Consider the following 285987-nt stretch of genomic DNA (forward strand, 5'->3'; position numbering starts at 1 on the left):
GACTGATGTTGGGGACTGTGTTGTTCTTGTGCTTGATACTGTGGATTGTGCCATTTTATTCTCTCGTTTGGAGGACTGGGTGGGCATTAGGGGAACAGCACTGGAGTGGTTCAGGTCCTACTTGGCGGGGCGAACTTTTTGTGTCAGTCTCGGTGACTATGCGTCGTCCTCCGCTCCCCTTTTGTGTGGTGTCCCACAGGGCTCAGTTCTAGCCCCCCTCCTCTTCTCTTTATATCTGCTTCCTCTTGGTTCTGTACTGAGAAAGCACAGCATTGCTTTCCACTTTTATGCTGATGACTGTCAGATCTATGTCCCTCTAAAGAAAAAAGGCAGATACCTTACACAGCCATTACTTCAGGGTCTCGATGACATTAAGGCTTAGATGTCTGTTAACTTTTTAAAATTCAATGATAAAAAGACAGAAGTGATGGTTTTTGGTAGCCCCACTGAGACCCCCAATGTGTATGTAGATTCCCTGGCCCAGTATGTTAAGCCAACTGTCACAAATCTGGGGGTCAAAGTGGACTGTGATCTGAAGTTTAATAATCAGGCAGTGGTAAAATCTAGCTTCTTTCACCTCAGGCAGCTGGCAAAAATAAAGCCTATTCTTTCACGGCACTTTGAGACTGTGATTCACGCCTTTGTTAGCACTCAGCTGGATTACTGTAATGCACTCTATATTGGGGTAAGCACATCATATATTAGTCATCTACAGAGGTTGCAAAATGCCGCAGCTCATCTTTTAACTGGCACTCGAAAGTTTGAGCACATTTCCCTTGTTTTAGCTTCACTTCACTGGCTGCCCATTTCTTTTAGGATTCATTTTAAAATTCTTTCTTCTTAAAATGCTTTTAAAGCTCTCCATGGCCTAGCCCCATCTTATCTCTCTGAGCTGCTACAGCCTGACACACCCACCCGCTCTCTCAGGTCCCATATGGAAAAGAAATAGTAAAAACATATATGATTTACTCATGAAAGTGGCCACTTTCTCATTACTTTCATATATTTTTTTAGTAAGTATACAAAACACACAAGTTTCATTATATACTTTTTCAAGGGATCTTATATGTGTTTTCACTCTTCATACAAGTTTCATACAAGACAGATAAAAACTTTATAAGATTTATATATATCTTTTCCATATGGGGTCAGCTGATCAGCTGCTCCTGAATGTACCCAGGACTGGGCGTAAACTTAGAGGAGATCGTGCTTTTGCTGTAGCAGCTCCAAAACTGTGGCACGAGCTTCCTTTAGAGATTAGACAGGCCAGTTCGTTATCTGTTTTTAAGTCACTCTTGAAAACCCACCTCTTTATCCTGGCCTTTGACACCACGTGAGATGTTGGTTTTTGTTTTTATTTCAGTTGTTTTTAGGTGATTCGATGCTGTTTTATCTTGTTTTTGTTTTAATATAGGGCTGTTTTAATTTTATGTATTATGTGTTTTATTTATTTATTTTTGCTGTTTTCTGTTATTCTATTGTTTTAACTTTCTGTACAGCACTTTGTTCCTGTGCTGGGTATTTTAAAGTGCTTTATAAATAAAATTGGATTGGACTGGATCATTATTCACAACTTGACTCTTCACTCTTGTTCAGAGTTGTTTCTGTGTATCCCAGATACTGAAGCTGAGAGATGAGGAAACTGTCAGGCATCTAAAATCACATTCTGATACATCTGTCCTCTTGCTCAATTGTCCACCAATCCTCCCACTTGTGTTTCCATTCATGTTAGATCAGTTTGTACTGTTGCAAACTGCATGAAATCTTTAGCGTTTCTTTGTCAATTTCCTGTATGGATTAGCCTTTCTTCCAAAGAACATGATTATGCTGACAAATGTCAGATAAAAACAGGCACAACCAAGATGGCTGATGCACTGTTACTCAATTAGCCAAATCTAACAACACAGCAGTTTTTGGCTGTGCAAACATAATTAGAAAATGTTGCGCCCAATGAACAATCAGTCTTTTTGTGTTATAAACTTACTTTAATACCAACAACAGTTTTTGAAAAGAAATAGAAAAAAAATTATAAGTCCTTCAAACTTAAAGACGTTTTTGGTACACAGCCTGAAAATGATTCTAACAACCACAAGAAATCCCTTATTCATTTTTATTTGGATGGTAATATCTATCGCTACTGGAACTTTATTAGGGATACCCTTCTAGTACTCTAGCGTTTCATCCCACATTGGACTGGTTCTTATATAGCGCTTTTCTAGTTTACCCGATCACAAAAAGGGCTTTATACAATTGCCTCATTCACACCCATTTAGGCAACTACTTTCTATGTAACTGCTTTCTATCTGACATTCACACACTTCATATCTTCTGAGCTACAGCCACACTACAGACCGTTCTGATTTTGCTTTCAGAACAGCCGTTATTCTTTGTTTCATCTTTATGTTGATTCAACAAGATGTGGAATCCTCAGAGATTTTGCTCCAGTTGAAATGATTACACCACACAGTCGTTGTACATCGATGTGAATCTCCTGCTTCACTACATCCCAAAGGTGCTCTATTAAATGAAAATCTCATTTCTGTGGAGGCCATTTAAGTACAATGAACTCATTGTAATGTCCAAGAAACTGGTTTAAGATGATTTCAGCTTGTTGTTATCGTTCTGGAAGCAGCCATCAGAACATGGGTACACTGTGGTCATGGTGTTCTTCTACTGCTGTAACCCATCTGCTTCAAGCTTTAACATCAACTTTTAACAAGAGGTTATTTGACTGTTTTGGCCCTTTCTTTTATCTCGTTCTATGGGCAAACTGCTGCCACGCACTGGATATTTTCTTTTCTTTTGAACCTTCATTGTTTGTCAGCTCTGGTTGTGTGTCCCAGTAGATCACAGTAATGGGTTTTCCTCCAAGCCATAATGATATGTTATTGCTCTGTGAACAGAGGGACACCGTGTTCCCTTGGCATAAAAGTCCAAAAGACAAAAAAAACAAGCTTCTGTCAATAACCTGTCACGTCTCAGAATGAAGCCAAAATGCAAAAAAACAAAACAAAAACCCAACATTATTTTTGGAAAGTGAAGAGAGAATGCTGATTGTAGTTGTAGTTTTCCTTTGTGATAAATATTGTGATCCCAACAAGATATTTCTTTGATGCAGGAATGATTTGAAAGAATTTGCTTCAGTTGCACCTAGAAACACTGAGTTTACACCACTAACAGATATCATCTATTTCCTTTCTTAGGAAGGTTTGGGCTGGATCTCTTTACAACACAGCATCGTGAAACTTACTCTGACCTTACATTATTATTAAAGTTCTAATGTGCACATAATAGAGAGCTGAAAATAGTTGGTTATAGTAAATAAGAAGAAAATCAGCATACAGACTGACCTGAATAATTGCATTTTATCATTGTTTTGTTTGCCTGTCACTGTCTAGCTCTGTTGCCTCACAGAAACAGGGTCCTGGGTTGGTATGTGCAAGTTGGCCGGGACCTTTCTGTGCGGAGTCTCTCCCCTGTTCTCTCTGTGGATTCTGTCAAGGCACTCCAGCCTGCTCCCTCCAATGTTAACTAGTGAGTCAAAATTGGCCATAGAGAGTGAATATCTCTCTATGGTAACTCAGATGGTATTGGATAATGGATTAAAATTTAACGATACGCTTCTGTATTTATAGTTCCATCAGTTTTCATGAGATCCTCAAAACCACTGTCTGAAGTCTTTACCCAAACTACTTGAGAGCCATTCTCCAGAGGCATTCACTGTTGTATCTATTGCACAATCACCCTTACACCGAGACCATTTCTGATGAGGTTTCAGTAAACTAAAAGCCTAAATGCAGCTCTCAGCACCTGTGTCAGGTCTTTGCTGGATTTCTTACTATTTCTTAAGGACATGAATTTCACATGCTGTTCATCTGCTTTATGATCACTGCTTCTTTTGCACTTCACATTTGTCCAATTTCCTCTTTTAAAAAAAGAAGAACAACAATAAAACCACACTGCGCAACACTCTACACCTTGCCAAGGTGTGCAGTGTTTTGATAAAATGCACACACGCACGCGCACATAAAAAATGAAAAAGGAAATTTCTAGTTCATTGGAAGCAAGATATAAAGAAATGCATAGTACTCTGTGCTATAATAATCCAGTACTATGCTAGTGCTGGATTATATTAATCTACCAATTCTAATACAGTCCTTCACCAGAAGATGTGACTGTGTTCCTGCCTTAGAAACAAATTGTTTTTGGTAAGAAGTACCTTGAACGATCCTTTACCTTTTTTGTTTCCTAAAGAACAAAGTGACAGGCTGTTAGGTCACATGCAAATATAAGGAAGGAACCTCGACTGCTTCACATTTACTGTCAACAGTGTGTCAGTATGAAACCTAACTACTCAATACATTTCACAGAAGAAGAGTGGAAATACTAAATACTTGGGTAACCAGTCTAAAAGTGGCATTGAAAAAAAAATAAAGGCAAGGCACAAGGCAAAGACCGATCAGATTAATGGCAGTTTAACTTGGAACTAGGTTCAAAACAATGGTGCACCAATGAATTACAGACCAGGACAGATGTTCTGCTTGCTTAATTATCAATGATTTATTAATGATTCAAAATTGAGTTATATTGGCCATACTGGTCAGAGTATGCTTTATAATATGTTAATATGGTATAGTTTATATTTAATTTACATTAAACATGACCTCCATGAGTGGAAGAAAGTTGTTTTTAGACAGAGTAGAGAACACATACTCAGTCAGTTATGTAAAAGTACTTTGGTAACTGTGGGAATTCTTGTGCCATTGTTACGAAAGAAGGTAACCGAACATAAGAAAGTCACATCAATAGCAGCTCATTATGCCACCTGCTCTAACCCTGCAAGACTCTTGGAATTAATGGTCTATGCATGATTTGAATGCTTAAATTGTGCACTAAAATGGTGAGTCTCTATCTTACATGCCACATTACATCCTGCAGCTCCTCGCACTGAAACTGAAACATTGTGACAGATGTATATCTTGTATTTTAAGAAGAGATTTTAAGAGTCTTTGCTTTGCAAGTACAAGTAAATGAATCCATAATTTTAAAGTCAGCCTATGCTTTTCCTCATTTTCTGGTGTATGTAGTTCAAGTTCAAATTTATTTATATGGCACTTTTAAAACAACAGGTGTTGACCAAAGTACTGTACAATAAAATGGACAAGGAAATAAACATAAAAAAACACAATAGTGTTTTAGAAGAGAATAAAAAAATAAAAAAGGAAATAAAATCATTAAAAAGGGAATAAAATCATTAAAAAGAGAATAAAATCATTAAAAAGAATTATAGTAACAAACTCATGATGAATCAAAAGCCAGAGAATAAAAATGGGTCTTTAGACGACTTTTAAAAGTATCCAGTGTTGGGGAGGATCTGATAGTATGTACACACTGTTAAGAGTGGTGGTTGCTCATACTAAACATAACCAAATATTCACATTATGTGGTCAGTGGCAAGTAATTCCTGTGAGTTAAAACTTGAGTCTACACAAACACAGAAGCCCCACTCACCGGTTGTTTAAAGCCATGTATATGAGGGGCAGTGAATCAGAAAAAAGTCAGCTTAAGGAGCAGGTTTTGTTAAAAGGAGAGGTTTCTTTTTGGCTTGTTCACCAAGTCTCAGCAAAGAAAAACAAGGATTAATCAAAAGTTATAAAGGCAGAAAAGGCCATAAAGTATCCTGAGCACCCATTTCAGTGAGTGTGGAAAATGCATTCCCGTGTTATTGTAGGGTCTTTATCATACAATATTTTTACCTTACAATATTTGATAATATTCATCTTATAATACAGAAGAGAGGACAGTGTTTAACACTTGCAGTGGTTTTTCATGGTTATTTAATCAATCTCATTTTCTTAAATTATCTTGCCATTTTTACTTTAAATAAAATGTATTTCAATTATTAAATATATAAGTGAAAACTCACTTAATAAATCTTAACGTGCAACCTTCAGACAATGATAAAGGTAAAGAGGAAATGACTGAAAGAAACAAAGCAGAATGGTGACGAGGTGAGTGAGGCCGGACAGATACAGACGGAGTGGGGATCTCAGCAATGGCACGCACTCATACACCAAGATTATCAAAGTAAAATAGGAGCCAGACATCAAATTTCCTGAGCAAGGACTTGCTTTCATGTGTGCGTGTCTGTTTGTGTGCGTCCTTCATCACTCAGTATAACACAAAGTGTCTAGGGTTTGACCAAGAGCCATAACACTAAAATAAGATAATGCATTCCAAACACTCTTGTGTTTCAGGGTTTAACGAGCTGTCAACAACTATTTTCCCTGATTCATGTTGAGGTAAGGAGGTGTGGAGTCGCTAGTAGTTGCACCGTTTTGGGGCCTTAAACTTGTTTTGTTTTTTAATTGGCATTTAGGAATCACTGTACAATACCATCAACTCCAACAATTTGCCACTACATGTATTTTTCTTTTTTCTGTATTTAAACAACTAAAATATCCATACAAAAGGAATGAAAGAAGACAAAAAAAGAAAAGAAAGAAAGAAAGAAAAGAAAGAAAGAAAGAAAGAAAGAAAGAAAGAAAGAAAGAAAGAAAATAGAAAAAGAAGCAAAGCAGAAAAAAAATACAAAAGGCATGTAGGGAGTGTGTTTTTGTTTCCATTAATATAAGTAATATTTCCTCTAGTCTTCTAGTAGTTAACATCGTCAAATCAAAAACTGGCCTGCGTTTTTTAATATAGTCCATCCATTTCTTCCATCGTGATACAAACAGGTCCCTCTTGTAGTTCACATCTGCTGTCATTGAAATGCAGACATCCGTCATTAGTGCTCAAACATGTTTCTTAACATTAAAATGAGTTCACAGTACTAAAACGGCCTCCACAGTCCACAGATATTACTGAAATAGAAACTTTGGGATGTGGTAGAATGGAAGATTTGCATTACCACTGTGCAGTCAACAAATCTGTGTGATGTTGTCATGTCAATATGGAGTAAAATCTAATTTACAGCTAATCATTTCGATAAAGCCCATTAGCCATTTGAAATTTCAGTGCTGCTTGTGTTTCAGCCACAATGACTGCAGGGACGTCTGGCTCTAGTTTCCAATTCTTAATAAACTCTTGCCTATGGCTTTTAAAGCTGCTTGTCCACAGCAGTGGCCACACCTGGGACAAACTAGGGCAAGAGTACAATACAGGTCTCGATTATTATGATCCTCATGTTTGATTTGGCCAAGATTTTACACCAGATGCACTTCCTGATTAAACCCTTCCTATTTGCCCAGCACAACTTTACACTGACTTGTGTTCTTCTTATGGGTTCAGGGGAACACAAGCCAGTGTGAAAAGTTGATGATGTTAAGATCAGGATGGCCTGGATTAGACATGAGCACACCAAAGGGACAACTCAGGCTGAATGGTTTGGAGAAAAAATTAGGCAGGCAAGACGGAGATGGTTTGGACATGTGCAGAGGAGGGATAGTGAATATTGGACAAAGGATGTTAAAGATGGTGTTTTGAGACAGGAGAAAGGAGGCAGATCTGAGAGGAGGTTCATGGATGAAATGAAGAAGCACATGCAGAGGATTGGTGGGTCAGAAAAGGATCCTAGAGATATGATCCACTGTAGCAACCTCTATCATATTGAGTTGATAAGGTATGCTGCCACTGTTTCTGTGTAGTTCCTGGCACTTTCTCAGCTTTAATTTGGGACTTTCAGAAGAATGTAACACTTTTTAGACCAAATAAATTTTTTATCCTTTTAAATTTACACCATCTATGAACGTTAGAGACGGGCAGGACTGATAACATTTTCTTCCTATCTCCCACATTAACGTAAATGATGACAGATGGCTAATGCTCCGCTAGATAATGGTTAACAGTAAATTGGTTGATGTTGACTTGTGTGCTGCCCAGACTAACATTTACTTTCAATGATGTTGAAACAGAAGCTTTGCTGAACACATATTATTCCTCAGAAAGTGTTTTTCAATGCTGTGACCGCCATGAACTGTTGATGCGTTCAGCTGCAAGACTGGGTGGGGATGTTCGAACAGAGGAAAATGTGAAAGGGGAACATCATACCAAGAATTCACACTTCAGTTGAAGAGACCTTAAGAAATGCTGATTCATTGCTCTCTCATAATTGTAATATGAGTCACATATGATTCACTGAATTTGACAGATTGCAAGTTTCCGGTGCTGTTTTTGCATATGGCAAAATGAATACAGATAAAGCATGTGTCTGTGAAGGTTCTCAGTCATCCAGGTCATCATAGTCTAAGGATGACATGATAAACCACATTTTTATCAACTGTGTATTTATAAAATATGGAAACAGTTTTAAAGTTTGATACGTATTCCTAGATTGTCGTAAAAAAAAGTTTTCTTCTAATTACATTTTTATGTGTTTCAAATTGTAACAATTTTAAGATTTCAATTTGGTTTCCCCATTTTCAAAAAATATAAATCAAGAGTAAAAAGTCTAAAATCAATCCTGTGGCTGGAATTGGTCAAAATGGTCAAATTGGTGACCAATTTAAAAAGGAAAGTGGCTACCGTGGCTCAGGGGGTTGGGAATCGCATCTGTAACCGGAAGGTCGCCGGTTCGATCCCTGGGCTCTCTGTCCTGGTCGTTGTGTCCTTGGGCAAGACACTTTACCCTACTTGCCTACTGGTGTTGGCCAGAGGGGCCGATGGCGCGATATGGCAGCCTCGCTTCTGTCAGTCTGCCCCAGGGCAGCTGTGGCTACAACTGTAGCTTGCCTCCACCAGTGTGTGAATGTGAGAGTGAATGAATAGTGGTATTGTAAAGCGCTTTGGGTGCCTAGAAAAGCGCTATATAAATCCAATCCATTATTATTATAATGGGATTGTTGAAATCAAAGGCTCCACAGGGACAAACACATGAATTTTGATACTTTGTATCCACTTTGAAAGATTTTACAGTCATCTTCTGCATTCATAATAAAAAAAAAGCGTAACAAATAAAGTTCTTAGTTTTTGAAACAAGAACCTGACCCTGTCCTTACACGTTATTACTAAACTGTGTGTGGTTTAGAATAATTAATGCTAGTGCATCATAAATTAGTGCTCAAAGTACAGTTCTTTACTCATTTTATCTGTCAGTATGGCCTCGTGCTCCCCATCCCTGAGCCACACCGATGTGCCAGCAATAATCCAACATTTAATCTCCACTGAGCTTTGCTTTCTTTTTTTGGTGCGTAATCACGTAATTTCATCACGTTTGCAATTTTGCAAGTAGCTTTAATCACTGTACAAGAAAGTTTCACTGGGTGACATTACAAATCAAAAATCAGGCTAAAGTTTAAAAGTCAGATCCAAGTCTTAATAGTGAAAACTATCTCAGTGGACTCCTATATTAAGTTAAGAGGCATAAGTGGACCACCATGACCAGCTTGCTTCTCTTTACTAACTATATTCTATTTTAATGAATTGATATTTGTTATTTTAAAAAAATCAGGCTACCAACTTTTCTCATTCTTTAACACAACTTATGGGATAAACTTTGCTGTTTGTTTGTTTATCACAGAAAGGCCATCTTGGCTCGATCTACTGGACGCTCTGCAATATCCCATAAAATTTTCCATTTATTATTTTCCACCTGCACCTACATTCCAAGGTCAAATGAGAGGCGGGAAAGAGACTGCAGGGGGGGGAAGCATGTTGTTATATACTTGATAACAGCATGGTCCTGACTTCCTCAATAAAGACAATAGTGTTCAACGATCACTTAAAATCAAACACATACACAGACACAAATACATAGAAGAAGAAGAAGAAGAAGAAGAAGAAGCACGTCAGGAGAAAAGCTATTTAGAGCAAAGTATTTTTATGTTTGGCATGCCGGCTCACAAACTGTTCCAGAATTGAACTTCCTTCTTTCTCTTTCTCACAAAAAATGATTCACTGTAAATCATCACCATAAATGGTACTCGTCCTTCTTATCAAGTGAAGTGCCAGCTTTCGTCGCGCCCTATTTCCCTCTTGCTGTGTCTTGCAAATTCCCCTTTTTAAATATCAGATTGGAATATTTATAATATATTAATTTGAAACTGAGGGACAAAGGAACATCTTAGCATTAAGATAAAGCAGGCAATACACCATGCACTTAAAATAGCACGATTTGAACAGTTTACATGGTGTGGAAATTGCCACCTTCCTGTTTATGATACCACCAACAGCTTTGTCACAGCCATGTGCTTTTACTGAACATAAGACTACAGAAATGTTAACTGTGTACTCACTATAAGAAGTCTGATCTCTAATCATGTGCCATGTTTTCTTGATACTTATAGTATTTCAAAGGATAAAGAACAAAATACACGATATCTGACAGGAACTGTATTCACTTCAAAGTAAGAGTCATTTTTGTGAGATATGGGGATACGGTTGCTAAGACACAGCTGGACACTAACAAAACATTTGCATGGACGTGCAATGTGACACCGTGAAACCCAGCAAAAGTAAAGAAAAACAATTAAAGGGAAAGTAGTTTCTCAGAGTAGTGGAACATCACATTACAACAACAACAGTAATGGGTCAAATGAAGTGATTTTGAAGCTTGCAAAAGTGAAAGAAAAACACGTGCTTTTGAAAGGGTCAAAGTGCAAAACACTGCTGTCATTACCTTAAACCTGCACTGGAGATCCCAGCTGATAAAAGCAGTGAGAGGGACCACTTTGAGTCAGCAGTAACTTTCAAAAAGTTGAGGACGAATAGCTTGGGAGAATCACGTCATCAACCAAAGCACAAAAATAAAGTACAAGAACCCAAAAAATGTGCATATTTAATACCATATGCTGCCCTGCCTGTGCAGATTGTACATCTGTTACTAGACTGAACATGTGAAGTGTTGGTAAACCCGACAGAAAACGCTTAAATTTGTCAAAACTGTCAAATAATGTAGCACATGTGCAATGTTTTTACTATAAAGTGATCAGTTACAAGGTACTACTATGAATTATCCCTCACCCATGGCACAGATCGTTACTATAAATCCACTTTTACACACTTTTACAGTGTCATCACAAAGGCCCAAGTTTGTTTTAATCAGTACTACATATATCTGGGTGTGTTTGATCACAGCCAATACACTCCACCAAACAAAGGTGGCAGAGGAAAGGCGAAATTGTGAGAGAAGATTACATCAGGCCAAACTCCACATTGCGCCATTTACAGGGAGAGGTTGGCATCATGAAAACTTTGAATAGTAAGTGCTGACACCTAGTGGTTACACATTACATTACAACCAAGTAGACGGTTCGTCTGTGAAGGGAAATAAACCACAAGGTGGCACAATGTGACAGCAATAAACGTGTTTGCCACAAAGCTGTTGAAACACATGCTGTCACATTGTAAAATATACGCTTAAAAAGTTACTCTGGTTTATTTTGGTTTTGTTTTAACCCATGAGCAACCCCACCAGCAGATACAAATACTGTGGCAGTGCTGCAAGGAAAGCTGTCTGTGCTAATTTGAAGATTTAGCAAATAAACAACAGAAAATACAAAACTCTGTGAACAAGCAAAATAGTTCCATTAGTTCATAGATCTTAGTTCATAGGTGTTGCTTTCTTCCCTCCCAGAAGTAATTGGGTGCATATAGATGACATAGATATCTAAGCTCAATCACTGCATGAGGAGGTGCTTATCTGGCTTCAGGACTTGATACGCTGCAAGATTTTAACAGAGTTTTCCCAAAGTCACTTCAGAAATTTTTCCAACGGTATGCTTTGTAACCTGAGATTCTAGACACGACAAGAAAGGTTTTGACTCAGGACTGCAATAAATCTTTACATTACTTGCTCTCCATAATGGCTCTCTCTCTCTCTGCAACCTATATTCTCTCTATATGCGCAATGAGTAAGAATATTAAAAACAACCAATCATCTACATCCAACAATAAGGTGCTGGCAAGGACAGTGTGGACATGTGGTTATATAGTATAAAGCACATTTTGTTGCAATTAATCAGAAAATTAGGGGTAGGGTTTAAATCTTTCCTTATCCAGTATCACACACATTCAGAAGGGACACTGTACAACAGTGAATTTAAAAATTTCAAACAACAAAAGTACAAATCATAGTTTAGGTGAGCCTCCAGGACTGTGTAGGAGGAAAGAGGAAACTGTAACAGTGCTTCCAAACAGAAACAAGAGCCATAAAAGTGCATTGTCTGAGCAAGTGTTTGGTTACATTTTACTATTCATTTTTGACATTTGTTCAAGATAATTTGGAAGAAACTAGGATCATAATAGCAGAGATTGTGAGATTGTACTACATTCATAAAATATTTTTATGTAAAAACATTGATAAGCACCGTGGATGGTTTCTCTGCCAACAGCAGGAGGTAGTTATGCCGGCAGTCTATTCAGATCACGTGGTTACACTGTCGTGAGGGCGATAACCGAAACGATCAAGATGACCTGTGTAAAATGTTGCTATTGTTTCCTTGCCTTCATTGTGTTTCTACATTAAACAAATTGAGTTATCCGTGATCCTATCAGGTATCATGTCAATAGTGAAGCCCTAAAATCTGTCATGTGTTTTACACGTGACTATGATGAGCTAATGGAGCTGAAATGTCATCAAATAAAATCCAACTCTTTTAATCATACACCACAATACGTGCAACAGAATCTGACAACTTGCTGTCGTTTGGTCTGTTTGACACAGCTTAGATTCTAAGGGTATTAAATTCAAAATGATATTCTCACATGTTTGGGCTTTTTACATGAAAACTCACTAAAACATCAAAGGATATCAAAATCTAAAGGGATTAGCATCCCCTAATGTTCCGGCAACAGTGTGTTCCAGCTCTGTGAAGGGTACTCGGGATGTTAACAGAAGCTATTGCACTGAACAATGATAATGAATCTCATGACAATGAGAAAATAAAAAAGGTTAAGGTAGTTATCAGTCATCACTGTACTTGAAAGTACAGGCTGACAAAGGTTCTGTCTGATTTAAAAAACAGATTGGATTCAAGATGAGCTTGAACGTTTATATGAGTATTTTTAACAAAATATTTAAGGAAATGTCACTTCTTTGGTTTTTACACGTAAGCTTTTACAAAAATTTACTTAATCCTTGTAAAAAAAAAAACCACTTATTTATCTCGTAATGTATAAATGACTGTGACCCTGAATGCACAATTTCACTAGTGTGAATGTAGAGATAGTCGGTGTTGTAAAGGCTCACCTTTCAGCACATTCACTTCACCAGATGCACCTTGTTTCTTTTCCTCACCTTTGATTGGGTGTGGTGCTTGGCCTTAATTGCACTCACCTGTCACTTGTTATATAAGGACTGCACTCACCTACCCCTCACTCTTTCTTCACTCCCACATGGGGCGGCAGCTGAGGTGAGTTTCTCTTTGAGTCTCCTGAGTTCATGTATCATTTTGAGTTACTTAAATCATACTTTGTCCTTTTTAGAGAGAGCAGTCCATGTGTCTTTCTTTCCTTTACCTGTTATACAATAAAACGACAAAACCTGCAAATGATGACTGCTTATTCTCATTCTAATCGGATGAGCCCATGATGATGACTACTGAAACCCTGAACCTTCCTTCCTCCAAAACATGGTCCTCCGAGCCGGAGTAGCGTTAGCGTCATGGATTCAAAGCAGCCATTGACTGAAGGTTTGAGAAGATCCAGTCGTGATAGTCGACCTCCTGCCTACCTGCAGCAGTATGACGTTCAGTATCCTGGAGCTACAAGAGCTACATGTGAGACAGAGAGCCAAACTGAATGCCAGCATAGTGACAAAGACACACATGGGCCGCAGGATCCTGTCGGAGAGTCAGAAAGACAACCAGAGACATCCCCTGCTCCTTTACCCACCAATCAAGATGAGGTGATGAGGGAACTCCTGATGACAATGAGGGAGATTAGGCAACTCATGATTCAGTTATCTCCTCCCCATTCTCGCAGTTCCTCCAGATCTTCAATTCACACTGTCTCTGATGAGAGCAAATCCTCAGTTTGCGGTTTACAAGCCATTCCCCAAACACATCAGCAACATGAGCAGTTCCCAGTGATTGATCCAGCAACATGTCAATCACCCTCTCAGCCCCCCCAGGTTAACTGTCACTCTGGTGCAGTTCTGGCTGCTAGCCCTCCTTTCCCTAATTCAACAATATTAGATGCTGCAGTTCCTTCAAGTGGTTTGCCTAGACCAGTTTTTCAGACACCAGATGAGACTCCTTTTAATTTCCTGGCCACGCCACTGCAAGGTCCCCACCAGATTTCATGTGTTCAACCTGCTGTTCCTCTAGATGAAGACCCCGCTCAACCTCTCGTCTGCATTCCGGAACCAAGGCAGCAGCAACCAGCTACATCTGATGGTTTGCATGCACAAAACCCTTCAGTACCCATCACTGCTAGTTCTAGTCACCCTGTTAGCACTAGAACACATGTGTATAAACTTGAGGGTCCTTCTTTCCCAGACCTTACCAGAGAAGATGAAATCCAGTATAGGCTGTTACGAATGGCCCTTACTAACCTGCTTGACCCTCATGAGACAGAGCATTTCAAATATCATGTCCTCCTCGATCATCTGAAAGTAGACCAAGCTAAACGGTTAGCTATTTCCTTTTCCTATGCTCCTGACCCATACACTCAAGCCATCAAAGCTCTTGATGAGCGTTATGGGCAACCAAGACAGCTAGCATTGAAAGAGCTACGGAATATACTGGAGCTTCCTCCTATCAGAGCAGGTGATGGTCGGACTCTGGATAACTTTGCTCTTCGTGTGCAAGCTTTAGTTGGTTTGCTTAGCACTATGGGTGATCAAGGACAGACAGAACTAAATTGTGGCTCCCATGTCGATCGCCTACTTGAAAAGTTGCCCGCAGAGCATTCCAGTCGCTTCAAACGGCACATTTACAGGGAACAAGGAGATATGATGTATGACTTACCTTTGTTCTCATCCTGGTTGCAAATGGAATGCAAGTGTCAACCAAGAAAGGACAGTCCTGTTTCATCCTTTAACCAGCCACGACCTGCCCATAAGTACACCTCTCCACTCACAACAATATTACATGGAACAAATGCATCCGATCCTGTACAGGCAGCACAACCCATCATAATGACTAAGGCTAGATGTGCATATTGCTGCTCACCTAAACACCACATTAGCAAGTGCCCTGAGTTCATTAACAAGACAAAGGATGAGAAAATAAAGTGGATAAAGAGAAACAAACGGTGCTGGCGTTGTGCTAGAACTCATCAGGCTGCGAAGTGTGATCTGAGGAAAGCATGTGCCACCTGCATGGAAAGACATCTACAGATCCTATGTGAGGTGAATCAGAGACCTAGAACTGAAACTAATCCTGTAGTGAGGACACTGTACTTTGATAGACCTAGCGATCGCCCTAGTGTACTATTAAAGGTTGTGAAAGTGCTCCTGCGTAATGGCAAAAGAACCCTGGAAACATATGCAATACTTGACGATGGCTCCCAACGTACCATGCTTCTGACATCTGCAGCTAAGCATCTCCACCTAACTGGGAAAGCTGAAAAATTATCACTCAGAACTGTCCATCAAGAAGTTGAAACCATTCAAGGTTCTTGTGTAAGTTTCCAGATCTCACCCATCGCACATCCAGAGAAAACATACACAATTAATAATGCCTTCGCTACAAGTCACTTAGCACTTTCAGACCACACCTACCCCGTATCCCCTCTTCAACGGAGATACAAGCATCTTCAAGGTATCCCATTAACCTTCATTAACAAAGCAGCTCCACTACTGCTCATAGGCTCTGATCATACCCACCTTATTACGCCTATTGCACCAGTTAGACATGGACCATTTGGATCTCCTGCAGCAGTCAAAACCCGCTTAGGATGGACACTCCAAGGTCCAATCACAGACTTCCAACCCCAGAGCAGTTCCACGCATGCCCAATGTTTATTCACATCTTCCAGTTCAGGTTCAGGAGAACCGCTCCAGCACATCCTTGTGTCCGCTGATGGCTCTGAATTCATTCAGCCACCTCATACTCTACCATCAGCAGTACCTATGTCGTCACCGGCAGTGCCACTATCACCAGTTCCACCGCCTGTGGCTGCCATTCCGCCAGTGGTCAGCAGGTCTGGGCCTGCCGCTGCATCCCATGCGGTTGGCATTTGGACCTGCTTTGCCGCCACCGCTGGCTACATGGTCGGCCCCCTGAACTGTCTGGCCTGCATTGTCGACCCCCTGAACCTATATTAGACCTGTAGCATGTCTGATTCCTCTGCCCCCGCTTTGTGAAAAGGAGCATCTCTGATCCTTTGAACATATTTCTCAGTAGAAATATGGGGGCGGCTGTTGTAAAGGCTCACCTTTCAGCACATTCACTTCACCAGATGCACCTTGTTTCTTTTCCTCACCTTTGATTGGGTGTGGTGCTTGGCCTTAATTGCACTCACCTGTCACTTGTTATATAAGGACTGCACTCACCTACCCCTCACTCTTTCTTCACTCCCACATGGGGCGGCAGCTGAGGTGAGTTTCTCTTTGAGTCTCCTGAGTTCATGTATCATTTTGAGTTACTTAAATCATACTTTGTCCTTTTTAGAGAGAGCAGTCCATGTGTGTCTTTCTTTCCTTTACCTGTTATACAATAAAACGACAAAACCTGCAAATGATGACTGCTTATTCTCATTCTAATCGGATGAGCCCATGATGATGACTACTGAAACCCTGAACCTTCCTTCCTCCAAAACAGTCGGTATAAGATGTAAAGATTATTATGCACAATAGCTCAAGAACATTTAAAGCTGTATCATTGTTTTTTTCCCCCTGTAATCAACTTTGAGCATCAATATCAATAGTTTCATTAGAAACGACGCAGAAATTTAACGGCTTTGAATCCCGAGTAACAAAAACAAGCACTGGAGGCTTGGATTTTCTTACATCTGTTTTCTGAGAAACTTTAAAAAGTGGATGGGGTAAGTTTTCATGGGTCATATCCCCATGTGGGGTAGATATCTGGTCTGAACATATTATGGCACATGAAAGTTCTAATTTATAACAACATTGTGATACCAACCTCATCGCTGCTCCCTTATTTCCCAAAGGGTTCACCGCAGCAAATGGATCCACACATTTCATACAGCACAGTTCCTCATCCAACCCTTCCATTTATCCAGGCTTGGACTGGAAATAGGAGTACCTTAGCTTGTGACCCCCTGAGGTTAAATTTGTTTCCTCCCAGCCTTAAACTGGGGTGAATGTCTTAGCCACTACATCATAGAGACACTTCTTTGTTCTCAAATTTCAAGGATTTGAAAAAAAAGTAAAGATGAGATCAGGCTCTGAGGAGGTCAGTCCATGGCTGATAGTGTTTTTCTATCATGGTACGTTTTTATTATATTGGCAGTACAGTATTTGGCATTAAAATGCCAATCAATGTCATCAGTTGTGATAAGATCCCTAACACCATGGGCTAAAAATGCACCATGTTTTCTACTGACCTCCTCCATATATATACATATATTGACAAGGATTTGAACCAGAATCCAAATTTGGATTCATCTCTCCATTAGACCTGTTGCCACTGATTTTCTGTGTAATTTGGCAGATCTTAGGTCTTTTATTCTGATTCCCTCAATGAGCAGTACAAGGATTACCTGATGTGCCAGATGCATCTCTATGTCCTGTGTCAGATACTGCACACCATACCGAGATATCTCTAGGTTTTGGCTAAAAGTTGTTTGGAATTACACAAGGAATTACTCCTTTTCTGTTAACTTAAACTGTTTTATCATTAGATTCAACTGAGGAATTGGGAACAAATATGTTTTGTGACAGACTTTTAGAAAAACATGTCCTTAGGTTTGAAGAAAAAAAACCTGAAAGATCCTCAGAAATACTGGAGAGCTGTATTGCTCAAGTCCAAACTATAAATAAGGTAACAAGTGAGCGCACAGTGCTGCACGTAACTTTGGGGTTGTCTTGGACAATTCCCTGTCTTCAAACTGTTATGCCAGGAAGATAATTCATCTGTCACTTTTTCATCCAAGGAACCCTGATAAGTTAATGTGTGTTATTTCCAAGGCAGAGTTGGATCAAATTGTTCATGCTTTTATCTTTTCTTACTCAAATTATTTAAACTCTCAATTTAACCGTCTCAACAAATCATCTTTATACTGCCAACTGCCCAAAATGCAGCTGCACATCTTTTAACTGATTCAAGGGGAAGGCCTCATATCTCCCAAATTCTAAAATCTATTCACTGGCTTCCTGTCAGTTTCATATTAACTATTAAAGCTTTGAATTGTAACACACCCCAGTACATCGCACAGCTTTTATCGACCCACTCTTCCAACTGGTCCCTTAGGCCTTTGTTTGCTACTGCTGGTCCCATATAGTCACTTAAAACACATGGAGGTTGGGGTTTTGGGGTGGAGGCCCCCAAACCTTTTGACTAATTGTTCCCCTAATTTTGCTTCAGAAGGTTTTAAAAACAAAACAAACAAAAAAACTCTAGCTAAAGACACTTTGGGTAATCATATCTCTGGCCTTGTACCATTTAAGCATCAGTTTAGCCGTTTTTCTTCTATTTAAGGTTCTTTTGGTGTCAGGCACTTTGTAAAAGACGCTTTAATTAGAGATGCTTGTTGGATCAGGCGTACCCTTAACAACTTGCCTATGAACATTTAAATCTGCAACACTGAGCCTGCTAGTTAGGATTTTTTATTATGAATCATAAGGACCGACACGTTATCGGTTTCCTGATGCTCTCTGTGTAAAGACAGATACTCACTTTGGTGAACTGGCCTTGGAACATTGTGTGCAACATTGAAAAAAGAGCTTGACATTTTATTTTAATATAAGCACACATTTATACGATATTTGGAGATCAAGTCACTTGTTATAGTCACAATGCTTTACAAAGTTCACATGAGATTACTGCATTGGAAAACATGTTTATTTAAAAATGTACTGGAAGATGCTCTCTCATCTAAGATGAAGAGAAAGCAAGTTAAACTACAATTCAGGTTAGAATTTTTTTTCTCCCCCGCCCAGTAGATCAATTACAATTTTCGTGTACAAAACAGAAACATTTTAATTAAATACATTTTTTTTTAAAAGACAGCTTCCATTCTTTCTCATTGTTTTAGTTTCTATTGCATTTGAATGAATCATATTATACACAGCATAAAGTCATTAATCTACATTTGTAATCATGTTTTCCCCCTCTATCATTCACACATGGCAATTTTAAACAATAAAGTGCTTTTTTTTTTTTAATTAAAAAAAAAAAAAACAACCTTCTCTTCAATCAATCTAAGATACACTGAGAGAATACCTGCAGCCCTCTTCAAGACACTGGAATCTGACGGACACGTGCACATTTACACACAAATACTCAATCCCACACACGAGTAGGCAATATTTTCACCTGGCTGTTTGTTCAATGTATGTTTACTCTGTGCTTTGTATATGAAAAGGTCTCGAGCACACAGACTGACTGAGATTAATCGTTCTGTTAATTACTGCTAAGTTTAACTTAGACATCTGATTCTTTTTGCTATCCATCTTTTGTTTTTGTGTGCCTCTTTTTTTTTTTTTTAAGGGGGTGGGTAGATTTGTTCAACAGCATCCACACTGACGGTAACTTGTTGTTTCCATTTTGTTAAGAACAGTTAAGAATCAAGCTGGATCTGCACACACACACACACACACACACACACACACACACACACACACACACACACACACACACACACTTTCTTCAAACCCTGTATTGTCCACTGTCAGTGAACATCTTGCCTCTTGTCTCATATGTGAGCTGTGAATTTCAGTCATTTACAGAGGACTCTCCATCAAGTATGTAGAACAGCTTTACTTCTTGAAAATCTGTTACACACACATTGTATCTACTAAAGATTAAAAAAAAAAAAAAAAGAGGTTCATGCTGGATTTGTGTTTTTACTGCACTAACATTTTGAGAGGCTGTTGCAAAAGAGCCCACACGTTATGAACCCTACATAGTGTGCTATACAGTGTCAAACTATGGTGTAGAGCTGTCCCCATGCAAGACTTAGTCCTTCAGCCAGGACCGAATGAGTGCCACGGCGCGGCTGTCCACTGCATCGTGGCTGACAGCCACTCTTTGCGTTGTCATGGCCCATTTCTTTTGTCTTGCCCACATCATGAGACAAGGGCACTGTCTTACAGTCGAGAGGGAGCAAAGAATCTCATGGCATTGATTTCTACTGTGCTTCCATTGATTTACCACTTTTGCTCTTTGTGTTTCGCTTGGGAAAAAAATACACGAGAGCAGAGTAAAAACGTTGATATCTCAATACACCGCTGATAACTGAACAGGCAAAAACTGCAATAATGTTTTTCAGCTTGCTGTGTTCATAGGCGATTCAGTGAGAAGCTCGAGTAATTTTCCTTCTTCTTCTGCCACGACGTGCAAATATGACCTTTGCCATACAATCCTGCTCGCTGTGCTCTACGTTTCAGCAGCCCGGTCATAGGGCAGCAAAAATATTACATCACGGGCTGTGATGTGACTCTGACAGCCGACACCTGAAGAGCTGCGGTGATGAATAGCTTAACGGCATCTCTCTTAATGATCACAATGTCCATTAACAGTTAAGGAAGGCACGTAATGCTCTGAGAGTGCTCTCCAGTCACTAGATGAGATTTATATCCTGCTGTTTTGAGTGACAGGCACTTGAACACCTTTCTGTCCTGTTGCTATGGATGCAAGAACAGAAAAGGCATATTAATCGTCATGCAGCAACAAATTACACCAAATGAAACAAGAAGTAACGCTGCTCACAACCAAGAAGAGTAAAAACAGGCATTTAACTAAAAAGAAAACTCACCCAATCGGTATTTCTCTTTAGCCTCTGCTCTCTCTTTGGCATCAAAGTACCAGACTGTGATGGCATAGCTGCAAGAGACAAAAAGGATGAAATAAGAATAAAAGCTCATCTTTTTATGGACAAAGAACTATGGCTCAAAAAGGGGGGAAAAAAAAGAAGAAGAAAAAGAGACATTGTCGGTGAATTTTATAAATTGATAAAGCAGGAACACAATGGTCGTAACAGTCACAATGTCACAAAAGAAACAAATAAAAACTAAAGTCGACCAGGCCGCAGACGTCACAGGCAGCATAGGGTTAATTCTTGCTGTTTCTCATCTCTCCTGTGGGGCTGTATTGTTTATTCCTGTCTCTCATGTCTTTGCCTTTCCAGCACGAGTCCTGCAATCGAACCTTCCTCCCCACTCCCTCCCACCGACCTCCTCAGGAAACACATATTTCCTGCCTCCGGCCCCACCTCGCCCCCCAGCAGTCAAGACGCAGAGGAGAGGAGATGGGAGAGTAAAAGGCTACGTGCCACGTGACCTTGTAAACATGCAAACGCTTACGTCGGTCTGTAAAGTGGGTCCGAATTATCTCGTGTGAGCATCAAGGAAACTTCAACCCATGTGAAACCCAGTTTTCTATACACACACGTAATCAACTGTAGAAAGACACCGACAATGACCACGCTGAAGTAAAATGAGAATAGAGAGAGGGGAGCGAAGGGAAAATATAAATGTAATCTTTTTTTAACCTGCTGGAATAGTTTTGATAAAAACATATATTGGTTTCTGCACAAAAAGCCTAAACTGTATGTTAATTATGATGTACTTATAGAACTGAGCAACAGAAGACTGTTAGCTGCCAATAACCCATTGCATGATTTTACATGAATTAATGTGCACGTGTTACTAACCGAGTTGAGTAGGCTGGCCTAACTTCATGTGGGTTCCTGCGGTCAGACCAGAAGATGAGCAGCCGGTCGAAGAGAGGTTCAACTTTGGCTACCACATTTTTGCCTTCAGGATAGATCTGCAGCAACCCACCTTGTTTCTACAAACAAGACAAATGCATAACAGAAACAGAAATACTTATTTCCAAAGTACATAATGCGAATCCCTGAGGGTTTACCCGGGTTACCAAATACAAAATAATAATAATAATAATAATAATAATAATACAATAACATTAGATGCACATATAAACTAATGATGATTAACTTGTTTTTCTCATTTCAACTGAGTGAAACAAATAGTGGAAAAAAATGTACCTTGGCATCCCAGTTCTTGTTAAGATAGTAGATACAGGTGATGCACCGTCCATCACCGTTAGGGTTGTCAATGTGGCGCACGTACCCTGCCCCGTTACCTGGGTAACAGGCAACCATGGCCTAAAAACAGAAGAAATGGGATCATTAGTTATAACTTGATACACCATTATAACAAAAAACACAGAGTTAACTTTTGATTTTTATTCTTCAGCCATATTTGTAACGTAGAGGCAGGACTGTTTGAAAGGTCGGCCACTAGCAGAAGATACGAGTGATGCAGTGCAGGAATGATGCAGCTACCCTCCTCCTCATCTCCTGCTCTAATCATCTCTCACATTTGGCTTTTCGAACCCTCTGCAGTAAACCACACCACCATATCTATCTATCTATACACATATACACACACACACACACACACACACGAGAACTATTTGAATATTTAATATTTTCCATAGTGTTATTAAGTGGGCAGCGCAGTAAAGCAAAGAAATATGTCAGAGTTCAGCAAAGAAACGATCTGCAAACAATGGTTTCACGCTGGTATTTCCCCTGCTTGACGTCTGAGAGTTGGAGGCTGTGAAGCAGGAGAGCACTGCTTTCTCTGGGGAGACAGAGGGAACTGAGACCTGCGTGAAAAGTCCTTCGTTCAATGCGCATTCCAGACGAGGGCCACTACAGGGCCACGTGGCTGTAGGCTAAAAAATAGAGCTGTGCCAAAATATGATACATACAAGGCTGTGTGACATATTCTTCAGATTAACTGGGGCATATTTGTGCTTCAGTAACTTTCCAAACTGTCTCCTCTGGCTTTAAGTCTCCTCAATATATGAAAAATCTATAGCTGATTCACTTACTCACTGACATCAGCTTTTGCTAGCGGAGATTGTGGCTGATGCATTTGGCACCATGTAAAGTAACGATTTCATTATTATCTCTCCAGGTTGACAACAGAAGAAGATACTGTCATTGTCTTGACTTATACTGTTCTGCATGGGAAGCAAAGCTTATAATACGAGTCAGCGCATCACTTTAGCTCAGCTGAGCAATACTATTATTCATTGCTAACAGCTTCTGCAATGCCGCAGTATTGATTTAACTCAGCTGATGCTATCGTTTAAGTTCTTGTACTACAGTGTGCAACTTGTACCCTTAGGAAATGAAAGCCTGCTCACATAGATTTCTAAGACAAACACACCTGCCCTAGTGTTGTTTGTGAAACTCAAAAGTGACTGTAACACTTTGTGGAGGAGAGCTTTGATGCATGCTTTCCTGCTCCTCTTGCTGGGCTTCATAGAAAAGTGAGCTTGATTGTGTGACTCTGCTTGGCAACAATTGTCTGCTCTCATTACTGACCAGTGCTCAGAGTTAGCGCTCATTAACCTCTAGACCTCTTCTTCTCGACTCAGACTGCCAAACGGTGTCCATGTCAAAATGAGCAGACTAATTGTACAAAATGAAAAACGGATATTTGGGTGTGTTGCTTATGATCATCAGAAGTGTCGCTTTACTTAGAATTTATTTCAACAGAGTCCCTACAATAATACAGAAAAAGCTCCCAACAATCAGATGACCCCTATGAGCAAGTACTCGATGACAGTGGGAAGAGAAAAAAAACAACAACAACAACAACAACAACAACAACACCCTTTTACAAATTTCCAGGAGAACCAGGCACTCTCTTGGGTTATTTTGACTTTGATGTCAAGGTCACCAGGATTAGAACTCGTCTTGAGATTTCTATTAGATGTACCAATGGCATTGTTTTCAAAACCATACGTCGCCTTGTTCGTGAGTTATTGCAGTCACAAGATATTTTTATTTTTTAAGAAAACCTGACCTCTGACCTTGAGATCGAGATCAGTGAGATTCAAACCTGTCCGAGATTTTTAATAGATAGACCTAAAGTATCTATTTGAAAATCTTAGGTGACTTCCTTTTTTAGTTATTGCATTTACAAGATTTTCAGAAAAATATGACCTCTGACTCTTTGGGGTTGAGGTCACTGATATTCAAACTTATCCATGACGTGCAGTAGACATACTTATGGCATCAGTATAAGCTCCTATGACGCCTCTAATTCTGTGAATTCTATCGCAGTCATAAACTAAGTTGTCCAAGCCACCCATCCAGTGAAGTGACAATAGCCCGTCAGCCTTTTACGGCTGAGGAGTGTAAAAAAAAAAAAGTTTGCCTTATAATTGGTCATTTTCGGCTTTTTTTGAACAACTGATCGTTTGTTTTGATGTGCTAACCCTTAGGACCTCTACTTGTTGACTTGGCAACATCTTCATGCCAAACAGTGACAAGAAGAAGAAAATACCAGACAGGAGTCTACTTTTAGCACCCTGCTGTCACTGTCAAGTTCACATATTACCTTCTGCTGCTGACCTTGTACCACAGTGATAACAGCTGATCGGTCTTGTGGGGGTACGTGCCCTTTTGTGCAGACAAGAAGCTGCTCTGTTGTGCAAAGGATAAATATGCACTCTGTCATTAAACAGACAGCAAACTGTATAAAGGTATACTTTGGTTTTGACTTAATTCAAAAAGGAAACTATTCAGGTTTAGAATACTTATGAGTATAATTTTTATAAGTAGTTTTATTTTAATGGCAGCTATCTTTGAAGCAGAGTGGATTCTGGTAGGCAGTTTGTGATCATCTGAATCGCAGCTATTGAGAACGGGAAAATGGCATACCAGACATTTTGATACTCAATGACAAATTTGATTTTTTTAACAATGAGTGTAAATATTTTGGGTGTGCATGTATTCGAGGAAGTATGGTTTCCCCCATAAATGCCCACAAACTGTCTTAACAGCTGTAATTAACCACAATTAACATGTGATATGCCGCATCAGGCACCTCAGGCCTAGCCCTGAAGCATAAACACATTAAACGCACACTGATACACTGTGGCTATCAAAGCGTACACAAGAAGGGTATATAATTTAGAAGATGAGTTATTGTTTTATTTTATTATTTTTTTTTACTTTAAACCTACCTGAGGTGAAAAAAAATAGTTTTCTAACACAACGATAGTATTCAAATAAGTTTCATATACATCCACATTGCATCAGTCTACACCTGTCAGTTGCAAAGACACCCACAGACACACAATACTCGGTCAGCTAAACAGCACAAATTGATCCTATCTGTCATTTCTGGCCCTCCTCACCTCCTCATCTCTCCCCTCAGTAAGTTCAAGTCTAACTTGCACAAACCACATGCCTGCCCGGGACCAGCATTAATGCTCTAATGGCAACCCAGGTGACGGGCAGGCAGGCAGAACAAGCTGTTCTGGAGGAGAACAAAAATAAACTCCAATGCCACATGCATATTCAGATAAAGGGAATTATGGTGGAGGTGGGGGGTGGGGCTGGGTGAGGGGGTGGCTGAACAAATACAGGCATTGCCGTTTGCCAAGGTGATCGAGTAAAAGAGAGGGAAGGCATTTTTATGCGTGTGACGCACAGCAGCGAAAATGTTGCAAGTTGACTGTGATGACTCCAAACGCTAAGGAGAATTTCAGAAACAAAAAGTTTTCAGTCTGGGTTTTGGTGGTAGTTATGTTTCTATAAACATTTCAGGATTCGTTAACCTTCAAGTAAACTGTTTTAAAATCCTCTTTGAGTCATATTACTCATCTGCTGCAACAGATATAGACTGCACAGATCGGTTACTCCTTACGATTGCAAACATTACTATTTTAAAGTCCCCTGCGGATCCCACAAGCCTTGTGCATGTCTCCCAAACTCTATGCTATGAAAACATAAGAGAAGTGTGTTAGCAGGCCAAAAGAAGTCCTCAATCTCCACCACATTTTGCCGTGTGGCAGCCCTGAGCCCTTTCGGATGAATGGAAAACGTGAATCAAAGTCAACAAGTCATTGATGGTGAATGTTTTGGAGCTGCTCAAGGACTCTTCGGTAAAACAAATCTTTTTCAATTCCACAGTTGAGACCTGCTGAGTCACTAACTGTCAAGCAGCACAGTATTTTTGCTCCATTTTCAAAACTGATTACTCAGAAGCAGCCGGGAGAGCAGGAGATTTCATATAAGGCAGAAAAAGAGATTATTAATTTCTTCCAAATTGAGAATGAGATAAGAGCCCGGGTGAATAAAACGGAATAAGGCTGAACTGCTCTGCCACTCCCAGCTCATATCTCTGCCGTCCTTCCAGTTTGATGTCACGGCCCGCTGCTTAGCCAGATTCACATCTAGTTTGCTGCTCATATAAGCTGAAGGATGGTTTTAGAGTGTGTGAGAAGGGGTGTGACTTGGACTAGGTCGTAACCAGCAATACTGTGATCCAAGTGAGTGTCACTCTCCCATTCAAGAATAGCCAATATCTGCTAACATGCCCAGGCTCTGGATTCACTGCAACTCTGTGAGTGTTTTGAAAGAGGCGGTAGACCCCTCTTTCCCTCGCCTAATTAAAAAAAACAAAACAAATTTGTCATTAAGGTTACAAAATGTGAGCCTCTAAAGCTGAATCACATCAACACAGCACTATCGCATTTGGAGACATTGCCGCATGACAAGATATAAATGGTTAGAAACACAATCAAATTCAAATATAATAAACAGCCTCTAGTGTTAACAGTATATTACTCGGGGTTGTGTGAACATAACACAAAGGAAACCAAAAAAAAAAAAATGGTGAGATCATAGGCTGTGCCCTTATGAGTCAGTCACACTATAGCCACAGTTGCACTCATTATGTATGAGTCAGCCCTGAATATTAGCCTAAGCAACACAGTCAAACGACTATTTCTGTAGGTGTTAGCATTTGCATGTACACGATACACTATTTCTTTTTTTTAAATAAAAAATTAGCAGCTCCACATATTATGCACCAAGCCTGGGTCCTTTAGAGTAGTGGACCTTGCATAACATCACATTAAGATGCATTCAAAATGATAGGCGAGCGTCCTTATAAACACCAACTTGTCATCAAAGGGAAACCAAATGTTAACTGTTAAAACTAAAATCTGGTTCTATTTACCATAGATTATCTGAAAGGAAATTAAATTGATTTAAAAACTGAAAATCCAACCATTCATCCATCCATGCTAGGAACTCAGTGACTAGCCTGCGTGTTAGTATATGACTTCTGGCTCCTGCCTGCACGGTGGCACTGCTGAGCTCTAGGAGGGGCATCTAAGGACACTTTACTGCAGAAGACAGACAGTCCTAATATGCCAAGCTTCTGCTGCATCGCCCTTTCTCGCTTACTCATCACTGTCTTCCCTTTACCCCCTGATCCACTGCACGTTCACATCTCCTCTAACCCATCCCTTATCTTTGAGACTTTCCCAGTATCACCTTGGGTCATGTAAACTACATTACCATTCCTTTTGTTAACACTATAATCCTTGCCTTCCCACCCCCACGTTCTCACAGGCAGCGAAACCGGCCTTCTGCTGACTAACAGTAGACAGGCTTGGGGGAAAAAAGTGCTACTTACTGCTGGTGCGGCATTATTTTGGGCATTGCCAGGCCCTCTTTTTCCTCTCCTCATCTCTTTCATACACAATGCGCAGCTCTACTCTGTATGGGCCTGTTACCAAGGTAACGGCAGGGAAATATTTTGCCCAAGTAGCAAATAAGGGGCTTGATAAAACGGGAAAGGAGAAAGGGAGTAAAGGACATGGGAAATGAAAATGTGGAGAAAAGGAAAAGACGAGAAGAAGAGCAGAACACCAAGAAGAAGGAAAAATACAAGTGCACTCTGGACAATGAGACGAGAGGACGTACCCCACAGTACCCACACGGTGCCCCTTCCATGTATCTGTATTCTGTACTGCCTCTTTTCCTTTCCTTATCACTTCCTCTTTCTTTCATGCTCACTCCACAATTGCACCTATTGCAATGCTGTCTCTCGCACTAATCCACACAAACACCCCGTCAGGACATTTTGTACTATGCGGCACGGACCTTTTCCTTTTATTTTTATGCACCAAGAGCGCACAATGTGATTTTGGCCTGGGAACAACTGCCGTTTAGGTCTCGAACATTTTCACCAAGGGGTCACTCGGTTTGTTATCCCATCTAAGAGAGAATAGATGACCAAGTAGGTAAAAGTTAACACAATACATTGTGAAGGATGTATTATCCTTCACAATAAAACAGTGGGATCTAATAATCAACCAAGATTGACTCACTGTCCTCCTAATTTCATGGCACTGCAGAAACTGGAATCAGCACATTTTACATTTACAGCGTTAAAGTTCTGCATTGAAGATTTGCATACTGTTTCCAGGGTTAAGTGTTTGCTCTTTTGTTGTTGTTGTTTTCAAGATCGAAGTAACACCTTCGATGCGTTATTGACTTCAAAGATAAATCCACTTCTGTCATGAAAGTAAGCTGCAGCTTAAAGTGTCAAAAGATAAAGAGTGTTTTCTAATGTGAGACAGGCTACACGGCAGAATGCCATTCAACAGCAATGCACAAGACCTTACTGTTACCGTTTTTGCACTCTGAAGTGCAGGGATGGGGGTAATTGTGGAAAACTGGGCATGTGTTACCCTTACACAGCTCTGCTCAGGCATTATGTTAAAGTGGCTTCACTTTACTGAAGCAGCGCTGTCGGCCCAAGTCTAAGGGAGCAAAGGCGGCTGCAGTGAGATAAGCACAACAGACCTCGTTTAAACACAGTCTCAAGCTGACGTAAATGGTAAGACATGCATTTAGGGCAGGGTGCTATGTGCAGTTGAGCAGAGTTAGCAAGGTTGTGAAGGAAGCACTATGGAAATAGAGGTGAAAAAAGAATATCCATCCATCCATGTTTTATTATGTCAAACAACAAAACAGTTGTTTGACATGGTTTCAAGCAACTTTTTACATCTGTGTGTTGTATTTTGCATAGACATAAAGATAAATGCTGGCTAATTTGCTACACCGCTGCAAAGACTTGTGTGGTTGCCAGCTTGCAGGCAACAGCTTTCCAATGCGGAGCACTAATGTGTCTATTTTTTCAGATCAGATCACATTTGGTCAACATCAAGAGCCATCCTGGACGTCTTTTCCACATAAAACAGGTTGCGCATTTCAACAGGAGTAAAAAAAACAAAAAAAACAAAGGGAAAAAACCCCAGCCCAGACTGGCGTGTAAAACACAGACAGGGGGGAGAGCATACAGTGCCCCTAACAGATATACACAGAGATAAACACATGGAAAAAGACTAACAAAGTTCAATTCTTTTTTTTTCTTTGCTCTTCTACAATGTTTTTCCCAAACTATTGGGGAAGTATTTTGTAATTTTGGGGCTCATTCCTGAGGGCCGCACTCTGATAATTGTGCACTGTGTCTGAAAAATATCAATGGAAAAACTGGGTCACGTAGTGATGCTAAAGTAAAATAAGGGGGAAAAAAATGCTGCTCACGTGGCATGAGATATAAGATAAGGGAAATGAAAACAAACACTCCTCTGCCATGCCTGTGCCATGTTTGTGTGGGTCAAAGTGATGATAGAAAATTCTGGCAGAGATAAAGCGATGGCAGGAGGAGATACAGCCCCGAGTTTGTTTTCTTCTTCTTTAGGGTGCCAGAGGTATGAAGGCAGGGACTAGGACGGGGAGATAAACTTCGGCAGGCCTAAACCTAGTGCGAGTAGGACTGCAGCCCCTCCCTCTCGCATGTGCCACAAACACAGGGCTCATCTTGACATCCTATCAGCAGGAGCCCTGCGCACTCTCCCCATGTGGTGCGATGGTGTGTGTTTGCCTACCCACATGTCGGCATTATAGAAGGTAAAGCAGGGCAGACAAGACAGCCTAGCACAATTTGAATGAGGTCAGACTGACGCTCTACTCTGGCATCCTTTATTGTCCTCCGTTTTCTCTGGCACGTTTCTTTTAAAACCTCTCACCCGCACCCCCCTCCCCCACTCCTCTCACCTTAGTGCGTCCGTTGATGACACAGTTCCCAAGCTGTCCATTGGCAGAGCTGTACATGACGGCCTCATCTATGTGAGCCATCAGCACTCCAATGTTCTCGCACCCGGGCTCTTTCCCCTCCACCCAGGCGATCTGGTCGCCCCTGATGTTAAGGGAGGGAATGTTCTTCTGGCTCACCAGCTGCCCACCGAGAAACTTCCCATTCTGATTTAGAGTCTCCACCTCTTCCAGGACTCTGTCGCCCAGCTGGGAGCCCAGGAAGTTGTCCTTTACACAAATCCCATAATACGTCATGCAAGGGACGATGTACTGCTTGGCTATGCGCTCTGCTGACCAGCCAGTCCCTGCAGGAAGTGGTGGGTTACGGGCAGCATGTACCCCGGGTGTAGCTGAAAGGCCTGAAGAAGCCACCTTACTGTGCCCACTGTGCTGATTATTATGAGGGGCAGCGTGGGTTAAGGAAGCCAACTGGTTGGAATGGGAACTGTTGCCACAGTTGACAGCAACTGAGAGAGGGGCGACTGCTCGAGCCACTCTGCTGGTTTCTGTGGATTTGATTGCAACGCCTCCCTCTACCAACCTTCTCCGCTTCCAGTCTGAGTCCCCTGAAGCGAATACTGGGTCCATAGAACCTCCTGGTCCAGGTGACCCCACGCTCTGGCTGTTAACAGTCTCTGGCCCAATCTCCCGATTCTCCCCACATCTCTTTTTCTGCTGTTGTGCCTGTCTGGTTTTTAAGTCACCATTGAGTCTCCGCATTACTGACGGGTGCTTCTCATGAGCAGTCCAGTCCCCGTTCTCCATCAGGCAGGCTCTGCTGGTGAGGGGGTACCCGGGGCCCTCCGTTTGCCCCTCCACCCCCGTTACTTGGGCAGGGTAACCATTTGGCGTCTGAGCCAAAACGCCTGAGTGGTTGCCCTCTACAGTTGCAGAAGGCGACACCACCCCGCCGTTGTAGAGCGGCACGCCGGTTTTGCATTGCTTCGTTGGGGTGGTGATTCCCGGGGAGTCAGTCTGAGAGGCTAGATCCGCGAGCAACTCCGCCGCGGTTGGACTGCCGACCGGCGCCGCACATAAGCCATTAAGCCCCATGTCCGTCCGGTGCGTGTGGTGAATCTCTGTCGGTCCGCTGACAAACTGCCTGCTGTTCGCTCCTCTGTCCTGCTTGTGTGAAACTGCGACGGATCCGCGGGCTGGGTTTACAAGGTCCGTCTGTTCCAAACTCTCCATTTCATCTCGTCATCTGCTGGATGCGCACGTACTTCACGTCCTCGACTCATTTTCTAGCTGAGCCGCTGCTGCTCTCTCTGGGGGAGAAGATCCCTGGCGCAACCGATGGAAGTTTCATGACTAAGTCCTCCTCTGCTGCCTTTGATTCCTCCCATTTCTCCGGTTTAAATACTCTGAAGCAGCGTGTTTGTTTGTCACCGTGTCTTATATATACATTCTGGGAGTGTGTTGGGCATTTCTGTGAAGAGCAAAACGATACACTTTAGACCTATTAATAGCACAGTGCAGACCACCTGTCACAGCGAGCTGATGTAAATAATTCCTAATATTTATGTGGTGCAACAAACTCCTAGTTTGGGCTATATATGCGGTATATAGGCCTACTCGTAGTATTTTTTAAGTGGGAGCAAGAAAACAGTGCAGCCTATACATTTTTAAAAATACAATCCTAAGCATATGCTATCAGTGTAAAGAAAATGAAAAAATGTGCAGGCTAATATTTACTGCAGCTTTATACCCAGATTTTAGTCATTACAAAGAAGGAAGGTCAAAACAAGTCACTTTTACACACAGTTGGGCTATACCACCTTGACAATGGACACGAAAATAATAAAAATATAATATAGGATAAAATGAGCACTATAAAAGGAGCTTTCAATATTAAATTTTGACGAAACCCCAATTAAATTATTTATATTTCGTCTTTGTCTGCCATTCATTACCAACTTAGCAGCACCACTATTGTTAAGTGCCCCTTGAAAAAAAGAGTGAAAGACTAAACCGGTTTATTGAACGCCATTAAAAAAGAAAAACGTCCCACAGAGTATTAAATAAGTTAAATATGCAGGTTATGGGGTCTAAAAGCGTTGAAATTTCTCGCCGGGAAAGCACAATCCACTGCTTACCTACGGCAGCCTACAGCAATGCAAATCCTCGGCGAGCGTACGTGACAGGCTGAGAGTACGCATGTTATTTCCGGGATTGTCTAGCTCGTGCGTCCGTCCCATCCAATTTTCTTGTCGGTTATAAATAATATCCAGGTGGCGAGGGCAGCCAACGGCGGCCTGACACATTAAACCGGGCGGAGGGGCGAAAAGAGGAGCCCGGAGATCCGCCAGGCGCCCTCAAAACACCCAAAAAAGCGCTCCCCGTTGTGTCGGTGAGCGCCCCCAGTTTGTGTCTGCCTCCCCCCACCCCTACTCTCTTTCGCCTCCTCCCACAGCTCTCTCTCTCTCTCTGTGTGTCTCGCTCCAACTGCCGTTTACATGCATGCAGGCCGGCCATGTGACTACTTGCTACTATAGCCGACCTACAGCAGCAATAACATAAACCGCCCGTGAGAGGAAAGAAAAATACTATAGAAAATAATGCGTTTATGTTATTCAAAGATTTTAATATTTATTTAAACAATACCAGAATGTAGAAAAGTTGACTCGAAAGTATAAAAACGTAGGATAAATATCAGACAAATATCTTTACACTGTACTGGTCGGGGGCAAATATTCACAAAATAACGCTGGAATATTTAATCTGCAAAACTGAATATCCGTCTATCAATACGTGATTTTTCTGGTTTACATAATTATTAAAATGATAACCTGCATGCGTTTGAAGCAGAAGAATCAAAATGCATGCAATTTGTAAATCAAGTACTTAGATAGATACTATGCATATTACACAGATGCTGGCTTTATAGTTTTCTGCAAATGCCCACGTCTTATATACTGATATAAAACATCATAAAAACATCAATATAAGCTCAGCTGATGCCGCAGCAGCTCAGCATCTATAGAGCAGGGGTGTCAACACAAGGCCAAGGCCGGCACACATTTGAACCGAGTCCTCTGGACAGCTTTGGGAAAGTTTCAAAACAGATAAAGACCTCCTCCATGGCTATTCATAGTACACTAACACACTTAATAGTTAAACATTAATATAACATTTTATAATTATCATTATTGTTTTACAGTTGGTAACATAAATAAATGAATAAATAAATAAATAAATAAATAACAACTGGAAGTCTGGGCAATAACATAAATAACATTTATTTCTTACAATCTAAGCCCAGATCATTGAAGAGACTGAAGAGTTATGCTGCCAGATTTCATTTATTTATTACAGCAGCATTATCATGTACAAAAACAGAGACTGCATGTTGAAACTGCACTTCTTTTGCTTATGTTTAGATATCATACTGCTAAACATGTGGTTAAACGTCTTTACACTGAGAGAAAGAGAAGTTTCACTGGTTCAGCCCTCCTAAGATAGAAGTCAAATGATGTGACATCCCTGCTATAGAGTTTATAATAATTTGGAAATGTAAGATGTTAAGGGAAAAAAAAAACTATTCAAACCTACCTGGCTCTGTGTAAAAACATAACTACCTTCTTGTTAAATCATTGATTAACTGTGATTAGGCCCATTAATGAGAATCTGATTTCAATTTTAATAGCCTCATCAAGCCCGATTCCCACCAGACATGGTGAATCAAGAAATCACTTAAATAGAAGCTGTCTGACAAAGCTGAGTAGCCTAAAAGATGTCAAAAAATGACACATCATGCCACAATCGAAACAAAAACCTGTGAAACCTAGTCATTGACATCTCTCATTCTGGAAAAGGTTACAGTCTTTTCTAAGGCTTCAGTGAACCACAGCACAGCACATTAAATGGTAAATGGCCTGTATTTATATAGCGCTTTTCTAGTCCCTAAGGACCCCAAAGCACATTATTTTCAAAAAGTTGGAATAGTGGTGAACTTTCCTGGGAGTGGCCAGCCTACCATACAGAAGGTCACAGAAGAACCCAAAACAACATGTAAAGGCCTCACTTCTCTCGGTAAAGGTCAATGTTCACGAGTCAAAAATAAGAAAGAGGCTGAGCAAAAACAGCATCTGTGGAAGAGTTCTAAGGAGAAAGCCACTGCAGACCAAAATGAACACAAAAGGCTCATCTTGCATTTGCCAATGCCTTCTCGATCCCCAAGGGCTTTGGGGAAAATCTTCTGTGGGCTGATGAGACAAAGATAGAACTTTTTGGAAGGTTTGAGTCTCGTCTTGTCTGGCATAAAATGAACACAATATTTCACGAACATCACACCATTCCACAGTCAAACACACTCAAAACCAATTGTTAGAGAGAGGTAAGTTTGGATAGCGGTTTTCCCTTAAATAATCAAGTTATTATTCAAAAAACAAATTTTGTATTTACTCAGGTTATTTTGGTCTATCATTAACATGGTTTGATGATGTGAAACATGTAAGTGGGACAAATATGCCAAAAAACGAAGAAATCAGGGACGGTGCAAAAACTTTTTCACAGCACTGTAAGTCTGCATACGTTTAGGCGCACATCTGTACACATGACACAGAGGCTGATGTGCAAAAGTCAGAAGTGCAAAGTCTGAACAAAGTGTTCTCAATCTGTAGTCATCATGGGTTTGGTTAGACACTTTGGTGGGGGGGGGGGGGGGGGGGGTTGCCTGAATGTAATCTAATTTGCATTTAATTTGACTTTTTATAGTTAATTTAATCGCAGAGCAAAAGGAAATTAGGTAATGTTCTGTTATGAGGTCAGGTCAAGGGTAAGGGCACTGGATTAACGCCTCACCCTGAGGGATTAGGGGCAGGGCATATTGACACAGCATTGGCATGCCGCATGCATCCTGTGTTTCAAGTGCAGCCCTATATAATCGTATGGACTTGGAGAGCAGCCATGTGAAATGCTCGTGATAATATCAGCAGCTATGCATTTTATGTAAATGCACATACAAAGGCGTGTAATGGCTTTTTAATGGACCCATACTGAGTCTTAAGATGCCATAACAGACTATTAATAGCACATTTACAACTGCTGGAACGTTTGCATCTAAAATGATGCAACTTTATGCAGTAGAGTAGTTGCAGTTTTTACAGGAGTATTTACAGGATTTGCAGTCCTGTGAAAAACATCCCTATTTCCCCCAGGGATCAATAAAGTATTCTGATTCTGATTCTGATTCTGATTCAATATGAAATAAGATTGTAAGTAGCACCCAGATGCTGCTAATCAAATGCAGTCAATGTATTGATCATCAGCAAGTGTTAGCACCTCTATAAAAGCAGACATTTTGACAGTTTACTAGTCTGGAAGATTCTGGTGCCTGTTTGCAGAATGTCAGAATCTTTTCAGGAGTGAACATCCCAGCAAATTCACTCTAAGGTCAGATCCTGCAATGCTCAAAACAAACAAAAAACAACTGCAGAGCTACATCACAGTCTCTACAAGCCACTGGACCTGGACACCTTACAATCACTCGACAATGAACTCCTATGTAATTACAACATATTCTAGTGTCAGATGCGAGGCTATTTGTCTGAAAGCTGAAGCTTGGTCAAGATTGGGTCATGCAATAGGGCAATGAACCCAAGCACAGTAGCAAATCTACAACAGAAGGGCTGAAAAAAGAATTAAGGTGCTTCAAGGGCACAGAGAAAGTCCAGACCTCAACATGATTGAAATTCTGTGGCGAGAGCTTAAAAGAGTTGTGCATAAATGAAAGGCCACAAATCACAATGAGCTGAAACACTGAAGTTTGTAAAGAAGAGTAAGAAGAAAATGTTCCCACAATGATGTGAGAGACTGATAAAGTCATACAGAAAGTGATTTTACCAAGTTAATGCTGCTAAAGGTGGCTCTGCAAGAAAGTGAATAATGATTCGTGGGTTTTATTGCCATTCCATGCATTCATGGGGTGAAATGAAATTTGTAGCCAACAAGAATAAGAATGCAAACAGAGCAAAATGTGCATTATTCTTAGTTGTCCAAGGATTGTGCAGAGCCCTATAAAAATGTTCTTTTTCACATGCAAAACAGTGTCCATTGTATACGTGTGTGTGTGTGTGTGTGTGTGTGTGTGTGTGTGTGTGTGTGTGTGTGTGTGTGTGTGTGTTTACTATAAACAAAGTCAATTACTGTGAGTTTTAGCATCTTAGCTTTAAGTTTGTGGGAAATACAACCAGTTCCTTTCTTATCAAAAGCTGTATAAGCTTAGATTAAATTAACTGCTCTCTGTGTTTACTGAAGACTTGGTTTCACTTCTTCTTCTTAGGCAGGCAGCTGAGATTTAAGCAAACCACAAAACCCACCTAAAACCTGTTTCAGTGCTTTGATTGTGTCCACATTAATCACACAAAATTTCTAAAAAAGCAAAAAAACGCTTGATTAGTGGGATCTGAAGATGATGGACGGGTGGATTTTGTTACCAGTCTTGTTGTCGCCTCCTGTGTAAAGTCTTTTAAGATAAAATTCAGACGGAGATAATCTCGTGAGTGTGCAAACATGACATCAATATTGGGCTTCTTGTCTACTTCTTTGAAAGAAAAGCAAAATAAAAAAAAATAGATTTATTTAAGCACTCTTCATGGGGAAGAGCACACACGCTGCGACGAAGCTGAAGGATTGATGAAGTTAAACAGGTTAAGGTTACAACGCGACCCGTGAGGCTTTTGATCGACTGCGTCTGGGCACATATTTACCGAGTCGTTGAACTCGGCTGAGCAAAGGACACTTCGCAGTCAGAGATCAAAACTGAATTCCAGATTTTGTTGTTACTGCATCAGTGTAGGCGAAAAGAGCATCCTTTGTCGAAGACTCAGGTCATAACCAGCTTATATAACAGCAGGGAAATTTGCTCTATTCATAGCTGAAAACATGCAGCACAACACAATACATGTACATCATATGATTATGTAAAATCTAACAGGAAGAATAAATAAAAAACACCTGATGTACGATATTTCGAGTAATGGAATACCTTTAAAGTCTGAAATATTCCATGACATTAATCTAACTGGCTGTTAAAAGCTCACAGGCTAATGTAAAACTATAAAAAAGATGCCTCACTATTTAATAAGAACCAATATTTTTAGGATCAACATGAAAACCATTTAGGAAATGTTCCAGTTGTTGTCTGTCGATCATGTTTTTGTTCACACAGTTGTCACAAAGTAAGTGTGAAAGGTCGTCGTATTGACCAGCCCATCAATATGTTTTGCTGTTGCTCATCACGGAGTTGTGGGACATTTTTATCAGTGTTGGAAAAACAAGATATCATTGGAAGCGTGTGACTTTCCGTGAGGTTAACTCTAATCTTATAGACATGTGCTTAATGGGACTTAACAATTCAGCATTCGTCTTAATTAGGTGATTTTCAAATCTTACAGCCTACATGGTAAGCATAGTTGACACCAAAATAACACGGGCCCTCCAAGATTTGCAGCTGGCAAGCAACCACAGGAGTCAGCTTACAGCTTTAATAGCAGTGATAGATGCAGGATGATTCATTGTCTGGCTTTGACTATAAAGGGTAAGCAAGTTCCTGCTTTGCTCCTAGAGTCTGAACAGTTAGCCCAGACTTTGCAGGACATACAGAGGATGGTGATATAACAAGTGCATAAATGGTTAACCTCGCATGCAGGCTCCACAAATCAGTGCAAGAGTTATTGTCAGCGAAAACAACTCGCCTCAGAAATAAAATCTGGACTCCCAGGAGATCAAAAGCAAAGCAGCTCCAAAATGGAAGGAAAAAACAAGAATGGAAACAAACACATTCACACACCTGCACCGTTAAATAACCCCGACAGCTTCCCATCCTGTATCCTGTAGCAGAGGCACAGAGAATTTTATAACTTGTATTGCAGTGCTTGCATAACGAAGTGAGGTAGAAGTGAATGATCGGGCTGAAAACAGCACATTAGTACATTCAGAAAACACGTTTGATTTATTTTTCTGCACCGGTCACACGTGCGCTGACTTGTTAAGCTCCAGTCTGTGTCAGTAAATGTCAGTAAATCATTTGTCTGACCAGCTGACACTTACATCTAACGCTGGTTTGTCCTGCCGATTGAAAAACAGAGCAATAGCTGCCAAGGTCAGTGCTCCCAGTGCAGCTGGCTGGAATCCCCCAGACTATGTAACGCAGACTAGTGCAGCTCCGCACGTATACACATCTCCCCCTTTCCTGTTCCTCCGTCCATCTATCTGTCCCTTTATTTCCTTTTTGCTATCATCTTTGCTACAGGGAGAAAGCAAGGAGAAAAGCAAAGAGTTAGCACACAGCTGAGACCTGCACCATCTAAGCTTTTTGTCTTGGTTTTGATGTTCTTTCCATGCTTGAAAAGCAAAAAATCTGATGCAACTTTGCACCAATTCTGCTCTAAATGCAAACTTAAACTACACCAGATTTTTTCATCTGTAACAATATTATGTTTTTTCTTTACTTTTTTTATGTTGCTATGTGTGTCAAAACGAAACTAGATAAAAATGGAGGTCGCTTATTGCTTTGTGACCTACATTTAAAACCTCGAGTTAGGCATCATGGCTTTTATTTTGGAACAACAACAGACAGTTATTCGATCAATGGGTGAAGTTATTTAGCAAGTTGCATTCATAGATTTGTATATATGCATCACACAAACACAGAAATTTGCTAAAATTAACATAAGTATAAATTATACTTTTTTTTCTATCATTATAATTTCAGTCACCTGGAAAAACTGAACACAGACTTCTTGGATGTTCTGACAGTAGAAAATATAATAATATGACCAAGGAAGCCACATTATTATGCATTAAAAATGCTCTCAAAGGCACGAACACGACAAACACAATCAGGCCTTGGCAGATAGCCACACAGCTTTGTTTTGGGTTTATTATTTAGTGCAGTAGCTTTGCTGCATGGTCAGTCCTACACACAGTTACTCTTTAAGTGTTTGTTTCACTTTTCCAGACCAGCAAAATTGAGAAAGGAGAGCCAAATGCTGCTGGACGCGTGACAGCGCAAATGATGAAGGTCATGCTAGTCCAGTGAAATGTACACTAACTCTAAAAATAGCGAGCAGGACTTGAGTGTCAGACAATTTCTGTTATATTTGTTTAGAGAGAGTGGGGAATATTCTAGAAGACTACACAAAGGTGGAAATTTAGTAAATGGATGCTAGAAGACAAAGTGATGAGCTGGTCTGAAATGGGAAGCTAATGAAAGACAAATATTTCCAAACACACAAAAAAGAATATGTCATAATAAAACAAACAAACAAAACAATAAACTGAGAACAAAAAGGGTTTTAAGAAAAAAATACGTGATTAAAATATGAATATGGCTTTTAAAATAAAAAATTGTGCACAGTTAAAAAGCCAGAATCTGTGATGATGATGATGGATGATGGTATGGGGATGAACTGGGGCATGTGGCTGCACATCTGTGAAGGCACCACTGGGACTGTATAATATACAATAAGCTGATAGAGATATGCATATATGCAGCCATCTAGATGATGTCAGTTTCAGCAAAACAATTCCAGACTATGATCAACAGCATGGCTCCTTAAGATTAGCAGTCTCTGTGCTAAACTGGCCTGCCTGCAGTCCACAAATGAAAAACATATTGAGATATTGTGATGAAATCATGTATATAGAAAGAATGCATTATTTTCAGTATTATCACAAGAACAGCCAGACCCTCAGCTGTTACACAAAGTAAGGCAACGAATTGGTAAATGCATCTCTATCTTCAGGGTTTTTATCAAAGCATCACAGGCAACAATTCAACTCTTTCATTCATTTTAAATGCTAATCATTAAATTCTGGCACCCCTCAAAAAAAGACAGGAACTGGAGCTGAAGAGGTTTTCACTGGAGTGAAGAAGACAAAGTTAGAGAGGCAATGCTGAGATAGCTGATGGCTGACCTGTGCAGATCAGGGATAGTGGATATATTGGACAAAGGATGCTGAAGATGGAAGAGAAAACAGGGTTGAACAGTGGGAGGAAAAAGTAAAAGAATTTATATACAGACAATCCACTGAGTGACCACTGAGAGAAATTTGTTTCTCAGCAAATATTTTCCATTACATGCCACATTACGGATTACTGCTTAGAAAACAGCATGTACACAACACAGTGATTATTACTTCACCAATTGTTGACAAATTGTCCATACAAATAAGTATGACAATGATCATTCTTTCTAATATACAGCTGTAGCATATAGCAAATTTCACTGTAAGCTGTATGTGTGAGCGCTCTCTGTAAATGTTTACTCAAACATCAGTCTACCATTGTGTTAGAGAAAGTAGCGTGAGAATGACCACAAGGTCAGCTGCAGAATTACATCAAAGATTTGGCTGTCTGTACACACACACAAACACACACACACGCACACACACACACACACACACACACACACACACACACACACACACACACACACACACACACACACACAGAGGAATAAAAATACAAACTCCCATCTGCGCAGCTCTTTATGCTCCTCATGCTGAACAATCAGGTACGATAGGTGTGGTCTTTCTGGGTCCCAGCAGGCCGACAAAGACAAAAGGCGTACAGGAAGAAGCTGTCTGCTCATCCTCAATGAGAACACGCGAGAGCACAAACACACACACACCCACACAGGTGTGGGGCATGTAGAGTGATACAGTATTTGGGTATCTGACACTATTTTTAAATTGAGGAGAAGAATTACAAGATTATCTTTTAATTAAGAAACGTCTGGTTGTTGTCTTCAGGGTTTTTTTTAATGATTGACATCATCATGTTATTATCTGCTAGCAACACAAATTATTTTGTTAATATTCATGTAATATTTATTCATGGCCTCTTTTTGGAGTCTATAAAAACTTAACTGACTTTATTACAGACAGAAGCTAAACTACAGGCTTCGGAAAAAAGAAGTTTCCACATGACTCTGGGCAATCCTGAAAAAAAGTTCATAAGAGTTTGATTAGAAAATGATCAAAAAAGTATGGCTGATCATGAACTCCTCTGTATACCAAAGTATTCTAGAGTCAGATGTGAGGCGATCTGTCCAACAGCTAAAGTGTGGCTGGAATCGGATCTTGCAACTGGACAATGATCCCAAACAGCAACAAATCTACAATAGAATCACTGAAAAACAAAAAGAATCAATGCAACGGCCCAGTCAAAGTCCAAACTTCAGTCTAAGTTAAATGCTGTGGTGGGACCTTAAGAGAGCTGTGCATAAACAAATGTCTGCAAATGTCAGTGACTGAAAGAATTTAACAAGAATAGGGTGGACTTAGTTTTTCACAGGACTGCACAGAGTCCTGTGAAATATTTTCCTTTCACATGATTGTATGACAATTTAAAAACATGAACACAAAATTTATTTCAATATGTGACCAAATAAATAAATAAATAAATAAATAAGCTGCCCAATAAGCTGCCATAACCATACATTTGACGTTTTTAGACCTGCTCAGATCTAAGCATGTTTTTCTTCTGCATATTAAAATATTTCATATTTAGATTTCATTTATTAAGATTTCGCGAATCCCTGAATTCAGTGAATGCATTTAGTTTCACATTGCGTTTAAGTTTTTGCAATCAAATAAATAAAGAAGAACGGAAATGGCCTGTGTTCTCGCGCCCCCGTGTGGCGCAAATGTGTAGTTGCAGGGCGTCTTCAATGACGTTGAGGGTAAATGTCAACATAAGCACTTGCGGAAGCAGAAAAGTAAAGTAAGGTAAAGAAAAATAAAAGATATATATATATATATATATATACATACACTAATTTCTACTATATATATAAAGATGTAGATATAGATATAGATATATTTGTCTTCCGACGGATGGTGGCGCTGTTTCCTTTCTGCCTACCTTTTACTGCGCCTTTACCTGAGACTCTTCCGGGTTGAGGGTTCACAGGGCATGCGGAGGTCGTGTTGTGCTTTTTCTTTCGGCTCATACTTTAGCTAGCAGTGGTTAGTGATGTAATGGCTTTCTTGACTTTGTTCATGAGAAGGCAGCTGCCGCAGGCCGTGTGTCACTACGCCCGGCTGGTGAAGCAGGTCCGGCCGCCGGCCGCCGGTGCCACGCTGCGGAGACTGCACGGCTCAGCCCGGCAGCGGGTCGCGGATAAGGGGCCGTGGGGGAAGAGCCGGGGGCCGGAGCAGCAGCAGTACCAGCTCACAGACCTCGACAAAGCCGACGCTTTGGTGAGTTTAGTCCTAATGATGCAGTAGTTGTGTTACAGCCAGTAGTGAGCTTTGTGTAATTTTAATGGCAGAGCCGCTTTTTCTTTCCTTTTCCCCTTATCTGAAGGAAGTAAGATGGAATTGTTTTGAACGTCGTGAAACTGTAAACAAATGAGGGAGTAAGTTTTGCTAATAGATTTTCTTCTTTTATTTTCAGATGCTGAGAAAGTCCCATGAAACAGGTAACGTTGCTGCTCCACAATACAGGCTGTAGTCCCAATTTTCATCCTAACCCTTGTAGGATTTCTGCAGCATGGAGCAAAATGAACTTTTGTATGTTTCTTCTCTGGTCAGTCAGTGTCGGACTCAAAGTGTAATAAGTTATACTTTTATCACGGGTGTGAATGTCATGGTTGTGTTTGCGTGTGTGGGTGGTTGGGGGGGCTTTTAATGATTTCTTTGAACTTTTTTTCGAGGGTGGAATGATTGTACAGCACACATCTTTAATTGCTTTGAAAAACAGGTTTGAATTTATTTAGGATTTTCTTTAGAGTCAGAAGCATATGTACAGCCTCAAATAGAGACAGCCAGTGTCTTTTAGTTTGAAAAGACTAAGAACATTTTACTTCTCATTAGTGATCGTGATTTACTGTAACTGGTAGTTTCTTTTTGACAGCACTCATTGGACAGACCAGTATTTAGAACAATGGAAAAGTCCAAGGTAGGCAGTGAAAATCTAAGAAGAAGAATTGTAGATGTGCACAAGTCAGGAAAGTCTCTTGAAGTCATTTCTAAAGAACTGCAGATTCCAGGATCGAACAATTGTCCGTAGGCACAGGTTATTCAGATCTGTCACCACTTTGTCAAACTTTGGATGAAGACCTAAAGAAGACCCTCATCCTCACATGAGAGGCAACTGGTTAAGATGTTTAGGAACAACCCAGGAACCAAAGAGGTTCAGGTCTGCATGAACTAGAAACTGCCAGAAGATACAGAAATAACCACCTTCAAGCTTGACTGAAATTTGGAGCTGCCCACATGGACAAACCAAATGCCTTTTGGGGAAAAGTTTTATAGCCAGGGGCTTCTGGAATGGCCTTCCAGAAGCCCCGACCTCAACTCTACTGAAAATTTGTGGACTACGCTTAAAAGCCAGGTCTGTGCCAGGGCACATACCAATCCTATCAAGAAAAGTGGTAAAATATCCATGAAGAATTATGCAAGAAACCTGCTGGTGGCAAGCAAATGCATCTACTAAGAGACATTTAACCAAATATTTGTGAGTATACATGTATCTACTTGAGTCTATTGGTATAGTTTTGACTCTGTGTGGATATAAAAATACATACAATTTGTGCACCCAGTTTTTTTTTTTTTTTTAACGTTATTAAAAATGTGTGCGGTAAAATCATTCCACCGCAGAAAAAGAACAGTTCAGAGAAATAAGTAAAAGCCCCAACATTGCAGTGACATTCATGCATATGATGAGTGTATGTACTGCAATGCTTTAAGGTTCATTTGTAGTCATGTTCAGAGATTGAGCATAGCAAAGCAGTTCAGCTGCTGCAGGACGGGGCTCAAACAACACAAAACATCTTCCCGAAATCCAACCTGCATCTACAGTGGCACCTGAAAAATGTCTTGCACGAATAATCTTTAGAAGAGAGTTAAAATATAGGCTGGTAGGTCAGTATATTCTCCAGTATATGGTTAGTATTTAACAGAGATTACATTTAAGTTGAAACAATTAACTGGCAAATCAAAAATGCATGTAATAATTAAAGTGGACATTTCTAATGCTTGCATCTGGCTAATGACAAAAAAAGAAGAACATCTTTAATTTCCTTTTTGTCCCTTTAAGCCAGATTTTTTTCGTACTTTTGTGCTCTGTGCAGACAGAAAGTTTGGAGGCTGCAGGTGGGTCGAGCTGCTGTGCTCTTCATGCAGAGGTCAGACTAGAAAACTGACTGAGACCAAGCCTTTAGAGCAGTATACACAGGCACAATACAGTGACCTTAATACTTGAAATTTTGGCCGTGTTAAACATGAACCTCCACTGTCACAAGAGACAGTGCACATGGAGCGCAGGTATTTTCAGCTGCTCCCTTATTTCCCAAGAGGTCGCCACAGAGGATGGATCTGCATATTTGATTTGGCACAGATTTTACACCAAATGTTCTTCTTCCTGCAACTTTATCCAGACTAGGAGTACACTAGCTTGTGAATTCCATTGGGGCTTCGTTTGTGTTTGCTCCAAGTTCAAACCCTTCACGTCTTAGGCAAACATGTTTATAACCTTGAAGCCACAACAGCTTACAGGTCTGTGAAAAACTATGTACACTCTCTGATTCAGGAGCTTATAGGAAAACTTGAAGGAATCACCATCTGTGTGACTTTATCAGTCTCTCACATCACTGGAGGAATTTTGGTTTACTCGTCTTTACAGTGTTACTTGAGTAAATTCAAGTTTACAGGCATTCGTTTATGTACAGCTCTCTTTTTCCCAGCACAGGTCCAATCAGGTTGAGGTCTGGCTTTCTTTTTCTGACATTATAGATTTAAAGTTGTATATTTTCTGCTGTGCCTGGGATAATTGTCCTCTCCTTCAGATGTTAGGCGGGTGGGAACATTTAACACGCTAACCGAGGCCTGTAGAGTCTGGCATATGTAGCACTTGGGTTTTTGCATTTGCTCAGAATAAATCTGTTCACTGCTGTAAAGATTATGGCATCGTGTTTACACACGCCTGAACGCTCCACACCAGCAAACTGCCTAAACCTCTGCTTTTAAAGGTGTGCACATATTTGCTGGTGATCAGTTAAGTGCATTTGATTAGCAACACCTGGCTGCTGCTTGCGCTCTTAATTCTCGTGGCGGTAATAAGGATGTGCTCATTTTTTTCTGAGGCCCTGGAAATGCTCTTTTCCACATGAATGTATACAGAGCATGTGACACAGTAAAAGGAAAATGCATAACCGGTCCACTTCTAAGCCTGGTGACATTATGCAGTATGTCAGTTAGGGCTGCCACGATTAGTCGACTAGTCACGATTACGTCGACTATCAAAATCGTCGACGACTGATTTAATAGTCGACGCGTCGTTTGAAGCTTTGTAAGATCACAAAAGATGCAGGAATAAGTAGTAGGATTTAAGAGTGTAATAACGGACTGAAACAGGAGATGGCAGCACTGCATGTACAAGGATGCCAGCTGCCGTTAAACCCCAAAGAAGAAGAAGAAGCTGTGTCCCAGAATTCATAGCGCGGCCCAGCTCAGTTTCCAACGATGGCGGCAGCTAGTTAGTTTTAATGTTACTCTTATTATTCTTTCTGGGTCACAAAATAAACGTTTAACATATTTTCAGGTGAGAATGTAGCTGTGTAAACCTCAAATATCTGCTCAGTTTATCAGGACACCACATATTTTCAAAAGCGCTCCGACGTTTTCGGAGACGTCTGTTACCCACTAGCTCGATAGCTAGCCGGGGGCGAGGCTAACTAGAGCCGTGAGAACACCGGACTCCTGGCAAATCGTTTTCAAACCCACCGCCGTCTTTCGCTACTCAGGTTAAACATGATATATAAGTCACTTAGATCACTTAAAAATGTTATTGTTTGGCTTTTTTTCAGTATTTTATTTGTTCCTGAGTAAATCTGTTTGGCTGAGATTAAAGTTATAGTTTTTACACAGCTGAATAAACGTCAAACAGACAGCTGATTATCAGAAGTGTGAGATGCTCCAGAATATACTCCGGTGTCCCGTTATATTATAGGTAGCAAGGAGTTTATTAAACTTCACTGAAACAATCTGACAATCATCTTGTCTTTATTTTTAGTTAGCACATATCTTAAACACTTAAAGCTTTAAGCTAATGATAGTTATATAAGAGCAGATGCATTATTATTATGCATCTGCTCTTATATACGTAAAACGTATGCTTTAAGCTGTACGTTTTACCTCCAATGGATGCATGATCTGATTAGTTGACTAATCGCAAAAATAATCGGTGACTAGTCGACTATCAAAATAATCGTTTGCCCTAATGTCAGTGCAGTCATGTCCTTGCTTATGAGAATCCACTAAGTTAAAATAATTGTCACTATACCGAGTCTAAATACAACAGTCCTGTAATACACCTGGGCTTCATTAAGTGCTGATTCAGCTTCAGTTTGTGTTCCTTTTAAACTGCATGGCTCTATACTTTATTACGTTTCTGTTATTTTGATTATATCTGCACACAGCAGCTCATTAGCACCCCAAACTACACCCTACAAAATTATCATATAGTTGAATCAGCACCTCTCTGAACAGTTAGAGCATCGTATCCTTCATGGGGTTTGGGTTTACTGCATGTCTGGTGTATGAGACCTCATTAGTTGTCACACTTCCGTTAAGAATTTGGTGTCCTTATTAAATTAGTCTTTGTTTATGCCCCCTGCTCACACACACAGTTTGTTTGCTTTGTCCAGTTTCACCTCATGCCAGGACTCGGTGTGTTTTTTGCAAACTGTGTTTGGTTCCTGCTGTAAGGAAGAGCTGCGAGGACGTCCATCTCTTCTGTCTCCACTGTGGGACAGAACTCAAGTTTAAACCAAGAGTTAAAAGCATTTGTTTCTGAATATTAAGTTATTATAATCTGAGCAAGCCACCATTTTTATCACAAATATGTTGTTTAAACATCATTTTCTTTTTTTAAACATCAGGATCTGGTGTCGTTAAACTGATGCAGATTAAAAGGCAGTAATTAGGCTGTGGTATGCAGCTACAGTAAACAGCATGATTGATTTTGGTTATCTGTAACGTGTCAGTTGTTTATTTCTGCCTTTGATCATTCTGCAGGCTTCCTCTCGTGGTTCAGGAACGGTCTGCTGGCGACCGGGATCGGAGTCATCGCATTCGTCCAAAGCGATGTGGGACGAGAAGCAGGATATGGTACGGGAAAGTTATATGTGCAGAAGAGCTGAAAACCAGACAATTTAAGCCTAAGCCTGTTTGTAAAATACACTTAAAATTTAAATAAAGTAACAAACGGTCGATGCAGCTCTAAATTTAAGATCAAGAGGATTTTTAAACTCTGTTTCTCTCTAGAAGATATTTTTTATCTAAAAATGTAAACATACGTCTGCTGTTTTTGTGAAGTAGAAAACTTTGTAATGGGCACTTGCTGCACTTTTAATATGAATAATTTCACAAGGATTCCTGCAATTGACTTGAAACAGAGTCAAAATCCTTGATATCTAGTTGTAACCAACATCATCATTATCTGACACGTGAGATGAGGCCCTTAACATTTTATTAAAGAAGACCTTCATGGAATCAATATTAATTGACAGCTGATGGGCATGAATATTTGAAAACTGTCTGAAAACAAAACTTTCGAGCCACAGCAGTAAATCGAAGGAACGCGGTATTATTTATGTCAAAATGAAAGCTGCTGACCTACTTGATGTATTCTCAATGCTAAATCACGGGAACGGTTTGTATAACTTCTGAAATAAGTTTGATGCCAGAAAATCTTCCACTTAATCTTTTATTTTAATCTAAATAATTAAAAGGAAAAGTCGATTCAACCTGCCTCCATGCCAGCTTTAATTACAGTGACTTATGAGGAAATTAATTGGGTTTCTACAATAATACCATGTCAATCTGTTTTTCCTCAGCCTTCTTTATCCTGGGAGGTGCGTGCGTGTCGTTTGGCGGTGCCTCGTATATTGGCAGCCTCTTTGCCTTGCGGAGGATGATGCTGCTGTCTGTGCCAGCACTGCTGTTCCAAGGAGCCGTGGTGGGCAGCGTCGCCCTCTTCTGGCTCTGCGCTGTATCGCTCTACATCGGACGATTAGAGGTGGAGATCATCCACGAGGGAGAGGAGGGAGAGGATGAAGAGGAGTGCCGAGAGTGCCGGGAGAGGCGCGAACACCGGGGTTACCGTGGCCCCCACGACAGTGAGGACAGTGACGGCAAGGGGCAAAACAAGTAGAGGTCTTCCAGGAATGCAGAGTGGAAAGCTGTGCATGTGTGCTGCTCCAATTCAGGGTTTCCCTTATTTGTATGTGTGTGGATTTTGTGTACATGTGCGTGTATAAGCAACCTACATATGCAGGCCGTGTGTGAGTCTGTAGATACGATCTTATTATCTGTTGTTATCAAGATGAATATTAATGTGGGGAAAGACTTTTAAGACCTTTTTGAAAACTGGTCGAAGAAATTTGTGAAACATGCTGGTAATTGGGTAGTTTAACTACCTTCGAAAATAAATCAACATTTTGTAAGTTTTGTTATAACTACATGTAGCCAGAGCTGAGTCTCTTACTTCATCAGTCTGAATTGTTTTCTTTTTCTTTTTACATTCTGCAAAGACTCGCCGAGAACGCCACGTTATTTCTTCAAGTTTACTTTTTGCTGCCCTATATCATTTTAATCCTCATTCACAGCCAACTGTTGTTGGGTGCTGTTTGTCTTATTCAGTATAATTAACTGTGAATGACTACTTGAAGTTTTCTTGAAAGCGTGGAACTAAAACAAGCTGGATGTGATAAACTGCGAGACCTACGAGGAGGACTGCGGAGTGTGTGTTTCAGGTCTGTAATTTTGTTTTGATCAAAAATCTCTGAGAGTTTTTAATTTGTTTTTTTCCAGCTTTTTTTTTTTCCATTATTATTTTGTTTTCGAAGGGCAATAGCACTTCTGTCGCTTTAGTTTGAAACTTTAGTAACTACAGTTTTAGAAGCAAAGCCTATTTTTCACAGGCTTTCCTGTGATTATTTACACACACTCTGTATTGCTGTAGCCATGTTTCTGAGTGAATTCCACACTATAATCACTATGATTGCTTATTTAATGGATGTGAAGGGTTGTTGATCATTAAAGAGTTTGAATGCAGATGTGGAGATGGGGTTCAACATTGTTTACTTTTTTTTTTTAATGCACGACTTCCTGTGCACTCTACTGTATATACAGTAATAAAACAAGAAGAAATCTGTCGAGTTACATCAGTGCGTATCCTTTAATGACCCATCGAATGAGACCTCAGATATGTTTGTTGTTGGTGTTTTTGACCAAACTCTACGGAGAGTTTCATAATAGACGAATTATCTCATAAAATGTGATGAAACTGATCAATTATAAATCCCCCGAAGGGCATGTTCTCAGTGACTTCAGGATTAACAGCTGGGGCCATTTAAAAAAATCACTAATATGGAGAGCACACACATACTGTGAATAAATACTTGCGGACATACATGAGAAGGGGAGATGTGTAAACATCTCTCTCCTGCACCTTAAGAAATCAAAAACCTTCAGCTGAAGCAAATTATCAAACCACATAAATCTCAACGTGTATATTGCTTTTTAATTATTATTTTTTGGTTCATGCAGACAGCGCCCAGTATAATGTATACGTGCTGTCAGAGTTTGTAGTTAAGGCTCCCTGCAGCAGGAGTCAAAAGATGTAAAAACTGTCCGTGCACACATAGACGTCTATTCATGCTGTACGTGAATAATTTTTATAACGAGCTGCTCATCGGCGAGCATGTGTGAATATCTGAACTCAAACGGGCAGCATGTGGTTGTGTGTGTGTGTGGGGGGAGTGTTAGTCATGGGGGGGCTTTGTCTGTGATTACTATCTCTGACTGGGTTAGGGCGAAGGTCTGTGATATCTCCCAGCTATCGACACACAGTGTTGCTGTTGAGACTCACCTCGGAGTCACCCTCTCCTCCTCTCCTCTCCTTCTTCACTCCGGCTGTCCTCTCCTTCCCTCCCACCTCTCCTTTGCAGATTCCCATGGCGTTTTGGAGCAGTTCTGCGAATAGGCTAGATGGCTACTGCAGCAGTGTGACGAGCACCCCCCACCCCCCCCCCCCCCCCCCCACACACACACACACACACACACACACACACACACACACACACACACACACACACACACACACAACCACCTCCTCCTCCCTGAGCCCCTTTCAGCTCTCTTCCTCAGATCCTCTTCTACCCTTTCACCCTCAAGTCCTTTCTTTCTGGTCTCCTCCTCACGTTCCCTACTCCTCCCCTCCCACCTCTTCTCCGTTTTGCTCCTCCGTGGCTGCATCTGACTGCACAGGTCTGTTTGGCATGCAGGAGGCTCCTGAGGCCTGGCGCGTCTAAAGGGCAGTGCGCCCAGAGGCAGGAGACGCGCCCTCACTGATAAACACCATCTACGCCAGACCCAGAGCAGCTATAGGAACCATAACGCCAGCACAACATACCCCAAAGTCCAGGTCTGGCCTCATACATCTCCAAACCTCAGCTTCACATCTACGCTCTCAGCATCGAAAGTTGGAGTCTTAACCTCTGCTTATTTTGAGCGCCGAGTGCTCATCTGCTTTCAGGTGTTAAATGCCATACGTACGGATCAAAGGATCTGCCTTAAGAACTACATTAAGTATGGATTGGCCTTCTCCTGGCTGAGAGGAGAAAGGGGTGATTGTTGGGAAACAATGACAAAGATGAAAATCATAGAGGTAGAAAAGAATCAGGGAAAAAGAGCCTGAGAAATGTAGTGAGCCCATGTCAGATGGAAACTGTCTGGCTGTCTCCCTCCGTCCTTCACGCTATTATTCCTTTCCATATTTGTACTTTTTTTTTCAAATCCATTTACATGTGGTAAGGTATTTCCCCAAGGAGCACGACTCTAATTCAAGGGGTAAGATAAGCCATCAAAGTTAGTGACAGAGAGGGCGTACGGGTGGCTCAGTGACAGGCTGAGAAGAAGACAGTCAGGAGAAATGCCACCGCCACACACACACACACACACACACACACACACACACACACACAAATAACCCACGGTGATTTAATCTGCAGAAGCCGCACCTTTACTTCCCTCTATAAAGATGTTACTCCATAGAAAAGAAGAGATAAAGAAGAGAGGTTATTTTGTAACTCAATTCACGGCACATCAGCACACACGCACACACACTCACTTATACAGTACATACGGTTTTGCACGTACAATGGCATTTTCTCCCCAACAACTGCTCTTGTTTAGTATGCGCTTCCTTTGGTCTTGAGGAGGAATGATCCTCACTCTAATGAACTACGGCCTGCCACTTGAATGTAAAACAGGATTTAACCCGTCTTCAATGTCAGAGCCCCTCCCTGGGGCTGCTTCAGACAACACACACAAATTCACGGAAATGCACGCACACACACACACAGACAGACATGCAAGCAAACGGCCAATGTACACACACACGTGGTAATGCATGAACACCTATAAGTGAGAGACTCTCTGCGCTTCTGGGTTTATTTCAAAGCAACTAACACTCAAGTGATGTCTAGTCTGACCTGCACTAACTAACTAACTAACTAACTATCTATCTATCTATCTATCTATCTATCTATCTATTTTAATAAAGAACTGTGCAAGAATCAACACATCCTCTCTGCATTTGTCTTCTAAGTACTCAGAATATGCATGTTAAATGAAAAGAATTAACAAATGTGAGTGCAGAAAAAATTGTATCTATTTAAATCACATGAAATCTCAAGGAGCTATATGTAGAAATCGAAAGCATCAACACATTTAAAACTTCAGATATCACAACTGCTTACTCTCCACGCCTGCAAAAGCAAGAAAGAAACAACCGACATTGAGTTGTGCTCCTCTACTGGAATATTTTATTGTTATCATCATCATCATCTGTATCACTGTTATTATTTTTACATTTGTTCATTTTATTTGACGAGTGGGTGGAGTATTCACAAAGATGGGAGAATAATGTTAGATTCACAGTGATGGGCGAGGGGTTAGCCGTTTAATTCAACAACAACAGAAAAACCCAAAAACAAAACAAAATCCAAACTCACTCACACACTTTTAACAGGCGAACACGCCCGCATTCAAACACACACACACACTTATTATACCAGTAAACACCCGAGAATATGTGCGCTGACACATATTTGTAGTATGGGTGTGTAGTGCACCCTTTCCCCCTCCCCGTCTTTTTTTTAAAACCCCCACCCAGCCCCACCCCGCCTCTGTCAGACGTGACGATATGAGCGGTTCCATGAAGCGAACCCTCAGATCAGGCTGTCGATCATAATCTCAATTTAGAAGAAGGACAAAGAAAATAGTGCCAGAAGGCCTGGCTTTCAACAAATTGCTGTATATATAAATTTACATGTATTTGGCTAACATGGCAGATCAGACGACCTTATTACAAAGTGCTAGACTGTTTTTAACGTATCTCTCTCACAGCTTATATCACTGCATATCGTGGTTAAATTTTATTCTTCTCACTTCTTTTTCCTGATGAGTTTGGCCGGGTGAAATTTCCAAATGTTATTATTTATGAATTCTCCTTCTTCTTTATTATTTTAGTTGTGATTTTCTTACACATATATGTATAATTTTGTTTTAGTTGTTTCATTTTTTCCAAGTCAAAAGTGTTTTGTTTTTCCTGAGAGGAGCTCCAATCAATTGCTATGAAACTGAAATTTAAAGTGTTTCATATCCTCACTTTTTAATTTAAAACTTTATCTCCAGTTGACTCGCTTGAACTGAAACCAATATCAGAACAATTCTGTTTTGTTTTATCGACCTCCGACGGTCACATTTTAATGACCACATGTGGTCTTGTTTATTTACCTGCCTTTCTAAATGAGCATTTATATCCCCCACCCCCACTCCACATACCGTGCTCAGGCTATGATATTAGCGGCCGCTCTTGCATTGTTTTCTGTTTTAACAGGATCACACGCCGAACCGTGAAGTGCTTTAGAGTTCACACCAGAACAAATTTCGGTAAGTGCTCAAAAAAAACAAAAAAAACAAAACATGTTTAAATGATAAAAACACTTCTGTCCAGCACATTTCCCCTCCTAAAGCATTTTCACATTTTTTTTCATCCACTAAAACAGTCGTATTTTAAACAATTTCCCAATCGGTTTCACCTGGTGAAGAAAAACAATATAAACCTAAAAACAAACAAGAATATGGCTTTCATACACAAACACAACTGCAGCATTGTACATTGTCATGATACACTAGAAGTCATAATCAGTTAAACAAATCGCCTTCCTATAATCAAACAATACAAATAGCGTCCTGTCTGCATTGCATTTCCTTCCCTTATATATAATGGAATGTCTGGGACTACTTTAATCATACTTTTGTCCCAAAAGTGTGCTTTTAGTATGGCTGAATCGATGAATACTTGGATCTTTTTTTCAATATTATTGTTTTATATTATTATTTTAAGTATCGATACAAAACACCAAAAAGCTGTCTCCACCTATTTTAAGTTGAAACCCTATAATCAAACTGTCACCCGGAGCCCACTGAAAGAGATGATTTGTATAATACTGCAATAATAAAAATTTATATTCCAAAGTCATTTTTATTCCTACAGACGAGTGCCCATCTCTTCCTACTGGTTTTAGGGTTAATTGGGTTAATGTGCGGTGATGGACATTGACGGTGAGGATGTGAGCTGAGGGTCGTCATGGTTTTCTCTCTATGTACAATATGGCTTCTCTGAGTGGAAGAGACACATAAATCAACACAGTCATCTAGAGAAAGTCACAGAGCAGAGTTCGTTGTTGTCGCGAAGATGAAAAGTCTTGAGGGACAACCAGTCAAAAGTTTCCATGTCCCCGTTTCTCTGAGAGTCACTGTCACTCGTACACAACAGGCTGACATGATAAAATCCTATGGCAGCGGCTTGTCACACACTTTAGATTGCAGTTATTCAACTCATTGTCCAATTAGTAACGTCCTCAGAGGTTTAATCTACTGCCACTTTTGTCTCTCCTGCCCTTTTCAATGTCTCTCTTTCCATCCTGTCACTCCGCTCTCTCCTTCAGTTTATTTTCTCCTCTCACATCCTCCCCTCTGAGACTCAGTCCTCCTCTGTGCCCGCAGCCCCCCTCAGTCCATTCATACAGAAGGGCAGGCTAGAGGAGAAGGGGCTGTCAGATGGGGAGAAACCACTGAAGGGTGGAAGGCCGGCCAGCCGCTGTAGGTGGGGGAAGAAGGCCGGTGGGGGTCCCTTGTGGTGGTCCGAGCGTAGCTGCAGGCCATCACTGTGTCCTGTGCTGTGGTGGTGGGAAGGGGGGAGCTCAGGTGGAGCGTAGCGGATAGTGCTTGGGGCATAGAGGCTCTGAGGGCCCTGCGGGCCGAGGGCAAGGGGGTGGAAGAGGACCCGGCCCGCTGCACTTCCAGCAGCCAGTCTCTGAAGCAGCTCAAAGTCAGGACCGTTACCTAAACCACCACTACCGCCACTGCTCCGGCTGACCACCCCCGCCGACACAGCCCTGTCCTCGCGGGGCAACGGGGAGGACACGGGCATGGCGGGGGACAAAGCTGGGGACGGGGGAGTGAACAAACCCTTCGGTGGGGCTTCGCTGCTGGAAGAGGAGTCCGGGATCGGGGTGGTGGGGCTGTCACCATTGAGGCTGCTGGACGGCGTGTGTGCATGCGAGGGCTGGGGCTGAGTGGTGTGTGTGTGTGAGGTGGAAGTTTGAGTGTGTGATCCCCAGCGCCCCCCGGTGGTCAGGGCTTCATGCTCAGTCTTGATGCCTGGGCTGCCGGGCAGGGGAGATGGAGTCACTACACTTTTCAGCTGCTGGATCACAGCCCGGCCATTGTGCACCCTCCCTCCCCTCTCCCCTCTCGTCGGGGTGTCTCCTCCTCTGCTCTGTTTACCTCCTCCTCCGCTGTCTTCCCGTTTCAATCTGTCGCTGTCGCCTCCCTGGTCCCACTCGGTTTCATCTTCCTCTTCCCCCTCGCTTTCGCTCGCCAGGTCTGAGGAGGCAGAGACACTCTCCTCCGTGTGACGGAGCTCCTCCAGTCTGCGACGGGTTTCGGGAGGTGCGCCCTCCGGGTCAGACCTCAGCAGGCGCTTCCTCCTGTCCTCTGATTGAATGGCCGTGGTGGTGAATTTGTCTCTGCCTTTAGTGTCAGGGTCGCTTTTCCCCACTGAGCTCTTCACAGGTTGCGAGCCTGAGGAGGAAGGAGATTTTTATGACACGATGAGGCACGGGCGAGTGCATCAATGGGACGTCACAGTAAGGTAGCAATGTACGTAGTAGGGCTGCCACAAACGATTATTTTGATAGTCGACTAGTCACCGATTATTTTTGCGATTAGTCGACTAATCAGATCATCATCCATTAGACGTAAAACTACAGCTTATTGCACCAGCAGCATCTGCTCTTATATAACTATCATTAGCTTACAGCTTTAAGTGTTTAAGGTCTGTGCTAACTAAAAATAAAGACAAGATGATAGTTTATTGAATTTTAATGAAATTTGCAATTGTTTCGGTGAAGTTTAATAAACTCCTTGCTATCTAAAATATAACAGGACACTGGAGTATATTCTGGAGCATCTCACACTTCTGATAATCAGCTGTCTGCTTGATGTTTATTTAGCTGTGTAAAAACTATAACTTTAATCTCAGACAAACTGATTTACTCAGGAACAAATAAAATACTAAAAAAAAAAGCCAAACAATAACATTTTAAGTTATCTAAGTGACTCATATATATTTAACCTGAGTAGCGAAAGACGGCGGTGGGTTTGAAAACGATTTGCGGGGAGTCCGGTGTTCTCACGGCGCTAGTGAGCCTAGCCCCCGGCTCGCTAACGAGCTAGTGGGTAACAGATGTCTCCGAAAACGTCGGAGCGCTTTTGAAAATATGTGGTGTCCTGATAAACTGAGCAGATATTTGAGGTTTACACAGCTACATTCTCGCCTGAAAATATGTTAAACGTTTATTTTGTGACCCAGAAAGAATAATAAGAGTAACATTAAAACTAACTAGCTGCCGCCATTGTTGGAAACTGCGCTGGGCCGCGCTATGAATTCTGGGACACAGCTGCTTCTTCTTCTTCTTCTTCTTCTTCTTCTTCTTCTTCGGGGTTTAACGGTAGCTGACATCCTTGTACATGCAATGCTGCCATCTTCTGTTTCAGTCCGTTATTACACTCTTAAATCCTGCCACTTATTCCTGCGTCTTTTGTGATCGTACAAAGTTTCAAACGACGCGTCGACTATTAAATCAGTCGTCGACGATTTTGATAGTCGACGTAATCGTGACTAGTCGACAAATCGTGGCAGCCCTAGTACGTAGTGTGGTACCTCGGGCCTGTGTGGAGCCATCGGTCGGGGACGAGCTGATTCGAAGTCGCTCTGCTCTTATGCTCTCTGGTAGCTGCAGCAGATCCAGGGGAGTGTCGGGCAGCTCTGTTCGACTGGATGGATAGATGTAAAAAAAAATGGGAAAAAAGAGAAAGGGAGAGAGTGAAAAGCTGGATGTATACACAAATCATCTACCACTTAAAGCCACTTACACTTAAAAAAAAACAGGAATGCCATGCTGATTTAAGTGAATACTTAGAGATGGAAACAACATATAATCAGCCTAATAACTACCTCCAATAGCCAAACTGCCTCACACCCTTCTAACCTCCATCTAACACACACTCACTCCTTCCAACAGCCCTTATCACACATGCACAAACACTGACACATGCAAACAGACACACAGGCAGACCGCACCCCCCGAAACACACGCAGATGCACACACACACACACACACACACACACACACACACACACACACACACACACACACACACACACACAAATGCTCCACTCAGCAGCCCACCTATACACAGTTAAGCTCAGACAAGGAGGAGGCTGTTGGAGAAGTTAATGAGCTCTTGTAATTACAGCACTAATTAACTAAAACACCATTCAGCCCCAAAATTCTGACATCCATTTGTTGTAATTATATAGCTTCAGTCCAATTAGCATTGAAATTCAGCCTACTCCTCTTGTTTTTGTCTGACTGCTCTGCTGCTATGCGCGCGTTCTGTTGTGTTCTCTCGCGCTCGCTCCGTGGTAAACACACCAAAGCCTTAAACAAAGGTAATATGACACTTAAAAGGTAATTTATATTTAAAAAGAAATCAAGGTGCAAGGTTTTTCAAAATTTTCTTAATCTGATTTGGAGCTTTCTGTAACAGGGTGTCTGCTTATTCAGAATAATAGCGTTAAATAACAATAGAATAATGCATAAAGGAACATTATGCAGGATGAAAAAACCCGAACTGCAAAAGGTATGAAAAAGTGATAACTTTTACTAATTACTATTTAAAATACAAGATAAAATAAACATTTGACTGTCGAATGAGGAACATTTTGAAAGAAAAAGTACGGCTTTTTGAAGCCGCAAATTTTACTGTATGTTGGTCGTGACGCATAGAAACTGTCAGAAACATTAGCAAATTCAAACTAATCTAAAAATCTATTAAAAGAATAAGAAGAATTTAATGATATTTTAGCCAATCTTTCAAGATTTATAATAAAATCAAAAATAACCATTACATTAATTAGGCAGTGGTTTGCTGCTTTGATCTCCTCGTTTCGTGTGTATCCTTACCAGTTTTCTCACATGCTGGAATAAATGAACCTCCCTATCCCAATAATCCCTCTACATTTCATCAGCTATCCCTTCAAAGGGTCTCTGTACACAGTGTGATGCCTGCATACATAAAATGACTTCCTAACAGCACTCGTGGAGAAACGGCGGTTTCAGCTTTGCTCCGGTTCTACTGACCTCAGGACGTAGTTAACCCAGATAACGTTGCGTTCGTGGGGGGCTTTGTGGTTGATGGACACAGTGGCAGTGGACTGGATCCACAGGTACCCTCCTCTCCTCTGGAGCCAGCGATAATAACCAGTCACTACCTGGCCTTTTCTTAGCACTGAGGAGCAAAGATGGGAAGAAAAGAAACCTGTTAATGGTTTGACAGTTCATGAAGGTGGCAGCAGAGGGCGCCTCTAACAACAGTACAGGAGGAGATTTCAACAGGCTCTTGTAGCAGCTCTGCCAAGTTCAGATACTTGAAGAAAGAGAGGGATGGGGATGAACGTCATATATTATACGTATCCATATGTATGTGACTCACAGTCCTCGTGGCTCTGCCGGAGGTTCTCCAGGTCTTCTACATGGATGAAATGGTAACAGGTATGTCCCACTACCTCTGCTGGAGTCAGATCCATATACTCAGAGATCCTGTAGAGCATTGGAGGAAGAAAACAAACAAACAAACAAAAAACACACACACACATTTGTCAGCCAAACAGAAGCAGATGTGTGTGCTAACACCACCAACTGGCTGGGTTCTCTGCCAGCTCCTCATGAAAAAACATGAAAGATAGAGCGACTCCCAAAAGGCAAAACAATAGATGGATTACCTGTTCTCACAGTATGTAACCTGTAGGTCCATGTTCACTCGGAACACAAACATGTGGCTCTCCATGCGGACTTCATTAAGCGTGGAGGGCGGGAGAGTGTGCGCCAGCGCAACCAAACCCATTGGTCGACGCACTGATCGGGTGGAGCCCGGGACGAGAGCGGGGCGGCAGCGGATTCGTCCCGTCACGTGGATTACCTGACAAGCACAAAGTCTTTCTTACGCACTCATACGCACAAGCCAGTCTATAAGAGGATTACTAAATAAAGATCAGGTGGAATCAGAGCTGTTTGATGCACTGATTTAGAAAATGTAGCATTTATCAATATGTAATAAACTTGGACATATTAGCAGTGAGCGCAGTAAACTGTGATACGTGGAGCGGTTCAGAGCGAAATAAGGGCACAGCCATAAAATATACTGGCAATGACCACCTTGTGCGTGTGTGTGAAACACCAGCAGCACAAACCCAAATTGTTATTTTATTCCGAACACATGCAAGTAAGCTAAGGAATGCATAATATGTTCTCAAATTATGGTGGCGCATTTTCTCTCATACCTTGTATCCAGAAGACTTGACATGCAGGCCTCTTTTGGTGAGCGTGGACTTCATGCGGATAAAAAAGCCACGCTCGGTTGGATCGTCGGCAGGAGAATGAGGACTGGATGGAGCTGCTGGGGATGAGAAAATAACATTAGCTGTTTCAAGAATATATTTTTTTGACTTTTGTCTTAGTAATGCCATTTGAGCACAGTGAATTGTTGAAAATCATATTATGTATTTGTTATATTTCTTTCTGCTTTCTTGCCATGACAGTACCGGGTTCAGGGGTACCAGCTAAGGAGGAGGTGGACGCAGAGCTGGAAGCGCTCTCAGGGGCTGTGTGACAGCCGGCCTCGGCCCGTAGATGTGGCCTGATTCCCAGCCGCTCCGCCATCTCGACGTGGTCCGCTGGGTGGATGTAGTCGAAAACACTGCTGCCAGTCAGCTCCACCTGAAGAGAAGCACACACAAACCGATCAAAACCAGACGCTTTGTGCAAAAATAACTATACGTGAGCGAGCACACGCCTACAAATACACACAGACACACACACACAAGTGCACTGAAAAAAAAATCAATATATGTTATGACGGGAAAATGAAAGTGCCGCTCTGGGTTACAACTGAACAAGGAATGAGAGGATGTAAGACAGCCCCACCTGCCACCCCTCCAACATGCTCGCGCACACATACACACACACATTTAAGTCCTGTCTCGGAGGATCAAGTGACTACAGTGCTACACAAATAAAACCAGGAGGAGATAAAAATCAATTGTATTTGCTGATTAAAAACAGGTGAACTCCAACTATCTCCAAAGGTCACATTACTATACTTCTTATTCCCCGTGTCCCTCCCAGCTCCTTCATTCAGTTACAGTCTATCCCAGCAGGCAGCAGCGTAACAGCTCATACAGCTCTATATGATCCTATCATCATAATGCATCATAGTCGCATCTCTAATCATTTAAAGGCAATAATGGCACTGCTCTTGCATGGCATCCATAAAAGCGGCACAATTGAAGAAGGTGTGATTCCATCTGAAGCAGCATGAATAAGTGTGTGTGTGAGAGAGAAGCAGAAAAGGGGGGGCATGCATGCTTACACACATCTATGCAGGTTCCATTACATCTGTGAATGTGTGTGTCTGTGTGTGTGTGCGCGCATTTGTGTGTGTGCCAATACTATTCCATCTGATAAAGCCGTGGCTGCAGCAGCCTCACACCCTTGTCTGTAGGACACAGCCATTTATTACCGGATTAGAGCCATTTACTGCAGGCTTTATGGGAGCTTCAGCAGGCCCTCAAGGACATCACAGCCGGGGGAGAGGAAGAAGGGGAACAGGAAGGCGGGAGCAGGCGAATAAGAGCGATCGACAATGAGGGAACAGAGAGGGGTAAAGATGTAGGAAACCCCACCGAGTGAGGGGAGATGACAGACGAGGTTTTATCACCCCTTATGTTATTCAGCGCCAGACACGCAGGCCTTAATTTCTTGGGAGACGGTGCCACATTTCGCAACTGCGCCACCTGTAATAAACATATTATTAAATACTAGATTTGATGGGCACCATATGGAGAGGCTGCCCTGCATACTTGCAAGACTCGAAAAGTAATTATCCCGTAACAACTGTGCTACTGTCACACTTTGAAAACATGCGAGAACGGCTGACCATGCTGACCTGGGAACATATTTGGATAGATATTTGAGGATTTTAATTTCTGATAGCATCAAGACAATAATAAATGCAGTTACTGAGAAAGTCCAAGATAAGAAAAATCAATTAAATCTTATGCATTTTAACCATTAAGACATTGAGCAACACAGGTTTCAGATAGTTAAGGGGTCTAATAAAAAGCAGAAACCTCAAAATATATGCCCCCCTACACAAAGGGGAATTAAATGAATGACATTATTTACATTTCTTTTCTTTATAAAAATGTCTCTTTTCTCAGCTAACCTCATGCATCACATAAGAGCACACTGGATCGCAGCTCCCACAGTGATAAGCAGAAGCTCTGATAACGGCTCAGCAGAGTAATATACAGCAAGCGTGTGTGTGTGTTTGGCTCTCAGTTGGCAAACTCTTTTCACTTTTTCACTTCCAAAGACTGTGCTGTTGAGGTCTAATGTATTTATTTCTCCCTCGTTCTCTGTCCAGCTCTAACAGGTGAGGCTGGTAAATGTGGAGACCAACAGCACTGTGCTAGCTGACCTTCACGTACGTCAGCAAACTCTTTTTAATCAAGAATTTTTAACACGAGGAAAATTCAGTGTTTTTGTTTACCGATCCTTCTTCTCCTCAGCGTCGATAATACGTCAGCACTCTACAGCTGCGTGCTTTTTGAGTCTGACATCAAAACTGACTCGTTCATTAATGTTTTAAAGTTAAGAGTTTGCAGCTGTCCATTAAATGGCTGGATATCTCTATTAAACTCTGGATGAACCTCGCTTTGAGCATTTCATGTTACCGATTATATCAGTATCTATCTGTTTGTATACTTATCCATGTATATGTAATTGTTAGCACATTGTCATTCTCAAGGACCAAGTCTGCTCAGAACACTGGACCAGCCATTTGAAAGAGGCAAAATCCCTCGACCCGGTGGTGTTGAAAAACAAGGTAGAGAGGCGAACAGGTCCTTATGGGCTTTACCGGGCTTAAGACCTATCCGAATAATATCACTTCATCTCAAGCAGGAGGGCGAGCTTGAAAAAAGATCAGACAGAAATGAGAAGATGAGGAAGGGACGAAGCGATTGAGAGGATGAGTCAGGCTCAGACATAAAAACAGGTATAGAATGTGGCGCAAAGGGAGGCGTGAGGAGAGACCGAGATCATTCAAATCTCTCTGAGAGCGTGTGTGTGTCTGCGTGTGTGCGTTTGTGCCTATGCAAGCACACGGCGCGCCTCTGTTTCCCTGCGTATGTGACTAGACTGTCTGTTTTTATGTCTCCGTGTGTCATTGTGTGTCACTGTTTGTGCGAGTAGTTGTCTGTCAGCGCATCTGTGTGAACCTGTGTGTGTGTGCGCGCAGAGATGCACGTGCATGCATGTATGGTGGTGTGGCGGGGACGAGGGGCAGCGAGCAGGGGAAGCAGAGACATGATATAAATAATAGCAGGGGGCTTTAATATGTATGAGGCATCCGGGCAGTGGTCCACAACATACTCTCAGCCCTCAGCCCTCACTGACTGATGGGAGAGGAGAGGAGAGGAGGGAGGGGAAGATGGGGTGGGGCGGAGGTGGAGTGGGGGCTGCATACTAACCATTCGCAGATCAATTCTCTCCTCCCTCAATCTACCATCCTTCCTCCCTCCTCTTTACCCCATTTATCCCTTTTTTTTATCCTACTTTTACTCCTCCATCCTTTTCATGTCTCCTCCCTCATCTTCTCCAACCTTTGTCTCTCCAGCTATTCTGCCCTCCCCTCTTCTGTTTCCATGTCTTCTCCCCCCTGCCTCATCTGCTATGTGTCGCTCCCAGGTTTATCCCTCGTGCTCCCGGGCCTGAAAACCAAGTGAGCCAGACAAAAAAGAAAAAAGATACCTGTGCGCCAGGGGAATGGGCGGAGGGCTGTGCCCTTGGTCAAGGTGCCTGACCTGGGCTAAGTCGGCTAAGCAACCCCACTGTCAGGGGAGTGGCCCGGGTGGTAAGCCAGGGCAGAGGGGTCAGACGGGGGGACAGGAGACGCGGGGCTGGGGCGGTCCACAGGGGCGACATGCCCTCTAAAACAAACAACCACTTATACTTTTTCACTCAGAACATTGTTTGTCTGTCCTTCCCCTCTCCCCTGTGTCCGCCTCCACTCACCAGCAAAGTATATTGAAGTGTTTTGTCCTCTCCCTCCCACCTTCCCTTCTTTCCTGTTGTGCGTTTTTCCATCTCATTGCTTGTGTCCATAAACACACTGTATATTCGCGCTCGCCCCCCTCCCCGAACCCCGTCTACCTGCCCTTTCTGGCTGTGTCTTTCTCATCATAAACCTCCTCTGTGCCCGGCCGTCCTCATCTTTTCGGGAAGGTAAACGTGGCGCTGTATGTTTAAGGTTTGGAACGTAATCTTAGATCATAAATAATTTCATTAGAATGCTGATGGCTTAGGCCCACTTTGAGGAGATGTGATGGGTTAGGCCATCTGCTCAGCTGATAAGAACAGCTCTGTTTTATTAGCATCTCCACCAAAGCCTCGGCTGTCTTGTTTACCTAGGCAATCCCAAGGCGAATTTCATTCCTACTGCACATTTAAACTCTATTTACACACTCAGACTCTCTCGCTCCTCTTTACCACCGTCTCTCCCCATATTCCTCTGCTTTATTTTCTTTCTCTCTTGTAATTGTCTGTCTGGTTCTCGCTGTTCCTCTCTGCAGCTCCCCTTTTTGTTCTGTCTTCTCTACGTCATTTTCTTTTGTATCTCTCTGTGTTTACATGTACATTGTGTGTGTGTGTGTGTGTGTGTGTGTTTGCAAAGAAGACTCAAAAACTCCACGACAATTCAAGACAATCCTTGTCCTAATCCAACTTTATATTAACCTTCATTGAATGCCCCATGACAGGAAAGTTTAAAGAATAGTTTCAAGTCTGCCTCACATTAAGAGTAATTAGGCGTTGTAATCGTTCTTCTTCTCCTTACTTGCTGTGAATCGATCTTAGCTGTAGAGCAATGGGTGCTTTTTATTATGCTAGCATGTCTTCAAGCTTCCCTCACTTTTTTCTCTTCCCCGCATCTTAACTCCTCCCAGTGAAAATGGGAGACAGAGAGTGATCTGTGAAAGGAAAGACCTATGTTTCCTTATTGCAAGCGCCTTCTGAAGCCTCCTCTATCTGTAAGGCACAGCAGCTCTGCAGGAGTGGCATGGACAACCACAACAAAAACATAGAGGGAAACTGAATGAATATTTGTATATGTGGAAAATAAGAAAGGGCTTGATGAGGTCATCTTGAAAATGTGATTTTTGATTCTTTTTTATTGTGAATAATTAGTAAAAACAAAGTGAGGTGAACTTTTTCAACTTTTCAAGCTCAGCATACAAGAACAAGCTTGAGAACCACTGATTTAAGAGACTGAACTATATCTTCTGTTGCAAGAACAATTTTGGGGGTCAAGAGAGTAGTGAGAACACGGGGAGGGGGGACAAACATGTCTTGTGGCTCTTCATGATATGAAACTCCATCAGGAAAAAAATGGAGTCAGTGAGCTCATTTTTTTCCTACAAGTCTCCAGTTCAACATTAAACAATGACTAAATATCTGAAAACTAAAAACCTATTTCCCCCCTCAAGTTTTCTTTACACTGACTTACAGGTGCAATTCAGGACATCATTGTGTACAGGTGGAGGAAAGTATATTTATGACCAGGGCCAAAATTACAGACTATCAGTGCAACTTAACAAAGTTGAGGAAGGATTTAGTAAAATGCATCTAAAGAAAATCTTTCCATTTCAAACTTGCTTGCTGCATTTTTTTTCTTTGTATTACGGTGTAAAACAAGAATGTAGTAACATTCATCACATGTGCAGCAATCACAATAGACTGAAAACAGTCAATATCAGTATGCAATTAAAGAATTACACAGCCTTAACAATACAGAAAGAAAGTACAACATCCATCTGAAATTAAATGAAACAATGAGCAATGGTTTAAAAGCTAAGCCTGTTATCCTCTTGCATGTGTATAGATATATTTTTTGTTTAATATCACATTTTCTGCTTAACAAAAAACTACTTCTGACATTATATCCCTAAGTTACAGTGATTTCATAACTGGGGACAACATCTGTTTGATTTATCTGCTCTGATAATTATACATATATATATTTAGAGATTTTTCCAGTCAGTACAGATATGAATGATAATGGTGGCCAAGGACCAATGGAGACTAATGAGATCTCCTTCATGTGAGTACTGTACTAAAAGGGAAAAAAAACATATCCTTAAAACTTATTCTTAAGTTTGTTAATGGTTTCAGCGACTGCCCTTAAACAAAGAAAAAACCCTCAGTTACATCTGTTATTGTTACACTTGCCTCTCTCTCGCTCTCTCGTGCTGTACCCATTCTTCTTAGTTTGAAACATCTCTCTCTTATCACACCTCTCCTCCTTTCCTCCCCCTCTCTTTCTCTCTCTGGCTGTCTCTATCTATCTTCCCATCCCCCTTGGTGTTTTTCCCCCTCCCTACAATCAATGTGGCTTTTAAGATGCCTATCGATTTGTTCCCCTAGACAGGCCCAGCGCGCTGGGGCGACACTTTGATTGCTAGGCCAGTAATTACTGTTATTATTTATGCATCTGGGCAAAATGGCAGGACTTAACATTCACAGTACAAGAGGCCACAGGCAATCAACAGAGGTGAGCACCTGGAGAGGGAGAGAGGGCGGCAGAGAGAGCTAGAGAGAGAGAGAGCAGCATTGCCCCTGTGAGAGTTGTACTCCAGAGATGAGCACAGAGAGTGAAGTCAAAGATATTCACACTCACACACAGACACACAAACACACGCGCTCCTGGGAAGGGATATGAAAGCATAAAGAGAAGACAGGCACATGTGTGCAAATGCACTTGTAAATAAAGGATTATGTGGTCACGTGTGTGTGTGGGTGTGCGTGTGTGTGTGTGTGTGTGTGTGTGTGTGTGTGTTGTGTGAGAGAGACATAAAGAGAGTGAGATGAGGTTGTCTTACCTGTGAGAGTCCCAGGTAGATAGAAACTGTCTCTGAGATGTAGAGGAACCGTCCCTCCTGGCTGACCACAAACACAAAGCCATCTAGAGACTGTGCACATAAACACACAGGGACACACACGTGGGCACACAAAAACACGCACACACACACATGCACGCAGAGACGCAGACATAAAGGCAAACAGAAACAAGACAGACAAATTAGAGCAATTAGCGTGTATCGAACAAATTACAATGAGCTAGAGAACAAACAACCCATCACCCTTCGGCCTCTTCTCTCAACTGGTGAGCACGCTCACACGCGCGCGCAAAAAACTCACATGACGTGCATAAATGTGAATAGACATGAAACAATTCCCATAGACGCAGCTACACGCGCGACAGCTGCGAGTGAGACCTGCGTGACCGAACAAACGGTGAACAAAACAGAGGCAGACGCAACGCATGCGGTGTGGACGTCCACAAACACACACATACGCACGTGCATCAAGAAAGGCGCACTTAAACAAATTCAGCAACGAGACATGAGAAACTGAGCTTATAGACCAGGGGCTGTTCCAATCAGCCGTAATAAACCAAGAGTCGAAGCTTCATCCTGGATCTCCAGCCACACACGCACACACACGGACAAATAAACACAGACACAGATAGAACCAGAGTCATTACGGCCTGCAGTGATTCTAATGAGAAGTGAAAGGTATACAGCCAGCCCATTAGAGGGGACTGCTTCAGAGAATAATATTAATCGTCATAACAAGCATCCAGGAGTGAGCTGACACAGTCTCAGCCTCACACACACATGCACACACACCAGGGCCACTTTGCTCTAGAAAAATGATTGCTATTTTGGCGGCCTAGTGCTTAAAGTGGCAGTGGTAATTTATGCAACTGACACATCCAGTATGCAAATGTGTGGCCGGGGTGTGGAGCGTCGTGTGTCGTGTGTCGCGTGTCGCGGCGAGGAGAAACCAGCCGCATGAATGTCGGAGAACTAAAGTGCAATTATCAGGCTATTACTGTGGAAGAACGGCTGGGAGGGGACGAATCATACAGTTTTTCTGGAGCGTTAATTTGATTTCTATCAGCGCCGTTCTCTAAGCCTCTCTTCCTCTTTAAAATGCCAGAGGAGAGCAGACATATGTAATGTTTCTTTGTTTTACCACAACCTTCTCACTTCTCTACTCTCCTTTTATCCCTCCACCTGTTCCCACTCCTACCTGTTCTTCCTACCGCCTCCCCCTCCCTAAGCTCCCTCCAAAGTACAATCTGCAGTGCTACCTCCGTTGCTCTTCCTCTGAGTCTTTGCCTACATTCTGCATTTCGTCACCCCAGCAGCCCTCCTGCCCCAGAGTACCCCTCGGGCTGTGTTCATCTGTTAGTGCAAAAGGGAGGTATTCTTTGGCAGCATCTGAGGGTTACGCGATGTGCTTCTGTGTCTGAGTGTGACTGTGTTTAGGAATTTGCCTGGAAATATGAGTCAAGGCAGAACGACTTGAGCCAGTGCAGGCTGTGATCACACATAGCAGCGACTTAGCACAGCTGGATAATCAAACAAATGTGACTGTTAGGAGGGGAAAAAACATTTCTAACTTCAACTTTTGATACATCTGAAAAAACTAGTTTCTCTGTTTAACAACACAACATAAGCATGGCAAAAAAGTCAACTATAGACATAATCAGTGCGGTACAAGAAGCAATGTGTGGGTGATGCGGTCGTTACCTGCAGGAGGTGTGCCCCTAGGTGCTGCTCAAACATGTCAGTCGCCAGAGAATGAGATGAACGTCTAACTGCAGAGAAAAAGGAGACAGACATTGTCATAAAATGCTGGCGGGCAGCATTTTATACCTGTTGATATTATAGCAGGTGAGTAGATTTTGTTAATTGATCATGAGCAGGGCTTTTTCAGTGCAGAAATTTGGGTTTCTGTAGGTAAGGTGCGTGTTTTTATTACTGTAGTATGACAAAATGCTAAAAAAAAAAGTCTCCATGTTTAGTACTAGACAGTTAAGATCACATATTACAGTTAGAAAGGCCATGCTCTTGGTCAGTGTAACCATCAGAAGCAGCTTAATTAGTCAAAGCTGCATAAATAAAACACAAACGTCTTAATATGTAGGAAATCATTTTGCCGGTCGGGTTTAAGCCACGCTGATGGATTAATTTCCATTTTTTTGGATGAGTTAATACAGCTTTGAGGAATAAGTGATTACACAAATTGATCTGGAAATAGAGGATTTTGCATTAACGTGGGATCTCTTTCACAACTTTAAAATCTTCAGCAAAATCAAAAGTGAAACTTGAAGCAATTATGTCTGATAAAAGAAGAATTTACCGTGCTTAAAAAAAAAAAGTGCACATAAGGTGGAGCGCTGCGTGACGCATACCACTCAATCTCTGCCAGGCATACAAACAAACAAGCAAACACACACACACACACACACACACACACACACACACACACACACACACACACACACACACACACACACACAGTGTCTGCATCACCACTCTTAATGCATCCCAAACACAAGCTATCAGAGCTGCTTCAGTGCCAAAGTGGTGGTGTTTACCAAGGCAATTACAATACAAATAGAGTTGGAGGTGGTTAGGTGGAGGAGGAGGGGAGGAGGGCGAAGATAGGTATGAGAGGAGCACAGAGGGTAGGGAAAATGAAAAACCTTAAGGAAGGAGAGAGTGATCGCTTTCTCCAAAGCAAACATGGGCATGGGGGTTGGGGGTGCCGCCACTGACGTGGAAGATTAATTTTGCAATCAGGTGTATTTACTGTTTTATGTCAGAAGGAGTGTGTGACGGTGTTTATGCACCTGCAAGTGTGTGATTGCAAAAGTGGGGACCATATGTGAGAACTAATCTCACTCCAACAGGGCTGCTTTTGAACACAATGTTCCCCGTCCAATGGAGACAAACTGCGTATGTCCGTGTGTACCCAAAATATGTGTGTATAAGAGCATATAAATGTATGTACGCGTGTGAGTCTGTGTGCGTGCCTTTAAGGATCATTGGATATCTGCGCGTGTGTATGTGTGTGTCGCTGCAAGGCTGCGGGAAATCAATACACGTTATGACAGGAAAATGAAAGCGCTGCTGTGGGTTACAACTGAACACAGAGGGGGGATCGGAACACACACACCCACCAACACACACACACACACATATACAATCACACGCACATATATATTGCCCAGCTGCCTGCTTGTGATGTGGGTTTGTTGAATAGAAGAGGGAGGCATTCCATTAGAGCTATAGACACACACATACACACACTTTAGGAATACACACAGCAATGAATTCTCATGCACAGACTACACAGCAGCAACATGCTCTCCGATTAAACAACACAAATACCCGTGCACACACACAAACTCTCTCTCTCACACACACACATATACACATAAATACAGAGTTGCCGGACAAAGCCACAGTGGCATTGTGAGATTGGGGTCCCCCTGTGTGACAGAGTGTGAATTTAAATAAGGCAAGTCCATTCAGGGCTATGAAAGGGGGTCTGGTGCTGGGACCCTTCAGCCTAGTCAGTCCCTGCCTGGAGGGGGATGGGGAGCCCATTTCGCTCTCTGCCTGCCTAGCAGGCTCCCTTGTGGGGCAGCGATGCAGCCGCAGTGCTAGGAAGCTTGGAGGAATCAACCCCCGTGGTAACCATATAAGAATTAATCAAAACAGAAGACAAACGCACTTCGATTGTTGTGAAAGTGTGTGTGTCTGTTCTGGCTTTCGTGCCACAGAACCCTGGAGGAGCGACGGTGATGGTGGGTGATCAGTTGTGCTGAGTAGTGTCAGCGGGCCCAAGGAAACGCTGAATGTGACATGAGGCCAGCGGGGCTGACAGATGAGTCACACCCCTGCACACACACGCAGACACAAATACACAGAGGACCATTTATTAAAGACTGCCACAGTACAATAGGGCAACCAGGAAACCAAAACACTGGACCTGATGTGTGTGTGTGTGTGTGTGTGTGTGTGTGTGTGTGTGTTTGTGCGCACAGCATGCGCGTGTGTGGTGTATTCTTGCGCACATGTGAAGGGAAAGAGTCTCACAGCGTTGATGGTATCACACTCTGAGAACAAAGATCCCTCTGTAGTGCTACTGTGAACCCCTTCTCTATGTGTGTGCCCGTGTGCGAGTGAGGGCTTTGCATTATTCTGTGTGTATACCTTAATATTACAGCTTCTATAATATTTTATGTCATTATAAATCATAATTCAAACAATAACATCTTTTTTTACAACTTAGATCTTATTTTGAACTTGCTGTGCATGCGTCTTATTGGTAGACCAAGTCAAAACAGATGACAAATGATTGGACAGACATTAACAAACCAACAATGTGGCCACGTTATTAAAGTCTGATCTGATCTGCTAAATGTTTCATTTAGATAGTTTTGGACAACACATCTCATCATTGTGCCTGAAAACATCATTTGTAGTTGAATATTGTTGTGGTCAAACAAGATTTTGGAATATTTTTGTGAATCTTAACTCTTTTGTACAGACAACTGGACGTTATTCCCTCTTGTTTAAGCATAAATATATAACCAAGAGAATTTTGCCCCAAAAGATCACCTTCAGCCAAGAAAGAAAGTGGTGGCACTCAGTGTAATAAAAGTTTAATTTGCCAGATTCCTGTATCTGTGACTCCTGGCCCAGTTGAAGCGCTGGAAAGAAAGAGGGCTTCAACTCAACTCCTAAATCAAGAAAGTGGTCTCGATCATGGGTGTCAAACATGCAGCCCTCAAAGAGTCAAAGCACAGCCCGCTGGAATTTTTTTTTTTTGCTAAATGTGAAAATTGCAGAAAAGGAGGGCATCATGTTTGACCTTTTCAATGAATTTTGCACCAGGAAGCATTGCATGTCGCTAAGAATAGATCGTGTACTGAACCGGGACCTGAAACGCTACATTCACCCAATGCAGAGGCCTAAGTAACTGTCAGTTTGACATGATTCCTATTAACAAAGACACTGCACATGTAATGCTACAATTAAAGTAAGGGAGTTTTACATACATATATTATGATGAGTATATGTGCATGTTTGATTTAACTGGTCCGGGCTGTTTGAGCTTTATGTACTAAAATTAGTTTGACATCCCAGTCTTGGTTTCCTGCATGAACTGTTAACTTGTTTAAAAAATGTGTGACTGCCTGATTACTCTTTTTTTGATCCCTGATCTCATCAAATCCTTCAGTTTTTAACCATAAAAAAATGTTCAAAAGCAATAAAACCTGACTTTAGTTAAGATGCGTTAAATTGCAATTCTCCTTTAAGTGAGTTTGTGCCAATAAACACCGTGACTTGTGTGCAGAGCTGGACGCAGGGATGGCTGAGGTCTTTGATCGAGCTATTCTGTCACACTCCGATTCCATTAGCTTCCCGGGACTCTGCTAAGAGATTTAATTCCATTGTGGGAATAAGAGACAGAATGGGACAGGGCAGGAATGGACACGTTAATTATGATTTGACTCAGAGGTCAACTTGCACGGACTCCCCAGCGCTTCACAAGCAGAAAAGATTTGAATGATTGAATGAAAAAATTTGAATGATTTTCATGATACTTTTGTCTAATACATAATTTAGTCCCAGTTCAGTCCAGAGGAATGGCCACACACACACACAGAGCCAAGCATCCCCACGTGGGGGGCTGTAGACACACAGACTCCACCCCCACAGTGTCAACCTCTTTTAACCAGGTTAGGATGTTACCATGGGAACCAAACAGTGAACCCCCATTTCTCTCTCTCAGTTTCCTCTCTCTGTGTCTTCTTATTCATCTCTGTCTCTTAAGTTTGGCTCTGCCACCGCAGCTTCACCCTTTCAAAACAAGAGCCCGGTCACTTGCCAAGTTGTTTACTACCAATCCAAATGTGATGTTTCGGCCGTTCGACAGACAGCGAGAGAAAAAGTGACCCTAATCGCAGCGTCCTTCTCTGGCACAATTATCTTCTCACGCCGACATCCATCCCTCCCTCCTTCCCTCCCTCCTTCCCTCTATCTGTCCTCTATCTTTCCGTCTCTTCTCCATCGCTCCCTCACTCCTTTTGCGGTCGAACATAATTTGAGTGCAATTAACTTCCCTTAAAAGCCCAGGCTGCTTTAAACGCTGTGAATTAGAGGGGAGGCAGACGCAGGGAGATCGTGAAGAGGTGGGGGAGACAGAAGGGGAGGCGAGGGAAGACGAAAGCAATGAAAGAAATGAGGGGGAGAGTGAGAGGGAGAGAGAGAGAGAACGAGCAAGTGGAGGCAGAATGAAAGTCAATGTCACCAGCGCCGGGGAGGGGAGAGGTGTGTTTGACCTCACTAGCCGAGACAGTAAAACACTTCAGCTGGCCCTGTTGCTGGCGCTGACTTGTCATTGCACTGTGCCTTGTGAAAAAGGCAGAGGGCGTTCTCCAGCTGCCCTGCACACCTGTTACAGGTTGATATTTTCTCCCCTTTTCTGTTTTATTAAACAAAAATAAAAGTAGAAAGTTAATTTCAGATAGGAAATTTTAAAAGATATCTCTGTCTTACCACAATCAAGTTATTTTCTTTACATTATTATTATTATTATTATTATTATTATTATTATTATTATTATCATTATTATTATTATTATGTTTAACTAACATGCAAAAGTAAAAACTGAACCAAAGTGCAAAAGATACTTTTGGACTAATTTATATTCTGCTGAACCTAATAAAATGTTTTTTTTTACATTATGTTCTTATTTGTTATTTTATAAAAACATTAATACTGTCTGCATGGTTGGGTGTGGTTTATTCTTGCCAGTGCAGAGCAGCATAATACAGAGTGTGTCAGAGGTTTAAAAAATGTATATAAACCTCCAAAAAGCCTTGAATTACTTTAAACAAACAGCACACCATCACACTACACCGCCTGGACTAACCTGTTTAACCTTGCCTGTCCAACAGGAAGACTGCTTTGGTTTCACCTGTAGAATCTGGTTAAACTGTCAGTTTGCTTGATTGTAGATCTGCCACTAAGTTTAAGTAGATTCTTATCACAAGCAATAGAAAGCTTAGGAATAGGAATCAGGCTTCCTGGATTTTTTTCAAAGGAAGTGTAGTATGGGGGAAAAAACTGTCCCTGATAGCAAAATTTACTTAATACAGAGGCTTTGAAATATAAATGATGTCAAATAGTCCTTGAATATGCTGTGCAAACAGGTGCACAAATACCAAATACAGCATGGGTCATTTTACCTTCCCTGCCTTCAGCCTTTCCTTTTCCTTTGCTCCTTTCCTTCCATACTCTGTCTCTTTCTCTCTCTCCTCCTTCTCTCCCGCTCTCTCCTGCTCTCTCAATCTCTCTCTTTCTCTCTGTGAAGGTCATGCAATTGATTTTCCTCTGTCTATTCATTTTTCAAGACTGGCTTTGAAACGTGGGAAGCAGACAAAAGCCACTCCGGCCCCTCCCCTGCGCTCCATCCCTCTCCTCTCCTCCACCCTCCACCTTCCTTCCCTCTCCGCTGCCCATCCAAAAACCCCGGACAAGAGGGAATGTGGAGGAATGCAACCCCCACCCCCCAACACACCCCATCCCAATTTCCTCACACTCTTCTCCTTCTTCCTTCCTCCTCTCTTTCTGTCTTTATTCCTCCTACATTTGTTCCTTCCCCTGCTCTCTGGCCTCCGCTCCCTTTCAGCCAGATCTCTGACCACATTCCACTAACGGAATTAAAGTCATGCATCACACTTAAAACCCTGCCAATGCATTGTGGGTAGACTTGTTCAAACTGATGTCCAAATTAGCATTGCATTTTCAATATAGGCCCTGTGGAGACTGTGTGACCTGCTTGTAAGAAATCTCCAAATATTTAATTAAATACTTAACATATCAGATGTTGACCCAGTGGTAAGAATGTGAAAGATAATTCACAATTTTCTCGACCTTCACATAGCAGCTTCCGCGGGGGCTCTATATATTTATCGTTGTGGCTCACATTTGTACGAGAAGTGCCTCTCGTTGTAGCGTAAACCGCACACCTCACATCTTTTCAGCGCACTTCCACTTTGTACACAGGGCAAGAAGCACTACTACCTGCGCACCAACTATGCTGAACAGGAGGTATTTTCTATCAAGGCCAAGAAAAGTCAGGAATACAGAGGAAAAACAATTCGCAATTCATGCGTAGAGTCAAGGCTGCGGCTGTGTGTATGGGTGCTAGTATATGAATATCACTCAGACAATCAGATTGTCCTGCGCAGAAAGGATGATGAGATATTGATGTACAACAATGGGCTGATGCATAGGAATACATGTTTTCACACACTATGACTGTAGATTAGACTCAAGTTGTAACAGGATGCAGTTCAAAGTTCTTTAAAAGCAATATGTTGGCTTTGAGGTCATCCATGCTATTAAGTGGTCAGATATATACCATATCTAATCTTTAAAGCCGTCCTACATTGCCCCTTAGGGCCCAGAAGTCACCATGTGCAACTTGTCTGTATGTACAGCCTGGTTCTACTGGAGGTTTCTTCATGTTAAAAGGGAGTTCTTCCTTCCCACTGTCGCCAAGTGCTTACATTTAGAGGGTCGTCTGATTGTTGGGGTTTCCTCTGGATTATTGTAGGGTTTGTATCACACAAGCACTGGCAATTTGAAAGCTACAACTATGACAAAAATGTACTTAGACCATATTAGAAGTTAATTTTTTTTCTAATTCAGCTATCTCGTGAATACTCATTTTCCTTTATGGCCATGTATACATCAGTAACTTATTTTATTTGCATGTTGACTTTAAATCTGGTATATCATTGTTTTACTTTTGAGTTTCATAACATAACATAACATGAGTTACATAACATTTTTGCAGTGCTTAACACCTTTTTAAGCTGTTTTGATTTCTTTGTTAGTCTCCGTATACTGTAAGCCTCAGTGTAGCTTCACTGACGATTATATGATGGCCTACAGTTTGTGATGTTATTGTGTCTCTGGTGGTTTTTATGTTTGGCTTCTGGTAAGAATTCAGTGTTGAAATATCCTGTGTTCTATCCACGTTTTGTGTGTTACTTGTAGTAGCTGTTGTAGTAATCATCACCCCCATGTTTCCATTTGTGCCTTCTTCTGTCTCGTTTCTATCTTCACGCTCTGGTCACTTTGCGTTTTCTTGTCTTGTACATCTTCTTAAGTGTTAGTATTCATATCTCTATCAGTCTCTTTTGGTTATTTTCTGTTTTACTTTGAAAGGCAGGTTTGCATCCTGTGTTCGTTTTGTTTCCTGTCTTCACCTGTGTGTGATTACTTTCACCTGTGCCTCATTACCTTCCACTCTGTCATTTCCCTGTCAGCATTCTGTGTATAAACAATCCTGCTTGCCCTTGTTTGTTTTGTTCCCAGAGTGGGTTCCTCATGTGCAGCCAAGTGGTTTTCCCCTTGCCGTGTGTAGAAGGCTGCTGGCGCCCGAGGAATTTATTTCTGAACTTGATACAGCATTAAAAGCTTGATTTTGTTAAGTCGTTTTGCTTCCAAGCTCCCATATTTGGCTCGACACCTCTACACTCGATATCGCTCGCAGTGAGGCCTTGGATTTTGGCATTCATGTGGATGTTTTACACCTACCAACACCTAAACATTGTTGGAAGTCAAGCTGATCAAGAAGGGTTTGAAACCGAGGGAATGACTCATCTTCCAAGCTGCCCAGTTCCCAACCTTTTAGCACACCAACAGATACAAGCACAATCCTCAACCCACAGACCCAAAGGGATCCACTGACAACATCTGAGGTCTCAGGTCATGTACAGGTCCTGTTTCCATCTTCCTGTGGGACCTACAATATTAGCCTGTGGGTGATTTGTTTATATAAAACTTCCCATTGATGCTTATATCTTAATTCTTTCATAATGGAATCCGTCTTTAACGCTACACCTTAAGTCTCCGAGCAAAAAAGAAGACATTACATGAGTGTTTTCATGTGGTGAGCGATGTTCCAGATGAAAACCGCATTGACCTTAAAGATACTTTCAGCTTCTCCCTCTTTTCCCACGGGGTCACAGTAGATGGATCCACATGTTTGATCTGGCACAGATTTTGACACCAGATGCCTTTCCTGATATAACCATCCCATTTATCGAGACTTATGACCGACGTTAGCAGCAGGCTAGCTCTTAACACCCTGAGGCTGCGGTTGTGTCTTTCACAAGTAAGGCGAAGGTGTTAACAAACTACACCATGGAACCACGGAAAACCACACTGACCTTAATGTGTAAAAATTTCTATGATGCCCCCAAAGGATACTGGGAAAAGAACTGGTTTGGTATTTTTTACTATAACGTCACACTCAGACCGCACTGGTAGCATTACTGGTACTCACCCCATCAGGAAATGCAGTGCATAATGTGGGTAAAGCACACCACATGCAGTCTCACAGAAACATGCTGTTAATACGACAGGTTTTTTTTGTTCACATTTCCTCAAATTTACCAGGAACAGGCACAAAGGCGGACACACACACACACACACACACGTCTATTTGCACTGTAGCTGCATCATTTCCCCTCAGTAATAGTAGCAATTAGACAGGCTATATAATTACACTGTCCTCGTTATATAGTTAATTTCAGTAATTACAAATTGCACCAATAGTTTCCTCCCTCTTTTTTATTATCTACCCCCTCTCCTTCTCTTTCTCCCTCCTAATAGACACACACTCACAGACACACGCAAACACACAGTTGCGTGTCCCTAACTTAAGAGGACATCAATTTGACTTACAATAATTACCTGGAGTCTTGATCTGAGCTTAACCACTACTGCTACTACTCATCTAATCACAACCTGAAACCTGAACCTGACCTCCCCCTTAAATGGGTCTTCACTTTAAAATGACTATTATAGGGACTTTGCTTTTTTTCCACATAAGGAAAACATGTTTTTGGAGTTTTGTCTATAATATGAGTAATATTTATGTGCCTACACACACAAAAACATAGATTTTATTCATACTCACTCTTGTCTATGTAAAATACTTGTATGATTATTTGCATGTGTGTTACAGGGGAAAAAAGAAAACGCATGAGCTTGTTTGCACGCATAGACAGTGGCAGTAATTACTATTGTTAATAGGAGGCTGGATCAATACCCCAGTCCGAACTGAATTTTTGTGGCGTGGGGTGTCACTGTGGGTAGGAGTACGTAGGCAGAACAGACAGCTGAGGTCTGCTTCTGATTGAAACAGAGAAGTGAGTCGAAATATGAATTTTAGTGGTTTGCGTCCTTTGGCAACAAAGCAGCATATTTATCTCTGCTATATAATTTTCATATTGGCTGAAATGTAGGAATCATTGGCTGAAAGTGTTCCACATATGCGTGTTTAATTTAATCCTGCATATTTGCACATTGCTTTTGTCAAGGTTGAATTTTGTGAACAGATAACAACAACCTACTCGTGACATACCCAGAAAAAGTGTCAACACTTAACCAGTCATAGAGATATTTTCTGTTACCAGGATGTTTTTTTAAAATAAAATTTTAATTCAAGGACAAGACCCTCAAAAAGGCCTTAAAAATGTGTTATCTAGATTATCATATTTTAGGCAATTATTCACTAGTATGTCACTACTAGGGCATTGTGTTACTCAGCTGGAAAGCATAATACTTTTCCAATCCCATCCCAGGCTCTGAGAAAATGTTAACTTTGGTAAGAAGAGAAAAAGGAAAAGTACTGAGTCTACAGCTCTAAAACTCATTCAGTCTGGGACAAATACGATATCTTAATGCAAACACACTACTGCTACATTTGATGTTAAAGTCAAATAAACATAAAAAGTTGTTTTTAAGTTACATTTTTAAAAATGGTGCACCAGAATTTGCTTCATTTTCAATGTAAAACCCAAATTTAGAAGGTTTAGATCATTGTACATATTTCTTTTAGTTGAAAACATAAAACCTAAATTTTCTTCGTCATCTTCTTTGTAATATCTCAGTCACAAAAACTTTTCTTTTCATGTGATTGCTTGTTTCTTGCTCACCTTTGCCGCAGTTGCTGTCTCCCTCCAGCAGAGGGCTCCAGGGTGGGTCCCCCTGACTGGCAAAGGTCCGCATGTGCAGGTAGCTGATGGTCAACCGGATGACCGAAGCTTTGTCCAGTTGGCTTGTGATGGCCCCGGGCAGTGGCAGCATCTTGGCCAGCTCAAAGAACTCGAAGTTCTCCTTCCCCCGCCGAGAACGAGCCGCATTGCGAGATTTCTCTTTACGCAGGTTCTGGAGACTGAGATGTGGACAAGAAGTCGGTATGAGGACGAACGGGACAAGGGCGAAAGTGGTGCAGAGGGTGAAAGACAGAAGTAAAATGAAGGAACAGATAAACACAGGGAGAAAGGATCAGAGGGGCTCACAAATCTGAATCAGCGCGACGTAAGACAAGAAAAACTGATGGGCTATCGCTTAATGGCCATTTGCTGACCACCTGTTGATTGATTCGTGCTCTGTAAAAATGACCTCAGCATCAGTCTGAAAAACTCATTTCATAAATACACATAATGGGAATGGCTCCTGCAATTCAAGTGAAACAATCTCCATTCTGACCCATCTCTCGCAGATTGGCCTGGTAATTACAGACAAACTCGCTTCTTTTATCGGGCAGAGTCCTAATAATGCCATTTGCTCCAAAATCCATATGTGAACACATACACACAATTTCTCACTGCCTATTTTTTCTTACTCTCCCTCGCTCTCACCCTCTCCTCTCACCCTCTCCTCCCCCGCCCCAGCTCCCCCTCTCATCTGGTCCCGGGCTAGTGAGCTGAAGCCATGATTGAGGGATCAATAGGCGAGGGAGGGGCAGAGTGACAGAGGGGGGCCGGGGCTCAGGTAGCCTGTCTCTGTGATTGGGTATTGACTCTCCTCAATGGGGCCTGAGTGGTGGAATTATGTTGTCACAGCCACTTCACAATTTGTGTCGGTGCTGCGCTGGGATAAAGTGTGTGTATGTGTGTGTTAGAGACACAGAGAGAGAGAGAGGAGAACCAGCCATTCTCCCTCGTGTCTGTGTTGTTGATTTTCATCCGTAGACAGACCACCGGGTGGTGTGTGAGTGAGTGAGTGTGCGCGCATACACGTGCGACAGAAGAAAAGAACAAAGGAAAGACGTGCGCATATTGTGCTTACATATGTTTGTATCTTAATCAGCTGACACAGCTGTTGCATTTCTCCCTGTTAGGTTCTAATAAGTGAAATCAGTGTGTGTGTGTGTGTGTGTATGTGTGGACTCATGCTGCCAGCCTGTGTAACATCTCATTATTATACTGCCTCGACCCCGGCCACTGAGAACAATCAATACACACACATTGATTCTGCTTAGTTTTTATATCCGCCTGTAAATTACTTCCCATTAATAATTCCAGCCAAATTTACTTAATCTCCCACTAAGGGTGGGGGACTCGCAACTCTGACAGGATTGGCAGGTGAACAACAATACAGGTGATATGTAGCACTAAGGAGAAAAGCGTATGTTTCTGGATAATGTTTCGTTGATAAAAAAAAAAGAAAAGAAAAGCTTCTTCAGACTGTCAGTGAGTGCAAGGGTGTTAATGCATGTATTCCATCTTGCAGAGATTAATTCATGGGCATGCACGTAGGCTTATACAGTTTCAGCCTGTGTGTGTGCATGTGTTTGTGTGAGAGATGTCTCACCAGGGCAGGGTGGGAGGCTTGGCCAGTAGTCCTTGCAGGAAATCCCACTCCACACTCACACATTTCCCCTCACTAACAAATGGCATGGTTGCCATCCTTCCTCCAATCACGTGCCCACGCCGCTGTTAACGAAGGCTTCGATTGGCTGAGGACGTGATGGACTCAGACCTGGAGATTCACAAAAAGAAAGGAGAGAAGTGACAAAGAGACAAATGGGGGTGAGAAAAAAGAGCCAAGAACGATACTATCAAGAACTGCCAATGAAAGCCGCAATATAAATCAGGAACTACAGGCAGGAAGACGCATGGCATTTTTGGGTTGTTTCCATCAAAATTGATGGTTTAATCCCCCTTTTTTTAAAGAAACACTAGAAAAACTCTTAAACCTGCTTTTAATTTTAAGAAAACAATGACACTTTATCTCTTTTTACAGTTTCCATTCAACACTTTTAATTTGACTTTTGACTATAATTTGCATCCAAAAGCTTGGGTGAAAATTGATCCCATCTTGTGATATCTTACTGAAGGCAAGAGTGATTAATTTAAAAGAAGGGAAGAAAGAGATTGAGGCAGAGTAATTAGGTACCGTGTGTACTTCCCTACATAAAGGTCAGTGGCTGCTCCCAAGATAACAGACATAAGACAAAACACTAACCCTCCTTTGAAGTCACACTTACTCTGAAAATCACAGATCTCAAAATGTCTCCCTTCATCCCAGAGAGAATATTCAAACCTGTGTGTGACTCGCGTTTAAACCGAATATGTCTGAAGACAAAACACCCCGCCCGTCCCAGATCTTTTGCTGCGTTGTGCCAGCTTCTAACACCCTCCTGCAGTAAAAAATCACTTGCCAATATTCTTTCCTGTCCTCAAACAGAGCGCCGCTCCTCACCAGTTTCCCTCCCCTCTGTGCTGTGTTGACATTTAAAGGGCTGGTGTGGCCCCGAGCACCCCAGTGTCATGCCCTTGGGCCTGAGATGCCCTCTCTCTCTTTCGTTCTGCCTCTCACTCTCTCACTTCCTCTTTCTTTGGCCTGGCTGGGTCAGCACAATCATGTCAGTAGAGCTGTGCCAGGGCAAAAGAAAATGGATTATGTCTCGAGTTTGAGCATGGCTATGCTGACCTTGGCTAAGAGGGGTCAGCAGAAGCTCGGCAGGTTTGGCAGATATCATTTTGCAAATCTGGGCAAAAAGAGCCAACATTTAATGCATTTGGACAGAGTTCAAAGGCAGAGGAGTCAATAATCAGTTCAACAAAGGCGGAATAGTTGTTGAAAGGGAAGAGTGGGTCATCAACTTTAATAGTTTTACTCTGTATTTAGGCCGCAACAGTGAAGCAGAAATGTAAAACTTCTATTTCGAACATGCTCTGAGGTCAGTAATCCAAAGGAACTGAAGAGGTAGTTCTAGCAGGGAATATTTTGTTCACAATTATGCAATGAATGTACAAAAAGCATGCAGTAACAGTAAAGGAAAAGTAAGGAGATCGCTAGAATCAGCACGCTTTATCCTCCACTATGAATGCTTTACATCAAAATCCATGTAACTGCAGCTGAAATATTTCAAGCTGGATCAAACTGGGGACTGACCACCTGACTGTGGCTATAATTTATGAACTTTTATACCTGCAGATTGTTACTGCAGTCCAAGATGAAGCAGAGAAGGGCAATCTTATCTGTATTTATTAAGGACATGGAAGAATAAACTGGTGCTGTTCATACATTAGTGCACTCCTAATGTTAAATGCTCTAGCTCTTCAGAGTTCTTTTATGTGAAATCCAGACAATTTGCCTACAAATTGATTGCCTGTTAAGTAAATTTAAATCAGCAGGAAAGCAATAAAGCTGCAAATTGAATGAGTTTGGTTAATTTTCCAGATTCAACATCTTCCCTGGGTATTCGAATTGGCAGAATATTCCTAGCCTTAAGTTTTAAGGCTCGGGCTTTACTCCAACATAGGTAACCTACAGTATGTGTGTGTGTATGTGTGTATGTGTGTGTGTGTGTATATATATATATATATATATATATATATATATATATATATATACATATATATATATATATATATATATATATATATATAGATAGATAGATAGATAGATAGATAGATAGATAGATAGATAGATAGATAGATAGATAGATAGATAGATAGATAGATAGATAGATAGATACTAAAGTTACCAGCCTGCAACATTGACAGTCTTTTCCAAGAGTCTGCTGGAGAGAAGACAGGGTCGAGCAGAGGGCATTGCACCTCTGTCTAACAACTTCACCTTTGTCACCTTCTCCACCTCGCCAGGATAAATGCACTACATGCCAAATTGGGCTGTGTACAGTAGGACAAAGAGATCAAAAGGAGACACAGACAGGAAGCAATTTACTCTCAATTTTTCACCACGCACACAGGCGGAAGCCTCTCTTCAACCTATACCTGTATGTTTATCTCTTAATTGACCCTATCTGTGCTTATCTAATCTCTCCTTTCATCTTTCTGTCTCAAACTATCTCTCCATCTCTATCTGGGCAGACACACAGGGGCGTAATGGACAGGGACCTCCACAGTATTTATTCAATCAGCCTCATAACCTTGTCGCTGGTTGGTCGGCCCATTAATGCACTCACCCAAATAGACCCCGCCACTTTGACTGCTAATGCTCCAGCTAGCTAGCAGCACAACAGGCTTCTGAATGTCAGATGTGTCATCTAGGCGGAGAGTGTGAAACAACCCCACTCGAGAGAAGCGAGTCAACTTATTCTGTCATGGCACAGTGGGAAATTTATGAAAAAGAAAAGTGTAACTTCTGAGAGCACTGGAAGTAACAAAAATAAAAAAAATAAAAAAATAAAATACTGTGCCCACAGCTGTAGAGATCAACTTGTATCAAGTGTGACCGCAGGTGTTCACAATGTTGCTGCAGTGCTCCATATTCATAAGTGTGGTGCATGTGTGCCAGCCTGAGTGTGTGCGTTTGAGACCCCTACCCTATAGAGCCGTGCACTCTTGGCTCAGCCTCAGCAGCAACAGAAGAGGAGGGCACTGCGGCGAGCGCTCACAGCCGCTGTTTGCAGTGCGCTTCTCTCTGGCTGCTTGCTTGGCTCCTGCTCTGTTTATTTTCAGCAGGGACGTTTAATTAGGGCCTCCAGCTGTCAGAGGTTCGTTAGCGTGCCCCTCCTTTCCCCGGGCCGCCCCTCCCCACGGGGAGTCAGGGGCATCAGGCAAATGAACACATTTAAGTCAAACAGCACGCCGACAGACAATAGCTCCACTGCCATGCCACCAGCTCCCCTAGGTAGAGACATGGTTGTTTTATGCCTCATCTCCCCAACCCCTGGGGCCCAATACAGAGGCTGGCCAAGACTGCCAATGTGGAGGCAGAGGAGTTCTCATTGCCCACTAGAGACTACATGCACACTGCACTCATGTAAAAAGGGGAAGAGCAGGACCGAGCCTGTGCGATTTATAGTTTACAATAAAAACAACAGTTTCAGAGGATTTTTCACAAATTTTGGGGATTAAAAAATATGTAAAATGTTGCTTTAAGGGTTGTATACATTAACAACACAGCAAAGAATTATTTTAGAAGAATTGTTTGCTCTGTACAGCAGAATAATGGTGACCTTCGCAAACAATCAAAGTCACACTCTGGGCTCCCTCCCTAGCTGGGCTGCGAGGACGTTAGTGTGTGTGAGACCCTCCCTTTGAAACCTTTGGACCTCCCTGTGTTTATAAGGAGACAAGAGTCAGTGGGAAAGTGGGAGTGTAACCCAGAGTGTTCAGGCGGTGCACCGAAAAACTATTTTATTTGTGTTAATTACCTTACTTAAGTGCAATTATTTTATTTCGGCTCAGAGTGAGAGTCTTTACTGCTGCTTTCCTGCTCTCTCTGCTGCTTTCTGTATCGCTGTGCGTGCTGTCTATTAAAAACGATGTTCTCATACAGCTACTGCATTCTCAGTTACATGTCAAGGCAAATAAAATTCTGCCTCACTCTGTTTGTTTGTCATGTTTTACAACTGTAATCAACTCATCTAAAGATGTGACTCTGAAAATAGAGAAGGCGCTTTTTCATGCGCTAAATGATGTAAAAATATCTGGTAGAACCAAAACTAGATCTAACCAAGGAGTCTTGTTGTCTTAGCCATGGCTTTTGTTACCAACCAGTAGCTGAAAGAAAACTTACAGGAAAAAAAAAACTAGTTAAGTATAAAACAAGGACTCCTTAATGGGAGTAGAACCTCATTCTCCTCAATGAAAGTCTTACAGATTATGTGTATGATGCCGCTGTCCTAGTGCATCACGCAGAGGCTCTTAATGTTACTTTTTGCACTTTTAGATTTTTTTCTTTCGCCTAAAATAAGTGAAAAAACTGTATTATTTTTAGTACATTTTAGAGCAAATACTGATCGATGGCCTATTGCGAAGGTCAGGCTAATCAGGGCTGAGCCTGATTCACAAAATCTGCTAAATCCAAGCAGAAAGTTTTACACATTTACATCAAGTAAACCTACAAAAGCTTTGTTGAACTTGCAACTATTCCTGTAATTTACAAATGATGGAAAATTCTGAAAGATGACAGCTCTCATCTGCCATGTGCTCACAAGTTATTTTTGTAAAGCTGTAAAAAGCCTGGTGTTGTCTTTCAACCTCTCGATCTCCTCCGTTTTCATGCCCACAGCTGAATAAAAGCTTCCCCCACTTAAATACAAAAAAAAGGTTTTAACATTCAAGGCCCATTTAAGACATATGCAGTTCAGTTTTCAGTGCAATCAAAATTTAATTGATAATGCTTTCTTGACAGCTCTCCTCTGTTCTTCATTCATCCAAGTCTAAAGGTAAAAGTAAAGTATATACACAGTACAACAGTGATGAAGCATTGAATAAAATTTGATCAAATCGAGAACGTTCAATATCATGGAAGATGTAGAAAACACGGTTGGAAATAACATGAACAGAATATTTGATGCAGCTAGTTTTCTATCTTGCCTTTCATGTTGTTGAGTAGTTGTAAATGAGTGTCTGGAGTGTCTGGGGAGATGAAGTTTGGTATTCTGGTTGGAGGGCTGAAAACTACTTATCATGCATTACGGCCCTGGTTGGACCTCAGGATTTGGAAGTCAAAAGACTTTTTAATGTACAATTTTTCAGCTGCTGATCAATCGGCGGCTTCTGGACATGAAGATCTCTCTCCCTCCTCTCTCGCTCAGCATTCCATATTCCAAACTCGCTCGGCATTCTGCTTCCGTATCAGAGCTCCGGCTCCGATTGACCTTGACGACTCTGGATGATTCCCAACCCAAGGTTCTCTCCAACTCTCAAGGGCCTTGGCGTCTGCAGCTACCCCTCCCTCACACACACACACCCATCCACCAATTTTGCCTCTCCCATCATCCTCACCACACATCCCTCTCCTATAACCTCTCCTTTGCTCCTCCCTGGCCCTTGGCTGGATCATTAATTATCTAATGGAATCAATATGGCCTTAGATTGGACCAGTGTGACCCCGCCCGCCCCCAGGTATCTCTGCGTTGATGAGGAGGAAGAAAAAGTGTTTGGAACGGGTGTAAAGGAATGATAATAACGGCACCGTGTGTTCGTGAGAGTGAAACACCATCGTACACAGCGTGGACTGTCCCTAAACTGAACGAATACAGAATAAAGAGATCAGCACTAAATAAATGATTGGAGAGGGAGAGGGGGTGGATGGGGAAGGCATGGGGGGATGGAGAGAGCATACGTAGAGGCAGATAGAGGCAAATCAGACAGTCAGAGAGAGAGAGAGGGAGAGTAGTAGTGAAATGATAGACAAATAAAGAAAAAGATGGAAAAAAAAGGAGAGAGAAAGAGATTTACTAATGTTCACCCTAATCAATATCTTTGTCTTTCTCCTCTTTTATTGCAGAAGGCTTTGGTGAGCGCTCTTTGATGTCCACTCCTAACCGGTGTGGAGATACACAGAATCCAATCCATGCCTGTCATAATTACCGTCTGACTTGGCCCCAAGTGTACACAAAAGGAGTGCTTGACTGCACCTGCACTGTATCAAATATGAAGCTGAAGCTACTATTACACAGAAAACCATATTTACAGCAAAAATGATGTATCCCCTGCAGATTGCTCTGCAGATTTATTTATTTTTTCATCATACGAACTGAATGCAATCCCTTTCTTAGTAATTCAATTAATGAAAAAGACCCGCCGTCTGCTGAGTCCGAAGGTCTACAGTCATATTGCTATAGAAGCAACCACATATACAAGATAATCCAAATAGTGCATGAAAGTATGTTATGTTTCAAATACTTTAGTCCTACAGTAGGAGAAAAACAAGTTCTAGGGTTAGGCTTCCCTGTTGGTAAAAGTAGTCTGCATATGGCAGGAATAATATTTCAGTTCCAATTTAATACACTAGATATTTAAATAGTGCACCAGAGCAACTACAAAGTATTAACAGGAGTACAAAACATTAAAACATGGATATGGCTGAGGGGAAAATGCAGTAAAAAAATTGCATTAAGTAAGTTAGTTAAAATGTTCCGTCCATCATTAAGTTAACCATCTTTGACCTTTATGATTTATATGCTTCAAACAGAAACCCCCGAGCACAAGGTTAAATAATAAATGCAGTCTATTCTGGGGTTAAATGCTCCAACATTAATGCTAGGGAAGGCTTGAGGTGAAAAGTGAGACTTCAAATACTTTTTCTAAAAAGAATGTCAGTGTGCTCACATGTAAGGGGAATACTGATAACATTCCCACATATTGCAGCGTTTCCTATTTTTTTCAAGCGCTCCCAAAATCTAAGCTAATAGTGAGCGAACACCAAAAGGGAGAGAGAAGGCAGAAACTTCTCCCTCTCGCTGTGGAAGAGTCAGCCAAGTGGATGCAGCTCTCTATACGGCTGAAGATGGTAAATCCACTCCCGCAGGCAGAGACCACATCAGCACTGACCTCCAAATAACCACAGGCCAGAGAACAGCACACAGGGTCACTCAATCTCTCCAACACACACACACACACAGCAATGTGTGTGCTCAAACCAGGACTTGAAAGCACACTCTAGCTCTGCACACCAGCACAGAGAAGTCCACATGCTAATATAGACACATCAATTAGCATGGTGCAAATGTCAGAGTTCAGAGCACCGTTGAACAAGATGTGTAGGTGTCTGGCAGTACACTTGGGGGAACCAGGATACCCGCCGGGCTCATGCTATATTTCCACACAGATGCGTTTTTTTTTTTGTACATTTCCAGATATATTTTGCGTAAGTTCTACTTAAACTATAAAGTAGAGATTGTAAAGAAAAAGACACGAAAGAGTGAGGATTTACGCTCTGAAGCCCACACCTGATCTGGTATTCCATCTAGAGGGAAAGTGTCTGCAAACGTGGACATCCATACATTGTGTGCATATCACTAAATAACTGTGTCTGCGAGTGTTTGCGCACAAAAGAGTGGTGGATCCCTTCAGGCTGGTGTGTGAATGACAGCAGGGGTTATGTAAGGAGCCACAGCGGGGCCGGAGTGGACAGTCCGACCGGAGATCAGGTCAGCAGAGTGTGACACTAAACACATCTCTCTGACACTGCGCTGACACCCTCTGTCACAGACCCACACACTGTCTGTCAACGCTCTTCACACATACACTGGCACGCACGCACGACGGGAGCTGGAAGTGTGTGAGCGGCTGTCTGTCAACACGCCACACACTGACCACGTTGGTGTGTGTCTGTGTGTGGAAGAGAGCAACAGAGAGAGACAAAAATATCAAGAGAGGAATAGAAAGAGGAAGGGAGAGGCGAGGCGAGGTGTCTGTCTACCTGAGAACTTGTCAATGAGTCAAAAAAAGTGGCTGCCTGCCTCTGTCTACTAACCAAGATAAATTCCTAAAATGCCTACCTGCTGTTGCGCTTCTGAAATGAGCAATTTTATCCACTCGTGTGATCATCGTTTATGCAAAGCGAACAAAGAAAAACATCAGAAATGCACGCCAGCCCTGATCTTTGATGAGCTGAAAAAGAGGTGATCTCAGAGCAGCCTTTATCACATTTCCCTGTTTCTTTTTTCTGCAGTCTTCAAACAGGGCTCTTACCAACATTTCCACTTTCACACAGTAATCCGAGTCAGCTTCTGTCACACAGTTGCCCTTTGGCATAAACTGCAGCTCCCTGAATGCAAAAGCCGAAGAAGAAACCTGCATCTGGGACTAATAAAAAAGGCCCGAAGGTAGGTCAGGACCAAAGCGTCCCGCACACGCAAGAAGTGAAACGGATGGGGAAGCTTGGTGGCTCAGTGGGTCGGGGTATAAACTGTACCGTGCTCATGCAATGACTCGGCCTGACCCTGCTTCATGTCAGTGTTCTGATCCAGTCTTTACTCATCTAATGCCGATTTTTTAAAAGTGGGGGGAAAAACTGAAAAATTACACCAGTGTGGACGGTAACTTTTTTTTTTTCTAACTGCTGGTAACATTTTGACACCCGAGTGAGGAAGTCTGCACTGAACGTACTTATTTGGTTGGATTTTATCTGCAGCACCTGCAATCTCAGCAGGTGTGGCTGCAAATGATGCTTTAGGTGGCGTACGAGACGGAGCAGAATTTATAACAAACACATGCCACTGATTTCAGAGTGATGCTGAAGGAGAGTATACAAAATAAGCACTCAAGGCAAATATCCGCATATGGAGGAGTGCAGACTTACAAACTGAATCTGGCAGGAAATCAAACAAATCCCATTTTTGCACTTGCCCGTCGACGCACATACTCATAAATGCGCATTTTTCTATTCTGGTAATCTGACTTTTTCTTCCAGTGACAAGCCTCTGAGCACAATAACAGAAAAAAAAATTATGAAAAAAGAAAAAAAAAACAAAACGAAAACACTCTGTGATAGTTTGTTATTTACTTTACAGCAGCAGTGAACACCGTGCGTTTGTCACAGTCATTCTGCCAATTTGGACCACCTGCTGCAAACACCCTGAAGGCAGCGAATGTTACCAAGCCAGTAAACTGTGACCAATTCTGCCTCTGCAGGTGGAGACGGGCAGGCAGCCGTTCACTCTGTGCCTCCATATCTCAAATGGCACACACGCGCGCAAACACACTCAAGCACAGGAAATCTGCAAAGAGGTGCACTCAGCACAAAACATAAACATGCGTAATTATTCGGCTTATCTGAAAAAATGAAGATTGGAGTGAAAATGCCTGCCAGCTTAACTGAACTGATGAAGAAGTTTGTTGGGAAGCGGTATGCTTGATGTGTATTAATATTATTCATAATAAATGTTATAAAGTTAGACTTTTAAAAAAAAAAGCATATTTCTGTGTTTTTCTTTTCTCTAACTAAATAGATTTAAACAAGCTGACACAGTACAAACAGACTCCAGTAAAAAAGGTTGAAAGGATACGGTCAGTTTTACCAATGTGTCCTTTTTCTATCTTTGTAATAACAACCACACTGATGATGGACTAATTTAGCAATATAAATGAAATCAACTAAAACATTTATCGCCCATCCTAAACGAGACTGGCTACAAATGTTATCACCATGGCTACCAAGCTTATCTTTCATCTAAAGGGGTGGAAAAGTACTTTTGAAGTAGATTTAACAAAATACAATAAAAGTTTGATAAAATTTAATCTTGTACAAATCATTTAAAAATCATAGCAAACACCAAACAAACAGATCAAAATTCAGTCATTTTAAACCAAATTATTAAATAAAAGGAGACACAGTTATTCCTTCTAGTCACAGAACTTTACAATGTGATCAGTGTGTGTGTGTGTGTGTGTGTGTGGTCATGCATGTGTATTCATTCTGACTGTAAGTTGTTAGGTCCATTATCTACTCACCTGACGGGCATTTCCAACATTCAATCCACCGCTGTCGACCTGATCCACTTTGTCTCCTTCTTCTTCCTCCTTCTCTTCTTCGTCTTCTTCTTCTCCTCCTCCTCCCTTTTGGTGCCCCTGCTTTGCCCTGGCAGTGCCCCCTCCCTCCACACCTCCACCAGCACCTCGAGCTTAAACACGGCAGGCAAACACTGAGTGTGTGAGCCAAGGGGGCTGGGACAGGGGCAGCGGCAATCCCCTCACTTTCACAAAAGCCGTGGCCGTGCAGCCGAACACATCGTGGACTCCCGTTGCACGGAGAGTGTGTGTGTGTTTGTGAAAGAGGGAGAGAGCGAGAGCGCGAGAAGGAGAGGGAGAACGTGTGTCTGTGTGTGTTTGTGCGAAGTGGAGTGAGCTAGCTGATGTAGCTCTCCTCGGCTCTCAGACTCACTTCACTAACACTCTGCTCCGCTGCTTCTTTGAGATGGACTCGGATTAGGACACAGCCAGTGTGAGAATCTCTTTCTCTCTCTCTCACTCACTCTCTCTCCAGCCAGCATGCTCCCTCCCACCCTTCCTCTCTCCCGCTCACTCATTCATTCTCCTTGCTGAGCTTCTTTCTTTTCATTTCCTCTTGGGAAAGCCGTGCACACCAGTTGTCTCTGCCTTCAGCTGCTCCCTTTCTCTCCCTCCCTCTCTCTCTCTCTCTCTCTCTCTCTCTCTCTCTCAGTCACTAGTAAATATAAAAGGCATGCTTGTACAGCCCCTCGCCTCAGTCTCTCTCTGGCTGGCTCTCCCCCCCTAACTCGCTGTGTCTCATGCTTTCGTTTATCCCCACCTCCATGTGCCCCCCTCACTTTCTTTCTCACTGTCAAAGCTGCCTTTCAAATGCTGATTAGCAGCCAGAGTAAAAGAGGGAAAGAGAGACGGAAAGAGATGGAGAGAGGATGACTAAAACAAGTGGGAGATTCCATCACATCCAAACATATTGTAATGACTCCCCGTCCTGTACATACACAAACACACACACACACACATAAACTATCCTCAGCTGAACAATAAGTAGTACCCCAGAAATTGTAAGTAATTTTCTCCAATATTTCACTGTTTTACACTAAACTAAACATTTTTCTGATGTTTACTTTTGACGTGTTCAGCTTTCAATTTTTTCCATCTCTAAAATCACGGAAAACAAACAGCTTAGGTCCTAATCAATCAAAGCTGCCACAAGCGTGACATCACTATTTTTTAAGATAAGAGCTACCTTGGCTAAGGTTAGCGAAAGATCAAAGTTGTGTTTAAAAGTTTGACTTGTTAAAAGAAAGACACGAACAGAAATGACACGCTTTCCTGATCCTGCTATTCATCATCTGTAACTATGTTATCTACTTTCGCTTTGTCTTTTAAGACATAAACCTCATATCCTTTACTTCACACTGTGATTAACTGAGGTTATTTTAGGCAAGTCACCTTCAGTGACTAGCAGAACCATAACACTGTTGTGGAGAAAAGCAAAAAAGGATGTTTTTTGGAAAGAATAGTTTTTATGCATGTTGGAATGATTACTTTTTTTGTTTTCTGATTAACAAGACTTTGGAGAACAATTAAAAAAAACCCAAAGAATTAATATTGTAATAGCATAGGGTTAAGGTTAGGCTCAGGGATGATGACTTAGACCTTACATTTTGTAAACCTCCATAAAGTTCACAAACTAATGCACAAATGAGCTGCTAAGTTCAAAGTATTTACCTTGAAAGCATACTGGAAAGCATAAACTACAGTGAGTACAAAAAAATAATTATTAGAATGTAATGTGTTAAATTTGTTTAGATCACAGTAATAAGGAAGGATTGGTCTGTGTTTCAGTTTGGTTTAGCTGTGGCCTGAGAGTGTGTGTAATTGTTTAGAGAGAAAGGAATTTATGGACACTGGGGTCTGGTGTCATAAATAAAAGGAGTCAGGAAGCTACAGTTGGGGGTTGCTGATGCTTGTACCTTTAATAAAAACTCCTAATTGTTATAACTTAGAAGTAGGTTCGCAGGAGACTCTCCACCTGATCTGTAAATGTAAGACAACAAGAGGCCAACGACCCAGTGGATGCAGAGTGGTGGTCTCAATATTTGTAATATGTTAACTCTGTTTTGTATGTGGTCTAAAGGAATTTGGTGTAGCTTGGGTGAGGTTACTTTTATGACCCCCAGGAAGTCACGTACGCAGACACACACACACACACACAGCGCTTAAACTGTTACACTCACACATCCACACGCACACTCACTCACGTGCACTCACACATACACACAGGTTTTATGATGGGGTCGCTTCTATAAAGCTGGCTGTAACTAACAAAGGGGTGAAGATTTTGCAGAGGGACACCGGCCTCGTCTTCCCTTCTAGAAGATGCACGCTTAAATGAAGATGAATAAAGATGAATAAAGGTTTTGTGAAATGACTACTGAGTCCAGTGCCGTCTCTGGAAGCTTCGAGGAATAAAACAAACCGGGGTAAAACTGATTTTGCAACACTACATATTTAATCACATCTTACTCTACTAACACAGAGTAAGATGTCATTAAATATGTCTCTTGCAGGCACTCTTACTTGCAGAACTTCAGAAATATAAAAGTTTCTGGACCCTTTTAAACTCTAAAAGCTGTGATAATCACAAAAGAACCAATGATCATTTATTAATTTCACTCTAAAGTGTAAAAAAAAGTTTAAAAAAGCAAGATTTGAATTAGAATTATATTAGGAAGCTTATCCCAATATTACTTCACTACAAGACCATCGACTGCTTGTTTTTGGCATATCCCATTTAATAACAAAATCAGAATCAGAAAGGGGTTTATTGCCAAATGTTGAGCAGGTTTACAACATTAGGAAATTGCTGCGGTGCTTCAGTGCAAACATAGTGTGATAAATAGCACTTAAATAGACATGAAAAAATAAAAGTAGGGATAAGAATCATCACCTGTCTGCAAAATGAATGATTAAATTAAAATAAACAAATAAAAAAGGCGGACTAATTGAACCATCTTGACGGGTTGCCAATCATGCCAAAAGTTTGGTCAAATTTTGAGGTAAACATGATCATTACAGGCATTGTGCAAAGGCAAATGAAGACGGAAGTAGGCCTATTTTAAAAGGGTATCAGTTATACTCTACCCTAATACCTCTAAAACCTTACTTTCTGTTATATATATAATGATGTAAGGTTGGATTTCCAAACTAAAGACAGACAAAATTTCAAATAAAGAGGTGAATGTATCTAATCCCCGGGCTTTCAACTTCTCTGAAAGGTTTTCAATGCTATTTTTTCTACTTTCGTGCTGAGGAGACATAAGCACATCACAGACCTCTTCTTTTCTTGTCTTTTGCTCGGTTGTGGACAGAGACAGGTGCAGACAAGAACAATGTGTAATTATGTCCGCTATAATTTTTGATCTCTTGCCTGCAATCATCCATAGAAAACACCAACAATCAAACAACTCCTTTTGAGCAAGCACTTGGCGACACTGGGAAGGAAAAACTCCCTTTTAACTCACGTTCTCAGGGATGTACTATTTACCAAACAGAAACATCCTGCTGTTATCTGACTGTTGCAAATCAGGCTTTGGCTCAACATAAATGTATAGCTCAAGACGCAGTGTTACTATCTTTAGAGTTTGAATTTGGTAATTCAACACAGACAAAAGAGGGAAATGATGTTCAAAAGCACTGGTTTCTGCAAAGCCTGACACTCAGATGAAGAGCTCGGAGCTAAACGAGTTTGTTTAAAATATGTTTTTACATTATTGTTTAAAGACGCAAACATAACAAACAAGGATATCGAGAGGTCAAGTTGAGCATTACAGCCCCCACTTTTAATGGACTGGGCTGTCATGAGTATAGTCCTCGTCTGTTCTCCAGAGTTGACCAATCACAGCTGCCATAGACATATAACTGATTTGAACAGATTCTCACAAAGATTTGAAATATTTAGCCAGTCAGCAAAAGCCTGCTGCCTTCTACTCTGAATTAAATAACACCTTTGATGACACGTAGAATAGAAATACTTTTTTTTAAAAAGTACAACGTCCAAAAATTGCAACTGAGGGCACTTAGTTACATACAGCTACTGTCCATAGTCCATGCATGCTAAGACTAACAAATCTACACACAGAGAGAGACAAAAACACATTCAATCAAAGATGCAAACATATACCTGAACAAATAATCACACTCAGAGACTCACTCAAGCACTCTCTCTCCCACCAATCTCCCTCCCTCCCTCCTCCCCCGTCCCCTCTCCTCTATTCGTTCCCCTTGCCCTCAAACACTACTCAGAATATTGATACATCACCCCCTCCTCCTTCTTTTTTCTCTCTCTCTCTCCCTCTCCCTCTCCCTCCGTCTCTCTCCCTCCATCACTCACTTTCTCTACTGAATACTGATAGGCTGTCTACTCCGTGGTCTGAGTTTCAAATCTCTCCCTCCCTCCCGCTCCCTCTGTCGCTGCACCCGCTGCAAAAAACAGCAACATAAAAGAGGAAATAGCAGAAGTTAATGCACTGAGGTAGACATAAATTCAGTTAAGTACCATTTCAGATTATGTCAAGCTAAAAATGGGCTTAACATTGTGGAAAGGGGGGGGGTTTGACAGAGAGAGAGGAGGGAGGAGGAAAAGTGCTGCTTTGGTTGGCTGTCTCGCCAGCGGAAACTGGCCGAGTGGCTCGCAGCACAGTAGTGAACTGGCGGCCGGCGACAAAAGGGAAAAGACGTGTGAAAAGTTCAGGCAAATGAAGACGCATTCAGTGGTTTTTGTCTGACTCCCCCCACCGCCCCAACCTCATTGTTGGGCATGTCGACTGTGGCGCGGACAGGGTGGGGGGAAGAAGGGAGTGAATGAGGTCGTCAAAGAGTCCCAGAGAGCCCCCTCTACCTCACACACACACATGCAAACACAGACACACACTCACACACAACATCTTGAAACAGCTGAGAGCAAGAAAGCGCAAGAATTAGTAAAAGAAAGAAAAATGGCACATACTAAACTGTCCTGCTTTTCCTATGGATGGAAAGGTGGCAAGGCCTTTCAGACTATTGGTGTATCTACAACTCTGAGTGTGTGTAAGATTAAGTGTGTGTCTGCGCGGGAGAGAGCTGTGTGTGCCTAGTCTCTTTGGAGGAGGTTTTCTGTCTGCATTAGAAGTGCGGCGCGTCTGAGATGCTGGTAGAGGGAGTGTGTGATTTTGTCCTCCAAGTCTTCCCCAGGCGTCCTTGAAGGAGAGTTGAGGGGAATATCTGACTGTGTGTGTGTGTGTGTGTGTGTGTCTGTGTTTGTGACAGTGAGCCCTCACAGGCTGAGTTTAGCACCAGAGGCTTGCCTCGCAGAGCAGCATTACAGGTGTTCCCTGCACAAATCAGGGTGCTCCTGGAAATAAGATAAACCACAACCTGCAGCTGGAGAATTAACACGGCCTGCTGAATGAGAAATGTAATTAAATCAGGTGAATAAATAAGACTAAAAATGGGGGAAAAAATCCTTACTCAGTGTGTTTCTGTAAGTGTGGGCCTTCACATGCAAGTGGTATAGCGTGTAATGACTGTAGCAGTCAACAAGACAGTCACACCCATGTCTGACCTTGTTTCTCCGCCTGTCTACACATGCTATCGGCTGTGGTAAGTTCGATGTAGTGACAGTAAACTGCCCTTTCAGGAAAGCAGTGCAGACAGGTTAGTGATAAAGGAAATATCTTGTAAGGGGGGCTAAAAATATACCACATGCATTAAAAGACCAAGCTTTTTTAAAAATCACGAAAAACTGTTGTTTTTGCTGTGCGCAATAAAGCACCAGGAAGGTTGTGGAACTTGCATGAAACACTTTTGGTACTAAAAGATCCTAAGTGTAGCAAGAAACTATCCCCCATTATTATAGCAAAGTTCACACTGGCCGTACAAACACTGACAGCAGCCCATTCTTTCATTTTCATTACATCCTATACCTTAGGTGCACAGATGCAACTTGTGGAAGTTTAATGTGGAAGAAGTGGTGAAAAAATGGAGCTAAAAAACTAAAACTAAAAACTAGATAGAGCAAAACATGTCAAATTAACCGGCGTGTTAGCTGTAGTAGTACCAGCACCAACCAGTAACCAGGCCTCACATTTACAGGCGGCTGCTGCTGCTAGCACCCACTGTGGAGAAGTCCAGAAGGAGGGACAGCAGTCACAACAACAGAGTGAGGTAGAGAGAGAGAGGAAGGTGAAATTAACGTGTTAAGAAAATAGATGGAGGGATATAAACAAGGAGTAAAATGCATGGGTGCTTTCACTATGAGCCACTGCTAACAGATAAAGTGCAGCTTTTAACTGTCACATGCTGCAGTCCAGCTAAGAACTAACCTAACAACAGCAGCACCAACCAAGCAAAATGTCAATATCTCTCTCTTTCAAAATGTCCTGATCAAAAGTTTTAGACCATTTGAAAAATAACTGCAATAAATTGGATGCTCAAAAAAATGTTTTTTCTCACTCTCATTTCTTCTTGCTGCACGTTGAAGTTCTATTTGGAATCTCGTTAAGATCCAGTCATGCAAAATATGATTTTTCAAGTGGTCTTAAACTTTTGATCGGGACTGTAAACATGTAATGCCAAAGGCCTGCTCGGTTTAACAAGTGGCAATCTAAGTTACTGTTGCCTTCCCTTCAGCTTGAAACATTCTGGCTTCACATTGATGTCGGAGGTCTTTGTCCTGTGATCTTGGACATCAACGAGGCACTTTCAGCTGGAGAACTGCTGCTCATTGGATATTTTCTCTTTTTCAGACCGTTCCCTATCAACCTTAGAGACTGTTGTGCAGGAAAAGTCCCAGTATATCAGCAGTTTCTGAAATACTCAGACCTGCCCATCTGACCCCAACAACCACAGTATCATGACACAGTGTGTAATAGGCACGCTGGTCCACTGTGTCCATTTGACACTTTACCAGTTTCAGTATGTAGCAGTAAGCTGCTGAGATATTTTATTTCAGGCCAATATGAAAATAATCACGGGAAAGCGCTTAAACGGACATTACTGACACATTTACATGTAAATCCATATTAGCTGCCTAGCTTTATCATTTCTGGAATGTACTTCTTACCTTCCTTGCTCACTAGAGACTTCTTCCCTTTAAATATATTCTCTCCTCCTGCTGTAACTTCTGCATGCATGTCCATTTCACGTTTTGGAGAGACAAAGCGTGAAATAGACACAATGGACTGGCGTGTCTATTACACGCTTTGCTCTGAAGTGTCACAGAAAGCCACTATTCTTCCCTATTCTGATACTCAGTGACTGTATTGAGCTCCTGCCATGTGACAGGTAACTCTAACTACTAAATAAGTTTGTTTATTTTAACTAGTGGGAGGAGTAAACTTATAATTAAGTACACTATATTCACATTTACTTATTGCTTATTCCTTATTTGAAGCAGGAAAGGAAGGAAAGTGAGGCTACAGAAAAGACTAAAAGCATAAACGCTCGTTCTTAACCCAAAATCTGACTTGGCGTAAAAACTCTGACATGAGATGCAGCTGAAATTTATTGGGAAATAAAAAAACATCTTCTGTTCGGGGATCATAGGTGACGACTATTTACTTTACTTTACAAAAAGAGAACTTATGGCTGCCATTTAAGCTTAGGTCACAAACAATGGGAAGAAAACCTGTGGCGGTTTTATGTTAAAGACAGATGAGATTTATAACGTGTCCCCTGACCTAACACACCCTACTTTCTGTTTCCGTAGAAAGTAAACACAGCGAAACTGGCAGCAAAAACACACTGCGTCTGTGCACTGAATGAAAATGAAGCTGTTCTGCTGAAAACTTCCAAAAATAAACCAACCATATAAACAATGAATTTCAACATACCGTATCTAAATGTGCAGACAATGACTAATTGTGTGATCTTTAATGATTAATCAACAAAATGCACCAGATAAATAATCTTAGATTTTTTGGATAATAGTCACCTTCTGCTACTGATCATAACTGTTAAAGCAAAATTATAACATTCCAAGTCTTGTTCTAAGTAATTAAGAGGTAGTTTCTTCATGACATTCAAGTAGCAACTGTTAAAGTGGAAGTCCTACAATTGAGCACATAAACAACAGTTTACTGGTGTTTATTAGACCAAAATGACACCATTAGGTTGCATTTTTCCCCTTCCCTATACAGCAGCGCATAAAAGGCATAAAAGGGTGTTTGAAGATAACTGCCACAGAGTAGATAATATTCCAAATCTATCAGACAATAATTCTTTGAGGGCATGTGGCCATTAAGGAGCCATTTCTCCTTTTTGTTGAATATGCTCCTCCATATTTCATTGAGTTGCATATCTGCCTCTCACACTGTCTGCCTGCATCGCTATTCTCTATTCAACAGTGACCCATTGCTCCCTGCCATACAATCCTTCACCTTTCTGGGCTTAAAAGTAATTACCACTTTAATTTGCTGTCCGCTTTTGTGCATGCCTGAGTGTATCTGTAACTGACTGGAGTGCCTGCTGTGTGTATTAATGTGTGCGTGAGGGGGGTACATGTATGCATACAAGAGATAATAAAGGGCGCGTATTCACATAAATGTGAGTAGAGGTGAAAGAATTAGTCAATAATTGATTAAACGAACTGACAACACTCGATAATTAATTGTTTGTTTCTCAACCATAAATAAAGCCACTGTCTTCCATTTTTGCATCTTAATTGTGATGATTTGCTGCTTCGGTATTTCACAAACAAGCGTAAGACATTGCGACTGATTCAAACAATTAAATGAAGCCCCCAAAAGGTGTGCACATCTTTATGTTTTCTGAGTAAAAGCATTAATGTTTTGCATGCATACGTGTATAAGTGGTTTGCACAGATCCGTGATTGGTGAGTACCTCTGCAGCTATTATTTGCCTTGATAAAATCAAAATATGTATTCACATGCATGACTGTGAATAGCTGTGATTTTCTTAAATATAGAAGTGTAACAAAGTGCTATTGACGTGTGTGTGTTTTTTTAAATATATGAGTGCTGGTGTGTGTGCGTGTTTATGGTTAGCCTCCCATTGGCCCAATTACTCCACAAGCAAAACCCCAAAGCTTCCAATCTCTCCTCTAAAATCCCTCACCCCTCTCACCTCACGGTCCCAGTGGTAGAGCCTCCAAACACCCCAACCTTCCAACCCCGCCCCACAGCCCCGCACGGCCAGATTGTCCATCACAATACACCCAACCCTTTGCAGGACCTCCACCACCTCCACTGTACTTTCTGCTTCCCTTCCCTCCTAAGTCACATGCAGTCATCACCGCTGCTTCACCTTTCTCCTCTTCGACAATCATCTTGTATTTCTCCTCCTTGATTTACCCTGTAAACTCCTCTTTTTGCCCCCTCTTCCCATCTGCCCCTTCCTCACGCCTCCATTCTTCCTCCTCTGCCCTCCCCAGTCCCAGGTGAGCTGACGACACAAGGAGAGCAGAAACACTCTGCGAATATTAATGGTTTGATCTGAATATTAATAAAGCTTGCATCTTAATGATCTATAGAAAAAAAACAAAGAGCCACAGTCAGGGCTATACTGCCTGTATTCACGCACACACACACACACACACACACACACACACACACACACACACACACACACACACACACACACACACACACACACATATATTCATAGGCTTGCGCATACATGCAGACACACTGGGCTGAACTATCTGTCCTGCACTGTGTAGATTAGTTAAAACAGGGCCTTATCCTCCAACCTGCTGTTTAAATGCTGAGCATCACGTTCAAGACAAATGTGTTGTCTTTTTTTCCTCCTCTCAGTAAATGAAGACACCTCTTCTTTCCCACGTCCTTCTCCTCTATCTCCTCCTGTTGCTTTCTTCATTTTCTTTTTATCTGCTTCTACTCGTTTAGTTCAGGCAGCCCCCACTCCTCCCTCTACCTCTCACGGTTGCCCCATTTCACCCCTCCTCCCTTCCTCTTTACCAGCACTCTCCCTCTATTCCCCCCCCCCCCCCCCCCCCAACTATCTCACCCTCTCACGCTCTATCACTTTCTCACTAGATTACCCCATCTCTCCCTCTCTCCCACTCCCAGCCTCACCTACTCGATATTCCAGCCTTGTTCTCCTGCAGTCTCCAGCACAACTTTCTGACCCACTTCCTCTCTCCTCCCTGGCCCCCTGATCAAAGCCTGCAGGACGGCATCGCCTTGGGCAGAGGAGAGGGAGTGAGCGAGATGGGGGGATGAAGGGATCCGAGCTGGGGGAAGAGAGAAAGAGACAGATAGAGAAAGGATAGAGCGGCACGAGAGAGAAGGAACAGAGAGATCACAAGGACAGGAAGAGGAGCCAGGTGCCCTCTCAGCCCAAGGACAAAAGCTCTTCCTGGCTGATCACACACACACGCGCACACACACACACACACACACACAGCAAGCCTGTCAGCGCCGTCACATCTGGTCGTGTACGTTATGTCTGACGATGGCATTGACATTAATGTGGTGTGATAAAAAAATACTGTGTTTTTTTTTGTGGGCCATTTTTGTGTGTTTTTTTGGGGGGGTTTTGCGGTACGAATCCCCAAAACAAGTCAACTTTACAAGTGATGGCCATTAAAATTCAACAGGATGTTTAATAAATTACACTTTCAGATTACATGTTGTCCAATCTTGTTATTCTGTTTTGCATTCAGGTGCGGCACAGGTGAGTGCACTGACAATGTGTATCTGTATCTCAGCAGGTGTCAGTCAGCCTGCAAACTCTCCCTCCTATTAAGTCATTTTTATCTCAGAACAATTGAAAAAAAGATCTGCGCAGATAAGAATTTCAAATATGTTGCACAATCAAGTCATATTTTTCTTGATTGCGGTGCAGCAGCCAGCCCTCTCTCCTTTGTTGATTTTAAGAAACGTGCACTCACTTCTTAAAAGTGAGTACAAAAATTTAGTGCAAACTGAATTTCACTGACATGTTCTAACACATTTTTAAAGCCCAATTTTAAAATAGCCCTTTTTTTTCCTGCAGCGCACAGCTTCCTCCTCTGTGGAGTCGTTATAATTTTAAGAACCTGTGTCTGGCTTTGAGATGTAAGATCTGTCCATCCCAGTGGCCGTGTCGGTGGGGCAGCTGGGGCGGGCAGAAAGGATGGAGGAACATCAGCCCATTTGTATCCAGAGCGAGGTGGCGTGTACTTTAACATTCCCGGCGCATCCCGACAAAGAGCACTAATTATAAATAAATTAGGGACACGACACGGTGTGCCACAGGGGGACCAGCAAGAGCAGTCACAGAATAGAGAGACTGATAGAGAGAGAAGAGGCTGCGTAAAAGAAATGGAGAGAGTTAGGAGAGAGGGAGAGGAGAAGACAGAGAAGAGCAGACAGGAGAGATTTGGCAATGACATAGAGGAGCAAGTAGGAGAAGAAAGTAGATAAGAAAATAGAGGAATGGAGCACGGGGAGGCCTGGGGATAGAGAGGAGCGCAGAGAGGAGGAGTGAATGCAGGAGGGTATACAAGGCCTGAATCCTCAAAATATAGCTTGAACATACCAGTACATCTGCTGCCAAAAAACTGACAAGATTCTCTCTAGATGACGGAGGCAGTGCAATATGTTTGAACTGAGATAGAAAAAGGTGGCAGGGAAATTAACAACCAAAATGAAACTGAGGGGAAAAAAAGAAATAAACCCAATACCACATGAACTGAACAGTAAGCGCGAGATGAGGGAAAAAAAATACTATCCTCCATATCTGTTAAGAAATGAGTTCCTGTTATTTTAGAAGTAAATAATATAAATCTGATGAAATAAATACTACACAATAATCATAAGGTTGTGATATCGAGCAGAGTGTTCTACACACACTGGTAGTCAACACTCCCTACCTGCCACTCAAGCTTATCTGAGATGACTTGTCAACCAAGCAAGTGCATGTCAAGAGACTGCTGCATATAGTGTGTGTGTGTGTGTGTGTGTGTGTGTGTGTGTGTGTGTGTGTGTGTGTGTGTGTGTGTGTGTGTGTGTATGGAGCAGGGAGATCTGTTTCTGTTTCTTTGTGCCCATGTGCACGTCGTTTTGTGTGTTTGGAAGCGCACGCATGCTCTCGTCTGTGTCTGGGTGTCTTGCGTGTGTTTAGCTAAGTGTGTGCATGTGCACAGGGAGAGAGCCTCGCTGCTATCTAAATGGATCGCACTTCAGAGCGTGCCACCATTTCTCAGAACCTGCCATCTCCACGCAGACAGACAAACACACCGGCGGACAGACCGCGAGTGTGGTTTTTCGTGTCGGGGCGTAGAGTAAGGGGTGGGGGGTGGGGTGCATGCTCAACCCACTTGCTCCACTCAAGGTTATGTCCTGCCTGAAAGTTGAGAACTGATGACCGTCGCCGCAGCAGGGAAATGCGCTGGAGTTCCGGAGGACAAATAGCCGCTGTCTTTTACTTGCGGCCATTTCTCTGTGTAATGTGAACGTCTTAAATGATGGAAGAACAAAGTGGCTGGAAGATAATGCCAGGAGACATTTATCGTCGCGAGAAAAAAAACCTGCTTTGTGTCTCTCCGGCTGGACCGAGTCTTAGAGCTGGGGGTCAAAGGTCAGCTAGCAGTGACACAGACAGAGAGAGGTTGACAGACTGACCTGCGACTGCCCCACCGATATGCTGACCTCCCACCCACCTACCCCCCCCCCCCCCCCCCCCACACACACACACACACACACACAAAAGTGACACCACAGTAGCCATAGTTACTGAGCTGCAGACAAACATGATGTCAGTGTATGACACAGGGGTGGCGAGAAGACGACGAGAGATGAAAAAAACAACTCATCTAAGATTCTCCTCAACACGCTCACGTCCACGTACGACTAACTAGCCCCCAAAAATTAATCTTTCCAGAGAGAATAGGAATCGGCGTGGTTGCTCAAATCAGGCGCGACATAAAGTGCAAATAATATGAAACGGTCAGGGTCTCCATTATCAAAGTCTATGCTTTTGTCTTATAGGCTCTAAACTTTCTGCACAGAGGAGAGTTAAAGAAGAAGAAAGGTAAAGAAGGGCGGGAAGACAAGAGAGCAGCAGCTTGTTGCATTAGCATTCCACCAGCAGAGAGGCTGTCTGTTTGCCTCTGGCAGCAGCCGAGAGAGGGGGACACTCTCTGCATCCTCACGCAGCTCGTCTATCTCTCCCTCTGTCTGTCTCTGCCTGTCTCCCTCTCCCTCGCTCACCCTGAGTCTGTCTGTTACATTTCTCCCACCACTCTGCCACTGCCTGTCACTGTTTTTCTCCACTCTGGATGATTTTCTCTGCAGTCTTCTTGTATATTCCTATCACTCTATCTCAAACTGTCATCTTACTGTTTATCTTTCTCTCTACTAATTTCTATTTTGTCATCTTTTCTCTTTAGCTTTTCTCAGGACCTCGTGGCCCCGATCTCGCACAGAAATGATGCTGTTCACAAACTAGAGAGCCCTACAGATCAAGCCACGAGGGACGATAGTGAGTATTGAAACAACGTGCTGTGTCGCGATCTGGGTGGGTTCAACAAGTTCCTATAATGAGTTAAAGTACTCAGATTGTGTTTTTGTTGTAACGACTAAGGTGACGTGTTCGTGTTGCTACTCAAGTAATCAAAACACGCCTGTTGAAGAGGAGAGGAGTCACAGCTTAGGAGCAAGACTGCAGAGAATTCACAGGCTTGTTGCTTTTTAAGCGGTGGCAGAAATATCAACTTGCTATGCAATGAGGCAAAACACTCACAAAATAAATGGACTACAAATCCTCTGGATGTATACCCAACATTCATCCATTTTCTTTCACTTATCCAATTCAGGGTTACGACAGGGCTGAAGCCACTCCCAGTTGTCATAGGGCGAGAGGCGGGGAACACCCTGGATAGACTGCCAATCTGTCACAGGGCTAACGTGGGGAGACAGACATGCATTCATGCTCACATTCATACCTACAGCCAGACTGACAATCAGTCTAACACGCAAGTCTTTGGACTGTGGAGGAAAGCCGGAGCATCCATTGAGAGCACGCACTCCGCACAGAAAGGATGCTGCCCAGATTCAGACCACCTCACCATTGTTCCACCCAAACTAAACTCAAGGGGATGTAATTTTTTTGTATGTCATAGAGATTAGGAAATGCTTTAACAGGTTTCTTTTTAATGGCACTAATGTAAAAATTGTACCGTGTGATGATGCATGTGGACTTGAATTTACTTACAGTGATGGCCAAAAGAACCTCTTATTTCGAAGTTTTTACATTTCAGGATATTTTTTAAAATCATCTGGTCTTTAGCAGATCTTATCAATAACACATAACACATTACTCTGAGTTATTATTTATCTGCCCAAAAACTGAAGCCAGAAGCAGTGTTTAAATGTAGCATACTCTTCTGTATATCCTCTTCTGAAGTAAGACTGTAAAGTAGCAGGGTTGTTTTGCAGCCAGATCACCTGGGTCCCTTGCAGTCATTGAGTCAACCATGAACTCCTCTGTATACCAGAGTATATGAGGCCATCTGTGTGACAGCTAAAGCTTGGCCCAAAATGATGTCATGCAACAGGACAGTGATCGCAAGCACAGCAGCAAATTCACAGTAGAAAGGCTGAAAAAGAAAAGAATCGAGGTGTTGCATTGGCCTAGTCAAAGTCCAGACCTCAACCTTACTGAAATGCTGAGTAGAAACCTTAAGAGAGCTGTGCATGGGTGCTGGTTTAGCACACAGGCTGAGCAGGCAACTATTTGCTGTAAGGCTAAATGAAACAGACTGGTTCAATTCTGACCTCAGGCCCTTTTGCTGCTCGTCCTCTCCTCACTTTCCAGTCCTGTCGCCGTGTTATGTAATAAAAAAGTTGTGTGTAAACCTGCAAACCTCAAGAAGAGTGGTCCAAAATGACTTCACAAAGTCACACAGATCAATTACTGCAAGCTAGTACTGCTAAAGGTGGTTCAGCAAGCTACTGGATCATAGGGTGAAGCTAATGTTTAACACAGCTTCTGCATTTTGGTTTAGTTTTTGTTAAATAAATAATGATGTAACATGGCATGTGTTGTTGTTCGTGTGAGGTTTTTTTTTTTTTTAAAGCCCATAAAAGCACTGGATGACTTTCTATTACACCCTGATATGTAAAACTTTCACTGACAGAGTGAACTTTCTTTTTACCATAACTCTATGTGTGAAATTACTTGTTAGACTTTCTGAAATGACAGTTAGTTTTATCTACCAGTAAAATAGAAAATGTATAAAACACAGCAAATAAATGGATTTATATTCACACACGAGTTTCAGTCTCTTTGCTGTTATCAACGTCTGAAACATGTCTGCGCGTACACATCGTGCACATTCATTCCAATAATCATTAGATTATTGCATTAAAATGGTAATTTATTTATAGAACTATCGTGAGGGTTAATAAAAGTTTCTACAACACTGAGTCACGAATGTGTAAACTTTGTCATACAAGTCAGTGTCGCAGTCAAGTGCAAAGCTAAGCTGAGTCCCTTTTTGCTGCCATGGTGATTGTAATAATTCTTGGCCACTCCAAGCATGCAGATAAATAAAAAGCAATCCACTAAATAGTATCATATTCATTTTTAATAATTCATTGAATGTATTAAAGCCAGAATTTTGCATTAATTATTAAATGTCATTCGTCCTGTAAATGAATACAGGACAGAAAATGGAGAGCACAGCCCAATCAAAACATCCCATTTAATCTTATTTTATATTGTGCAGTGCTCTGGAGGGAAAAAGTGTTCATTTATTACCTTATCTTTACTGGATGGTGGCAGCAATTGGACAAATGTACTGTGCAGTCTGTAAGTCTGCAACGATCACATTGTTTAAGTTCTGTAGTTAAAATTAGAATTTTAATGCGATTTGAGTTCTGGCCTTCAGCTATTGTGGCATTATTTTATGTCTTTAGTATGTAACCAAACAGAATGGTTTTGCAGTAAAATCAAGATTTGAGATCAAAGCTGTAGTCGCTCTACTGTAAAATGTTTTATTGCAAGTAAAATAAATGGAATCAAATGTTTATCTAAAGCTTTAAACTGATGTATACCTGGATTGATTTTGTACAGTATCTGTGAAGGTGTAAAGACCGGGAAAGACATATTTCTTTTTTATCTCTCGAGCCTTTGCCAAGTTGTCACTGGCCAACAGAGGCCCCTCTTACTTCTGCCAGCCTAAAAGATTCTGCTCAACAGCAAACAAAAGCTGTGAATTTGCAAACATAACACTTTATACATGTTTGTGTTTGCAATCTTACTTGCAAAAAGGACTTTTATTGGAAAGAATAACTCAAATAACCACTCGTTAAAATCAAGGGATACAGAAGAGCATCTCTGAATGCACAGCATGTCAAACCTGGAAGAAGAGGAGCCCACCCCGTAACACTCCTGTCAGGCAAGAACAGGAAACTGAGGCTATGATTTGCACAGGGTTACCATAACTGGGCAACTGATGATTGGATAAAAATTGCCTGGTCTAATGAGCTTTGATTTCTGTTGTGCCATTTGGATGGTATGAGGGATATTTTCTTGGCTGTGGGTCCCTTAGTTCTGACTCAGCATTGTTTAAATGCCACAGCCTACCTGAGCATTTTTGCTGACTGTGTCCATCTCTTTATGACCACAGTCTACCCATCTTATGATGGCTGCTTCACACAAAGATAATGTGCCGTGTCACAAAGCTTAAATAATCTCAAAGTGGTTTAGCTGACAAATCTGCAGCAACTTGTCTGATGCTATCAGATAAACATGGAAACCAGGACCTGGTAATTTTAAGTAAAATAATTCTGAATTCAGCGACTGTATCTATATCTGATTTTAACTGATGAACAAAAAATACTATTAAATTATTAATTACTATTAAATGGAAGCATTCTGGCTTCTACATCGATTACATGGTTCTGCAGAGATCTTCACTGTGCACACGTCACACATAGAACATCATTTTGAGACATGTTGAGAAGTCAGTTTTGGTCCCAAACACAAAACCTTCAGTGCACAAGTGCAGAGACGCATTACTACAAGTTCTGAATGTTTTAGTGAGTGACAAGTTATTCCAGTTCATTCAAATGTTGTTGAAAAATGAGTCTTAAATGGGTATTTAACTTGCTATTTTGCACTTCCCCTAAAGTCCCCAAATTATGCAATTGTTACATTTTTAATTAATTATAAACACAGCAATTAAGTCAAAGCTGAAAGTAGGGAGAATCAGAGCAGTTGTTTCATTTAAATCCAATTTGTTATATTAAGCAAGTTTAATACAAGACTTTTCTAGTCCAGCCATCACAGCATACTTTTTTATAAAAATATGGGGGGGGGGAAACAAACCCCCATATTTAACATAAAAAACACAATTTGAAACAAAAGTAGTAGACATAAATCACTATCTTCCTAACTACAGACTATTCCGTCTGCCACATGTACACACATTTGAAGTGAGCTGTCAAGAGGGGAAAAGGGGCCTTTGACTCAGCCCATCTTCTCTGCCATGAAAGAAGTCAAACATTTTGAGGATCCAACTTTTGTCAGCAATTTCTACCAGCCTGCGCATGAACTGACGCCTTGTGAAAATCCATCACAGTTTACCATCACGGTCTTTGTGAAAACAACAAACATTTGCTTTTCTATAACCCACACGGGCTTCTGCAACAAAGTGTATGCAGTCTGAAACATATTCCAACAGCAATGCAAAAAAAAAAAAAAACCTTAATAAATATATTTAATAACAATAAAACGAAATCACCTTATCAGTATGATGAGTACTCACCATAACATTCTAATGATTGCTCAGCTTTATCAAATTTAATTAGATTATAAAGGCTTAGCCTCCAAATAGCTCTGGGTAAGTAAATCACGTGCCGCTCAAGAGCTGAGCTTAAGCCAAGACAACTCTGTACTGTAGCCACAGAGACAAAATGCATTCAAACAAATTAATAGTCCATTAAATAAAAGCAAACCTCTGCCAGCTAATAGTACCTTAAAAGCATATTAGCATTAGAACAGGATAGACACCCATTTATCTCGTAGGAAAGTGTTTCAGCAGCGAGAAAGTCGGAGTTAAGTGAGCATGAAGCCTCGTGCTTCTTCCTTTACATACATGTGACTTCTGGTGGTGGAGGTCTTTATCCCCCACGGCGCTGTGAGTGATGGTCGACCTAGCCCGCACATGATCAATCCCCCCCCCCCTTTTTTTTCTTTACTTTTATTTTTTTTTACATTGTCACTGAAACTCATCCTTCTCATTTAAAAGGTACTGTATCTCCCATGTCTCGATTAATCTCACTCTCTCTCTCTGTTTGCCCTTCCGCTTTTCCTCTCCCTGCATCCCCGCATCCATCTTGTTCCGGCCCTCCCCCTTCCCTCAGGCCCAGCCACCACTCTGGTATTCCCAAAGTCATCTGCAATCAGACATCTTCAGTGGATTAATTACACTGTCCTCACACAACTTGATTGAGCATCTAACATCTACACCCACCTCCTCAGACCCCAATGCTCCCTTCTCACCCCCACCCACTTACAGACGTTGAATCCTTTCTTCTCACCATCTTTTAAGCGCTCTTTCAAGCTGCCCCCATTCCCTCCTTTTTCCACCTTCTCCTCTGAACCTCTGCCTTCACCCTAACCCTGTCTTTTCTAAAACTGCTTGAGCGGTCATCCCCCGTCTTCTCTGAGAGCCTGGTTAATTGGACATTGATTGGAAGAGCCCCTCTCCATGATCTCTCCAGAATATTGGGATCGCACTAATTGAAGAATTAACTTGGGTGAGACTTGGACCTGGAAAAAGAAGCAGGAGAAAGGAAAAGACAGACAAGATGCTTCAGCTTAAACAAATAAAACATCTTTTTTTGTTTGTTTGTTTTTCTTTTTTTCCCCCCCTTTCTCAACATCTCTTCTCTGCTCTATTTTTCTTTCTCTCCCTCTCTTTCTTTCATTCTTTCTTTCTCCCTGTCCTATCCCCCAGTCATGTCTGTCCCGTCTGTAACAACCGAAAATAAAATTAAAATAAATACATAATTAAAATAAATGTCAATCCAATGGACCAATATGGCAAGGCCATGATGATGCACTTGGTAAAGTAAATCTGCCAGGCATCTTTCTTGGCCTCAGACAACAATTCTGATGGCTAAAGATCCAAATGGGACAGACATAAAACAAAAAAAAAGAAATACAACAGCGGACAGACGCATGCACAGGAAAAGGCATGCGATGAACTGCGTTTAACAATGAGTAGGTATAGACAATTTGCCACATTGTGAGAGTCGTTATCATTTGATTTTGAGTGACTTTAATCCATCAGCTTCTTTAACAAAACAAAACAAACAAAAAGAGAAGAAATTAAACTTCTCCAGAAGAAGTCTTTAACTACAGGGCAATCTTAACTTATTTCAGCAAATAAATACACACAGTCTCTTTTTCACTCCTCTCTCCAACACACAACAAACACACACATTTCACATCAATCACAGATCGCAGACCATAACCCCAAAAAGCCGAGTGCAGCTTTGAGTCATTCTAAAATCATGATGGATGACAACTTCCCAAAGCAATCCCTCTGCGTGCCACCATCATTTAACTAAAGGCATCAACCTGCCCCAGCTCCTCTGTTTCCTCGGCCCGGGCGCTCTGGACACCTCCTTTCAAACCCCTGACATGATTCTGAAAAAATATAGTCCTGAGCAGACATATGAAGGCTGCCACTGAAGAATGGGCTTCACCCAAGTTTCTGATCCTGAATCCCCCTCCCCTATCCCCTTCGCAAACTGTAAAGGCAGCGGGAGACGGGACTGTGAGGAGGTTAAACTGACCTCGGGCTCATGCTTTGGAGCAGCTTACCCTGGAGTGTGAGATGACAAAACATTTAGCCCGATCTCACTTGCAGCTCACTGACAGGCTGAAACAAAAGAACAGCCTCGGAGGAATTTCAAATCATTGAATGAATGTCAATTAATTTCACAGGACAGAGTTGAATTGATTAGAATATAAAACAATCTTTCTTGAAAGCAAAAGGGAATTGATGTCCAAGGCCTTCAAACAGCGAAAGGGAGGAAGACAGAGAAACGACAAAATGAAAGGAAAAGACGGATGATTTTGTGCGTATCGGTGTGCGCGCTTAATTGTGTATGTACTCAGGTGCGTGTGCCAGTGCGTTTGCGTGTACGTGTCCGTGTGTGTGTGAGCTCAGCACTTGTGTTGCACGCTTGGCTGGCAGGGTGTGTGTAAAGTAATTAACATGATAGCCTCCATCTCAGCCTGATAGCCTGTTCCCTGCAGCGAGGTCGTTCAACAGACACCAACAGACACCTGAGCTGCATCTCAGACACAACCCTGCATCTCAAATGCAAACACACACACACACAGACACACACAAACATGTTTAACCCACATACGCCTGCTACCAACAAACACCGAGAGCATACGGTTATCGGCGCAAATGACAGGATGCATCTATGCCTGTCAGCAGCACATGGCATGATAGCTGACAAACAGTTTCTTCAAAATAAGCATTTGTTAATTCACCCTGAATATATCTGAGATATATGTATATATATATATATATATATTTTTTTTTTGCAGAGCGAAAGAGAGTGCAGAAACCAAGCAGCAACCTTCTTGGGTCAATGCAGAGGAGCCACAAACTGCAGAACCCCAAATGCTCACACAGACTATTACCACAAATGTTCAAATACCTCTGAGCAGAAATAAGCAGGTTAATAGCAAATTACAAAAAACATATTTTCATTCCCATGGCTACACTTATAAAGGAGGGTAATTTATTTTATAAATGTTTTAAATTTGACAAATAATTATTTGCCCCTTTAAGTGGCAGGTGGATGCCAAAACAGGCTAGCTGCCTTCTTTTTTCACTGAACTTAAAAGTGGATCAAGTTTATAGTTTATATGTCTTGTGAATTATTTTAAATGGAATTACCTCAATAAATAATATGGCTTGCTGTGCCACTCGTGTGTGAGTGTGTGCAGTGGCCACATATAGTTTGCAAAATGCATTTTGCTGTGCAAACTGTGACAGTGCTAGTGAATTAAAGTTGAGGCTGCAACGTGCACCCACAAACCAACAGGTGACAGGCGATGTCAAGATGAAAAATGTGAAGTTGTTTTTAACAGATCCAATCTCCACTGAATATAATTTAACAAAAACTAATGCCAAACTTATGGTCTATGAGTTATGGGAAGTTAGCTGAGATATGCCAGAGATGTGTTTGCATTACGGTGAAGAGTTAATTTTTTTAATTAATTTTGGCCTAAACATGATCACATTTTCATGATGCATACTAGCAGCAGTTCACACAAGCATGATTACAAGAACAATATGGCAGTCAATGACATGAAATAATGTAATAATACTGTAATAATAAGGAATAATGCTTTCTTTTAGTGTACAAAATGTTCTAGTCAAGCAAAAATAGGTTAAGCTCATATGGAAATATATGAATCGTGTTAGGAATGTTGACTATAAGTGCACAGGTGAAAGTTGTTGAAAAGTGGCCCCATATTGGAGCTCTCTATACCAGAAAAAGAGTATTCTTAATGATGCTGTAACTTTTTTAAAAATTTGACTGAAAGGAATTAAGCACATTTTGATTCTGCTAACTGACACATAAACAAAAATGAGGGAGTCAGAAACACAGCTTTGTTGTATGAGATATAAAAACGTTAGTGACGGGCACAGTGCTGATAATATCCTTCCTCCTCCTCCAATACAATCTATTGTTTCCCTCTACTTCTATCCTAATAACCCCCAAGACCTTCACTCTGCTCCTCTAATCCTAAAACAGTGTCTTGATGCAGACCCTCAAACCCCCTCTTTAGCCCTAAACAGTCCTCATTTGCTAAAGGATTAGAGTAAGGGCAACAAGGTCAAAGGTTGGCCACCACCAGAGACCCAAAAAAGAAGAAATACACACAGCGAAGTGAACAGAGAGCCACACAAACACACACTCATTAGCATTGTGTCAACTCTAAATGCGTGATGCTGCTTTAGAGCACACAATCTGAGGAGCAGAATTGCATTATGTATTCACTTACTGTAGGTGTGTAGGCAGGACCCTAACCCCAAGACATGTACTGAAACAGAGACACAAATTTGCATGAGCATGTACAGAACTAAATAAAATTGACCTTAACTCTCTGAGTCGAAAAATACGAACACCCATTTGGGTGAATTAAAAACAGCCGGGGTAAAAAAACAACACCTTTACAACAATATCGCCACTAAGGTATCGCTGAGTGAAGAAGTCTGGGAGAAAGACGAGTGGAAGAGTTGGGGTGAGAAAAGTGATTGTCAGGGAGAGAAGAAACATCACTCTGAAAACTTCTAAAGAAGGCCCTGCTCTGGGTTTTAAATGCTCTCCTCCCTCCATCACTCCCTCTCTCTTCCCACTTTCCTCTCATCCCTTTCATGAATTAAAAGCACGGCCGGTCTGTGGGGAGAAGCATAGTTAATTCCGATCAGATCTCCTCCTCCCCCCCTCTCCTTCTCCCACAACCCTCCTCCTCTCCTCCCTGGGCGACGGTTGCCGTGCAGTCTGACAGACGGAGATGGGATCTGACAGTAAACAGGCGTGTGGATGCCCGGCGCGTGATTGACACGTAGGCAGGTCGGTGGGGGCCCGCCCCCCTCCTAATCCTGCCCTGTCAGCTCTAATTGGGGAGGTGGGGCTCTATGTCACCAAGGTGACTGATTGACAGGACCCCAGCTTTGCATAGATATGAGGGAAAGGTGGGGAGGTTCACGCATGGCAGAACACTGTTAACACTACTATACTGCTAATAGAGATATGTGTGTGTGTGTGTCCGTGTTTTGGGTGTGTGCGTGTGTTTGTGATAGCTGTACACTCATGCACATTCACAGGAGCCCAGATGCAGGTGAACACACTCAAGAACATGGCTGAGCACACAAATAAACCCACAACAATAACAATGAACAACATTGACATGCATACAAGATGTCTGAACACAGAGTGCATCTACAAACACACATACGCACAGCCTCCTGACATGGTGTGATGAAGAGCAGGGGTTGTAAATGCTTCGGAGTGCTCAGATATGGAATTTCGTGGAGCAGCAGTCCAAAGGTCTTCACAATGTCAAGGCCAATGAACAGCAGGGCGAGGATTAGGCACTTTAACAGGGGTGTAACACGTCAACCTGTGGAGGCAAAGATGTATGAGCTGTGTTAAGTGAAAGATCATGTGAGTATCTTTGCATGATCAAAAACCACAAAGTGAATAAAATTAATAATCTTAATATAACACAATATTCTCCTGGGATGACTTGGGTATTCATGGCATTCATGAATGTTACTTTGACATGAACTAAACACTTAAACACAGATGCACACCACATGTAAATCCCCAATAGCAACACCACCGCCACAAAATAGCATCCCATTGCAGGACAACACAGCCTGCATGACTGCCCAGGTTTTCGCAGTGATGCATGGTCTTTGTCATGGCATTGGGTCAGCGCCTTGGCAAAGACCTAAAGGTATAGTGAGCAGCCCCATTCCATGAATGCCCCGCCTAAAAAGCCCACAGAATCCCAGTGCCAGACAAACAAAACCCAAAGAAAGAAACAAAAAAAGCAACATTTTACAACTTCAACCTAAAGCGCTCTATCTAAGCAAGATAGCATGGGTGCTGTAGGAGTAAAGTCAGTTTCAGTCCACTTCCTACAACACACCCCAAGAGATTCCTTGTTCATTACCTAACAGCCACACCTATTTTTCTGCCACATAAAGAACTTTATATTTACATTTATATCTGCATCTATACATATTTACATTTAAATGTATATCTTTAAGATATATTTGAATGTCATTCAATGAATTTGATTGGAATAAAGACGTTTTACCAAAAACCTCCTTGAAATTGGGTTGGTTGCTAGCAGATTGCAGTGGTCACCTGTACATGCATGGAAGATGCCAACTTGTCTGTAAACATTCATTTACTCTCTAAGCTATAGTGAAATTTTAAATTAAGGTTAATTAATTAACAAATTCGCATTAAAAGCAAAAGTTGTGCCTTGCTGCTACAGCTGATAAATTTCAAAAGTCACAACATGCGGGTGAATAATTGGACTCTGTTTCTGGTTTGGGTTGCAATTTTTAAAATTTGAATACAGCTAAAAGAGCAGTTTGCAGACTTCTTCCATATAAACCACAGGCATTTGAAGTGACCAGTCAGCAACTAAAGCAATCGCAATGAGGTTTTCCGTGTAGTACTGTTTACATCTTTGCAATCAGCTTCACACCAGGGCACCCAAACAACATCCCACAACCACCAAACCGGCTAGCAAACAGTGGTTACCATGAGGTTGCTGACCAGTTTCTAAGCCTGCATGACTGAGGCTGAAGCAAGTCATTTCATAGTAACTGCCAGCAGTCTCCAGCAACCCCTCACAATCAGCAAGGAAATACACATTTCACTCTAGTGAGCGGTGGTTCCCAGATGTGTTGCCAGTGTGTAGGCCTGAGTGGCTAGGTTCAGCATTTTTGCGCTACATTAGCATGTTAGCAGGCTAACATTCAGTTGCTAGCATTAAGCACAAGGTACACCTAAGACAAAAGTGAAATACTGAACCAGTGAAATTTGGAAAATTAAAAAAGTGGATACATTTTATTCTCCGAGAAACATGAATATCTGAGACAACAGACCAGATCATGCATTATTTTTCCTTCTGTGCAGAAACAGCTGACATGTAGCTGGTGTTTCATTTCAGCAAACATAGATAAAAGTTTGAAGTCAGAATAGTGAGAATTTCAGTGAGAAAGATATTAGTTAAATAAATCCTACCTTTATTAAGGTTGTGATGATGTTTACAGATGCTCATTTACGCTTCTGATCTTTCGGAGTCCAAAGGTTTGGCTAGTTTGTGGAGTGGTTTGAGTACATCCCACTTTTCACTAATAAGTTTTGCGAGTGATATTCTATGTTTTAAAGGCCTGAAACATATTAAAATTTAAGTCTGAGACCACAAACAAATCACCTAAAATAAGGATACTGTTTCATAAGAATGTGTCAAAGACCACTGCTGTAAAATTACCTTAATCTAATGATATCTGATTTTGGAGGGGTAATTATAAATTGTTAACTGTCATACAACATAGCTGTTATCTTTATGTGTGAATTTATTTTAGTGGTAGTGTGCGTGAGTGCTTGTGTGCACGTGAATGGGTGCACGCATGCGTGCATTTTGATTGACAGCTGCCACTGACCTGTGCCAGTCAGAGTGCCATGCTGCAGGGCGGTGGGGTCGATCGCTGCGGAGATGACCTTCGCCCTCATCTGCATCCTGCCTTCATTAGCAGAGCCAGGCAAGGAGAATAACAACCCAATAAATTAATAAAGAGAAAGAGGGAGAGTGGAGAGAAGGCAGGGTGGGAGGGAGCGGACAAGAGGAGAGCAAGAAGAGCAAGGGTAAAATGGGAAGAGAGTACAGGAGGGAAGGAAGCAGATGCCAGGAAAGGAACCATATGAGAGGAAAGAGCGGAGCGCTAAAGTATAGACGGGTGTAAAGAGATAGAGGGAAATACTAGCAAAATAGGGTGTGTGAACATGAGTGTGAAGGCTAAGGGTCTTCGGTCAGTTCAGGCAGAAAAACAGGCTAGTGAATAAGAGAAAAAAGCAGGAGAAGACAACGGGCAGAGAGGGTAAAGGTAACTGTTAAATACTTTATAACCCTATCAATAAAATCCAAATGCAGATTAAAGATGACTCTGCAGTATATTGTGAGAATGTACCAAACCCCAATTGAACAGAAATTATTTACCCAAGAAGGGCTGCAAACTGATATTGCCAGATATATTCCTCGTGCTGATTCACCACAGTGGCTCTGAGCGCCGTTAAAAAGAGTATTGATACATTACCATCTGTACTTGGTGTTAAATGCCAGTATAGAAAGTGATTCTCTAACTGGCCCAGGGAGTCAAATTTAGACGAGGGCCAAATGTTCCAGATTTTCCCTCTCGTTCATGATCGGGATGAAGTTAGCATGCCAACCACACAGCAAATGTGTTAATAAAGCATGAGGTCTAATCATCTACTATTTCACTGGATACATAGCCTTGCCGGTCTTGTTCACAAGAGCACAGAAATACAGGAAAATACCTCTCGAAAACCTCCACACTTGCAGTAAAAAGACACACAGCAGAGTCCAAGGGAAGCTTTCCGCGTAAATAAATTATGAACAAGTATGTTACGCAGGATAGACTGTTGGTTGGAGCTTTCCCAGGAGGCCTCTAGCAATGATACTTTCTCATCTTCCAGCAGAGTTGTATAGCATGCACCACCTTCCATTACTCCATCTTTGCGCATGAAAATACGGTCTATCCTTATGCCAGGAGATCTATGTTTTAAATTCCTCAAAGTGTAGCTGTTTCCAGCAATGAACTGCACCGTTCAAACTTATCTGGTGTTGCTAACACAGTGCTTCCCAACATTCAAGTCAGATCTAACCCCACTGCCCTTACAGATGACAGCAGTGACACCACAGTTGATTATGTATAAGTTTTCTACTCATATAGTCTACAGTGTTTTTGTTCAGTGGTCTGTCAAACCTGTACACATCATTAGGCAAGCTAATTTATAGTCTTTCCACTGCCTCCATTAAAAGGCAGTTTCCCACCAGTCTCTGGCACTGATTTTTTTTTAACCACTCCTTAATACAAATCCCTTTAGTTGCGAGATATCTAAAGGGTTTCTTGCCTATACTTCCTTTTTACCAGTCCCTAAGGCAGTGAAGCAACCCTAAAGCACAGCATTTCCACTACCATGATTCAAAGCTGTTATTGGGTTCTTCTCCTGAAATGCTGTTCTTTGATCTGTACCAAACATGTCTACTGCTACTATGACTGAACAACTCTATCTTTGATTCATCTCTCTAGCACGCATTCCTCCAAGTATTCTGGTTTGCCTACATGGTCAACGGACAAACAGTAGTTCAGGTGCAATGCTCCTACTTGAACAAAGGATTCTTTGGTACACAGCCTTTCCAGTTGAATTGTGCATAATCTCGTTCATGTAGCTACATGCTGATCCTGAGATGAAATTTAGGGGTTCTTTTTGTGTTAAGAAGCCTGTTCTTGGAATGAATTTCTTTGGAGAAAGCAAATTTCGATAAATTAGACAGGTCACTTAGAGATAGATGATACATGTAGATTTCCAACATTGAACTTATAATCTTTTTTTTATCTAAAGATCTTAAAGGTCTGTTTAGTTGTTAATGTGATGATACCACAAACCCCAGTATCAAAAAGAACAGCACAGAGACCTCAGTTTTAAGGAGGGCCCCTGAAACTCTCTGAGTTTCAAATCTTTGTCATCTAAATGTTGAGGTATACTTTATCTCTCATTGTGACTCATCTTTATTATTTGTCTATTGTTATTTATCATTATCATTTGCTGAAATTACGAAAATACTGCACAACAAAAAAAGTTATGCCTCATTTGTGTTTACTACATTTATCAGTAGACAGTGGATCTATGAGGATGTGGCTCCACAGTGTAGTGGTTTACACATTTGCCTAACCAATGAAAGAGCCTCGGTTCGTGGCTGGGAGGAGACACAAATTTCTTTAGAGTTGCCTCAGGAAGTGCATCCAGCATAAAAATCTGTCAAATTAATATGCAGAGCTACCTGTTTTGGCAACCCTTTGTGAATAAGGAACCATAATATGTGTTTGTCCAAACAAATGAAATTGGATGTCTTTTGCTTTCATGCTACACTTCCTCCGGGTGTATTTGTAGTTGGAAATCCCTTCTGACTCACTTTTGAATCATTTCTGACTGGAACACAACTTGCAGTCAGAAAACAGTATAGATGTTTCAGTTTGAGATACTGAGAGTTCATCAAGCCAGTCACAGACAAGTCTAACTGAATTTGGAGAGGCAGCAGCATCAGTTCTCCCAGGAGCAAAGCACAGCCTGCCATAACCGCCTAATAACACACATAACATCAACAAGACCCATCTGCTGAGAAGACAAAGGCAGTGCGCCTTTTCCATGTGTCTACCCATAAAGTGCTGCCTGTTCAGGGTCGAGGAGTGTGAGTGCCGGTGAGCGGGCCCTGCTGTGCAGGGGAGGAAATTCTCAGGACGATCGATGCAGAGGATTAGGACCGGCTTTGGGGCTCAGAGGCCTGGATCTGAGCAGTATTCTCAGTGGGGCCCCTGGGAGAGCTGGAGAGGAAAGCTGGAGGGAAGAGAAGAGGAGGGGCAAGGAAGAGAGGAAAAAGGGCTAACCTGGAACTGTCAAGAGGCTGAAAGAAGGTTGGCCGGGCTGGGAATAGAAGAGCATTCGGCTCACCAGGTGACATTATGATTGGCACTGAAACCCCACCACCCACTCTAATAAACACATACTGGTCAGCCTGATTGGATAAGCTGGAAAGTACAGAGGGAGGAGGAGGAGAGTTAATGTAACAAAATAGAGAAAACAGATCGACGAACTTGGATGAAGTCGGCTATTTGGTCTCCTTACACTCCATCTTTTAATTTTCTTCCGGCCAAATCCGTAGTTGTCTTCTAACTCAATGAGCGCGGCGCACAACAAAAGGCTCCGTGCGTCTGTGTGTCTGCCTCTGATGCTCATGATTGGTCAGCCCGTTCGCCAGCTCGCCGCTCTCCCCCGGGTACAGACGGTTGGATCCATGATTCATTTTGCAATGAAGAAAAAAGGAGAGAGCGCATGTGAGAGAAGAAACAGCCAAGACCACTGGGAAATTATACGGTGGAGCAGCGTGGTGGATCTGGAATTAAACGGCATAATTAATCAAGTAAAAAAACAAGCACGTTGCTCATACATTTATTATTTGCATTTTTTCCACTTCAGGAGATGTAATCAGCAGATATACATTGGGGCCCCTGATCCTTGTCACAAGGACCTGAAGGCTGAGCGCCTGTTTCGACCACTGACCCTCAAAGTATAAAGTAGGATCAGTTCTGCCCAATGCTTTTTTTAAAATTCATCACTGACTATCATCTTCACACAATGCCCTCTGCCTCCAAAGTAATCTCTACAACAAGCAGAACAAGCCTCACAGAATCACGTTGTTGTCTCCCTATGCTTTAAATTAGGGCGTCTGCAAAATTGGGTTCACAACTCCGGGCCCTCGGCGGAGTTGTTCTGTATTATGAGGTGCGCGCTCTTGGCACGATGAAGAAAAAACCCAAAAAAATAGCCACTTTTGGAAAAACATGGTGGACTCGCAGGAATATGATCACACAGCTGCAAAGGCAAAGCCGTGTAAACATGGGGCGAAGGAAATTCAGAATGGCAAAATGTGGCAACAAAACTCGCACCGGGCTTCATGACATTTTGTAGCACTGTAACCGCGTGACAGCTGTTGCTTCTTCTTTCAGTGTTCCCTGGTTTCCCTCTAAGTGATCCCCGCCTCTCTTAAAGATGCACTTACAAATTGGGCACAGATGATTTAGCTTATTTGAAGCTCGGTTAGCTGTCTCATCTAGCTGTAATAAGCCATTTATCAAATTACTGATTGGCACGTGTTTTTCTCACCGCCTTCTTCTTTTGTAGCAGACAAATGCTGCTGATTGGAGTTAAACCTAACTTAAGCCAACATTTGGAGTTATAAAAATTTAATGTCACCCCTTATAAGCCGTGTTTTTTTTTTTGTTTGTTTTTTGAAGGGCCCCTTTGTGTGACCCTGGCCTCCCTGGCCTGTGGTCACTTTGACTGTGATATGATATGCAAAAAGTTGTTAAGTGCATGAATGCATATTAAATCCCTCTCAGGAAGCCCAGAGTTGTCTTAGCAGACATTTACATTATGTAGATCCTCATTTCATAAAAAGCTAATTAAATGTATGCTAGCATGCACACAGAACTTTGACTTACTTTCAGACATTTGAATGTTTTTTAATCAGCATATCCCATGTATCCTAATATGTTTTCCTCATTGTTCTGTGATCAGTGAAAATGTAAGGCGTATTTATAGGATCTGATCTCTTAGCTCATCTCATACACACTACATTTTACTCACTTATCAATCCTTTATAAGTACTGGCAGTAAGAGTAGCTATAACAGGCTGTTTTTTATTGTGGGAATATTGATTTTCCCCCTCCATGCGCCACACATACACACAGGATAATCAGCATGAATGGGTCATATATACACATTTGCACATCATGGATATCCTCCGCTTTCACCCACGTTATACCCATTACACATAAATACCTCCGCCAAACAGTTTGAAACGTATCACTCTTCAGCTGGTCAATATGGCTTGTTCCTGAAGCGCCATCATCAATCGAGGTATCAATATGGAAATACCACTGTGACCCAGACATTAATCAATTGGGCTCCTAGGGGAGGAGAGGCAGGGCAGGGGCACCTAAAATCGTCAATGAGACGGATCGGGCCGCAGTCAGGCTCGGACAGTCTGTATTGATAAGAGCATTTCCACCTGTAGCGGCCCGAGCGGAGAGACAGGTCGCATCTGAATTCAATACCCGCCGCCGCAGCTGCGCGCTCCGAGCCCAGAAAGACACGGTTGAGCGGAGATACGTGCCTCGACTTATCATAAGACCAGTCTCTTTTCTCCATATATGTCGCCTTCCTCCTCATCCCCATCCACAATCTTTTCCTTCTGCCTCAGAACTTTTAGGCCAATGCGCCGCGCGGAAAAAGCATCACGTCTCTAACGCAGACTAACAATGACTTTATATTAAGTTCTTTTGTCTTTATTCCGAGGCTTACTTTGCTGAGCACCCCCTCCCGCCACCGCCTCCCTCTCCTCTCACAATCTCTGGAGTTTAGTCAAACCTGTTTCCTCCCCCAACTTCAGACTGTGAGAGAGGAAGTCAGTGAGAAAAGTCTTCAGATGCTCGTTTCTCGCATCCATCTCGCTGCGAGCGCGGGATTAAAGTGCCTTCTCACCGCTGACACCCAAATCTTGACACAATCAATTAGATCCGCGCTCACTGCTTTTGCTTCGTTTACCCAGATACAGTAAGCAGAGAGGTGGATGGTTGGTAGCGTGAGACAAGTCAGCCTCCTAGTGGTGCGCTTGCGTATGCGCAAGGAAGAGGAGGAGGATCGCTTTACTAAAACAAAGTGGAACATTAGATCAGTGCAGCCGGGTAAAGAAAAGGCAAAGGTTGGGTTCGAAACCGTGCAAATCTCCGTGAACGCAACATTGGCTTGTCAAGCAATGTTGACAGTCCCCATATTTGACTTCCAATCACATCCCAGAGCACTCTCTCCCTCATGGTGCTTCTTAAAGGTTAGAGTTCATGGGTCGTGTGTCCTGTGTGCACACAGGCCTGCCCTTTTCATTCCTAATCAGCTGCTCTTTTTTTTTCTTACTGTGCCAGAATGGAGCGATGCACCACAAAGGTCATGGACATGGATTTCCTTTGGTTTGACTCAATGAAAAGGTCAGATGAGGGCACCATGAAATGGCAGTGAGGCCTTCACATCGGCCACACAGGGACCAGAGTTCTTACATCACCCTGAAATGGCACAGACCGAGCCTCTCTTGGGCCGCTCTCGCAGGATCCAGGAAGGTCCTGTGGGCTGCTGTGACCTTGTCCCCGTCCCCCTGTGACTTAAGTGTCCCTCAGCAGTGTGCAGAAAGAGCAGAGCATCAGACTGTGGTACAGAGATTTGTGTGAAACTAAACTCTTTTTTTTTTTAGCCCATGGTATAAGTATACTTCTGCTAAACTGCATTATAATATACCAAAAAGCTGTCTTCTATAAAAGACTCTGTACTTTTCTCCATCCTGACATTTCTTGTTGAAATGTGAAATGTCTTTGCTGGTGTTTTTATATGTTTATAACAGCACTGTCTGTCTTTATAAAGGTGCACTAGATTCATATTTAGCTTCAGTTCACGAGACCACTTTTCTGTGGTGATCATAGCTCTCTTTGGCATCAAATCACAACACTTGCAGACATAGACAGGTAAACTACCAGCTCACTTAATATCCACTGGTTTAGTCGTCAGCTTCCTTCCTTCCTCCTTTAACTACAGCTTTGTTCAAATACCCCATTTAAATAAAGCAGCATTTTTGTTGAGCACCACCATAATTATCCAACAGCCTACAAAAATAGATGAAACGTGAGCATTACCTCTGTTTCAAACTGAATGACATTATTTTTAGATTGGAATTCTTATGATTTATCCCTATGGTGTTATGTGAATAAACTTAATAGTCAGTTTTAACACTTTAAGGCTTTAAAATGTTGACAGAAATAACCCAAACACCATCTGGACACAAGTACACCCATAACATTTGACCAATCACACACCTTCTTGGTCACTGAGAGCTATTAATGATTGTAAATATTTACCACAGTCTGTAGTTAATAGAATTAATTTCTATGACACCGTTTTTATTTTTTTCATTTCTTACGACAAAGCTTTATTAAGAGAGGATTCACCAGTTGAAATATCTGGGCTGTTATGGTAGCTTGGGGTTTCCTAACACATGACGTAACTAAACCGATAAAGAGACACAGGAGACGAGAGTTTTACAAGATTTGATTTATTAACTATGATACAGATCACATAAGGCCTTGCTGTATACACCATTCCCATTGAGACAAATTACCATACTCAGTAAATAATGAGTTTTTTTTTTGTTTGATGTTATCATTTCAGTTTACAGTACTTCATTTATTTATTTTTGTATCATTTCCACCCCACCCCCCATCATTTCTTAATATTTTTTTTATTATCTCTTAAATAGTGAGAGTGGTGGAGCCCACTTCCTTGGTCCGGAAGAAATCATGCACTATACTGGGCTGGTCTCTCAATCGTTCATCAAGAAATTGTTAAAAATGCTTCTTTTTTTTAATTAATAAAATAAACCATAAAAAGAAACTTTCTCTATCACCACTGACTAAAGGGAAAAGTGTTAGACCCCCTAACATACCAATAAACAACCATTTGAATATAGCTTTGCTTGTTTCTGAATTTAACTTAACAGACATCTGTCACCATTGTTGCAAAAAAGAAAAAAAAAAAAACAAGAAAAAGGAAAGCAATGCAGCCACAAATTATCGCTCAAAGTCACATTTTCAATTTTTTTTAATTATCCAATGTTCTCCTAAACTGTCACTTTTGCTTCCCATCTCTCACTCAACCCTTTTTTCCCCTCCAGTCTTTGGCTGCCTCACAGTCAGTTCAGTATTAACACATTGATATACACAGGGAACGCCACTGGCCGGCGTTCACACACAAGTACCAGTGGTCACCCCTCCTTCTTCCCTCCGTCTCCCAAATAAAGATCCCATTCACCAGTTTGCTGTCTGTCTTCCCTCCCTCTCGCTCCCCCCTCCCCATTCTCTCTCACACTTTCACTGAGGATCAGTGTGTGTAATCTGGACGAGCTAACAGGGTTACACAGTTGGGTAATGACCGCGAGAGGAGCTGCATTCCTCTCCTTCACGTTTGGTGGGATCACACTGGTGTCTGGCCATTTGCCAAGCAACGCTTGCTAGCATGTTAGCTCCGACCTGCTCAAACACACACTCTTACACACAAACTGTACATACACTCACACACACGCAGTAAATAGGTAGTGTGGACTGATAAAAGCTCCTTTAAGAGTTCAGTGACTGGCTGAATGTTTTTTTTCTTATATCTTTGGGCAGAGAGAGAGAGACGCGCAAAGATGCAATTTAGTGTCAAACAGAGCAGGTGACCTCAGTGAGCATCTGCTTAACATTAACACACATAACTTCACATTCTTACTCAAACTCAAAGCACGTGCATGAATGCACACGCACTGCAAAACCTGCTTCGATCGGGGCTCAGCAATTCTCCTCGAGCCCCATCTTGCTGGTTTCTACGGTAACAGCAGGCTGTGAGCAGAGGAATTCATTCGAGTCATGCAGACGGATGAATGGACTGTCTGTTCTGTCTGCTGTCTCTCCCGGACCCAACTGTCTCTTGGACAGCGAATGACGAGGGGAAGCGGCGGCGTAACAGTCACGATGGAGGGAGTTTGGCGTAGTGGTTGCACTCTTGCAAATTACATTTTGCGTCCACCAAGAGCAGGTTTTAATCTTTGTTTTAGAGACATGTCTCTAAACACTGTCTCATGAGAGGACAACACGCTGGGGCCTAGAGCAGCGGTTACCAATAATTTCCAAGGATAAAAAGCCTCCCACCTCTCAAGGCTTGAGCCTTACTTCCAGCTCTTATTTCTTGCATGTAATGCTACATTGTGCCTCAGTCTCTAAGGCTTCATATTCTTTCTCTAAAATAACTTCTGGGTAGTGGAATGAACTCCTTTACAAAGGGCTGAATGTTGAGTCGGTGCCCACAGGGGACTAACAACTAAAGACACAAAGGCAATTTCATTCACTGCATGCTTAACCAACTGCAATGTGGCCACATGCTTTGCGGTTCCACTGTTAGGATCTATGTAATCTCAACTGATTTTTACCAGATTTAAAACTGCCACAGTTGCTTAATTTATAATTTTACACTTAAGTTTAACCTACTTGACAGATTATTCTTGACAATTGCACCTAAGAGAGAATCTGAAGCAACACAAACCACAGTAGGAGAAGGATGCTACGCCCATGCAGCAGTGGAAGCAACGGCAATACCCATTTCTTCCTCTAGATGTCAGTGGTGTGCTCTCAGAAAGAGACAGTAGGGTGGACTGACAATAAAGTGAACAGTGGCTGTCATGTCATGGCAGCTCCAATTTAAAATGTGCCTTAAAAGTGCTCAGAAAAGTGCTTTATGAACAACGTCCTTGGTATGAAAACTGCAGCACCAGCTCACTCGTGAATCCACCACAGCGTGAAAGAAGAAACATGACAGGCGGGGATCCAAACCTGGAATTATTTCCACTCTCTGTCTAATGCAGGGAATTTCAACAAAACGTCAGGGATACAGGTGTGCTCAGGGAAGCAGCCAGCCAGCCAGCCACACATTACACTAGTTGCCAGTTCGGCTGGGATTTTTCATAAATGAACAACATAATAAAAACAAATGGGGACAGTGGTAATGGGAACGTTGACTGAAGGCTTTCACCAAATAAAATAAAATAATCACATTTTAAGCTGTTTGTGTTTACGAGAACAGAGCATGAGGATGAAGTTCAAAGTGACAGAGAGTGGGAGGAGCCTTCCCAAAAATGCATAGACAGCACAGTGCCCACAATCCTTTGCTCTAATTTGCTGCCCAGTAGATCCAGTCGGGTGAGTTTTTTTTTTTTTTTTTTTCTTTTTTTTTTTTCAATGTGCTTGGCGTACTGCCTCAACTAAAACTGATTTTGTCTGTGTGTGTGTGTGCGGCAGAGTAAAGGGTTGACAGATAGGAATTTGTGATCGAGGAGAACATCCTGTTGGGTGAGCAGCAACTCGTGTCTCTTGCTCAAGTCCTCTGTACAGTGGTGAAAGAAACAAATGTGTGTGTTCAGGCTCTCTTATCCACTTTGTCTCAGATGCAGCCTCCAATTACATACAGCAGGTGGATTGATTTGCAGAAAAGAAAAAAAAAAAAAAATGAAAAAACAAACGTGTGCAGGCCACCAAATTTCCCAGCACAATCAGAAGCTAAGGGACTGAGGAGAATGGCTGTTGGAGGCACACTGGCCACTGGGTGTTTGCATTAAGTGCATGGTTGTGTGTACGCTGAAGCAATCCCAACATAAAGGACTACACATTCACCCTTGTAATTTACTTCTTAGTCCCTCCCTGAGTCCCTTTAACAATTACTGATACATCTGACTCTTCATTCGCCTGTTTGTCTGTAGATTTGCTATAAGGCAAGGAGGGCAGATCTAGATGAAGTGAGACTGAGAGACAGAAAGGGATAAAGTGGCAGGGAGGGAGAAAGATCATACTGTCAGTTCAAAGGCTCCTCAGTGTTTCTCCTTCCTGGCTTCTGTGTGTCCGTTTTTCTGAAAGCACTGAAGGCTGAAATAAATGCCCCCCTTCTTCTCCCTGTACATACTGCATCTCACTCGCTCTCTCCCAACTTCCTACTTCAATTCATCTCCTTCACATCGTTCCCAAAACTTCAAAATCTCTCATTCTGAAACCTTTAAACTGAATCTTGTTATCCTTCTGCTTTTTCCCCCTCCGCTTTCCCTTGATCCCTGATTCACAGTGTGTGTTGCTCTGTCGGGGGGTGATGCGGGTGCAGGGAGGGCGGCAGCAGGGCCGGGAGCGGCGACTGGGGAGTAGGAGGCGGGGAATGGGATGGGGACTGATGCTGATGGGAATGATGGTGGATAGGAGGACCATAGTGAGGAATAACAGGTGGAGTGGCAGGGAGGACGTAGGGAGTTGGGGACGGAGCTGTTGAGGATGAGTAGCCTCCAGCCATGCAGGAGTAGGCAGAGGTTCCTCCTCCGGAGAGCGTAGCTGTGGGGGAGCCAGGGAGGCCGTCAGCCAGTGGCTGATTGTAGAAGAAGTATGCACACTGTTGGATGAAGCTCTCGATGATTGTCTGGTAGGTGCGGGTAGCAGTCAGAGCATCCATGGTGGTGAAGTCTGGTCTCATGAGCGTGGGCCAGAAACAGATGGACAAGTTCTCACTGGTCATCAAGTTCATCTTGTTGTTCTGGCTCACCCTGGAAAACAGAAAGAAAGAAGTGAAATTATATGATCATTGTCGGCAGGCTACCCCCCCCCCCAAATATCTGTAGGAAACATTTTTGATAAAACTCAAAGTTTCTAGAAAAAAACTCATTATTTTGAAAACAAACATAAATCATACATAAAAGTAAACCAACACAGTTCCAGTGAACAGATTGCACACATTATTATTTGTTTATGTAAAGGAATGACATTGCTTCACTTCGCTAGGTTGCATCGACAACATCACACCACTGTCAACAGGAACATGGTGACATTGGTTATGCACATGCACCTAATCAAAATCAGTGTTTTATTTTATGTCTTAAATCTTGAATTGGCCCAGGATCTGATAAGGTCCTTCAGAGCATGAGCGTGTTTCACAAATTTTGAGTTTAGAATCTCACAGAATATAATTACGTTTTTTTCTTATGATGTGAAGTTCAAGAGTCTCTCAATTTACAACCATGTAGAGGTGAAACTGTCTCTTGATAAGATAAAGAAAGCCCAAACTGTAAAATAACCTTATTTTTTTAATAACTGATATGCCCCTTCTTTTTTATTTAATCATCCTGTCACCTTTAGAGGGGGTTAGGCCCTCAGGTCGATGGCCACTATTTTATATACACTTTTGAATTCAGGTTTCAGTTTTCCTGACACATGCTGATAACAGAATTATTCATTTATTACATAAATTAAAATGTAACATCCACTACCCTCCATTTCAAAATAGAGATAACGTGACCACGGCATTAATGACGATCATTTCTCAGACTGAGTAAAACCTCTGTTCATCAGTAAGCTCATCACACTGATATCACCCTTGGGTCACTTGACTGTCTGACCAGTGGTGTAGTCAGCACAGTCGCCAGAAGTCATCTGACCCCCACCGTTCACTCACTTGTTCAAGTGGCTGATGACATATTTGAAGACCTCATAATTCTCCTTAGGGAAGCGGCGCAGAACATCCTTCATCGTCTGGAAGCGTTGCTCCCTGTCGTTGATCTCTGAATGGTGGCAAAGAGAGACGGGAGGTTAGCAGGAGGGAGAAAAGTGGCTGAAAGACAAGATTAGAAGAATCTGAGGAGAAGATGTCAGGGGAGAGCGAGTGGAGAGTAAAGAAAGATTAGGAAGGGATGGGGAGAGCACAACTGAATAGCAGAGAGCTTGAAGAGCATGGGGAGGCAATTTCAGCTCTAAAAGCAGAGGTCTGTGCAGGACACATTGATTTAATCCTAATATAAAATTTTCTCCCTGACAAAATCAAAAATATTTGAACGGACTCCAGACTAGATTCATAAAAATAATATATAAAAAAAAAACAAAAAAAAAACCCCATTGGACAAGGACCGCACACACTGCAGCAGAAATACACCATGCATACACCCATTACAGTGTCCTGCAGCTTACAGCAACACACACACACACACTCGCACACTGACACACACTCAGGGTGTGTTAAGCCTGATGGCAGTGAGGAGTGAGTCAGACAAACTGACGTCACCGGCTAACACAGTCCATTGAGAGTGCGGGAGTTTGTGTGTGTGTGTGTGCGTGAGTGAGGCAGAGAGCAGCAGCGAGAAACAGCAGATGTTCTCCTGCACATCACAAACATGATTTACAGTCGCACAATCTGAGTTTGTATTCCCACAATGAGGTCAGTGCGGATCAAAAACAGATCTGGGACCGAACGACTTTACACAGTCACAGTTTCCTCCCGCTCTACATCCATCACGAGCGATCAAAACTTAACTCGAGTTCCTTACAGCTTATTTAAAGTAATGTCACCATGACAATATCCACCAAAAATCCACCCACCAGCTTTTCTCTCCGTCGCCTTTTTCTCCACCTCTCTGCTAACCCCAATTTGCTATTTTCCACAAATGACGCCTTTCTCATCTCCAACTCTACCATAATTTTTCTTCTTCTTTCACCCTCACTTCTTTTCCTCTATTGTGGTACAGACTGCAGGAGCTTTATCAGGTCTCTGTCACAGCTGAAAGGTCACGCTGGGGGCGTTAGAAAACAAACACACACACACTCAAAGACATGGGATGCAGAGCTCGGTGAGTGACAGCAGCCTCACGGCCCAGGGTTAAATCTCTCTGGCGTGATGCAAGACTAAGCTATGCTTTAAATCGCCATTCTGACAGATTACAGGACACAAAGAGAAAAAGCGAGGCTGTGGAGAGGGCAGGGGCACTCTCGTTTATCTAACATATTTTCTCATGACTTCATCCAGACCCTAGTGCTCCTGCATCCCTCATCACGCTGCGCAATCAGCCCCGTATCCTCCTTCTCAAAGCCTTAAATATTCTCCCCTCCATCCATTTCTCCTCCTCCCGTTTCCAGCCCTTTACCAAGTGACAAATCCAATTCTCCCCATGGGTGGATTTGGATTGCAGGAGTATTGCTTGTTAGGTTAAAGAAAAGTTACAATGAAGGGGAAAGGATTTCAGGCAAAATCCAATCCATCCTCGGGTTTTAGTGCAGAATTCCCCACACATGCCTCAACCTCACCATCCCCACAGCCCCAGGACTTACTGAAGGCCTCCACCAGCTCTGTCTGCATGCTGTAGGGCACCAGAGGGTCAGGTAGCTCAGAGAAGAAGGCCTTCATGGCACCTGCCACTGTGTTGATGGTGAAGTCTTTCTCCACCAGATCGAGGCTGTGGTCTAAGGGGAAAAAAAATGAAAGGGAAATTCGACATTTTAAATGCAAGACAGATGTATGCCAAATATATACATCCCAACTGTGCATGCATAGAATGTATAAGAAAAAATAACTCTTCTAATTTCATCTAGTCATCACGCCGGTATCATGAGATCAATGCTTTATCCCTGGACCACACAAGTAAAAGAAGGCAATTTAATACATTTGAGGACAGTGAACAAAATGGTACCACGTAGGGATGCATACATATTTATTGTTTTCCTCATTATTTAGTCCCCCTCTGCTGCAGGGAAAGAGAGTAATCTCTATTATGAAAAATAGCTGAACTGTCTTTCGGCTCTTTGTGCCGTCTTTGAAGATATAGCCTAGCCAGTGCAAAATTCATTCACCGAACTGATGCCACTGTTGTGCGATTATCAGTGTTATCCTTTTGGCCAATCAGTCAATACGTTTGATCAATACTTCTTTGCATCCATGGAACCGATTAACTTTTCATTCTGTGCTACTATTTTTTTCTTTGCTCATTGTACTCACCTTTGAATATAAAACTACACAAATTCAATACAGCAGCATATGACATAATGCAATCTTGAATGGCAGCTTATTCTTTTTTTTTTGGGCTGCTCCTTTTAGGGGTCCATCTTCGTCTCACCCAATCGCTAGCATCCCCTTCTGTCACACCAATCCTCTTCATATCACGATATCACTACATTCATAAACCTTCTCTGTGGTATTTCTATTTTCTTCCTGCCTGGCAGCTCCATCTTTAACATCCTTTGTCCAATATATTCACCATCCCTCCTCTGCACTTGTCTAAACCAGGTCATTCTTGCTGAGATGATTCTCTGATGTACTCATTACTAATCTTGTCCTTCCTCGTCACTCCCAGTGAAAATCTTAGCCTGTTTAACCCAGCCACCTGCAGTTCCACCTCCTGTCCAAACCATAGATCATAGCAGGTTTCAGTATCATCTTGTAAACCTTACCCAATATTTCAAACTTTCCGAGATCTATTCCCATTAACAGCAGTGCCTTGTAGAAATAATGGGAGATGATATAAATAATTTTTGTTTAATATGATGATGCACTTCAATTTGCTAGGTCTTCATAATGCCAATTTTCCTAGATGCTTCCAGTGTCACACATCTTAGAGACAAGGCTGGCCAAACAGACTTCTCACTTCATAGTTTACTTGATATAAATATCAAAGTAAACTATATCAAATAGCATCTCTGTTGATGTACCACAAATCATTTTAGTTAATAAACATAGTTAAATAGAACAATCAACGACAGATAATTGTAAAGTTAATTTGAGCAAAGAAAGAAACCAATAGAGCACCACTCTCCCAGAGAGCGTGTGTGTGGGAGACTTAATTAAAAAAGCCATTTTCTGATAACTTGTTACTTTACAAAGGTAGTATGTGCAGAAAAAAAGAGGCAAAACAGACAAGTCTCACAGCTTCAGTTTAACAAGTTCTTGAAAGTCTGATTTGAGCTCCCACTTTTAGAGTTTCCAAGCATAGAGCTTCTGATGCTGCTTCACCTGTGATGAGTTATCTGAATCTTCGTGGAAGTGACGAAGTGCCATCTTCAGCACTGCTATGAGACACCTGCGCTGTAGCTTCACCTGTAATTGTCTTGTCCCATCAGCCTGAGGCTCAGAATGATTCAACACTGGGTTTCAACTCTGATTACCAGAGTAGGATTTAACCTCAACCAGCCGTGGATGCATGAATACACACACACACACGAGCCATCTTTCTGCGCCATCTATCTCGGCAGCTGCAAGCTTCATTAACCAAACCAATCTGCAGGCAATTAACTGCCCACACCAGACAGCCACATGCATGGAGACACACATCGAGGGCTCTTGTACCAAGTGAAGCTGCAAGCGCGCAGAGAAGCAGGTAGACGATGGAGGAGGAAGTAATCTAAGAGGAAGTGAAGGCCAATTCCCTCAGAAGAATTAATGCTCCAAGGTTAATTAAGGTGATACAAGATTGTAACAGATAGAAGCAGACAGACACCTGTAGGTGTGCATCTGAGGCATATGTGCACATGTACGTGTGAGTACAGTAGGCACAAAGTAACACACCTTGCTCAAATTGCCGCTGCATGCTCTCCATATCTGCCTTGTTCCCACAGACCCTGTAGATGCCCTCTGTGTTCAGGCCTGGTGGAAAGAGAAAGAAAGAGAGAAATGGTATTAGCTCACAGTTATTTTCATATGTTTAATTTGCAACAAGTGTCAACTATACGTGGGAGCTGCTGAAATAACATAGAATTGTGTGAGAAAAAGTACAGCTACTGAAGGCTGTGCTTTTTGCCTATGTCCCCTTCAATCTAAACACACTATTAGCACAATTTATTAAACCCATAAAGCACTCCTGCAGGTCTGCTAATAGCCCATTGGTCCATTGTGAGAAATTCAGGCCATCTTAGTGCCACAATGCTATAAAATAACATGAGAAATTGTAATTTGTTTTTCACAAGCTTTTTCTCTCCAAGTTAAAGTCAATTTGCAGCCTAAACTCAACCACAATAATATGTACTTTATAAGAAAAGCAATGAAATCAAGCTAAAATTCCAAGTCATGATTTGACATTCTGAACAGACTGATAAAGAATTGTAGCAAATATGAATCCCTCAAACATGAGATCTCAAACCACGAACACAAGACAAAAGAGTAGCAATGAGTGCTACTTTTCCTACAAGCCTTACTGCTCCTATTGCTTACTGTTTAAATTTGTGTTTTTCCAGACTTTTAATGGCTCACAGCAGGTGCGCACTAATGCAACATGATTGAGGTAGCCAATTAAATGCTTATTATGTCAGGCTGTTGGATTTTATAATCTGTTTACTGCAATAATCTATTCTAATATAACCTACTATAATTTTTGACAAATGCACTGATTTTTCATACCAACTACGGCAAACACTTTCTTTACATATTAGAAAGTTTGCTAGTAGTCCAGAACACACACACCTAATGAACAAATTGGAAAAACTGCAAACAAGCCAAAGTGGGACAGAAAGACACATGGAGTGCCAGCATAAATGAAAGTGCACTTCATTTTGGTTAATTAATATATTTCCCCCCCCCCAAATCTACATCCTTAAAATCCTGTATTCGCTGACACATTGGTGGCAATCTAAGAAGACAAAGAGCAATCCAGAGGGAGTAAAGGAGATGGGGAGTGGCAGAAAAAAAATGGGGCCTGAAAGGAACAGGCAGGGAGGAAATGAGAGAGCTCTCAGTCAAGGCATACAACATTGATCTCCTCCCCTCCTACCAATCAATTACCCACAAAAGCTTTTCGAGCCAGACACTAGGAAAACAGGGATGGGAGGACAGATACGGAGAGAGGGAGCAGTGTAGTAGTGGTGTGGTGAGGGAGAGATAGGTGCAAAATAGAAAAAGCACCCGAGGATGGGATGGCCACTGGGGGAGTGTGAGGATGCATAGTCAAGACTGATGAAAGAGAGAATGAGAAAAAATAAAGGGATTAAGATAAGGAGGGCTAACCAGAAGGATGGAAAACTCCAAAACACACTACTGAGGGAGGTTAGGGGACAATGAGAAGAAGCTAGTGGCTATAGAAGGTGGAAAAAAAAAAAATTCCTTGTCCTCCTGATAAAATCACTCCAGGGGCACGGCAAAAATAAAAATTTCCCTATGACAAACAAGTTTTTTTCTGCCCCCTCAGACATTTTCTTATATACCTTTTTAAGGCTTTTCCAATTCATAAAACAGTTTATATTCAACAAATGAATTATTGTCAGCTTTGGTGCATATACCTTTAAGCACTGCACACACATTTTAAACCAGAACAAAAACCTAAACTACACTAATCTGTGGTGACTTGTTAGCTTCCAGGAGCAATCAAATGGTCAAAAATGCCTGTGGCCCTGCAATCACACAAACCAAGAGTGCGATAAATGTTCCCGCCGCGTTAGAGGCTGCGATTCTGCAGAGTGTTACTATCTGACACCACTCCAGCTGATCCCACATCAGCCCAGATCCCAGTCTCTCTCAGGGTTCAGCAGCCCAGAGGCTGATTTCATAGTTCACCATGGAGACGAGCGGTCGCTGGGTGCTGCCCTTTTCGTCGCTATGGAGGCTTGTACGGCCGGCAGATATGCCTGCACACGCTAAGACACATTCATCACCTCAGTACCCATGAGCAGAGCACACTGCGACTACCACGCTGAGAAAGCCGGAGCTGAGAAGAGATAACAGCAGTTGCTGTGGATTGATTTTATATAGCTGCTTTTCTACAAGCTCAGAATGCATGAAAATAACACAAAATACCACATCCACTCCTATTATTCTCAAGGACAAAGAGAGTGAGCAATGAAGCACGAATAAAAGAAGCAACAGAAGACTTTAGGATTGAAACTACAAGAAGAGAAAAAAAGTGTTTTATTCACAACCAGAAAAAAATATGATTATGAACATTTGTGGGGCTTTTTATGTATATATTAAGGACTGGAGGAATACCTTTCATATTTACACAGCTGCATATAAGCAGGGACAGGGTTTGAAGTGAGACTATAAAACAAAATATCGATCATCTCTTTCACTGAAGTTCTAGTTTTTGAGATATTGACTGTAGAGATATTTGGCTTATGTTGGAATATAATGGCACGAGAAGGGTGAAATAAGCCATCCAACCATCCCTCTACCTGAGCTGAAAGCTAACTGCAAGCGTAATTTGGCTGGTGGATATAGTTTGGTATAAAGTAGTTTAAGTAACTGGGTCATGACGTCAGGAAAGAGACACTTTCACAGAGTTTCTCAGATATATTTTTCTTTTTAAGCAGTGCAAGATGAGCTAAGGCAATTTCCATCATATTCAAGAGAAGGCATACATCTCTGCATCCAGTATCTCCAAACCTGGGTAACTCACACCAAATCGAATTTGATGGACAAATTGGTGGAAAAACAGGGAAGGATGTAGGTTAAAGCGGCAGGTCCAAGGTCAGCTTGACAACGTCACTCATTACCAGCTCGCACTGTAGTGACAAACATAGTGTCAGTGCTGTAAAGTAATTTCCTGAGAGTGTGATTATACCCAGAGATTACGGACGCAGATAGGATAAGTAAAGTCTGACTTTACAGCAGCTGCAATCAAAACTAAATAGCACACTGTAGCTCATTTCCCCTTCCAGTCCCAGAATTGTGCCCCATATATATATATATATATATATATATATATATATATATATATATATATATATATATATATATATATATATATATATATATATATATATATATATATATATATATAAATGAATAAATAAATAAATAAATAAATAATAGCAGCTGGATAGCGTAGTGGTTAAACTACACGCCTTTGGAACAGAGGATCGCAAGTTCGATTCCTGCCTGGGGCGTCTGTATCCAGTAAGGGTCCTAAGGCTAGACCCCCTATGCTAAGCAAGCCTACCGCAGACATGAGCGAGACAGATAAATATGAAGGCATGCCGGCTCGGACGTCGCCCGGATCAACAAGGTCCGCGTCAGGTGTTGAGGAACCAGGGCACCCTGACGAAAAGTGGGCTACTGGAACCAGCTGCTAGTTAACGAGAGACACCCGGAATGGCTAACCGAAGGTCGGACGGTCCTGATCCCCAAGGACCCCAAGAAGGGAGCGGTCCCCTCCAACTACCGACCAATAACCTGCCTCAGTACTACATGGAAGCTCCTGTCAGGCATCATATCGGCTAAGATGAACAGGCACATGGGTCAATACATGAGCGGGACACAGAAAGGAATTGGCAAGAATACCAGAGGTGCAAAACACCAGCTACTGGTAGACAGAACAATCAGCCGAGACTGCAAGACCAGACTGACCAACCTGTGCACTGCCTGGATTGATTACAAGAAGGCCTATGACTCAATGCCCCACAGCTGGATACTGGAATGCCTAGAATTGTACAAGATCAATGGGACCCTAAGAGCCTTCATCAGGAACTCAATGGGGATGTGGCGTACAACAGAGGCCAACTCCAAGCCCATAGCACAAGTTACCATCAAGTGCGGGATCTACCAAGGAGATGCTCTGTCCCCACTGCTGTTCTGCATAGGCCTGAACCCCCTCAGTGAGATCATTAACAAGACTGGCTACGGATACCGACTACGGAACGGAGCAGCTGTCAGCCACCTCCTGTACATGGATGACATCAAGCTGTATGCCAAGAGTGAACGAGACATCGATTCACTGATCCACACTACCAGGCTATACAGCAATGACATTGGAATGTCGTTCGGACTGGAGAAGTGTAGTCGGATGGTAACAAAGAGAGGGAAGGTAGTCAGAACTGAGGGGATTGAACTACCAGAAGGCAACATTGCAGACATAGAGGACAGTTACAAGTACCTGGGGATCCCGCAGGCAAATGGGAACCATGAAGAGGCCGCTAGAAAGGCTGCAACCACCAAGTACCTGCAGAGGGTCAGGCAAGTCCTGAGGAGTCAGCTGAATGGTAAGAACAAGATCCGGGCCATCAACACGTACGCCCTGCCCGTGATCAGGTACCCTGCTGGGGTAATAGGCTGGCCAAAGGAGGAGATAGAAGCCACTGACATAAAGACAAGAAAGCTCCTGACCATGCATGGAGGGTTTCACCCCAAGTCCAGCACCCTGAGGCTGTACGCTAAGCGGAAGGAAGGGGGCCGGGGACTGGTGAGTGTCAGCACCACAGTCCAGGATGAGACAAGGAACATCCAAGAATACATTGGGAAGATGGCCCCAACTGACCGAGTGCTCAGTGAATACCTCAGGCAGCAGAAACCCAAGAAAGAGGAGGGAGACGAGGAACCATCATGGAAGGACAGGCCCCTGCACGGTATGTACCACCGGCAGATAGAGGAGGTGGCTGATATCCAGAAATCCTACCAGTGGCTGGACAAAGCTGGACTGAAAGACAGCACAGAGGCACTAATCATGGCAGCACAAGAACAAGCTCTGAGTACAAGATCCATAGAGGCTGGGGTCTATCACACCAGGCAAGACCGCAGGTGCAGGCTGTGTAAAGATGCCCCAGAGACAATCCAGCACATAACAGCAGGGTGCAAGATGCTAGCAGGCAAGGCATACATGGAACGCCATAACCAAGTGGCCGGCATAGTGTACAGGAACATCTGTGCCGAGTATAACCTAGAAGTCCCGAGGTCAAAATGGGAGATGCCCCCAAGGGTGGTGGAGAATGACCGAGCTAAGATCCTGTGGGACTTCCAGATACAGACGGACAAAATGGTGGTGGCTAACCAACCGGACATAGTGGTGGTAGACAAACAGAAGAAGACGGCCGTAGTGATCGATGTAGCGGTTCCGAATGACAGCAATATCAGGAAGAAGGAACACGAGAAGCTGGAGAAATACCAAGGGCTCAGAGAAGAGCTCGAGAGGATGTGGAGGGTGAAGGTAACGGTGGTCCCCGTGGTAATCGGAGCACTAGGTGCGGTGACTCACAAGCTAGGCGAGTGGCTCCAGCAGATCCCGGGAATAACATCGGAGATCTCTGTCCAGAAGAGCGCAGTCCTGGGAACAGCTAAGATACTGCGCAGGACCCTCAAGCTCCCAGGCCTCTGGTAGAGGACCCGAGCTTGAAGGATAAACCGCCCGCAGGGGCGTGCTGGGTGTTTTTTTGTGTGTATGTATATATATATATATATATATATATATATATATATATATATATATATATATATATATATACACACACACACATACACACACACACACACACACACACACACACTGTTGGTTAATAAGATGTGTGAAGTTATACTGCTTACACATGCCTATATTCATAGGTAAAACCCGAACAAGCCAAACACACAAAAGAAACTTCATAACCATGGTGTAACTAAAACACACCCAACCGCATGCAAACAAAAGGTGTGGGGGAAGGACCGAAAGCAATGAAAGAGGAAACACAGGATTTGAGAACAGTAGGGAAAAAATATGATGACTAGACAAGGGTGACAACAGGACAGGGAAAGAAAAAGAAATGTGTGCTAGGAAGAAGATGAAGGAAATCAAATGTGACAAGTGTAGGTACTCTGAGAGATGGAGGGAGGAGGAGGAGCGGATCAGGAGAAAGAAGTTGAGAAACAAGGACACAAAAAGAGACGAGGGGAAAGGAAACGGCGCATTAGGAGAAATACTACAAAGCAGCGAGTGAGGATAATAGGTGGAAAATACCTCCCGAGGAGCTTGGAATTCACTCTTGTGCGTACTTGAATGCATATGCAACCAGTTTTTCTACTTTAACCAGGTGCAACTGCTGTAGCCACTTCCAGTGAACATCTGAACAGGGCGAGGTGAAACCTATCATGACGCTTTGTTATCGAGAGCTTTGCCCCTACGCTCCTGCACAGAGGAAGGCGGATGTTTTGTAAGGCCGCAGTAATCCACAAATACTGAGTCTTTAATCAGGACAGAGATTACAGTGGAATGCACTGGCATGTCAGTAAGCTTGGCCAAATGCAACTCCCATTATGAAGTTAATGTGTGCACATTTTTTTATTAACTGACGGCTTGAGTAGCTAAAATCCTTTTTATGGATCCAGCCGAGAAGAGGGAGAGGCGTGCGATGTCTTCACACGCGCACTGACCCCGCAAGACTTTGCTTCTGGTTTAATGTAACAGCTGGTAACAGAGTGAGAAGCAAGCTGGCAATCCTAGGGCAGTGGGGCAGCTGAGGAGCATGGCAACAGGGTAGCAAGGTTAGAGGAAGCTATCGGAGCGCGTGTGTCTGCGCTTGCAGAGAGGAGACAAGAGGCCAGGCAACAGTCTAAAGACCTGTCAGCGAAACACAGCTGCAAAATTCACATAACACAGAGCAGATGAGAATATTTCATACACGGCCATGTTTTCTTTGATGCTTTTACATGAACCACTTGCAACATGCCACATGAACCCTTTAATATTTATGTGAATGATTTCAAATTCAATTCATTTTCTTTTCCTTATAAAAAAGTGGGTTGTAGATGTTCTCCTGTATAGCCCACCTATAGGCTTAGGCACAATCATCAAATAAACCTGAGCAAAGAACAACAGAGACAAAGAAAATGCGTGAATGTAAATGTAAACCGACCAAGAAGAGAGGACGGATAAGGAAATATCCACCAGAAAAGAAACGATTCACACTAATGGAAGCAGCTGTAGTACATGCAGGGCCACAACAACAAAGTCATTTTATAAGAGTTATTAGCTAAACGACTGAAACACAAGAACCTGCGATGCATTGCACTGGATGCCATTAGGCGTCCGTACAGATCCTTACCCGTTGTTTCAATGAAATGGATGCACTTCTCGATGAAGACTGGGATTGGTCTCTCAGGAGTGACCACAGTGGATAGTGGCATGCCAAAGTAGCCAGGTTTTGAGATGGAATGCCTGGGTTTGGATCGTGGTTTCTAGGAAAAAAAAAAAAAGAAAAAAAAAGATATATCAGAATGTTGGTAGCAAACAAAAGAAGAACATCAACATTTCCTGGTGGCACTGGTCTTGAAATGGCCATGACCTTATTTAAATGTGACTGTGTTGTTATGTTAGCAACTGTGAGACGAGACGTGTATGCACCTATCCCGCACATTCCTTAAAAGGTTAAACTTATATGGCTGCCTTAAGCCCTGATCTGTGCATATACCTGAGAGATATGCATCACTTATTTCATCACTTTATCTCTTCGTTCTTTTGTATGGCATTCTGTTTCTGTTTCTCTCTCTGCTACCGCACGCGCACTGCTGTTAACAGATAATCAAACTCCCTTATTCATTGTTTAAATACTTTCTTACTACCGTTATGGGAGTTGTGATACACTCTTGCAACATTTTTGCCTGCTACTCCGTATGGCTGAGGCGTCAGCAGTAATTGTGCTGTGCCTTAATGGTGTTCAGCAGGGATATTTGAAGGCCTCTGAGCCCTGGATCTCTAGTATGTCTGTCAGCCCCCTGAGGCTCTGGCCTGGAAGGCTGGGTGTCGAGCCAGAGATGCATGGTTGGCTGGACACACAGGCTGCTGGTGCAGTGCAGGCCTGACAGACACAAGAAAAGGAGCAGAGGAGTGCTCATTAGAGGGAAGAAGCACGGCGTGCCCTCTGCTCCAGATACTGGCCTCGCTGCACTCTGCCAAACATTTTCGATTGCACATATATTCACACTCACTCTCAGTGGTACTCGAGGGAACAAGTGGTGATAGATTCATTAAGACCGGGCAGATTAACAAAGGCTCACCTGGAGTTTTTTGCCATCGCCATGGCAAGATATTTTTCATTAGCCTTCTATGAATAAGGCCATTATTAGCACATAACTGTAGGCTAGAGTTATGTCTGTATGTGTCTTACCTTTAACTGTAGTTTCATTTTATCACATTCTTTTAAGAGCTTCAATTTTACATAGGCCAATGAGTTTCACTCTTCAGTCATTAGCGCACTCACTGTAATTTTCCCTTCTTAAATCTTATTAACTGCTAAAATATTAGGCGATGCTTAGTTAGCAAACAAATACATAAGAATATATTTTGCATCCAAGTATTTGCATTGGCCTCAAGACGCTCCTCTATGACAGCCTTTACAAAAAAGAACATTGTCAGCGCTTCGGTTGACAAAAAAAGTTCAAGTGAAAAAAATCCCTAAATGTCAAAAGATAAGAGTATAACAAAGTATTCCAAGAAGAGTCTGCACCTCCTTCAAGAATCCTGTTAAGGTCTGGACTTGCACTAAGTGATACATGTTAAATACCTGCAGATTCTCAGCCAGTCAGTTACAGCTTCCCAGTTATCGTTCCATCATAACCCCACATGAGCAGATTCCTAAGTCGAATTCCTTCACTTATCACTCCCCAGCTACCTCCTCCACTGCCTCTCTGACACTCCCTGGGACGTCCATGGGACCAGGGGTAGATTTGAACCCTGTATTCATGCGTTCACAAAACACTAACGTAAAGCTTCAATTGAATTTTAGGAACAGCAGAGAACTATTGTTGTTATAACTCGCTGCCAGTTTGGTTTCGAGCTCCATGTTGCAGCTCATAATTTATTTGTGTCCTGTCACACTGAGCGTGTTGTATATCTGTGCCCTATCTCAGTTTAGCAGACTGTCTCTATACGCCCACCCCCTCCTCCTGCATCCACTCTCCTCTCTTACTGTCTTCTCTCCCTGCAGTTTTGCCTTCTGGCCACTCCTTTCAGTTGCTGACTGAGACAGGATATGCTGCCAGCGCTGAGGAGACAAAACAGACCTCTACCACAAAATCAAAACACAACAGATCCTCAACAATAACACGCAGACACCACAGTGAGCATTTACACACACTGTAGGACACTGAAACACAAAGCCACTCAAAAGTTTTATCATAACTCTTATTCCTCTCATCTCCATTTTCTTTCCATGGCTGTTTCTGAGCCTTTTGTTTGACTGTCTCCCTGCCTTTTTTTTCCTGCATGAAGTCAGTAGACAAACTGGGTGACTGAGGAATTTCAAACACTTTTCTTTCTGGCTGAGTAAGTTAGGGGGAGAAAAAAAAAGGTGCAGACGAAAGAGAGAGGAAACGTTTCCGGCCTCTCGCTGAGGGAGGGTGATCAGGACAAACACAGTTGGTCAGCGCCTGAGGTAAAGAGGGCTTTAAAATGGGCTAAGAGTGTAGCTTCCATTATTTGTTCCTAGACGTCATGATTCAGATTGGTAGACAGCGCCCTAAGGCTCTCTCCAAGAAAATGTTTACACTGCATAACGCCAAACGGTCACGTAAAAGACAACTGAAAAACAGGCTGAGTTAACCCCAACCAGCCAACAACAGGAATGGCTGGTTGTTTGCCAATGGAGAGGCACTGCCACAATACATCTCCCTGAAATGACCAAATAACTCAATAAAATGCCTTCCTGAAGGGATTTCAGGCTGCAGCAGACTGAAAATGGACACTTATCTTTCAGACAGCTGCTTAGAAAATAGGTGATGGAACTTGATCACTTTGTTACAACCACAATTAAGCCATAATGGCTTGTAATGTGGATATCCAGATCTCAAGACATGCCGTAGGGCACAAATCATGGGCACTGATATAACTAATGATGCTGACACTGGCCTACCTTCTGTTGGCTTTTTTTTTTTCCTTTGGAAATGTGTGGGTTTAAAATGTGTCATGTAGTACTGGGCGGTATGACTGGAAATTTAAATCACAGGGTTTTTATGGATCCACTTTTGCTCTGCCCCTTTGCATAGAGAAGGTCAAAGCGTATGGTTGTGTAAAAATCACAGCTATTACATCTTGTGTACTTGCTAACATACAGTCACCGGCCACCTTGTTGGGTACATGCAAAACTGCTTTTTAATGCAAGCCAATCACGTGGGAATTTAATGCATTTAGGCATGTATACATCGTTAATATGATCTGCAGAAGTTTTAAGTGAAAATTTAAGTGACTCTGAATGTGGCATGGCTGCTGTCAGCATCAACGTTTAGAATTTGGGATGAACATGAAAGCATGCATCCATCCTGCCTTGTTCAGGTTTCTGGTGATGGAATAACATTGTGGAGGACATTTTCTTGGCACACTTTGGGGCTCTTTAAAGGCCACAGTTTACCTGAATACTGTTGCTGACCATGCGACCACAGCGTACCCATCTTCTGATGGCTGCTTCCAGCAGAATAACAGCATGCCACAAAGCTCACGGCATCTCAAACTGACTTCTTGAACATAAGAGTGAGCCCGCTGTACTCAAACAGCCTCCACAGTCACCTGATCTTGATCCAATAAAGCACTTTTGGGATTTGGTGGAACAGGAGATTCACATTATTGATGTGCAGGTGACAACTGTGCAGCGACTGTGTGATGCTGTCATGTTAATATAGCCCCAAAGCTCTGAGGAACTTTTGCAGCACCCTGTTGAATCCATGCCACAAAGAATTAAGACCGTTCTGAAGGCAAAAGGATCTAACTCAATACTAGCAAGTACATAATAAAGTGCCACTGAGTGTACTACTTGAACTAGTCTGCTCACAAATCCTGCTACCTTGTGTTTTAAAGGTTCTCACTTTTTTCCCCCCCCAGTGGGATGAATGGCAACAAGTGCTACAGAATGCGATCTTAGCAGTTGAATTATCCGGGAGGACAGCTTCTATTCAGGTACTTGGACATCACATCTGAGTGTGTGAAAACATTAATCATCCCCCTCCTGTTCCTCTCTGCTGACAGCCATGGTAATTATCACAGACACAGAAGCACAACATACACAGATGTAACTGCTGTTCAGTTGGCACTTCTATACCGCACCATGTGTGTGAATGAACAGCATACCAGGCTGATAAGCCGAACACTGTAAGGTCACTGCATGTGGGTGAGAGACAAGCACAGGAAGGAAAAGAAATGGGGAGACAGAAATCAAGTAAAGTAGGAGATACGTGTGTCCAAAAGACAAGAATATAATGGGGGGAGAGGAAAAAAGTGACAGGAATGTGAGAAGCAGTATGAATCAGCAAGAACAGGAGACCAAACTGAGAATATGAGAAAAGTAACGGAAGGAAGCAAATAAAGATAATCAGTCCAGTCTTAGTCAAAACTTCACTGCAGTACGACAGTAAAAGCAACAAAAACATTACACTACATATAGTGACTCTGCTGTTACATACAGACTTCACATACCGTAGATCAATCTAAAAAGGAAGGTTTTAATTTGAAACAAAGATTACTTTCCTTATATTCTTATTCTGTTTTTTTGCTTGTTAGTGCTATTAGCAGGGATGTTCGCACCTAGTTTTCTAAAAGTCTGCAGTGATTTAGTATCTGTTTTAATCTGTTTTAAGTGCCAGTATAGAAAGACGTTTAAGAACCTTGCAAAAGATCAATGTCTAACATTATTCCTCTAGGGAAACCTGAAGATACCAGATAGAGATGGACACAGACAGATGAAATAGCACAGTCTATACCACGGCTCTGTCCCTATTCATTAAGAGTTTCTGCTTTCTGGTATAGAGGTTTACTGACCAGAGTTTGCCTCCATTATCTCTGATGATCTGGGTAGTTTAGAGGGATCCCACAGAGCGGTCAGTGAAAAAATATTGCAGACATCCTTTTATACAAACCCCCTACAGTATATGTCATGTTATCAGTGGGCTAAGCTTCAGAGAAGACAGATCTTTCTCAACTCATTAGAAATTCCTTGAGTTTAGTTAGAAACACATTTAATCGCAACAGCAAACAGCTGTTCAATCTCAAACAAGAACTAATCATATTGGAGAGATTATGGACATTTTATGCGTCTATTTTCTACATGTATACAGATGAATTTATATAAACTATATGTAAACACACTTGTCTCTTTGAGGTATTTTTCATACAGATTTTCTATACATTATAATTATATGTGAGGCAAATATATTAAAAAGTAAACCTGGCATGTTTTGAATATTTAAAATTAACCATTACAAATGTTTTCTTCTTTTGCTTAAAAAATAATTTTACCTTACTTTAGCATTAGACACTTTAATCTGCCAAAACAATTAAAGGACGTGAGGAGGTTATTAAGAAAATTTTACAGTTTAAAATGCACTTGAGTAGGCGATTGGTTCAATAATAAATACTGAACATTTGGCAATAAAGCTTGGTAACTGTTGTGTTGGAAACTGCTAAACTAAGAAAAAGAAAGTGCTCTGAATTTATGAGTTAATTTACAGAATTTTTTAAACCAAAATGGCACTCATATTGAACTTAAGCAGATAGTTGCATGAACACTAACCTTAGTTCTGCGCAGGCTTTTGAGAATATTTCTCTTTTTAGGATCCTCACTATCCTCAGTGGAGTTGTCTTTCTTAAGTCCATCGTCATCCTGGCTCGCCTTGAATGAACTCCCCATCTCATCATCGCTGCCGATAGAAAAGCTCGTCCTAAAATTGCTGAACTTCCCAAGCCGTTTGGATCTGTCTCTGTAAAGCTTAGGCTTTATGCCAATCGCAGACAATTTTCTTCTGCGCTCCAGTGAACTGCTATCAGCTTCACTGTCTGACCCATTCCCCCCAGCACTCCCATTTGAATGACCCTTGTTGGCATTGCGGATGGTGATAATCTTGCCCTGTGTGCTGTCATGTGGGACAGAGTAAATATTTTCCTCTTCTGTGTGTCTAGGTTTGCTCACAGCATCCATTGGCTCAGCATAGTCTGAGGGGTCATAGCCACCATCACTACCTCGGGCCCAGGTGACAGCTTGGGGCAAAGAGCGGCGGTTGGTGCCTCCCTGTTGGTCCATGTAAGGGCCAAGATTAACCTTAAGGACTGGCTTGGGCTTCACTTGTGGAGGAACTTTGTTGTTCACCTTGCTCTCAAAAGTGCTAAGCTCGGAAATGAAAGAGAAGGGATCATCTGAATCCATTTCTGACAGCTTGAAGCTTCCCAGTTGGGAGCTGAGAGTATCCTCCCTCAGGGTAGGGTAAGGAGGTGATGGATCAATATCATCTTCTGAGTCCAAAAGTGTAACCGGGCTGGGAGAGCCACCACGAGGGCTGACGCTCTCATTGGTGCATGCCTCTGCTACATTGTCATACATGTGTGTGGCCTCAACAATGGTGCGCTTCTCCATCGCCTCTTTTAAGAAAGGCTGGAAGAGATCTATCTTATGAAGACCACCTACTACGCCACCATGTCCACATATTACCGTGTTAAATCTTGCCTCTATTTCATGAGCCAATTCTTCCCCCTGAATAACTTGTTCCTTAGCAGAGTCTGAATCTGACAGCTCCATCTGGCTCTCCCCTACTGCTAATAACTGGATTGGGATGATGTCTTGTACCTCACACAGAAAAGCACATAATGTCTCCAAAGAGGCCTTGCGGCGAGTAGAGTAAACAGCAATGTAGCCATGGACGAGCCCAGCCTTGCGAAGGGCTAATGAGGAATGGAAAGAGAGCAATGACAGCTCGATATTCTGCTTCTGACCTCCTATACTAAGATCCAGCAGAACAGAGGTGCCACCACCGAGGCTCGAGGAAGGACGACAATGCTGGGGCAAAAGGAAGGGAGCAAGGAGTTGGTCTAGGTCGTAGGTGTCTCCGCACATCAGGCACATGACTATCCTCAGGTCTGCCTCGAGCATTGACTGGGACTGAGAGTCTCTGGAGGATGGAGGAGGTAGTGGAGGGGAGCTGCTCCCTATGTTTCTACGTATTTCTAAGAGTCCTTTCAACATCTGAGTGATCTGCTTCTCGCTGACATTGCGGCCATAACCCATGCCTGGAGAGGCAGGGTCTAGGTAAGAACTCTGTAGCTTTGCAGCTACCTGCTGCCCTTGTTGTATGAGAGTTTGAGCTGTCTCCCCTCCAATATCCCCTATGGACCCCACCCCCCTCTTGGTGACCAGAAGGAGGGACAGTGGCAGTTGAGATAAGCTGTTTTCCCTTTCCCTTCTGCTAATAGTCGACTCTCTAAGCTTCTCTATACTCTCAACAACATAGGAGAGAGATTCCTTTGAATTGTACAAACATAGGCAGCCATGCGGTGTAAAGGTTGGTGTGTAGAAGGAATTAACTGGGAGACGTACATTGCCCTCTATGGGACGGAGGGTCAGCTCATACAGTTTTCCATCTAACACGTACCGGTCGTCACTGGTGCACAAGGCTCTTATCTCATTGGCCATCTCTCTGGCTAGCCCATCTTTTCCTAGAATGACAAGATTTATCCGTTCAGCTCTCCCCCCTTCCAGTCTCGCACAGTCTGATGAAGGGTACCGAGTTGGGAATCTGGAGGCCAGTATCTGCTCTATCTTAGTATCCACACAGTGCGGATTGTTGGGACAGGATTCCTTTGTGGGGTGATAGATAAAGTGGATATGTTTCAGTACAAGAGCATCCCTTTCTGCCTGCAGCTTCTGAAGGGCCTTAAATCTTTGCTCCTCCCCCAGCACTTCTCGAATGGCTCCCATTTTCTCTGTACTCGGTTTTGCATCCAACTCTAACTCATAAAAGAGCTCAGAATATTCAAGGAGCAATTCTTGAAAGTCTTCTTTGGCCCGGTCGATGATTTCTTTCTGGTGTTTATTGTAGATATCCAGATATTCAGCTTCATCCAGCCACTGGTAGAACTCTTCATTCATGATGAAGCTTCTGGCCTCCTCCCATGGCTTCCCTGGTGTGATAAAAGGAGAGACACTTAACTTCTCCTTGAACTCCCATCTCATTTCAGCCCGTTTCCGCTCCTTCCTTAGCTGCACCAGATGGGACTCATAAATGGCTTCCGCTGCTGGTGTCTCCAGTAGGTCTTGTGGGATGCGATCATCTTCCATGTTATCAATGTGTGTTGTGGTCTCCCAAGGTGTATCATCTAGCACAACAAACCACTGACAGAAATCTCTTTTAGTCTCCAGGACTTTCTGAACTCCAGACCAGCTCAAGTGGTCTATCTCATCCAACTGTGGTAAGAGTGTAGACAGTGCCTGTGGCAGAGTACTTAGATAGAGCTTCCTAAGTTTCTCTATGTGTTCTTGTTTAAGTCTATGCACATGCTGCTGGAAGAGCTTCTTGGCTTTAGCAGTGCCCTCAAGAAAAACATAGTCCTTGTACTCGGGGGCAGTCTGCATGCGCCGACTGACAACAGGCCAGGTCTCATTGTAGTTCTTTACAATTCGGTTGACCAGCCACTCATAGCGGTCTTTGGCTGAGGCAATCTGTTGACTCTGCTGTTTCAGTGCCTCAAAGTAGGGGATAATCTTGGGCTTTCCCCTACTCTTGTCTATTAATTGAATCAGTGTAAAAAAGGCTAGGTCAACATTGACATTGGAACGTGCTGAGGTTTCTACCACCTGTAGATTCTTCTTAGTTAGGGCAAAAGTGTGTGAGTCTTTAATATACCGCTCAACACCTTCATCACATTTGGTAAGGACCAGAACCACAGGCTTTTTTGTTTTTGCTAGCTGGTTATATAGGTTGGTAACAAACTTCATCTGATCCTCAAAGCTACGGTTCATACCCCTGCTAACATCTACAGAGAGTAAGAAGCCATCCACCATAAGCTTGCCTTCCGGCATCTGTTTCTGCTCAAAGTCTTGCTCCAGCCCCAGCTGATCTGTGCAAAAGTACATCAGCTTTTCAGCTGAAGCCAGCTTGGTGGAAGCTGCCCTCTTGATGTAAGGCTGCAGTGCCGTGCTTCGGTGTGGCTGAAACGTCTGATCATCAATGAACTCAGTCTGCTCCACCACATTTATACGGCATTCTGACCCCTCCTCCATTGTCCTTACAGCCTCTCCCCAGTATAGGAAGTGGTCATTGTTCACTACACGCCCTCCAAAGTCACTGGTACTGAGAACAGAGGTGTGATCTAGGTAGAAGTCATCTGCACTTGGCCGGACAAAGCGGTTACACAGGCAGGACTTGCCCACACCGCATTGCCCTTTCTCCTTCTCTGTGCCGGACAGCCCAAGCACAACCAGGTTGTAGGTGGGTGGCCGCGGATCTTGCTTTTTGGCCATCATCGTTGCTGGCAGAGGCTCATCCTGCCATGCTGGCCGTGAGCTCTAGAGAGAGGAGCAGGCTGCCAAGGAAGCAGGGTTTCCATGCAAGAGAAGCTCACTGGTCTGAGGCTTGGTCCTGCATGATAGAAAGAGAGAGACAAAAGTGAGATTTAATCTAGAGATATACAAAAAAAAAAATTCCACTATTCTAATGATAACCTTTAGCTACTGTGCCTCGCATCTAAATTCCTACTATGTGCCTGTGTTCTGTTAACAATTGTTAATCTCTGATCCTATTCCTCCACTGAATATTTCCTGAAAAGATTGAGGTCAGTGGTAAAGCTGTTGGAATGCTGCATATTACTTAACCCAGCTGTAACTCAGTTAAAGGCAATTTTTTCCCAGTTTAACTCATTTAATTTTAATGCTGCCAGAACTGCAGTGCTAACAGTGGTGCCTTCCACATTTCATTCTCATGTTCATTGTAACGCAATGTGTGTTTTGGCTTATTATCTGGCTTCTAACAGTCTGGTTGGTTTGCCTCACTCGCAGCAACATTGGAGGAAAGTAATGTAGCTCTTTCACTACTGCAGCAAACAGACAAACGACTGTGCACGCAAACATATGCACACAAGTAGCACGACACTCTTGTAGAAAAAGGCACACCAAGCTCTCGGCACCCTAAATGAAAGACACACACAGGAAGATGAAAGAAGATAAGTGTTCCAGAGCTAAAGTTACTAATTGGCCAACTAGGGAAAGCCATCTGCATTTTAAAAGGCTGCATTGCCTGTTGGCTGACTTGTTTCCATCAAAAACATGTTTTCCTATGTTTATAACCAAACAGATAAGAGTTGGCTCCTGTACCATCATTAATGTCATGCATATTTACCTAAATCAGAAGCAAGAAATGGCTGCATTGCAAGTAAGAAAAAGGCAAAAACACATAAGACCATATAGAGATGCTTAGTTGCTCATCTCAGTATTATTTATTCGACTGGTAGATTAGGTCTAAAAATAAGTTAAGAAAAGGGAAAGGATGAGGCATGAAAGGGTGTTACAACACAATTTGTATGGAATGAAAATCTTGTTAAGCTCTCAGACAGATAGCATGCACTGCATTTCAAAATGATGGAGACCACCCCCTCCATGTCATAACTGAGTCATTTATGTAGTAAAAACAGACATTAAAACCACTATTAATCACGAACAGCTCTTTTGACAGAGAACACAAAAGCAGCCAAAGCCTTCATTATTTTTGAATCGAGTTTGTCAGGCAACACAGATCTGCGGATTCCCTAAAATGAACCTCACTGTCCAACTCTGATTCACCAGAGATACGAACAATGACAAGAAAAAATGGTAAGAAACTTGTGTGTGTTAGAAAATAGTGTAGACTTTAAAAAAAAGCTACACCCAACCTGCTATGTAATGACTACTACATCTTTTATATACTGCATTTCTGAGTTTCATTTGAAAGGGAGTGCCACTAATCAAAGTTCCCAGCTGAAGCCTAGTGTTTTGCTAAAAGTAAATTCCACTCAGGCTGTGGATTAAAATTACAGAGACAAGAGTGCCCCTGTGCTTAACCAGGTGTATAACCCAGCACCAGCAGGAAAAGGAATCCATATCAAATAGAATACCTCGTGTTTTGATATTTATAGAGGAAACATGCATGAAAAATGCATCAAAGCTCACAGAGGTGGACCAAATCCCTATAATAACAACATGCATTGTACACTGTGTACAGCCTGACTTGATGGTCGATAGGATCAAATACGAATATGACCTAGGAATTGTGATTAATTCATCTCCTTCTCTCGCTGGGCATGTGTGTGTCTACTTGCTTGATAGTATATGAATGTACACACACCACTTTAACTGGATGGGAAGGACTGCACTGTGGTATTTATCGAGGTATCTGTGGGTTAATAACAAACCTGTTCACTGACCTAATTATGTTCGCATTACACAGATGACCTCAGCAGATCCCTCAACTGCATTCACCAGAAAGAAAAGAGACCTGCTGCCCCTGGACATGGTCCACTGACTTAATTGAACATCTATTCAGCATAATAATAATAATCATTTCTTAATATACAGTGTCTACATGATCCTTTGCTGTGCTGTATACAGACATCCTTCACAGACATGAAATTAAAAAGCTGCATGGTACTCAAGACCATCAATAAATACAATACATACTACAATACATATTTGTAGCTGCCATATTATTAGTGGATCCCTCATAGGTGGTAACCTTTAATTTTACAGCTACTGCTAGTCTGTACAGCAATGTCACTTATTATAAATTGCATATACTGCATTTCTTTTTATTCCCCCAGAGTAAACCAAAAGGGATTTCTGGTAGGTCTGCGGGCTCTATTTTTGCATTGCTAGCTTGTAAAACTTATCTCTGTAGCGTAAACTGTTGTGACATGCTTGAAGTAGCTGTCTACTGCATGAGCTGAGAGGGGGTATTACCTTTACAGATAAGTAAGGAAACCCTAGTGAAGAACCACATTAGCATGAATGTTTCATCTGAGCTTGCACATGCGTGCACATAAAGATGACCCAGAATGTATCCTATGTAATCAAGATCCTGGTGATGATCACTTCATGTGTGAAATAGGTCATGTTTGCGACCAGCAGTGAGGGTCTGGATTAAGTGCAGTCAAGCACTCCAAAATTCTATATGGACTTGGCGGCTGGCCAGGCTCAGCACTCTTACAGATGCCCTGCTAGCATCTGCTCTGCTGACCCTACCTATCTTTTTCTAATTATGTTCCCGTGTGTGCAAGGTGTACATGGACCTCCAAGTTCATATAGATTTTGTGACAGTCAGCCCACATATTCACTAGAGCAGAGTGCAAGTTAATGTGTGTGCATGCACACGTGTGTGTGTATGACAAGGAGATAGGCTTAAAAAGAAAAAAGTAGCAACAAAAAAAAGTGTTGATGTTATTTTTGCTGGTCTGTTGTGAGGATGCAATAGTTTCCAACACAGTGAATAATAGAGAAAAATGAAATGTCTCGCTGAGTGACGGCTGCACCAAAGTCACTGACAGAAACAGAATTTATATTAAACTGCAACTGCACAATTCAGCTTGTTTCTACAGCACGTCTGCTGGCAGCCTAAGTGCAGCATTTCACACAATAGATCTAGTCATTAGGGGAATACATTTCCTCTTTCCCATAAAGACACCACTGCTTGTGCTTAGCTAGTCTCAGTGCAGCAGTCCAGGTGCAGAATAGTCAGGCAGACAGTTTCCTAGTTCACCCCGAGGCCTGGTGTCTGCTGCGCATGTCCAGCCGCATACCACCATCTCGAGGCCCTGGGCTGGTTTAAGGCCTGCGTTGTATCTGCCTTCGACCCTGAAACGTGACAGTAGGCAGAATGACAGGAGATGGAAAGGAGGGCAAGGCACTGTAGGGAGGCAAAGGAGGGTGTGAAGTTTGTACCCCCATCCTCTCCATGTGCACTAACGAGAATGGGTACAAGAGGAAGGAGAGAGAGAGGTCAGCAACCTGGGTCATGTGAGTTGGAGATTGGAATTCCCTGAGGGAGGGCGTGGTGAGGCGCAGAGGATACAAGGGTCAAAGTCTGACCCATCCCATCACTCACCCCCCTGTGTAATCGCAAATAGCATTATAAGCATGGTCTACCCAAATACCACATCTCCATTTGCCTGATTATTTCATTCCCTCCTTTTAAACTGTTTAAAAGCAGGAAAGATACAGCAATCTTGCCTTGACTGAACCAGCCCTTTAGGACACTCGCTCTCCCTCAAGGACAAAGTAGAGGCAGATATGATGTGTCTGTGAGGTACTGGAGTTCAGCCTTAAGGTAATGCTGGGGCGTCAGGGCATGAAGTTCAGAATAACACGCAGAGGTGTGGACTCGAGTCACATGACTTGGACTCGAGTCAGACTCGAGTCATTAATTTTATGACTTTAGACTTGACTTGAAAAAATGTTCTAAGACTTGTGACTTGACTTGGACTTTTACACCAATGACTTGGGACTTGAATTGGACTTGAACCGGTTTACTTGAAAAGACTTGATATTTTACCCCAAATATAAAATTTAACATGCATATTATATAGAGATTGAAAATGTGACGTCATTCACGGGTAGAACCGCAAAGGATTCTGGGAACTCGTGGCAAGCGGTACTAGCGCATGCAGGCTTTCAATTAAAATCAGTTATACAGCGATAAAAAGAAACACAAAAATGTCAAGAAGCCGTTGTATTATTAACTGCAATAGCCGGTCGCATGACAGCCACGGGAAGCCGACGGGTAAAGAGATCGGTTGTTATCGGATTACGTCGTTGAAGAGAAATTGTTCAAGCCATGTTTCCGAAGTAACAAAGACGCGACGGATGGCCTGGATTGCAGCCATTCAAAGATCAAATATAACGTCCCAGAACACTCCAGCTCACAGGTTAGTCTGCTCCAAGCATTTACACGAAGGTCAGTGTTTTTTAGTACTTAATACGTCATTTTTCTTAACATAATTGGTGATATAGGTTACAAGCAAGTCTGACGCTGAACAGAAATTGTCGCGCTATGCTCCTTTATTTATTGTGTTTATTGTGCATAAATAGTGAATTGTCCTGACACAATATTGCGTTTCGCCTCTGTTATTATGGTACATTGACAAAAACATATACTTTTATTCACAGGATAAAACAGTTGTTTTGTATCACTAATTGCCCAGTACGATTACAGCATACAGTATTGTTGTCACTGCTACATTTCTGTGATGCTACCAGAAATTATTTCCACTGCTAATTAATTACCGTTGAGCTCAAAGATCCTATTAATAAACGGTTAAGGAATGTGTATTTATGACGACAGTTTGTGAGACTGGTAAACTTATGATACGTACGATGGTCTTTCGTTCTACACGGTGCATTTCAAGGTCCTGCACCCATCCGTCGGTAAACTGTACCTGGGCTTGTTGCAGTGACCTGAAGTTACTAAACTTCATGAGTGTATGCACTCACTCCAAGAACCGTATGATTATAAATATGCATATAAATATGCTAAGATGATATAGCTGACTTCATCTAACTAGCAAATGTTGTCCAGGCTACGTTGGTGATGCAGTTTTTTTTAATGTGTATGATATTTTTGTCATGCGATTTTAAAGCCGGTCCTATAACCGCATCCAAGAATGACATGCAGCTTATCTCAGAACTGTCGGTGAAAATTATTCTTGGAGCTAGGTTTAATTGAGCTGCATTTTAAAGAGGTGCAATTTCACAATTTGTGTATATTTTCTAAGTTCACTATTTTGTCATGTGTTGAGAAAAACACAGATTTAGCATAACTGCAACATTATTTTTTCGTTTTTTTTTTTTAAAGACTCGAAAGGACTTGAAATTCAAAGTTTCAGACTTGTGACTTGACTCGGACTTTTACAGCAGTGACTTGAGACTCGACTCTGACTTGCCTGACATTACTTGAGACTTGACTTGAGACTTGAGGATAAAGACTTGAGACTTACTTGAGACTTGCAAAACAATGACTTGGTCCCACCTCTGATAACACGTGCTACAAAGGGCAGCAAGGGAGAGTCCCTTTGTAGCTGCATGGCCCGTGAGGCCATCCAGCTTTCAAGAGTTGGCTGCATTCCTTTCATTACAGAGTTACAACAGTTAGCAAGGGAGGATGACAGCCAGGCCTGTTTTGATACACACAGAAATCCTTACAGACTGGAAATGTTGGACAAGAGAGAGTCCATATGGATTGAATGGGATGACCATGACTGAAAGCTATATCTACGGAGAAAGAATTTTAAAGTCAGAGTCAGAAAAATAGTTGTGATAGAAATAAATGTTGAGTTGAAGTGCAACACTGTTAGTAAAGGTCAAGTATTTTATAGATTATAGAGTCAAAGAAAAGTATAGTAGAAATAATATTTCTGATAAAAGAAGGAGTACTTTATCACTTTTCTTAAGTTGCTGCCAAAAGCATCAGATATGCCTCAGAGAATCTCACACAGTACAGTGTGAACAGTGCTAAGCAAGGACAAACTAGGAAGCCGAGTTTCCCAGAAAACCTTCTGGTTGTAGAGTAATACACACTCAGGAAAGGCTGGGAGTTGACAGAAACAAAGGTCATGAAATAGTCATGAAGTGTGCAGTGTGGTGATGAGGATTATGATGATGACAGAGAGGCAGCAGGGGGGAAAAAAAAAAATCTCTCTCCTGTATTCTCGAAGATTCAAGAGTGAATGACCCTTCCTTTGTCTTCGTCCACAGCGTGCCCCCCCCCCCCCCCTTACCCCCCCTTGGATGAATTAGGTCTGCAGCTAGTTGTACTTCTCTAGTCTCACCCAGAACATTACCATCATCATATAGATTTCCGATTCCCATCTGTCAAGAATCCCTTCTCCATCGCCTGCTCCCATTTTGCCCCTCCTCTGGAGACTTGCTGTCCATTAGTAAGATACTAGGGTTGTGGCCAACGCATTGGGGCTGTGTGTGGGTGTCGACAGTCCTTCCACTGATGCTGCTTCCTGTTCAGGGTGGGTCGGCTCGCAGTGGAAAGGAATTAATTGATATGAATGCTGAGTTAGAAACAACTCATTTTAAACATCACTTAACCAGCGAAGCGCACAGACGTGGGTCTTACAGTGACTCAAATAATGTATATACATCTATATGTAAATGCCTCCGCACTTCACATTCACTGCCCTTTACACGAAGTGCTCTGTGGCGCAGTGCATTCAGCGTAACCACTTAAACAGAAGGCATTTGCCTTTTCCACATATGCAGCACATCCATCAATCACACACCAAACAGGAAATACAAATACCCTCACTCTTTCCATCCATTGTGTGCATGCATCAACAGAAGACAAACACTGCAATCATACCACTGCTAACATATTTCACATGTGGCCAGGCAAACAAACCGCACAAGCACACCCAACTGCAATAAATGATTCCTACAAAAATACTTTTGCACAGGCTGAATCAATCGACCTATAGCTCTCATATTTCATAGTAAGTTAAAAAAAGTAATTCCTATAAACTCGTTAAAAACATATTTTGATATGACAAACAGAAATATTAACGCAGCAACCAAACCATCACATAGCCAGGTCCCGATTCAGAAGCGCTGGTTAGCGCTGACTCGGATTACGGTCACTCTATGGAATAGCTTCAGCTAGTCACATCTTTCCATTTGCAGGATCACATGTGGTACACTTTGTGCATTAGCATGATCTGATGGAACATTGATATAACAGCATAAACAAAAAACAACAACAAAAAAAAAGGCAAATATCATACCCCCCACAGCCTCTCTGCCTCAGTACATATTTGCATTCCACAACATGTGCATTGAAACACTAATGGGAGTATAATACCTTTAAAAATGATTAATACCTCCATACATTGTAAAACACCATCATTTTAATTACAATACACCTTAACATTAATTGCAGCTATATTTTCAGAAGGCTCCTGAGCATTATTAGTAAGTCACTCCAATGCAGCTATTCCCTCTGACGGACCCCCGAGGAGACAATGCTCCTGGACAAACAGGAGGAGGCAATAAACAAAAACTACTGAGAATAAAATAGCCAAAGCAAAGACTGCATTCACAGTCCAATCTGAATTTCAAGACTATGTCTAAAGATTTGGAGGAGCTAAAAACTAGGAAAGAGCAAGGTTCAAGTGGCATGACAAAAGGAAGAGTTTATGGACAAATCATTGCACTTAAAATATCTTTGTGTATCGGACTGTTATTGAAGCAGGAAAAAAGTAACGCTCACTTCAGGGTTAACAGCGAGACTATTTGCCTGATTAACAGATTAATCTACAGGATAAATGAAAATATGAAATTAAAATGATCGATTGGCTTCAGTCCAGATGTGCGATGGAGCCAACTGAAAGCACTGCCTTTTTAAGACACGCTCTTTTACATTTGCCCGAGAAATTCCCTGTTTAACAGGCTGTACAACAACAACAAAAACAACAACAGCAACAACTGGTGCTTTGCATGCAAGGTCAGAAGGACAGATGGCCTGTGTTTTCCTTTGGCACAAAAGTTTATCTGTGGACCTTCGCTCTCCCTGCTTCTTAATTCCCTCAGCCTGACATGAACTGGCGTACTTATTTCTTTTAATGCCCTTGACCCTTATGTAATTTTACCTTCGTCCTTTTCTTTCTATCCCCCTCTCTTCATTTCTTATCATGTCTCCCTCTCTGTCTCTCAGTTTTCTTTCTCCTGCAGCAGTGCCTAACCTTGCAGCCGGGCCTCTGTCAGACTAGCAGACTGTCTGCTGGTGATATTAGCATACATCTGATCCCTGCTCCCCTGCTAGAAGGCTTGTCAGCATCAGCACAACTGTATACACACATTCAGACATCCAATACAGCCACCCTGTCCTCCTAGCCAAATGTGATGCAACAGCACAAACAAAAACCGACAAACACGAATATAGAACATACGCAAATATATCCAATGCACAAGGCAGGACGGAGAGCATTAAACGCAGACACGGGGGCAGGCTTTCAGAAAGTAAACAAAAACATGGACGTACGTGGCGGTTTTATGCCTAAATCTGACAACATTTTGCAGAGAGCGGTTAGCAGGTGGGTTTTTAAACTCAGCTGGCAATCTTCCACCTGAATGAGCTTCCAGTTCTAATTACTAGTGTAATTGGTTTGATGGTGTGTGTGTGTACGCCTCATTTTAGCACTAGGGATGACCTCCATCTCGCAGCACTGACAGGTGGATATCATGTGCCTGCATTTGTCTTTGCTAATAAACACGTCCATGTGCCACTGCATTATGATAAACTATGAATGTGATAAAATAACACCACACCAAATAGAGTTCCTCAATTTAAAAAAAAAAAAGTGCATAAACTAGGAAAGAAGTCATATGCATCTGATACGTCTGAAAGAACGGCAGAGCCAAGCAGAACTTTCTATCCTTTACATCCTAAATATTAGAACATAGCCGACTCTGCGCTCTGGCCTCTGGGTGGAAAGTCTTCATGTAGTAAGAGAATGTCTTGATAAAACAAAATAATGCAATTTTGTAGATTTTCAATAGCTCGGCTCAGTGACTCACACTTATTCAAAACTGCAATTCCACTCCTAGGCACAGAAAGCTATTCACATAAAATAATATGATTTGTGAGTGGCAGATCAACTGCTGACATTACCTTCAATTTAATTGTCATTATTAACCCATTTTCAGCGGAGCGCTCGTCCTTAGCTGGAGTAAGTGCTTAATAGATGTGCTGGGTGTGTTTTCCAGATGGTGCACAAGACAGGAAAGCTGTGTGCACTCACGGAGCGATGCCGCTGCCACCAGAGCTTAATTTTTATTACTTTATCAGCCGCTGCAAAGATTTTGACAGCCAGAATAAACTCAGGGGCAAAGGCTTGATTGCAACATTTTTTTGTTTTTTTGACGTTACTGGTACAGCTTCCATTGTTTTGTCCTAATACGAAGGAAAGTTTCAATTGTGCAGCATATAAGCAGTGCACATGTGTGCATCCTCTGCATTCCCTGCTTCCTGCTTTGGACTGTTAAAGGAAAGCGAGAGGAGACCAAACAAGTCTGGTGGCTGATTTGACGTCAGAAACCTAAAGCCAAATTATACAAAGTATATCTATCTTTCATTTAGATTTCCTTGAGATGTGATAGGAGCTTGAAAGGTTCTTTAATTGACTTTCTAAACACAACCCTGAAAAGAAAACAGTATATACATTTTACAGTCAGCCTCTATGCAGGATATCATCAAAGAGAGAGACGTTAATAACCTGCTGATACATTAAAGACACGCCATTCAGAAAATTGCAGCTGCCAAGGCTTTTACATGTGATCATTTTTCACTTTGACATTAAAGAAATACAATAATTTCTCTTCAAATCACAGAGAGTATAAGCGCAATGCTGCTAAACTCTTTCCATCTGTACTTGTGACCTGCAGGCTTTGTATATAATTATGCTCTATGATCCCTACAGGGAGCTCTTACATCAGCCAGAGATCACCCAAACCGTTACTAGGTGACAGATGGTCTTCACGCACACAAAAAAAGCCACTTACACCTACAACATATGCTCCAACATAGATACGGCACGTTCACATCTAACAATATACACAAGCCCTCTAACTCACATGCTCACAACTCTCTGCTTACACACTGAACGTTTAAATAAACTTTCCCCCCCCCCCACACTCCTCTTTGCCACAGAAGTGTTCATGCACTGCTGAATCTTGAGACCAATTAAAAAGGAAAATGACAGAAACGAAAAAAAAGGGGGACTGAGGGGGAAGTGGAAGATGATTTAAAGCTATTTCTACAGAAGGCTGCTGAAGCAAAGTGGTGACTGTGAAAGCGGCGCAGCAAGCCTGCGAATGCCACATTGCATGTGGTGGTCTGTTCTTGTCATGTTGTCATGTGTGGAGTCTAGGTGCTAATGGGCTAGCCTGGACAGCGGCATCCTTGTAGCATCATTGCACCCTGCCAGAAGCAAGAGAAGACAAACTAGTCAATAGTTGCCACCTTCATTCGCATCTCCAGTCAATTCTTTCTGTCCTCTCCTGCTCTGTGGAAGGCTAATAAAGCAGACAGTAGTAATAAAAAGGTAAGCCTGGACAAAGCACCGCCAACTGCTTTTGACAGGCTCCCTAGAATTAAAGGCACAACCCAGATTCAAACAATAGTTGGAGACAGAACACCCCAACGCAGGCTTTGTTTGTGTAATTATTTTTTTGTTGAATTGGATGCTTTTTTTTGTACTCTTATACTGATCGGCTGAGCTAGGGATGGTGAGAAACGGCTCATTGTACAAAATGGAAAAATTGATTTGAAAAGTACAAATGGTTTGTGAAAGCTTATATTGACGCCAGAGTTAAATTGTGTTTTTCATTTCGAGTGTTTCAAAGAAAAAGATAAATTATTTTCCATTGGTAAATACAACCTTCCAAGAACTTGGGTGTACCACATTATAAAAGAAAAAGAAATGAGCCAAAGAAAAGAATCAAAGTTTTTTCGAAGTGAATGTATTGTGAGGCGTAGGTGTGCGCAAAATCACAAATGAAGTATTAAGAAATATTAGGGAGGAACAAGAAGAGTTTCCAACTAAACAAACAGAAGAGAAAGAGGGACTTTGTGCTGCGGCAGGGAGTTAACACAAGGAGCTTCTGGTAAGTGCTTAGAACTTGCGGTTGGCTAATGGTCTACAGACAGGACGACTTCATCGCTCATCTGCCCTAACAAGCCTCAACATAAAAATCACAGACAACCACCTTCAATGCTCTTGTGTCCTCAGCCTTACCAACCACCGTCTCCTGTCTCTACTGCCATTCACTTTTAATCTTCATGACATTTTTTATCTTTAAATTGCTCTCTGGTCACTTTTGACATCTGCTCAATAATCAACTCAGAGACTTTCCACGACTTCAAGCAACTACAGGAGAAATAACTGCTGGTGACAGGAAGTAGGCAAAAGATAAACTTTTCTAAATTTCCAGGCAAGCAACTGAAGCAATGACCAATGAGAGGGAAGAATACCGATGATTGGCATATGAGCTAGTAATATATACATTAGTGGGTCACCTAGGCAACCAGAGCCTGGAATGTTGTTCAGCTTCAAAGCGATGTGCGAGGAGTGAATCGCTTCCAGTGTGTATGCAGCTTTAAACCGCCTAAACACCCAGAAGCATCAAGCCTGAGGAACAGAAGAAAACGGCTTGATGGTCTCTCTATAAAACGCGCACACACACACACACACACACACACACACACACACACACACACACACACACACACACACAGAAAAACTAGGGGATAGGTGGGGTCACTGCAGAAAGAAAAAAAAAAGATACAATTGAAAACACCTGAACATGCCTCCATGTCAATTAAAGATAATGACTTTTTACTGGTTGCTACAGTAACCAACTGTTGGCACAAAGGCAGATGGTTACAGAGGTTTTTCCCCCTCTTTTCAGTGTTCTTTCACTCCCTCTCTGTCTTTATCACTTTCATTTTTTCCACCAGATTCACTCTCTTTTTCTGCCCTCCTGCCTGGCTCACCAAAGTGCAAATCATGCACGGATAATAGAAAGTCAAAGAGATCGGGGCCCGGCTCATACTGATTTTGGGGGTTGACACTAATGCAGGTTTGCTATTATATAAACAGTATATATAACATGTTATATCAAAAAAGGGAAATGTCATGGTTCTTGTTTATTAACTTTGCAACAGTGCATCTCACAAACAGCTTGACTGTTACACAAACTTCAGGCAACGCTGTACATAAAAGTGACCTTGAGCTGCTATAATGGACAAACTAGGTGAGCACACCAATATTGAAAACACCCTCCTTCTGCACTCTGTTGTGGAATGTGTTCAGCGCATATCGCACCAATAGACCAATATCATCTGATAACACTGGTTCACTGTAATTCTGTCAAATTAAACTTTATCTGTGCTTTTTCTCCTTTATGGCAAGAACTAGAAGTTGTTGAGTATAATATAAAAGCAGTGAATACAACAAACTACAATATATAGAACACAGTGTTTAGCCATATGTAGCCTGTAAGGAGCACATGAATATGTTAATCTATCACCTTTTGGAACTCTTCTAGCTGTGCTTATGTGCCCGTATGTGGGAGTACCACCCCTGAGTTCCTTCCCTAGTCTGAATGGAGGAAGCTGGCAGGCTCTGGGGCAGCAAGTCCAGAGGTTACGGGGGTTGTGCTTGGTCATCCATTTTAAAGCAGTCTACAGACAGACACTGGTGCGCCATTACAGCTCAAGACTTTGCTACTCTGCACTGAGCTGTCTGCAGCTGCAGCAGTATTAAGGCCCAAGGCCAAGCTTTGCCTGACGAGGCTCGCTAAGAAGCCTCCACTAACTAATTGGTTGTGTCTACATTACAGTCAGGCTAAGAGTCAACGTTTTAAAAATTACAGTTTAACATTTTTGTAGGAGTAGGATCATTTAGTATTTTACACATGCAACCACAAAAAGAAAATTGTGATTAATTCACTGCCTTCCTTTCTGATATTCTCAACAGGTCTATGGCAATTCTATTGAAAGTGGAATAGTGTGAGTATAAAATAAAAAGCAACAGTAATCACACTGCCAATGGATGTATGCAATAGGTGGTGATGCTGTAATAGGGAATGTCCTTGAGCGCACAATTAATATTTCCTTTCACTGCGCATCTACTTCGCCTACATGTTAGCTTGTTCCTTTTTTTGTTAAACTTAATAATAATAATATCAGTTTTGAATGAGAAGGATGCACAAGACAAACTAGTGTAGCACTCCAGCAAGTCTCACCTATGCACAGCATTTGTTAAGTGGTTAGTGGGGTGCAAAAATCACATATACTATAGACAGATTGATTTTAAACAGTAAAACTGCACCATACACAGTTTTATAGGACCAAGATAAAAATAGCTAAAAGTCACATGAGCATATTTTGTGGTCATCTAAGTCAATATTTGTTACTTCCTTGGCAAGAGATGATCTGATTGGTTCTAGGTTTACTTCCCCGTGTTTACAGCAAACCTAGAGGTCAAAGTCTGGATCTTTTAAAACAACCTTGGAGGCCTCAAGGCTGTGAGACCAGGAGTAAAGGGTGAAGTTTAACTCTGCGATGCTGCACAATTGTTAAAGCTCGCCAAACACAATGGCAGTCCATAAACACGGCTGCAGCCAGAAATAATCAATCGTGACCCTTGTTGACCTCATCCTCCTCTTCATTTGTAGAAGTTACACTTCTACTACAGAATTCAATCTTCTTCAAACTAGTTTCTGTGCATTGTCTGCTGTTCTCTCTCCAGGCCTGGAGGAAGAAAAAAAGTCAGGAAAAGGCAGCGGTGAGAATTAGACCATCCTCTCTGGCGAAACAGGAAAAGAACCAGGTTGGATTTTACAACAGTTCTCCTGGACCCAATCCAAGTGTTCACCCCTCCCATCTCTTCCATTCTTATGAAAACTAACACACACCTACACACAGGCACACACACACACACACCATTAAATTCCCGTTCTAAGCAATGATGCCAAGACTCCCTTTTCACTTTTCCCCTCCTCTCTCCACCCATTCCATCTCTTCCCTCTGATTGGCACTGTTGCTTCACACTACCTCATGTCCCAGGGTTCTCATATGAACCCACTGGCCAATCACAGTGGCTGATAAGGGTCCAAATTCTCTCTGGATTCCTGCCATAGGGTAAAAAGAAAAAAGAAAAAAAAGAAGGAAGAAAAATGCAGTTCTTCAAGCTGTGTTTTCTTCACATCACTTCTCTTATTAAAAACATACAGGTTAAACTTGAACATTCTGGTAACACTTTAACAAAATAATTACAAAAAAAAAAGAAAAACTCATATGGTTTGTGACTCACCACAGCAAGCTATGATGCAGTAGAAGTTATGAAAAGGGATCACCTGAATATTATTATTGTCTGAATTGAATTGCTTGCTATGAGGGAACTTATGTCTGGAAATAGCGGTAAAAAAATATCTTTTAACAATGTTCTTAAAGCATGGAATGATGTCACCAGATGTTTAGTTTTGTCCAGTTGGCAGTCAAAGTCAAAAGAACCACAGATGATTAATCTTCGTATGTTTTTTTAGGATTACAAGAACAACTATACAAACAGATTGTATAGATCACATTGGTTACATGTAAAAATGAGCATACTCCATACACCGACGAAAGCCACAGGAGGTTGCAGACAGCCCGGAAGAAATGCAGAGAACTTTAAGATGGTTATCGTAATGAGTTGCTATTGTTTACAGAAGGTCGCACTGGCCCGACACAAGACCATTATGACACACAGAAATGAACCAAAGGAACATGCTCCCGTCTCTTAAAATTGTCCATTCATAACAGCAGCGGGCCAGTATTCCTGCAGCCTCTGTACCTGACTGTGTTTCAAATGCAACACCACTCTCTATTAGTGCTGACGTCATTTGAGATAACGCTCACCTCACAAAAGATGCACAAATGCGCACATCCGCCAAGGCGTAACATCTTTAAGCCTTTCTAATCCTTGATGTGCGAGTACTCCCCCCCCCTCTCAAACAAAGAAGGGGGCCACTTACACACACTCACCGTCTCACACACTCCATCTGTCTCTCCCTGAAGATGCTGGTCTGTCTACTGATGAGCGCAGGCAAGGTCATTAGTGTGACTGTTGTGTGAAGGTAAGGAGGGATTATTTTGCCACCGGCCACTCAACACACATCAGGGGACTTAAAGTTCTCTTTTTTCTTCCTCTTTATCTCTCTGTTTCTCTAGCAATCTCTCCAGCGTACTTTCTTTATTCCTTCCCTTCTTGTCTCCATGGGGATTTGCACAAAGAGAGCCGGGGAGGGGAGGGAGGAAGTAGGTGAGAAGGCGTGAGCCACTCAACAACTTTTTCTTTCCCCCCCCCCTTCATACCGAGAGATAAGAGAAATATGTGTGAGCTGCGTGTGCAGAGCTTCGTCACACAAAGTGATCAAATGACCTTCAGTGAGCTCATTCATAAACTCAAGCTACAATAGCAGTGGAGTATGGCTAAACATCTAATAGTGATAAAATCTAGTGTGAAGGAGGGTGAAAAAAGGCCGGAAAGAAAGGAATAAACGAATTAAGCCCGCTAAAGACTTGTTTCTATTGCACTCTAGAGAGTTGCTGCCATGGTAGAAGAAAAGGTACAAAGGGAGAGAAAGCCCGATTTAGACTTCTATGGGAAATTTACACCGTAACTAGAAACCACGCTTACCCCTACGCTGTAACCTTCCCTGCCGTTCAGTTGTTGTGGGTTTTGTTGACCTGACGTCAGGTTGCAGCACAGGGTTACGGGGAGTTTCCGGTTAAGTTATGACGTAGATTTCCCGCTGAAGCATAATTTAGGCATAAGCAAGTCAGTGAAAGTGAAAGAATGCGAAAATGAAGAGCTGAGCCACAACCTGAACCGTTTTACAGCCAGAATCTTCCTCCTTCAATTTATAGACTACATTACTATTATAAGCTCCTATTGTACAATAATCTTTAAAATCCTTGTCGCACGCCAATGGCCACAAACTGCTCCTGGCCCCAGTCCCACAGTCCACTTCGATGTTTAGTTTTTCCAAGTGTGGCTCTTCCCTCAGTAGAAACAACCTACAATGGGAGCTAAATCAAGGACTTGACACAATCAGGGGAAAATGATAATGAATGAAAAGAACTAAATAAGTAGAATTTAAAACACAAGCGATGTGGTGAGATACCGCGAGGTCCATTTAAAGTCAATCAGACATTGTCCAGACTGGTAAATATTGCCCCTTTTAAATAAATCCACCACACTGCTTATTAAACCCTATCCCTTCATCTCCCCATTAACTGGTCTGTCTGTCTGTCTGTTTGTTGGCTGTTCTACACAATGACATGTTTACCTCCAGTCAGATTCCCATTTAGATCCCTGAAGAAGCACAGGGAGGTGAGAGAGAGTGTGTGTGTGCGCATCTAACAATAACAGAGAGGCTTGTTGTAATTTTGTCATTATCACCTGTACCACTAAATGCTTTTCATAATAAACAGCAAGGTGAGTTAGTTTAGCCTGACGCCTGTTTTTTTAGAGTATTATCACTTGAAATATAATGAACAAAATTGTCTGGATGATAAAAACAGTAGCTGTTTAATGGAATAATATGACAAGTATCCTGTACTCTAATATAGTAGGGCTGACGCATACATATAGGTGTCAGATTATCCCACTACACATGTATCAAAGCTAGTTTTAGACCCGCAAAAATATTAAATGTGATTTTACCCAAGCAGAAAGATCTGCATCACAAGGAGGAAGGTGTGACTCTTTATCAGAGCTCAGAAGCTCTGCGTCCTCATTTGCAAACATCCACACTTTCCAAGATTACACTAGTAACATTTCCATCACAGCAGGATGGAAAGCAGAACAAATAATAACTGGAAAATGCTGTAAGCCAACCTTGATAGGGCATGAATCTCCAGTGATAAATAATCGTGCTGAACCTCATGAACAGCCAGTCTACAGTGAAACAACATACCACCACTGCACCCAGAGCGATGCCTGCCAGATGGGGAACGCAGCAATTTATGAACAGTCATGCTAGATTCGTTGACTCACCCAGAAATCAGACCACACAACCGGAGCACAGGTTCCTACATTGACTGTCTGCACATGAATCAGCATCCATGGAAATTATTGGTGAGGTTTATCAGTATAACAGCTCTGACTGCCTTATCATAAAGCATGTAAACTTTTTTTTTTTTTTTTGCATCCCACAACAACCTGTGTGCCACCCACTGAACACAAACCACAACTTGATTCATCTATACGCAGCAGAGAAGCTGGGGTTTATTATCTATAACCCTCCACGTAAGTGCGCACAATGATCATACTCTGGCCACTGCACTGAGATATGAGTTGTCTTTATACACACAAACCATGTGAACCATACAGCTAGTCTTCTGGAAGGCAAATTTATGGACACACACGTCACTGTATCATGAATGTGTCTGTAGGCAAATTATTCAGCTTCTGCTTTGACAGCATTTTCGCAGAGCTCACTTCTCACACACTGAGGACAAAAAACGAAAATCTACATGCCGGCAGAGGAGACACCCTTTCATATTGATTCCAAACCAACTACACAGACGCTCACGTAATTATCCAGGCAAATGAAGAGAGAGAAGCCGTTTTTTCTGGTGTGTGTGTAGTCAGATGTACACATGGGTGAATGTCTAGATGTTCTACGCACAGCTTTAAGACATTAATCGAAAGTGTTAACGCATATTCTCACACATACAGCACGTAAACATCTTAACGCCCGTCTCGGATTGTTTCATTCAATCCACATTAACAACAACGCTCGCCCACACTGTCTCTCTGTGCACCAAACATGCAGCGCTTGCGGTATAATAGGAGAACACGCAGCATAAAGACAGCACAAAGGCAGCTGGACCTGACTAGTGACAACACTCCCATTCATCACCAGGCCCCTAGAGACTCCACATCCCTTCACAGTGCCAGCAGTCATCCAAGTACACACACAGGCACAGCGTACAACGGCCCATGTCAGCATCACACCCAATCGAATAGGGTTACGTGTGTGTGTGTGTGTGTGTGTGTGTGTGTGTGTGTGTGTGTGTGTGTGTGTATCCACATATATTATTCATCTGCATGCGAGCACATGAAAGTGTCTCTGCTAGCAAAGATAAGGGGCTTCTTTATTTCAGCCTTTCGCCTGTGTGTGAATGCATGCATGTTCTTCCAATTGTCTATTAAACAGACCATTTACAAAAGGGAGAAGTGGAAACATATAGAGATAACAAGAAAGGGGAGCAAAATGGGTTCTGGGACAAGGAACAACAAGATGAGGCAATAATAGAAAAATCACTTAATAGACAGAGGAATAAGAGAATATAGGAACAGGAAGGAAATGAAAGAGAAAGCGAGGCTTGGAGATGGCAAAGAGGGATTTTTATCATTTTACCGTATGCATCCTTGAATTTTTGCAGAGATTTGCAGGAATCAGTCAAGTACAGCCGAAGAAAACACAGTATATTTTGCCATCCTATCCTAGCCTACGCTACTAAGTATTCATCCACCCCATCAGCGCTAACAAGCCAATCCTGTCGGCACTCACAGTGAGCTTTATTTCATCTACAGCGCAGTCAGCTTCCACAAAACCAAACATGCATGCTGGCACAGGCACAATGAATTATACCCATACAAAAAACAAAAACAGGAAGAAAGACATGAAAGCAAAAAAATCATCCTTTTTCATACTGAAATGAAAAAAATAACACAAAATTTCTGGGCTCTCTTATCATCCACCATCTGTCTGCACCAGGATGAACAGTGTTGTCGTCAAACGGGCGGCAGGTGGAGAAGTGGGATGAGGTGCGGTAAGGGAACAGGTGTGGATTTGAAAGCACTGCTGAAGCTGCTCCACCTCCATATTCACAGGTGTATTTGTATCTGTAAAATAGCTGGTAGGAATGAGCAAGGATCACTAAGGAAAATATGGTGGGACTAAAATTGTGAACCTTGGATAATTAAGCGTTTAACCCCGCCCCCAACTATTCATTCAAGCGGTTACAAAAACAACTATTGGCAATTGTAGGTACTACTTAATGTTAAAAATTCACCTGCAATAGGAAGTCATTTCATACAATTTATTACATTTCTGGGCAAATTATAGCCGGCTGCCAAACAGAATGTCTTTGTTAAACTTTCAAATAGATATCTCTTTCTAAACTTTATCACGGTAAGCACGCTGCAGAAGCGCAGCGCTATTTTGTACAAGTACTGCAACCACATTATTCGCTGGGGAATCTGGATCTTATATTTTTCATTTTTAAAAATGATTTAAATCATTCAGCTGATACAGCCTGGTCGCTCCTCTGTTGTGGTGCCATTTCACAGACCACGCCTATGACCAGTGCAACGATCAGAGCGTTCAACCCCAACTTATAAAGGATGCACAGCTGCAGGTCCCACGGGTTTATACAGATTTTGAATTTGTGCAGTCATTAAAGGTGAAACCTATGGAAAGAGACCCCTTTCCATATTTTACATGAAAAGCTATTAAAGGGACGCATGTATTAAAGTGGTGCAGTGCAGGGATTCGGGGATTTGTCATATTTGAGCACAAAATCTCAGTCTGCTTATGGGTGGAAACAAAAATGGCACGGCAACTGTATGAATAATAACGTGTATTCAAAGATACACACACTTCCACGGGCAGAAAGACACTCATAAGCGCACAAATACCCACAATAGAAAGTCGGTCAGTGAATGGGAGGAGGCAGGCAGACTAGCAGGTGCTGTGTTGGTGGAAGATATGGCTTCTGTCCACCTCAGCATTTCTAAACACTCAGTTATCTTCCCTCTCACAGGAGAAGTGGTCATTTCTTTATTCTTTTCTCCTCTGCATCACAATCCTTTCCTCATTTCTGCTTTTCCCCTTTGCTCCAGCCTTCTCTCCTGACTCATTTATCTACTCCCCCACCTCTCTTTTTACATCCTTCCCTCATAGCCTTTATCTTTTTTCAGCATTTTCCTGCTTTTCCTTTTCCACTCCACCCTTCTCCTCTCCATCCCCTCCTTCCTCTGCTCCTTGTCGTCTGCTGCGCTCTCAGTGGAGCAGTCCATTCAGCAACAAAACAAAGCTGCCTACAGCATCACACACAGGCTAATCAAGCAAAACAGAATGCAGCGGCCCTGAGATCCACTCAACAGTACCATGATACCGGCCGGCAAAGAGACCAATTCAGGGGGAGGTAGAAGATGAGGTAAACCTGAAGGAGGATGCACAGGGACAATAACGTTAATGTCGTCTGTTACATTTTTACAGCTTATAAGAGCTGAAAGTAAATTCCATCCTAGAGGATTTGGCAGTGTTTGCCTTTGCTTCATCTAAATGAATGCAAATATACTCCAGCACCCGTAAGAGAGAGTGAAGAGAATGAGTTTGACAGTGCAAATGACCATGAGCATTATAGGTTAAGATGAGGTAAGATGAGGTGGGAAGGAGGGCTAAAGGAGGATATGGAGGAGAGGCAGAAAGATAATGGGGTGAAGAAAATTCTCTGACAGGTCATCGACAGTGAAGCAGAGCATTCATGACGATGATGAAACCCAACAATGGTCAGCTGCAATCTCCTCCTGGACAGAGGATGAGCGTTTGCAAGCTAGTACGGCAGCCACTCCTCTGTGGGAGGGTGTGTGGTGGTGGAGGGAACAACTGCTGTTCAGCTTCAGTAAAAATAAAGAAGCTGGTATTGCAAGATATGAAGATAGGAGAAATATGTAAACTTGCCAAAGCAGCGACTAGAGGCTGCATCAAAAGCTGATGTATTAACGAAGCCTATTTAAAGCTATGTGGATGGGTGGATGAGGGATCACTCACATAGCTACAGATAAATGTTCACATTTATTGAAGAGCAGACTCTTTTGCCATGGTGGGATTACGGAAGAGAAGTGTTGTCATTAACATGAAAACATCCTCTTTTTACTGGAGGGGGACAGAAAAACAAGGGCAGGCTGTTTGAAAATGCTGCACGGGTCGAAAATTAAAAGAAGCCACACCTGCCAAGCTCGCTCACTTTTCTATTTTTAGACAAAGCAACAATTACTGCCTCATTACATTTTCTGGTTTATGCACCTTGTCCTTTATGTACTTTATCACACATCTGTCAATTTAGATAAGAAGCTCGTTTGCATGGATAGGAATATAGAGTTCTTAGGCCCTGAACTGTCTTTAATATTCAGTATTTCTCAACGCAGAGGATACTATATTCACCATTTGTGTTTTATTACCATTCACAGTAGAATCTCACCAGCCTTGTAGCTGCTGTAAACTGTCACATTATCCCTCTCTCATCTTGACTTACTGCTACTAGGAAACCTATCCTGCAAAAGTACACCCAAAGGCTACTACACAGCTGATAGCTGCTACATGGAGAGAAATCAACAAATACTATAGAGTATGTAGCACATGTCAAAAACACATGTATGCATTTGCAAAACTTCCCTTCCAAGATCTAGACAGGACTAGCACAAGCTTGATAAACCACAAATAAGCCAGATGAAAACGCCTGACACTCTTCTAAAAACACCCTGCTGGGAGCGTTTGAGAGCACTCTGGAAGCTGTGATGCCTTAATTGCTACGATACAAAAATGTCTAAAGAAGAAATATGTTGCAAGTACCCGTTTCTACCTGAATGCTGCTTAACTGGTAGACCAACGGAACAAAATGAACAACGTGTTCCTCCAAGCATTATTTTTCATAACACAATTGCGGCAGTTTGGGGATGTCATTTGGTACAGACAGACCAGCAGCAGTAACTTCTCCTCGAATGCTGTTAAGTGCTTAGAAGTAGGGCCTAATAGTTGGTTGTGTACACTTTGTCCCACCCGTCCTTTACTGTGAGGCCAGGTAAAAAGTGATTGTAACAAGTTGTGCGTTCTACCCAGAGTTTAACTTTCTTTTAGGCCCGTGGAGATGTTGACCTGTAAATGTTCAGCCATCCATTTGGATAGGAAAGACATGCAGTGCTCACCACGGAAAAGACACTCAGTGCTTCGTCACACTTCTGATGTTTTAGCATCTTGTAAAAATGCAGGATGGCGGCCTTAAAAAGAAAAAACAATGCTTTGGTGTATAGGCTTTTTAAAGTGCCAGGAACAGGAACGTACCTTTGATGCGTTTTGAAGTCACAGCTGGAGTCAACAAATTAGTTGGAAATTTTTGTGATTATCTATCCTAACAGTAGTCTAGGTGTAGATGGAAAGAAGAGCCACAAGACCGAGCTCAAAAAAAGAGCAGGCATCAGTGAAAACACATGACAGGGTAAAGCTGCTAAAGCGGCTAAAGCAGCTTAAACAGTGTGCCGTACATGAGATTTGCCAATTGGATGTATAGAAAAAGTATCCGCTCAAACAACTCCAATGTATTTAGTATTTAGTATTTATTTATTTATTGTCATTGTCAAGAACAATGAAATTGCGTTTGGGGCTTCCATACAACCCAAAAAAAAGAAGAAAATAATAAATACCCCTTAAAACCCAAGTGTACATATTTAACCCAGTGTGACTCCAATGCAATAAGACAATCCTTAGCAATAATGTTCGTAGAAATTCAGACAAAGACCTGAGAAACATGACAAAATACAACAATGCACCCATTCAATATTATTGTACTGTGAGATATGATATCAGATATGATAGTTATCTATTTAAGAAAGATGGTTTGTGATATTGAAATATAAGTATATAAATGAATTTATGGGGGGTTAATATCCATTTATAATATTTCTTTCTGAGGTTCACCGTGTGACCTTTTTATTTCTTCTGAGCATATCCTGCTGATGCTAGATGGGAACAATTCGGTGCTCCAAAGAAACTATGCTGATGATGGGCAAGTTATTTGTGTTCAAGGTTTAAGGTTGTCCCGTAGGCAGAATGTTTGGGTGGGATTGAAGTGTTAAAAGGAAACAGTGGGATGGTAGGGAGGAAGAGAGAGCAGAGTGTGTTGTGAGGAGGAGGAGGAAGGACGATGGTAGGCAGCAGATAGGACGGCGCAGCGATGAGACGGAGAAGCACGGGTGATGGTGTGGAGCAGTGGAGAGTGTGATGGCAGGATGGGATTTGAGTCTTTTAACTTCATTAGTTCCGCCTCAGTCTGGGGTCTGTAGATTATGTCTAATTAAGCAGCTTAACATGGCTTAAAAAGCACCACACAGAAAGCACAAGAGCCTTATCTGTCAACCTGCTCAAACGATTCTCCGCTTCTCCTTTCATTCTCGTGGCAGGCTAACATAAATTCTCTTTGCATGGCCTTTATGCTAGAGAGATTAGAGGCTCCAACATCGGTGTGAGCTGGATAGCTAACAGCTGCAGTGATAGCAGTGTGGGCTGTGGAAACAGGGAGAGAGCTTGTGTGGTGAGGAGCGGGGAGACAGAGGGGCAGGCAGATGCTTCCTTTCAGACTGTGGGGAGAGACAGTCGATAAAAAGGGTGGGGTTCAGCGAACAGGAGTCATCCTGAGTCCTGTCATTCTAATCTGCGTTAGTACTCCAGTAAGAATTAAGCCAGTCTGCACACTATTAGGTGTAATAAGACATAACTACTACCCTGCAAGTGTAGTCCAGGCGACACCCTAATATTACAGGTGACTTGTTGCCTTACTGCAGTAAGGCAAAAAGAGCAACATTGCCTACAAAACGCACACTTATTACTTCTCTTTTGCTTTGAGAGCATAGATATGTTGGCTGCAACAGCCTTGTATAAAATAATATTCTATTTGTGGTAGCAGCTGTGAGCTGTAGGGTGGGTAGTTCAACTCTGGCTTCTTGACTGGCATAAAAGTTTAAATTAACAAAAAAAGTCAAAGCATAAAGCATAAAAATGTATATGATACACATTTTATCAACACACTTGTAAACTAACTAATTTGAAAATATAACATTTAGATGGACATACATATTTATAATATGGAGTTAATCTAATCTGGTTGCTCCCTAGCAGCGGCATATTGCCTGGTGTACTGCTCTTCTCCTCTCATTAGCTATAGCTTTTTCTTCCTGAGCCTGTCTTTGCATCTCCTCGGGACGAGCCCTTCGAGTCTTTCAAAATACTTTGCAAAATTAATCTGGACTGAAGGATCAAACATTCTGTGTTAAGGTCAAAGAATTAACGTTACTGTTATCCACTTTCACAAGCAGCAATACCGACTAGAAGCTATGGGCATAAACAATCCAGGTGTAGCTTAACATTAATATACACAATGCTCTGCAAAGGTCTTCTGCCACCTCTCATTTTATTTTATATTTTGCTTCCAAGGAATCAGACCTTCTTGCAATTTTTAAAAATGGCCTTGAACAACAGTTCTTTGGTCTTTTGGAAAGTTTTTTTCACTTATTTTCAGTCCAGTCTTTGTACCTTACCATTTTCAGAGAACTGTTTCACCAAATGGAGGAATGTTTTGCCAAAGCCTTATCAGAAATCGTTTCAGTGGAAGTGTGGATGTCAAAAAAGCCATTCTTCAGAAAAGAAAACAGGGTGAAAAGTCTAAAGTATGCCAAATTACACAAAAACTGGAAGGAAAATGAGTCCCAACAGGTTTTATAGAGTAATTCAAGGTTCAAGGTTCAAGGTTCTTTATTTGTCACATGAATTTAAATTTAATGAATTTAAATTGGAATTTTTTGGCTCAGATCATTGTCAATAAGTAGGGAGAAGTTCAGGAAAGAGTTACAACAGGTAGTCTGTAAAACACAGCAGAGGGTCTGTCATCATTTGAGGTTGGACTTCTGATTTTGATCCACCATGCAATACCATCTAGAAAGCATCAAATTGGCAACAGATTAATTTGCCAGATTCATAGAAATTTTCCCAAACACACTGGCAATGCAGTAAAAGCATACCTGGACAGAAGAAAATGTAACAGAAGAAATACTCCTGAAGACTACTTAAAGAAATCACAAGACAGCTGCCTAAGAAAGTTCAGGCTGTGTTGAAGAATAAATGTGATCATACTAAATATCGACTTACACACTCCCTTGAACTGTGAAAACTCTTTTTGCCTTATATTCTGAATTTGTGTGTGTTATTTCAATAATTCTGCACCTGTTTTCCATTTTGAACACCTGGATACCTATTGCTCAATACCGCTCCTGGAAGCAAAATATTTTAAAAAATATATGATACATATACAAATAAATAAAAAAAATAAATATATATATATATATATATATATATATATATATATATATATATATATATATATATATATATATATATGACAGGCAACTCAACACGTTTGCCCAGTACTGTACATATACTTTTATCATTACTGTTTCTTATATCCTTCCAGTCAGAGTAATATTGACTTGAATGCATTAGTTAAATCTGTAGACAGCTTCGGAATACTGCAACAACACTTAGTGTCTTGCGTTTTTCCATTTAGGAATTTAGCAGCCTTCTTCTTGATCATTGCCACCAAATTTATGTAAACTTTGGCCGAGTCAGGAGAAGTTCCAGGAGAAAATTGAGTAAATGATAAGAATTATTTATTGCAGCCATAATGCATCTGCAATGTTAACTGTGCTCTTGCCCTTATCTTGGACTCAACTGGTGACCGAGTACAATTGTTTGTGCAACAGCAATGTCCACACGTCAAGAAATGTGTGTTTACCCCCAACACAAAGACACCAAAGACAAATTCCTTCAGATGATTAGAGTTTTGGCGTTCCTTGTAAAGCGCTTATCTTGCCAATAATCAAAGCCAGTGTATGATTCAAAACTTCTACTTTAACCGCAAACACTCATAAAACAGTTACAAAACAGTGGGTTGGGTTATTGTGAATCATGTTTAGTGAAACACGTCATGCTAACAGTATAGCCAAAAAATAAATAAATAAATAAATCATCTCATCATAAAAGAGTTTTAAACATTCCAAAATTAAAACGTGCAGGTATGGCATTCTGTTCAAGAAATATTTGTAATGTATTTCTACTAATGGCAAAACATTGTATTATGTAAGGCTAAAAACCAGCACTAGCTGGTTAGGTAGTACTTTGTACCAAGATGGTATGAGTCACTGCAGCACACAGTTTCCCTTCCGTCTGACATAAGAGGAAAAAAAGAAGTATAAACAGTAAACAAAACAATGGCAGAAGCTCTTGGCAAGCGACAATTAGAAAGCAGGATGGCCATTTGTTTTTAGCCACAGCACAGACCATTATTCTTTCTAGCTGCACTTATGCTTCCTCGCTTATGACGTCACAGCCACCGGCATTAAGAGACACTGAGGCCTGGTCCCCAAAGCAAGCTGAGATCATGTAGCTTATCCTGCAGTGCATTTTGGATCATTTCTATGCTATGACAGTGTCTCTCAGTGTCTTTGACAGTGATTTAAGGACTCTCTGAGTGAGTATTAAAACACAAATAATGCACATATAATGCTAAAGTGGCTTCAGTAGCTCAGAGATATTCAACAGAAACAACAGTGATCTCTCCCACGGCAGCATTTTCTACAAATCTCCCTTTTAAATTGAAATGTGCTCGCGTGTGGCGTCTCCACCTTTCACCATACCCCACCTGCAAATTGTCAAGACAGAGAATCATCACAGAAACTATGGTACTTTGTGACATCAGACATGCCTGGCTACCATATGTCACGGCAGAGCAGAAGAATGCTGGCAGTTTCACACAACTGAGGAGGAGTTAGACTGAGCTGTAACAAAACACAGGAGGTCACTTGGAGTTTGGCTTCGCTCAGCTTTTCATGCCAAGCAACATTCCCCACCTCAGGCAAGAGTGCACCCACACAGCAGGCTACAGGTAGACAAAAACACTCCCTTGTTTTTTTCAATATCCTTCTCCCTCCCTAATCTTCTTTATTCCTGTGATATCTTTTGTGGCACAGGTATGCAAACCTAAATCCATATGCATAAAACAGTTCCCCTCTAATCCGCAAACACCCTTCTTCAGGATGTACTGTATTATCTTGTGCAATTTCACACACACTGAGAGGCAAGATGGCTGCTCTCAAAACTGGCCCATCTTGTTAACACGCATGAACACACCAGGGAATAGGGGAAACTGTTCACAGGGACTGTAATGTGCCGATGTCAATGAGTAGCCTCGGAGCAAAACTCACAGTGCGTCTCTTTCTGACACCAGCTCATCTAATTCACTCCAGGTGTGAGGCCCATCGGCACAGAAAATCAGGCGTAATGTGCAGACGCACAAACAGGTGTGCATCGTGAGGTGTTCAAGTTTGGAAAAGTGAGAGGGAAAAGAAAAGAGGAGAAGGGAAGAGAAGAGAAGAAAAAACACAAAGTAGTGGACAACTGTGAAGGGAACAGGAGAGTTAGATGGTGATAAAAAGATAAAGTCAGAGCCTGACTGACGTACTGAAGAGAAAGAGTGTGGGACTTGGAATAGAGGGAGAGATGAAGAGAGAGCTGCTATCTGATAGAAGGGATTTGCCCTTCCCTGGAACAGTAATTTACTAAAGCCATTCTACAGAGACCCATCAGTGGCGATCTGCTGGCAGATTAGACGACAAAACCTCATCCCTCGCTTTCCCTCCAGCCAATCAGCGCCAGGCACCGAGCAGAGGGTAGAGGATGAAGGGAGGACAGTGAAGAGGAGGGGCAAAATTTCCTGTCACTGTTGAAATCGGGGAGGCCACAAACACAATGGTACTCACAACACATGCACGCAGAATACATACAGGAGATTGAATTGGGCTCAGAGCTGTTGTGATTGCATTTTACCATCCTCGGGATAGAGCAGGTAACACTGTTTGGTTGTAAGAGCTGGGGATTTGTCATTTATAATCAGTTTTATGCTCTTGTTTCCCCTGGACTCACTTTTCCTTTTTTGCAGTTCGTATCATGCCCCAAAGGCCCTCGAAGCATTCCGCTGCTGTATCAGTCCAGTCACTCACCGTCCAGCGCTAACCTAGCGCTCTCCGACTGCCTCCTCCCCATCCCACTTCACATGCACTGCAGAGGTTGTCAAGTGTGCCCCAGCTGTGCAAGCAGTGGGAACTGTTTACAATGGTACATCATCAGTGAGACCCAGGAGCCCCACACGCTAGCAGAGCTCTCACAACCACCGCTCAAGTGTTTAGCACATGATGTTAAATATTATACACCTACTGAACAAGTCAGTGACCCAGCATTAACGAATGCAAACTCTGTGTTTCTTGCAGCTGAAGTTTTCCCAGCTTTTCATGCAAACGTCTTTTACACCCTTGTAGCAAAAAACAAAGAAATTCTGAAAAAAATGAATGCAAAAGGCAGCAAAACTGCGATTTAAACTTAAATCTGGAAAACTGGTAGTGTGCCAAGTATTTCCAACAGCTCCAGCATACGTCTATGCACAAATGCTCCTCTTGGCAATAGACATCCTGTGTCTCCCTCTTTGGCACTGACGTGATCAAAACAAAACAAAAGGGAGCTGTTCCTTCCCCTCTCTACCATCACCGTTTCCCGTCTGGAGCTGCTGCCCAACCTCACAGGACCCCTAAAGACCCCTGAATTCCCTGAGGAAAGGGCTGACATCACCCATCCATGTCTCCTGTCAACTATAACCTCTGAAGGCACGACTGAAAGGAAGAGAGGAAAAGGCAAGGCCTTAAATGGAAGCTCAGCTTTGCAGTCTAAAAGCTGCATGTGAACAGTCAGAGTAGCAAAATTTCCTACAGCCTAAATCACGATGTTCAAACACCGGGAGACCTCAGACTGAGAGAAGGTGTATTTACAGAGTTGTGAAGCGAAAACTGAAAAGTTGTGGATGGGACTCTTACTGAAATAGGGTTGCTTAAGGTCTAACACTTGCTCATGTGGAACACCTCGAATCATTGTTTAAGGGCAGGTTAAACTAGTCTTGGACCTAAACAAGAACTGCAATCAAAACATTAAAGAATCTGACATGTTACGTCAACTCCTAAGCTAATGGATATAATACACTTTGGATCTTCTCCTTGTACAATCATTCTCTTGTTATTTCAGGTTCCAAATCACTTCTTTGTGACTCTAGGTCTCTCTAAAGCACATGCATATTTTCACACACACACAAAGAGCAGGTGATAGAGCTGCTCGAGGAACTTTTTTGAATAATTTTTTTTTACTGTTTTTTTGTGGTGACAAAACTTCTTCTCAACATGACCCAAAACCTTTCTGGCTCTGTTTAAAATTATTAACTGCTACACTGCACCTTTGAGTAAATCAGGATTACACTGCTCGCCGTTTCTTTCTGTCACAAAAAGTGTTGTAACCCAAATGAGGAATGAGGCGTGACTTCAGTGAATATGGATTCAAGGAAATATAAGCTCAAGTCATGCTGAAACTACGCAGTTAGAGCTGGACCGTAATGGCGGGTGAAATAATAATAATTTAAAAAAATAAACATTAAAATATTGTGCTCTAAAGAAAAAAGTCTTACTTGGAGTCATGTGGTATGTGCACAAAACTGTAGCACATGGTGTAAAACGCTATTGCGTAATGTAACAGATGCTGTTTCTATTCTGTTGTAGTCTTAAAGTCTCAACATGAACATACCACTAATGTTACCTTCTGGGTACCTTCATGCCTGTTGGCATGCCCACAAAGTACTTGCATAGATAGAGCATTTGTGAGCTGAAAATTGTAACTGTAAAAGTGCCCATCAGCGTTTGTAATGCTTAAAGTGTCACAGGTATGTTTTATGGAGGAAACAGAACTGAATCCACAATCGCTGGCGGATGAGCACGCCATTAGTCATTCAGAGTCGTTAGTGATTAACTGCTCGTGGTGTGGCTGCAGGACTTAAAGCATAAGAGCCTGCATGAATAAACATGAATAAACTGTTTTGGGTTTTTTGTGCAGGAGTAACGGTAGCTACACATAAGCTTGAGAAGCAACTTCACTCTTTGTTGGGATCGTCGTAAAATTGAGTTATAAGCCACAGAAAATTCACAAATACTGAAATATGATATTAATATGCTATGATATGATCCTTCATTTCTGCACTACATTGGAAACCTCAATTCAATTACACATTCACACAAACAGTGTTCTTAAAACGCCTTTTTAAACATTTAGTAAGTGTTAATCTTTAATTCATTGCTAAGGGCACATGTAAATGTCCTTTTACTAGTTGCGGTCTACACAGTGCATGGAAAAACAGTCGTGTGTGTGGCTCTGGCAAGGCTTAGCCAATTCAGGGAAAATGACTCAGTTAGGCTTGAACACTTGAAATGCAGGATCCACACCGACTAAACTACAAATGCAAAAGCCAGTTTCACTGTTGCACAAGATCTTAGAAATCTGAAACCCTTGAAATAGAAGCTAAATACCTGGTGTTTTTCTTTAATGGATGCAATCGTTTGTAAATGCCGAATTTCAATTGCATTTGATTTGAAAGGTCACATACACCTGTGCAAATGACGACAATTAAGCCATTCAGCCCAATCTAAATGCTGCATGTCTTCTTTTCAGTACACATGCATTATTCTCTCCTTTTCCCACTCAAATTCCAATGTCTTATATTCATCTTTTCCACCAAAAATATGTTTTGGGTTTTTTTGGGGGGGAAATTACATGGATTTAAGCTACAGGAAACCAACCCATCAACAATTCACAGCAACATTTTCCCACAAAGGTCTGCAGTGTCTTCTCCTTGGTGGATGTAAGCTGCGCTTTGGTGAGGCAATATTTCTCTCCGAATAACCTTCGAACCAAAAACAGCAACTTCGAAAAAGCAAAATGTTTACATTCTGCACCCGTGTTTTCTTTACCTTTATCATCACAACGGCCATGCAAGTCAGTAAAGCAACAAAGAAGATGCACGAGTTAAGTTTTCGGTTTGTAATGATTCACAAAAGTGAAAGGAGAAGTTTTCCTTTTAAAACCACTGCACTCCCTCGCTTCTATGATTCATAAAGTTAACGTCAGCAGGTTAATCTTAAACTAGATGAATGATTTCACACTGCTGTTTCAAGCATAGTTTCACTTCAACTACACTTCGTTTATTCACTGTAAACTGACTTCAACATGGTTTGAAATTTTTGGGTAATTTGTGGGAAATTCCCCGCAACTCCCTCAGCTGATTCTAAAAAAAAAACAACCCACAATTTCAAATAACTGATGGGGAAGTGACACGGATTACTCCAGTTCTTGTCAGGAATGTTAGAAAATGGTGGATCAGGAGCTGCTGGAGCACTCCAACAGGAAATGAACTCTGACATAAGAGCTATGGACCTTGGGGCCTCGACTGCATCCTGGGAAATTATGGCACTGAGACGAGAAATGACCCATGTCACCACCAGGAAACCCCAACTCAGAAAAATCCATGTGCAATCCTCTAAAATGGCACAGTAGCTATATTAATGACTGTTAAGTGAGGGTGCTTTCAGAAGCACAAAGAGGAGTAAACACAAAAATAAACAACACCAAATCAGTATTGAGTTTGACTACTCTTTACTTTTAAACAGCGCTGTTTCTCCTTGGTATACATGTATGTAGCGTTTAAAGGTTGCCGGGTCAATTTTTCCAAGTATCTTGGGAAACGTCAAGTTCTTCTGTGGTTAATCCTGTCTCAGTAGCTTTAGCCTCATCATGTAATCCTAAAGTAACTCCATGGTGTTGAGCTCCAGATACTGTGAGGCCTCCAACATAAGTGTCAATACTGAAAATCTGTAATTCTGTATGGTTGGGATTACAGTTTCACCCTTCTGATTAAATTTGGCACAGATAAATCAACTTCCTTTGCTGGGACTGCCTGACGGATGCATCTAAAATGTCTAGAAGTTTTAAAGAGTACTGCGCGTCAGGGTAGCCCTTCCGGAAATCCTCTAAATTAAAGAATTTCACGTGATTCATCACAGGGGTTTTTATTAAGCACACGCGTATGTGTGTTTGCCTAACAACAGTAACAATCAGAGTAGGACAGTCACAACCAGGTCAGCACAAAGTGTTGCAGACTGGTGGAAATCATGATCTGTCTTTAATGCAGACCAACCAACCAGCGTCACAACAAAGACAGCCAACAACAGAAAGAAAGGGAGTGGGCAGAAAGAAAGCACAGCCTGTGACGAGGACAGCATAACAGAGTGTCGGCCAGCCTAGGTTCCTTTTAAAAAAAGTGGTATGGCTGTGGGTTGAACCTAGAGAGAGCCTATTCACAGCTTTGTCTATATGCTGTAGCTGTGGGAACAAAACTCTCCACCGGAGCCACTGTCTGTGCTTCTCTTGTTGCTTTTTTTGATCTTTGCTATCATTTCTAACTTCTCCCCTTCGCAGTTCCCTTCTTTCCTGCTTAAACTCACTTTTCAAACAAACAATCTCATGTGACCTACGCACTGTATCATCCACATCGGACTACGCGCTCTTAGTTTTATTGGCGGCCTGTGCACACGGACATCAGTGTAGGCTGAAATCCCCAAATCCTTCCACTCTGTGAAGTCAAATACCTGAACAGACGGACACAAGCACGCTACAGTGGATCCCACTTTAGGTATGTCTCCTCTATTATTAAAATAAATATTCACTGACGCCGCCATCAGCCGTCACTTTCTGTTTAATGGCAGTTTTCCAAAGCGTGAGACAATAGCATGGGCATCATTAGATAAGTGGTGGCTGGATGACAGGCGGTGCCGCTGCGATCGATAACGGCAGGCACAGCCATCCGCGGGCTGAGCGGTGCTTACTCATCAGCCTTGGGCACGCATGAGCCCAGGCTTGGGCCAAAAACTGGGACAAAGCCAGATAAGGGATGTGGAGGTGTCAGGGGCCTACTGCCTGTGATAACAAATGGCTATGAAAAGCCACCTTATCTTCTCACCTTAAAGAGGATATGATGTCCGTTGTCACATAGCTGCCGAATGGCCAGAACCATGCTGACAGTTATGTTATGAGCGTGAGGAAAGGTCAGCTGCTGTTGCTCTCATTGCCTGTACATAAAGTAGTGTATATGTTTCTGTCCCCCACACAGTTTCATTGCCCTTATTACTCAAAACAACCAATTCTGAAACATTTTGAGTCGAGCTAGATCAAACACGAATACTAACCACTAACAGCCAGGTAATGATTTGCACATGTTAAAATGCCTTTGGCAAGATACAACTTCAGAATACCTAATCACAACATTGTAAAACATGTCCCCTCTCCAGATACAAGGTTTTTTTGTGCAGCCATGTATATGCAGGAGAGAGACAGCGTCAGCACGTATTCACGGTGGAGATGCCAAAGACCGCCACAGTGCTGGCCAGATCCCCCTGAAGTGGTATCTGAAGCAAATGTCTAGTGACAAGGTGGTGCCCTTCCTGTGTCCTTAACCGCGGCTCAGACGACCACTGCGCTGCTCTCCAAGGGCAAGAAAATCCAGTGATGGAGGGCGCCATGGGCACAGAAATAAACAAAAACATTTTGTGAAAACTAAAAAATAAATAAATAAATACAGGAGAGAAAAGAGGAAGCAAAGGAGCAGCGTAAGCAATCTACACAACTCATAAATGAAAAACTTCCAGTGGACCTCTTTTTGAGGCCTCTGGTTGTCTGGGTCTGCAAGCCCTTTCCCCCCCTCACTCTCCTCTCAACTCCTGTCCCTCTCCTTTTTCTCCAATGCTTATCAGTCTGTGATAAAAGCTGCCAACCTTAATTAGAATATTTCCGAAACAGAACACTTCTCAGCCTCCCACTCTCCACCTCTCCTTTGTCTGAGCATCGCAGGTGTATGCCGACACCTCCAATAAAGATGTCAGACCTCCAGGCAGAAGCAGCTTGTAAGAGACGTCACAATAAACAAACATCAAGTCGGGATAATGCAAACTAAACATCATTGTCTAAGAGAACTAACAAACCTAAGGCAGGTGGTTTGTTTTTTTTTTTTTTGTTTTTTTTTTGGGGGGGGGGGGGGGGGGGGGGGTTGACCACACACAAATCTAAACCCAATTACAGCTTCACCATCTCATTTCCTACCTCTGCAAGGTCTCCTGTTTGTACACTGCCAAACACTAAAATAATTTCTGCACCACCAATTTCAACTAACCACCCAATCTAATTATTGCTAATAATGAGTTAAAATGAAATGAAAAGCAAACAGCTGAGGTGTGGATTCTAGTTATTGCTTTGTGTTTTGAGTTGCAATATTATGGCTGACAGAAAGAGCTTCCAGCCAGTCTTCACAGATAACAGCCCAACCTCAAAGTTTCTTTGAAATACACAAGTTGCTGTTACACAAACCTTTTCCCCCCTCCTTTCCCAGTGAATTTAATCCAATTGGTGATGCTCCGAGGGCTCCACCGCTAAACAATAAGACTGCAGAGAGAAACATGCCGTTAAAATGAAATGTTCGAAAAATCCAGCCCTCTAACGCTCTCTACTTTCACAAAAGATGGACATGCAACAAGTTGTATCAGAATACACAAAACTATTGCTTCACTTAAAAACATATAACACCCACAGCACATGCCACGACTTAGGACAGCAAGTACAAGCAGAAAGTTTTAAAACTCTTAAGCAAAAAAGATAACGCCTCTTGATGATATACTTAATAGTGAAAGTACAGTTTAGCTCTTGTGATTATAGTTTAAGTAGCTTCCTTTAGCTGCTCCTTTATTTGCGAGGAGTCACCACAGCGGATGGATTGACATGTTTGCTTTGGCTGGATGCCCTTCCTGAAGCATCTCTCCCAGGGATTTGTGTCTCCTCCCAGCACTGAACCGGGGACCTTTCACATGTTAGGAGAATGTGTTAACCACCGCACCACACACCCACTTATACGGATTTTTCTTTTATCTCTTTCATCAAATGAGGTTACCACAACCTAAAAAAAAAAAAATTTCATTTACTTCTCAAGAACGTTTCAGACACTCCCTCTTGGGACTGTCCAGTGTAGACTAAACCTGACAAGCAGGTGCTGGCTGGTCGTCGCTTTTCATGATCATATTTGGTGCAATCTGCAGTTGCTCTCGTCCAGCCTGCTTTAACACGACCACTAACATGATGACGTCAGACTCACATTGAAACAATAAGAACAACTGGAGTGAGCCAAGTCTGCAAAACAGCTCCAATTAATCAAAATGACTTTGTTTAACTTAAAAAAGACAGACAATCTTTCACTAAAATTATTTTATACTGAATATATGGATTAAATATTTAAGTTGGTAGATTTTTTTTTATAATACATGTACACATGCTACTGTCTTTGTGCTTGGAGCACTGACGTTTTAAGTACTACTGAATGAGGCTCAATTCTAATTTGGCTTTTCGGTAGTACTAGTTCAAAAGGAGGGTCTGTGTTAAGACTTGTCTACATCTCTCCAGAATAGTCATGACAGCTGATTGGTCAGGATTTGATTTTTTTTCTACTACCATACAGGATTTTTTCTAACAAACAGCCAATCTTTCTTCCCATTTTGCCACCATTCTTCCTTAAAAGAAGAACGAAACTGGCTCCATTGTTGCCACTTTCTAACTCCTACCCTCACCTTTGACCCTTAGCTCTCCTCTTCTCCACCCTATCCACTCCTTTTGGCCTTCCATCCCCATCCCCCTTGCATAAACACATGACCAGGCATCGTGAGTGGACTTCCTTCAGGAAATTCAGGACCACCACCGGGGGGAGAAGCTCCAGAAGAGAAAAAAAAAGTCAAACAATGACAAACACAGACTTCTCCTGCTCACTCCAGCCCAATTTTGGCTATAACGCATTAGGACTTGCGAATGAGATTAGGGCTAGGTCAGCACAACAGGTTAAGACAAAAATGAAAACCGAGTGTTGCTTTAGTGTGGGAAATGATTGTGAGCGTGTATGCATCCACAGATTGCAAACATGCTCAGAGTTATCCTTTAATACTTATGTAGGTGGATTTCAGAGCAGTCTTTTTGTTGCTTTTTTTTTTTTTTTTGAGTGAGAGAGGTTTCAAATGTCTACAGGCTTTCAACAGACCGTATAAACACTGACTCATCCAAAAACCATCAGAGGCCATTATACCCTTAACATGATAATCCAATGGAGCGTGTATTTATGCATGACAAATCTCTCATTTTAAGCTAGCACCCTGCACAGTCCACAAACCTCAGAGAACTTTAAGGATAAGAACCATGTTGGCAGTGTGTGGTGCAAACTTTGTGCGTGCAATCATAGAAGCAGAAGTCCAACCTATTGAACTCCGGGCAGTGGCCTCGTTTTATTGGCAGAGCCTCAATCATAACATCTTATCTACGGCCATGCTGAGTCATGGAATTCAGCTGTGTCCAATAGCCAAGCAGCAGGGTTACTTATGGCTGCCATTGATTGGTTGATCCCTGAGCACAAAGCTGAAAGGGCACATACCAGGAACACAGCCTGAAGCAGAAACTGGCAGCAGTTTGTTCACACTTTGCTTTACTCAAACATCCTTGTAGCGGCCCCCCAACAAAAAACTGAAAACCCACTTTGTGGCATCACACTCTCACTTTTCCTCGTTCCTAAAGATCTCCCTTCATGTTCAGGCTCCACAGCTCTTGTCCTTCTGTTGTTTAATCGCATTTGCAAAAGAGAAAACACGGCCGTTCGTGTCCAGAGGTCACCATTCCTCTGTGGTCCTTGATGGTCTCAGTAATTTCAAACATTGTCAGCACTGTATTAATATTTTTTAAATATTAAAGTACCTCAATAGAACCGTACAGCCACCATTCAAACCACTGTTCATAACCATAGCCCTTATTTTTATCTAGAAATGTCCAACAATGCTGGATTTAACCCTAACCCTCCCTGCAGCTGTCAGACTGTACAATCAGAACTGCTGCCAACAAACATAGATGTTTACATCTGCGCTGTAACTGCAATAAGTTAATCAACCGATTCGCACTACAACCTGGTTTGCCTCTTATCTGTAGTTATTTTTATTTAATTTAATAACTGTACAGTACTCTGTTTATAGTAACTATTGTCCTTAATGTAAATATGCAATAAAAATTGTGTACGTTTCTGTTCTGTGTCCTGTATACTGTTTGTTTGTGTCTTTCTGGCTGCTGTTGAACCAAATTTCCCCTTGTGGGACAATTAAAGGATTATTCTATTCTATTCTATTTGTGTTGAATTTAAAATTCTCAGATCACTAATTTGTTGAAAAGGGCCAGTGAATAGAAATATTAGTAATACTTTCTAATCTTTTTGTTCCCTCAAAACAGGGTCATTTCCCTCGTACATAAATTGGTCAATCAGGGTACAGAGCTAAACTGGCTCTGGAACAGAACAGGGTCACAGTACAGAGGCCTTTATATCAGCCTGTGCCCATCTGCAAATCTGTAATGAGCAAGAGAGCCGAAACAGAGGGGAGAGAAGAGAACCTCAGTTCAACTGAGGCAGGCACACTTTCTAATGGAAATTCAGATACAATCATCCCAGAATGCACTTCTCTCTGCCTAATAATCAGCCACTAGAACAAGGCAGTCATTGAGAGGAGAGTGACTGTAATCTGGTCTACCAAACTCCAAAGCTGCCCGCTATAATTAGCTCCTTTCTCCATCAAACACAGACTTACAGTGACTCGCAAGCAACCCTCTCTTGTAATACAAGAGGAAAGAGATTTAGCGAATGACGTGTTTTCTGATGAGTAGGAAAAATTTTTCCATGCTTGGCAGGTGGAGTAACTTCACTCTGACAGGTATGCAAGCAGTAAAACTGGAGCAGGTGCAAGTCCACCATTTAATTCAGCCAGCACAGTAGAAATCTAAGAGTCTGGGTCGACACTGCAAAGCGGCCCGTGCTGTGCTACAAGCCCGAGACACTTTCGCCCTATTGAAATAAACTAATCACTACTTAGCTTAGTGAATTAAGTAATGTTTCACACTACAGGGCTCAGGTAATTTCTAATTACCTTTCCTCGTTTTTTTCCCCCCCTGGTCCACTGTTGAGAAAACAAGTGAGCTGACATCTTAGATTTGCTGTAAGGAGTAAGTGTTCCTATGCTGCTTCTATTACAAAGCATGAAAAACCCTGGATTTATCTGTTCACATAATATGGGACAGAACAGTGTCCTCATCAAAGGATGCATTCTCATCTCTGGCCTACATGCTGACAAACAAAGCCTGTTCTCCTCTAATCTCGGGAACATGTTCAAGCCCAGGACTCACAACATGATCCCAGAGACAGACTGACAGGGGTGAGTGGGTATGCTGGTAGCTAGCCTGCTGCCTGGGCAAATGGCACAGCTATTAGGGGAAGAAGATGCTTCCTGGAGAGGTGTGACTGCACTGCAAAGGGCCCAATCAAGCACAGAACAGAAGTGCTGACAGCTGCTAATGCATTTACCTGAGCGCAAAGAGACCGTCTTACCAAGAAAACTTTGCATACGAGTCTGTGTGCATTTCCTCCTTAGTATGGTCTTCCTGACAAGGCTGATTAAGATCAAAGGGAGGAAAACTCATCAAAAAGCACATATTCAAGCACAGCCAGTAAATGTGTGCTTCAACCTACTTGCTTGAAAAGGATGCACGATACCAAAGGCACATACCCATTATCAAGGTTCCTGTTTTAAAATGTCTCCTTTAACTGGCAATGACACAGCAGCACAGACCAAACCAATGGATACTCTGTTTTAAGGCAACGTCATAAAGCTACACAGAGATCTCATGCTTTAAAATCAGCCATTGTCAGTCTTTAATATAGAAGGATCACTCTTTGAATTAAAAGCACTAAAGTCCAGTGGAAGGACTCACCCCCCCCCCAAAAAAAAAAAAAAAAAACAGAAAGAAAGAAAGAAAGAAAAGGGGGTGGCTTCCAGGGCAGTGACCACTTTGCTGCAGGATTAGGCTGTGACACACTGGTGACTAGTCCTGGCATAAAAATAGATTAATAATGTTAACTGTCTCCATTAGGTCACCCTAACCAGCCTAGAACTTAAAGGACAAAGGAGTGGACATTCCACATTCAGTGAGCCAACATAAATATCCTCACCTGAGAAATAACTTGAAAGGTTTTAAATATTTTCTAGGAAGAACACAGCCTTTTGTGTTACAGGTTGGGTAAAGGAAATGAGGAAGTTAGTACAGGTACCCTCAGGCATTAGCCAGCTATATCAAGTAGCCAGCCCTGTGCAGCTTTGGCATTTACAAAGTTAATGATACATTCAATAAAGGTTAAAATATATTTTCATGAAGAAAACGTGGTATATTAAGACCTTAAACACGACTTAAATGTACGAAATTACAATAAACAAAGCTTTTTAAAACATTAAAAGTCTATTTTTTAAAGCAGAACATAGTAAGAAATAAACTGAACATGCAAACATGCTGTGACACAACTGTTTAACAATCTTCAGCCTCTCCCAAACATCCTATCTGCTCTAACCCGATTTCAAGTCCTGTTTGCCCCTTACGTTCAGACATAGCCTGGAGTTTCTCCAGGTCTGACAGACCAATGCATTCCAGGTGTTGTTGTCCAAACAATTGTAAGGTTTGGACAGGATCCATTTTTAAGACCCCCACCCCCCTCAGTCCCTTTCTCCTATATAAACGTCCCATTTAAACAAGCACACGTTAACCCCTAACCTGCATAAGAACGCCTTTTATTTTAATACACACTCGTATCATCACGCAGTCATTATGATTACTATTAACGGGCTTCAAATCAAGCCAGCCCCCGTGGAGGGGAGGGGGACTGGGGTTAACTCCCAGTTTCTTGTTACTCGCAGCACTTCACTGCAACCCAAGCTGCAATGTTAGGAGAAGTAAAATCAGGTGAACGCCTTAAAATGCCTTTTGCCAATACTAGTTAGGTCTAAAAACTGCTTATTCACACTGACTCACACACACAATCGTGGCCGAAAAGCTACAGTCTACCTACCATATCATTCCCGTTTCTGTCCTGCTCTTGTCCGCTCCTTTCTTCCTCTCCGTGCTCCTCTGCGACCCGCAGCCGGGGAAATACTTTAAAAACCAGACAAAAACACTCCCTACAAGCTCTCACATCGATTATTTTCCGCCTTTTCAGTAAACAGGCTGTCTGTCCATTGCTTCCCACATAGGGTGTTCACTTACATCAGTCTGAAGTTTTCAGACACGAGATACATAGATGGTTTGTCTTTTCTCCCAGTCTGGAAAAAAAATACAAGTAAATTCTAGTAAGGAAAAGGGCAGGGGAAAAAAATCCTGCTCAACTTCAGTTTTTTTCACCACGGCTGGAAACGTCTTGCGAGGAGGAGAAAAGGGGGGCCGGCGTTGGAAAGCGCTGTTTCGGTGTGTTTTCCACCACGTTGTTTTGAGCAATTATTATTTCCTTTGTTGTGTCAAAAATTTATAAAAAAAAGAGTCCACAGGAAACGCGACCGCAAGGATCAGCCTTCATTTACAGAAAAAGCGCCGCTGTTGGAAGAGTACAACAGTTCGTACGAAAGCCTTGTGTGTGTGTGTGTGTTTTTTCCCTTTCTGATGTTAAGCCCCTTGCAGGATAAATGTGTGACGTTGTGTTTAAGTCTATTTTTTTCCCCAGCTTCCCAGTAATGGCGGCATGCTCTTCACAGAGAGACACTCTCGCCCAGCGGTAAATATACACAATTACAACAAACGCAGACTGTTTATGATACGCTGCTCACCGCCACACTATTAAGGCGTAGCTAATGGTGACTAGTAAGCCGAGACCAACAGTGAATTTATTTGAAATGAACCATCATAATACTCTTCCATACGTGTGTATATTTAAACTAAAAAAAATAGTTGACGTATAACATGCTGAATACATTAAAGAGATATTCGAAACAACAAAAAACACACGCACACAAAGGGTGACTATGCTTTAGCTAGCAACCAGCTACTTCTAGTTACTTTAACCATTTCTGTTACTTTCTAGTTTCATTTCTTTATAGCCCTTTCTTTTATTTTAAATTGAAGAACAGCAAACTAGCTCCGTTGTCCAACATGGACTTATTTGTGAGTTGTATCAAAGTGGGGTTAATGTCTTTAATGTCTCATTTTGGATTACTGTTAAACATGAAACGGTTATTTATTTTTTCTACGCATAAAAAGGAAATGTGTTTATATTATCATGACTGTGATTAATTTATTTTATTTTGGCCCATCTGCGTTCATGGCCCCACGGCTCCCATACCACTTCCTTGCAAAACTGACCACCATTTCCCTGGACAGATTCAAGCATTAGTTATACAACACTGTGCAAAGGTCTTGAAATAACCCATTCGTTTCTTTATATTTTGCCAGGAAAATGGAAATAGGTTCAGCGATTTATTGAAACATCTGTAAGGATATGTGGAAATACAGTATATAAGTATATATAAGTACAGTATATAAGGCAAAAACAAAGTTTGTACTATTCTAATGAGTGACGTCAGTAGAGTTCCCATATGTGTTTTTTAAATTTAGGTATCCTTTGACTGCGCTGGAAGTGTGTTTGAGGTTTGACTCTATATTTTTGTATTCAGGATTTCATCAGTTCCCATCAGATCCCTCACACCACTGCTGCTGAACTGCAGACCCAAACCATGACAAACACTCTACCATGTTTTGCTGATACTCTAGACACTCCCTGCTTTACCCCTGCCCTGATCTCCTCTACACACACTGATGATGATGATTTCAACTGAGAAAAACTTCAAATGTGGATTCGTCACTCCTGTTGCCACTGATCTTTTCTTCTTGTTCCCTTTCCTTAGGAATGGCTTCTTGACAGCCACCTTAAGAAGAGAGGAACTAATTACAAAATGATTTGATTGTGACAGACTGCTAGTAACAAAAGTGTCTAAAGAAACAAATTTAATTAGTCTCTAATTTTTCTGATATCTGTTATGTGTAGAAAACCAGGTGTGGTTCATCTTTTGAGTTAGGTTCCTTTTTTATGGTTGAATCATTCATAGGTCAATACTAGGTGGTTCACTTAGCATTGATCATTGGCTGAGGGCTTTTGCACAGAACTGTTGCTTAATAGTTTTAAATAGTTAATGGCTGAATCATTTGTGAAAGATTTGTTGTGCATTCATCCAAGGACTCCCACCTAAACTGTTATTGAACAGCAGAGAGAGGAAATGTTTAATGCCTTTCCTGAGAAAAAATAATCATCTTAAAGGTTAGTCCTAATTATAAGTGTTGTTCGCTGAGTTATGTGCTTGTCAAGAGTTATTGTGAAGTGTTTTCTACTTTGATTAAAGCCATTTTAAAAATTAAGGCAGAGAGTTGAGATACATTGGAGAAATATCTGCAGTGTTGTACAAGACAACAGCCTGTACTAAGAGCTCAAACAGATGTTTAGTGTCTAGCAGTGAGACCCTCTCTTGAAATTCTTTCTCTCTCCCCCTGTTAGTCCTTCCTTGAACTCTCAAGAACATGCAATTCCGATCTGGTAATCTAAACTCTGTGTGATATGAAAACAAATAGTTTGTGTGGCCGTAGAACTCAATTTATTGTTTTGAACTGGAATTTGGCACCTTAGGGGATATTTAAGACTAAACCTTCGTAAACAATAGAGGCATCGTGTTTAAAGGTTATTACTGTATTCAACCTCCTGGAGTGTTGGATAGCAGAATCAAAACATAGCAGAAAATCATTTGTAATAAAAAAAAATAGGAAAGAAATTATGTTGTTCTTACATAAGTTATTAAATTGAAGTACATAATGTGCACTATGTGTGTCCTGACAAGCTTGAATTGTGACCCATCATTAAATACACAGTCAAACAGGGTTCAAGGTGCACTGTCCTGTGTTTGAGTAAGTCCACACGCTTCTGTCCAATTGCATTACTCACTAGGTTCTCAGCAATATTTGCATGACCCCAATCACACGGACCAAGATTAGCTGGGGTCAAAGTGTGTGTTGAATAATGTGCCTCTGTTTTACATCCCTTTCGCCTACCTCCACTTGTTTTTAAAACAGGCCAAGGTCTTGCGACTATCACAAAACATTGCTATGCAGTGCTGCTTATGCGTATAATTCTTATATAACCACCATGGCAAATTTTATTTTTATTTTACTCTAAAATACGCGACAGAATCAAAACACAGCTGCAAGCATTATACAGAAGAAAAACACTGCACTTTTTGTTTAATCACTGGTTGGTTTCCTCTTTCATTTTATTATTATTTTTTCCATCCCACTTTCAGTCCTCGTTGTATCTGCAGCTAAAATATGTCTCAGTCCCAAGGGCAGCGCATTCCTCCACTCACAGTTGTGCAATCCCTGACAATCACAGTCCCCCATCCCCCCCACCTCTGACTCCCTAAACACCCAGAACAGAGGCAAGCTGTCCAAGCTGTCTGGGCAATGTTCTGCGGTGAATTGGCTGCCCAGGCAGACCAGTAAACAAACTCTGACTCTGCAGAAAACAACCTCCAAAAATAATGTAATCTCAAGAGGGTGCAAATAAGTTATATAGGCTATTGCTACTTTTCAGCCTGTAATGAGTTTGGGTATAAATCTTTTGTATTCTACAAATCTTCCTTTTTGTTCATATGTCTTTATGCTAATTATACGCAATAATCTAATATAATTAAGTGGATATAAATAAAACAGTTTGATTAACTGTGTATGTGACAAATACACTATCACGTTTGGGGACTTTTTTACATTTAGTAAGTCTGTATGTGAGCAATTTTCACCATGTGTATAAACAAATAGAGCAGACAAAAGTCTCTTTGGGCTATGATGATGTGATCTGTAGTGAGATCAGGCAGCACGTGGAAGAGAGCCTGGAGAAGTGGAGGTATCCTCGGTAGAGAAGAGGAATGAAAGTCAATAGAAGCCTGACAGAATAGACATGTATGAATGAGACGGAGACCGATTTAACAGTGAAGGTGACAGACAGTGCACAATAGAGAAGAAGAATAGAGTGCAGGCAGGGTGGAGTGGGTGAAGACGAGTGTCAGGGGTGATTTGTCACAGATGGATAGCGGCAAGAGTGAAAGGGAAGATATAGATGTATGGTTTAGAGATGGTGGCCCTTACAAAAAGACAGGAGTCAGAGTTGAACATCCTCAGATTTTCATTGGGAGTGGGACCAGGAGGGATAGGATAGGAAATCAGTATATCAGAGGGACAGCTCGGGTGAAGTGCTTTTGAAATAAAGTTAGAGAGCCAAGGGTGTGATGTTTTGGACATGTGAGGCGGAGGGATAGGTGATATATTCGAGAAAGGATATTAAATATGAAGCTGCCAGGTAGGCAGACAACAGGAAGATCTTCGAGAAGGTTAATGGATGTAGTGATGGAGGACATACAGAGGACTGGTGTGACAGAGGAGTATGCTAGGCAAGGGGAGATAGGAGATGAAGGTAAACGATTCACTATGGCGACCCTTAAAGGGAGCAGCCAAAAGAAGAAGTGTTAACCAGTCTAAGAACTGACAGGAAATTGCCCAAGAGAACAGTGACATATTTTTAAAAATCAATTTTATAGTATTAGGATACTATAAAAAATAGATAACAAGTGAAATGCAATACTTGTGAAATTATTCGACAGGAAGTGCTTCCGGTAGTTCTTTCAGAAAAGAATAAAACCTGAAACAAACACGAAAAACTACAAAAATATTTAAAGAGATGGGCTCTTTGCTTCTCATGTGATCCACTGCACGACTCAATACGAGACGCCACACAGGGATGTTGGTTGTTGTAGTTCTATATTAAAATCCATTGCTTCTAAATGTGACAGGAAAAACTACAATCCCATCATGCAACGTGACGCAGCCATAGTTTTGCCACTTCCTATTAGCTTGGAGAAGATAGCGGACGAGCGGTCATAAAATATCGATGTATTAATGTGAAAATTATTGCACACTTACTTGGGAACCTGCTGCTTTGGAGTCTCTAAGGTTTATATTTGGGAGGCGAAAATGGTAAATATGTCTCAAACGAACTATGTTGTATTTTCTTCTCATGTCAGTAGCATTTGTCGTTTGGTTGCTAGCATCTTAGAGTTCGCCAGATCGGCTATTCCATTCAGTGAGTAGAAAACGATAAGCTAACTGGGACGCCAACAATTTTAAATCAAGATGTTTTACCAAACAACTATCAGTTTACTGAAATAGATCGATTTTATTTTGCCGAGTTCTCCGAAAACGATGCTGTCAAAATGAATGGGTGTGGTTTAGCTAACACTATGTTTAACTGTCGATAAGCTGTAGATAAGCTAAGGGTAGCTACAGTTACTTGTAATATATCTTACATATTAAAATAGTTGGATACCTAAATGGTAAGTATCTCCAAAGTTATATTATGTACGACAGCTACTAATAGGCAAAGTAAGATTATATTGTGTGTTGCTAATGAGTCATTTCTGGGAGTTTCATAATTCTGTCAGTGTCAAACTGCTTAATATTGGATGTTAAGGACAAGTAAAGAATGCCTCATTTATTTATTTTTTTGTCTTGTTTCTTACAGATCCGCTTTATCCTCATCCAGAACCGAGCGGGAAAGACACGACTGGCCAAATGGTACATGCAGTTTGATGATGATGAGAAACAGAAGTTGATTGAAGAAGTGCATGCTGTCGTTACTGTCAGAGATGCCAAGCACACCAACTTTGTGGAGGTATGGGATTAGGCAGTGCCGCATGTACCCACATTTTCTTTTTTCAAACAATTCTTTGACGTGCTAGAACAACAACCTCTTTTCTCTAATCCTGTATAATGACACAGCTGGCCCAGCTCCTTCACTACATAGATATTGCAGGCATTATCTCTTAACATGTTTTTTTTCTATGTTATATGATAACTGAATGAAATTCTAGTGGAATACAACATCACATGAAAAGAGAACCCCTTTAGTGGATCAGGTTTTTAATGCTGTTAAAAAAAAAAATCAGCATGAATGTATGCATACTGGGTGTGTTTTACCGTACCGTGGGAGCTTCAGCCCTGGTAAATCTGCTGCTGTTGTCATAATATGCGAGATTAAGCTCTTAAGAGGATTTTTCTGTTGTTCTCACAGTTCAGGAACTTCAAGATCATTTACAGACGTTATGCTGGTCTGTACTTCTGTATTTGTGTGGACGTGACTGATAATAACTTGGCGTACCTCGAGGGAATCCACAACTTTGTAGAGGTAAATGAAACGCGCAATATATAGACCTAGTAAGTGAGCTATGATAATTTAGTTGTCATGGTCTGATGGTTTTCAAGAATGTCTCTCAATGATTTTGTTCAGAGGCTATCATCCTTCACTGGCTTGGAGCTCCTTTAGAACTTCTCTGGGTTGTAAGGATTGCAGTAAAATTACATGTAGTAAAGGTCTTTAGTAGTTAAAGTTGAAGTATATACAGTGGAAGTGAAAAAGTAAAAAAAAATATAAACTGGATTACAAAGAAGCGGAGGAAAAGAATATAAATTAGTTAAGCATTATTATGTACAGCTAAACAGAATCCACGTATTATTTACCAGCCTATATACATTTATAGCTAAATGCACATATATTTCAATATTATTTTTTAATCTTTACATAACACAGAGAACAGGAAGAAAAACAAAATCCCCTCTTGCTTCTTTCATTAGTCTCCACTGGTATTCTCAGTTTTCACCCTGGCTCAAAGCATCCCATATTCAGCAATTAAATTCTGCCATTTATTTTCAAAAATATCTTTATTTTGATATATTTCCTCTGCCCACATAATGATGCTGTTATTCAAGTATTTACCTTCCACATAATAGAGGACAATTGTAAAAACTGAATTGGTAGCAGAGATCCACTATGCTGTGATCTGACTTCCTGCTGATAAAATCTGCATAAGACTATAGAACTACAACATTATACTATAGAATGCCCTATTTTTGAAGCATATTCCCAGTAAGCAAGTATCTATAAAATAATTCAACCTGTGAAATTCAAATTTAAATATCAAATGTAGTTATGTAGATATAAACCCTTTCTTCCATGGCATACATAAGTCCAATTTTAAAAGATGATATGTTTTCTTTTTTATCTGTTGCTTCTGAAGAGCACATCATTTAGTTTTTACATTATTATAATATTGTTTCCCAAATGTGAAAGCCATTCTGGATTTCAAATAACTCAGGTATAAAGGATGCTTTAAATTCAGAATAAAGTGCTACCTGAATTTCTGCATTTTTAAAAGTCTAACTTATTCATAGTTTTTAGTGAAGTCAGATTGTTTTCTATAAATCTGACTTAGCCGAAACTCATACCACAGCTTGTATCTATAGTTTAAACTTTTAGCATGACGCTGTATTTCAGTACAAATTCCAGAACCTATTAAAGCTATGTTTACGTCACATTCATTTTACAGTCTTGGGTGTATCATTTTTGACTAGTGTTAGTGTTATACCATGCTGGAAAAAAATGTTATCGTTAAAATATTGATAGATTTGATAACGCCTTGCCACATAGATACACTGCAGTGCCAAAAGGCAGTATTGCACTATTTTATGACCTGGCTCAAAAGTCACAGCATGAAGGCTGATCCCAGAGTTTCTAAAAACACAGATTTTATTTTAAAGTACTTAAAATTTCAGCAAAAAATGAAAGGCCAGAGAGCATAAACACAAGAAGTGCCATCCTCCTAAGCCAACCTCAGGCATGGCTTTATCCAATCTCTGTCACTGCAAGACAAGTAGAGGTTTCAGATGGGTGTACCACCTCCCCTACTCAAAAAGGTTCTTCCAAGATCCCCAAATAAAGAAAAGACCTCTCTGGAGTCTTCTGGTTCTTGATATCCTAGATCTGAAATACAAATAGGGAAAGCAGGACAATATGTGTGCCTTGCAACGGTGGCATACTTATTCCAATCAAGCTAAGTCAACCCTGGAAAGAAGATTAAGCCAGCAAAAATCTCCCAGAACACTCAAAGCGCTGTATAGATGCCTCATTCACCCATTCACACAAGCACTTTCTTCTGTGCGTAAGTCCTTTCCATCTACCAATCACACACATTTATACTCCGGTTGGCTGCATGGGAGAGCAACTTGGGGTGGATTTGGCATGCATACTGGAGGAGCCAGGGATCAAACCAGTCACCAACCTTCCGATCAGTAGAGGACTTGCTCTACCTCCTGAGCTGCAGCCACTCCCATATTAAGAAAACTACTGTCTGACCACTACACAGAAAAACTTAGTCCTTTTAAAATAATTTAAATGGATTTAATCATTATGAAGATCACACAAATTGCTACACTGCATACACGATAGTAACATGCGATCAACCCAAATTGGAGTATAACACCCGCAAACCAAAATGATTACTCAGAAATGTTTGCAACTGAAACCAATAGTAGTAACTAATAATCTCAACTAGGGCTGCCACAAACGATTATTTGGATAGTCGACTAGTCACCGATTATTTTTGCGATTAGTCGACTAATCAGATCATCATCCATTGGACGTAAAACGTACAGCTTATTGCACCAGCAGCATCTGCTCTGATATAACTATCATTAGCTTACAGCTTTAAGTGTTTAAGGTCTGTGCTAACTAAAAATAAAGACAAGATGATAGTTTATTAAATTTTAATGAAATTTGCAGATTGTTTCGGTGAAGTTTAATAAACTCCTTGCTATCTAAAATATAACAGGACACCGGAGTATATTCTCGAGCATCTCACACTTCTGATAATCAGCTGTCTGCTTGACGTTTATTCAGCTGTGTAAAAACTATAACTTTAATCTCAGCCAAACCGATTTACTCAGGAACAAATAAAATACAAAAAAAAAGCCAAACAATAACATTGTTAAGTTATCTAAGTGACTTATATATCATGTTTAACCTGAGTAGCGAAAGACAGCGGTGGGTTTGAAAACAATTTGCCAGGAGTCCGGTGTTCTCACGGCGCTAGTGAGCCTAGCCCCCGGCTCGCTATCGAGCTAGTGGGTAACAGACGTCTCTGAAAACGTCAGAGCGCTTTTGAAAATATGTGGTGTCCTGATAAACTGAGCAGATATTTGAGGCTTACACAGCTACATTCTCGCCTGAAAATATGTTAAACGTTTATTTTGTGACCCAGAAAGAATAATAAGAGTAACATTAAAACTAACTAGCTGCCGCCATTGTTGGAAACTGAGCTGGGCTGCGCTATGAATTCTGGGACACAGCTTCTTCTTCTTCGGGGTTTAACGGCAGCTGGCATCCTTGTACATGCAGTGCTGCCATCTTCTGTTTCAGTCTGTTATTACACTCTTAAATCCTACTACTTATTCCTGCGTCTTTTGGGATCTAACAAAGCTTCAAACGACGCGTCGACTATTAAATTAGTCGTCGACGATTTTGATAGTCGACGTAATCGTGACTAGTCGACTAATCGTGGCAGCCCTAATCTCAACCAGAAGTGATCTGTTGTCCCCACAACATAAATAGTCACATACCAAGTGGTTCTATACCACAGAAGGTTACTATAGCCACAAAATTCAGTATCACTCCCCACGTTGATCACAGCAACAATTGTTGCTTAACACCACAGTTACCATTATTACCTGGCCAACAACAATTGCAAGTGATCCAAATGAAACTGACCAACTTCTCCAAAACACTAAAGGTCACAGCACAAAACATTCACCTTATCGTTAGGCTTAAAAAAGGCATGTTCACACAGAGACATAACTAAATACCACATGCCATCTCAAGAAAAGACCTACCTGCTATAAACACAAGGGCATAACTTTAGACTTTTCCTGCTCATAAATGCTTGGAACAATCTTGTCACTCCTCTGCTCCTCCACTTGGACCGCTAGCGCTGGCCATAACTACGGCTTGACAGACTGACCACGCGCACCACACACATACTTTTTTTTCTTCTTTTTCGAACCTTCGGATCATGTGCGTGCCGAACTGTGGAGTGGGGACCGGTTCGGATTACGGATCAATAGTGATCTGTTGCACCACTAGCCATAACTAATGAATGCCCTCAAACTGCTGTCAGAATTCCCTCCAAAATTCAATGTCGCTGGTTTCATTTTGAGCAACTCTGAACCTAAAACACCTAAACAGATACAGAACTAACTTTACCCATCTAGTCTTCAGTGGCGCATCAGGTTCGAGACAAGTTATGCTGCCTTCATGGACTTTAATCAACAGTTGATATGAGATAGTTATTTTTAAAATGGTTGAACTCCTTTGTTATCAAGCATTTAGTTTAATCAGTGATTTAGAGAGCATAGGTAGATCACGGTGATTGTCTGGACACATCAGTCAGCTTGAGTGTGCTTTCCTCTAAAGCTTAGTTTAACATCTCTTTATTTTTCTAATCATTTAGTCTTTAAATGATGTGGTAGCAATTGAAATTGTGAGCTTAAAGTACAATCTAGTGTTTGCCACTAGCTAAGACAAACAGTAGACCATTTTTTGTCCAGAGCACCCGGGAGTGAAGGTCATTTGATGTAATGTTTGACTGTGAAGGAATGCACATTACGGTATTCTCAAAATGAGCTGTCTTACTTTCTAGCTGGCAAGCTTGTTATTACATAAAGCCCCATCTAAACACCAATGAAGGGTTTTTAAAAAAATTATTATTATTTTAGTCAGTGAAAATATTCTCATAAAAGATACCATGCCACACTTTCTATTAGCTCACAGCAGGATTTGCTCACAGGCTGGTTTTAACATTCATTGTAGCAAATACAAGGGGTCAGTAATTCTGGCTTTGTAAATGAAACCGTATCACTGCTCGAAATGATCTCCTGTGGAAACGAGATGAGGCCAGACTCACATTAATTTTAAATGGCCACATTTTAGATGTAGTAGATATAAGTGTATTACATGGTTTTCAAGTGGATTCTGCTGCTGCTACAGCATCACATAATTTCTGCACTAGTGCATCACATTAAGGTAGGTGTGTGTGTGTGTGTGTGTGTGTGTGTGTGTGTGTGTGTGTGTGTGTCTGTCTTACTAAAGTAGTCTGTTTGGATTCTTATCTGATTGAATTGAAAGTCTGTATTTTCAATTGCTCCTTTGCTTCTTGGAAGGTGCTGAATGAGTATTTCCACAATGTGTGTGAGCTGGACCTTGTGTTCAACTTCTACAAGGTAAGCATATTGAGAAGTGAATTCTTCCCCTTTGTTTTTAAGAGTCTTGATATCCAATTAAAAAGAACTTGAACAGAGGAGGACAAAAGAGAGCTCTGAAAGTGCTTTTTTTAGTATAGTGCCATGGTAACTGATATAATAATCACAGGTTTTTTTTTCTTTTTGATCTTAAATACTTTAGTGGGGGTGGATTCTTTTTTCTTTTCATAAATGCTTAAACTCCCTTGACCCACCTGCCGCTAGTGTTAATTGCTAATTACCTAAAAAGCATGTGAACATCCGCCCACATGCTTTACTCTAACACCGCTCATGTATGACATGGCCAGAAACCAACAAATAAGGTAAATCAGCTGTTGACAACTACAACCTCTTTCACAAACTACAACACACCTGAGAAAAGCAGGTGATGGAAAGAAGAGTGACTCATCTTGTCAGGTTAATTTCTTTGTCACTCTGGTTATTTTTACACAATGATGACAAATAGCAGGCTGGATGACTACTTTGTGATATTTGTACTCTGTTTTGAATCATCTTAATATCCTCAGTTTCATCACAGTGTTGGGCTCTGTCCTCTGAATTGTGTTTTAAGGTGTACACGGTGGTGGATGAGATGTTCCTGGCGGGGGAGATCAGGGAGACCAGTCAGACAAAGGTCCTCAAGCAGCTCCTCATGCTCCAATCACTCGAGTAAAAAAGAAGAAGAAGAAAAAAAAAGTCGATAACCATCTATCTTACCTGGATACTAATCTGCTGCCCTGGCACCCAAAACATCTTGCTCATTTTTTTTGTATCAGTCTGAAATGGACATTTGTCATGTTCCTGTCTCTGCACAGCCAACATTTACTGGGACTTCAAGGGAAAGGGGGGAGGGGGTGTTTAGTAAAGAAGATTAATATTATTTACATATGGATATGAGTCCAATTAATCTTTTGTCACAAGTCTATATGTTGCAATATTCTGCACCCGTCTTACTGGTGAGGATGTTTTGAAGGCTATACAGCACATTTCAACAAGTTAAAATTACATATACTGCCTTAGTTACACTCAGCTGTATTCTGTTTTTCTTCTTCCACAAGCCAGTGGCCACAGAAATGAATTATTCCTGTAGTAACCACAAAGTAATTGCATCTATCTCTGTGCAGTGTGGAAACAAGTGTCACACTGCTCTCTTCTGCCCTCCTCTCATTAACCTAAACATGTATTTAATGGCACTACTGTGACTAACAAGCACCATAGAGACTGCCTATAATGACCCCTGTGCATTGAGAAGTTATAATAGCCTCGCAGCCTTTTCTATAAGTAATGTTAAGCAGGTCTTGGAAGTTTTAGGATATTCATCATGGCTGCTGCGCAATTTATATCTGGATTGGAGTATAGGCAAACTACGGAAACCTCTTCAGACCAGTTGACCCAGCACAGCTAGTTCAATTGAATGGAGTTTACTTAGAACGAGTGTCGTTCTGACAGTTTGTTATGGCAACCTGTGCTGTCCAGACGTCCTCATGGCTGATGGTGGTCAATAGTATAGGTCATGTTACATCCAATGGTTGCACAGTGGTATGTTGTGATGATTTCGGTTGCTTTTGAAATAATCTTTGTCATTTAATGCAGCTCGTTACATCAAATGGTGCTGGTTGGTTACTCTTAAGAACACTTAAAACTATCCCTAGATACAGAAGGTATATTTTACATAAATCAGTAATGTAAAAATTGCTTTGTATGGTGTGTACATACAGTGTAGCCTGTGTTGAATATTGTGAACACAAATAGTTCCTGCTCACAGTATTTCCATACATTCCTTTGGCATTGCATAAAATGAGTTGAATTTTAAATTCCTCTTAGAAAAAAAAAAAAAAAAAGCTTTTACTCACATCCTTTTGCTCAGCCTAAATCTTTGACATGGTCATACTAATTTTAACCATATCTATTCACAGGTCTCAAAGGTGGTTTCATATATTCAAGTTTTGTATTTTATTTTATTTTTTAAAATTACGGTAGTGAAATATGTACTGCTTCCCTTCTTGTCCACCTGTGAGTTTGTTGATGAAAGTGATGCGTGTAGTACTGTCTCCTGTTCACTTATGCCAGTATCTCCCTCTTTGTGTAAATAATAAACAGATGAAGTAATGCAAAGGTTTCAGTATCTGACCTAATATTCTGGGAAGAGGGGATTTTATTAGGTGTATCTTGACTTTTTTCTGATGTCTTAAAACATGTAGTCATGCTACACTGCTAAAACTGTTGGGCTGATTTCGTATAAAACAACACTCAAAGCTACTGACAAAACATGTAAATACAAGTCTTTAAAATTCAGATTTAAACCTGTCTAGTGCATCAGCGCCATCTAGCGGTAAGCCAATCCTTTCCCTCGGTGAATTTGCAATGTGGTTATGAAGTCATCTTGATAGCCTGTCTAAAAATCAATAAATCATTCAATATACCACTTGAGCTACATTAAACCGCTCTGGCCATTACTCCATCGACCCAAGAGCATAAATCCAGACAATTGTGACAGAGGGCATTTACTCTTCATCATATGAGTCCTCTGATATCCTAACCTCAGCCTGACTGCCTTTGAGAGAAATGACTTGACAGAAGAAAGGCAGGCAGAGGTAAATGAATCATGTACCTAGTAGGACCCATTGTTAAATTTCAAGGTCTGTTAAGTCAGCTGGCTATAAATCTGATTTGTAAATGCTGCTTGCGTTGCTGTGCACGAGGGCTGGGGGTCACCAACATTCAGGATCCGATGCACTTCAACGCCCTTGAGCAATAACCGAGTGAATACAGTGGCTTAATGCCAAAGTTAAAAAAAAAAAAAAAAATTAAAAAAAAAATCCCTGATAGCATTAACATTCAGGAAACCAGTGAAAAGAGTTACATGAAAAACAAGCAGTTTACTGGGAATTGCATAATCATTACAATCAATGAGCAACACTCACCCTTAATAGACAAATCTTATTTACAGGATAGGTTACTTGAGATGTACAGTAGTATTTAGGTTAGATTATATAACATTACTAAGCAACAACTGAGTTGGATTGCGTTCATCACATTATTAAGTCTATACTGGAACAAATGAGAAAATGTTCATATAGCTACTCTGATTAACTTTATGAACTGTACAGCGAATACAGATGAATGCAGGCTAACAATTCAACAGTTGACTCAATAACTGCGCATAGATGACAGCCTGTGAACGAGTGATCAGAATTGCTGCTGATGGCCACCTACAGCTCACAAAGTCAACACCCTTCCATCATTACCTCCACGTCAGCAGGGAGCAATAAACCAATCAAATCTCACACAGCATGAGATCACACTATTACACCATTTTTTGTTGCTGCCTGACAGCATCAGAAAAAAATGAAACCATATGAAGAATCTCAGTTGTCATTTAGTAAAAAGATAACATCTAAAATTAATATATTTATTACATTATACAGTTCAAGTAAAATAAAATGTACAATTCTATAGTTACAGCATATAAACAAAACAAACACAGATTCAAAAGTAAAAGTGCACTTGCAGAAGGAGACAAACTATCATGCTATGCAAATATTTTATGAAAGCAATGTGTTTTGACCATCTGTCTCTTGATGTCCTATATGATCTCATGTTTGCCCTTTCAGTGTGCTGGCTCAGTTGAGCTTAAACACATATGGTTTGTCTGGGAGAACGTATGCCAACACAGAGGCTTGAGAAATACGTTTGCGCACACTTTGTTTTTGAGCTCCTCTTGGCTTGGTTTGTATGACCTGCTCTCAGACAGTGATTCAGACAGAAGCGGTGCCTTTGATTAAACAGCAGAGCGGGGGCTTTGGATTTTCTAAGCCATTAACTTGCAACCTCATTTTCCTCCAGCAGCACCACAAACCATGTTGTCAGTGTTACAAGCAGAGAGGAAACTGTGTTTCTGTGGAAATTCCCCTGTTTCTCTCTAGAGTAATACAAGGTCTGTTCTCAAGAGAAAACATCTGGGTCAGTTCAGTGGTGCAACAAAACTGACATTTTGCAGCAGAGCTGCAGAGGGAGATATTAAAGGGAAAAACTTGGAATTTGACCCATACACTGAGGAGATGTGGTGTCTCAGTTATACTGAGAGGGCCACTTTGCTGGCATGGATCGGTTCTACTTTTCCGTTTAGAGGGTCAGGGTCACCGATAGTCACAAAAACAAACAAACAAAAAAACAAAACCCAACTTCATCTGATGGAGGTGGTGTCTTCTAGGGTGAGAATGGCCCTATCAATAGAGCATGAGGGATTATTGTTCCGACTATAAAAAATAAAATATTACAAATCATATACTACAGCTCAAACGAGCACATATGGAGGATCTTGATTAGCATTTTAAGATGTCAAATGAGGAAATATTTATCCCTCCAGTATAGCTCCACTTGTACAATCAATGTCAATGAACAAAGAAGATGATTTGAGAGTACATTGTCTAATAATAATTTTGTGTTGTCTTTTATCCCCCCCCTCTGATATCCAGAGCTTAAAGAGAAGTGATTACTTGGAAGTTTAAAAACAGAATCCTGTCAAATTGAACGTACAATGTGGCATGATTTTTAAAAAAAACAACAAACAAACAAACAAACAAAACAAAGGTCAAACCTTTGGCTGGTTGGGCGGCACAAAAGTTTCCCAAACAAACCAAACAAAAGCCAACTGTGGTTTCCTGTGACGTCTTATACAGTACGTGCATGTATGAATCTACGAGATGTCATGGAGAAAAGCCCAGCAGGAGTCAAAAACATTATAATGCCAATTTATCACTATAACTGGACATGTGAATTTAAACATGGTGTGAATCTGATAGAGCTCAATTTACAGACTTGTGGACTTTTGGTTTAAATAAAGAGCAAAAGTTCTCTTTTTTGTGCTTTCAACCTGACCCACAGCCTTGCCTGTTTGGGTGTAGAATGGAGTGATGGGATCATCCCCCCATGAGAGTTTATACATATCAGTGTTGGGATTTATATGCTATGAATCCATCTGGTCTACTACGAAAAAATTAAAATGACAGGACAAAGTAGAAAGGATTTGCATCACACCTGGTGTAAATCGTACCCAAAAAATGTGATGTTTATCATTTATTTTCCATTAAAAAAAATAAAATTCTCATAAATGATGAAAAATAATATTTTCCATCATTTATGAGAAATATAGTTAATGATGCATGATTTAAAAAAAAGAAAAAAAGTAAGGGATGTCTTTATGAATGCTAAAACTAGGAAGAAAAAAACCCCCAATGACCCACACTAGGACAGGTTGAATGCACAAAAGAGTTTAACAATAATAATTTACAAGCAATGATATGTAAATGCTCAAAGTATTTTGGGGATTGCTAAAACCAGAATGAAAAAGCGGAGAGCAAGAGAGAAAAAAAGAATAACACACAACAGTAGGTCAGCCCAAACACACAACCCTTGACTTTGTCCTTGTCTGATAAGTAACAGAGACCATGGTGGAGGATGTCTCTTTACATTTCCACTTTGCTCACACTGAGGGGTTATGCTGTCCAAACGCAAGAGCAAACCGACCCCCTCAGGTAAGCCGTAGACTCTTACCAGAGGTCAAGGGTCATAGGTTGCAGTGATCTCCACGACCCAAGGTGATCCAAGGTGTGTAGAACTGAAGGAGAGGGGGAAGGACGATCACACACCAAAAAAAAAAAAAAACCTGGAGCCGAGATGTTTAAGAACAGGAAACAAAGTGAGCACCGACACGCCCTCATCAACGCTAACACAGATAAAACCTGTTAGTTTACAAGTCCCACTGGTCACATGAGTTAACAATAGGGATGGGTATCGAAAACCGGTTCTTGTTGAGTTTCCCATTTTTGCAATCGATTCCCTTATCGATTCCAGTCGCCCCGAATGACGTCACCACGTTGCAGAGCGTCATTTACCTGGCAGGAAACATGGCGGCTCAAATGCTAAAAAGTTTGGTCATACTTTACGAGAACGGATGACAACAGGGCAACTTGCAAAGTAGAGATTTCATTTAAGGGAGGAAACACTACGAATATGCAAAAGCATTTGCTCACAAAACACGCGATAACCTTAAATGTATGTCGTGATTTTATTTCTGCTCCAGACTCGTGAATCTCAACCCAGCAGCAGCGGTAACGTTTGCACGTCCTCTCCCGTTAATACCGCAGGTAAATAATCAACTAACAGTGCATATTATGTTAGCGCGATCTGCCTTATTACAAAACCTGCCATTACTGTGCATTTAGGTGACCATGATGAGAGACAGACAGAGTCTGGCTCAGATGCTGGCAGTTCTTGCTGCAGTCTACCGGTAGCGTCTCCTTTCAGGCCAGGATAGACGAATGTCACAGAGCAGTGATTAAGTTTGTGGTAAAAGCCTTGCACCCATTTGCCACAGCAGATGCCCTCAAATTTTCGGTAAGTGAATGTGTTTAATTGTAGGCAGGGACATTTCTGGATATTCTTGTGTAATTGCTACAGAATAATTTATGTTATACTTTGTTATTGCTACAGAAGAATATTTATTTTACATTTACAATTTTTTCCCCCGGGGACCCTGTGACACCCCATTGAAGAGCCATAGGCTGAATCTCTTAAGATCTCACTGTTGGGTTTGTAAGGCCATGCTACTCCTAAATTTCTATCTTGTTCAAAGAGAAGATATAAAACAAAGTTCTAAGCTAATCGACCTTAGTGTTCTCCTTTTTAAAAAGAATCGATAAGAGAATCGATAAAGAATCGAATCGTTAAACAGAATCAAAAATGGAATTGGAATCGTGAAAATCTTATCAATACCCATCCCTAGTTAACAAGTTACTGACCTGTAGGGGGAGTTCTGTCTGTGTGGACCTGTGGGCTGGGGTGAGGGTGGGTCCCGACCCCTAGCAATTACACTGCTGCTTATTCTGTGTTGTGGTGCCTCTGGGCTGTCGCAGCTGCCTCAACGAAGCATCTCCATACTGAATACCTGAACCCATCCTCTCTGGGTCCAACTCGCCTTTGAGAGAAGCACAATGAGAAACATCAGTGACACAGACATGTATGCTCTAAAAATGTCAGATCCACATCACTTCATGTGCTCAAGCTCTGAAAGCATTAAAAACAAAACATGGAAATGTCACTAAATTCTAACAAAAAACATCCACCTCAGATACACTTCTATAACAAAGAAAACAATGTGTACCTGAATCTATCTTGTTGAGAATGGTGCGAGCACACTTCAAGAAACCCTCCTCGACATTTTCACCTGTTAGCGCGCTAGTCTCTAGAAACATCAGCTCTGTGTGTGGGAGAACAAAAATACTTCTAAGAGTGGGGAAAAAAGCATTTGAAATGCATCAATGTACAGATAAGTTACCATTCTCCTGAGCGAAGCGTGAAGCTTCAAGGAAGGTCACCTCTCTGTCTGCATCCAAGTCTTTCTTGTTGCCACACAGGATAATAACAATGTTGGGACTCGCCAGTGTCCGTGCATCTGTCAGCCAGTTAGTCAGGGCATTGTATGTCTCTCGACTGTAAGACATTTTATTCATGTTATTTACCCAATTTTCTGTTTCAGTTTGTTTTCAGCATGAGGCTGTAGCTCTAGTTTCATTGTATACACTTGTCTGTTTCCCTGTGCGAGAGTGTGTCAGGTGACACCATCTGTGATGGACTTCTGCTTTCCTCTACAGACGCTACCTGACAGAGGATGCCTCTATATTACAGCTCTTGACAGTCCACACTCCACCTCACCTCAACAAAAGCCCATAGTTTGTTAAAAGCAAACTACTGCATTCAATCCATCTTGAGTTTACGACCCAGAGTTTATGAAATACAGTAATGTGAGTGGTCTGTCATTAAACAGCACGATTTCTGGAGGCTGTACAGGCACAATGTGACTCCTTTTGTTAGTTGATATATGGACTCGAAACAGTATGAACACTCAAAAATAAACTAAGCTTCAAAGTTAAGTCTGTAAAATTTCATTTTAATTGTAGTCACATTTAAAATTTTCAATTAATCACAGATGCCAATGCCCACACCAAATACAACCTTACATTTTGTTGCTTCTGGGAGTCTTAGTAAACATGTAGTTTTTATTCTGGGAAAATTAAGGTACAACTGTAGTATCTACATCCCATTATCACAGCAAACAAAAAAGCTCACTTTGTTAGAGAAACTTATGAAAAGGAAGTGGGAGCACGAGGGCAGTGGCTGTTTTACCTGGTAATATCGTAAACAAGAAGTGCTCCAGCTGCTCCTCTGTAGTAGCTGCGTGTAACAGATCTGCGGAGAAAATGGAGGAGAGAAAAAAAAAAGGCTCCTTTAAAAGATCAGATGGTGAGATTTGACAGGAGAAACTGTCCAATCATTTTAACAGTTATCATCAGACACTTCATTATCCCAGTGGAGCTGGGACTTGTGACTTTAGGTAAATTTTGAAGGTAGATACCGAAATCGCTCCTGGCCAGCAGTATCCCAGATCTGCAGTTTGACTGTCTTTCCTCCAACGTTGACCACTCTAGACCCAAACTCCACACCGATGGTGTGGTTGGAGTCCTGTTTAACTGCAGTAGGAACAAACAGAAGACAGTGTAAAAAGGCACAACGTGAAATATACATAAAGGAGCAGGAAAACAAACGAAAAAACTACATGTGTAATATTTGGTGTTTGGCTTGTTTAAAAGACCTCTGCTGCTGTTTTCAAATACCTCATATCCACATTATAAGCTACAGGGAGTTGCAAATTAGATTAACAGTGCCAAGTTGCCCAGCCTCTCTTTCTCTATCCACAGGGACCCCTGAGATATCTTAATCAAATTAAATGTAATCATGAGCACGACTCTGTACATGAAGGAGTGTTGACATGGTTTGTTTTTTTTAAACCACCCCTCTGAAACTGAATTGACGTTTCAATTTGTATTTTAAACAAATTAATGTTTCATATGGAGAATTTTAACAATATAATGAGAGCATCGAGCTCGGTGTAAACTCGGCCATTGTTAGCTAGAGAAAGTCTACAGGAAGTATAATGTTTTCCCTCCATTTAACCACACAGAAAATTGTCTCTTTCTGAAGGACAGTGTGAGGCAAAGAACTGTGGTGATTGGTTTTATTCTGGGTCGACAAATGCCCACATCATCCTGTCATTGTACTCTGACTCATACCAGTCAATGAAGAATTTTCTCCAGATCATCCGCAGACTAATGGTTTAGTCAATATGCAACTCGTGAAACTGACTACAATAATTTCTTGAACGTGTCCATTTATGTGTTTGCACAGTATTAAACTTTAGAAATGCAGCGTTTTAGAACTTACACTTGTTCTCAATGAACTGGTGGAGGAGACAGGATTTCCCCGTCCCAGCACTGCCAATCACCAGGAACTTAAACAGGAAGTCTGCAAGCACAAAAAAGGAGGTAGAGATCAATGCAATGCCAACATCAATGGAGAACCTGCTGCTCTTTGCACTTCCATCCTCAGGGACAATCCTTCCTCTTAATCCCATTGAGCTACTACTTTCATAGTATCCTGCCAAACCCAAATTAGCCTACTAATCACAAAGCGCCTAGCATGTAATCAGTTTAACTTGCCACTTACGATTCTAATTTAATACACTTGTTTGTCTGAGGTTGAAAATGAGTGTGTCTGAAGCCTTAGAAAAGCACCAACACTTAATAACACATGTCATTAGAGCAAGGTTTGAGCTTTAGCATTATTAACCACAGCTTAGGGCAACAGACTTGCACACAGGTTGAATAATAACCAAAGGCAGGCTTTTGCACAGATGTTGTGGAAAGTGGGTCTTTTCTTTGAAGGGCTCAATCCAGCCAACACAAATGATCCATAATTACTTGATCCCTTGACATGCAAACCCATTTAGAGTACAGATAGCCATTGTGTGCTGTGGCCAAAGATAACACAAGGGGGTATTTGCATACTGGATGTATGCTGAACGGCAGTTCTGACCAGTATACTGGGAGATCTGATAAGGAGAGTTAGGCATGAAAAGTGGCTGCATGTGTGTGAATTTACGCTGATCAGTTATGAAAACCAAGTTGCAAAAAAAAAAAAAAAAAAAAAAAAAAAAAAAAAAAAGGGCTTTGGAACCAGGATTTCAGAATTTCTTAACCACCCAAGCAGTAGCAGTAAAGACCTGACCATGTGTTTCATGTACAGCTTGTGGGGCTAACACAACACAATAATTGGGAGGAATTCTGCATCATTCCTTCCAAGAGAGCCGTTTCAGTTCATATATATTTGTTTGCTCCCTTTCTAGGTCATGCTACATAATTTCAACTAGGTCAGGATTGCGGTTTGTTCATCACTCCCCAAAAATTCTTCTTTTTGAACCACTCTGTTGTTTTACTTGAGTCACTGTCTGGCTGCGTTACCCAACTTCTTGAAGCTCCGGGTCATGAACTGCTCCTCTGTTCTTACACTGAGAACATTTTTTGATATAAATTTTAAATGAAATGTTCTGTTAATGGCTACAGGCCATCCAGATCCCAAGGACAGCCCAAAACCATGATGCTACCTCTACCATGCTTATCATTTTTAAAGGCATGATACAGCACGCTCTGAGACAAACTGCTAACAGAAAAGTTCTCTTCCTCAGGGGGAGGAAACAAGACATGAAAGGTTAGTGCTTAAGTGAATCATAGTCTTTGTATGTTAGATTAGTCAAGTCTCATCTGGCTATACTTGTGATTTACATAAAGACCAGCCTGTATGAGAAATCAGTCAGTAATCCAGGTAATTCCTAAGGCTTCACAAGCTTTATCTTGCAACTTTCAATCTCTCTTAGCTCTGGTTAAGTAAGACATAATAAATAATTAGAGAGGTAGTAAATGAAATGCAAGACATGCAGAAGTGATAGTGTTCTCCTAAATATGTGAAAGCATGATGGCAAACTACAGCTTCCCTACTGAGAACTTGTTCAGGTTGAATTTTAAGTAAATTTTCAATTTCACTTTGAGCTCAAACAAAGGTTCTGAAAGCACAAAGCCTGGCAAGTGATTACTGGCTGCTGTTGATATCACCAGCTTCACACAAAGTCAACAGAAACAGTAAATCAAAGTATGAGATTAATCTTTACTTTCTGGGTGACATTTAAACCAATTATGTCATTGCTCCATGAGCCACCTTCATTTGCTGACACACACCTCCGCCAGCTCAGGTCATGGTGCACCTTTGTTGAAGCGGGTGTTTTCTTAAGCAACACAAGCCAGAGGTCAAAGTCTCGGTAACAGAGTAACTGCAACAAAGCGAAGGCGTCGAAACCCACTTATTTTTCTGTGTAACAGCAGTCAGCGTAACATCTCAACCACACTTCAGTGGCTGTGACAGTGCTGACAAAAATCAGAGACAGACCGCTCAGTTTTAAAAGTTAGCCCAAGCCTTTCTGCATTTTCTCAGACATCGTATACTTCTGTGTGAGATCTGGACACAACAATCAAACCATCAATAATGTCAAAAGCAGGGAGAATGGACTGCAGCAACTACCCTCTCAGGCTACTTTATTCCTCACTCATCAATATTAAGTACCCCCCCACCAGGGAGGATGGGTGCAATGGGTGAGCCCTCCCATCTCTCTCTCTCTTTTCTTTTTTTTTTGGAGGGGGGGGGGGGGGGGGGGGGAGAGAGAGAGAGAGAGAGAGAGAGAGAGAGATCCGACAATATAAAAAGTAATGATGAATAAAAACTAACAGCAACAAAAACTTCAATAAAAGGAGTACTACTACAATATTTCCTTCTCCCCCTGCTACATGTGCCAAATTCTGTAACATCAACATAAACTCATGATTCTCATGTTGATAGACATTACTGAAATTAACAAGTGAAAACTATGCATTTTAAAGCACTTAACAGGCCCTTATTGGATTCATAATGCCTTTTTGTCGACTTTTGATCGTCCAGATGAGACAGTTGAGGAGACAGAGAGAGAGAAGGAAAAAAAAATCAATAAAAGTCTTTTACAGGTCCCATTAGTGCTGGCACTCTCCCATAAATGTTGCCCACTTGGATAAAGTTTCATACGAGGAAAGAGAGAGACAGGGTACAAGTATAAACAGAGGGAGAGAGTGTATCTGGGAGTGCAACAGGAGAGGATGATGGTGTGCCATTTCATAACAAATGGCTCTGCAGTGTCAGGCTTACTGACTATCAGACAGAGTACTGTTTAATGAATTTATGAGACCACGAATACATCTCTGTATCTGCTCATTATGTGAATGATCATAGATAAGTGCAGGCAGCATTCATTCTGTCAGGATTCATTTATAACGTATCTGTGTCAAGTGCAAGAGCGGAGTTACTTTAAATAAGCATGGAAGCAGATGCATTACACCAGTGAGACACCAAGCAACGTCTGCCCTGCAGGTAACCGATGCATGATCAACCATCGCTTTCAAACTTCCTCTTACAGGCCTTGTTGCTAGCAGTTAAAAGTAAAAATATACATCAAATCGCAGCAGCCTTTCCTGTCGCAAGGTCACAGAACTTGCCTGAATCTCCCCAAGTTCACGTTAACTCAACGTCTCTACACATGCTATTAATGGCTTTTGCTTAAAGTTTGGCCAACTTTTACCCGTTGATGTCTCACCATCTTCTGCTCTCCTTGTTGCCCGTGAAGCACTACACGCTACCATCAAACGACAGAGGTGTCAGTTAATACACACGAAGAAATCCAACCAGAGCACTTTAACTGACCTACGTGTCAGCACTGAATGTTAATTATTACTGTTAAAATCCACAGACACGGTGAGGTGGCAAGTTAGCCTGTGGCTAAGCTAAGCTAATCTTACAGTTTGCTGATAGCAACGCTGCCAGTCTGTCACATTAGACCACGAAGCAGTCATACATAACAGCTAGCAAGCATTAAATGACCGCCTACTCCACACAAACATACCGTATGTCTCAGACATGTTGACCCTCGCTGTATGGAGAACTCAGTCGGACTCTTTTACTGTTCTTTTAGTACTGTGACAGCCGTGTGCCCGCTGGCTTCACACCTCTTTACGGTGTTTATCTACGATGCTAGAGGTTTCCTTTATCCTTTCCCAGCTTCCTCTGCTCCGACCACAACCAGTACAGCTACGCGCTACGTCATTAGTTATCTAGTGGTGTTGCGTTCATGTGTTATTGGCTACGTTGGAATTTTAAGAGAAGAGACGAACACGCTGAAAGGACACTGGCATCGCACAGAAACTGAGTGAATTTTACGAATAGACAGTTCTCATTAAACTAATGAACGAACGACTAGTACAGAAAATGATGCTCAGTTAGAGAAGCGTGAAGTCTAGCCAACTTTAACTAAGCTAAAAAGTAAAGCGCGTTGTATTAAGACAGATCAAGACACCAGATTTTCCCTGTATAGTTTTTACAGATAGTTTATTTATGAATCGCAGTGTTCCAGCAACACATTGTCATCGATTACAAACATACCACAAAATAGACACGAGGTAGATGAAACTAAATAAATAAATAATACGAGCAAAGTCGAATATAAATGCAATAAGACATGACATCGAAATATTACTACAATATTGTACAGTATAGTGTGGAAATAAGAAGTAGAGTGAGCTTGTGCATTGCCTCTCACAGAATTAATGTAATCTTCCTGAGCAGAGGGAAGCCATCGTATACTCTTTTGGCCATATAGTATGTTGTACAGGATATAGGCTATATTACGGTACGTGCAACATGAAGCCACAAGATGGCAGACAAAGATAGAGGAACTTGAGAACTGAGTTTTTAAGAGGCAGCAGAATGTAGCAAAACCCATATAGATCCCTCTAACAACACTAAAGTTTGAGTTTAACCTCACGTGATGTGACTATTTTGATGTATTTTATAATTACTTTTGCATACTTTTTCTCATTTAAATGCTACTATAAATTAATTTTGCACTTTTTCTTCATATGTGCACTATGGAAACTGATATATTGCTCCATTAATCCCATTATCTTGACCAAAACAAACAAACAAACCAATCAATAAAAAAAGAAACAGCACACAAATACACTATGTCAAAATATGTCTGTGATATGGGAGTTTGGCATAAGTGTGGAGTGGCTGGCAAGCAGAGAACTCCTTCCTTGTGAAGAAAATTACTTGAAGCAATCTGAGGTTTTGAAAGAATCCAGAATATCTGTTTTGTTCTTGTTCTTTGCTTATTTATTCATCACCTTACCATACCTGGATATACATACATACACACATGAGCTCACAGCAAGCCCAGGGCCCAGGGAGTACAGGGCCGCCCAAGGGCAACAGGTGATAGATTACAGAGCCTTCCATTCTGCTACTATCTCTCCAAGTCCCTCCCTGCCTTTGTTCTTCTTTGGCAGATCCACTCATCCTCCCTGGCCTTGTTAAAAGCTCTTTTCACTAAGATTAAAGACAGAAGGAAACACAAGGCTCAACATCGTGTGGGGGCACGGATGTTTTCTTAAGGTGGGCTACAAGAATGGCTGGCCTCAAAGGTGTGCAGCAGGCTGAAAGAAAAAGGGGGAGGTGGGCAGGTGGGTGTGCTTCCGTTAGGCGCTTTTCCTTTATGGGTGTCCCAATGCTCATTGTATCTTTGTCTCTCTTGTCCTTTTCCTTGTCCTTTTGTTCACTGCAGTATCATCACTAGAGTTGATATTTGCTGGGCTGCAGGACAAACAAGGTGTTTGCAATATCTGCGTGTGGGATGTTTGGGAGTTTTGACCTTGGGCTGTGCTGACGCAGTTCAGACAAATAGAAAAGTTGCCTGCTGGATTCACATGCCGTTAAGAATGCAGAAATACAAAGGGAGGGAAAATGTGCAGAAATTAGACTTCTTCGTGCCCCAATCCAGACAGTCTCAATCCCAGATCAAAACAAATGCGTTCATTAGGGAATCCCCACATAAACCATACAACATTTACAATGTTTACAGCAAACAATGAGTCATGTTCCAGGGCATAGTTGGAGACAGGTGAGCTCTGTATTTGGCTGGCATCACTGTAAATATAAAGGTGTCTGTCACACCATGAGTCATAGCCCACACAGTAAAACAGATGGATTCTTGCTGTTTTAGAAAGAAAACAAAGGCATTAAGTTTATGAAGTAAGGGCTATTAAAACACAAGGTGTTGTAAATTGATGAAAGGTGTGAATGCATTAATGAGTGAAACACATGCAAGCATTTGTGATGACATACTTCACCTATGCAGAACTTGAAGTCTGAAAAAATCTAAAACCCAGCTGTTAAAAACATAAGAGGCAGACTGTCGTGTGTGCTAGTTTGGAGAATGACTAGTACAGCTCTGCTTCCCACTAAGGGGGTGTATTTATGTGCATACCTGCTCTGTACAGTAGTCCTTGTGCAACTGTTTGTTTGCACACCAGGGCATTCACTTCAGCTTCTACTTCACGTCGCTCTGTTTAAGTCAGCAAATCCACACAAGAGGATGAGAGGAGAAGCCCCAGGCTATCTGAATCACAGTAAGTAAAGGGAACGGGAGTGACACATTTACAGAAGAGGGCTGCAGTGTTTGAAACGAGTGAGAAGAAAAAGAGATCATCTTTTAAAGTCAAACTGAGGTCTACACAAAAAGGAGAGCAGTCTCTCATATCATAAATATCAGCTTCCTTTTAGCTAGTCATACTTCATGTTCCTTTCATCTTCCCATCATCAAAAGAGATGTCACGCTGTGGGTCCCCTACATTTAGCTAAAAATACATAACAGCCTACAGCACTGCATTTTGGAAATGAAAATAAAACCACAATGACTAGCTTCTGTCATGCACCCTTTGTATTTGGGTTTTGCTAAGATATTTAAAAAGGCTCGATAATGCTGACTGACTCAGTGCAGTTACAAAAACAAGTGTGGATACATTGGAGATTACTAAGCACCTTTAATCTAGTTGAATTTACTTCTGTTTTTTAAAAGGTATGCATGCCTACAATGTACCTAATGTACCAGCTGAGTAGGAACAGAGAAACCTAAAACAATTTTGTGTTGCTGAATTCCTTCTATTGATATTGTTTGTGGAAAGAAACCTTACAAATGATATTTCAATAAAAGTTATTTTTGGGTGGATCTGCATATTTGAGTTTCCCAGATTGTTTTTCCGAATGCCCGTCCATTTTTCTGTGATTAGGGCCGGCATTAGCAGTACACGGAGACTGTGTTGGAGCAGGTCTTAAACAGGTGATCGGTAACAGATGATAAATTGTATCTTTTAATGCAGGAATGTTCAACTCATCTTACATTGTGGGCCCATAAAGCCCACTTTGATCTTAAGTGGGCCATACCAATCAAATCCCCCCTTCTGTTGGTGTAAAGGCGTTTTTGTCATTTAATCCCTCAGATATTTTAATAATAATAATAATAATAATAATAATAATAATAATAATAATAATACATTTTATTTAAATAGCGCCTTTCAAAGCACCCAAGGACACTGTAACAGATAAAAACTGGAAATATACACAATGATAAAAATAGAAGATAAAAGTTAAAACATACAGAAATTTAAGAATAGGCAATTTTAAACAGATGAGTTTTGAGGGTGGACTTAAAAAGAGAGAATGAACTAATATTTCTGAGGTCCAGGGGTAGGGAATTCCAAAGTCGAGGGGCAGAGCAGCTAAAGGCCCTCCCTCCCATTGTGATCAGACGAGCAGAGGGAACAGAGAGAGAAAGAGAAGATGAAGATCTGAGGCAGCGGGATGGGAGCTTCATCTGTAATAAGTCAGAGAGGTACGGTGGAGAGAGAGAATGAATAGCCTTGAATGTATACAGAATTATTTTAAAATGGATGCGAAATTTGACCGGGAGCCAGTGAAGTTGCTTCAGGATTGGGGAGATGTGGTGGGTAGAAGTCCTAGTAATAATACGGGCAGCAGAGTTCTGGACACGTTGGAGCTTGTTGATAGATTTTTGTGTAAGGCCAAATAATAATGAGTTGCAGTAGTCAATTCTAGAGATAACAAGATTATGGATGAGAATGGCAGTGGCGTGAGGTGTGAGGAAGGGGCGGAGGATATAATATAATATTTCTGATATAATAATATCAGAAAAGGAAGTGCAATTCTAACAGCATATCTCTTTTTCTATATATTAAAGACTATTTGGGCTCATGAAATAAATGTGGAAAATTACAGAAAAAGTTCATTGCCCAGACTGTCCTGTAAAATTTATTTTCTATGGTAGATAAAAAACTGGAACCTTTCTGTCAATCTGCTTCTCAATTACTTTGATCTATTATCATGGTCATGGAGGAGGTCATTAGGAAAAGCTAATGCAAACAAAACTTATGGAAATACAGTCAGACTTTTTTGTTTTGCGATCGTTAGTGACGTTACAGCTTATTGGCCTTTTGAAATAAACCCATTGTAAGGCTCTTTCCATTAATAGGCTACTGTAAGTTTGGACAAAAATAACCAAGACCTTTGAAGATTTACAGTTTGTGGCACTTGTTAGCTTAATATAAAGTTAAAGATACATTTTACTTGAAATAAGGACTGAGAATTTTGCAATTACCTATGCTAAAGTCCCAGTATGATTATTATATAGACTTCATTGTAGACAACAGCTGCTGGTGGCTAATGTAATGGACATGTAAGTATGTCTGTACTATTTTTAAACTAGACTGTCTAATTTCACTCTGCAGGTGGCCATGTACATGCACTGAGGTAAGGAATGAGTGTCAAAAGAAACCAAGAATGCTTTGGAGTTCAGGGTCAAGCAAACCCAAAACAGCAACAAGCCTGGATTCTTTCAGTGACTGGTGAACTAGTTGATCATGTTACTTCAGGGCAGCTTTTGGTATAAGCTTGTTTGTACCCTTCATATAAGGTGTTTGCCACTTGTAACTGAAAGCTGACATTTTCTTGTGTTGGAGGTGACTCTCCTCTTACTTTCCAAAGGTTAGTATCACTGATCCTTGCAAAAAGCCCAGATTTTGTTACTTGGACTTGCATGACTATTGTGACTCTGTCTCTGGATTTGGACCTATTTCTAATCATTTGTTCTCATGAGCTTGTTTTTGTATTTCTGGGAAAATGACGAGTTTGCATAGTACGCTAAATCCATTCCACATGAGTTGGCTGACTATGCTGAGGATTTACGATCCCTTTAATTCTGAGTAAATGAATGATGCAGAAAATAAAAACATAAAGAAGATTTTAAAGAGTTCCCAACGACTAAACTAAAAGTTCTTTGAGTGTCAGAAACATAAATGTGTTTCTGAAATACACCCTGTTGTCAGTTTAAGGGGTATATAATTAAAACCAATCTGCTGTTACGAGGTTCATTTGAGTTTACATAAAATCTGTTTTAAAGAGCTGTCAGTTGGAAAGAGCGTAAGGTCATGTTGTCAAGGGTTAAGAGCACAGGCAGGATTTGCTATGTTATGGCTCTCTCAAACAGCAGCAGCTTTCGCATAAATCTTCCTCTCTCAGTGCAGATATTCACCTCTCTTGACCTCCACACCACCCATTTTGCTCTCCTTCCACTTTTCACACTGTCACACCCCAACCTGGAGGAACAGGAGAGGAGCAAATGGTTGTTTGTGGTCAGGTGTTTTGGGAAAGCAAAAAAGATTCATGCTGTTTCTATTTCAGTCACAACATTTTTTTTTTTTCATTTAAAGAAAGATATTCAAAGCTAACAACTGCTCATATTTCTCCATCTGGCTGTAGGCGTAAAACAATGTAAAAAAAAAAAGTTAGACCCCCCCACAACAAAAACAACAACAACAACAAAAAGACAATTTCCGCTCTCGAACACTTTATTAAAATTTTTTTTTAAAAAGTAGTCAAACTTTTCCTTGCATAATGCAGAAATAACATTTGAAAGTAAAAGAAGGTGCTCAGTATTCCTTGGCGTGATGAGAGGTTTTTTGTTGGGGAGGAAAGAGGAATAGTGAGTGAATGTAGCATGAAAGACAACAATAAGACCCTGTTTTCCTCACCATGTTTCCTGTAGCTCAAAACATGCTTTCTTTTTGGAGGTTTACTCAGAGTTTAAAATTAACATCTTATTTTTCACATGTTGCACAAATAAGCCACTGGCCAAAAGTCATTGCTGAAATCACAAAAAGAGGGTGGGGGTGGGGGGAAAGCCCATTAACACATGATATTTTAATTAGCAACATGCCCTGATTTGTTCCTTGTCTTCTTCTTGGCTTCATTAAAATAAACAGTCACAGCGTGAGTGCCTGCTGGATGAAACTTGTTGAGGAATCTTTGCATGATGTCATTCACGATGTGTGGAATTCATACTGATCTGCTGTAAAGATCATCTTTCAAGTCTTCCAGGTAAAAGGTAAAAGAGTTGCTAGAGGTGGCGTGCCTGCTCACCTCTGAACGAGACTCCCAGTGTTTCCTTTCTTTCTATCCTGCACTGCAGACAACAAGAACCAACATCTCTTCATATAGGAATGTTCTGTGATCGTTACTGAAAGGTCCATAAACTGCGAAACGTTCCGTGAATATGCCAGACTGCACGTAGCCTGCACGCGGGCTCAATTTCGCTCTATATCCTGCACCCCCCCCAAGTCCCCCACTAGATGAAGTCACCTTTGCTGCTACTGTAGTGTGTTAAATAAAGCGTCGTCATTAATAATTCGTCATTTTTAGGCACGCATCAGATGGATGCGTAGATTATGTTCGTCAATAACTGCAAACTAATTTTATTACACACTTTGCTAATGACCCCTCCCCAACAAACGAACAAACAAACAAACAACAGAAAGTCACGAGTGCCTGCGGACGTGCACAAGATTGAGATCTGGATTAGTGTGAAGCGTTCGTGGGATGCCTGAATGAGTGAAAACTGCTTTTTGGGATCGGTTCATGATAAAGTGAATTAGCACGTTATGTAGCGGATCGTCCAGGCAAACGCGCAAAGGGGGTGAAAGTGCGCAGAACAATGATGCTTGCTGAGAGTGAACGATAGGAGAGCTCTGCCTGTAAAGAGGAGGAAATCCCCGCTACACACAAAGCCTGTGTCTATAATCTGACACTCCAAAGTGCACATGTATTATTTTCGTAGAACAAAAGCAACTTCGATAAGGTTACATACGAATTAATTACCTAATCTCTTTTTTGCCACTAGCTCACCCATCTCAGGACTGGTTATCTCTCACGTTCTCAGCAGGCCCAGCAGTCTCATATCCCTGCCTCAGGCGCACACACATCAGCCTGCTCTCTGCACCACCCCCTTCCTCTCACATGTGTCAAAAAGCATGGGAATTTATCTCCTCCACACAGATATAATCCCTTAATTATCTGATTATGGCACTTTGTTCTGTGAAGAAAACTTGCGTTTCCTGCTCTAGCCGAGGGTTGTGTATTACCTGAAATGAATACATGTGTCAGACAAATCCCTGCCTTGAAGGTTAATTATGTAGTGAATTGTTAAATCGTTAGACATCTACACATGAGGTATAAATGAAAGGAAAGACAGACATAAAGTGTCTTAGTAAATCACTACTCTTGAGCTGATGGCTCAACAGTAGTTTCAGTAATTCTGCCGAAGTTACTGATTCATTCAAAGGACAATCCCTTATTCACAGTTTAATTACAGTGGTTGAGGATGATGGCTAACAGATGAGTCCAAAATCTCCACACAGGTATTCAGGGATGAGATCTGGTGCCTGTAAAAGAAATATGCATTAAACCATTCACTGAGACCTGTTTCCTATGGATTATCATCCCCCAAGAGACAATTCCCATCAAAGTAAATCGCTGGACAAAAGGGATCACCAACTTTCTGTTGATTTACAGTGACCCCCCCCCCCAAGTTAAACAGAGCCAGCTCACTGTAGGGGTCAGTGGTTCAGGTTTTTCTTTAATTTATGACAAGAGTCTGTTGCTAAAACAAATCTAAAAAAAAAAAAAAAAAAACACACCCCAAAATATCCCAGGAGAACAGGTACAATGTAGGTCAATGAGTAATGAAATCCAAAAGTGTGGATGTGAAGAAGACACTCCGTCCAAGTCATGGTGTTCATTTGTATGTTCTTGCAAGTTCGTGCACGCCCTTGGCCTGTCCCGTAGCAATGTGTCAGTGAGAGGAAACACTTGCCCCAAAAGGATGATGTAAGGGGCTATGATGGATGACATCATTGACCATAACACCCATATATCCACAAAGCAGATATATGCCTGTGCACATCTTTTTTGTTTCTCAAGAGGATAGAATAATTTCACTAGTGACTCTTTGCAAAAAATATTCAGGTTTGGCTATTTTTAATTAATTAATTAATTAAAATATGAATAACACTGACACACAGTGTTTGAATTGGCTGAAATTGGCTGAAATTAACAAAACAAAGTGAGGTTTGATCCATTTCTTATGCAATTAGTGCAGAATGTAATGGAAAACCTCAGTCTTTTATAAGTCTGATAATTTGCTGCTTTCAGCATGAAATATGAGTATTACTGAATATTTAATATTATGAGCAAGTAAAAATAATAAATGAATGATTAGAAACTATTTTGTTTAAACTGATCATTAGTTGCTATACACAGTATGTATAAAATTAAAGGAACTGGACTACACTCCACCACATAAGCCTGCTAATATGTCCTAATTCCACCTCACAAAATCTTCCCCTATTAGTAACAGGAGAGAGGGTCATTGACCTCACTAGTTGGGTTAATCTATGGCTTGTGGGGAAACCCAAAAGGCCAGGTGTGCAACACCTGTGCTTTGGTTTGGACGCCTGTGCAGGTGAGTGTGTGTTTCACCCTTATTCCCTCGCTGGCTTTCCCCCCTGCTGTCCTCCTTTAAGCTCCTCTAATTGTGTTCTCAGCCCACATCCTCTCAAAAAGCCCCAAACACAACCTCTGCTCCTCCTCATGTTGCCGTTCTCTTTATTCCACTCTTTCCTTTTTTTGCAGAGGAATCTTTAATGTGTCAGTGTGTAGCTCGTGTATAAGACTGAATGATGTTTAATTACTTACCAAATGATGGTTCATGAAAGTTAAAGTTGTATAAAAAGTGGATTTTTTTAAATTCTTCACACATATAACATTATTTTGCATTCATATGCTTTACTCCAAATAAGCAGCCTAACAAGATTAATAACCTTGCTGAGACACAGGAATTCATATTTGGGATTATTTTAACAAAACAATGAATTTCATGATTCATACCTTTTTGAAATCCAATTACTGTGGTTTTGCAGAAATGAGGAGATTTATAGAGCACTCCTATGTGTCTAAATGCTTCTTTATGTTTACAGGCTAGTCACTAACTGCCCCTGTCATCAGAGCAGTTAACTCTGGGCAATAAAACAGCACACAAAATGTGGCAGAGAAAGCAAACCAGTGAGCAAAAAGTCACAATGAACAAGTAAAATCAACCATCATACAGACTGTTAATATTTAAATATGGATTTTTACTTTAAACTGAAATGTAAATACTACAAAATACTAAAACTTTAGATACAATATCTATATTTGACCTTTGTTTATTTTATTTAGATTGTGCTTTGGTGTGTTTTTGCAACTGCTTTGACTGAGATTCACGAGCAGGACAGTCTAAACAAAATCGAAAGCATAATAACACAGGCCATCTTTCCGAGGTCAGCTAAGGATAAAAAAAATCCCCCAAACCAAAAACAAAACACCTTATTGTGGTGAGGTGGTGATGATAAGTTTATCTTTTGAGTTTGAAGGAGTCCAGCTGCAGCTCTGTCCTTACTTCCTCTCACTTGTCATTGCTACTTACCTCAAATCACAGGGTATGCACAAACAAAACTGACTCTCATTTCCAGAAGAAGCGTGGCTCTCCGTGTGTTTGCTTTAACTTTTCATCATCTAATCTCAGTCTTGTGTGCCCACTTCAAGCATTAGCCGCAGACTTGTCACCTTGGTTTAATTAAAAGAGTAAACGTGGCCAAACGTGGCCACCCCCCTGCCCCCTCCCGTTGCCTTTATCCTCTCTGTCACCATTTTGCAGGATGAATTTATAAAGGCTCATTTCCTTGAAGGGTGACTTAAATTCTTCAAAGGGCTCTCAATTAATAAAGTTAAATCGTTTTCCAACAGTAGGCTGTTAGAAGGCTGAGATTAGATTAGCTGGCCACACTGCACTGAGTGGCAAGCCTCCAGGGCCCTGACTGGTGGGAGAACAGGACACAATGGTGCAAAAGGATTAGCTTTTGTGGATGTGACACATTTTGAGGGGGCTCAGAAGTTCTTTTGAGCTCACCTGGGAAAGTGGCAATTTAGTCGATCCCTTCTTTAGTCACTATGACAACAACGTCCCTCTTACACACACAAGTGTAAACACGCATCAAGGTTTAATCCACTCAATCCTGCTATGATTTTTACCACTTTGAACTACTTTCAGACACTTTTCTTAGTTTCACACGGTTAGTTTCTGATTAACCTTCTCATCTCCTAATTCAAAAGCACATCCTTTAGGCTATGAGAGCTTCTTTACAGGGCACCGCCCCTCCCCTCCGCTCACCCAGAGCACCTACACTCATGCCCCTTGGGGCAGAAACAAATAACCTCTTGTGGGATCTCCCCAGCAGGAAGCTTCAGCAGTGCAGAGCTGCTGATCACTTTCCCGTGTCCAGCAGCTGAAGGGATGAGAACCTTTTGGTGCTTTTCTGCTTAAGGTGCGACTTTACCTTACAGTAAACAATACGAGAGCATATGGGCAACATGTGGCCTGTACCTCCCAAGATGCTTGCCTCTTCATCCCTTGTGCAAAAGTTTTCAATAAAAAGCACAATTGTTCTCTCATGTAAATGTGGCATTGATTAGAAGCCAAGCAAAATTCTGCTCTGATGTTGTGATTGCAGTGGAAAGTGTGTAAGATCTTCTCTTTGATCACCACACATGTAACCAGCAACAGGAGTTCACAGCACATGGGGCCAATAAATCATCAAACAACGGGGGAAAAAAAAGTCACTCAGGTGGAAAATGTCAGATGTGGGTGGTGTTCTCAGGTGAATTTTAACTGTCAAGCATGAGGAATGAAATTAAAGTATTAGGAAAGTTTCATGATGTGCTGATGAGTGGATGTCGGAGGAGGATTTTGAAATGCTCATTTGGAGTTTGTTTGCCTGTAGCCATGCTAAATCAGCTCTGTTCTGTTCTTGAATCAGAGCTGCAAGCGATTGCCAGCCAGGACAGGCAACCACTGTGAGCTAACTTCCTTTACTTTCTAGACACACACACACGCACGGCTAATTTATAGACATACATCCACACTAAAGATTGGGTTCGTTATTGCATGTGTATGTAAGTCTGCATATGTGTGTGATTGAAGCCCTTTCATTTCCTCACTAATCTCTTAATCATAGAGCCCACCTGGGGGCTGCAGCCTCTGTTTGCACAGCAGTCACTTTCCATGATGTCACTTCCCCTCTCAGAAACCCCCCACCACACATGCACACAGATACCTAGTTCATACATACAAAACTATAAAACTGTCCTCTTGTCTACTGATATTGATTGTGGTTTTGAGATCAGAGCTAGCATTTTAAAGGTAAAGATCACAGCCAGCTGGTAATTAAAATACACATAAATTCAAACTACAGAAGACAACACCATCATCACCACATGTGCGGGAAGAGAGCAGTGCGAGTGAGGAGGACCTCACATGTCTTTCTATTTTTAGATGTTTATTGTTGGATGCTTAAATAGAAACAAAGAACATAGTAGGAGAAACTCAGGAAGTTTACTTTGAGCTTCCACTCATTGTATTCTTCTCCAGGGTTTTATTGTGATGTAGCTTGACAGGACAATCCGCCACAAGAAATAAGAGACAGTGGAAGGCCTGCAGAGCCTTTTAAAGTTTAGAAACCACTTCATTCACCGAAGTGTAACTAAACAAAAAAGAGCAGCCAAGACAGCCATGTTTCTTAAATAAAAGGTCTGGATCTTATATGGCACTTTTCTTTTTGAGCATTTCAAAATCCTTTATACAAAATTTATTTTAATCCCATTAACACAAGCACTTTTTTCTATGTCTAAGTTATTTCTGACATTCATTACACATAGACGGTCGGATGAATGCATCGAGAGCAATTTAGGGTTCAGGATCTTGCTCAAGGATGCTTTAGCATAAGGACTGGAGCAGCCAGGGATCCAGCTGCCACACTTCAGATTAGCGGATGACCTGCTCTACCTCATGAGCCACAGCCACACATACAGAGCAGACCTGAACTTTTCTGGAGATCAACAGAGCTGAAAAGAGAACATAAATGTCCAAATTGGCCATTAGGGGACTTTTAACAGATTTTAAACAGCCACACCACCAGCACAACTCGGTGTCCAACATCCAATTACTCCCATGTGCGAATAGGGCAGGTAACTTCTGGTAAATTCACAGCGAGAGAGTTTCCTTCGTACATCCTGCCACTGTACATCTACAGTTGGCGCCATCCTTCTCCAAAACCAGACCAAATATTTCTAATAGCGAAATTTGATCTGACATCAACTATCTTCTGCTACACAGTGGAATATCTGGGAGAATGTCTGCATCTTCCCAACACTTTCCTTTGACTAGAGTTTATTTTGAAGGCTCCTTATAGGGGTTGGATTACTTTCACTATGCTATGTTAAACCGAAGCATTTATAAACTCCAATAAAGCTGGCAGAACACGGGCAAGATGAATTACAGGTGTACTAAGTGCATAGTAGAGTGTCATTAAAACAAGAGGTAATATCAGAAACGTGTAAACATGCTCTTAATCCAAGTTCTTTGAAATGCCTTTTTGGCATCAAAGTTCATTTAAGCGTTTATTTAAAATGTTTCAAAATGATCTGCATCAGCATCTGATATGTTGTCTTTGAACCACTTTCCTTTTTGTAATAATTTACATTTTACACAACATAACTTTAGTTATGTTTACTTGGTATATCTGCAATCACATAAGTGAAGGCTTATACAATATAATATCTGTAGCAAAGGTTGTGTTTGTATGGCTATAAAACCATTTCCATACTAAACCTTTGAATTAAATGGTCCCTGTTGTCTGTGCTGGATGTACAGTATATGTGCATATTAGGAGGCCTTTTCTGGACTAGTGCTAGATTGCAAAACCATTCAGTACTTGAAAGTTACATTGTAAATATTTCCATGTTCGTGAGTCTTATATTCCAACAAGGGTGAATTCTGCAAGCTGTTCTGCTGGTGGTGTTTTATCTATACATGTTTTAATGCAGCGGTCCCCAACCCCCCGGCCTCGGACCGGTACCGGTCCGTGAGTCGTTTGGTACCGGGCCGCGAGAGTTGAGGCTCAGGTGTGAAATGTGTGGTTTTCAGGGTTTTTATCGGTTTTCAGCATTATTTTGTTATCGTTTTTATCGTTTACTCGGTTTTCCTGGGTCTTTTCACGTGTGTTATGAATAAATCTTCTTTTTTTCGGTACCGGTACTAGTTTTATTTTGTTGTACTTATCCACGACACCTTAAAGGCCGGTCCGTGAAAATATTGTCGGGCATAAACCTGTCCGTGGCGCAAAAAAGGTTGGAGACCGCTGCTGTAATGTGTTTCATGATTTCAAATCCAAAACTTTCTGTCAACGTCCACAGAATGAACCTTTTGTCAATATTTAAACAGCACAATAAAACACTGTGCAGTATGTCCTCCAGAAGTTTAATTATAGCACAGCCAGGTATTGCCTGCCAGTCGGGCTTGTTATCCTTTGCTGGACAGAATCAAGGCCATCATTTCCCAAAATACACAACAATTTGCCAGTAAAATAACCAGCTTCTATAGCCTTACAAATAAATCACTTTAAGCTCCTTAGACACTGCACTGGCTAGACAGTCTCTAATAAATACTTCAAGTTAACACACACTCAGCAACGGATCTCGGTTGCCACACACAAATACAGACAGTAGACACATTTCTGCACTTAACCACATGAACAGAGACAAGTACACACACAATCTCCCCCATCATCCTCTACGGCGTCTCTCTTGATCCCCTCATCCTGTCTCCTCTGTCTCCCTTTCAACACAAACAAGCTCACGTTTGGGGAAGAAATTGTTCCAATAAATCAAAACTGTAACCAACACCAACACAACTCCTGTGTTTCTCTGTCCCACTGACCCCAGAGCCCCATTAAGCAGTTCTAGCAGGGCCCAGAGAGGAAATAAGGCAGCCTGAACTCCTTCCTCTCTTTCTAGGCTGGCCCAGCGAGCACATGGCAGAGCACGTTTCCCACACAATGTTGGGGTTCACCTCTGACTTCTGACCCTAAAGAGAGGGGGTTGGATTGGACTGGGGTGGGGGACCACCCAGTCAGACTCTTCGGGGGCCTCCTGGGGATGGGATGGCTGAGGGGTGTGGGGCTAAGGCTTAAGGGGACGGCATTATGGTAGGTTAGGAAAAGGGGAAGAAGATTAGAGAGACATATTAGTTGGTGGTGGAGGAGTTTGAACCCAGAGGAGGATGGGGGGGCAGTGAAAGGGGGAGGGGGTGACGGCAGCTTTAAACTTTGTGAATGGGTGTTGCAGTCACTAAGTGCTTCATTATATGACTAGAGGACAGACAAAGAAGGACTAAACACTGTCATGACATTCGGGGTGAAGGGGAAAGAAAGCTTGTTCTGAAGCTTTTATTTCTCTTAGCACACCTGAGGGCGGAGTCTTGATTTGTGTGATTTTGTAACTCTGTATCCAAGAGATTAAAAGGCGCATTGATTGAAGTCAACTGTTGCTAGAGGATTTAGTGATAATGTCAGTGTAGGAGTGAGCATGACCGATGAAGTGAAGATAGACTGACTCTGTGCCTGCGCTGTAAATCTCTCTTTATCGCCTACTAAATAATGAGCGTAGGGCGTTGCTTATATGGGGAAGTGCATTAATAAAGCTCCAGGAGTGTGGTAGCACATCATCAGGCTTTAAAACCTCACGTTTTGCTATTGATGCACTCTGATGTATTTTCTTGGCATCCGAGAATTAAAATATAGTGAATGAAAGACGGCAAATATTTCATGCAAGAAACTTCACATTTGTTCCTTTGTCTCTTTGTCTTACAAATGTGATTTTCTTGAAAATTCAACACTGTACTTTTTAGCAAAGAGCTATTCAAGCATGAGGACAAGGTGGATTTTGGGGAGCACTATTGTAAGTGTAAATATAGATTAATACACATTTTTTTAATTTAATGAGATTTCACAGCAGCAGTTGCATGTGGGACTGAGTCGAAATAAATTACAATGATTGTCTATAGTAATAAAAGAATATGTCACTCGGTGTCACATGTATGCACATGACACAAGTTAGCTCCAGCTGTAGGAAAAATGTATAAGCTGTGTTTGGTGTTTTTATGAGATATCTTCAACACTTTTTCATTTAATAGTCTTTAAAGGTGCTTTTTGTCCTGGTCTTCATTTTTATTTGTTGGAGTGCGGCATGTAAGACATAACACAAACAAAGGGAACACCGGCGAAGAGAGGAAACAGGCAAATAAGGTAATAAAGAAAGAGTGACAGTGGAAGCAGAAGAACAAAGAGAGTGAACACAAAAGGGTTTGACAGGACCCGGGGAGGAATTTGCCGGCAGGTAGCACTGGGGCCCAGGAAGTAAGGAGATGTGGGAAAACATGGAGGGGGGAACAATAGCAGTGGTGTATGTGTGTCTGAGCGTGCACGTGTGTGTCTGTGCGGTTGAATGAGGAGGTGGGGTGCAGCAGAGCCCGGGGGTAGATCAGTTTACCCACCACCACTTACCTGCTCAGCACAACACTGATGCTGGAAGCAGGCCTCAAAGGGAGACTTATCAATGGATCCCATTCATATCAGCACAGGAATGTGTGTATGTGTGTGTGAGCATGTCTGCAAAAGACATGAGCCGTTGATTAATTGATGCAAAGATAAGCAAGAGAGGAAATCTTTGAGACTATGGTCAGTTGCACTCTAAACTGAGTATCGGTGTTTACACTTCCTGTGTGTTTTTCAAACTTCAGCTAAAACAATCCTTTTATATTATTGTGTCTTAAATGAGCCGCTCTTTCGTCACATGTGAAAAGGTCGTGTGAGGATGAGCAGCTCATTATCACCTACAAAAACACTGTAGGTATACATGCTGATGCTTATGTGCAGGACTATATATAATATCGTTTGCCTTCACGTGCAAAAAAACTTTTTTTGTACGTGGTTTAGCGAATTAAAGAGAGCAGCGAGGATGTTTTTTTCGGAAATCAGCGCAATGTGGAATTTCTTGAAGAAACAAAGAGGGTTTTGGTGAACAGTCTGACACCAGAGATATTGTGTTTGCAATATTTTCACTGTTGTTTTAGATTTCCTTATATAAAGACAGCAGGCACAATGCAAATATACCAAGTCTTTAAATCCCTCTGAACAAATGTTTTATCCCCTAGTGACTGCTTTAATAAACTCTCTGCCCCACACAAAGTAAAATGGAGAGCTACAATTTCATCCTAACAACCACAAAAAAGAAAAATACATGATTTAAGATATGAGACATTTGTACATATCCCCTTTTGCTGTTTTACACTTCTATTGCATTTCATATGGTTATCTCTGCTACACAATGTTTAGCTTTAGTAACTCTGCAAATGATGATATTTACATTCTAAACATGTGATGATCTTATCACTATGGTAGATCTCTGAAGATCTGAGGTGTCAAACATCTGGTCTGGGGGCCATAAGCTTCCTGCCAAAAGGTCCAGTTTGGCCAACTGGATGGTTTTAAAATGTGTGTAAACTGCAGTGAAGTCGTTAATATATTCAGCTGTTCAACAACATGTGCTGATATTACCGGTGCAGCAGTGCGACTGTGCAATATGTTAAAAGCACATCTAGATGTTGACATTCAAAGCCCTGCAGTTGTGTAGTTTGAAAAGCTCAGATTTTTTGCCTGTAAAGATCCAGTGTGATGTGTTATTTTAACTGAGCTTATTGACTGAGGCATATTACTGAAAGTGGAGTTATTTTTCTAAAAACTGTTTTCAGACTGTTTATCATCATCTTTTTGTTCTTTTTCTTTTTGTTTTATTTTTCATTAACCTCCTAGGACCTGGCATCCACATATGTGGACATCACATTTTGGGTTATTTAGACCAAAATACTAAATCTTGCTCTACAAGGGCCTGATATCCACTTACAAGGACATTATACTGCCACTGTTCTATCGAAATTTTAAATGAATATCCTCATATGTGGCTCTCATTTTTATTACAAACAAAAATCAGGTAAAACAAAAATCTGGAATCTGGTAATTCTTTGTTTTTACATTCATCAAGTCCCAATATGCCCAAATATCAAAGAGAAATTAAAAATGCATGCCATGGAAGAGTTCGGGCCTTAGGAGGTTAAAGGGTTTTCAAATGTTTTTACCTTAAGGTTTTTTTTAATCATTCCATTGTTTTTACTAGTCTGGCTCATTTAAGGTCAAACTGGTCTGTGACCAATAACCGAGAATGAGTTTGACCCCTGCTGTAGATGAAATGCTACAGTAGTATATATTAAATGCTTAAAAGACACAGTCTCTACTAGATTTGACCACTTTCTTCCACATATCCAATTCAGGATATATCCTTAAACACATAAAGCAGGAATAGGAAGCATCATGCAAAAAACTTGACATAACATTTGTATATGGAAAATTTGACACTTGTATTCTGTGTAATAAATGCCTCAACTATGGAAATATATACATATGGCACAAATGATAAGGCCATAACGATGTCGAGACTGATGCAAATGTACATGACGGTACTTCAGAGTGCAAAGCGAAGGCCCAAATGCAACAGTTTTGCTGGTTTTGTGTGGAAGAGCCATCTCCTTAGCGTCATCCAATACCTGAGCAGCCATGCTGAGTGCTCTTATGTCAATATAATCTGCAACATGGTTGTTAAGTCCAACACAAAACTTTCTCAGAAAGGCAGAATAATAACTATCATAATGGTTTACAATGACATGCTTAACAATTATGAAGATGCATTTTCTTTTAAAAATTCCCCCAGTCCGTCTTTACTTTTGCTTTGGTAAATTATGACTATTCCTGGATTTAATACACAACATATACTCTAAAGGTGGCACATGTGGTTTTACAGATGAGAAGCTCTGAAAATCCCATTCCTATCAATGGAAAGTTGATTGAGGCAAACTGAGACTATTTGCTCGTTTGTGTGCGACAAAGACAATAATGGAAACATGTGAGTCAAGAGTGACAGATGTTTGAGAGTAACCTGAGACAAGCTTTGGTTTTCACTCAAGCGACAGAAGACATGGGCCACATTGACAAAAACAAGTGACCCACAGCAGCTGTGGGACATAGCATGTGTGTGTTTTGTCATATATGTGTATATGTTATGCGTGCTGCGTATATGTGTGACACATGATAGTGTACAGGGCAGATCCCTAACACAGATAACCATTTGTCAGGGGATTCCCACACTAAATGTGAGGAGGAGGAAAGATTGATCATCCTTTACTTTGAGCCTTCCTGCAGTGAATCTGTTGCAACTAGCTTGGAAAAGAATAGTCAGGGCACTTGTCTCTTCATGTGCGAAATGTCAGAAATCTGAACCAGATGAAGGCTTCGTGATAATAACAGCGAGGAGAAAATTGAAAAGATGGAGAGTTAGGAACACTTTGGATAACGGTGACAGTAGGTGATCTTTAGTCGCAGCCACAACAATGCTGATTCACTGTGCACTGATCGTGCTGGTTGACTATCAAAGCGACACACAGGCATTTGTTTCTTTCCGTCTTTTCCTGTTTGTGTGCGTCTGTAGCGGTCAGCACGTGTCTGCGTTTGATTGAAATGCAAAGCCTCTGCGTCCTGCATGAGGAGGTCACGTTGCAAACAGGAAGGTGCTGACGAAATCTTTATTTTCCAAACACGCTGCTGTGGCAGAGCAAATAATTTGCCTGCTGAGATTATTTGCTTTGAAGGGATAATGGAGACAGTGTGGCAGACGGTGGAAGAGCTGAAACAAAATGCGGTCCTAAATACTGTAACGATTTCAAACTCGAAAACGCTGCGCCTTAGTTTCTCCTATTTGCACTGAATGAACTCAAACCATATTTGAAGAAAGAGGTTGCTTTGGATCAGTGTTTATGCCAAACAGACTGAAAGCTATGTGGGGCATAGGGAATATTAGAGAGCTGCAATTTAATAAACAAAAAACAGGAACACGTTTGTCTTAATGTATGAACATTTCCAAATTACCAGAGGATATTGATGTGACTTCATTTAGTAGCCACTGGGAAGATATTTCAGTTTCATAAAGAGAGACATTAAAAATGTGCTCAGTATTATGCATACCACATCGTTAAATCTGAAATTCACCATTATGACTTACATGTGGTTTAAAGCCCTGAGCTTTAGGATAAACCCCTGAGATTGGGCTTAAAGAGGCTCTCCTCTCAGCGGAGTGACATGTCCCTTTATTTGTCCCAGCAGGGGATCGTAATCTCGCTGCATGCTCTAGCTATCATTGACTCCAGTGTCCTCCTCTCAAGGGAGCTGCTCATGAAATGCACAGGAGTAATGCTCATGAAGTAAATTATATATAAAATGTGGTTGAAATTAAGATACTTTTTTCTCTCCCCTGTTTAAACACAAGTCTGTGTGTGAGCTAATCTGCAATCTCACTGGCTAGCACGACTAAAGAAATCTCATAGGTGCTGTCACTGGAAAAAAATGTTGGAAAAAAGAGAAGCTTTTGCTGTTTGAACAACAACCAACACAATCATCAGTCACCACTGTTTACATGAGGAATCTCCTCTTTCCTGGTTGGGTGTCTCATTTCTGTTTAACTTTGAGTCATCATTAAATAGTGACATCACCACCAATCCCTGAGCACATCTCCACTCAGTATTAATGAGCTTAAATAAAGTTTGTATTGTGTGCCCGATCAGTTGCCTGACAACAAGATTTTTTAGATTCTGCTATTTGCCTTCCAAAGTCAGCAAATGGTATGTTTGCCAATTCAACAGAGACTTTATGAAAACATTATTTTCATGCTTGAACCACACTGTCAGGTGGCATAAAGGGTTAATACGCCTTAAACCGTGGAATAATATCAAGTTATCTGATGTCTGCCAGTATGCAGTGGGGGAAATAACAATTTGATCCTCCGCTGAATTTCTAAGTTTGATGACTTATGAAGAAATGTTTGGAGGAAGTCACATTAAAGTCATGGCATGACCTTAGTGTCCAGATCTCAATCCAATAGAAAATCTTTGAAGGGAGCTGAAGCTTTGAGTTATCAGGCCGTAGCCACGAACCCTAAGGGATTTAAAAAGCTTGTGTAAAGAGGAGCGGGCCAAAATCCCTCCTGAGATGTATACAAACGTCTCACTGCTGTGCTTGACAACAAGGGTTTCTCCCCCAAGAACTAAGTTCTGTTTTGTTTGGGAATCAAGTACTTATTTCACACATGCAAATCCATTTGTAATTTTTGCATAATGTGTTTTTTTCTGGATTTTGGTTGATATTCTGTTTCTCTAAAATTTCTGGTTAAGTGCGTAAACTTACAAATTCAGCAGGGGATCAAATAATTATTTCCCCCACTGTACCAACACTGTGAAACCCTTGGCACTTTGCTACATAACGAAAAATACTTGGAAAAAGTCTGTGAAACCTCAAAGCATGGAGATCAAACAGAGAGTCCATCCATCCATTCATTTTCTTAAACACTTATCTAGTTCAGGGTTGTGGGGGTTACGTCTAACTATACTTGTGTTCCCTGCAGTGCGTCAGTTCCAGTATGCTGGTGTCCGCACATAGAGACCTTTAACTCTATCTAGGGTCAGTGGGAATGTCGTTCTTGCTTATTGATTTAATTGACCTAAGACAAACTAAATGTCAGCAAAAAATTCTTATAAGATTGCTCTGTGGTGCCGTGTGTGTATGAGAGCGTCATTAAAGAAATAAATGAACATCTGAAACTGTTGCAGACCTGTTTTTAATACACGGTCACATGATCACACTGACACATAGGCCTTTCACATAGGCTCTTATCTATATTGCTTGAAAAGACTCGCTCTATTCCATGACAGAGCAAAGTTCACTAGTTTCACCATAGCAATCTTTCAAAGAGACAGCGAGAGTGTGTGTGTGTGCCTAACTTCCAGTAAATGTCCCTTTCGCGGCAGCGTTTATGGCAAGCAGGTGATCTTTTTCAAAGCTGCTCTTTATCCTTAGCTGTTCTCCCTCTGAATGAGTGACTGACGTCAACGCTGCAGAAAGACTGATAAAGCTGAGGTGTAAATTTCACAGCAATTAATCCTGGAAACAGACTTTATAGCTGGCCTCTAGCAGAAGATTTGCAATAACATTTCTCCACCACTCCTTTTATTCTTTTGAACACTTTTCCACGCGTCTTTCTGTTTCACCTCCCTTCTCCTTATCTCTTTCCTCTGGCCCTTCTTGTGTGCTCCCTCCCCCTGTATCCTCCCATGTCTCCTTTCTATACAACCTTTTCCTCCTCCTCAAAACTTCGATATCTTGCCAAGAGTTGCACTATTGCGTCCATCGCTATCTTTACTACCCCCCACCCCCACCCCACCACCACACACAGTTATGTCATCGCCTGTCTGCAGCCTCAGGCCTTCTGTCAATCACCAGGCCATAAAACAGAAGCCTTTCCATCCTGCCCACTTTCCATCAGCTCACAGACACACAAAATGTCACAATGCTGTTCTCACTGCTCTTTCGTGCTACTTTTTCTTAGCTATGCTTGCATGTCTAATTTCAGGTGAAGGAGTGAGATTACATTTACATTAGACACAGTGTCTTAAATAGGCCACCGACTTTATATAACTCAGCAGCCTCATTTAGCAGCTTGTCAAGTCTGTTTATCTTACTATATTTATGTGACTGGTTGTTTCTAGGGTCTGATTCACTCTGCTGTCAGTGGGCTCCGTAGCAGCTGTGAGTCCTGTTATTGGATAAATGTCTGAGTACAGTATGTACATCGCTTTGGCTTTTGTCTACATAAGTTTGTGGGTTGTGTGCCAGAGTTGCTGTCAATCAGCTCAGTGTTTGCCACAGTGTGCGTGAGTGTGATGAACAGAACATTACATTGAAGCTTTTGGGCGGGTTATGCAACTGGGGAGTGAGGACAGAATAATGCATAGGGGCAGACATACAGTACACTGTCTGCCAAGCTGTGACATGTCAGAATAAGAGAATGGCGCCTGTTGTTTATCTGCAACTACGCTTCACAACACATCAATAAGGCCTCTTTGAGAGACAGATACACCGTGGGTCATCTGTTAACCTGCTTCTCATTCCCACTATCTGACCTCTAGACCCATGTACACTCCTATTTGTGCTCCACCTATACTGATCAAACCAATTCAAAAACCCACACTAGCTGAATATATTTTTATAAACACCATCCTAACCAAGTTTTTGAGTGCTGTTTTGCTTTGCTTTGTTTTTTGGAAGGCTTGCCTGAGGATAGGTTTAGATTTACCTTAGTGATAATGAGCTATTTTGAAGGCACATAGTTATTCATGTAGATCCAGGTGGAAAAGCATACACAGTGATGACAACAATGTTTAAACAGATGTTAGGCATCACTTGGACTCAAGTTTTCCATCGATTAAAGAAGCTGCAGGTCAACTTTAACTTGCCAAGTAGCAATGTGATACTTATTAAAGAGAAGATGAGAACATAAAACTTGCTTTCTTCGTTGATTAACTGCAGAAATTGGAGACTGGGAAATAAAATGTTAGAGCTCCATGTTGTTGATTTTCTTTTTAATTATATATTTTTAATTATATCTGTCTATATATTTGCTGTGTAAGTACTGCAGTTCAGCGGTGTGTAGTTAGATGCTAATTCCAGTATGGAGTATGGACTGACAGTCTGGAGTGAGTCTATCTATAGGCCCTCTGAGACATCTGCAGCAGCTGGGAGTGCAGTTACTGGGCAAACGTTCATTTTCTATAACAGAAGGGTGCAAAGAATAGCAGGATGTCATAATGAGAGAGAAGAAATGTTCAGAATAAGGGTGTTCTTCTCAGGGAATCACAGTAGTAGTATTACATTTGTGAAGAAGTGAACTCCATTGTTAAGGTCTGGACTGGTATAGTACTTATATAGCTCTTCCCCAGTCAAGCTGAGTGTCTGTAGTGAGATACAGAGCAAGATGGAGACCAAATAATTCTTACAATTAAGTAAACAAAAGTGTGTCTACAATGGAAGGAAATAGTTAATCTGTTAAAACACGCAGGAATATTTACTATATTCAAATTAAAGAGAACTGAAGTAGCACATGGTACAGTGCTGAAACCACCCCGTTTTTACAGCAACAGATCTCCCTTTGAATGGATTTTCTTCTGAATTACCATATTAAGGTTATTTGCTCGCTGAAAACAAACATTCAGAGCAATCTGATGCCTGGAGTCTTTGGCTCACGGGAAGTACATAAAAGATATCATTATTTAAAAGTTTGCCCATGCCTATGAACTCTTTTGATCCATAGTTAAGTGGGTCAGTAGTGTCTGTGAAGGTTCTCAGTCATCCAGGTCACCGTAGTCTAGTCTAGACGTCTGGACTTCTTTAAGTTTCTTGAATACGTTTCACCTCTCATGCGAGAAGCTTCTTCAGTTCTAAGAACAATTGGTGGAGAGTCCCAGTTTTTAAGCCCTATGGGAGCTGCCCCGTCGCAGTGTGGACCCTCGAAAACGCAGACTTTCTAAAACGATGACGCATTTTAGTCATGTGATGCAGTCATGTGACCAATTAAACAAAGATAGCAGAGTGCATTATACAGCAGTTGTTTTGATTGCTCTCAATTTTGACAGCCCTAAAAAAGATTAATATCGGTTTGTACATGCTCCAGATAGCTTTTCTTCAAATTCTTTAATTCTCACTCGCTTTTGCGCATTCGCAGGACTGGAACGTAAGCGTTTTCGGCTGTTTCAATGTGGACGCACAACTCTGTTAAAAACGATTGAAAACGCTAGTGTGGACGCGGTCCGTTTTTAGACGAAAACGCTGTTTTCAAATCTATCCGGGCTAGTGTGAACATAGCCTAAGAGGATCGTGGACCCCATATTGATGCTCTGCCTAATCACACGAGCAAGGTGTGAAAACGGGTGTGGATCACAATCAGCCATTGTGAGTCTTAGTCCCACCCTATCATTTACTGGGGTCAATGGTCCAGGATGTGAGTGGGCATTAAGGTGTCTGGGAAGGGATCTATAAACTGGATTATAGAAGGTCATTCACAGTGGACAGAGATGGCTTCTTTCACTCCTCTTTAAAATCATCTTCTCTTAAAATTCGTCTTCTCTTTCCAAATTGTGAACACCGGCATCCTCTAAAGAGTGACTTTTGTCCTTTAGATGCAGATTGGTTACATTGGTTTCTCCAATGTAGAGGTCTGAGCATTCCTAGCTGCACAGTGCAGCATACACTATAGAAACATAAAGAAGTCCAGACGGTTTTCTTTCTGAGCTCCTTAGATTACAATGACCTGGATGACTGAGAACCTTCACAGACTAAGCAAAGACCATAACATCACCATATTACCAGCCAACAAGGCTGTTGTTCTAAACACATGGATTATCACACAAAAATTATGACACACCTCAGTGACAACAATACCCATGAAGCCTTAAAACCAGACTCCACAAGCAACTACAAAAAGAAAGTTATCAGGTGCCTTCAAGAACCTGAAAGGCCCTACATATCATCGTCTATACCCAGGGGAAGCTATACCCTGTATTTACGGGCTTCCAAAGACAAAGTCAGACCCATTGTTAGGAGTTAATTCAGAACTTTCTGTTCATGTTTATAAAAGTTTGTAAAAATTGTAACTTTGATAAATATAACATTTTTATCAGTATTTGAAAATATACGGGTCTAGTTATACAGTAGCTGAATCACCACTAGTTCCCACACATGCAGGCATTTATTCTGATATATACATGAAAACACAGGAGTGCCTCTGAGCATGCACATATTATCCCATACATGCCTGCAGAGTGGCACACACAGAGCCCTTAGTTTTAAAATGCAATAGGTCTATATTTCAAAGGCCAAGGTCAGAACGGCCTGCACTCACCAGGAAGTTACACAGGAATGAGACCAATTAGAAGGCTGCCCAAAGGAGGTATTCAATCCCTCTTTTTCTCTGCCCCCCTCCCTTTTTGTCTCCATTCCTCTCTCAAATCCCACCAGGAATAAAGCCTCACATTGTCCTTGAAAATGATCCCCATTTTTATAAAAACCTAAAAACAATAAATGCAGATTTTTCTTTCCCTTGAATTTGACTGTTGGGTGCAGCTGTCATATGACTCTTTTCCCACAGCCAGGCAAAATGTGACTGCTTTACCCTTTCATTTTACTCACATCACACTCCCTCACAGTATACTCTGCTCTCTGGATCTGCCTCCCCTCTGTTTTTCCCAGACCTCGTGTAGCTCATTTAGTCCTTCTCTCCCTTCTTGTCTCTGTGTGGTTCACTCCCCCACACACGTACACACACACACACACACACACACACACACACACACACACACACACACACACACACACACACACACACACACACACACACACACACACACACACACACACACACCACACATGCAATATGATTCCCATGGTGGTTGGTCAGCATATGTCCACTGATAACAATGCGAGATGCTCAGCCTTGACTTGCAATGAACATCTGCTTACTCACTTTATAAACCAGTGCAGGCAGAGGTGACATGGTAAGTGAGGTGTTTTTTTTTTAAAACATTGGATTGGTAAGGAATAATTCATCTTCAAGAAATAGAAGTTCAAAAAGTAAAAAAACCCGTCATTAGTAAATTTATTATCGTACACATTGCACTTTTTATTGCTAACACTGATGTGTTAAAGGAGTTGAATGAGTCACTTGGGGTATACACAAAAACACACGTGAGGAATCAGCTACACTGACACTGCCAAAAAACGATCAAAATCTGCCTACTAGCACCTATAATGTTTGGTGGTGAACATGTTTTATCATGTTTGTTCAACCTGCATACAAACAGAAGTACAAATGGAACAGTTTGTAATTTGACAAAGGGACACATGCAGGTTCTTAGTTCTTAATCAACTGTTCACTTTAACCTCGTTAAAATACCAACATATTATTAGGTGACATTTGAATATTCAGTAAATATCACTTAATTTTAACTGTTTATAACACCGTAATTACACATTTTCATTATTGGCACAGTGCACATATAGCATAGTCTGCATGGTATCAATCCAGTTGAGAGAAAATGCTTGCGTCAACACTATGCTTCAATAGCAGCAACTGGCAGAAGAACACTGTCATGGGCAATCTATGCTTTTTGAAAGAGTGACACTGATTGGGCACAGAACATCACAGCCTGGAACATAATACCACTAGTTCATCTTCAGTGGAGCAAAACATATGGTGAAATTAAGTGGACTAAAAATGCAGAACCTGCCTGTCAGAAGGTTGCTGGTTCAATCCCTGGCTCCTCAACTCTATGTGCCAAAGTCTAGCTTGGGGAAGACATTGAACCCTCAAAACCCTCAAACTGTGAGTGTGTCTGGGATGGCTAAACTTTATGCACTATTACAGCTTGGTAATAATGTGGTATTATTGGGGTAATAAGGTGGACACGAGCAAGATATTAGAAATACAAAGTATAGTAAGAATAGTAATAATGGGCCAGAAACAGGAGGTCCTAATATTGAAACAAATGTATACCTATGAGGCAAAACCAATTAATAATAGTATAGTGAGGATAACAATATAATAGTATGTTAGCAATATAATGGTAATATCTCTGCGTTAGTCTTTTTATAGTGAGACTTGTGGTAATAACACCATAATAACCAGGTAATACTGGATGATAATATAATATTAGCACACTGTTAACATATTATAATGCTCGAATTACTTTTAGTTTATGTCCGTAACATTTTTCTTTGCTCTAAGCTAATGATAAAAACGTTGTCTTTAATGTTGTGACTTATAACCAGAAAACGGTAGCTTCTGTTTAACAACCAGAAATTGGTTGCAAAATATAAAAGTGTCTGTTTCCATCTAATTCCATGTTAATAACCTGTTAAAGATTATCTGGACACATGGGATAGTTTATGTGTAATAATCAGGAACCAGTTATGCAAACTGCAAAACTGCTTGTTTCTATTAATTGCATTAATATAATAACAATTAATAAGGATTTTTATTTCATATTTGTAACGAAACATTAAATTTGATCATTTACCTTTTGCTGAAATGACTATAAGTTTGTGTTAAAATGACGAAGAAGAAAAATATGAGAAGGCACTGATAGAAAATTACCAGGAAAGCTTCAGCTTCCTAAAATATAAAATGTGAATGAAGCCAGGGCACTGCAGAACACACATACTAAGAGCCAGTTAGAATGAAACTAACCTACTAAGCTGGTAATTTTTCATTTGCAAGAACAACACGTCACATTACTGAACTGTAAGAATTTAATCCCACTAAAACCCAGTTTCAGGTTTCTTACTCTCATTCTTCTAGAGGTGAAGGCAGCTTTACTGCTGACACAAACCAGACGTCATGACCCTGTTCCCAACGTGTCCAAACTCCCTCCCTGTACTCAACATCTCAGCTCTTCCTGATGTTTTTGTTGGCTGACGCTCTGTAGACCAACAAAGAAATGAATCAGCAGGTCAAAGTGAAAAGGAATCGGACAATAACGCCCCAATCAAAAGCATCAAAGCCATTTTCTGAACTGAATAGAGAAGCTTGGATGGTGATTTGACTACCTTTCAGTGGTGCACTCTGAGAAAAGCCCTGGAAAAACAGAGAAACAAAAGCAAATGGATGATGTGGATTCACGTTGCTCTGTGGCATCACAAAAGCGAGTTTGTTCTTATAAACTTTACTGGCAGTGACTGGATACATTCATAATGTCAAGTGGAGGATGGGAATGGGCGAAGAAAGGCCAGAAGGGAGGGATTCACAGAAAAGAAAACGATGGTGTGACGTTCAGTTTAAAAGTTTTAACTCAATAAATTGTATGGGAAGGAAAATGTAGGATTGGGTTAAATGCTGCATCAAGACAGATTTACTAATCAACTTAAACTTTCATACTCATTTTAGACAACTGGATAAAAAGTGAATAGTTTACATAACAGAAATCAGAAATCATACTTATTCTATCTTTTTTCAATCCACAGTGGTGTTTAGATGTTTGGATGCATTTTTTGAGGTCAACAACCATGCAAGCTTCTGAGGTCAGCTGTCAATACTGGGCAACATCATGTTTGTCTGGTGTGAAAGATATGTTATCATTGCTTTGTAGTACTGTGAAAAGTTTCACATGAGTCAAAACAGTGAAAGGGCTTTGAAGATCCCCACAACGTCTCACGTTTTCAAGATGTTCCAGCATCTCTTTCTGTATAATCTTTGAGCCACAGGGATGCTGTACTGATGTATCAGGGAAATTGTGGTAATGACTGACACAGTAGTCCACCACTCAAGCCAGTTTACAAAAACTGAGATGCATGACAATCCAAAAACAAACATGATGGACACCAGCAGTTGTGACATCACTTTTGCTACATAGTGCATTTTTGCAAAGACAAAAAGTGAACACGAACTAGGTGTAAGTCAGTAGACAAGATGATGGGTTACAAGACAAGTCAGCAGAGGACTTGAAATTTTTGGTTGATTAGCACTTCATAAAATATAAACATAGTGCTAAAAACAGCAGTATAACTTTTTAACTTAAAAAAAAAACCCATTTCAGCTTTTAACTTAGTTAACAGCCTATGTGTGATTCAAGTTTCACCTTCATTTTTTTGAGCAGCATAGTTCAAATTGGCTATATTTCTTTTTTCATCTTCTACAGGATACAGGAAATATGGCGATTATTCTATTACCACTTATCTAAACTGCTTACATCTTGTTGTCAGGTGCTGCCTTCAGTCTCAGATCATTTGGGTCCAGACACTAAGTCTGGACAGTGTCTGGAGTAAAGGCCCTCCTACGGAGCTCCTCTTATAGGTCACATCCTGTCCAAAGGGGGAGAAAGAGAGGGCTCCTCTTGCCGTGGGAGGTGGTAGGCTGGAGGTCAAAGATCACGGCTGCTTTCTCAGGTTTCAAAGCATGCTGGGGGCTGAGGTTGCAGGGTCACAGCAATAGTTTAGCTCTAGTTAGGGCTGCTGTGTATTTGTGGGTAACAATAATGGCTTCCACAATTAAACACTAAAAACTGAAGCACTTATATCCTCTGCTGAAAGATGGTGATTGTCAGGGTAACTTTTGGTTTTGGGAGATCATGTGGTCTGTCTATGGGGGCTCCTCACCTCCTGTGTAGTGCACCACATGCTCAAACAGTGATTTTAGTGTATGTTGTGTTGTTACTGTGAGATTACTAAGCAATCAATCATTGAGGGCAGCTCTATGTTTGACTTCAGTGGACAAACACGGTCCCAGTGTGAGCTCACTGTTGGGAATAAAAAGGCTATTAGGTCTGGAAGATTTGGAAGTGTGTGCATGTGTGGTTGTTTGTGTATGTAGGGGATTATGGTAGAAAGTGGGCTGATAAATCACATTTTGTGGTTTGAAGAAGAAGAAGTGTAAAACAACAGAACGCCAGGATAAAAAATGAGAAAAATTACATATATAAATAAATAAATCAGTGTGTTATGAAATTTGGGGGTGGAGACTTGGCGAAGAAGAAATAAAAAAAAAAAGCCAGTGGGAGGTCAGAGAGAGAAGAAAAGGTAAAGGTCATTCTGGTGGTCAGCAACTGAAGAATAAGGCATTGTATTTTTTTGTATTCAATGGAGAAATGAATGCATATATTCAGAAGTGGGATAAAGGGCGATTCTAGAAAGAGAGAAGAATAGGGGGTGAAAAAGGGAGTTAGTGTGGGTGCAGAAGAACAAAATAAAAGGAAGACAAGCGCAAGTCTGCCAAGACTGATGAGATTAAAGACGGGGAGAAAAGCACAAATCAAAAAAGCTGCAAGAAAAAAAAGGGCGAAGAAGAAAAAGTACGTCAAATGTACAAGCTGAATCCTGTTGTCATCCAGTGAACTGGAAATATGCTCCACTGTACAGGCACAGAGAAGTGGAGCACTTCTGCAGGTGTTATCTCAGTTACTGATAAAGAGCTTTAGGCGCAGCATGCCGTGAGGTAGGGAGACTGGCCGCATAGGGAGAGAGGGACGTGCTTACATAACTGGCCCCGTAACTTCCAACAGCTGGCTTGGCCGGGCTTGCAGCACTAAACTCTGAGTGGCTCGAGATTCAGATTTCATATGTCTATCGGTGAGTACATTAGAGCAGAGTGAGGAACAAAGTGTCCCTGGCCATGAGAGATTCTGTTTCCTGTCAGTATGCATCTCCTTAGGCTGAGCGGGAGAGCATATGTGTTGATGAAGCGCCAAGAACTGAGGAAAAAGCCACGTTAATTTGCTGATCCACTTATTTATTTCAAATAGTTTGGAGCAAATGATGACACAAGGTAACACTTCCAAGCTCAGCACTCTTATCAATCTTTAAGAAGTTTCAACATGAAGTAAACTGTGTATCTTTGATGAACCATGAAAGATGTGTATCAGTAGCCAAGATGAAGAAATGAGAAATGAAAACTGGGGCAAAGAAAGTGATTCCATTAAACCTGCAACAGTGTTTCCACAAGATTCATTTTAAACTACAAAGACTGAAGAAACAATCAGAGCTGTTTTTTTTTTGTTTTTTTTAAAACATGCCTCATTGCCTTTCATCCTGTGACAGTCGGGTTTGACTCCAAACCCTGAATTGGATTAGAAAATGGATGGCTGGAACTTGCCTTATTACCTTGTTAGGGTGAAGGGATCTCAGCTGTCATATTTAAAACAATACCATATTTTCCTCTACTAACACTACCCATGCTCCAGTGTTGGTTGATCTTTTTGTGCTGCTTGCAAGCTGATATACTTAATCATGTTAGGAAGAGTAAAACAAATGTAGAAAAAAACACTATAGTCATTCTAGCTGGTTGGCAGGCATGTATAATTCAGCTTTTGTTTTTATAATTGAGATGCTTTTGAAATTAAAATACTTTCATAAGGAATTATAGGTGCATGAATGCTAAAAACAGGTCATTTTAACCCAGCTGTGGCCCCCAGCTTTGTGGAGTCTTTCACAAACTGTTCAGTCTGAGACTGCAGAGGGTCCCAGTGCTGTGGAAGACATCATGCCAGTGGCCCCCAGGATTACAGGCCTGTGGCACTGACCTCCCACGTCATTAAGACCCTGGAAAGACTCATCCTGGATCAGCTGCGACCCATAGTCAGACCACATAAGGATCCCCTTCAGTCTGCTTACCAGTCCCGTCTCGGAACAGAGACGCCATCATCTATCTGCTCAATCGTGTCTACACCCATCTGGACCAGCTGGCGAGCACTGTGAGGGTCATGTTTTTTGACTTTTCCAGTGCTTTCAACACCATCAGGCCGACCCTCCTGGGTGATAAGCTAACAGCGATGCAGGTGGATGCTTCTCTGGTGTCCTGGATTGTTGAGTACCTGACAGGAAGACTACAATATGTACGTCTCCCACAGTGTGTGTCTGACAAGGTAATCATCAACACAGGGGCACAACAGGGGACTGTCCTCTCCCCCTTCCTCTTCACCCTCTATACCACAGACTTCAGCCACTGCACAGAGACCTGCCATCTTCAGAAGTTTTCTGATGACTCCGCGGTGGTTGGATGCATCAGCAGGGATGATGAGACAGAGTACCGGGCTGTGGTCGGCTCCTTTGTCACGTGGTGTGAGCAGAATCATCTGCAGCTCAACGTGGCAAAGACCAAGGAACTGATCGTGGACTTTGGGAAGACCAGGAAAACCTTGACCCTTGTTTCAATCAAGGGGGCCAACATGGACATTGTGGAGGACTATAAATAGACAATAAACTGGACTGGGTTAAAAACACCATTGCACTTTACAGGAAAGGTCAGAGTTGTCTCAATATTCTAAGGCGGCTGAGGTCCTTCAACATCTATTGGACAATGCTCAGGATTTTCTATGAGTCTGCTGTGACCAGTGCTATCCTCTGTGCTGTTGCATGCTGGGGGAGCAGGCTGAGGGTCGCAGACGCCAACAGACTTAATAATGCCAGTAATCTTATGTGGATGAAGCTGGATTCCCTTAAGGTGGAGTCGGAGAGGCAAATGTTGTCCAAGATAAAGACAATGTTGGATGATACCTCCCACCCACTCCATGACATGGTGGCCAGTCACAGGAGCACGTTCAGTGCGAGACTGAGATTACCAAAAAGCACCACTGAACGACACAGGATATCATTCCTGTCTGTGGCCATCTCCCTGTACAACTCTTCCATCTAATACACTGTAAACACTGCAATAGTTACATGCTTTTTGCACACGCTCTTTTCTACTTTGTAATATTCCTGTTGAATATTACAGATGTTCTTGATATTTAGTAGTAATCACCTCTGTTATTCCTTGATATGTTATTTATACTGGAGCAACTGGAACCCACATCATTTCCTTAGGGATTAATAAAGTATGCTGATTCTGATTACTAGGTGGCTGGGTTGCTATAAAATTGAATTGAACTGATGTCATGCACAGATTGCTCAAGAGTTGTTTGCCATATTGGATGTAATAACAATGTGTATTCCCTAATTCGTTGGCAGTGGTTCTTGGAAGTTTGTTGCTGCTGCCTATTGCAAAGATGGTGCTGTACCAACAACCTCTCTGTGATTGCTTTGGTTGCTAGAAAGCCACAGTTGTCTCTAGTTTTTCCTGTTTGTTGCAAATATTCACAACTAGCCGAGCGGTACTAAAACTTAAAAATATGTGCTGGAAACTGGAAATAGAGACTACCTCAGAAAGTTGTACCTCAGAGCTGCGGCCAACATCTTTACTTGAAAGAAGAAACTCCTCCAGTTCGGCTTGAGTTGCACATTTAACAATTTCAGCTAAGTCCATTCACACTATGACTGCAGCAATTTGCTAGACAACAAAGCAATCGCAAGGAGGTTTCTGCCAACCAGTTGGGGAATAAATGTTTTTCTCTAGCCACAGGTGGTTGCCAGCAGGTCACTGACCTGTAAGCTTGCTTGACTGGGACTTTAGCAATAATTTTCCCAGCAACTGCCATCAACCAACTGCAGCTGGGAATATTCATTTTTTCTGGGTAGCCAGATGGTCACTGACAGGTCTTCAAGCCTGTGTGACTGGGGCCTTATTCTCTTGATCCTACATCATCACCATTATTGTCACAAGTCCAAAATGGTCAACAGGTTAATGTGTCTTGGTTAGTGGTCATGTGCCAAACAGTAGTGACATTACAATTTATCATTATGATAGGATCAAAAATATTAAACTCTAAAAACCATAATTGTCACCTTCATGGAAGAACTAGAGGAAAAGTGAGGTGATGATCACACTCATTAGCTTTTGTGTGGTTGATGTAAACTTTTGTCCCACGTGCCACACGCCCAGGGATCACCAAACAGGGTGGATTTTTCTCCCAATGACCTAGAATATCTTTTAAAATCCATCTGATATTCTAGTCTGTTAAAATACTTTTGGACTAACCAGCTAATGGGCCATTCATATGTGGAGCTAGACTGGCTAAAGAAACAAAGGTTTGGTTTAAATCGGAAAAACACAAAGCTAGCACAGGTTTCCACATATTGAATCATCTTTTGCTGGCCCGTTCCATCAACCCAACTTCCTCTCTCTGCTGCCCTTTAAAAGCATGATTTCCTCTTTTGTCCAGATGGACATGAGTTTCGTGGGTTTATCACTTATCACTTAACACATTTAGTGATACACATCTTCCATGTGTGGAAAAAAAATGATCTTTCCTCTACACCAAAGTACACAATGGTCCTGCAGTGACGTTGAGCTGTTCAGACCAGTAATAAGTCACAACGCTGGGTAAATAATTAGCTTTCATCCCAGAGATTATCAGTGACCACTAAATCCGTGGACTAACTTGTTTGACATTTGTTTACTTTAGGAATAAATGTACTCTTTTGAAGATAATGTCAATCTCGCATGGACGTTTAAGAATGGTCAGTAACTCATATGTTATCTGAGGTGACTTTGTTCTGTGTAAATCAGTCAAACTGAAAGCTATTGGAGTACTAAACTATAATACAACACCAAGGCCAGGGGAAACAAGGCATAAATGAGTGTGTATGCATATAGACACACAAACACACACACGCCCTGCAGTCTTATCTGTCCCATATGAGAGATCAAAGCGCCACAGGCTGCGAGCAATCACACAGAGAACAGGGAACACCAGAAAAATAAACTGATAAGCAGGTGATAGAGGCAGCAGAAAAAAAGAGGAAGCGCTGGATAATGTGAAATAAACAAGCCAAAGTATAGAGAGAGACAAGGAAGAACAGACGAGAAAAATATATTCACACATGTCACGGAGTAAATGAGGTCATTATACCCATGAGCAGTTTCTACAGAGGGAACAATGCATGTCTCTGTAGGCCAATCACACAACAGAGACAAAGTGGGCTGCAGCTGTGAGCCAATCATAACCTCTGTTAGTGACATCAGCCATTCAGCTGGATCCAAAACAGGGAATATGATCAACTCAGGAAAGAAAAAAGGCTCCTCTTTGAAATCAAAACCTTATTGAGTTAAACCCCAAACTCTGTGCTCCTGTGCTCCAGTTTCATCACCACTTACTGTTCACAGGCGGGACTACTTTTCATGCCCCAGATACAATTTGAGACTATACACTGAAAGCAAGTACAGTCGAGGTGACTCGAGGCACTAAGCAAACAGCAGATGTTCACCTTACGAAAAAACGTTAGTGGCTTCTGAACTCTTAAAAATATAAATTTTCTACAGCTCGCCTAGTAATGTTTACCTTTGAACCTTTGAGAAAACAAGATGTTCTGACATAACTCGAGTCAATTATTAACAGCAGCCATCAATGGAAAAAAAGCTTCTATTGTGCAGCAGAGGTGGAGATAAGAAAAAAGATATGAGGCCGCTTCTGTCATCTCATTCTATCTGAAATTGCTTAATTACATTTTGAGCTGTGTTTGGCTATAAAGTTTGAGGAATGACATTACATTACGTGCAATTACATGCTCTGACTTTTGAAATACACCACAAAAGCCACATAAGCACATACACACAGGTGTGTTTTTAAATGAGGCAATAAGCTGCATTTATAGTACTGTTCAGTACTTCAGTACATTCACAACTCCTAGAGTCAGTTGCTTAAACATAAAATTGCAATAATAACATAAAACCATTCATTATTTTTTATATTTTAAAGCTCAATGACACAGCAATAATAATCTACTAAAAATAGTCTAGGCTTGAAAATCAGCTAAAGAAAGAAAGTGAGTCAAGATCTCTTCTGTGATGACTTTCCTGAAGACTTTGTGTCAAAGGACACATTTAAGGTAACAGTTTATGGTAACTTGGATTATTCTCCATGCTTTCTTGTGTGTCTAGTTATTGGTCTTCAGCCACATTGGCACTCTAATGTTATCTGTGTAGAAACCAGTGCTTTAAGCTAAATGCTAATGGTGGGCATGTGGTTGAGAAAAATAATGTGAATAACAACTAAGCACATATTTATTACATAGTCATAGCATTCCATAGCATTAAGATTATAAGTGTGCACTTAACTGGAAATGCACTTGATTATCTGATTATCATCAAGTTTTTGATTTGGGAGTTTGCTGGTCTGAAGTCTTCAAGTTTGTGTTGGCACAAGGCCACAATCTTCCTAGGAGTGGATCCCCCAGCAAATTCACCCCCAGAGTAAGCTAGTGCAACGCTCAGAGAAACATAAAATAAATAAAAAACAAAAAAATAAGAGCTACATTTCAAACTCTACAGGCCTCAGTTAGCATGTTAAATATTAAAGATGATGACAGTTTGAACGGTTGGGAATGGTTGCCATTAATAAATCTCTACTTTTCTAGAAAGAACATGGCAAGACGACTTAGGTTTGCAAAGTTGCATCTGAACAAACCACAAGACCAAAGGATCAATGTTCATTGGACAGACAAGATCAAAGGGGAGATGTCTGGCCATAATACACAGAGTCGCGTTTGGTGAAAAGCACAAAAAACACATATCCGTTGTTAAGCACAGTGGTGAAGAGGCACTGATTTGGGCTTGTTTTGCAACCACAGTACCACAGTACTCCTCGGTACAGTTGTGAAACAGGAGAATGATCCCAAGTAAGCAAGAATCTACATAGAAAAGAATCAACGAGCGGCTATGGCCCAGTCCACAAACTTAATTGAAAAGTTGTGGCAGAAAACTGTAAATCTCAATGAGTTAAAGAAACATTGTGAAGAAGAACAGGCCAAAAATTCTCCACAATGTTGCGAGAGATTGATAAAGTCAAACAGAAAACAATTACCTCAAGTTATTGCTGCTGAAGGTGGTTTAACAAACTAATAAGTCAATGGGTGAACTTAGTTCGTCACAGGACTGCACAGAGTTCATCATGTGATAAACAATTTTTATATGATTGTAGTAAGGCTGCTTACAATTATGCTAATATTGAATGGTACTGAGCTAACTTTGCTAAATAGGACAGTTACCTAATTCTTCAAGAAGTAATTTTTTTTAACAAAGCATTAATACTTAAGATGTAACATGTTAGATCTTAAATTTTGCAACTAACTGGTCAAAATTAGTATTAAATATAAAAAATGTTTTTATAAAGTAACAACACTCAAAAAAAATCAGGAAAGCACAAATTATTACAGATCATTTTATTGGAATACCTTAAATTGTCATGGAAATCTGTAAACTAAAACTCAACGTGTCATCACAACCTATATGGTCTATCCACCTGGGACAATGAATTTAATCAGAACTTTAACTGTCGCTGTTGGCCACAGAGTTGTATTATTTCCTGAAGTTTAATTACAAACCATTTTAGATCTATGTCACTTCAAACCAAAAATATCTGTCTCATATTGGTGGTAGGTCTAAAAGTGAGGAGATTTTTGCGGTCTGCTTTATAACTTTCATGACATCCCAACCTTTTTGCTGTTCGTTCTGCTGGCTTTGCTAAAAATGAGATGAGGTTCTCATATAAAAAGCATACAGTTTAAAACCCCAATAAGGTTGATGAAAATAATAATTATTCGCAGAGTGGACTGAAACAAGGATAGAGGACTGTACCATTGCTGACAAATTGCTGTTTAAAAAAAAAAGAATTTATTGGGCTATTTTTTTAAAGTTATCCTCAAGATGTGAAAGAAGCTGGAGGCAAATACAGTGTACATGTGTAAGTGCATACATGTGCATGTCCAAACAGTTTGCCTGAGACAAAGACACATGTTCTACAGACTACAGGACAGATGTTCTGAAGGCAGAGATGGGCCTCTTTATAGCAAAACACAGAGCTGTTCAAAGAGGCCCTGCTGACCCCTGGGACAGAGCGACTCAATTAGCTTCCCATAATGAGAGCGCACTGTGGGGGGTGTTTATATAAGCTTATTAAAACATAATCCTAGTTGCTGCGCCATACTGTAGCATGCCAGACAGGCCACTCCTGCAACCAAGTGTGAGCCAACAGCCGGCTGGTGGGTTCAGTCATCAGAAATAAGGAGAAAAAATAAAAATATTATTCGTAAACCTATACATTAAAGCTTCAGCAAATAATTTAGATAACATTTAAAACTTCCTATTCAACTAGAGGTACAGTGATGAGAACGTCTTTGCAGTCCTTTGTCACAATCACATAAACACCTAACACTTTTAGTTTTGTGAACATATGAGGACAAGTCACTGAAATAACTGAGGTCTAAAAGTGATTTCTGTCAAGAATAATGAACTGTACTCAATCAATATCTTTTAATCGGGCCCCAGACATATTGCATCGCATTACACAAGCTTGGGCAACAGTTAATCCTAAAGACAATGTACAAAGTGGACCACAGTCCACATTGCTGAACCCCTTCTCAACCCACAGACCCGATTAACATGGTTAATGTCTTTCAGTAATCCCACCCCGTGGGCTGAGCTCCAGTCATTATGCTGGCAATTGCGTTTGGGGGGGTACCACAGAAATCCTTCATCAACTGAAAGACATCAGAACTGATTACTGATCTACACTTTCATGTGGAGTCAGAGTTCAGTTGTTACCTAAATGGTTCTTAGAAGTTATGTAAGGAGGTGTGCTCACGGGGTTGTAAAGTTCAGTAACCTTTTGAGGTTGTTACAGCTGAAGGAGGCTACAGCTGACCGGGCCACCCATTTCACACCATTAGCTCACCCAGTGTTGGTTTGACAGAAAGCTGAAAGTTTCCATTTCCAAGAAGAAGTGCTGCTAGCTGGAACCATTAAGTAATCATACTCTGTATTTGAGTTCAATGGCATAAAAAATCTGCGCTGTTTAAGCTCTTTCTGATTTTTAAAAAAAAAAAATGTCTAGAAGGAGTGGTTTGACAGTATAGGAAATGCACTCTCTTGCCAAGCTAGAAGAGAAGATTGTTACAACTCTCATCACCGTCTATCCAACATGATGCTGAGTTAGCACAGCTTAGCTTAGCATGAAAGCAGGAAATAGCTACTCTCTACTTTACTGTGTTAGAGTTGAATAGTATTCATTGCTACTAATCAAACTTAAGTGTAAAGGGAATGTTAGCATGCTAGGTTAAGTCATAAATCGTCTGCGTCCTCTTAAACGGACCCATGCCAAACCCATGCTTTGAAGCTTTGTGGCAGAGTTTTCTTTGGTTTCAGTTTACTTTGATATTATTACTGTTATGAAATTTCACAAACTCACTAGTTGCAATGTTGGCATCCTATTAAAGCCTTTCATCGAGCTCTTTATAGCAACAGTCTATTAATGGGACTAAGATCTACTGAATTCAAAGAATATAAGTGCTATGGCCTATTCCTTTTATCCATATACTATAGATCTAAAAGCTTGCTAAAAACCTGCTCTACCTCCTGAGCTACAGCCACCCGCTGACTAATACTGCACAGTCTCCTTCAGTTGCTAAATGAAATAAAGTATGTCCACAAGTTTAATTAGTGTCACAGTTTAGTCAAAAGCTTTTTTCAGGTGAACGTGGGATCATGAAAAGACAGAATTAGACACTTTGAGATGGTCGGTGAAGACCGGACCTTACTCATGTCTGTATGAAAAACAGGGTGAGGGGTGGATTAGACTTGATGGACACTGCATGCTCATATACGGCAGTTAATTGTCAATCACAAGCTAAGCCATTGTGAAGCAAACTCGGTTTTATCCTTCTTTTTAGTCGTTTAAAAAATTAACAAAAAGTTGTCTTAAAAAAGACCTAAAACTAGCAATTGAGACCACATAGAGTTTAGTCAGGTCACTGATCTGACTTTTGCACAACTAGATGTCTCTTTGCTCCCAGAGGAATCTTGACTTGCTGAGCATGAAAGAGAATACAGATTAAAGGCACTTTTGCACTGGCAAGAGAAACTGAGCATCTTTTTTGGACTGAACCCAATATTTGCCATAATGGGAGAAATCTGATTGAGCAATGAATGTTAGTTTGACTTCTTTAACCAGTGACCATGCATGGGCTCCATTGCATGCACAGATTATCAGTGAATGATAATATTTTGTGAGTTCCACATGACTTCCATAATCTTCATGGGTTTGGCTCATTGACGTAATCTTTTTATTTACATTTTGTAACACAAATCCTCCCACATATGTTCATACTGAGCTCTTCTGGTTTATGCAGTAAAATACGTATTGCAGTCTAAATTAGCAGAAAGACGTGCGCTTGGACATTCTTACAGCCGCAGACAATAACCTGAACTTCCAGCAGGCAGGTAGATATTACAGTCAAACACACAAGCCACAATGCTAAATCACAGGACGTTTTGCAAGACAGCTGCCTTGCTGAGACACAACAATGGGGTTTCATACTAAAATATTGGTGGAAAGTGGAGCCGTGCTAACTATCATAATTAGACCACTTGGCATAACTCCTGCTTTAGTTTCACTCATTCTGAGGCCGGACAGCATACTCATCTGCAGCCTGCCAGACGACACAGACTCTCTTTTTAGTCACCTACCCTATCATTAGCATTTCTAAACAAGTACAAGATACCTACCTAACCATCCTTCTCTGCCATTGTTGTAGTGTGGTGTAGACACCCAGCTATATATGGCAGGAAAGGGCTATTTTAGTCAATTATAATCATCTGATCCTGCAAAGTTAAAAGTCTTGGTTCCCGACAAAACCTCTGAGGTTTCTGAATCTTTGAAGCGTTTTCCAACAAAAATGAAGTTTTAGTTCATTTTAGAGAGAACTGCTTACCTTGCAGAATAAATGACTGGTGATAAAACATGCAGCAGTTCTTCACTGTTGTTTTCTGTCAGGTTATCTCATGGTTAATGATCACTTACTGTATATTACTTTTACAGTGCTATAAGGTGATTTGAGTCAACTACATCTAGTGTAATGATTCTTAATTGAGATCCGACTGATAACAATAGTGAAAATGCTATAAAGGGGACTAGAGAGGGGATATTTTACTTTTGAAAAGATAGAGGAAACAGACATAGAGTTGTGTTTGTTGTTCTGATCCTCATTGTGGCAAACAAATAAAACCCTGTGTGTAAACCTCTACATTTGGATCAAATTTCTCTTTTAGGAGAAAAAAAACGTCTATTCATGCTCTGTAGTAACCACTAACTTCAGAAACATTCCCCTGCCCTCTACCACGTGACCACGTAACACAGCTCCACAGAAGAGTCAACAACAAAAGCAGGTTAAATATTTCACATTTTATTTAGTTCCACTCATAAAACCCAAAGAACTTCTCTCATGGCAGAATCAGACACAAACTGAAACAATCATACGGAGCCCATTTAGAGTTGGGACAGCACAGACAAAGACCGAGTCACTTATACTGTATCTGTACAAGCAGATTTATCCTGATGACATTACAAACATCAAATGATCACTATGTAACATACATAACAGCGTGTGAGATCTCATACATCTGCTGTGTATTGCTGTTGATCAGTTATTGGCCCAGAAAGATCAGATAAATAGACAGATGAATGAAAGGCTTCTGAAAAATAAGAAGCAAACACAGAATCAGTCTCTTTGGCGATTTCACCTCATTTACTGCATAATCTCAAAAGTGGAGAGAGTTTGGTTTTATACTGACTGACAACGAAAGACCCTTTGATCATCCAAAGCAGTGAGCGGAGCAGCTAAGAGCCTTTACCTGCTTGGATCCTACTTTTGAAGAAGGATTTCCACTCTTTCACTGGTCCAAAGTCCGTTGCATGAAATGTGGATAATACAACCAAGGTACAGTGGTATAACCCATGTATTGCTGCAACATTGTAACAGTAACAAAATGTCATGAAGTCGAACTGGCTTTAACATTTCGGAATCAGTCAAAGTGAAAACCGATATTGCTAAATCTTCCATAAACCTACAGCAGAGATGTGTTCTCCAGATTGTGTTGGTTGGATGATGATCGGTATTTGATCTTTGCCATTAATATTTTGCAAAATCAATCTATTGGTAAAGGAGCTTAATGGCCAATTAACAGCTGTGACAAAACTACAACAGCCTGTAGCACAACACACACCATTCAAAACGGTCATACACATCCTGGAGATGTCATCATCATTCCATTAAAAAAAATTATACTCATATACATTTGATTGTAAATTTTTAAAAGGATGAGTTAAATCTGATAAACTACAGAGCCTATTTTTAGAAGCTATTTGACTCACAGATGCCTCTCATTTAGGAAAAAGTGCAGGGCTTGCAATGTTTAATTTGGGCTTTTAGGCGGAGCAGTTCACGCTTTGAATTCAATAAAACAAAATTGAAAAGAAAATCGGGAAAAAATCTATCACAAGTCTTGAAATCCGAGTTACAGTGTAGATCAAATGAAATAATATACTTTGATAAAGAAATGAACCAAATCATAAAAAAGAAAGAGTATATTTTTAATATGCGATATCATCACCTTAACGACCCCCAAGTCAGCTGGAATTCCTTTGGACAAGTTCTGTATGATATGCAGTCCATGAGCCGTAACACTTTCCTAGTGCCATAAGTTTTGGTTCCATGATGGTCACAGTCACATTTTACATACCGGCTCTGAAGAGCAGACAGTGGTTACAACCTTATACTGTCTCTTAGGCATCAACATAGGGTCTTTTCTGGTCAAAGTAAAACCATCAAATCCTCAAACAGCCATATAGCTTAGCCAGGTGCCCCTGCTGAACTGTTGCTCCATCGAATTAAAGTCACAGTAGGTCATTTGAGGCCGTCCATGTGAAAGTAACAAGGAGTCCTTACATCCAACTCAACACTCCCAAATACGTCAGCAGTTCCAGTTTTACATCAGTTACAGAAATATTATCTCCTTCCCCCCTACTGGACGCACACATATTTCTTCCACCAGGCCTTGGAGAGCATCTTCATCTTATCGGCTGTGCTGCGGACCTTCCTCTCCCGCCGCGCTCGCCTATCAGACTGTCGCAGTCCCACAGAGATGGCCACATCAAACACCTCCTTCAGATTCTTTTGTGTCAGTGCCGAGCACTCAACGTACGTCACAGCCCCGATTTTTTCCGCCAGCGCCCTGGCATCTTCCTCCGGCACCGGCCTCTCCCTCCTTCTTGCCAACTCGATTAGCACTTTGACGTCCTCCCGCAGGTCGCACTGCGTCCCTACGAGGATGATGGGCGTGAGGGGGCAGCGGCGGCGGATTTCGGGGACCCACTTCTCCCAGACGTTTTGAAAGGAAGCGGGGCTGACCACGCTGAAGCAGAGCAACAGGGCGTCTGTCCGACTGTAGCAGAAGTGGCGGAGTTTGTCGAACTCGTCCTGATGGAGAAGAACAAAGAGAGAAATTTTATTTTATATATATATATATATTTTAACATATGTCTGGTTCAGAGTCTTTATTTTGATTTGAGCCACCTCCCTTCACTCTGACCACACACGGATGCACTTGAACACACTCAAGTACTGTAACATCACATCACAGGAAAGGGAGTGGTGCCAGTAACTGTTAAATAACAAACCGTCTCAATAGTGTTTATATTGCGCAAATATTCAGAACAGACAAATCCTGCCCACACATTTATACCATTTGCAGTAAATCTCTTAAATTGACACTTTGGAGCCACACAGCTTTAACTTACATGGGCCTCCCACATCCTTGAGTACACAGATTAAGGTTGGCAGTAACTTGACTCAGACCTCTCCTTTTTTTCCGTTTAACTCCATCCTTTCCAACACATATCTCTTAATCCTTATTTAACTAAACAATGCCACAAGCCCGCTCTCTGCCCTTTAAAACACAATTAAAATGTGCAGAAAAAAAAATATCAGCAGTTTCCACATGTGGATTTGAGGCCCAGCACATGCCGCTTCTGAGTTTGACACACACAAGGTCTGGCTGCGCTTTGTGATCTGATGACGTAGGCCCATCTGCAGAATATACACACACGTATCAACATCTCTGAGTGAGGAGCGACGTTGTTTATCAGCCCTGGAAGTGTCTGCTATCATCTTTTTCCAGACCTTCTGTGTCTTTCCATCTCTCCTCGCTCTCTCCTCTCTCATCTCAACGTTTTTGGCACACCCGACCAGTCTCTGGTTCAAGCTCTCCCCCCACCCTCGTATAGAATTGCATCACTACAGTAAGTGTTTGTAGAGTTTTATCTAGTTGAATTTGCCCCAGCTTGTCTGCATGCGGATGCGTCTGCGTGTATGTGTGTGCAGATTTAAGGCCGTGAACAGCTCAGAACATGCTGTGAGGTTTTACACGTATTAGGGGTTTACTCAAATGCCTCATTCCACTTTATAGCCAAACTGTCTTTGATTCTATGCAGAACTGGCAGTGCCCTCGCAGCGGCTGTGAATGTCAAATATGCTGTTCCCAGGGCAGGGTTTGACTGTAGTGGGTTATGAAACAACCACCCAATGCCCCAGAGAAACAGAAACACTGTTTCACAACATGTTCTTTCCAAGATTGGCCTATCAACATAATAATGAGTCAATAAATTTACCTGGCAAGCTCTGTGTAGCACAGTTCATTCACCTTAGTAACTGACAGAAAACAGTTCACAACTAATTATAATTTTATAACCAAATGACGTTTAACCGATTATTTGTTCCATCGTTTCAGTGCCTCAAATATAGTGAGGATGAGTCTGCAAATGTACTCAAGATTTTTTTTTAAATGTCTTTTTAAACATTAGCAGCATGCAAGGACCCTAATATGTGCTATTAAAAACTATTCCTGCATAACTCTGCATATGACACTGCAACCAAGCAACGGCGACTAATCAACCAACATGTGAGAGTTATGTAGAGCAAAGGCCGAGAAGCATGCAGGCACTGTATGTCAATGACCTGCGTAGAGTGGTAATGCAATGTGTTTGTGTGCAAACTCACCTGTCCCGCAGTGTCACACAACTGTAGTCTGACTGGGCTCCCATCCACCTGAACCACAGCTGCAGATACAGAAAGGGACAGAAAGAAAACAAAGTGAGTCACAGGTGACAGTATGAGTTTTAAGGCTGTGTATGTACCCCCACCTGACACTCGAGTTAATGCACACACACACACACAGCTACTAACCGCAACACACTCAGCAATAAACAAAACCCTTACAGTTTAAAAAACAAAAAAGACTCCCCGCTGCCGCCTGTTCTGCTCTTCCAGCTCGCAAATGGCCTTGCTCAGTCTCGCCCACCCACTCTGCCAGTTACCGTTCAGACCGTAACACTTTACTGTCGCTCAGACCGCTCGGTGGGCTTTGTTCTGTGCTGTGTTTTGGCAGAGGCCAGTCAAAGGTTGTCTGATGGTGTGTCTATGTGTGTGTGCATGGGGGTAAAAACAAAGCAGATTTTGTTTATTTAGTGACTCTCTTCCAATTGGCCTCATTTCCAGATTGGAAAAGGGAGTGAGTCATCTCACAGTGAGTTTCATTACAGGGCCATTTATTCTATTCAGAAAACTGAACACAACGCAGAGCAGCAGGCACATGGAAACATTTACAATAGGCCTGGAGCGTGTGGTTGGTCATACCACCTGATCAAAGGGTTTTGCTGGAACTATTCATATAGGAGGACAGCCGTCAGAACACCCTGCTTTCACAGATGCAAAGGGGGGGAAGCACGGGAGGACACAGAAGAAGGAACATAAGAGAGATGCCATTGGGTAATCATTTCCTAATACCTGACATATGATACTCCTTTGATTTTCTCATCCAAAACTCCTTATTGTCCAGTCTCCTAGCCTCCCGCTTCTCCAAGTCTCTGCCACCTGTGGCATTGTGTAACTGCTCAGAAATCAGCTTTCAAGGGAACGCTCTGATTCCAGGCACTGAAAAATGACATCACTATTAAGGGCCCCAACTGCACAATCACTCTCTGTCAGGCCAGGGAGAAAGACAATCTCTGCCTCAGAGCTACTGCAACAGATGTGCCCGTTTCAGTATAGAAGAGAGGCCTTGCGGGTCAAGGCTGACAACAATAGGCAGAGTTGTGCAATCCAAAACCCGTGAACCAGTGAACCAACCTCTGTTCTGTATGGAAGAGTTGAGCCAGCACTTGTCTAAGGGTGGTGTGTGCTCTACAAGAGTGTTTTATGAGATTTGGGTTGGCCACATTGTTCCTTTTAATGCTTATCAAGAGTAATGTCAGGGAATTAGCTATTAAGTTTACAAGTTTTTTCATAGCCAGCCGTTTTCTTTTTAAATAAAAATGTTAGATTTTGAAAAGGTAAAATACCAAAATCTTTTTGTATATAAATCAGGGTATAATCCTGCACGAAAAAGCAAAACAGCTTCTATGTTGCTCTAGAACTGCATTTCAAATGGTATGTCTAAATAACAGATGCGATCACACGTCAATAAAAGCGATCAACAGGTCACCGTGTATTTTTTTTCTATTCCAATACTGTTCGGGTTCAAACACCACCTTCAAAGGATTTTTGTTTTTCTTCTCTTACATCGCAAAAGCTTCCAGGGATTAGTGAGACAGTTTGGAAAGTGGTACAGCGCCAAATGGAAACCCAGCTACACCAGGGAGGATACTTCATCCACAATTACCGCTGATGGAGGACAAGATAGCAGGAAACACAAAGACATCTATCAGTCCTTAACATCTGAATAATAGAGGGACATTGGGGAATATAGGTGCGGTGGGGCGAAGTTGATCTCTAAAACAAGCAAGAGTTGAAAAGGCATCCTGTGAAAAATGGGTGATACTGACAGGTAGATGGAAACCAACAGATTTTTCTATAGGAGGGTTTTTTTTTTTTTAAGTGTCATAAGTTTTATTAAGTTTATTCACCTCGTTTAAATAAACTGGACATGTTCAGCTATGACAGGTGACACACATACACGGTCTGCCTGTGCATTCACAACATTTCTAAAATCTGGAATAAAATGAATAAAATAATATGTCTGTTTACCCGTGAAGTCATCAAATGCAGTAGGGACGTATTTCGTCGGGTATCCATTCGTGGTGTAGCTGACCACCAGACTGGTTTTCCCCACCGCTCCATCGCCCAGCAGGACGCACTTCAGCAGCCGCTCCTGCGCCTGTCCTGGCCGGGTAGGTTTGGGTTTATGAGGAGGCACTGGAGGGGCCATGGTCCTACCGTAATCCATTCTGAGTGGAGGTGCCTTTCAGTCAGCCAGCTCTGCACCGCGATCTCCTCGATGGACCGGTGAAACACCCACCATGAGAACAGGTTCTTTCCTCCTTTGCAGTTTTTCTTCCCTCCAAACGGTAATGATCGCAAACGGAGCTCGTGCGTAAAACCTCTCCTCCTGTGCGCGCTGTCAAATCCAGTACGGGAAGTTATCGTCCAGTACTGCACCGCTGAACACTGCAGTTTTACCAAGCGAGGGAGGACCCAAAGTGTTTTTTGTGTGTGTTTTAGGATAAATTTGACTAATCCCACCTACTTTTTCTCATTGGCTCCGCCCAGCAACGTGGGAGTGTGAATCCAAGTGTTCTTTGAAGAAAAGAACATTACCCTTATTAAACTGTTTGGGGAAAATTAGAAAACAAGAGGGACGATCCTGTGTTTTTATTATTATTATCAATCTTTCCTTTCAATATATTATTGTGTAGTTTACTCGTTTAACCTGTTACACACTGCGTTGCTATGGGCTTAATGTTTGATCTCTTGCAGGCATGTCCAGACGTGTCCTCACTAGTTAGGAGGAAGCCTTGATGCCCTTTTTGAACATGGATATAAAAAGTGCTGAAATTTTATACGCAGACTTCAGCCTCCTGACTTACTTTACCTTGTACTAGTACGCTTTTCCAAGAAGGAACATCCAGAATCTACAAGATTACTCAATCAATCAATAAATGGAAATTTTATTGTATTCTCCACGTGATCGGCCAGTTTTAAACTGTCCAATATCTAAGGTGATCCGCTTTCTTATGCTAATTTGTCAAAGACACTGGAAACCTCGAAAACTGAACCAAATGTTTTGCCTTTTGCCGCCTCCTTGTGGCTGCAGCGAGAAACTGACATACCTGAAAACAGGTAGCGTTAATACTCTTGTCTGTTTAAAAAAGCCACAGTATATGTTGAATTGATCTCTCAAGAGTTTATTTTTCCAGCCATAAAACTAGTTGTTTTCAGGAATACAAAGAAAAGTGCACTAAGATAATGCAGGTCACGAGTGATCAATTGTTTGGAAATTAAATGAAAAGGAATTAAAAGTCAGTTTTCTGTTTAGATTAATATTTTCAAGGCAAATAGAAAACAAAAACTTCTGGTAATCTAGGCCTGGTATGACAACTCTATGAAAATGAAGTTTGGCTGGATTAGTAGCAGCTTTGCTAAATATGTACACAGGAATCATGACAAAACAGATTTATACATGTTAAGCTGTGTGGTTACATATTGCTGTCACCCATCTTTTTAAAGAAAGGACAGATGGGTGTGTCTATGCTACTACTGTAGTTCTATGACCAAGCAGCACATGATTTCTGACACTAACTGGCCATTAGGTTTTGGTTTTTAACGGGTTATATCTATGCTTTCTCTGTAGGATGTAAATTCACATCTATAAGGCATAACAGTCTTTGTGTGAGCTTTAAAAGCAGACACTAAAGGGAAATATGGACTTCAACTGTGGAGTATCCTGAATAATTTTATTATTCCTAAAACAGATCTACTTACAGTTCCATATAAGATACCTTGCCCTGTACAGATATAGGAATCCGGTAAGTTTTGTACATATACAAAACTCCATTATTGGGAAACAAATGGTTAGGCTGATACGAGAAGTGGTGCATTGTTGGAGGAAACAAGTTGTAAGTAGTGTGAATCAGATCATGCACTGTAACCTGCGGTTAAAAAGGCACCTGCTGTATTACACTTTCACGTTCCTTCACAAGCTTCCTCTACAACGGGAGACAAAACACTTTAAGAGCACAAAGAACATGGGAAATCTTAGCACTTTGTCTATTGCCCATATACGCAATCATGAAACTCCTCAGCAACACTGACACCTCTGGTACTCTGCCAGTGAAGAACTTCCTCTCGTAAAATTTATAATGTTGTAAATTACTAAAGTCACCGAGGAGCTCAGTTATCTTTCTGTTTATATCAAAGGAGGGAAAGCAGTGCCTTTCAGCTGCTCCCTTTAGGAGTCAGCACAGCGGATCTTCTGCCTCCATCTCACCCTTTCCCTAACAGCCTCCTCTATCACACCGACTCCCTGTATGTCCTCCTTCACTACATCCATGAATCTTTTAGTGTAAGCAATGAAAAAAACAAAAAACACACAAAACATAAAAAGGGTGACTGATAGTGAATAGAAATGGATGCCAGCGAGGGTGAAAAGAAACACAAAATTTTGGAAAATTAAGAAATGTGACTTTAATTGCTGGGTAACAGTTTTGTTTGAGCAAGCTCTATGTCAGTTACTCGCATACATGCACACACAAACACAGAAACGTCCATACACACCTGCATACACACAGATAAACAGTCATGTGAATGAATATGCATGGAGAAATGTACATGTGATTTCACACACGTCTTTAATTGCCAGTTTTATGCTGCCGTGATCTGTGTTGACCCCTGTTTTAGTGCTCCTCGCACAAATCCCCTCAACGACTCAATTCCCTTTACTCAGGCGTGTAGCTGTCAGTGTGGGAGCTTCCCTTTTATGGTCTTGTACCTCATTTTGGACTACAGCTCAATTTAAGACACTTTTTGAATTCTTTTTTACATGTCAAAAACAATATTTCCAAAGATGGTCATGCGCAATCACCTGCGCTGCAGAATCTCTTCTTCTTCGAAACCAGCAGCAAGAGTCCTATCCAGGATTCATACACCATGAAGCAGAATCATCTCAGCCCCATCCTCTAACCCCCATAACTTGGATACAGTTAGTGTGAAGTACCATGCGTAGTCCTCATCATCATTCATTTAAATAACCTCCCTTTCGTTCCCTTCCCCGTTTCTGGAGCTCTGTTCTTTGGAGCTCTGAGCACAGACTGCCATGTAAGACATCTGAGTGACAGTCTGTAACTCATGTAGCTTCTCTTTAAGTCGCTGTCCATGAGTGATTACTGGGTTTTGGGTTTGGCACCACCAGGAGTTGGATCAGGAGGAGGGCCACCACCCTGGACAAGTCTTTGAAGACTACAGGGGAGACACATAAGTGATAATAAGTGAAAATTAGCATCATCCACCACCATTATTTTTTGTTAAGTGTGTGTTAATGTGCTGCCAGAAACTATACAGGTATGCCTCACTGATAAATCCTATGTTTAAGGAACACATTCCAACATAGTTAGTCCCCTTAGCTCGTCCTACCAGCCTTATAGTAGAACCTTTTAAATTACTTCAGTTAGATCCCTCCCTGGTTTGTTTTAGTGGCTTGAAGCCATTTTGATACGGATTACCTGGTATTTTTTCTTGGGATTGTGTGTGCGTGATACTGTTACTGCCATTAACAATATCAGCATATTATCGTGGGCTTGGAAGGCATGACTGGGAAATGGATAAACTATTTTGGTTGTAAGTGGTTCCAGTTTGGATCGACAACCAGGTTTGTTAATCCTACTTATTTTCTTGTTTAGAAAAAAGACAGGAAAAAAGGTCAAGGACACATCTGGTTGATGGAACCAGGCTGTGAACATTAAAAATTCTGAGATCCCACTGTGAGCTAAAAAGAGCTAAAAACTCATGCAACTGTAACAATGGATCTCCAAACTAACACTCTATACTTCAACAATAATTAGCAGATAATGAGCAAATACACTATAACATATTAGTTACCATTATTATTAATAGCATTGTCATGCTGCACAGCCATGGTGGATCATTCTTCTGATGAGAATCATTTGATTAACAGTTAAAAATCTGTTGCTTTTTTCTAAACACAAATCATTGAGCATCATGTTCAGTCTCAGTCTGCTGACCAGCTGAAACTAAATGCTGTGATGTAAAGTACAATGTGTTTGCTTTATTAATTGCAGTACTGTGCAAAATCTTGAGCCTCCCTTCTCAAAAAATGTAAAGTGGGATTTGTCATTGATTTTCAGTCCAGGTCTTGTGTAATCTGGTACACCTCAGCCTTTTCTCCCTGTTTCCCTTCCTGAAGAATGACAGCCACCCTTCCCCTAAAACCATTTCTGATGTACAGTCGATGGATCAGCTGAAGGGCCAGATGCATTTTTCAGGTCCTGTTTCAGGTCTTTGCTGGATTTATTTTTTTATTCTATTAGTCATATCCTATTTATTTACCATTTAAAGCTGAATCATGACACACTCGCCAGAAATGTATAAATATATATATTTTAAATTAAAAACAAAAATGAATGTAAGATTTATTTGCTTTTATTAATTTGACTTTGTATCATATTTGCTATATCTGGCATTTCAGCTAACAGCACTTTGAGAATCACCTTTTTGTGCAAAAATACTCGTTTATGTCTGTGTTTCTACAACAGGCTGCAAAAAAAAGTGCCTAAAGATTCAGTTTTTTTCAACATGTTCAAAATGTAATTTCCTTATAGTGTTAAAAACATATCTGAGTACTGCAGCAATGAATAGATTTGGCATATTTGTTTATTTTTCTTATAGACTGCATAGTGCTATTGACTATATACTGTGTTAAACAGTGTGAATGATACTTTGTGCAGTCAGCTCTGGTGCATACTTAAAGTAAAAAGAAGTATCTGAGATCATGAGCTCCACTGTGTTGGTGATAGCACCTTTCTGCCACAGGATGGCGTCATACTCACATGTCCTTGACGTTGTCAATTTGGGCCTGGATTTTTGCAATAACGCCATCAACCTGCTCCTGGAATATAACAGAAAAAGGGTACAAATGTTAAAGGATATGGTGGACATTAAATATCAGTGAGTGTACAAATAGAAAAAAAAGTTGCTACCTGACGTCGTATATAAAAAAGGGGCAGAGAAAAGACAGCGATCACACCTAGAAGAGAAAAAAAAGTAGAGTTGCCAAAGTGATAAACAAAGAGTGTATCAATAGCTTTCATATGTCCAGTGATGATATGCGTTTCTTACTGATGATGAGCAAAGTAAGGCCATTGCACAGGTCTCCCAGGTATGTCACAAGGTACATCAGAAACAGGAACTAAAAGAATAAACATAAAATAAAGAAACAGCTGCACAGACTTTAGCTTTCACCAGAAAGTTAAGCTGTTATCAAGAAACCCTCCTGCAAACCTCCATTTGGTTTTCATTTCCTTCTAGAAAACAGTCCATCACACTAACACACTGTTGATTTTGCTCCACTGTATTATGTAAATATGATACAGAATTCATTAAATTATTGTCACTGACATCATTTCTCCTTGACGGATAAAATAAGCTTTAAATATAACCCCCACGCCCCAATATGATACAACTCTTTCCCCTCATTTTTCAGTTCTGTCACTGTACATATGATACTGACATGGGACACCCTGTGTCAGATGGAAGGAGACTCCAGCTTATCCCGGGTGTCTCTGAGTTCATATCCCTGTGTGTCATGCCACATTCCAGCAAGGTCAGGGTTGAGAACAGGGGGTCCTGGGATTAAGGGGCTCAGTCAGCTTACGCTGACTCACCATTTATTGCAAATGAGTTATTTCAGCCTGCTGTTAACAGCTACAATTTCATATCTATGTAGATGTTTTACTGATACTGGTAAAACTAGAGTATTCTGCATGTTATTCCAATACTGGCAGTGAGGTTTACTAACTATATTGTAACTGACTGGTACACGTGTATAGTGAATGCTGCATCAATAGCTCCTATCCCAGTCTAATACTACTCTCTATGAAATAAGTGGAAATTACCCTAAATTTAATCAAAGGTAAGTAGCCATCACACATTTTTTTATTCATATTTGATTGACCGTTTTGACCCCTCAGAGGATCCCTCAAACTTTTCTTAGACTTGTATCACTTGCATTACTCAAGAACACACCTACATTTGAAATGACTTGAGCCTAATGATGACTGTGTCAAAAGGCTGATTAAGAACTGGCATTTTATGCATTAGCTTTCAGAGAAAGGACATAAACCTAAAGTCAATCAAGTTTTATCTAAAAAACTGCAACAAAGCATTTTCCGTCACAGCAAACTAGATAAATCATTAATTATGTGATGCTGGCAGATTTTCCGCTCTTGACTTGATGAATATGATCTCTCCTGCAAGCAAGGGTTTGGCCTTGCTAGCAGGAGAGGCATAGCCAAGGGTTGGATGAGAAGAGTGAGGCATTTCAGTTTGATCTGAAAGGGTTCTTTATCCAAAGGGACACTTAGCCTTCCAAACAATTACCAAAAATATGTCACAGGGACTGACAGCTGCCAGCAGTGCTATTAATTTATTTAGGAGGAGAGGCTTCAGCTTTGAGCCGGGAGAATGAGAGTAACAGTCGGCAATGACCTAACCTCCAGTGATAGAGGGATGAGGCAGGGAGGAAGATGACAGATGATGAAGCAAAATGAAGGACTACGGAGATAGGATGATATCTTGGTTAATGATGATAAAATTAAGATAAAAATGGAGAGGAGAGGTTCTGGACAAAGCGAAACAAATCACTGAAGACAGGTGATTAGGAGAGTAAATATGAAGCTGGTATACACATACACACACATCATTTTAAAAAAGTAACTTGACTAAAAAGCTTAACTTACCTTGAGGGATTCAAAAAGGTTGCCAACAAAAAAGAGTCTCTTCAGAGTGTCAACAGCTGACAGAGTCATCACAATGAGTTTCTGCATATAGAGGTCAGCCTGCTCTCCACTGAAGCTGATGTCCAAGTCCAAATAAGACCTGATAGGACAGGATGACAAAAGCAGAAGCTAGATGCTGAAATGTCAGATTTAGTCTCACATTTCTTTGCACTGCATTTATTTTTGAGTCTTTTCTGAGTCATTCCTCCTTAAAAACACAGATTCCACACAATACTTCAAGCACATATACTTGTCATAACTTTCAAAGCCATTAAATTGCCCAATCTCTGAAACTTCCCAGGTCATCAGCAGCTATTTAAAATCCATTTTACATATAAAGCTATCATTTTATAAAGAGGCATTGCAACAAGATGACTATCCTATAAGGAAAATTCAACAAAAGTGACAATATTTCAAGTATGCTTTAACAAACAAAAAAATAAAGGTTTCCTGAGTGAAAGTTGTTATCTTAACCCCCTGGTCTTGAGCACATTCTATATTAATTTGTATAAAAACTAAAATAACAAAGGTCAAGTCCCCATTAAATAAAAGCACAGCATCTTACTTGAACGGATGTTCTCCATCACCCCAGCTGAGGATGTAGAGGAGTTGGTAGTAGATCCGTACTGAGATGGTGAAGCACATGATAGCCAGGGAGACTGTGGAGACCACAGTGATGATGCTGAGCTGGAACAGGGACAGCAATCCCACCACTAACCCTGTGAGCACCATGCCACTCCGCTCCGTGTCCTTCCAGTAGATCAAGTCCATCACTAAAAGGCAAGGCAGGTACCGTGTGGTCAGAAATGTACATGCTTTATCATAAGCACAAATATCATGGAAATTTGAGACTTTTACAATATTTTTTTTTGTGATGTTCTATTTCCAGGGTGGAATGATTGTACAGCACAGAGGTGTAGAGGAGTCAAACATGCATACATTCACTTAAATCTTTTATTAAATAATGCTTTGCCAGCATCTAAAGGATTTATTTAAAGCACACATTAAAATGACCGAGTTCAAGGAAAAGGAGAAATGTAGGTTTAAATAAGTTTGGAAGGTCTCGCTGAGCCAATTTTAAACTAGGGCAGATTCAAAGTACAAGTTATTCAGATGCGTCACCATTTTGCCAAGGTTCAAAAGAAGATACGAACTGTCACCCTTAGAGGAAGGGAAATTGGTTATATATTCAGAAACAGTCCATTAAGCACCGAAGGTCAAGCCTGCAATGAACTGGGAACTGCTGGAACACCAACATCACTGTGCACAGCAAAGCCAGTTTTATATTGACCTTGACTGAGGGTGCTGACCAAGACAGAAGCCCTTGCTCCAAAATTGATACCTTTAAGCTCAACTGAAATTTGTAGCTGCCCACATGGACGAACCAAATGCCTTTTAGTGAACATTTTATGGGCAGGCAAAATGAAGATTGACCTGTTTCGCCACAATCACAAGAGGTATGTTTGGAAAAGTAAAGGTGAGGCTTTCAAACAATAAACCTAACACAGTACCAACTATCAAGCATGGTGGTAGTAGCATCATGATCTGTGGCTGTTTTGTTACCATTGGTATTGGTACACTGCAGAAAATGGATGAAATAATGAAGCATGACTACCTCTAAATTCTTCAACTTCACTGCAAAACAGCTAGATTGTTAAAACTTGGATACAATTGTGTGTTCCAACAGGACAATGATCCCAAACACAAACTGGGTTTGGATTGGATGAAGCAGGCTAACATTAAACTTCTAGACTGGACTTCCCAAACCCCTGACTTCTAACCTAATCTAACTCTTCCAATTCTGCATGGAATAGCAGTCAAATATCTAGCCAGAATTATGCCAGAAGTTTGTTGATATATAACAAAAACAAGCTGCAACTTGCTGAGGTACATGAAACTAAATATTACTGGGCATGTGAGTTTATTTTTGACCCAGTTTGGATTGGAGAAAATCTGAATTAAAAACAAACATTTGCCCCTAATTCAAGCTTTGAAAAGTTTTTAAAGATTTACCCGTATAATCACGCCACCCCGGAAAAAGAACAGTTTAATAAACTCAGCAAAAGCACCAAATTACCATGACATTTATGCCCATGATGAGTGTACGTACACCTCTGACAACAACTGAAGAAAAGAAAGGTTAAAAAAAGATAGAGCCAACAGAATAGGAAGTAAAAAAACAAACAAAATAAAAACAGTGGCTGAAAAGTCCAGGCAACTGTTGACAATATATTCGATTTTGACAAAGCTGCTGTATCATTTAAACTCCTCAACATTCGGCTGAATAATACCTTTTTTTATTTTTTAAGAAGCACCATTGAAAGAGCACCTGGAGCATAGGAAAAGAGATGGAAAGGGTGGCCAGAGAGGTTGAAGACATGAGGCAAGGAGGGATTTTAAGCCTCAGGCATGAAAGCACACAGGGCAGCTCCGAGGACACATCAGGCTCTAGGTCCAGTTAAATTTAGCCCTCAGATGAAAGAGGGAAACAAGCAGTTGAGGGGAATTTAAATGCAGCCTTTCACAGCACCTGCTGTCAGTCGTCAGGACATCGGCAGCCCCTTCTCCACACCCTGTTAGTTTCCCTCTCTGTCACCCAGCAACAGCTGCCCTGGAGACTGAGGCGTCTGCAGAGTCATGCAGTACTACAGTGGACAACTTTGATGTACGCAGTAGAATTCGTGGGTCATCTTTTTTCTCTTAACAATTTTAATGTTACAGAAAACGATTAAGCAATTAACAGCAATTAAAATTCCATCACACAGCTCACTGTAAATGCAGTGTCCCTGTGCTGTGTAATTATTGTCAGAGAGAGACCTGGTACTTTGTACTCGTCGTTCAGCGAAATGCTAAGCCTCAGCATTAGAATAAAGGGAAGCCTCTTTCAATGGAGTGTACTGACAGCAGGTGGGTTATTTATAAACATCACTGCACACAATTAATACCCATGATGCCCCTGGAACACACCTGTTCATTGTGTTTGTTTGTGCTGCTGCCATTCCGGGACAGTGACACTCACATGGAGACACAGCAGGATACGTGTTTAGTGTAATAACACATAAACAGCAGTATGACATCAAAACTGGCCATGGAAGACACATTGTATTTGGCTCATCTTCACACACCTTGTACTTGTACTTTACTACTTGCTCTCTATTACTTGCTCAGGGTTTTCTAAACACACGAGTATCGAGTAAATATGCAAAAACACTGTGACTTCCCCTTGTAATCCCCTAAAGTTGGTTTATTTCATTTATTTATTAGCAATTTCTTTCCAAACAGAACTTGAACAATTTATCAGACAAATAATATTAGCTGTTTGTTGATCGATTTGCATTGGCATGTATGAGGGCTGATAAATCAAAACTTCAAAAGCAAACAGGAAATTGGAGAAACACCCTTCAACCATGTTATGAGTGTTGACATTGCCCTGTTGGCAACACATGCCACAAACACAACAGTCAGAGAGTAAACAAATAAATAGACAACTGAACATAAAGAGAGAAAGAAAAAATTTGCACATATATTAGAATCTCGAATTTTTTAATCAACTATCGGTAACAGTATCGGTCTTAGAATCCTATATCAGTTGGGCTCCACTTTCAGTCACTTTACTTAAGACATTAAATAATGGATTCAATTTTCCAAAGGGCCACATGAGAAACTGGGACTGTTGTGAAGGGCTGCACCAATAAGCTTATAAATAGATAAAAATCATGTTAACCAGAATTGAGTTCAGAGTTGCTGGTATGGCTCTCCACAACAGTCCCATTGGCCGCTTTGCAAAATGAATTGCCCACCCATGCATTAAATATTTAATCTCCACATGACAGGAAGTATTTCACTGGTTACAAGTTAGCTTAATTCTTCAGTCCACTATAGTTCACTAAGATGAAGAACTGCAGCACCTTATGGACAACTGAGCCTGGCTCCAAAAGTGAGGAAAGCCCATAAACAAAAATGACCACATTAAAAGTAGAAATAAAGATATACAAAAAAAGGTACAAAAGGGCTTTGGTCTTTTTTATTTATTACTCAGGCGCATCCACAGTTCACAACATATCAAGTACTGAGCTAAAACATGGTGCAATTCACATTAGCTAAACTGCAGTGCTTTAACTACGATATACAGGATGTTACTGTATTCTTGATTATAATTAATCAAACAAACAGTCAATCAACTGTCAATTAACCAGTCAAACAAAAGTAATAGAGCCGACTCGTCCTTTATGCCACCTTGGCTTGACATAATTTCATTTCAGCCCCCAAAATCCATTTCACTTGTGCCTGGTCATGTCAGCTCAAGCATGTTGCCACAAACCTCGTACTACTTTAGAATGAAACTCCATCTGTGCCAGCTCTTCAGTCTAAAGAGGAGACACCAAAGAGTAAGAGAACCCAGCTGGCAAATATATTACAACCCATGACTGAAAGTTTATAGTCATTTGAATGGCTGGTGCTCATTTAAATCCAGGGTACTGATAAATGTGGCTATATTTGAACAACTGATTAGTTTAGTGCCAAACACACCTGCAGCTGATGGAAACACCCATCCCCAGCGAGCAGCAGGAAATCCACTCAGTTTAAACCTTCAGGACTCTGACAGACCAGCCTTCTCTAAGCCAGTCAGAAAGCTAAACAGTCCACCACTTGAATCTGCAGCTTTCTCTGCCATCAATTTAACTGAAATGAAACACAGCTCTTTGTGGGAGTTGTCCCTCAGCTCATCACACTAAGCTTAGACCTACAGCTCACCTATAAAGGTGTAGAAAATTCTATTTCCACATCCAGAGCATCTCACCTTTACTGGCCATTTTGGTTGCTGCTCCAGCGTTTCCCCTCGCACCCTCTGCCCCTCTCTCTGTGTGTACCTCTCACCCCTGTGAGCTGTTTTTGGCCACCCACTGCTCGCTCAGCAGTCCAAAGGCCTGACAGCCCAAAATAATCTCATGTGCAGCACCGCCCAGCACTCTTAGAAAATACAAGAGCTTCACCCATAAAGAGATGATTCGCAACCATTACACTAGATCTTCTGACTCTAAAGACAGATGAATGAATCCATTCCTTTAAACTGGGAGTTTGTTTTATAGAGCTGTGTTCATATTTTAAATTGTGTGAAACAGGAGAATGAGTGTCTTTTTTTCTGTTATGTCACCAGGTCCCATCTTTCTGTTTCCACTGCTGACAAAAAAACAGAAGAGCAACTGAAAAGCTGCATTCTTTTTCACCTTTTCTAGAGTTATAAATTCTACTTATTATTTAATGTGACAAAACAAACAAGATAAAATGCTTAAGCTATCAAATGTCTAAAAACAACTAGCAGTACAAGGCCTAAAATGACTGACTAAAAGGGTGCTGAATGAGAACCCAGTCATTTATCATTGCCAGTTTCAATATTTGAAATTTGATACAATGCTACTAAAAGCAGTCATAAAACCAAAAGAAACATGATATTCCAATAGATATATTTGCAGTACTTATTCAGGGGACCCTAATCTCTGTCATCAGCCTGCCCGCACATTTATTAACGCTCAAACAGTCGTCTAAAATAAGACCGAGCTCCACTCTGATGGAGGATCCACTTCGAGGGTCAATTCACCACTACAATGCTAGCAAACTGCCACAAATCTGCATACACAGAAACTCCTCCCATATACTATGTGCATCTTTCTTTCTGTTGTGTTGCTGACATCAGCATGAATCTGAAAAGTCAGCCAGTGCCAGCTATGGTTTGCTCACAATGAGCCAATCACTCCTTAAATCCCAAAAGAGGGTTATTACGGAGACACAATGAACAGCCAGCACTTCCACGGGGGTGGGGAGAGGGTCAGTTATCTTTGTCTGCCTGCTCCTGAAGGTCCATGCAGAAAGTGAAATCTGATATTCTCCTTCTTTAAAGTATTGATTGAGCTCAGTGAAAGAATCTTGCTGAACGAGAGAAGAGGCAGAGGTCAGGAGAAGACAGACGTTTTTTATTCTCCTACCTGCTATGTGTGTGCATGCTGCCCAGTCCTCTGTTAGGTTAAGTGCTGAAAACCAGTGATCTCTGACCAGTTGTTCCTGAGTGTTTAGGCCAATGGCAGGCGGCGCAGATGACGCTGGGTCTCCCGGTCGCACAGTTGTGAGAAGCTTGACTGAAATGGTTTCCCTGGCAACAGGAGATACTGGCTCAGCTGCTGCTGCTGGGAAAAGGAAGAATGTGTCACTATGGTAATGCCATCACGTTGAATGTGCTTAACTAAACAGCAGCAAACTATATTTTGCACAAGAATGCGGATTTGTTTGATTTGACCACTATTTGTCTTTATAACATTCACCACAAACAAAATCTCTTTTACACTGACACGATCACAAGATACAAATGATATATGAGGCTATCAGACTACTGAATGTAGTTTAGATTAGAGTTGTTAATTGGGTATTTTACAGCCTTTAGAAATAAAAATTACATCTGGGGTTCCACTGCTCTTCTATTTATACATGCTATTTTTTCTCACTTTTTAATTTTTAAGCACAATAAATTTATATGTAATGAAATGTATTCATAAAAACCCACTGGAAAGTGGGTTTACAAAATATTTATGCGGCCTTTCGATGCTACAATTGTCTAATCATTTTGATTTGTCGTCACTTCTGCCTCAGACCCTAACGTGAAGCATGACTCAAGGCAAGGTCATCACTTAAGCTCTCAGAACATGAAGATTTTAAAGTGGAGACTGTTAGGAGGAACTAACAAAAAAAAAAAGTCTCTTATACTCAATAAATGTAAAATTTGGAAAGACTCCTTTACAAGATGTTTAAATTCAGTGTAAAAATAATATAAAATGAAGGTAAAACAGCATACAACAACATAATCTTTTTGTAGATCACATGAGGACTTCAAAAGACTTTTGACAAGATCATTATGCTGACTGACAGAATCAATAACCCAGGCCTAAACTCAGTTTTTTGTATTCTAATGTATCTTTAGTTGATCATAAGAATTCATAGTGATTTTTGGATACAGGCTACACTTATAAAACATCTACTCTAATGCTCAGTATGCTTAAAATTACAAGTCAGTTGTGCAAAGAGCTCATTACATTTTTTTGGTTGAAAACCTACTGCTCAGTCAACCAAGCTAGTCATCTCTGTACTGAGGCATCCTGAGATTTCTCAGACACTACATATTTTAGAGTTTCACACAACACAGAATGAAGCAACCTCATCACATATTTCTCACTCTGAAGTATCTGTGAGGGGCTCTGTTGCAGGGATGACAGGATGGAAGGGGAATTCTCCACACTCTCGTCAACACTCTCCTCTCTTTGAACTCCTTCATCTCTCTCTTGAGGTTCTGGGTCCAGGTTTTGGGGAGAGGGCTGAATTGTAATAGTTTCAGTTTGTCTTTGTTGCTCCCTTTCCCGTCTTTCTCCAGCACTTTCTGTCCTCGTCTCAACTCTCTCATGCTCTCTGCTTTCTGACGTTTCCTCTTCTTCATCTCTACCGAGGAACAGTTGAGGATCCCAGTCTGCATCAGGGGAGTCCAACAGTGTTTCCAGGGTGTCCGTGCGGATCAGAGGAGTGCGACTGCCTCGAGAACCAGCCCTGCGTCGATCGCGGAGGAGTCTAGAGGCACCCACTGCTTCAGCCTCGGCAATAGCGATGTAGGAGAAAGTCTGCTCGAAGGAGTTCTGACGCGGTGTGCCCCAAATAGACGGGGATGAAGCCAGTCCTTCATCATCATCATCTGGATCTCCATCGCCCCCCTCATCGTCGTCGGACCACTCCCTGGCCGTGTGCAGCTCATACATCTCTGACTCCTCATTTCCACCTGAACGAATAGAAAAACAAGATGGATGTGAGCTCAACGTACACACTGACACACAGTAACAAAACAGAGAGAGACAAAGAAACAGGATACAAGCTGGGAAAAAAACAGTTTACAAATAATCTAAAGACACTGGGGCTACTAGTGTTATTGCAGTGCTATGCAAGGAGAGAGATTTTAGTTTTATTAAATGGAAACGTCAGATGAAAGCTGCAAGGCATCCTATTTGATGTCAGGGAGAAGAAAGAGTTCAGAGTCGAAAGATGAAGCCTTCTTTGATAAGTGCAAAAACAGCTCTCCTTACAAAAAAGGAACAAATCAGCGTTCCTTTAGTCTAACCTGTGGATCTTCATTGCTAGCATTAGAGAAGTTGAATAACACGTGCATTTAGGTGAACTTGCATCAATGAGTAGACATTCTGCCACCAAATATCTCTGGGGATGTTAAGTGTCTGCTTCTTACCATCAGTGCAGGGAGGAGTTGAGTCTGGAGTGGATGCCACGGAGCCATATTCCTCTGAAAGGACAAAACAGTGAAACTTTTGCATGAACCCACGGGTAAAACAGGAATGTTTAAGGCAAGCTGCTGTAAATCCATTCTTTCCACCATCTCACACTGAGCTCACAGCCTGGCAAACACTGAACGTAGGTGTTTCTTCTAATGATTAAAAACCCCAAAAGAAGCATTGCAGTAACTCGTTATGAGTCACTGTTTTAAGGGTTATAAGTGAACTGTCACTGTACACATTGAAAAAGACTGGGAGGTACCCTACTCAGCAATTTCAACCTCTATGTAAAACAACAAAGCATAAAACTGTGTGCATATCAACCATTTTGTTGCATATTGATTCATTTCCTTGCAGAGTTGTGCTGGCAGCAGTAAAGGCCTTCACTACATTAGACAGCCAGCATGACTTTAGCTAATAAATAAACCAGGGAGTGGAACGAAGCAGCATACTCTCGTCTGCACATGCAAATAAGCAGCCACTTTAATTTAAATGTAGAGAGGATCGTGCCCATATTCTGTCAGAAAGCTGAAATAAAAGGCAGATATGGAAGCACAACAGAAGCTTGTGGCAGCTTGAAATAACTTGCATGCCTAACATGCCTGGCTGAAAAGCCCTCTCACACACAACCAAATAAACATCTGCTATCCAACGCTAGATAACAACAACCAAACAATCTGCTTCTGCACTGCATTCGCTCCATTAAGCCATGTGTTTATGAAAGGTATGAGCAGTAGAGAGGAACAGAGAGCATGCAGGAGAGGAGGGAGGGGGAGAGCTAACACATACGATGCTCATAGCAGTTAGCAGGAAAAGATACTGAGCTGGAATATAAGAGATGATGGAAAGGTGAGATAAGCAAATGCAGACGCCCCCAACACTGAAACACAAACTGAAGGACCAAAGCAGACTCACGGCAGTGGGAGAATCCTAAAACCTGGCCCATGCTCCATCAAGGCATTGCTGGGCCCATCCAGTCATCCAGTCTGGAAGCTCCCCCCTCCTCCTCCTCCTCTGCTGCCGACACTCACGTCCTGTGGACTCTCTCTCTCTCTCTCTCTCTCCTCCTCCTCCCTCTGTGTCTCAGTCATCTACTGAGAGGCTTCCTCCCTCTCCTGCCTCTCGCTCAGTCACTCAACAGCCCCGCCCTGCCTCACTCCACCATCCTCCCCTCTACATCTCCTCTTCCATCGCTAAGGCTGCAGCTGTAGTAGTAGTGTACGCTACAGCAAAAGGGGGGAAGGCACGAGTGTCTGTGTGCCTCAGCTTGCTGTCATCTCCCATTCACAGCTACTCTACACCCATCTATCCCCTCTCCCTCTCTCTGTCATCATGTGATCCCATCTCAGGATCTGATCGAATCAGGTTGTCAGAGAATGAAGACATTAATGATGTAAAACATAAATGTAAAACATAGGTTGGGTACGATGAGCTGAATCCTCAATTACATCCCATTACTAACATGTAAGGTTCGTCAGCTTTAGTTTGTTTTAGTAATACAGATCAGATTCTGTTTTCTCATATTATAAACACACAACTAAAACCACAGCCATAAAATATGCAGTATATAATATACTGTAGCATAAAAATTCAAGTAAAAGCTTTTAATTAGATTGGAAACAAGGCCTGGGAAACAACGAACACCAGGAGGCAGTGTTGTGCAGCTATAAAAACTGATAGTTTGGTTTGAGCAATGCTGGAAAAAATATGTGCAGTATGACGTCTTCATAATGCTTTTTATTCATGTAAAATTCAGCTTTTGAACTACAACATAGACCCTTCATTTCAGTTCATAAAACTACACTGCTAATGTATCCAAACCGCAGTTCTTTTACTGAGATGTTTGAGTCATTTTTTAATCATTCGTAAAGTAACTAAAAGCAGAAATTTAAAAGGGGAAAATATAGATTTCAACTGGATTTTTGTAATTAAAAAAAGGAAACCAAAAAACTGAATAGAAGTGCAAGCTGAATGACATCATGGCAGTTACACAGCTGCCACTAGGTCAAAGCTGTGCCTCAACAAAGACAAATATATTTTCCTTTTCATAGTTTATATAAAATTTCACATATTTACTCATAAAAAAGCTAAACGTAAACTTTTTTTAAAACCTAATTTTTAGGTGATCAGTGTTGTGTAACAGCTTAAATGGGTTTTATCTGAGAATAGACCAAATTACTTAAGCCATATATTGTATTCACATGACAGATTGATGTCCAAATGTTTGAGAGATGTCAAAAACAATTTATGTTTTCTTGAATGATTTCCATAACCGGGGTGGAAAACTGACGGACTGCTTTAAACACGAAATGATTTGAGAGACAACAGCACATTACACATGCAGCTGAAACAGCCATTATTATCCACTGTTAGCATCACATGTAATTGAACAGTTCTACATTTATTTTTGTTAAAAACAAACAGTCGCATCCTGAGTTATACACCTGGCAGTTTCCATGATCAGACAAACACAAGGACCAGTGTCAGTTTATAAAAGGTTTAGTGCTACTTTTAGGTTGATGACAACAAAGATACACACATATAGACCTTAACGCTCTTAACCTCTAAACCAGGTCAGAAATCGCAAATACACAAACTAATTAGATTAAGACGCAGAGGTGTCATCTGACACACAATCAGCAGGTTACAAGTTCGAGGGCCAGTTTACTGCATATCATCTGTCTCTTCATGTGAACAAGTTCCACTTTTACTTTAGCTTATTTATATCCTCCATTTTAGCCTTAAACAGCATATCTTTCTGTTTCATATGAACATTAAAGCACTTCTTTTAGATTTCTGTCATACATCAGAGATGATGGTACACAGCCAAAAGGAGCTGGTACCATTTACCATTCTCAACGTTTAAGGCAGAATGGTGGCCAGTGCTTCAAAAGTTTCAAAAGTCCAGTGTGAACAAATAGAATTCAACTTCACAGTGAATATAACTCATGATTAACTCACTGGGAGTCAATATCTGAACATACAGCTCTGTCCAAAAGTCTTGGGCCAACACACACTTTGTTAAAATTTCGCTAGGAAATGGGAAATATTTGCGATGACTTATTAAAGCATGTGCAAAAATACACGGAAGAAAAGTATATAAAGCAAATACTGATTTTGTAGAAATTTAATGAGCGTGAAAGTCGCTATTTGTTATGATCGCCTTTATTCCGCTTGAACAGCTTGAACTCTCTTAGGCAAGCGGTCCTCAAGTAGTCTCAAGAAATAATTTTCCAGGCTTCTCATAGGACATTCAAAGCTCTTCTTTAGTCAGTTGTTCCATTCTCTGGCAAGTTCAAGCTTGGGAACCGGTGAAAGCCCATGCATGACTGCTAATGTTCTACTGTGTGCTTTTCTATCCTGGTATGCTTTTGTTGCATGGGTAATATGTTGCTATCCTGAAAGATTACGCCACTGCCCAGCTAACACTTTCCAGAGAGGAATGCATGTTGAATTAAAAATATGATGATACTTTTCTCCAACACCACTGGCTGAACAGACCCTGCACTATGCTTTACAGATGACTGAAACAAAAATGTTGATAAGCAACAATTTATTTTACTTTTGAAATAAAAATGTCATATTCATCACTCTAAAACACCTGTTGTCACATATTTTCATTCCAGTTCTTGTGTCAAGTGACATACTTCAGCCTTTCTTCCCATTTCTCTTCCTTAAGAATAACTTCTTGACAGCCTCTCTTTCACTAAGGACCAAATTTATTTGTCAGGTATTTGCTGGGTTTATACCCATTTCGTAAGGATATGACTTTCAAATACTGTTTAATCTCCTTAGATAATTTTTTAAGGTCTGCTACTTTTTTTTTTACAGTTTTTTTTTTTTTTCAATTTTAATGCCACACTGCACACCATGATGAGACATTAAGTTTTTAGCTATTATGGATCTAATTTGGAATCACCTTGTTGACATGGTAAATTGCCTGTCAAACTGTGTTATCTTTGGGAATTTTTTAAATACATTTAACAAAAGAAAAGAGGAGAAATGATGTATTTATAGGCTGCTAGTAGCAAATTGCCTCAAACCTACAATTTTACAATGGTTCTAAGTTGTCTGTTTCATCCCTGGTAAGATACCTTGTTTACACTTGAATGACTTATAGCCCATTTAAGTGGGTTGACAAACATTCCTCTGAATTCCTCTGAAAATGGCCAAGTATAAGGGCTGAGCTGAAAAACTGTGAAAAGCAGCCCAAAGAAATGACCTTCAAGCCTGGAGAACTACTTCTCAAGACCACTTCATGTCCACAAAGTCTGGGTCCTTGGAAGCAAAATATAAGGGTATGAAGGGTGGCTCCAGACTTCAGCACAATGATATTTGCCAGTGATTTTGTTTTGTTGCAGTTGTGATCATTTTTAAATCCACCAATTTGCCTCCTGACATTTTAAAAGAAATAACTGCATGCAAAAATAAGTTCTACTTAAGTTTTATTTGACCTTAAACAGAGATAAGTGGTTACAGAAAACCTTACGAAAAATGAAAATATCTCATTTTTATTTACAGCGCTCATCTCAAAGTCTGCTACGTGGCTTTTTGAGCTCTCAGTGATTTCCCTTGTTTAACAGGAGAGCTCACTGGTCTTTATGATGAGGCACGTTGAACCTAGTGCGATATATATTTTTAATCACTTGAATTGAACTTGTGTTTCATTTACACAATTAGATTATCAAATAAAATGTGCTAGCTAGATTATGACGTATACAGATGACTAAGATGATTTTTTTCCAATAATCAAATTTCAAGCAAATTAAGAACATTTATAGACTGACTTATGGACAACACTGGCAACCTCACAGGGTATTGTGATGATCCCTAAACAAATAAACAATAGGATTCATGAGTCACTCAAAAATTCTCTCTAAAGATCGTCAGAGATGTTAATCTCCCACAGGCGTGCAAGACTGATCATGGGCTCTGTCAGTGTTTTGCTAAATGTCCCAGTTATAATCCATGCATGTGTGCAGACACAGGACTCTTGTGCTGGCATGCTGGCCATGTGATAATCCAGCATTACCTACAGAGCCAGTACTACACAGTCAGAGGTAGAGGAAGAAGGACAGGGAGTGGGTGGGGCCAATTGAGGAGATAAATCCATGGAAATAGATGAGCCAATAGAAGTGCCAGGTTGATAAAGTGAGAAGAAAAGAAGAGAGAGAGGGAGACAAAAAACACAAAACAAAAAACCCCACAGACAGTGAGAACCAGGTCTTGACGAGGGAGGATTCTCTACAAGAAAGTCGCAGGATTTTAAAAAAATATGCCCCTGGTGTTTTTAAATAGAAAACTAACGCAGTGTTTCATTTAACCGGATTTCACTGTAAAAACAATTTTAGTTTACCTGCTTCCCCTGCTTTGGGGGGAAGAGGGTTATAACCTACCTGTTGCACTGGACCTGTTGAGAAAAACACAGGGGCGGAGGAGGGGCACCCGGAGGAGACGAGGTGCCGCCAAGTCGAGCAGGAAGCTTGAGCACAGACTCCGTGGAGTGATGAGGACAGCACGCCGGGCGAGCAACGTGGAGGTTCCCTCCTTCCTCCGACAGCTGGTGAAAGAGACAGAGAAGATGGTCACCTTCTTCTTCAAAGGAGGATCCAGGGAGACAGGGCCTGGGGAGGAGGACAACTTGGATGAAGATGACGGAATACCCAGCCCGTACCTGGAGCATCCCATTTTGGAAAAGTATGTGTCTGAGGGGGGATCTCCTGTGGGGTTGAACTATGCTGTGGCAAGCATGCAGGGGTGGAGGGCTCAGATGGAGGATGCCCACGCCTGTATGCCCCAGCTGAGAGCAGAGTTGCGAGACTGGGGTTACTTTTCTGTTTTTGATGGACACGCAGGCACCACAGTGGCACAGTACTGTGCCAGACACCTGCTGGATCACATCCTGGCTGCAGGTACGTGTTAACCACCGACTCTGAATCAAAATGTAAGATTTTTAGAAACTTATATTTATATCTAAACACCTTCAAAGTAGCCCCAAACATGTTCTTACTTTACTTGTTTGACAGGAAAACGCTTCCAGTCTTTTGTGGCTTTAATAATTAACATTCAGACTTGAAATGCACTCGCTGTAGTTTGCTTAGGACCAAAGCCTCTTAAAGAATAAAATAAGCAACATCATGCAAAGGAGAAGCGGTCTGGCAAGTTAAATACTTTAGCAGAACATGTGTATTTTCAGTCCCAAAACAAATCCTTTGATAAACAGGTCAATTAAATTACTTTAGGAACACAAAATAGCTAATTAAGAGCTGATTAATAAAGGCTATAAAAGATTGAGACTTAAGGGTTACAGCACACTGTGCATTGCTTAAAGTGAATTTAAAAAAATAAAACACCACACTACACTACAGTATGCATTTTTTTCAAATCAAAAATTCTAGATGCTTTTAGAAACACTTGAAACATCGCAGGGACTGAATTTATTTAAACATGTAATTTCAACCCAGCAGTTCTACAGGGAGAAAAAACAAAACTACATTGAGTTTTTCACGTTTGCTCACAGCTACAGTACTGCTCAGTAATGTTTGTCTCTCCAGTGCACTTTCTCTAAACTTGTTCTGTGTCATTAAAAGTTAAATGTAAAATGTCACAAGCCAAACATCTATCTTTGATTGTCCCTCTTTTCCAACAGGTGGGATTCAAACAAACGAGGATCCTGAGCAAGTAAAGGAAGGGATACGCGAAGGCTTCCTAGACATTGATCGTCATATGCACAAACTGGCTCGTCAGGACAACTGGGACAGAAGTGGCTCCACTGCAGCAGGTGTGCTGATTTCTCCGCGCCACATTTACTTTATCAACTGCGGAGACTCCCGCACTCTGCTCTGCCATGACAGCCAGGTGGTCTTCTACACCGAAGACCACAAGCCGTTCAACCCCAGAGAAAAGGAGCGGATCCAGAACGCCGGAGGCTCGGTGACCCTGCAGAGAATCAATGGCTCGCTGGCTGTTTCCAGGGCACTGGGAGACTTTGACTTCAAGGAGGTGGACTGGAGGTCACAGACGGAGCAACTCGTGTCTCCGGAGCCGGAGGTGTACGAGCTGGTGAGGACGCCTGAAGACGAGTTCCTAATTCTAGCTTGCGATGGTGTGTGGGATGCCATTGGAAATGAAGAACTGTGTGCTTTTGTACGCAACCGTCTGCAGGTGTGCGATGACCTGAGAGAGATTTGTACCCAAGTCATTGATCTCTGCCTCTATAAGGTGAGAAATCAGGCCACAAAATCCACAGTAACAGTGAAGCACTTTGTGAATAGAAGCACTCAGACTTGCAATGTTCTAAAAGAATACACACACACACACACACACACACACACACACACACACATACACATATATATATATATACACATATATATATATATATATATATATATAGATATAGATATATAAAATTTTAAACTGAACTGCTTAATTCCCAAACACATGTGTATCATCGCGAGGTCTTATCTTAGCAGTCCTTCTGTTTACTTCAAACTCAGCACACTGGACCTTTCAGTAAGACTCAGAGTTACCACAGGTGGATTTGTGAATGGCAAGCTTTACGTCAAGAGGGGGGTGGTGGTGGGGAGAGTCTCTGTGAGGAGGTTTAATGCTAACAACTTGTTACGTAAGTAGATTACTCCTGCTGGTCTTCTTAATGCTTTTTAGTTACTATCCATACTCTATAAATAGCTGTATTAAGGAATCCTGGGGACAAGATTGGAGGGAAGAAAAGCCGCACATGGTTGGGATTAGGCCTGAATGTGAGGCTGTTGACGCTGGCTCAGACACTTTATCCCGGCTACGATGGGGCGCTATTTATTTATTTTACTGTACCTGCTGAATAACTGCATGTTCCAGTACACACTGAGCCTCACTTCATAGGCAACAGGATGATGGCAATAACACTGCAATAACTTTCCAGGATGCATTTTTCCAGAGTTACAAGCTATAATATGTAGTTTACAATGTGACATCACAAAAAAAGCCAAAAAACATTTTTTCCCCATGACATGGAAAAAATACAAGAACCTCAGATAGCATTTAAGTACATGTAACTTTCTACTCTTATTTCGATCTGCATCAAAGTGCTCTGTCTCCCTCTGCAGGGCAGCTTGGATAACATCAGCATCATCATTGTCTGCTTCCCTGGCGCCCCCCAGGTGTCACAGGAGGCACTGCAACAAGAGGCAGAGCTTGAGCAACAAATTGATATGAAAGTGGAAGGTACTGCTGATAACTTTCCTGCTTCATGCTAAAATAGATCGCTCTTAATTTCCATTTTTATAAGCAGGTTGTTTTACTCATTGACCTCCACAGAAATTATCCAGATGATGAGGTGCAAAGATGAGGACCCTGACCTTCTATATGTGATCAAATTCCTAGCAGCAGAAGAGATGCCGGGACTGCCCCCAGGAGGAGGAATCACCAGCAAGTGAGCAAACGAATCGCCGCCAACACTGATGTGTTTGAAGTGCAATTAATTTTGGAGAATCAAATACCTACTCTTAGTGTTTCTACTTTTGCAGGCGAGACTGTATCATCTCAGCATACCAGAAACACATCATGGCTCTAAGGACTCAGGAGCCTATGGTAATGCATAGAAGACACGCATAAGAAATGTCACAAAAGCTGGTAGATCTATGGATGTTTATCTTCTGTCACATTACAGTTGGAAAACCTTAAAGTAGGGATAACAGGCTCCAGAGAGCAGGACAATCTGAGGGCAGGATTTCTCTCGACATTAACCAAACCACAAGTTGTGGATTTCTCCCACTGAGAACGCCACATCCAGATGAACAGAATGAAATTTTGGAATTTTAAAATTAAACACATATGGTTGCAACTAGCTGTTGTTGTGACTGATCAACCTTCTAGTTTAAGTTTGAAGTATGAAGACTTGCAGGTTTACTTTCTGTGACAGTATGTTTAATGTTTTTTGCTCAAATCCCAGTTTTATTTAGTGCAACCTTTCCTCCTAAAACCCAGCAATCATTTTTTGTCCTCTGTCTGGTACATAAGTCTGAGACCATTACATCAAGCCCATTTATGCAATCTATATGACTCCCTCTGTACTGTCAAGGGGAAATCCCGAGCTTTCTATTCTATACAACATTGTGGGGGTTGAGCTAACAGAGCACACAGACTTTCTCTTTAAAATGACGGAAATTGCAGTTTCCATATTTTCCATATTCTTTTGAAACATTTAGCAGGATTTCAGCAATGCACAGTAATTTTACCTCTTGCAAAACAAAACTTTGATTCAGTGTCTTCAGTGTCTGACCTAAGTCATTACTTCAGGAAGCAGAGAATTAAATGAAGTCAGAACTGTGAAAGGGGAGTCAGAATTATTTCTGTCAGGGGATTAGGTGGAGGAAAGCCAGACATCAGAGCAGGAAGGTTAAAATCTCAGAGGAGGAAATAACAGCTTTTGAGGATCAATTCGATTTCAACTATACAGAAATTGGGTTGAAATTTTATTTTTAGGATGAAACAAGAAAACAGAATAATGCTGCCCACAACCCTGAAACAGGAGCTCCTCTGATTACATCAAACAGGAAACAGGCAACCCGGCATTATTTAGAAAAAAGGAGCACACAAACAAGAGAGAGATGGTTATTTCTAAAGGTGGCATTAAAACTTCTGCACTATATCTGTGGTCACCACATGACATCATACATGTCTAATGTCTCTGTAAAGCACTTTGAATCACCTTGTTGTTGAATTGTGCTATACAAATAAATTTGCCTTGCCTTGCCTTGCCTACATAACCGAATTTCCCATTTCCTAGTTTTAACCAATTTTTCAAGATTAGGGAGTCCATCAAACTAATACATGAGCTGAGGAGTCTCTGAAGTGACACCTCTCTTAAACAGAATGTAACAAGGCTGCCATGGAAAGATGATTCCCTTCACATGATGATCCTCTTGGAGACAGACAGTGATTCAAATCCCACCACTTCAGAGGTCTAGCTTGTGCAACACTTCTCATCCATAATGAAGAAGAAGTGTTGTCATGTTACCACTTCTCAGGCGCCCCAATAGTCGGTATGCCCTCCACCGTAATTTTTAACCTTCTTGCACTGATGTCTGGTTCTCCTCCCCCTCATCACTTGACAGCTCTGAGCACGATCCCACTTCCACAGTTCCGAGTAAAATATCTTTAGGCCTCACTCAGACATCATAGCATTCGGTGATCAAACAAGACTTATTGTCCACTTCCAGGAACAGAAGATGAAAAATAAATAAATAACAAGTTTAAAATGTGTTTCCTTGAAACAGAATAATCAAAAAAATAATTATTTCATCCGAGTCTCAGAAGGAAATAATAATAATTACAAAACAACTTAATAGAATTTCTATTTTATAGCATTACCGGGTCTGAAATAACTATGTCTTTGTCTTGTGACATTTCAGGACATTGAAGGATCAGAGGAAGACTCAAACTAAAGCCACGAAGAATCAACATCATGAAGAAAGCTTAGACACTTCTTAGATGTGGACCACACTAAGCACAATTCTTTAAGTAACGTTTTTGGGTATAGGGTATATTTGTTTTTGGGTATAGCCACACATATTTGCTTTCTGGTCAAATCATATTAAATATGGAGGAACAAAATGATACATCCACTGCATGTGTTTTTATTTATTTATTTATATTTAATTCACTTGGGGTGGGAGGGTGGGTGGCTGGGTGACACTTTTTATCTAAAAAATTTATATTAATGTGCAAAGGTCTTGAGCAAAGGTCTTGAGCACCTCCGTGGTCTTTAGCAATAGTCCTCTGGGCTTTCTGGAGATCTTTCAAAGCTTTTATTTGAACATTGGTTGCTTTTCACGGTTTTTCAGTCCAGCTCTTTCATGGCTGTTTGTTAAGCCACTTAACACTGACCTATGAATCATTCAAGCATAAAAAAGGTCGCCTAACCTAGGGAAACAGTGTTGTCACTACACACAAGAACTTAGCAAAAAACTATTTTAAAATTGTGTCATTAGGCAAAAAAACCAACAAAAAAACCCCACTCCACATAATTTCTTCGTATTTCTTTAATTGAATCTATAGAAAATACCAAAGATACCGCAGTTTGACTGGCAAAATAGTATTTTTGCAGCAACGATGTGATTCATAAAGACTTGCTGGCATATCTTAGCATAGAGATCTCTGTTTCTGTAAAGATTTGATGGATCTGGACAACTGTGGAGGACAAAAGAAAAAGTGGCAACACCTCTAAGAAAAACTACCTACAGCAGATGAACAGTATCTGGAAGTTACGTCCTTAAGAAATAAGAAAATGTCCACCAGGATCTGAGAGACACATCTGGTACTTGAGTTAATCCATCTGCTGTCGCCAAAGACTCATCAGAAATGGCCTCAGTGGAAGGTCGGCCCTGAAGAAGCCATTTATAGGAAAAGGCTGAGGTGTGCCAAATGACACAAGAACTGGAAGGAATCAGCTCTTACAGAGTGATGAATCCAAATTTGAAATTTCTGGTTCAAATTACAACAGTATGCTTAGAATGGGTCAGGAGAGAGATACAACAGTGACTGTCAACCATTAGTAAACCACAGTGGAGGCTCTGGGGATTGTTTCAAAATTGATGGAATTATGAACACAGAAAATTATCATCAGATTATGATTCACCCTGCAATACCATCTGGAAAGTGTATGATTGGCAACGTTTTCACTACCAATGGCCAGTGGACAGAAGAACACACAGTGGATGAGTGTCAGTCATAGACTGGCCTCATGGACTCCAAGATTATTGAAGCAGTGTGAAATCATCTTGACACAGGACAAAACAAAAAGGCAGTCGAGGTCCAAAGAAGAGCTTTGAATGTCCTTCAGGTCTGCAGAACTATTTCTGAACACGACTTAAAGAAATCAGAAGAACGCTTGACTAAAAAAGTTCATGTGTAAAAGAGGGTCATAGCAAATGTTGACTATCAAGCTTGTTAGAATGAACTGTGTTTTTGCCTTATATCAATATTTGTATATTTGCGTGTCTCAATAAATTGTTGCACCAGCTTCGCATTTTACTAGCAAAACGCTAAGATGTGAGTAGTGACTCATGACTTGTGTACAGTACTGTACTTTATGACAGTGGGTCTGCCCATCAATTTTCTATTGCTTATCCAGGGAGTATTTGATATTATTTAACCACACAGTGCCTGGTCAGACACTGATAGTTATCTGCTCATCATGGAAGCGTCTGTGTAATGCAGCTCATTTACATTGCCATGTGATATTGTATACAAGCTGCATATGAGGAAAACAAATGATCTGACATTTGTGATGGACCACAGTATCTCTCGGTAAACAATCAGTTTGCACGGTGCTGTCATGGAGCAAAGGTCACACAGATGGCAATAACTTGTTACATCAACATAAGCGTATGCCACGAGAGAGGAAAGCCAGAGCGAGAGACACAAAAGGATAAAGAATGAAGGAGAGGTTAGGAGAAAGACGGGTGTGTGTGTGTGTGTGTGTGTGTGTGTGTGTGTGTGTGTGTGTGTGGGGGGGGGGTTAGAGGACCAAACTGGATGAAGAGGATGAGAGGTTTCTGGGAATTAGCACATCTGCCTCATTACTTCTAAGATCTACAGCATTTTAGAGGGCGGGTGTGATGTGTTACGTCAATGTGAATTTCAAATTGCAGTGGAGTTTTTGCCAGTGGATCTCTGTTGCACAGTTAGCTTAGTTTGCTCCATGTGTACAGCTTTCAAATTATAGACAGTCACAATTATTTTACTTTAACACTTAATATTTTATCTCTCACATATAGAGTCTAAAATATAAGTGTTATCCTAACTTAGGCTTTCAAAAAAACCCAACTTTTTTGCGAGGGTGTGATGTGGCCCGGCACCTCTTTATTAACTCCCAGAGCAGAGCTTTTATTGGACTGTTCCTCCTTCACATCTCCTCACTCCTGACAAGTCGAATCACTGGAAATTTTCAGCTCAGGGTAGCATCCCTCAGCTTTGAACACTTGTTTGGACAAACATAACAAGAGAGAACAAAAAACAAGAAGAGGTACAGAAGAAGAAGAAGAAAAGCACCTGAGAGGAAGGCACAAAGAAACTACCATATATAAAATGTGAGTAATAACTGGGTTTTGTGGCATTTAAGTTCATTTAAACTGATTTAAAATGACTCTGTTGCCTCACGGCAGGAAGTTAAGCAGCTTTGGGTATGAACCACTGGCTGGAAACTTTCACCAGCTGTTTCCTTCAGGTGCTGCAATTGTTTCCAATTTCAGTGGATTTTGTCGTTTTTACAGGCAACACTGGAATTTTCAGAAATATCACTTTTTACAGAAGTGTTTGCTTGGCTGGGATGGCTACAGCCTCTAGTGCAGAGAAGTTATAAACAAAGAGGATCGGCTTATACATATGATCTTATAAATAAAAGAAATCATCTGAGCATATTTTAAAGGTACAGACTTTCTAGGAAAATCTGTTCAGAAAATCATTTCTGTTTTTACTAGTTTCCTGTCTGAGTTGCAACAGAGGAATGGTAAAATCCCCCCCAAAACCCCCTAATGTGTCACTGCCACCAAGAGCTGTCTCTCTATTACGATGCAGGGTCTTTATCTTACTATAGTAAAGTGCCTTGAAGTGACCATTGTTGTGAATTTGTGCTGCAAGAATAAAATTTTCCAGAATTCAACTAATTTTAGTTTCAGCTC

The 285987-nt window shown here is 41.3% G+C and overlaps 9 protein-coding genes across 17 annotated transcripts; 3 read left to right on the forward strand and 6 right to left on the reverse strand.

Moving 5' to 3' along the window:
* Positions 1–19340: 19340 nt before the first annotated feature.
* egln2 (egl-9 family hypoxia-inducible factor 2) lies at positions 19341–32383 on the reverse strand. Its single transcript, XM_086261621.1, has 6 exons — positions 32109–32383; positions 29974–31441; positions 22075–22194; positions 21721–21857; positions 20824–20891; positions 19341–20692 (listed from the first exon to the last, which is right to left on the reverse strand). The coding sequence occupies exons 2-6, from the start codon at positions 31201–31203 to the stop codon at positions 20640–20642; spliced, it is 1608 nt and encodes a 535-aa protein (XP_086117747.1). The 5' UTR covers positions 31204–31441; positions 32109–32383; the 3' UTR covers positions 19341–20639.
* A 9545-nt stretch (positions 32384–41928) lies between these two features.
* On the forward strand, positions 41929–49188 carry tmem160 (transmembrane protein 160). Its single transcript, XM_086261622.1, has 4 exons — positions 41929–42222; positions 42419–42443; positions 47041–47133; positions 47862–49188. Exons 1-4 carry the CDS (start codon positions 42001–42003, stop codon positions 48176–48178), a joined length of 657 nt encoding a protein of 218 aa, XP_086117748.1. The 5' UTR covers positions 41929–42000; the 3' UTR covers positions 48179–49188.
* Positions 49189–52215: 3027 nt separating this feature from the next.
* Positions 52216–119916, reverse strand: npas1 (neuronal PAS domain protein 1). Of its 6 annotated transcripts, XM_086261625.1 has the most exons (15): positions 117690–119916; positions 117452–117592; positions 114428–114508; positions 112195–112359; positions 79334–79501; positions 77671–77909; positions 67382–67449; positions 65663–65752; positions 59267–59441; positions 59006–59121; positions 58448–58644; positions 58159–58265; positions 57807–57954; positions 56324–56436; positions 52216–55182 (listed from the first exon to the last, which is right to left on the reverse strand). In XM_086261625.1, the coding sequence occupies exons 5-15, from the start codon at positions 79426–79428 to the stop codon at positions 54080–54082; spliced, it is 2451 nt and encodes an 816-aa protein (XP_086117751.1). In that variant the 5' UTR covers positions 79429–79501; positions 112195–112359; positions 114428–114508; positions 117452–117592; positions 117690–119916; the 3' UTR covers positions 52216–54079. The 6 variants fall into 6 exon arrangements, with proteins under 6 accessions (XP_086117751.1, XP_086117753.1, XP_086117750.1 ...); XM_086261627.1 differs by lacking the exons at positions 114428–114508; positions 117452–117592 and having other exon boundaries at positions 112199–112359; XM_086261624.1 differs by lacking the exons at positions 114428–114508; positions 117452–117592; positions 117690–119916 and adding an exon at positions 114006–114219 and having other exon boundaries at positions 112199–112359.
* Positions 119917–121703: 1787 nt separating this feature from the next.
* On the reverse strand, positions 121704–187412 carry arhgap35a (Rho GTPase activating protein 35a). Its single transcript, XM_086261631.1, has 7 exons — positions 186741–187412; positions 143204–147038; positions 137753–137885; positions 130548–130625; positions 128321–128452; positions 126678–126783; positions 121704–125772 (listed from the first exon to the last, which is right to left on the reverse strand). The coding sequence occupies exons 2-7, from the start codon at positions 146921–146923 to the stop codon at positions 125301–125303; spliced, it is 4641 nt and encodes a 1546-aa protein (XP_086117757.1). The 5' UTR covers positions 146924–147038; positions 186741–187412; the 3' UTR covers positions 121704–125300.
* Positions 187413–188836: 1424 nt separating this feature from the next.
* Positions 188837–199990, forward strand: ap2s1 (adaptor related protein complex 2 subunit sigma 1). 2 transcript variants are annotated; one of them, XM_086261635.1, is made up of 5 exons: positions 188837–188972; positions 192273–192422; positions 192822–192935; positions 197798–197857; positions 198447–199990. In XM_086261635.1, exons 2-5 carry the CDS (start codon positions 192330–192332, stop codon positions 198546–198548), a joined length of 369 nt encoding a protein of 122 aa, XP_086117761.1. In that variant the 5' UTR covers positions 188837–188972; positions 192273–192329; the 3' UTR covers positions 198549–199990. The 2 variants fall into 2 exon arrangements, with proteins under 2 accessions (XP_086117761.1, XP_086117760.1); XM_086261634.1 differs by lacking the exon at positions 188837–188972 and adding an exon at positions 191569–191728.
* Positions 199820–210915, reverse strand: rab4b (RAB4B, member RAS oncogene family). 2 transcript variants are annotated; one of them, XM_086261633.1, is made up of 8 exons: positions 210750–210915; positions 207158–207238; positions 206292–206406; positions 206063–206125; positions 205215–205369; positions 205041–205136; positions 204679–204854; positions 199820–203495 (listed from the first exon to the last, which is right to left on the reverse strand). In XM_086261633.1, exons 1-7 carry the CDS (start codon positions 210763–210765, stop codon positions 204739–204741), a joined length of 642 nt encoding a protein of 213 aa, XP_086117759.1. In that variant the 5' UTR covers positions 210766–210915; the 3' UTR covers positions 199820–203495; positions 204679–204738. The 2 variants fall into 2 exon arrangements, with proteins under 2 accessions (XP_086117759.1, XP_086117758.1); XM_086261632.1 differs by having other exon boundaries at positions 199820–203543.
* Positions 210916–251534: 40619 nt separating this feature from the next.
* Positions 251535–257659, reverse strand: rhoub (ras homolog family member Ub). Its single transcript, XM_086261636.1, has 3 exons — positions 257227–257659; positions 255202–255260; positions 251535–253623 (listed from the first exon to the last, which is right to left on the reverse strand). The coding sequence occupies exons 1-3, from the start codon at positions 257423–257425 to the stop codon at positions 253168–253170; spliced, it is 714 nt and encodes a 237-aa protein (XP_086117762.1). The 5' UTR covers positions 257426–257659; the 3' UTR covers positions 251535–253167.
* A 1256-nt stretch (positions 257660–258915) lies between these two features.
* On the reverse strand, positions 258916–273369 carry rtn2a (reticulon 2a). Of its 2 annotated transcripts, none has more exons than XM_086261638.1 (10): positions 273218–273369; positions 272260–272313; positions 271210–271800; positions 269972–270166; positions 264553–264760; positions 263949–264087; positions 262330–262399; positions 262191–262237; positions 262041–262099; positions 258916–260433 (listed from the first exon to the last, which is right to left on the reverse strand). In XM_086261638.1, exons 1-10 carry the CDS (start codon positions 273246–273248, stop codon positions 260358–260360), a joined length of 1470 nt encoding a protein of 489 aa, XP_086117764.1. In that variant the 5' UTR covers positions 273249–273369; the 3' UTR covers positions 258916–260357. The 2 variants fall into 2 exon arrangements, with proteins under 2 accessions (XP_086117764.1, XP_086117763.1); XM_086261637.1 differs by having other exon boundaries at positions 269972–270169; positions 273218–273368.
* Positions 273370–277424: 4055 nt separating this feature from the next.
* Positions 277425–282924, forward strand: ppm1na (protein phosphatase, Mg2+/Mn2+ dependent, 1Na (putative)). The gene is made up of 6 exons (XM_086261639.1): positions 277425–278214; positions 278952–279523; positions 280411–280528; positions 280622–280736; positions 280831–280894; positions 282718–282924. Exons 1-6 carry the CDS (start codon positions 277809–277811, stop codon positions 282748–282750), a joined length of 1308 nt encoding a protein of 435 aa, XP_086117765.1. The 5' UTR covers positions 277425–277808; the 3' UTR covers positions 282751–282924.
* The last annotated feature ends 3063 nt before the right edge of the window (positions 282925–285987 follow it).

This window comes from Aulonocara sp. 'chitande type north' Nkhata Bay, linkage group LG14 (genome assembly GCF_057382095.1).
Source record: "Aulonocara sp. 'chitande type north' Nkhata Bay isolate Kocher_YH1m ecotype deep benthic linkage group LG14, A_spYH_male_GT1.1, whole genome shotgun sequence".
Classification (NCBI taxonomy): Eukaryota; Metazoa; Chordata; class Actinopteri; order Cichliformes; family Cichlidae; genus Aulonocara; species Aulonocara sp. 'chitande type north' Nkhata Bay.

Excerpts from the sequence above, each read along its gene's own strand:
- rhoub (XM_086261636.1), bottom strand. The coding sequence starts at position 257,425 with ATGGATTACGGTAGGACCATGGCCCCTCCAGTGCCTCCTCATAAACCC. Across the intron at positions 255,261-257,226 it reads TGCATTTGATGACTTCACGG|CTGTGGTTCAGGTGGATGGG; the intron begins GTAAACAGACAT and ends CTGTATCTGCAG. Across the intron at positions 253,624-255,201 it reads TGTGTGACACTGCGGGACAG|GACGAGTTCGACAAACTCCG; the intron begins GTGAGTTTGCAC and ends CTTCTCCATCAG.
- egln2 (XM_086261621.1), bottom strand. The coding sequence starts at position 31,203 with ATGGAGAGTTTGGAACAGACGGACCTTGTAAACCCAGCCCGCGGATCC. Across the intron at positions 20,892-21,720 it reads AGGCCAGCCTACTCAACTCG|CTATGCCATCACAGTCTGGT; the intron begins GTTAGTAACACG and ends TGTCTCTTGCAG. Across the intron at positions 20,693-20,823 it reads TAAAGAGAAATACCGATTGG|CAACAGGACAGAAAGGTGTT; the intron begins GTGAGTTTTCTT and ends TTGCATCCATAG.
- arhgap35a (XM_086261631.1), bottom strand. The coding sequence starts at position 146,923 with ATGATGGCCAAAAAGCAAGATCCGCGGCCACCCACCTACAACCTGGTT. Across the intron at positions 137,886-143,203 it reads AAAGCCTGCGCAGAACTAAG|AAACCACGATCCAAACCCAG; the intron begins GTTAGTGTTCAT and ends TTTTTTTCCTAG. Across the intron at positions 128,453-130,547 it reads GCAGCGGCAATTTGAGCAAG|ACCACAGCCTCGATCTGGTG; the intron begins GTGTGTTACTTT and ends TTTTCCCCTTAG.
- tmem160 (XM_086261622.1), top strand. The coding sequence starts at position 42,001 with ATGGCTTTCTTGACTTTGTTCATGAGAAGGCAGCTGCCGCAGGCCGTG. Across the intron at positions 42,444-47,040 it reads GAGAAAGTCCCATGAAACAG|GCTTCCTCTCGTGGTTCAGG; the intron begins GTAACGTTGCTG and ends ATCATTCTGCAG. Across the intron at positions 47,134-47,861 it reads GGGACGAGAAGCAGGATATG|CCTTCTTTATCCTGGGAGGT; the intron begins GTACGGGAAAGT and ends GTTTTTCCTCAG.
- rtn2a (XM_086261637.1), bottom strand. The coding sequence starts at position 273,248 with ATGGGCCAGGTTTTAGGATTCTCCCACTGCC. Across the intron at positions 272,314-273,217 it reads TTTAGGATTCTCCCACTGCC|AGGAATATGGCTCCGTGGCA; the intron begins GTGAGTCTGCTT and ends TTGTCCTTTCAG. Across the intron at positions 262,400-263,948 it reads ACCTTTTTGAATCCCTCAAG|TTCCTGTTTCTGATGTACCT; the intron begins GTAAGTTAAGCT and ends TTATTCTTTTAG.
- ppm1na (XM_086261639.1), top strand. The coding sequence starts at position 277,809 with ATGAGGACAGCACGCCGGGCGAGCAACGTGGAGGTTCCCTCCTTCCTC. Across the intron at positions 280,529-280,621 it reads AATTGATATGAAAGTGGAAG|AAATTATCCAGATGATGAGG; the intron begins GTACTGCTGATA and ends TGACCTCCACAG. Across the intron at positions 280,737-280,830 it reads GGAGGAGGAATCACCAGCAA|GCGAGACTGTATCATCTCAG; the intron begins GTGAGCAAACGA and ends CTACTTTTGCAG.
- rab4b (XM_086261633.1), bottom strand. Across the intron at positions 205,370-206,062 it reads CTTGTTTACGATATTACCAG|TCGAGAGACATACAATGCCC; the intron begins GTAAAACAGCCA and ends AATGTCTTACAG. Across the intron at positions 204,855-205,040 it reads TCTCAACAAGATAGATTCAG|GCGAGTTGGACCCAGAGAGG; the intron begins GTACACATTGTT and ends CTTCTCTCAAAG.
- npas1 (XM_086261627.1), bottom strand. The coding sequence starts at position 79,428 with ATGGCAACCATGCCATTTGTTAGTGAGGGGAAATGTGTGAGTGTGGAG. Across the intron at positions 59,122-59,266 it reads AGCTGGTACCCCTGAACCCG|CAGCTCCATCCAGTCCTCAT; the intron begins GTACTGTCATGG and ends TCTCATCCCCAG. Across the intron at positions 56,437-57,806 it reads TGGGTTAACTACGTCCTGAG|TCGAACAGAGCTGCCCGACA; the intron begins GTCAGTAGAACC and ends CTATCCATCCAG.
- ap2s1 (XM_086261634.1), top strand. Across the intron at positions 192,936-197,797 it reads GAATCCACAACTTTGTAGAG|GTGCTGAATGAGTATTTCCA; the intron begins GTAAATGAAACG and ends GCTTCTTGGAAG. Across the intron at positions 197,858-198,446 it reads TTGTGTTCAACTTCTACAAG|GTGTACACGGTGGTGGATGA; the intron begins GTAAGCATATTG and ends TTGTGTTTTAAG.